The sequence below is a fragment of the Balaenoptera borealis genome (assembly GCF_965194805.1).
Source record: "Balaenoptera borealis genome assembly, chromosome: 5".
Taxonomy (NCBI): Eukaryota; Metazoa; Chordata; class Mammalia; order Artiodactyla; family Balaenopteridae; genus Balaenoptera; species Balaenoptera borealis.
The window spans coordinates 14,045,783-14,281,328 of NC_138862.1; the positions used below are offsets into that span (position 1 = coordinate 14,045,783).

A 235,546-nucleotide genomic window follows, 5' to 3' on the forward strand; every position below is an offset into this window, starting at 1 on the left:
CAGCCCTCTGTGTATTTCAAGTCTGCTCTCATAGAACAGCACCTGGCCTGTATTGAAGATTTCCTAAATGAATGAAGGAACGAATGAATGAGCAAATGAGACAAGAAATGAGAACTGTTTAACAGTATTAATGCTTCACTGTCTCTGCTGAGAATGTTAGCACATTTTCTTTTGCATTATATTGTATCATTCACGGTAAAATAAGGAAAGTAGAGTCATTATGAGTTTTATAGAATAAGATTTATTATAGGAATAAGGCCTTATACAATTATGGAAGAAGCTGGAGAGGCAAGGGTTTGAAAAGAGGAGTTGGAGGATTAGAGAAACATCATTAACCAGGCCTTCTGAAACACTAGCACAAGTGGACCAGTGCAGGGCTCACAGGGAATATGAGAAGGCAGGGACGTTGCCTGGGAAGGGGGCCTGGTGGAGGAGTCTAAGGAAGGCTGTCACCTCTGCACCTGGCTGTCGGTCAGTGGGTCAGTGTATTAGTCAGGGTTCTCCAAAGAAACAGAACCAATGCAGGAGTAAATACATATATATATTTGTATTTATTTATGTATAGATTTATTATATATACATATATAATATATACAATATTTACATATGTACATGTATGTATACATATATATGTATATGTGTATATATAGAAAGGTTTATTATAGGGAATTGGCTCACCCGATTATGGAGACTGGGAAGTGTGTGCCAGCAGGCTTGTGACACAGGAGAGCTGATAGTGCAGTCCCGGTCCTAAGACAGTCTGCTGGAGAATTGCCTCTTGCTGCAGAAGACCAGTCTTTTTGTTCTGTTCAGGCCTTCAACTGCTTGGATGAGGCCCACCCACATTCTAGAAGGCAATCCGCTTTACCCAATGTTCACTGATTTAAATGTTAATCACATCCAAAAAAAAACACCCTCTGGGGTGACATGTAACATTCACCATCGCAGTCATCAGGGCTGGCAGTTAAGAAGAGTTGGATACAGAGGAGGGAAGAGCAAGGATAGAAGCTGGAACCTGCCAGCACTTCTGCCTCTATCCTTTATTGCATCTAACTATGGTGATCTTCAAAGAATAATGGATACTGTTCACTTTGTCTTCCAAATCTTACGTTTCCTGGGAGGGGATTCAGGGACTCTTAAAGCTGGTAGACAAGCTGACACAGTATAAAGGCAGCACATTCCACTCCTTATCAACTTGGCATCAATACACACCCTCTTAACCCATATTTAACTTTCTAACATGATGCAAGGATCCCTCAGACAACCTAAAACATGCTACCCCTATTTCCCCCAAAAGATACAAAGTCTCAGTGGTCACTTAATCCTTCTCCAGGTGATGTTATTCCTTTTCAAGCTGCATCATGCTCTTCCTTTGATATCTTGTAACTTAAATACTGAGATAAAAGGCTAACCAACTATTGAAATGTCTGATGATAGATATTAGGGTGACGGGAGAGGGGGAAGAAAAGAAAAATAATTGGTTAATATATGCACAAATATTCGTACCAAAGTAAGAAGAGCAATGCTCAAAATTACTGCGGTTCTTGTTTCTATAACTACTCAGGTGGGCCTACCTCGTTTTTACAATTTCCTTCTTCCTCTGCCCATTCTAGCTGGTCATGGTTTTTGCCTGGCAGGATGACCCAAACTTTCTTTCGTTGTTACAGTTATTTAACAATGATACAGCCAGTTATAACTTAATGCTCATAAAGTTTTTTCCCCCAGCTGGTGCCATAACTGAGTTATCTAAAGGCCATTCAATTGTTCTATTAGACCAGTGACTGATCAGGAGTCATTAGTGACTTCCATATACATGAGCTTGTTGTCACACTTTGTTGGATGTGATATAATTCCCAAGTTGATAACGAGGCTCTGTGGAATACTATGATAATTAATGAGGCATTCTCTGGGCCTATAAATATTGACTTTTGGCAGAAGCATTGTGGGCAGAAAAGGCAAATTCATATGTAGAGCAAGTATCTCTTTCAGTGAGAACAGAGCACTGCCCCTTCCATGATGCCTTTGGATGACTGGATGGTTCTCCCAGGGAATGATTCTGTATCAGAGATTCAGTGTTGGGCTCTGCTGCCGGCAGATTGAACAGTCAACAGTGACTGGGTCAGACCAGTGTTACTCACCCCGTGTATAATCTCCATCCCTGTCACCATGGCCATTTGGTTAAAGAGGCTTTTGGGCAAGGGCTGGGGTGTCTTGGAAAAGAGCCACATAGACATCTACAGAATAGGTCATCTTGTATCCCTGATTATCTTCCTCTGTTCAGGTGGCTCTTTAATGAACATTCACATAAAATCCAAACATCTTCACACTGGGCCCATTCAGAGAGCTCAATCCATATACCTCTTCCCAAGACCTATTTTATCATTACTTTTTTTTTCCTAATCATGTGTTCCTTCTAAGTCTTTCTCCATAAGCTTACTGCCCGTGAGTCAATGTAGATCTCTATGTCTGGCCATCTGTACTTGCTTGAAATTCTGTCTACTGGGAGGATTTTACTTCACTGTTGCCCTTTAGGGCCACTCCAGAGTGGAGCTGTGGTGCTGCCGTTGTCTATTTTGGGGTAATGCCAGCATATCCTGCAGAACCATCTATAAATCAGGCCTAAAAGTTTTCTTCCTCAACTGATTATTAGGAACTCCCCATGAGACCATATCTATCACTACTTAGCTAACCACTTGCTAAGCTTGGTGGCTTCAAATAACAACCATTTTATTTGCTTGCTGTTCTGAGAGTCAGGAATTTAGAAAGGACACAGTGGGGACAGCTCACCTCTCTCCATGTGATGTCTGCTGGAGCTGGACCATTCCAGATGGCTTCTTCACTCACTGGTCTGGTGGCTCAGCTTGGCTGGCTTGACTCTGGTCATATATCTGGGGCCTCAGTTCTCACTGTCAATTAGACTTCTGGGCTCTTCTCCATGGCCTCCCCCTCTCTTTGTGTCATCTCTGGATCATCTTCCAGTAGGATAGCTGTATTTCTTACATGAATTCTCAGGACTTCTAATAGCAAAAAAGCAGAGGTTCTAGGCCTTCTTAAAGCTTAGACCCAGAACTGGCATAGTGTCGCCACCACTGTATTCTAGTGCTTATTAAGCAAGTTGGGCCTAGCATAGATTCAAGGGGCAAGCACTGCACAAGGGCATGAATATTGGAAGGCATACATCTTTGGGAACTTCTGTATTTGACTAGTATATAGACCACCAAAATGTTTTAAAAGAATATTTTGTTGTTCATATAAAACCCTAATAAAATAAAACCCTAATAGCTCTGTAACTTATAATTTATAGACAGAGGCTATATATATATATATATATATATATATATATACACACACACACATATATATATGTATGTGTATGTTGTATATATATATATACATATATATATGTATATATATATATACAACATACATATATATAAACAATATTCAAGGCTTCTCCTAACATCAGGCTATAGAAATACACTGATATTGATAGCTCTCGAGTAAAAGATGAATTCATTCTCTTATGTCCTTGTTTGGATACCACAGGAGTGGTAAATAAAATGTCCCTAGCCAAAGTCAACTTATTTCTCCTCTGCTGGCCATTGGCTGTTATCAAACCATTGGAATAAACTAGTTTGGCACGTTTATTGGGCATTGTCGAATGCCCCAAATTACTAGATAACTTTTAAAAATATGATCCCATGTGTTTTTTCTTCTTTTTACTCCTTTTGACAATGAAGTTCTTTTATCATTTAAACTAATCCACAAACTGTAGGCTGTCAGTAAAGGAGGGACCCAAAAGAACACAATGTGAACAAACAGTCAAATTCTTGGCTTTTAGTTCTAACACAGGCTTTAAAAATTATTGGTAGAGTCCATAGTCTGAAAGCCACAGCATTATAGGTTTGTAATGCCCAGACATCTGAATAGAGAAAAGTATGTGAGGCTTTAAAGTAGCCATTGCCTGGAGGACAGAGAACGTAGAGTTTATATCATAAACAATAGAAAAGGGGGAGATGTGAGATGACCAAGAGCAGTATTCCCTCCAAAAAGCATAAGTACATGGATAAGTACTTGGAAAATTGTTTGGCAGTTGCTTTCCCTTCCTAGCATCACTGAGATATAATTGACATGTACCTTTGTATAAGTTTAAGATGTACAGTGTAATGATTTGATATGTCTATATTGCAAAATGATTACCATAATAATGTTAACACATCTATCACCTCACATAGTTACAATTTTTTGTGTGTGTGATAAGAACTTTTAAATCTACTCTCTTAGCAACTTTCAAATATACAGTGCTGTGTTGTTAACTATAGTCGCCATGCTGAACTTTACAAACCTAGAATTTATCTTCCACCACCTTCACTCATTTCCCCCCCACCACCCGGCAACCACCAGTCTCTTCTGTTTCTATGAGTTTGGTTTTTCTAGATTCCACATAAGAGTGAAATCATACATTATTTGTCTTCCTCTGTCTGACTTATTTCACTTAGCATAATACCCTTGAAGTTCATCCATAGTGTCACAAATGGCAAGACTTCCTTCTTTTTTTATGGCTGAGTCATATTCCATTGTATATGTATATCAAATTTTCTTCATTCATTCATCCATTGATGGACACTTAGGTTGTTTCAATTGGCTATTGTAAATAATGCTGCAATAAAGTGAGGGTGCATTTATCTCTCTGAGATAGTGATTTCATTTCCTTTGGATATATACCCAGAAGAGGAAATGATGGATCATATGGTGTTTCTATAAAAAAAATTTTCTATTTTTCAGTTTTTTTGAGGGCCCTCCGTACTGTTTTCCATAGTGGCCCGTACCAGTTTACAATCCCACCAACAGTGCACAAGGGTTCTCTTTTCTCCACATCCTCGCCAGCACTTGTTATTTCTTATATTTTTGATAATAACAATTCTAATAGGTATGAGGTGATATCTCATTCTGGTTTTGATTTCCCTGATTAATGATGCTGAGTACCATTTCATATACCTGTTGGCTATTTGAATATTTTCTTTGGAAAAATGTCTGTCCAAGTCCTTTGCCCATTTTCTAATTGGATTATTTATTTTTCTGCTATTGAGTTGTATGTATTTCTTACATATTTTGGATATTAACATCTTATCAAATGTGTGGTTTGTATATTTTCTCCCATTCTGTAGGTTGCCTCTTCATTTTTTGATTGTTTCTTTTGCTATGTAGAAGCTTTTTAGTTTGATGTAGTCCTACTTGCTTATTTTTGCTTTTGTTGCTTGTACTCTGAATGTCATAACCATAAAAATCATTGCCAAGACTGATGTCAAGAAGCTTTTTTTCTAGGAGTTTTATGATTTCAGGTCTTAACATTTAAATATTTAATCCATTTCAGGTTAATTTTTAATTAAAAAATTTTGAGTTAATTTGGTAGTTTCTAATTAAGTGATGCATACATCTACCCCATGATCCAGCAATTTTACGGGTGGATATTTCCCCAGGAGAAATGAAAATATATGTCCAAAAAAGACTTGTATGTGAAAGTTCATAGCAGCTTTATTTGTAACAACAACAGCAACAACAAAAAACCCACCCTGAAAATAACCCAAATGTTTATTCGGTAGCTGGATTAACAAATGGCACAATATTCATAAAATACAATAAAATGGAACAAGCTACTGACACACAAAACAACATGAATGAATCTCAAAAACATGATGCTGAGTAAATGAAGCCAGACCCCAAAGAGTATGTACTGCATGATTTCAGTTCCATGAAATTCTAGAACACACAAAACTAATCTTTGATGATAGAAATCATGAGTGCCTGCCTGGGGGTGGGGATTGACTGGGAAGGGCATAAGAATTTCTGGGTGATAGAATATTCTATATGTTGACAAGTATACACGTTACACAGGTGTATGCATTTGTTAAAACTAATCAAACTGTACACACTCTATGTTGTACTATATGTAAATTATATTTCAATAAAAGGAGTAGATAAAAGTTCACCCAGCTGGTGTGAAGAGGAGATTCAGAGAGAAAGTATATATGATTTGGATGCTGGTAGGTGTTGGAGATGCCTCTCTCCAGCCTTATTCACTGTATTTTCTTTCTCATATCCCAAGAATGTCCGACGTGGCATCTGAGCTAGCCAGCTGTGGTGCCCAGGGGATGAGCTGAGAGAGCCCCAGAGTCTAGAGCTCCCTGTGTGTGTGGAGCAGGAAAAAGCCACTGAGAGTTGCCTAATGCCTTTTTTTGTCTGCCCCCTGGCTCTATCCAAGGTGGGAGGGGGCATTCTAGGACAGAACTAATGGACCTAGAGACTTGGAGTTGGGTCGGAGGAAGTCAGCTGTGGATGCTGTCTATAGTTGCCTCTTCCAACTGACACAGGCACAATGTAAACCACCCACTATTCTAAACCACTGCCAGGGAGAAAGGGGCTGAGGAAAAGGCTTGTGATGACAGACTTTAAATCTTAAATTGCTACATTTAAAAATGGCAGTGATGGAGTTTACTTTGAGTGGCAAGATTAGGTGTTTCAACTGCCAAAGAGAAATGAGCTCTCAAGAGCCTAGATGATTCAGTTAAAGAGAAATGAGTGAAATCATGTTTCTCCTTATCTGAGTGGTTTACTCATTACACTTGGGTAAAGACTGCTCATACCTGGTCCACTGTAGATGCTCAGGGTTATTTATTTATTTAATTTTATTTTATTCATTTTTTTGTGTTTTTTTTTTAATGTCTTATGGATTTTCATATTTTGTAAACTTGAAGATTTAAGGTGATCTTAGTTATTTAAGTTTGTCCCAGGGATTTAAAATATATTTAATTAATTAATTAATTAATTAGGTTGCACCAGGTCTTAGTTGCAGAAGGCGGGCTCCTTAGTTGTGGCATGTGGGCTCATTTGTTGTGGCATGCAAACTCTTAGTTGCAGCACGCATGTGGGATCTAGTTCCCTGACCGGGGATCGAACCCAGGCCCCCCGCATTGGGAGCACAGTGTCTTATCCACTGTGCCACCAGGGAAGTCCCTCAGGGTTATTTAAAAGACTCTTTCTCTCTCTTTCCATCTGCCAAATAACCTTCAACAACTTAAGGCTATAAATGTAAAAGTAAGTCCTGTACCACCTACCAGTGGTAATGTGGGCTCAATTGAAGTATCAGGGAAGAACTCCAGACATCAAATTTATAGGTTTCCAAAGATTAAAATGAAGTGATATTTAGAAATATGAAATTACCTGTGGAAAGTAATTCCTGTACTTGTAGACTGAAAGATGATTTTTTCCATTAATTTCAGGATGAATGGCATCTGGAAAAAACACTGATAGAAATTTAAAAATTACTTTGTTAGTAACCTTTTATAAGTTTTTAAGAAAGTGGACTTGAACATATTTTATTTGATTTTCTGATAATTTCAGTAATTTGAATCAATGAACAATTTCATTAGGTAATATTTAACGAATTTCCAACACCAAAGTCCTCACTTATGAAAAAACCACCTCTTTATGTAGGGTATAGTAAAGCCCCAGCTAGGTGATCTATATTTAACAGGTAAAATTATTTGTAGCATGATAGTTAATGACATAGAAATAGAGAAATTTTACCCACCAAGCTAGAGTCTTCTATTTTTATTGTTTTTTTCAGCCTAATTCATTCATTCCTGAGTTTCTCCTATGAAATCCATTATTATTTTTCTAAATGGGACTAGTTTACTCTCTCCTGACACCTCCTTATGGATGTTTAAGTCACCTTTCAGGAAGAATGAAGTAAACTGTGGCATTTTAAGCACTAGAAGGACATAAATTTTCCAGAAAGTGGACAAAGCTGTATGGTCAAGGAACACCTAGACACTGACTCTGTTCTAACTCCCAAGGAAGATAAAGCTTTGCTGCATTGAGCTGGGTTCAAGAACCAGGAGAGCTTGATGTTTGTAAATATTTCATTAAATGGAAGCGCTCAGATCCTTTAATGTAAGTGCTTTTGGAATGATGACATAAGCCCTGAGTACAGAAGGGCAGCGGCCTGGCAATTTTCCAGATTCACCAAGACCTTACCTTGAGCAAAAATGGTCAATGGTGGCTACAAGCCCTGCATTAGTTACTTTCAGGGTGAAGGGAGAACTTGTTGAAATATGTGGCATTTGTTCCAGCCCTGCATGGTCACTGTACTTTCAATAAGGTTTGCATCCTTGATGAAGTAGAGTGAGAATTTAATCTCACTGTGAGGGGTAGTTTTGTGGTTATATAGCCCACCAGAAAATCCTTAAAAACTCTGGAAAGATTTTATTCTTCCTTTGCAAAAAGAAGCATTTTTTAGGGTAGGTAAGATCTAAGGTTTCAGGGGCTAAGGCTCAGCATAATCACCCCAAGGATGTGAGGGTATTTCTGAAAGTAGCTTGCCATTGTTTCTTGGTTGGCTCAACTCCAGCTGAGCAGGGAGATTTTAGTGTTAGCAGTGCTCAAGTTAAACATGAAAAATCATTTTGAGATTTGAGAAAGAGGAGCTGATATAAATATTATTGTATGGACGAAGTTGTGTCCCCTGCCACATTGATATGTTGAAGCCCTAACCCCCAATGTAACTGTATTTGGAGATAGGGTCTTTAGGAGGTAATTAAGGTTAAGTGTGTTGTAAGGATGGGATCCTAATTTGATAGGATTAGTGTCCTTATAAGAAAGGAAGAGAGACCATAGCTCTGTCTCTTTTTCTCTGTGCCATGCGAGAACACAGCAAAAAGACGACCATCTACAAGCCAAGAGAAGAGGGCCTCCAAATGAAACCTACCTTGCCAGCACCTTGATCTTGGACTTCCCAACCTCCAAAATTGTGAGAAATGAATTTCTGTTGTTTAAACCACCCAGTCTATGATATTTTATTATGGCAGCCTGAGCAGACAAATACCATTACTGAGTACCAACTTTAACACTTGTTGAGTCCCACAAACTATGTATGCTTTCTCCCTTGTTAAATGTATTTAATCAGATGTTTTGCAATCACACACAAACACACACACACACGCACACGCACACACACACACACACACACACACAGATGATACCAGTACTAACCTTTAGAAGTGGGCATAGTGGTAAAGCCACATCCCAGGTGAAGGGAGGATCTGGGTGACATCAATGGGTTTTGCGGTCACTGGCCACCTTACCTGGCTTCATCCTCTTGTTACATCTCACAGTGGAACCACACAGGTCTATACACACTACAAGTCCCCACCAAAGCAACTTATTTCCCTCTAGGCCAAGATTTCTTTTTTTAAAAAAATTGTATTGACGTATAGTTGATTTACAAATGTTGTGTTAATTTCTGCTATACAGCAAAGTGACCCAGTTATATATATATATATACTTTTTCCATTATGGTTTATCAGAGGATATTGAATATTGTTCCCTGTGCTCTACAGCAGGACCTTGTTGTTTATGCATCCTATATATAACAGTTTGCATCTGCTAACCCCAAACTCCCAATCCATTCCTCCCCCGCCCCCCCATCCTCCTTGGCAACCACAAGTCTGTTCCCTATGTCTGTGAGTCTGTTTCTTTTTCATAGACATTTTCATTTGTGTCGTATTTTAGATTCCACATATAAGTCATATTATATGGTATCTGTCTTTCTCTTTCTAGCTTACTTCGCTTAGTATGATAATCTCTAGGTCCATCCATGTTTCTGCAGATGGCATTATTTCATTCTTTTTAAAGGCTGAGTAATATTCCATTGTGTATATATATATATATACCACAACTTCTTTATCCATTCATCTGCTGATGGACATTTAGGTTGTTTCCATGTCTTGACTATTGTAAATAGTGCTGCTATGAACATAGGAGTGCATTTACCTTTTTTTATTATTACAAATTTATTTATTATTTTTGGCTGCATTGGGTCTTCATTGCTGTGTGTGGGCTTTCTCTAGTTGTGGCGAGCGGGGGGCTACTCTTTGTTGTGGTGCGCGGGCTTCTCATTGTGGTGGCTTCTCTTGTTGCAGAGCATGGGCTCTAGGCATGTGAACTGTAGAGCACAGGCTCAGTAGTTGTGGCTCACGGGCTTAGCTGCTCCATAGCATGTGGGATCTTCCCAGACCAGAGCTCAGACCCATGTCCCCTGCATTGGCAGGCAGATTCTTAACCACTGTGCCACCAGGGAAGTCCCGCATGTACCTTTTTGAATTATAGTTTTTTGGGGTATATGCCAGGAGTGGGATTGCTAGATCATATGGCAATTCTATTTTTAGTTTTTTGAGGAAACTCCATACTGGTTTCCATAGTGGGTCCATCAATTTACATTCCCACCAACAGTGTAAGAGGGTTCTGCTTTCTCCATACCCTCGCCAGCATTTATTATTTGTAGAGTTTTTAATGATGGCCATTCTGACTGATGTGACGTGGTACCTCACTGTAGTTTTCATTTGCATTTCTCTGATAATTAGTGATGATGAGCAGTTTTTCATGTGCCTATTGGCCACCTTTTTGTCTTCTTTGGAGAAATATCTAAATATTTAGGTCTTCTGCTCATTTTTTGATTGGGTTGTTTGTTTCTTTGTTATTGAATTGTATGAGCTGTTTGTATATTTTGGAAATTAAGCCCGTGTCAGTTGTATCATTTGCAAATATTTTCTCCCACTCCATAAGTTGTCTTTTCATTTTGTTTACGGTTTCCTTTGCTGTGCAAAAGCTTGTAAGTTTGATTAGGTTCCATTTGTTTATTTCTATTGCCTTAGGAGACAGACCTAAGAAAACATTGGTACAACTTATGTCAGAGAATATTTTGCCTATGTTCTCTTCTAGGAGTTTTATGGTGTCTTATATTTAAGTCTTTCAGCCATTTTGAGTTTATTTTTGTGTATGGTGTGAGGGTGTGTTCTAACTTCATTGATTTACATGTGGCTATCTAACTTTTCCAACACCACTTGCTGAAGAGACTGTCTTTTCGCCATGTATATTCTTCCCTCCTTTGTTGAAGGTTAATTGTCCATAGGTGTGTGTGGGTTTATTTCTGGGCTCTCTCTTCTGTTCCATTGATCCATATGTCTGTGTTTGTGCCAATACTATGCTGTTTTGATTACTGTAGCTTGATTGTATTGTCCAAAGTCTGGGAGGGTTATGCCTCCTGCTTTGTTCTTTTTCCTCAGGATTGCTTTGGCAATTCTGGGTCTTTTATGGGTTTGTGTAATTTTAGGATTATTTGTTCTAGTTCTATGAAAAATGTCATGGGTAATTTGATAGGGATTGCATTAAATCTATAAATTGCTTTGGGTAGTATGGCCATTTTAACAATATTATTTCTTCTAATCTAAGAGCATGGGATATCTTTCCATTTCTTTGAATTGTCTTCAGTTTCCTTTATTAATGTTTTGTAGTTCTCAACATATAAGTCTTTCACCTCCTTGGTGAAGTTTATTCCTAAGTATTTTATTTTATTTGGATGCACTTTTTAAAAGGGATTTTTTGTTTACATTCCCTTTCTGATATTTCATTGTTAGTGTAAAGAAACGCAACCAATTTCTGTATGTTAATCTTGTATCCTACTACCTTGCTGAATTTGTTTATCAGTTCTAGTAGATTTTAGGGACTCTTTAGGGTTTTCTATATATAATATCATGTCATCTGCATATAATGACAATTTTACCTCTTCCCTGACAATTTCAATACATTTTATTTCTTTTTCTTATCTGATTGCTGTAGCTAGGACTTCCAATACTATGTTGAAGAGAAGTGGTGAGAGTGGGCATCCTTGTTCCAGATTTTAGCGGGAAGTCTTTCAGCTTTTCACGGTTGAATATTATATTGGATATGGGTTCTATAAATAGCTTTTATTATGTTGAGATGTTCCCTCTGTACACACAGGGTTTTTATCATGAATGGATGTTGAATTTTATCAGATTGATAAAATTGATGTGAATTTTATCAAATGTTTTTTCTGCATCGTTGAGATGATCATGTAATTGTCTTTTCTTTTGTTGATGTGGTGTATCAAATTGATTTTGTGTATGGTGAACAATCCTTGAGACCCTGGGATGAATCCAACTTGGTGAGGTATATGATCTTTTTTCTTGTTTTCTTTATTGGAGTATAATTGCTTTACAATGGTGTGTTAGTTTCTGCTGTATAACAAAGTGAATCAGCTATATGCATACATATATCCCCATATCCCCTCCCTCTTGTGTCTCCCTCCCACCATCCCTATCCCTCCCCTCTAGGTGGTCACAAAGCAGGGAGCTGACCTCCCTGTACTATGCGGCTGCTTCCCACAGTTACCTATTTTACATTTGGTAGTATATATGTCAATGCCACTCTCTCACTTCATCCCAGCTTATGCTTCCCCTTCCCCATGTCCTCAAGTCCATTCTCTACGTATGCGTCTTTATTCCTGTCCTGCCCCTAGGTTCTTCAGAACCATTTTTAATTTTTTTTAGATTCCATATATACTTGTTAGCATACAGTATTTGTTTTTCTCTTTCTGAGTTAACCTCACTCTGAATGACAGACTCTAGGTCCATCCACCTCACTACAAATAACTGTATTTCATTTCTTTTTATGGCTGAGTAATATTCCATTGTATATATGTGCCACATCTTCTTTATCCATTCATTTGTTGATGGACACTTAGGTTGCTTCCATATCCTGGCTATTGTAAATGGTGCTCCAATGAACATTGTGGTACATGACTCTTTTTGAATTATGGTTTTCTCAGGGTATATGCCCAGTAGTGGGACTGCTGGTAGTTCTATTTTTAGTTTCTTAAGGGACTTCCATACTGTTCTTCATAGTGACTGTATCAATTTACATTCCCACCAACAGTGCAAGAGGGTTCCCTGTTCTCCACACTCTCTCCAGCAGTTACTGTTTGTAGATTTTTTGATGATGGCCATTCTGACTGGTGTGAGGTGATACCTCATTAATAATAGGTGATGTTGAACATCTTTTCATGTGTTTCTTGACAATTAGTTTATCTTCTTTGGAGAAATGTCTATTTAGGTCTTCTGCCCATTTTTGGATTGGGTTGTTTGTTGTTTTGATATTGAGCTGCATGAGCTGCTTGTATATTTTGGAGATTAATCCTTTGTCACTTGCTTCGTTTGCAAATATTTTCTCCCACTTTGAGGGTTGTCTTTTCATCTTGTTTATGGTTTCCTTTGCTGTGCAAAAGATTTTAAGTTTAATTAAGTTCCATTTGTTTATTTTTGTTTTTATTTCCATTACTCTAGGAGGTGGCTCAGAAAGGATCTTGCTGTGATTTATGTCATAGAGTGTTCTCCCTATGTTTTCCTCTAAGAGTTTTATAGTGTCTGGCCTTACCTTTAGGTCTTTAATCCATTTTGAGTTTATTTTTGTGTATGGTGTTAGGGAGTGTTCTAATTTCGTTCTTTTACATGTAGCTGTCCAGTTTTCCCAGCACTACTTATTGAAGAGGCTGTCTTTTCTCCATTGTATATTCTTGCCTTCTTTATCAAAGATAAGGTGACCATAGGTGCGTGGGTTTATCTCTGGGCTTTCTATCCTGTTCCATTGATCTATATTTCTGTTTTTGTGCCAGTACCATACTGTCTTGATTACTGTAGATTTGTAGTATAGTCTGAAGCTGGGGAGCCTGATTCGTCCAGCTCCATTTTTCGTTCTCAAGATTGCTTTGGCTATTCGGGGTCTTTTGTGTTTCCATACAAATTGTGAAATTTTTTATTCTAGTTCTGTGAAAAATGCCATTGGTAGTTTGATAGGGATTACACTGAATCTGTAGATTGCTTTGGGGAGTATAGTCATTTTCACAATGTTAATTCTTCCAATCCAAGAACATGGTATATCTCTCCATCTGTTTGTATCACCTTTAATTTCTTTCATCAGTGTCTTATAGTTTTCTGCATACAGGTCTTTTGTCTCCTTAGGTAGGTTTATTCCTAGGTATTTTATTCTTTTTGTTGCAATGGTAAATAGGAGTCTTTCCTTAATTTCTCTTTCAGATTTTTCATCATTAGTGTATAGGAATGCAAGAGATTTCTGTGCGTTAATTTTGTATCCTGCTACTTTTCCAAATTCATTGATTAGCTCTAGTAGTTTTCTGGTAGCATCTTTAGGATTCTTTATGTATAGGATCATGTCATCTGCAAACAGTGACAACTTTACTTCTTCTTTTCCGATTTGGATTCCTTTTATTTCTTTTTCTTCTCTGATTGCTGTGGCCAAAACTTCCAAAACTATGTTGAATAATAGTGGTGAGAGTGGGCAACCTTGTCTTGTTCCTGATCTTAGTGGAAATGGTTTCAGTGTTTCACCATTAAGAACAATGTTGGCTGTGGGTTTGTCATATATGGCCTTTATTATGTTGAGATAAGTTCTCTCTATGCCTACTTTCTGGAGGGTTTTTATCCTAAATGGGTGTTGAATTATGTCAAAAGATTTTTCTGCATCTATTGAGATTATCATATTGTTTTTCTCCTTCAATTTGTTGATATGGTGTATCACATTGATTGATTTGCATATATTGAGGAATCCTTGCATTCCTGGGATAAACCCCACTTGATCATGGTGTATGATCCTTTTAATGTGCTGTTGGATTCTGTTTGTTAGTATTTTGTTGAGGATTTTTGCATCTATATTCATCAGTGATATTGGCCTGTAGTTTTCTTTTTTTTTTGTGACATCTTTGTCTGATTTTGGTATCAGGGTGATGTGGCCTTGTAGAATGAATTTGGGAGTGTTCCTCCCTCTGCTATATTTTGGAAGAGTCTGAGAAGGATAGGTGTTAGCTCTTCTCTAAATGTTTGATAGAATTTGCCTGTGAAGCCATCTGGTCCTGGGCTTTTGTTTGTTGGAAGATTTTAAATCACAGTTTCAATTTCAGTGCTTGTGATTGGTCTGTTTATATTTTCTATTTCTTCCTGGTTCAGTCTCGGAAGGTTGTGCTTTTCTAAGAATTTGTCCATTTCTTCCAGGTTGTCCATTTTATTGGCATATAATTGCTTGTAGTATTCTCTCATGACCCTTTGTATTTATGGAGTATCAGTTGTTACTTCTCCTTTTTCATTTCTAATTCTGTTGATTTGAGTCTTGTCCCTTTTTTTATTTTGATGAGTGAGTCTGGCTAATGCTTTATCAATTTTGTTTATCTTCTCAAAGAACCAGCTTTTAGTTCTATTGATCTCTGCTATTGTTTCCTTCATTTCTTTTTCATTTATTTCTTATCTGATTTTTATGATTTCTTTCCTTTTGTCAACTTTGGGTTTTTTTTGTTCTTCCTCTAATTGCTTTAGGTGTAAGGTTAGGTTGTTTATTTGAGATTTGTCTTGTTTCTTGAAGTAGGATTGTATTGCTATAAACTTCCCTCTTAAAACTGCTTTTGCTGCAGCCCATAGGTTTTGGGTAATTGTATTTCATTGTCATTTGTTTCTAGGTATTTTTGGATTTCCTCTTTGATTTCTTCAGTCATCTCTTGATTATTTAGTAGTGTATTGTTTAGCCTACATGTGTTTGTATTTTGTACAGTTTTTTTTTCCTGTAATTGATATCAAGTCTCATAGCATTGTGGTTGGAAAAGATACTTGATACAATTTCAATTTTCTTAAGTTTACCAAGGCTTGATTTGTGACCCAAAATATGATCCTGTAGAGTGTTCCATGAGCACTTGAGACGAAAGTGTATTCTGTTGTTTTTGGATGGAATGTCCTATAAATGTCAAATAAGTCCATCTTGTTTAATGTGTCATTTAAAGCTTGTCTTTCCTTATTTATTTTCATTTTGGATGATCTGTCCATTGGTGAAAGTGGGGTATTAAAGTCCCCTACTATGGTTGTGTTACTGTTGATTTCCTCTTTTATGGTTGTTAGCATTTGCCTTATGTACTGAGTTGCTCCTATGTTGGGTGCATAAATATTTACAATTGTATCTTCTTGGATTGATCTCTTGATCATTATGCAGTGTCCTTTTTCTCTTGTAATAGTTTTTATTTTAAAGTCTATTTTGTCTGATATGAGAATTGCTACTTCAGCTTTCTTTTGATTTCCATTTGCATGGAATATCTTTTTCTATCCCCTCACTTTCAGTCTGTATGTGTCTCTAGTTCTGAAGTGGGTCTCTTGTAGACAGCATATATATGGGTCTTGTTTTTGTGTCCATTCAGCCAGTCTATGTCTTTTGGTGGGAGCATTTAATCCATTTACATTTAAGGTAATTATAGATATGTATGTTCCTATTACCTTTTTAATTGTTTTGGGTTTGTTATTGTAGGTCTTTTCCTTCTCTTGTGTTTCCTGCCTAGAGAAGTTCCTTTAGCATTTGTTGTAGAGCTGGTTTGGTGTGCTGAATTCTCTTAGCTTTTGCTTGTTTGTAAAGGTTTTAATTTCTCCATTGAATCTGAATGAGATCTTGCTGGGTAGAGTAATCTTGGTTGTAGGATTTTCCCTTTCATCACTTTAACTATGTCCTGCCATTCCCTTCTGGCTTGCAGAGTTTCTCCTGAAATGTCAGCTGTTAACCTTATGGGGATTCCTGTGTATGTTAATTGTTGCTTTTCCCTAGCTGCTTTTAATATTTGTTCTTTGTATTTAATTTTTGATAGTTTGATTAATATGTGTCTTGGTGTGTTTCTCCTTGGATTTATCCTGTATGGAACTCTCTGTGCTTCCTGGACTTGATTGACTATTTCCTTTCCCATATTAGGGAAGTTTTCAACTATTATCTCTTCAAATATTTTCTCAGTCCCTTTCTTTTTCTCTTCTTCTGGGACCCTTATAATTCAAATGTTGTTGCATTTAATGTTGTCCCAGAGGTCCTGAGACCGTCCTTAATTCTTTTCTTTCTTTTTTCCCTATTCTGCTCTGCAGTAGTTATTTCCCCTATTTTATCTTCCAGGTCATGTATCTGCTCTTCTGCCTCAGTTATTCTGCTATTGATTCCTTCTAGAGAATTTTAAATTTCATTTATTGTGTTGTTCATCATTGTTTATTTGCTCTTTCATTCTTCTAGGTCCTTGTTTAACTTTTCTGGTATTTTCTCCATTCTATTTCCAAGATTTTAGATCATCTTTACTATCATTACTCTGAATTCTTTTTTGGGTAGACTGCCTATTTCCTCTTCATTTGTTTGGTCTGGTGGGTTTTTACCTTGCTCCTTCATCTGCTGCATATTTCTCTTTCTTCTCATTTTGCTTAACTTACTGCGTTTGAGGTCTCCTTTTCGCAGGCTGCAGGCTCGTAGTTCCCGTTGTTTTTGGTGTCTGCCCCCAGTGGCTAAGGTTGGTTCAATAGGTTGTGTAGGCTTCCTGGTGGGGGGGGACTGGTGCCTGTGTTCTGGTGGATGAGGCTGGATCTTGTCTTTCTGGTGGGCAGGACCGTGTCTGGTGGTGTGTTTTGGGGTGTCTGTGAACTTACTATGATTTTAGGCAGCCTCTCTGCTAATGGGTGGGGTTTTGTTTCTGTCTTGCTAGTTGTTTGGCATGGGGTGTCCAGCACTGGAGGTTGCTGGTCATTGAGTGGAGCTGGGTCTTAGCGTTGAGATGGAGATCTCTGGGAGAGCTCTTGCTGATTGATATTACATGGGGCCAGGAGGTCTCTGGTGGTCCATGTCCTCAACTCGGGTCTCCCACCTCAGAGGCTCAGGCCTGACAACTGGCTGGAGCACCAAGATGCTGTCAGCCACACGTCTCAGAAGAGAAAAGGGAGAAAAAAAAGAAAGAAAAAACAAAATAAAATAAAATAAAGTTATTAAAATAAAAATATTTTTTAAATTATTAAAATAAAAAAATTTAAAAATGTAATAAAAAAAGAAAGGAAGACAGCAACCAAACCAGTAAACAAATCCACCAATGATAACAAGTGCTAAAAACTATACTAAGATAAACATAAAAATCAGAAACTAGTCAGTCGCATACAACATTCCCCAAGTCTACAGTTTTTCCCAATGTCCACTGCCTTCATTTTGGGATGATTCATTGTCTATTCAGGTATTCTACAGAGGCAGGGTACTTCAAGTTGATTGTGGAGATTTAATCCGCTGCTCCTGAGGCTGCAAGGAGAAATTTCCCTTTCTCTTCTTTGTTTGCACAGCTCCTGGGATTCAGCTTTGGATTTGGCCCTGCCTCTGCATGTAGGTTACCCTCTGGCGTCTGTTCTTCACCCAGCCAGGAGGGGGTTAAAGGAGCCGCTGATTAGGGGTTTCTGGATCACTCAGGTTGGGGGGAGGGATGGGTACGGAATGTGGGCTGAGCCTGCAGCGGCAGAGACTGGCGTGATGTTGCAACACCCTGAGGCGTGCCGTGTGTTCTCCCGGGGAAGTTGCCCCTGGATCACAGGACCGTGGCAGTGGCGGGATGCACAGGCTCCTGGGAGGGGAGGTGTGGATAGTGACCTGTGCTTGCACACAGGCTTCTTGGTGGCTGCAGTAGCAGCCTTAGAGTTTCATGCCAGTCTCTGGTGTCTGCACTGATAGCTGCGGCTCATGCCCATCTCTGAAGCTCATTTAGGCGGTGCTCTGAATCCCCTCTCCTCGTGCACCCTGAAACAATGGTCTCTTGACTCTTAGGCAGGTCCAGACTTTTTCTCGGACTCCCTCCCGGCTAGCTGTAGCACACTAGCTCCCTTCAGGCTGTGCTCACACAGCCAACCCCAGTCCACTCCCTGGGATCCGACCTCCAAAGCCCAAGCCTCAGCTCCCAGTCCCCACCCACCCCAGCGGGTGAGCAGACAAGCCTCTCAGGCTGGTGAGTGCTGGTTGACTCTGATCCTCTGTGCAGGAATCTGTCCACTTTGCCCTCTGCACCCCTGTTGCTGCACTCTCCTCCCTGGCTCCAATGCTTCCCCCCCACCCACCCCCCATCTCCGCCAGTGAATGGGCTTCCTATTGTGTCAAAACTTTTCCTCCTTCACAGCTCCTTCCCAGAGGTGCAGGTCCTGTCCCTATTCTTTTGTCTCTGTTTTTTCTTTTTTCTTTTGCCTTACCCAGTTATGTGGGGAGTTTCTTACCTTTTGGGAAGTCAGTAGGTGTTCTGTAGGAGTTGTTCCACACGTAGATGTATTTTTGTTGTATTTGTGGGAAGGAAGGTGATCTCTGCATCTTACTTCTCTGCCATCTTGAAGGTCCTCCTGTTGTATATGACCTTTTTTATGTGCTGTTGGATTCGGTTTGCTAATATTTTGTTGAGAATTTTTACATCTATATTTATCAAAGATAGTGCCCTGTAATTTTCTTTTTTGGTAGTGTCTTTGTCTGGTTTTGGTATCAGGGTGATGGTGACTTCATAGAATGTCTTTGGGAGTGTTCCTTCTTCTTCAATCTTTTGAATGAGTTTGAGAAGGCTTGGTATAAGTTCTTCTTTGTATGTTTTGTAGAATTCACGTTTGATGCCATCTGGTCCTGGACTTTTGTTTGTAGGGAGTTAAAAAAAATTTTTTTTTATTACAGATTCTATTTCACTTCTAGTGATCAACCTGTTCAAGTTATCTATTTCTTCTTGATTCAGTTTTTGTTGGCTGTATGTTTCCAGAAAGTTGTCCTTTTCTTCTAGGTTGTCAAATTTGTTGGCATGTAATTGTTCATAGTTTTCTCTTATGGTTTTTTGTATTTCTGTGGTATCGGTTGTGATTTCTCCTTTTTCATTTCTTACTTCATTTATTTGGGTCTTCTCTCTTTTCTTCTTGGTGAGCCTGGCCAGAGGTTTGTCAATTTTGTTTACCCTTTCAATCAGCTCTTGGTTTTATTGATTTTTCTATTGTTTTGTTTTTAAAATCTCTATTTCCTCTCTAATCTTTATTGTCTCCTTCCTTCTGCTGACTTTAGGTTTTGTTTGTTCTTCTTTTTCTAACTCTTTTAGGTGGTGGATTAGGTTGTTTGAGATTTTTGTTTCATAAAGAAGGCCTGTATTGCTATGAACTTCTAATAAATGCTTTTGCTGCATCCCATAGATTTTGTATGGTTGTGTTTTCATTGTCATTTGCCTCAAGGAATTTGTATATTTCTTCTTTGATTTCCTCCTTGACCCATTTTTTTTGTAGTAGCATGTTGTTTAGTCTCTGTGTAATTGTTTTCTTCTTTCTTTTTCTGTTGTTGATTTCTAGTTTCATGCTGTTGTGGTAAGAAGATTTGCTTGAAATAATTTGTATATTCTTAAATTTGTTGAGGTTTATTTTGTGCCCTAGTATGTGGTCAATCCTAGGGAATGTTTCACGTGCACTTGAAAAGAATGTGTATTCTGGGTTTTTTTGGATGTAATGTCCTGAAAATATCAATTAAATCTAACAGTTCTATTGTATCATTTAGGATCTCCGTTGCCTCATTGATTTTCTGTCTCAAAGATTTATGTGTTGATGTGAGTGGGGTGTTAAAGTCATCTATTATTATTGTATTCTTGTCAATTTCTCCCTTTAGGTCTGTTAGTGTTCGTTTTATGTGTTTGGGTGCTCTTATATTGGGTGCATATATGTTGATGAGTGTAAAATCCTCTCCTTGTATTGATCTTTTTATTATTATATAGTGTTCTTCTTTATCTCTCTATACCATTTGTTTTAACGTCTATTTTTTCCAATATGAGTATTGCAAACCCTGCTTTCTTGTCATGTTTTCATCTCCTCACTTTCAATCTATGTGTGTCCTTTGACCTAAAGTATGTCTCTTGTAGGCAGCTTATTGTAGGCTCTTGTATATATATATATTTTTTAATCGAATCTGCCGTTCTGTATCTTTTGATTGGAGCATTTAATCCATTGATAGATATATACTTATTGTCATTTTAAACTTTGTTTTCCCATTGATTTTGTATTTCTTCTTTGTCCCTTTCTTTTTCTTTTTGTTTTTCCCTTTGTGGTTTGATGATTTTCTTTTGTATTATGCTTATGTTATCTTCTTTTTGATTTTTGTGAATCTACTGTATGTTTTTGATTTGTGGTTGCCCTGTTTTTCAAGTATGTTAATCTCTTTCTGTATCTATTTGCTTTAGATTGGTAGTCATATAGGTTCAAACACATTCTAGAAAAAAAAGTGTACATTTTCTTACTCTCCTCCCCCACATCTTATAACTTTGATGTCCTCTTTTACATCTTCATGATTTTGCTGTTCATTGTTATCATCACTTTCACAGAATTTTTTATTATTATTTTTAAAATCTGTGTACTGGCTTATTTAAATGATTTACTTTCCAATTGTGATTTTCTCTTTCCTGTAGCTTCTTACTTCTTTTCTAGTTAGAGGAGACCTTTCAATAATTCCTTTAGGATAAGTTTAGTATTGCTATATTCTTTTAGTTTTTGCTTGTCTGAGAAATTCTTTCTCTCTTTCTATTAAATGATAAATGATAATCTTGCTGTGTAGAGTATCCTAGGTTGCAAATTTGTTCCCTTTCAGGACTTTGAATATATCTTGCCACTCCCTTCTGGCCTGCAGTGTTTCTTTGGAGAAATCAGCTGGTAGCCTTATGGGGTTCCCTTGTAATTAACTCTTTGTTTTTCTCTTGCTTCCTTTAGAATCCTCACTTTAATTTTTGCCATTTTAATTATAATGTCTTAGTGTAGGTTTGGGTTTATCTTGTTTGGGACCCTCTGTGCTTCCTGTATCTGGATATCTGTTTCCTTCTTTAGGTTTGGGAAGTTTTCAGCCATAATTTCGTCAAATACATTTTCAATCCCCTTTTCTCTTTCTTCTCCTTCTGGGACCCTATTATGCATAGATTGGCATGCTTTGTATTATCCCAAAGCTCTCTTATCTTTCTTTCTTTATTATTATTATTTTTTTAGTTTCTGTATGCTGTTCTAATTGGGTGATTTCCATTATTCTATCTTCCAGATCACTTATTCATTCTTCTGCATTATTCATCTGCTATTCATAGCATTTAGTCCAGCTTTCGTCTCTGCAAATGAGTTTTCTCATTTTTCTTGGATCCTCCTTATAGTTTCTAGTTCCTTTGTATAGTTATCTGCATTTTTGTTGATAGCTTTTAATTCCTTCAGTAATTTTATTATTATCTACTTTTTGAACTCTGTGTCTATTAGACTGAAGAAGTCTGTTTCATTGTTCTTTCAGGGGACTTCTCTTGATATTTTAATTGGGGGTGGTTTTTCTGCTTCTTCATTTTACTTATATTTCTCTTCCTCTATGTGTTTAGGAGAAACAATTATCTACTGTGGTCTTGGAGGGCTATTTTTATATAGGAGTGTCCCTGTGTAGCCTGCATGGTTTAATATTTTTTTGGTGAGAGGGTGGTTTTTAGTATGGATGCCTATTGCCTCTTTCCTCAGTGTATGCTGGCCAAAATCCTACCTGTGATCCTTCAAGTCTGACCACAGGCAATTGCAAAGCTTTTCCTAGCAGGTTCTACAGGGGAGGCTGCTGTGTCCACACCAGCTTCAGTGCACAGTCGGTGCACTGAGGTCCCTGAAGGGAGTTGCAGTCAAGGACTCAGGCCTCTCTGACTCCTCCATCTCCATCCCACCGTCCAAGTTCATTCATATATCTGTATTTAGCTGCATTCCCAGCCCAGACACCTCCAGTTGGGGGGGGGTCTCCTTAACTGGAGACTTAACTGAGAGATTTTTCAGGCAGCTCCACCAAGACTTTCCTCACTGGGGGTGGGGGGGCTTGACTAAAAGGATCTTCTCCACTTCACTCTCTGACTCTACTTTTCAACTCCTAGCACTTAGCCTCTTCCCTCCCCTGAGGGGCAAAATGGAACAAAGAGGAACCAGCACCGTTCTTTTTCTTTGCCTCTTAGCTTTACTTATGCAGTAAGTGAATAAGGGTCTGGTTGTTACTTTTAATTTGGTTGTCTTAACTGACCACCTTGACAACTGGCAGCTTGACACAAACCAAGGGGCTCCATGAGGTCTCTTCTTCAGAATTTCACATTTCCCTAGAAGTAACCATTTAGGAGATATCTGCCCAGAAAACATGAATATCTTTAGATGGAAGTCTCTTACAGACCTGGTGAAAACCAGGGAGCCCCAAATGACCCTTCTCCTCAACAGTTCAGGTAGACTCCTCACATGGCCAATAATCTGATTTTGGTTCTATTCAGCAGTTGGGAAACTGGTGAACACACCCCATCAAATTCTGGCTTTCTTGGCCAAATATTCCTGCCATCATGGTCACCCATGGCTTGGAGTGTTACTCAGACAATCAAACTATTATTATAGCAGAAACCTGGTCATCAGAATGGGTGCCAATCAAAAGAGTAGGCTCAGCCCGAAGAACAGCCTTGCTCTGCCATCCTTAGGGATACTCACTGACTCATTTATGCACACACTGAGACTTATGTGAATTTATTTCACTCACAGTGTTTACTGACCTGTTTTGTGTTTTCAGTATCTTGGAACAGAGGCCTTACTGCTCCAGTGTAACTGAGTTGGATGGGAAGAGGAAGGGAGGGAATTTACCTTTTCGTTGAGCAGCAAGCTTCAAGATCTATGACAAGTGGGGAGGAGACAAGATAGAGGAGTATAAGGACTTGAGTTCACCTCCTCTGACGAAAACACTAAAGTAACAACTAACTGCAGAACAACCATTGTTAAAAAAAAAAAAAAAAAAAAAAAAGACTGGAGCCTACCAAAAAAGACATTCTACATCCAAAGACAAAGAAGAAGCCACAATGAGATGGTAGGAGGGTGCTTTGGTGCTTTCGTAATATAGTCAAATCCCATGCTCACTAGGTGGGTGACCCACAAACTAGAAAGTAATTATATGGCAGAGGTTCTTCCACAGGAGTGAGAGTTCTGAGCCCCGCATCAGGCTCCTAGCCTGAGGGTCTGGCATTGGGAGGAGGACCCCCCAGAGCATTTGGTTTTGAAGGCCAGTGAGACTTGAGTGGAGAAGCTTCACAGGACTGGGGGAAACAAAGACTCCACTCTTGGAGGGTGCACACAAAGTTTCACCTGTGCTGGGACCCAGGGCAAAGTAGTGACTCCATAAGAGCCTTAACGAGACCTACCTGAGGGTCTTGGAGGGTGTCCTGGGGAGGTGGGGGTCAGATGTGGCTCACTGTTGGGGCAAGGATACTGGTGGCAGAGGCCCCAGGGACTATTCATTGGTGTGAGCTCTCCTGGAAGTCACAGTTTTGGTACCAAGATCGGGCCCCACCCAACAGCCCATAGGCTCCAGTGCTGGGACACCTCAGGCCAAACAACCAACAGGGTGAGAACACAGCACCACGCATCAGCAGACAGGCCGCCTAAAGTCATCCTGAGCCCACAGCTGCCTCCAAACACACCCTTGACATGGCCCTGCCCACCACAGGGACAAGACCCAGCTCCAACCACCAGTGGGCAGGCATCAGTCCCTCCCCCCAGGAAACCTGCACAAGCCCCAGGACCAACCTCACCCACCAGGAGGCAGGCACCAGAAGCAAGTGGAAATATGTTCCTGCAGCCTGCAGAATGGACACCACAAACACAGAAAGACAAAATGAGATGAAAGAGAAATATGTTTCAAACTCCAGAAGCACAACTAAATAAAGTGGAGATAGGCAATCTGCCTGAAAAAGGATCCAGAGTAATGATAGATCTTGGAAAAAGAATGGAGGCACAGACTGAGAAGATACAAGATATGTTTAACAAAGAGCTAGATTTAAAGAACAAACAAACAGATATAAACAATACAATAACTGAAATGAAAAAATACACTAGAAGGAATTAATAGAATAAATGAGACAGAAGAATGAATAAGTGAGCTGGAAGACAGATTGGTGGAAATCATGCCATGGAACAGAATAAAGAAGAATGAAAGGAAATGAGGACAATTTAAGAGACCTCTGGGGGCAACGTTAAATGCATAAACATTCACATTATAGGGGTCCCAGAAGGAGAAGAGAGAGAGAAAGGCCCTGAGAAAATATTTGAAGAGATAATAGCTGAAAAATTCCCTAACATGAGAAAGGAAACACTCACTCAAGTCAAGGAAGTACAGAGTCCCATACAGGATAAACCCAAGGAGGTATATGCTGAGACATATATTAATCAAATTGACAAAAATTAAAGACAAAAAGAAAATATTAAAAGCAACAAGGGAAAAGCAACAAATAACATAAAAGGGAATCCCTATAAGGTTATCAGCTGATTTTTGAGCAGAAACCCTGCAGGCCAGAAGGGAGTGTCACTATATGTTTAAAGTGATGAAAGGGAAAAATCTACAACCAAGAGTACTCTACCCAGCAAGGCTCTCATTCAGATTTGATGGAGAAATCAAAAGCTTTACAGACAAGCAAAAGCCAAGAGAATTTAGCACCACCAGACCAGCTTTACAACAAATCCTGAAGGAACTTCTCTAGGTGGAAAAGAAAAGGCCACAACTAAACAAGAAAATTATGAATGGGAAAGTTCATCAGTAAAGGCAAGCATACAGTAAAGGTAGGAAATCATCCACACAAAAAATATGATATCAAAACTAGCAATCATGAGAAGAGGAGAGCACAAATGCAGGATATTGGAAATACATTTGAAATTAAGAGACCAGCGACTTAATATTGTACATATACAGACTGCTATATCAAAACCTCATGGTAACTGTGAACTGAAAATCTATAATAGATACACACACAAAAAAGAAAAAGCAATCCAAACACAACACTAAAGACAGTCATCAAATCACAAGAGGAGAGAACAAAAGAGGAAGGGAAGAAAAAAGAACTACAAAAAGAAATCCAAAACAATTAACAAAATGGCAATAAGAACATACATATTGATAATGACCTTATATGTAAATGGATTAAATGCTCCAACCCAAAAATATAGACTGGCCGAATGGATACAAAAACAAGATCCATATATATGCTGTCTACAAAAGACCCACTTCAGATCTAGGGACACATAGAGACTGAAAGTGAGGGTATGGAAAAAGATATTCCATGCAAATGGAAATCAAAGAAAGCTAGTGTAGCAATACTAATATCAGACAAAATAGATTTTAAAATAAAGACTGTTACAAGAGACAAAGAAGGACACTACATAATGATCAAGGGATCAATCCAAAGAAGATATTATAACATTGTAAATATATATGCACCCAGCATAGGAACACCTCAATATATGAGGCAAATGCTAACAGCCATAAAAGGAGAAATCAACAGTAACAGAATAATAGTGGGGGACTTTAACACCCCATTTACATCAATGGAGAGATCATCCAGACAGAAAATCAATAAGGAAACACAGACCTTAAATGACATATTAGACCAGATGAATTTAATTGATATTTATAGAACATTCCAAAAGAAGCAGAATACACATTCTTCTCAAGTGCGCAAGGAACATTCTCCAGGAGAGATTACATGCTTGGCCACAGAGCAAGCCTTGGTAAATTTAAGGAAATTGAAATCATATCAAGCATCTTTTCTGACCATAACACTATGAGGCCACCAACACCCTGATACCAAAACCAGACACAGATACCATAAAAAAGAAAATTACAGGCCAATATCACTGATGAACATAGATGCAAAAACCCTCAACAAAATACTAGCAAACTGAATCCAACAATACATTAAAAGATCACACACCATGGTCAAGTGGGATTTATCCCAGGATGCAAGGATTTTTCAATATCTGCAAATCAATCAGTGTGATACACCACATTAACAAATTGAAGAATAAAAACCATATGATCATCTCAATTGCTGCAGAAAAAGGTTTTGTCAAAAATTCAACACCCATTTATGATAAAAACTCTCCAGAAAGTGGGCATAGAGGGAACCTACCTCAATATAATAAAGTCAATATATGACAAACCCACAGCTAACATCATACTCAACAGTGAAAAGCTGAAAGCGTTTCCTCTAAGATCAGGAACAATTTGTATAGAAACTCAAAAGACCCCCAAATAGCCAAAGCAATCATGAGAAAGAAAAATGTTGCTGGAGGAATCAGGCTCCCTGACTGAAGACTATACTACAAAGCTAGAGTCATTAAAACAGTATGGTAATGGGAATTCCCTGGTGGTCCAGCGATTAGGACTTGGTGCTGTCACTGACAGGGCCCGGGTTCAATCCCTGGTTGGGGAATTAAGATCCTGCAAGCAGCATGGTGTGGCCAAAACAAACAAACAAACAACACCAAAAAAAAAAAAAAAACCCAGTATGCTACTGGCACAAAAACAGAAATATAGCTTAATGGAACAGGATAGAAAGCCCAGAAATAAACCCACACACCCATGGTCAATTAATCTACAACAAAGGAGGCAAGAATATACAATGGAGAAAAGACAGTCTCTTCAATAAGTGATGCTGGAAAAACTGGAGAGCCACATGTAAAAGAATGTAATTAGAACATACTCTAAAACCATACACAAGGGCTTCCCTGGTGGCGCAGTGGTTGAGAATCTGCCTGCCAATGCAGGGGACACAGGTTTGAGCCCTGGTCTGGGAAGATCCCATGTGCCGCGGAGCGACTAGGCCCGCGAGCCACAATTGCTGAGCCTGCGCGTCTGGAGCCTGTGCTCCGCAACAAGAGAGGCCGTGATAGTGAGAGGCCTGCGCACCGTGATGAAGAGTGGCCCCCGCTTGCCGCAATTAGAGAGAGCCCTCGCACAGAAACGAAGACCCAACACAGCCATAAATAAATAAATAAATAAAACAAAACTCTTCAACAGGTTATACTGAGCCCAAAGTATTTTTGAAAAAAAAAAAAACATACACAAAAATAAACTCAAAATGGATTAAAGACCTAAATGTAAGACCAGATGCTATAAACTCTTAGAGGAAAACATAGGCAGAACACTCTTTGACATAAATTGCTGCAATATCTTTTTGGATCCACCTCCTAGGGTAATGATAATAAAAACAAAAATATACAAATGGGACCTAGTTAAGCTTAAAAGCTTTTGCACAGCAAAGGAAAACATAAACAAAACAAAAAGACAACCTACACAATGTGAGAAAATATTTGCAATAGAAGCCACTGACAAGGGATTACTCTCCAAAATATGCAAACAGCTCATGCAGCTCAATATCAGAAAAACAAACAATCCAATCAAAAAATGGGCAGAAGATCTAAATAGACATTTCTCCAAAGAAGACATACAGGGGGCCAAAAAGCACATGAAAAATGCTCAATGTCACTAATTATTAGAGAAATGCAAATCAAAACTACAATGAAGTATCCCCTCACACTTGTTAGAATGGACCTCATCAAAAATCTACAAACAACAAATGCTGGAGAGGGTGTGGGGAAAAGGGAACCCTCTTGCACTGTTGGTGGGAATGTAAATTGATACAGCACTATGGAGAACAGTATGGAGGTTCCTTATGAAACTAAAAATAGAACTACCATATGATCTAGCAATCCCATTCTTGGGCATATATCCAGACAAAACCATAATTTGAAAAGATACATGCACCCCAAATGTTCACTGGAGCACTATTTACAATAGCCAAGACATGGAAGCAACTTCAAAGTCCATCAACTGATGAATGAATAAAGAGAATGTGGTACATATATATACAATGGAATATTACTCAGCCATAAAAAGAATAAAATAATGCCATTTGCAGCAAGATGCATGGACTAAGAGATTATCATACTAAGTGACATAAGTCAGACAGAATGACAAATATCATATGATATCACTTACATGTGGAATCTAAAATAATGATACAAATGAACTTATTTACAAAACAGAAACAGACTCACGGGACTTTCCCCAGTGGCACAGTGGATAAGAATCTGCCTGCTAATGCAGGGGACACAGGTTCGATCCCTGGTCCAGGAAGATCCCACATGCTGCAGAGCAACTAAGCCGTGTGCCACAACTACTGAGCCTGCGCTCTAGAGCCTGCGAGCCACAACTACTGAGCCTGCGTGCCACAACTACTGAAGCCCACGTGCCTAGAGCCCATGCTCCATGGCAAGGGAAGCCACCACAAGGAGAAGCCCACGCACTGCAACGAAGAGTAGCTCCCACTCTCCATGACTAGAGAAAGCCTGTGCACAGCAATGAAGACCCAATGCAGCCAAATAAAAAAAAAAAGAAACAAAAAGAAACAGACTCATGGACTTCAAAAACAAACTTTTAGTTACTAACGGGGAAAAGTTGGGGGGAAGGATAAAATAGGAGCTTGGGATTAACATTCACACACTACCACATATAGCATAGATAACCAACAAGGACCTACTGTATAGCACAGGGAACCCTATGCAATACTCTGTAATAACCTATATGGCAAAAGAACCTGAGAAATGCATACATGTATACGTGTAACTGAATCACTTTGCTGTACACCTGAAACTAACACAATGTTGTAAATCAACTATACTCCAATATAAAATAAAAATAAATTAAAAAAAATAAAACTGCATGTCACCCCCTCAATTAAAAAAAAGGTCTAGGACAAGTAATATAAACCTTATCCCATGTAATCCTTCCACTAGTGCCATTTTGTAGAAGAGGATATGGACTCAGAGAGAGGTTAGGCAAATGTCCTGAGGTGACAAGTGGTGCAGTTGGGATGTGATTGCACAGCCTGTGTATTTTCCATCCAGCACAGTGTTTCCCTGTACCATGAGGTCAGCTCAGTGCAACTTGCTGTAGTCTATTAAAGTTATTCATGATGTGATGAGACTATTATATTTGTTTGTATTAGTCTTCTCAGGCTGCCATAACAAAACTCCACAGACTGAGTGGCTTAAATGGCAAAAATTTGTTCTTGCACTGTACTAGAGGCTGGAAGCCCGAGATCAAGGTGTCGGAAGGTTTGGCTTCTTTTGAGTTCTCTCTCTTTGGTTTGCAGCGGCCCTCCTCTCACTGTGTCCTCATGTGGTCTTTCCTCTGTGTGCGGACATCCCTGATGTCTCTCTGTGTGTCCAAATTTGCTCTTCTTATAAGGACACTAGGCAGATTGGATTAGGGCCCACCTTAACAGCTGCAGTGAACATAATTTTTGAATACTTCTTTTAAGGCCCTGTCTCCAAATATAGTCACATTCTGAGGTACTGTGTGTTAGGGCTTCAACTTATGAATTTGGGGGGCTGCAATTCAGCATATAACCATATTCATACTGCCAGAGTTGGGCTGTGGGCTGTGTAGGACCAAGGACCATCCTTGGGGTGCAGAGGACCCCAAAGAAAATCATAAATTTCCTCTGTCTCTTTCCATACAAGCTTTTCAGAGTGGGAAATTTGATTAGAATTGACAAACGGGGAAGAGTTGAAAGGTACATTGTGAAAGAAATAAATGGCAGCTGATGAAACCACTTCCTTTTCTCCTCCATCCCTCTGCTGCCCCTCTGAGATGCTTACCTCTTGATCACTCATTCGTTTAGTCAAACATCATTTACCTGGTCCCGATTCTGTACTGAGGCAGCATGCTAGATGTTGAGGATGCACCAGCATTACTCCTGTTTGCATGGGGCTTCCCTTCCTGTAGGGGAAACAGAAGGTAACAAACACAATAATTACACACTGGGATAAGCCCTGTAGCTTGGCCGGTGCAGGATGTGTTTGAGGTTGGTGGTTGGGTATGGTTTCTTAAGGTGGTGATGTTTAGGCAGAGACCTGAACCATGAAAAGGAGCTGCCTCCTGAAAAGGTGATGGAAGAGGTTTCCAGACAGAGGAAACTTCTTGGCAAGTGCGAAGTCTTTCAGCAAGAAAGGAATGTTCTAGGAACCGACTGAGCCCAGGTTGGTAGCACAGAGTGAGGTTGGAGAGAAAAGCAGGAAAGAGTGCTCAGAAGCTGTTGGCTGTGTAAGAGTATCCCAAACTGGGGACTATTACCCTTTTATGAAACCCATTCAAGGGATGAGCTTCAGGCAGAGCTGGTGCAGATCAGACCTTGCTTGTGTAGTAAGGTTTGAAGGAAGTACTGAGGGCTGTCCTAACCCAGAAATCTAGCTTTCACAATCCTTAGCATCTATTTATAGAGCCTGCCATTCTATCACTAAAGCCTCCTTTATCTTTCAAATACCTTTGCTTTGTCTGGAAAGAGGCTCCTGTTTAAGTACAGATAACATGGCAGCTTATTTCATTAGACCTATCCACAGGAGTGGAGCAGTTTGTTGGGGAATAATATTTGTTTTGGGCCCTGTCTGAACCATACCCAACTCTGAAACTGGCCTCTTTAACAACATCATCTATTTCTTCCCTTGAGTATTTCTGATATTCTTTTCCCTGTCTCCCCACTCCCATCAAGTCACCTTCTTCAGACTGCAGACCCTTCCCCACTGTCCCAGTCTGTCCCGGCTCCCTTCTGCACACAGCTTGGGACTCAGTGTGCACACATCATGTCCTCATTTCTGTCTCAGATTTCTCACCTTGCAAACTTCAGCCACACCTATGATGCAGACCCCAAATCTTGAGCCATTGGATCATCTGCTGTCTCCATCCTGACTGTAGTTTCTGAGACACACTGAAGAAAATCTCATAACCTTGCTGGTTGGCTGTGAGATCCCCCTTACTGCTGATACATTTTCGCCAGATGGACCACTGCCCTTTTTCCAAACTATAATTCATTAACACATTTCTCTTCTTTAGGCTTCTTGGTATATGCAGAGAAATAACTTGTGCTTTGAAATCACAGTTGTGGGTTCCAATCCCCACTGTTCTTCTTTACTTACAGCTGTGTGGTCTTGGCCATGCTATTTAGCGTCCCTGAGCTTCTGCTTCCTTATCTCTAAAACAGGTTTAATAAAAGCTGTTCACTGTGTTCAGTTTGAATGAAGCAAACTGTTCAGCATTTAGTTTGGTCACTAGACTGGTGATTGATGATAAGCAATGTAGATTCTCTTCTTCTTGTCTCAAAGCTCCAAGAGCAGATGCTACATTAGTAGAACCTCCAGAGTCCAAGGAACATTATGCAGCCTCTTTAGAGGAAGCCAGGCCAACTCCTGGCTGTGAATCCCATGTGATTGCCAACATCAGAGGCAAAGGTCTTCCTTCATCAGTCCTGCTCTCCAGAGTGGTGTCCTATCTCTAATCACAATAAATTATGTCTCAGTCTCATAAATTCAAGGAACACTGCTAAATTTTCTTCTCTTTATACCCAAGGCCAAAGTTCATGTTGAATTTAATCAGAATGGAAGTGGAAACAGGAATAAGCAACCTGCAAGATATATGTGTGACAACTAATAAATATATTTCAGTACAACTCCACTGCCTGGAGAGGAAAAAGAGCAACAGAGCCACGACAGCTATCAAAAAAGGAAAAATAATTAATGGCAATGAGTAGAAAATGATTGCAATGTAATCACATTGCTCATGACCCACAGGCTGGAAAAATTAATTTAAAGGACATTTTCCATATCTTCTGAGTAGATATCAAAGATAAAATACAATTTTTATTTGTATTTTTTATACAATTTTTATTTGTATAAAAGGCTTCCCTGGTGGTGCAGTGGTTAGGAATCCGCCTGCCAATGCAGGGGACATGGGTTTGAGCCGTGGTCCGGAAGGATCCCACATGCCGCGGAGCAACTGGGCTTGTCCACCACAACTACTGAGCCTGTGCTCTAGAGCCCGCGAGCCACAACTACTGAGCCCATGTGCCACAACTACTGAAGCCCGCACACCTAGAGCCCATGCTCTGCAACAAGAGAAGCCACCGCAATAAGAAGCCCGTGCACTGCAACGAAGAGTAGGGCCCCCTCGCCACAACTAGAGAAAACCCGCACGCAGCAATGAAGACCCAATGCAACCAAAAATAAATAAATAAATTTATTTTAAAAAATACAATTAAAAAATGTAGGCAGTGTTTTATGATAGCTGCATGGTCAACTCTAAATTACTCTTTAATGTAGGGAGGTAGGAGGTTGACCAGAAAGCTTGAAAATGACTTACAGAAAGCCAGTAACTCTTTAGTACCTACTATGTGCCTTGAGTAACTTCTAGGTTAGAACATATAAAGGGGTTCCATATGCCTGTCTGTTATAAATGTAAGCATGATGAATATCCGCTACTGTGATTCTTCAGTATTTTATTTTGAAAGTCAGTCATGTCATAGGCAACATTCATAACTAAATAGCATTCCATTGCATGAATATAGCATGATTATTCATTCCACCTTTGGTGGACATTTAAGTAGTCTCCATTTGGGAACATTCATAGCCATGTATCTTTTCTAGGAGTAAGAGTATACTAGATGTACACGTAGTCATAGAACTTCACCTGAACTCCAAGCTAACTCAACAGCTCACTTCACTTTTACTCACCCTTACCTATACAGATAGGAGGTAATTTAATGCCAGGATATTTGATCTACCTGTTGCTGTCTCTTAAAATTTCCTGGGCCTGGGGCATTTCCACATCAATAATACAGTCAGTGGCAAACTGAGCCCCTTGGCTAAGAGATGGCATCTCTGCATCCTTAAATGCCATTTCATAAACAGAGTTTCTCTTAAACCATTTTTAAATTTTTCAGAAGGAGAAGCAAGTCCCCTTCAAACATTTACGTTTTTTTTTAATTAACCCTCTGTTAATGTGATTTGGGGGCATTTACTTTTTTCTAACCAAGGATATTATATGGAATCCAATTAAATGCAACAACTATTTATTTAGCAACTATTATGAATACTGAATATGCTGGGTGTTGTGAAAGACATCAAGTCACACAAAACAGTCCTAGCTCTCATGAAGCAAACATTCTCCTCACTGAGAAAATATTTAAGCCCTTCACTTCATTCAAAAAAATACAAAATGTTATCCACCTCACTCCTCCAAAATCCAGATACCTGACAACTTTGTCTGTTGAGGACTTAGCCAAGAAGCAAACTCATTGTAAAACAGATGCCACAAAGTACATTCACTACACACACGGGATTCCCTTGGTCCTTACTCATAGACTAGGAATACTTTTTATGTGCCCACAATGTTTATTAAGCTAGCCATCTGGTTTATAAACCTACCACAAGTCAGGACTCACAAATAAAAAGAGGCAAGCAGTGTAGCAAGGACAAGTGACAGCAAACTTGTGACAGCAATGGAAAAAAACCAAAGAGCATTAAAAAAGCAGATAAGCACACTGACACCTTAAACGATGTACACAAGGACAAACTGGCCTTCATGAATCAATAGGTCCTGAGGCACTTCTGCATTTCATCAGAGCCCAGGAACAGCTGCGCCTATTACTGGCCTTGGTGCGTTGAGATAAAGTCAACTCAGTCTATTCTAGGTAAGAAGGAAATTGAATGTGCAGTAAATTTTTAAGAATTTCTATATAAAGGGTTACACGTTTTAAAAGCTCTGATGCTTAAATCAATGACATTTTTTCTAGGTCAGAAACTCAGGTACCTCTTACCTGTCATTTCTTAAGCTCTGTTATATGCCATGAGCTATAAATATATCCCTCTACCTCAAAGAGAAAGACCGTTATCCTTACTAAATTGAGATTCAGAGAGGTTAAGAAATTTTCTCAAAGTCACACATCTGCTATCTGATTGATCCAAGATACAAACTCTTGACTTTCTGACTCCAAAATCCACGTTGTGTCATTATACCACATGGCTTTATTTATCCCAGGGTCACCTTTCTAAGGGTTACTAAAATGATGCCTTTTTCTCCATGTATATTTCCTAAAATTAATAGTAAAGTGTTTAAGTACATAACACAGAGTTATCAGCATGCTTGATTTACATATTTGCCTCAGGGAATAATTAGATATCCAGGTTGCTACTGTGTTTAATTTGTACCTACCATACGCCGCAGTGCCCTGTGGAGGGAACATATGAAGAAGTCTTTCAGCTGACTGCTGAGTTCTCCAGGTCCTGGAGTTCAAACACTGCTGGGAGACAGGGGCAGGCTCACACCAGAACTTCTGGAGGTCAGCCTGGCAGTGAATGAGGGAGGGTATTCTGTCTAATTTCAACACAGATATAGAGGCTGCATCACATGGGCATATTGACTCGGCAAATGAAAAGACCTCAGAGTTTTGTTCTAAAAAAGCAGTTTATGGAAAGACCTGGGATAGAAAGAAAGCTCTTGGGTACACCCAGTGACATCCTTTGGAGGAGGGATCAAGTCCAGATCCCTGGAGGTCACAATTCATCTAGACATACATTTAGGAAGAGCAGGCCCAGAACTAAGAGGGAGCCCCAAACTCCAGAATCAAAATAACATTTTAATGCAATACTTTAAAAAATGAAAATTAATACAAAAAGTTCATGATAAACGAAATATCATAAGTTAAATAAAAACAGACTTAGTGTTACTGTTTTTTCCTTTTGCTTCAGGATTCAGTATGGCTTTGCACAACACCAACAGAGAATTAACATAAATGTGCCTTTAAAAAAGGAGGGTGAATACATGGCTGTAGAATGATGGTGATGTGGGGGATTATTTTTAAATTACAAGGGTCACTAGATGGAGGAAATAATAATTACCTTCCTGGAGTCTTTTAAGTCTGGGAGGGAATTGTAGCATGAGATAGTAATTCTCAGTTGTACCTCTGCTCAAAATATCCCCAGTGAGAGCCATGGCCAAGGAAAGCAGCCTAAAAGTACCATTAAATCGTAGACCTGTTGATGTTGGGCTTGGCCCTGTGACTTACTTTGCTTGTGGAACATGGGAAGAAGTGAAAGTGTGATGTACCGAGCCTAGGCCTTAAGAGACATCACATGTTTCCACTCACTTTCCTCCTATCATTGCCATGAAAAGAACATGCCCCAGGTAGCCTGCTGGTCCCAAAAGAATGAGAGTCACATGAACCCAAGATAAGCCAAACCCATGGTCTGAAGCCACGCCCAGCCAATCATGTTGGAATCATGAGGGCTGCCCAGTGTCCCTCAGAGATGCATGAATAGACAAGGCTTATTATTGAGGGATTTTTGTGGTTGTCTGTCACACAGCAATAGCTGACTGATACGTTGTCAATAAGCCAAAACATTCATAATGTAATTATGTAATTTCATAAGCCTTTGCATAGATCAGTGATTATCAACCCTAAGTGTACAGTAGAATTGCCTGGACAGCTTGTTAAAAATAACCAACACCCAGGCCCCCACCTCAGACCAGTTGTTTCAGAATCTCTAGTGGTGGTTCTTGGGCATCAGTCATTTTTAAAAGCTCCTCAGTTGATTTTCAAATGTGCAGCCGGGGTCGATAACATTGATGAAGATAAAGATACAAAAATCTTATCACCAGCCTGAAGAAGTATATCTGTATGTTCATTTGCTATGGCTGGGCCATCCTTCTCCCATACTAGGGAGGTTTGATTGAAAGCAGGCTTGGCTGGGAGTTAAACAGTGTCCAAGATGCCCATAAGGTGAGGTGACTAATATGCCTGGTGAAGTGCTAGAAACAGAGGATTATACTCTAATGTATGTGCTATGAAAATATTGTGTGGATAGCAAATCTAAACATATTCAACAAAAAACAGAATAGATGGAGAATGGAAGTTAATGTGTGGATTCGAACTAAGCGGGAAAAAGGAGAATTGATGGAACACAGAAATCAAGAACTAGGAGTAGAAAAGCAAAAATTGGTCAGAAGTTTGCTATGGATTCCAACAGTATTAGAATCATCTAGCAAATGTAGAATCCCAGGTCCCATCCCACATCTCCTTAATCAGAATCTGAATTTTAATGAAATACCCAGGTGATCTGTATGTATATGTATATATATTCAGATTAGAGATGCACTAGCTTAGAAGGATCCAGGAAATGAAGTGCACGTACCTCCAGATGATTTTTATATTCTTCTTACGTATGACTGTATGACCGGGCCAGGTACTATTAAAGGGGATGAGGCGGGACATGAAATGTCAGGTGTGCAGACATCCAATTAATCCAATAGCTATTCTAATTATTTAAATTCCATACTTTAAACAATGAGGGTTAAGACACCAGAGATTCTGATTTAATCTGAGGTAAGACCCAAGCATAGGCATTTTTTTAAACTACCAAGATAATTCTGAGCAGCCAATGTTGAAAATCACCACTTTCTGTCCTTTAAAATTAAAATCTGAACTGCTTAAAGACTGTCTTTATCAGCTATGATTCCAGAAATAGTATTAATATATATGCTTTTATTTATTTATTTTTTAAATTAAAAAAGCTTTTATTGGAGTATAGTTGCTTTACAATGTTGTGTTAGTTTCAGCTGTACAGCAAAGTGAATCAGTTATACATATACATAGATCCACTCTTTTTTAGATTCTTTTCCTTAATATATATGTTTTTAAAACTTAGCTGGGGCTTCCCTGGTGGCGCAGTGGTTGGGAATCTGCCTGCCAATACAGGGGACACGGGTTCGAGCCCTGGTCTGGGAGGATCCCATATGCTGCAGAGCAACTAGGCCCATGAGCCACAACTACTGAGCCTGCGCGTCTGGAGCCTGTGCTCCACAACAAGAGAGGCTGCGACAGTGAGAGGCCCGCGCACCGCGATGAAGAGTGGCCCCCACTCGCCGCAACTAGAGAAAGCCCTGGCACAGAAACGAAGACCCAACACAGCCATAAATAAATAAATGAATAAATAAATTAAAAACAAAACAAAACAAAACAAAAAACTTAGCTGCCTCCGTATCAATCTTGGTCCAACCCCTTACAAGCTGTATGACTTTGGGCAAGTCACTTAATCTGTTTGCCTCAGTGTTCTCATCCATACAAAAGGGATAATAATGGTAAGTACTTCATAGCATCGTCATGGAGAGTAAATGACTCGTGTGTATGAAGTACTTAAGAAAAACATCTGGTATAGAGTTAGACTTGGTAAATGTAAGCAAAAATGATGCAGATAAGGCAATTTTGGAATTAGAGGAATGAATTGAGTGTTATGGGCTGAATGTTTTGTATCCCCCCAAAATTCATATGTTGAAGCCCTAACTCTTGATATGATGTATTTGAAGGTGGGGTCATTGGGAGGTAATTAGGTTTAGATGAGGTCATAAGGGTGGGGCATTCATGATGGGATTAATGCCCTTATAAGCAGAAGAGGACAGAGAAATTTCTCTCTTCGAACACATACACTGAGCAAAGGCCATGTGAGCACACAATGAGAAGATGGTCATCTGCAAACCAGGAAAACAGCTCTCACTAGACGCCATATCTGCCAGCACCTTGATCTTGGACTTCTAGCCTTCAGAACTGGTAGAAATAAGTGTCTGTTGTTTAAGTCACATGGTCTATGGTATTTTGTTATAGCAGCCTACAGGGACTAAGACCCTGATACAATTGTATATAATCTGAGAGAATTATGCCAGGAAGCTCATAAATAAGGATAAATTAGTTGGCAAAAATTGAGATCTACCATTCTGGATAGGATCTAAATAAACTCTTTTTATGGCAAGAAATTTTCTCCTGAGGTCCTGTCTTATTTCCTTATGATTCATCTGATATTTTAAGGTGGACTGGATAACTGCCCCTGCTGAGGAGAAACCTAGAATCTCTGAAGAGAAAAAATGTGGGATCTGGTATCAGAGGGTCTCAGGTCCTATCCCAACTCTGCTTAAACTCTGACCTCTTTACTCCTGGGCATATACCCAGACAAAACTATAATTTGAAAAGATACACCCACCCCTACGTGCACTACTTACAATAGCCAAGACATGGAAATGACCTAAATGTCCATCAACAGATGACTGGATAAAAAAGGTGTGGTATATACAATGGAATATTACTCAGCCATTAAAAAAAATGAAATAATGTCATTTTCAGCAACATGGATGGACCTAGAGATTCTCATACTAAGCAAAGGAAGTCAGAAAGATAAAGCCAAATACCATGTGGTATCCCCTATATGTGAAATCTGAACTGTGACACAAATGAACATATCTATGAAACAGAAACAGACTCACAGAGAATAGTCTTGTGGTTGCCAAGGGGAAGAAGGGGTAGGAGAGGGAAATACTGGGAGTTTAGGATTAGCAGATGCAAACTATTATACATAGGATGGATAAACAACAAGGTCCTACTGTAGAGCACAGGGAACTATATTCAATATCCTCTGATAAACCATAATGGAAAAGGATATGAAAAAAAATATATGTGTATAACTGAGTCACTTTGCTGTACAGCAGAAATTAACACAATATTGTAAATCAACCGTACTTCAATAAAATTTAAAAAACCAAAACTCTGACCTCTTTGAGCCTCGATTTGTTCATCTACCAAAAGGAAATAATGACAAAGTGGTATACAGATAAAATTAAATAGCTGGTGTCTGAGAGAAACACCCTGAAATTATCCTGTGAAGGTTAATTGTTATTATTTGCAGAGAAGCCTTTTCCAAAACACCTTGAGCGTTAGGCTGACTCTTCCTTAGATTCCAAAAATTTCCTAAAGAAATTGGAGATCTTGTCTCCATCTTAATGCCTCTATTCCCATAATTTCCAGGCTTCTGTTAGACATCTAGTCAGATTTTAAAATAGCAAGTTCAAAGGGGAAGTAATCATTTTCAATGAAGTCTTAATTATCTAGTACAGTGGCAAATAAATAAGGACTCGTTTAAATAATCAATAAATCCAGACCTTGACCAGAGATGTGCATGCATTTTTTCCCAGCCATGTTCCACAAGTTTCCGATTGGCATTTATCTTTACTCAGGTTCACTGCATGTAGTTGTGCAGGTTGTGCACTGCGTACACAAGGGGGTGACATCACACAGACTAAAGCTCTCTCAACCTACGCAGAGCAGACCTACCCAGCTCTACATGGCAGCCTGATTTGGCCAACCACGTTCCTGTCTCACGCAGGGAGCTATTTTCTGAGAAAGGACCCATGGATAAATCATCTTTACCTTCGAAATTCCCTACTGATCAAACCTTGTTAAACCCAGCCTTCCTGTGCCCTATAATCACCACCAGCTAATAGATGCTGAGCAAGGCTGGGTTCATAGGCTTACCGCCTGCATAGTAGTACCAGGCCCTGTACTTGTTTGGTGCTCTGCTGTCCCCATCTTGAGAGTCATAATAATTTTTTAAACAAGGAGCCCCATATGTTCATTTTCTACTAGGTGCTGCAAATTATGAAGCCAGTCCTCATGCTTAGAGTAAATAAAATTCAAAAGCTCATCAAATTGTATCCAGGTTTTGGAAGGCTTATAAGCAGATTGCTACCAGGGATTTATATATATTAAGACAGTAACCTGCACACACCTCCCTAGGAAAACTACTTCAGAATCATTTGGGGAGTTTGAGAGTATGCAGATTCCTGGGCACCATAGGCTGGAGATTCTGATACAGTAGGTCTGGGTCTCGGTTATATTCTGTTTTTTTTTTTTTTTTTTTTTAATACCACAAGTCATTTTGATATGCAGCCAGGTCAGAATATTATTGCTTTGGGACGTGCCAGGCTGGTCTTATTAAGAAGTGGAATCAGGAGGACTGAATTTGAGTTAAAGCTCATAAGCTCTCCTTTGAGTGTTCACTGAGATTAGGGCAGCGATCTATTCTGAGGCTCTATCATAGTTACTTTCCTAGGAGCCTAAGAAAAGGACTTTAGACCTTGAACATGGGAGAAATGGTTTTTAAAAGCCAGGAGTTTTTTAATTAGATGATGCTAAAACCCAAGATTAAAAGATAAGAGATTTTTGCTTTTTTTCCCCTCCTCCTGTCACTAGATTTTTAGTGACTGGAGAGTATGTCCCAAAACACCCCTGAAGGACTGCGACCTAAGAAGAGAGAAAATAGGGAGGGAAAACGAGAAGATATGTTGGTGCATGAATACCGCTTCTGGAAATTTCCATGGATGGAAGGATGTTCCAGGTGTGTATTTCAAGCAATAACTGAGCACAGGGTCAGATTGGGAGGTGTAATAAACTCTCCTTAGCTGAGGTTTCTAATGAGGACACAGCCCTGGCATATTTGTCTGTCTTTCTGGAGGGTTCCCAGCTCCCCAAGATGGCAGCTGGCCCTCCTCCATGAGCTCAGCAAGAGTCCCTCCCCTGCTGCGCCCAGGGCTGAGACTCCTCACAGGAGACCAGAGCTCTGCATGGTCACAGCATGTCACGTGTGCTCTGTTTTCAAGTCTCTCTGTTGTTTGTGTGTTTCTTTGTTTGGTTTTGTTTGTTTGTGACAGGTTTCTATATGTTGTCTAGATAAATAAACTAGTAGGTAAACCACCATTATATCCTAAAGGTCTGTTTGGAGAGAATCATTGTCAGTTTCTCCCCTGCAGGGAAGAAAGAGTTCCTATATATTAGGAAACTTTTGGAAAATCTTTCTAAATAGAAAGTAAATTCATTCAGTCAGGTTTATTCAAGGCTAGCTGATATCAGGAAAATTATGACAGAACATCCCTGAATCATTATAGAGCATTATTTGCAAGTAGGAGTGGAGGAACAGGAACAGAAACATCTCCCTGGCCAGATTAAATCCCTTCCCATGACTACAACCGTCCACTTTAGGACAGCTGAGCTCTCAAGCCTCCTTCCCCAGAGCCCTACAGAAATGTTTCAGACACCCTGTCTATTTTTGAGAGTTAAACTGGCAAAAGACCCGAGGAGTCTCTTCCTGGTGTGACATCCTCCCACTTCCCAGTGCATGACATGGGTTAAATGGAGTCTGGTCCAAGGTCGGAACTGATGCTTAGTGACTCCCAAGCTCTCACTTCACAGACTTCCTATACAGAGCCAGATTCCCTTCACCTGGCAGTGCTCTGAAGCGACGCGTCGCTATCTTAAGGGAATACTCTAGCTTTTAATTTAATCGTTGCCAAGATCAGCAATCTTAGACGTGTGGTTGTCAACCCTTCTAGGAGGCTTCTTCAAAGATCGAAAGGACCCCGAGGAACTGACTCTCCAAAGTGTTAAAAGAGGCCGTGCTGGACTCATAAATCATAGGGAAAAAGGACATCTGAACTTCCCTCTGGGAGACTATGATCTAAGCTGTCTTAACCACACTTTTTTATCCATTAAAGTAATTAAAATGTGAACAAATAAAATATTAGTAGAAGCAGATAAAATATTTACAGATTTCAGTAGAGTTTTTAATAGCACTAAGTCCGTGAAGGACTGCATAGAAAATTGGAGAAGATCAGCTCTTTGGAATACAGGAGACTGCAGATCAGGGCTCAGAGGGAACAGGAGTGAGAAATGGGCTGAAAATAGGGGATTCACGAATGGTCTTTACTCAGAACAACAGCATTCATTGGGCCCTGCACCTTGGTCACCCACCTACCTCCACTCAAGGCTGGAGATACTGGGCCTGAAGAGAAGGAAATGCAATCCAGTTCCTACATGATCCAAGAATAACCCACCCTCACAGCTATGTAAACTCCAGCTAGCGGTTTTCAACTTTCCACATCAACTGCAAGACAACCGCAGAACTCTTGATGATATTTGCAGAACCACATGAATGTTAAAGATCCTGGCTATGGTGAGAGAGGAGAGGAGGGAACAAGAAGGGGAAAGTTAGGGGTGTTAATATAGAGAATATAGAGGGAGGGAGTTGTGATAAAATTTAGGAAATGAAAAAAAACAAAGCACTACACTGTTATTTAAAGTTGCAACGGGACTTCCCTGGTGGCGCAGTGGTTAAGAATCTGCCTGCCAATAGAATCTGTCTACAGGGCACACGGGTTCAAGCCCTGGTCCGGGAAGATCCCACATACTGTGGAGGAACTAAGCCCATGTGCCACAACTACTGAGCCCACACGCCACAACTACTGAGCCCACTCACCACAACTCCACAACTACTGAAGCCCGCGTGCATAGAGCCCGTGCTCCACAGCAAGAGAAGCCAATGCAATGAGAGGCCCGTGCACCACAACAAAGAGTAGCCACTGCTTGCCGCAACTAGAGAAAGCTCGCAGTGGGCAATGAAGGCACAATGCAGCCAAAAAAAAAAAAAAAAAAAAAAAAAGATTAACTTTAGCATTAAAAAAAGAAAGTTGCAACGATGACCAACAGAAGTAGAATGATAATAACATAAAAAAAAACAATGAGAGGAAGGGAAGGAGGGAATCACATGGTATGAGTGAGCTAATCCTTTATCATCATGAAATAAATCAATAAGGGGCACCTAATTTTTTTTATATCAAATAATTATCTGGAGTTGTGAAGTTAAACAGAACTAAACCAAAAATGATTACAAGGGCTTTTCTTTGGGGAGTAGAACTGCTGGTTAGAAAGGGGTAGAGGTGAGACCATTGCTTTTCATAAAATCTTTAGTATCATATCATTGTTTTCATGCATATGTATGAGGTGATAATGCAGGTGAACTCTGGAGGCCTTACCATCTGTGTGATTTTAGGCAACTTCACCTAATTTCTCCATGCCTCATGTCATTTATATAAAGGTCGGATTAATAATAATATTTACCCCATATTGTTGGAAGAATTTAGTGGGATGATGTAATTAAAACATTTAACACAATGACTGAACAACAGTAACTTATCAATAAAGACTGGCTATAATAATAATTATTATTGTCACTTATAACTTGCTTTTATCCACTTAATACATCATTAACAGCTCTACAGATTAAGACACATAGCTCTAACTCACTCTTTGGTAACAGCATTATAGTCCACAGTATGGGCTGCCATACTCACAATCCCTTTTGGATCTCACTTATCTGAAATTCAGGGTCAGAGAGACAGTTGTATTGTGTCTTTGGTCTCAGATGCCCTTTCTAAGACTTCTTTGGAAAAGAAATAAGGTGTATTATTCAAGGAATAATGTTAACCTCTTCAATCCAGCCAACCAATGGTAAACTATAGAGCAATATTATTCATGCTCTTGGATCTTATAAACTCCATCATAACTTTATCAAATGAGGTTAAAGTGGGTACAATTTTTGAAGAAGCAGTTAATAGTTAATTTGGCATAAAGAAGCATGTTCTTCCACAAATGTTCCTCCTAACCAAGGCCAGCAGCCTTACCGCTGTATGCCAAATGATCCAAGGGATCCGAGCAACTCCACAAAGGCCCAGCTCCAGGACTAGGCAAGGAAAAAACATGAAATCCACAACTACATAACACTAGCTCAGAGCTGACCTTCATATACAGAAGGCAGCAAATAAATACAAGTAGAATCCCAGGATTATATAGCATTTTAATTTAGAGTTGTGATTAGCAAAACTACATCCATGTCTTCGGGGACAGTTTATCATAGTAGTACTTTGCTGATGCGGTTTCAGAAAATTATATTAAATGAAAAATCCTGTAGAACAGATGTGTTCATAAGTCCCTGTCCACATAGCAGTTGATCTGTTTAATGAAAACACTGTTATGGTTCAGAATTAGTGCTTTCTACTGTTACAGTATTGTTATATTAGAGACCCAGAGGAGTAAAGAAGGTTGAAAAGGAATGAGAGTGAGGAAATTGCCAGAACTAGGGGTCAGGGATAGAATATCTCCAAGGCAGGTACCTCAATATGGTACAGAGGAAAGGAGATGAAAAAGATTTCCTTTCCTATTGAAAAAAAAGGAAGAAATAGCAAAACCAGGACATAGAAACAGAATGCCTGTTTTATTTAGATAAACGAAATCAAGTAAATACCACCTCTGTGCTCTAATACGTTCCATTTAAATATAATTGGATTGTAACAGAGCTACTTCCATTTCTCTCAAATGTATTGAAATGAGATTTTACAAGCATTCACAAGCAATTCCTTCCCCGAATCATCCTTGTACCAGGGGGAGTCCTATGACCACTTTGCTTGTTTTCAAAAGTCATGGATGAATTTCTATTTAGTTCCTCCACAACAGTTCAATTTGTAGTGACTGTTTGGCTAGCTTTGGAATAATTAATTATGTTTTGTCTCCAAAGCAAGCAAGAACAACCCCATTTGAGGATTTGCTGCAGAGAAGCGGTCTCTACATTGCTATGGACTGATTCATGCTCCCCCTAAAATTCGTATGTTGAAGCCCTAACCCCCAATGTGATGGTATTAAGAGATTGGGACTTTGGAAGTAATTAGATAATGAGGGTGGAGGCCCCATGATGGGATTAGTGCCTCTCTCTCCCTCTCTCCCTCCCCCTCTCATTCTCTCTCCCTCCCTCTTTCCCTCTCTCCCACCTCTCTCCCTTTCCCTCTCTCTCATTCTCTCCCCCTCTCTCCCCCTCCCCCCTTCTCCCCCCTCCTCCCCTTCTCCCCTCTCTCTCCCCCCACCCCCCGCGCCGTCTCTCCCCATCTCTCTCTCTCTCCCTCCCTCCCCCACGTGAAGACACAATGAGAAGGCACCTATCTACAAGCTATCAGGAGAGCCCTAACCAGGAACCAAATCGGCTGGCACCTTGATCTTAGACTTCACAGCCTCCAGAACTATGAGAAATCTCTCTGTTGTTTAAACCATCCAGCCTCTGGTATTTTGTTATGGTAGTCTTAGCTAAGACGTACGGATGTGTATCGTGTTTCTCTTTCTGTTCTGCATGTGTTTACATGTAACAGAAATCACCCAGCAAGATCCTTGCCGACAAAGAGCTACGCTTCCAATCAACACAAAGCCCACGTACACCCTATTCATCTTGAAACCACAAAGAAGGCAAATTTTATCTGATTAAAGATAAGATAATTTTGAAGAAAGCCAGTAATTTAATTTTGGATGATAGCAGAGTGGGCTAAAAACAATAAAGGTTAACCTTGGAAAGAATAACATTGGCAGTTTTAAATGACACAAAACAGAAGGATGAAACATCAATTTATTCTTGAATGCTAACCCTAGCTAGGAACAACCAAAAGTGTTGAGATTTTTATCAAATAGCATGCCTCCTTCCTTAAGAGGCCATCACACACATTTCTAACTTTAGAGTTGTATTAGTTAGAGTTGTTTAGTTATAGTTAGAAACTTTAGTTGAGTTTCTTTTAAAACATAAAAAGTTCAGACCAAAACTGGGAAAATGTTTCTCATTAAAAGGAATGTAAAACAAATATTTTCAAAAATCTATTCCCTAAGATATTTCTAAAGTGACACCAACTCTGTATTTTCACATATCTCAGAAACTGCCTGCAATAGAATAGCTCTTGTTGAAAAAAAAAAAAAAAAAAAGCAAATGTCTTATCTTAATTTGCTGATGCAGGCAGCAATAGAGTTCCCTTACATTTAAACCAAAATGTACAGCTTGAATTTGTCTTCTTCCATTGGCTTTATTAAAAAAGATGAATATATGTGTGGTTCTTTTATAGTTTGCAATGCACATACATTATTGCATTTACTCTTTCCAAAAAACCTGTTAATTTAGTAATATTATCATCCTTACTTTTTTTTCAGAGAAGTAATTGGATGCTAGAGAGGGAAAGGAATTTGCCAAATGTTAATCAATGCAAAAGTGGTACAGCTAGAATTCAGCAGAACACAGCCTTTTGTAGGGTACATCTTGTTCTCCCCACACAAATGAAGTGTGGTCCTCCCCCAACAAACACCCACACATATACATAAGATGTAACTTGTTTCAGAGACTGATTACAATCGGCCACATATTTGAGAAGATTTTCACAGACTTGGGGTCTTTGATGACCAATTTTCTCCTTATGGTCTATAGTCCCTGTTTAGATTATTTAGTGACTTGCAAATTAGATTGTCCCCAAGGACAGTCAGACTCACCAAGTCCCCAGTGGACCCACTTCAACAGCATTTTTTATTGTTAGTTCAAATAATACACATACAAAACCTTGAAGCCTGCCCTATCTTTAATATCAATCAACTAATCAATCAATAAAGCTTTCTTTCTTCACTCTCATTAAAAATTTTTTTTGGAAGCCTTCCTGTGATGATCAGTTTGCCTGTTAAAATTATGTTATTCAAGAATTTTTTAAAAATATGTATTGACTTGAAATAAAAGATTGCTCAGCATTTTTCCATCCCTCTGACTTCAGAAACCACCTCGAAGACAGGTTCTAAATGAGAGCACCCTGCTAAATTGTCTAGACCTGGTGAAGAACACTCAAGCACAAAAACAACACAGCAGGCTTCACTGGGCATGTGACTCTCATAAGTGAGAAACTAGCTTTGTAGTTAAGTGCACCCATGCTGGAATGAGACCATTTGGGTTTGCATCTTGACCCTACGATTTTCACTAACACTGAGAATTGGGGCAAATTATTTAATAGTTCTCATAATAAGGTAATGAGTTAAATATGAAGTGAGTAAATAGAGGTAAGTACTGCAAAAAGCATCAGGCACATACAAACTGCTATAGAAGTATTACCTGTTATTATTACTATCATAGCCATGTAAAAAAATTCTCTCTTGAAACTTCAGGGACAAAAAAATAATTTTTAAAGCAGTTTCATGGCAAAAACTCACTCATTTTTTTTTTCCTTTTTGTTTCCAAGTCGGAGCTCTGCAAACTACAGCACGTGGGCCAAATCCAGCCCGCTACCTGTTTTTGTACAACCAGCAAACTAAGAACGGCTTTTACCTTTTTAAATGGTTGAAAAAATATCAAAAGAAGAAACTATTTCATGACACATGAAAATTACATGAAATGTATGTTTAGTGTGCTTAAATAAAGTATAAATGGTACCCAGCAATGCTCATTCATTTACATAGTGTCTGTGGCTGCTTTTGGGGTACAAGGCAGAATTCAATAGTTGCAGCAGAGACCCAGTGACCCACAAAGCCTAAAGCACATACTATCTGGCCCTTATAGAAGAAGTTTGCCAACCCACGTTACACGTAATTGATGTGTGCTCTATCAAATTCAGAATAATCCAGTGAACTGAGGGAGGTGCAAAGAAACAATTCATATTCAGGAAAATCAAGAGATAATATTCAGCTGCTTAGTATTATTCCTTCTGAGGAGTTCAAGGAAACATATAGCAAAGAAGACCATTGAAATTATAGGCAAATTTTAATTATAAACTAAATTTTTTATATTGGGTTGGATTTGCTTATTCATTATAATCAAACATTATCTGAGGTCACATTATAGATGCTCAGTTTTTTATTCTAAAAATTACTAAAAATGTATAGGAAACTCCATTTCAATCTCCTGCACCACCAACTTTAAAGCTTTTTTTCCCCTCATTTTTAACACATTGCATATTATTCCTCCTTTTAAAAGTCAAATTTTGAATCCAAATAATTAAAAATTAACCATGAGGGCTTCCCTGGTGGCACAGTGGTTACGAATCCGCCTGCCAATACAGGTTCAAGCCCTGGTCCAGGAAGATCCCACATGCCGTGGAGCAACTAAGCCCATGCGCCACAACTACTGAGCCTGCGCTCTAGAGCCCGCGAGCCACAACTACTGAGCCCACATGCCTAGAGCCCGTGCTCCACAACAAGAGAAGCCACTGCAATGAGAAGCCTGCACACCACAACGAAGAGTAGCCCCCGCTCGCCGCAACTAGAGAAAGCCCTCGCACAGCAACAAATACCCAACACAGTCAAAAATAAATAAATTAGATAAATAAATTAAAAAAAAATTAACCATGAAATAAGTTTACCTAGCCTACCCACTCCCTCATTTGTCTCCAGGGTTCTTCTCGTTCCCCTGAGTAGAATTTGTTTTCTTTTTTCAATGGCCATAATCCCATACTTGGTCTTCTAAGTAATTTTTTTCACTCCTTATTACTAAAATATTCACATTTAGAATTTTCCCATCATGATTTCTTCTCACCCAAACCCTTCCTAGCACTATCTTCAATGTTCCTCACCACCCAGAAAATCTTTCTTACACTTTGGTGAGGCAAAGTAGAACAATAAAATCAGAAGTTGCATTCGTGTCAGTAGTTTTTACTTGCTTATTTTAAGTGTTTTCTTCTTGCATTATTTTAATGGATTTATTTTTTTTCCTAGAAAGTTTTTCTTAAAAGTTTGTGCAACAACAGCTCTGGGTGTGTTGTGGATAGGCAAGAGCTAGGACTTAAGCTCATTTGAAAGGGAAGGGAGATACACACTACTATGTATAAAATAGATAAACAACAAGGACTTACTGTATAGCACAGGAAACTGTATTTAATACTTTGTAATAACCTGTAATGGAAAAGAACCTTAAAAAGAATATATATATAATACATATTACATATATATACTGTATATATACAACTGTATGTATAACTGAATCACTTTGCTGTACACCTGAAACTGGCACAACACGGTAAATCAACTATACTTCAATTAAAAAAAAAAGTGAAGGGAGAAAGGGTCTCAGCCTTGAATACCCCACCCTCTCAGCTATGGCTTCTAACCCCTCCAGGACAGGAGCCAAGGAAGGAGAAGAGGAAAGAAACCACTTAATTGGCACCGATGTAATCTAGCTTTGGTTCTAGCTGGTGTTTAAAGCTGATTCTGTTGTAGAATGCTTTGTGTGTTCTTTAGACAACATGTCCATGTCGGGGATCTCTCACCTGCAGTTGCCTTGATGAGGGTCAATTTACCCTCTTGCTAATAGTTTAGGATGCCTCTGTCAGCCTTGGCATCTAGTGGCATCTCCAACCCCTTCTTGTTGACACTTTCTTGCTTCCCCCAGAAGCCCTTGGGGCGAGATCTAAAACAACTCTAAGCTGGTGCTTTCACAGGTGGCCTTCATCTGGCCCCAGGTGACAGGAACTTCTGACCCATGATCAGAGACAGCCCATCACCTCCCAAACACAGCCCTGTCCTCTGCTGCCACAGGCTAGGTCAGCCAGCCTCTCACCCTTGGAGACTTTTTTTGTAGGCATATGTTATAAACTATAGGATTTACAGCTCAGGCTCTGCACATGACCACCTTGAAGCCCTGTCTCTTGACTTGAGAAAGAAGAATCCCTTTAATGTTGGGAGGTGAGAGATCAAGGGAGAGGAATATGAAACTTGGGTGAAACGTGAAACTCAAAGTCCCAACTTTTCCCAAATAAATCCTCTCTCCAAGCTCCAGGCTCTTCTCCCATATGCCATGAACTCTTTCATAGCCTGGGGTAGGCGGCCAGCTAAGAGTCACAAAACAGGATTTTGACTACCTCCTTTGCAAGTCCTGATTAGGAGGCCCAGTTTCTCACTTTGGAATGTGGGAATAGTTGAGACTTATTACCTGGGAATCTCAACCAAAAATGAGATAGCAAAGAGTCCTAGTAAAAGAGAAACTATTTGTCCCACACATTTAAATTTACCTGTGAATTTTTATTCTCAGGATGAATACCAAAAAAAAAAAAAATTGGTTTTCTCATAATGTCTCTAGTTTATCAACATTGAAAATCCTTACTCTGAGAAATAAATTACATACAGTAACCCATTTAAGCATGTTCTTAAAACAAGCCAACAGAACAAACATCTTTGATGTATGGCTAAAATCTGGGGCCGTGATGAAATGTTAATCTCATTTTTCTTCTCAGTCTCTAGGCTTCTGTCCTTTACTTTGATCCACGCTGTATAAAGCTATTGGCAAATGTATCCCTGAATTTGATGTTATAAATTGTATGTAAATTCACACACTTTGGAACAGAAATGGCAACTTGTAAATCATGACACAGCAATGACTCAGCAGTTTGAAGCCCTCCCAACAACTACCTCACCTCTTTATATGGAGCTTCATCCACAACTCTCCCCTGGGAAGCTTCCTTGATGATTGAGGAGGTCAGTAGACAAACAGGCATCTGCCTTCCCTAAGTGCTGCCAGACATCACCCAAGGAGAATCCCAAAGATGAGGAGAAAGGAAAATAAAGAATTTTTTTAAAAATAAAGATAAATAAATAAATAAATAAATAAATAAAATAAAAATAAAGAAATATATATGGGGCACAGTCCAGCAGAACTGGATATCTGAATAAGCATAGAAGAGAGAGGTTGACAATTGACATTGAGAGGTTGCCCAGGTCACACTGAGTAGTTATTTTATCTCTCTGGGCCACCACCTGATCATTTCAAAATATAGAGAGATAAGGAAAATAATTCCTAAGATTCTGGGACCCTAACTAGGGCTGAGGCAATTATATCCACCTTATGCTGATTTTCTTTGAGCACCAAATCTAACTAGATTAGATTCATCAGGATGCATATAAGGAACATTCCATAAGGATTTCCTACAACAGGGATAGGCAAATTGTGGGCCACCAGCCAAATCTGACTGCTGCCTGTTTTTGAACTGATACAACCTGTGAGCTAAGCATGATTTTTGTTTTCAAATGATTGAAAAGAATTAAAAGAAAAATATTTCATGACGTGAAAATTACATGAAATTCAAGTTTCAGTTTCTATAAACATAGGTGAATGGAACGACGCCACACTCATTTGTATTGTCTATAGCTGTTTTCACACTACAGTGGCAGAGCAGAGTAGCTGGGCAGAGACCAAAGGGTGCACAAAGCCTAGAACATTTATTCTGATGCTTTGCGAGAAAATTTGTCAACACTGCTCTGTAATCATTAATAAGACCATAGACAAGGAGGCTGCATCAGTACAAAGGGGTAGTCTGGGTTCCCATTCACTTCCTAAAACTATGGTAGATGTCTCCAAATTAGCACTGGCATCTCTGTCTTCTACTCAAAATGAAAACACTCCCAGGAGGTCTCTTTGGTACTCCAGAAGAATAAAATAAGGTGGGGAGAGGAGATGGAAGAAGGAAAAAAAAAGATCAAGGGAGTTGCCTTAGTCATTTCTCACATACAAATGATCTAAAAGTTGAACTTCTTTGGACTCCTGGTAAACCAAAGGGAATGAGCCAGCTAATCTGTGCTTCATTCCAGGTCGAAACTGCTCTGATCTCCTCTCTATTTTTATTCTCTTTCAGGCCTCAGAGTTTCAAAATCTTACTCTTATCCTATTAAGAATAACTATGAAAATAGAAGTTGGCCTTAGAATATTAGTTTAGAGATATCGGGGACTTTTGTACTAGAGACTGAAGCCTTTAAAGGATATGAACTTTCCACCTCCAAATGCTTACTTCCAAAGATTTGTCAGGAACACATAAACCAAGAAGGAGTTCATATTTGTGGCTGACTACCAACACACAATTACCGTTAGAGTATAAACTTCCCAGTGAAACTGTGACTTTCCTTCATTAAATAGATAATCCCTCAAGGGCAGAATCCACATCAGCCTCTGCTCTCCTCAAAGGGCCTTGTACCTTGTAAGATGCCATCATAAACAGTGGTTGAATAAATGTTTTACTTATTCAGAAAGTTTACTTTTTCATTTCATGCTGCATATGTATGTTAATTCATAACATAATTCTGGATATTTTGATACATTTTAATATGGTAATATTAATTTAAATAAGCATTTGCATGCACACATCACTATGCAGTACGTAAAGAATTCAACATACATAAATGAAATACAATAGACACGCTACCTGTCCCTAAAGACCAATCCAGAAATTTGGGTCACATAGAACAAAATAATATCCATTCACTAAGTGAGAAATCTGTCATGTGAAGTTAGCACTATGAAAATAGTTCCCCAAAATGACAAGGAAATATAATCCATCTGTAAATATGCATGAAGCAAACAGCAAATTTGTAGGGAAACAACACAAATGGTTTTTAACTGTTGAATCTGTGTAAACATTTGGGGACAAGACAAATCAAAGAATACATCTCCTAGGTAATGGTGAAGATATTCTTTGGATAACTCTCTCCTAGAAGTTATTATTTTCCCTCCTGAAGCCAAGAATATTTATAGAATTTCTCTCATCACAGCATGAATTCACAGGCGATTGCAGCAGTGTTATCTACAAAAGAAATTAGCAGAGCCTACCTCAAGAAGAATTTAGAAGTTTGTACCATAAGCATTTGTATGGAATGTGCAGTTAGCCACTAAGAGCATAAAGCATTAAAATAATAGAAACACAGTGGCTAAAGGTCTCTGTACTGCAGACACAATTCAGACTATATATGTTCACTGACACAAAAACTCACTCCTAAATTCAAAGAAAACTTTCTTTTATTATTAAAAAGAGCTACTGGGCCAAATAGATTCTACTAACCTTTGTCATCAATGTCCTGGGCCCCAAAACAAGAGCACTGTTCAGGGTTTTAGGTGCCATATAATGGAAACCAACTCTGATTACTTGAAGGCAAAAAGCAATTTATCCAACGGATGTGGAGTAAATCACAGGGTTCAGGCAAAGCTAACCAATCAAGCACAGAAAGTGGGCAAAATAAATGGAGACCAGAACCACAGGCAAATTCACGACAGTGGAACTCTATGTAGGACCCTATTTTGGCCCCATTATTACAGCACCACTGCTAACCTCACTGCCACCACTCCAAGACGAATTCGAGAATGCCCCCCTGCTTCTTTGTACCACTGCCCCAGAGTCAAAGTCCAAGGTAGGAACATGGTAGACTTAGCTTTGGTCAAATACCTGTTCCCTAGCATCAAGGGAATGGGAGAAGAACATCTTGAAATAAACTCTCTTAATGAGAATCAAGGTCCTGCTTCCCCAGATCTTAAACTTTCTCAAAGTAGGGATGGTTTTCAGATGTGAGACTAATATCCTTTTTTGGATGTGCCTCCCTTTTCACAAGGAGTTGTAAAATAAACACAGATATCACTCTTACACAAGAGAGGGAATAAATTACAATGCATAATGAAATATAATGCTAGGAACATATAACTGTTCCACGGTCAACCCCATCTTATAGAGAAAAAACACTTCACTTCACTTCTGTGTGTGTTCTAGTTCTTCCAGAATTGAAACCAATGAGAAAGACGCTGAGGTCAGCTCCTCCCATCCCTTTCACAGCCACATGCAGCAGACACTCCAGTTCCAGTGGGCTGTGGCCGTTTGGGCAAGATTAGGAAGATAGTAGAGCACAACAAGAGGGTTAGGTCCCAGGGAAAGGAGGAAAGGCCTCAATGTCCATGTTTACCCCAACAATGAAGTGCGTGAAGGGAGGTGTGCGGGCAACTCCACAGCAACAGGGAAGAGATCCAGGACCGGAGCATCCCTCACTAACCATGAGACAATTACAGACGGTCAGAGCAGAAATATCTTTCATCAATTCCTAACCAGTCCAGATATGGAAGGCTAATCAATAACACCATTATGTGCAGCCAATATTCTGACTTCAGCCTTAGACTACAAGGTCCCAGACTCCATCAGGGACCCTCACAGTCCTGGGGTTCATCAAAACCTAAAGCCATCCAGTTTCCTTCTTTTTTAAAAAATTAATTTTTATTGGAGTATGGTTGCTTTACAATGTTGTGTTAGCCTCCATTGTACAACAAAATGAATCAGCCATACACATACAGATATCCCCTCCCTTTTGGACTTCCTTCCCATTTAGGTTGCCACAGTGCATTAGGTAGAGTTCCCTGTGCTATACAGTATGTTTCCATCAGTTGTCTATTTTATACATAGTATCAATAATGTATATGTGTCAATCCTGGTCTCCCAATTCCTCCCACCCCACCCCTTTCCCCCTTGGTATCCATACATTTGTTCTCTGCGTCTGTGTCTCTATTTCTGTAAAGCCATCCAGTTTCTAATTGCTTCTCTTTCATAATCGAACAGAAACTCAGACTGTATTTCTAAACTTCTTTAGAATGCTTTGGAAACTTAAAGGAATATTTTGCTTACTCAATCGCTCAGCTGGATTTTGAAGTTCTGACAAGCCATGCCAATAGATAATAAGACAAGAAGAATGGTTTTTGTTTAGGAAAAAAAGGCACCATTTTAAAAAAGACATATATTCACTGACACAATGTACATTACAGTATGATAAGTACCTCCACTATATTATTAAAAATACGCTTTAAACTATCCATATGTCTTTCCTAAGAGAATTATTTCCTAGTGACTGAAAGTAGAAACGTTTGTCAGATCTAAGGGAAGGAAGGAGGTGGTCCTTGCTGCTGAGAAAAGTAATAAGTACCCAATCTTCATAGCAGAAATGATAACCTGGAACCAAAGGATTAAATACGGCCCAGGATCAGGTCAAGATTTACCTGGTTTGCTCTCCAGGTTCCTATCCTTAGGGCACAGACACACAAGGGGCTGGTGGTATACTGGGCTGATGAACTGATACCAGGGAGGCCACGTTCATTCAGCCCAGTAGGGAGGAAAGGGGCTGGGCACCCCACCCCAGAGCCAAGCAGACCCAGACCACCCTTCTAAGGCTTGGCAAAGGTGTCCTGTAATTAGGCATTAACATCTAATAAGTAATAAGTGAATACCATTATAAAGCACTTTGCGAATGGAGAAAACCGTATGAGTACCTATTGTTAATAATAATGGTGCTCTACACTATTTACAATAGCCATGACATAGAAGCAACCTAAATGTCCATCAACGGAGGAATAGGTAAAGAAGATGTGGTACAGATATACAATGGACTATTACTCAGCCATAAAAAAGAACGAAATAATGCCATCTGCAGCAACATGGATGGACCTAGAGATTGTGATACTGAGTGAAGTAAGTCAGACAAAGACAAATATCATATGATATCGCTTATATGTGGAGTCTAAAAAAAAAGGGTAAAAATGAACTTATCTACAAAACAGAAAAAGAGTTACAGAGTAGAAAACAAATTTATGATTCCCGGGGGTTGGGGGGGAGTGATAAATTGGGAGATTGTGATTGACATACACACACTACTATATATAAAATAGAAAACTAGTAAGAACCTACTGTATAGCACAGGGCAGTCTACTCAATACTCTATAATGGCCTAAATGGGAAAAGAATCTAAAAAGGAGTGGATATATGTATACGTATAACTGATTCACTTTGCTGTACACCTGAAATTTACACAACATTGTAAATCACTATACTCCAATAAATATTAAGAAAAAATAATAATGGTGCTCTAGGTAGTCACAAGATTCAGGAAGCAGTTTAGTCCTAGGTAGCCTCAGCAGGGAGACCGCTAATGTCCGAAGGGCTAAGCACAAAATGTTTCGATACCTTCCCTGGCTGGAAGGCTGCCCAGAAAAGAAGGCAAGCCTACAGAGCTCTTGAGTTGATTTCTGAGAGCTCCAATGAAGATGCAAACATTGCCAGGGAAAAATCATTACATTTCTTTAACGGATATTTGGAGCAGCAGTCTCATTTGTAGATTTATAAAAGTGGCCCCCTTCAGAGCCCGTAGAAGAGGAAACTGAGAAACTATTTAAATAATATCAAAGGCTCAGCCACCTTTGCAGCCACTTTCATAATCACAATTAATTCAAGGAGGAGGGTAAAGGGCATATGTTGTCCTCTAGCACAATTTCAACAAAAAAATATTCCAATTCCTTTATATTGTTTTTTTTTAACGAATTATTTTCATTGAAGTAATCATGGCATTTTGCAGAGACTTGAATTTTTATTTTATTTTATATTTTATTTCTAGTTATGCAAAAATGTTCATTGTAGCATTTATTGTAATCTGGCAGCCTTTATTCATTTGTTCATTATTTGAATGTCTACAGCGCTGAAAGTGGACACTGCACAGAGAGATTTTTTTGTCTCATTACATTCTCTAATTTTTATATGTATTTAGACTTTTCTCTTCACCTCCATGATAAACCTCTAGAGACCAAGGACAATATGCGGGGCACTGCTTTGTGTTCCTTCTGGGATTCACAGTAATTCTCACTGTGAATCGGTTACATGATGAAATTGACAAAATAGGAGATCTTTTGATTGGACGTTTCTAATTTCAATATTCAGAACCCTTCAAGCAATTTTTATTTATGTATTTAATATTTATTTTTGGCTGTGTTGGGTCTTCGTTTCTGTGCGAGGGCTTTCTCTAGTTTCGGTAAGCGGGGGCCACTCTTCATCGCGGTGCGCGGGCCTCTCACTATCGCGGCCTCTCTTGTTGCGAAGCACAGGCTCCAGACGCTCAGGCTCAGTAGTTGTGGCTCACGGGCCCAGCTGCTCCGCGGCACGTGGGATCTTCCCGGACCAGGGCTCGAACCCGTGTACCCTGCATTGGCAGGCAGATTCTCAACCACTGCGCCACCAGGGAAGCCCCAATTTTAAAAAATATAACTTAGGCAGCAGTGAAGTTCACCTTTGCTTTAAAGTCCCTCCTTCTTAATGCAGGTTAATCATTTCAACAGCATCACAGGGAAGAGAGTTCAGTACCTGAGGACAAGGCAAGTGCGCTCAAGAACTTCCCAAGTTTTCTTCTTTTTCACAGTTGACAGGTCACTACGGCTCACTTAAAGGAGAGGAAAAGACCGGTAGTTTTTTCTAACAAAAATTTTTGGAACACTTTGAGGACTTCCTCTTTTTAGTGCTTTTGATGAGAAATATCTTATTGAATTTTCCATTTATCTACAAAAGCAATATAGAGTCAGTGCCCCCAAGCAAACAACACAGAGACATTAAGGAAAAACCAGAGAAAAGAACTCATTCCTGCCCCTTCCTCTCCAGTGCCAACTTTTTGGAATACTCTTCCATGTTTTTTTTTTAGGCTCAAACATATCAAGAGATGTTTTATTCACATATCTTTTTGCTTTCTGTTTTGTTTTCAATATCGATATCATACAACGCATATTATTTTGTAACTCGCTTCTTTTTTACTCAACAGTGCATAAGGGACGCTCCTCCAAGTTACTGTATCATTAATTTTCCTTTCTTCTAGTATTTGTGTTATAGTCCCTTGTATAGCTGTACAATTTCCCCCCGCCCCCCAATATTTCCTATCATTGAACATTCAGGTATTTTCCATTTACACAGGTCCCTTCATCTGTCTGACCCTCAGTTTGCACTGTAAGCTTCTCTCCACTTTAAAATTTAGAATTTACTTAAAATAAAATCCAGTTCTTTAAAAAAAAAAACTTTTTTCTGGGTAAAATTAATAAATATTTATTTAACTGAGTTTCTTAAAACTACTTTGGATTTGAACTTTAAAACACTGTGATAGTCCAGAGGAGCATCAGAATATTCTAGAATCATCCTTTATAACAGGGAATGTGCATAATTCTATAATTCCTTTAAAATAATTAAAATAAGGGGTTGAAAGTTCTGGCATATTTCTATTACTATGACACAGAAATATATATATATATATATTTATTTATACAAACATTTTCTACTGGGTGTTCTGGGGAACACTGTCCTGGGAAATGCTAATAGTGATCAAATATGTTTAGGAAAATGCTGTTTTGAACTAAATATGCAATTTTTTAAATTCTGAATTTTCTTCTGAAGGTGGTCACTTCCTAACCTCTTCCCCTAGCTTCTCTGTTAAGAAATGGGGGTACCTCTCCAGACTGGTCAGTGCAATAGAGAGAACTTCACACTGCAATCTCTCTATACCATGTACATACAGTCACTGGGAAAATGCATGCAACACCGCCCCAAGCTCCCTTTTATCCCACACACATTGTCATTGCTGAAACATTAAGCAATCAGTCAAGACAGAAGTAAAAATTCATCTTCCTCACTTCATCTGTGCCCTCAATCTTTTTTATTCTTAAAGTTGAAATGAAAGTGACATTTGGATTCACTAGTTAATCATTCATGAGAAACTACCTGAAAGTACAGGACAAAGTGGCTTAGTTTTAATTTAGAAATCAGAATGTGCCTTAAACACAGGCATATGACAATTCAGTTCTCACCTCAAGCAATAGAGGAAAATGAGGCTTGGCTTTCAGTTACCCACATTGGGGAAAGTAGAGGCCAATCCTGGGAATTCAAAATGGCCTGAGGCCTTTTCACAAAGCCCAGCGTGAGCCCTCCCACCCACTGTCACTCACAATTCAATACTTTCTTTTACAGTGCATCAAAGGAATTCATAGGAATTAATAATTCATAGGAATTATCTTTTTCTAACTGGGTGATATCCAAAATATGAGTATTCTCCCCCATGGGAATAACAGTGCTAGAGACTGAGAATAAAAAGAAACTTTTCCCAAAAGACTAACTCTAAGTAGAACAATAGGCCAAACACTCAGAGGTAAGGGCCACAAGATGCTAAGTGACAAGGGCCAAACGGGATCGCCGCTATCCTCAGAAATGAGGACTGCTGCATTTTCCAGAACAAAACTTCTTGGGCAGACAGGAGGACCAGCTGAGTCAGAATTACCCTGGTCTTGATTAAAAAAAAAAAAAGACTGACCTGACCCAGACCTACCGCATCAGACCACAAAGGTGTGTGTCCTGGAATCAAGCCTTTTCACAAGCATCCCAGAAGATTCTGACGGACACAAAAAATTTAAAACCAGAGGAACCATGGTGGTTCTCTAAGTGTGGTCCCTAAACCAGCAGCATCCAAATCACCTGGATCTTATTACATTTAGAATGGATAAACAACAAGATCCTACTGTATAGCACAGGGAACTACATCCAATCTCCTGGGATAAACCATAATGGAGAAGAATATAAAAAAAAAAAAGAATGTATATACGCATATAACTGAGTCACTTTGCTGTATAGCAGAAATTAACACAACATTGTAAATCAGCTATACTTCAATAAAAAAAAAAAAAGAAACAAAGCACCTGAATCTTGTTAGAGATGCACATTCTGTAGCACCACAGACCTACTGATTCAGAAATTCTGGTGGGGGCCTCAGCAATCTCTGTTTAAGAAGCCTTCCAGGTGATCCTGACACACGCCAAAGTTTGAGAAGCACTGCCATAGCACACTTCTGCAGGACTCAGTTTGGAAAATGTGGAATGGCCAAGGAGAACACAAGAATTTAAAGATGGAAGCCATCACTTGAAGCTGAGATAAAATGTAGATCCTTAAGAGGGGAGCTCATGTTTAGGGCAGGGGACTTAAATTATGGACGACTTAGTGGAAAGAAGAAGACAGGGCACTTGAGACAAAGGGAAGAATGGGAGAAAATTATAAGAGGCAGGCATATGCATCTGTCCAGGGTCAATAATCAGTTCAGCAAGCATGAAAATTTCATGCCATTTTTTTTTAAAGTTATTCCTAGGGACTGGTATATTTTTACTTATTTTTAATTAATTAATTTATTTTTTTGGCTGTGTCAGGTCTTAGTTGCAGCACACGGGACCTTCGTTGAGGCACCCAGGGATCCTTTGTTGCGGCACATGGGCTCTTCTTTGTGGCGTGGGCTTCTCTCTAGTTGTAGCGCGTGGGCTTCTCTCTAGTTGTGGTGTGCGGGTTTTTCTCTTCTCTAGTTGTGGTGCGCAGGCTCCAGAGCACATGGGCTCTGTAGTTTGCAGCACACAGGCTCTCTAGTTGAGGCACACGAGCTCAGTAGTTGTGGTGCATGGGCCTAGCTGCCCTTTGGCATGTGGGATCTTAGTTCCCTGACCAGGAATCAAACCCACATCCCCTGCACTGGAAGGTGGATTCTTTACCACTGGACACCAGGGAAGTCCCTCATGCCATTTTTGAGTTACGGAAATTACAGTTGTACAGTCGTGCTAAACTTGGGATCTGGGAGAACTTAAAAGTAACAGTGAAGAGTGTGGACCTTCTTGTTCAGACATTGAGGAAACATTCAAGGATAATGGGGTGAGGAATAACAAGCCACAAGATTGTGTTTAGGAAATGCATTAGTGCACTTTGGGGAACACAGTGGAGAGGCTGAAACTGGGTAATTAAAAGTCTTGCAATATTCCAGAAATAAAGTGATAAGGGTCTGGATTAGGGTGATGGCTGTGAGAAGCAAAGTTATCAAATAGATACAGGAGGCTTCAAGAAGTAAAGATGGGCTGTACTTGGTGTTTGAATGGGATAGGGGGAGTGTGAAGGAGGAGGAGGAAAAAGAGAGGGAGAAGGGAAAAAATTAAGTGACCAAAGGTGACAACCCAGCTCCCAGGCTAATAAATCAGGAGCATTTATGAACACGGGAAATTCTGAAGGGGGTGCATGTTTTGGGGGGATCAGAGACTGAGCCTTCGTATTATTTTTCAATCATCTCCACTCTTTACATCACTAGCAGTTCTCAGAACAAATTGTCCTCTACATACGCAAGTTCCGTTCCGAGAGTGCGTTCAAAAGTTCAACTAACACAATCGGCTATATAGTACTGTACTGTAATAGGTTTATAATACTTTTCACACAAATAATACATAAAAAACAAACGAACAAATACAAAAAAATAAAGAAAACATTTTAAATCTTACAGTACTGTACCTTGAAAAGTACAGTAGTACAGTACAACAGCTGGCATACAGGGGCATGTTTGCATCTTTGAAAGTTCGCAACTTGAAGGTTCATATGTAGGGGACTTACTGCATAGCCAATTGAGTTAGTTGGGTACCTAGGCTAACTTTGTTAGACTTATGAACAAATTGGACTTACAAACGAGCTCTCAGAACGGGACTCATTAGTACATAGGGGACTTACTGCATATACAAAAGTCCATATATAAAAACCCTAAGTATCCATAGCCCATACTGATTGTATCAGTTTCCTATGGCTGCCATAACAAACTAGGTGGCTTAAAACAACAGCAATTTCTAAAGTTCTAAAGGCCAGAAGTCTGGAATCAAGGTGTCAGCAGGGCGATGCTCTGTGATGGGATCTATGGGAGAATCTATTCTTTGCCTCTTTTAGCTCCTGGTAGCTCCACACAGTCCTTTACTTGTGGCTGCATCACTCCAATCTCTGCCTTCATCTTCCCATGGCCTTCTCCTCTGTCTTCTTTCTATTATAAGAACACTTGTCTGGTAGGATGAATTGGGACATTGGGATTGACATATATGCACTAATATGTATAAAATAGATAACTAATAAGAACTTGCTGTATAAAAAAATAAAATAAAATTCAAAAAAATCATATACAATTTTAAAAAATGTAAAAAAATTAAAAATGATTATCTAGGGATGAATTGGGAGATTGGGATTGACATATATACACTAATATGTATCAAATAGATAACTAATAAGAACCTGCTGTATAGCATAGGGAACTCTACTTCACTCTGCTGGTGCAGTAGAAACTAACACAACATTGTAAAACAACTTTACCCCAATAAAAAAAAAAAAGACTATCTAATGATCATTTCCTTGTATAAGGAAAAGAAAAAGAAAGAAAAAGAACACTTGTCCTTGGATTTAGGACCCACCCAGATGATTCAGGATGATCTCATCTCAATATCTTTATTTAATACATTTGCAAAGACCCATTTCCCAAATAAGGTCACACTCACAGGCTGCAAGGGCTAGGATGTGGACATATCTTTTGGGGGACTGCTGTTCAATCCACTACACTGATATAAATACATAATTGAATACCTACGTAAATCAATGGGAGGGAATAGACAAATCTCCAGTGCTTAAAATTCTAAATAATATATGTAGATACTTCCCCTGAAAGGAAACGGAGCATAATTCCCCTTTCCTTAAATGTGAGCTGCACATAGTGAATTCTGTCCAAAGAGGACAGTACAGGAAGGGGTAGAGAGAGAATAACTTTACTGACAAATGCTAGCTCAGCTGAAGGATCAAGGTTAACATATACAGTGACAAGTCATGTTAATCACATGTACCTCTCATATGCTATGATGAGAATGACATTTGACCTCTGTGTTCTTCCTTACAAAAGCCCATAACCCCAGTCTAGCTGTGAAAAAGCATCAGACAAACCTGAACTAAAAGACTAAAAGACAGTCTACAAAATACCTGACCAGTACTCCTCAAAGTTGTCAATGGCCTCCAAACCAAGAAAAGCTTGAAAATTTGCCATAGTCTAAAGGGCCTAAGGAGATATGACAACCGAATGTAACATGGGATGCTGGAAGAGAAATGGGTCATTAGCAAAAACTAAGGAAATCTAAATAAAGTATGGACATTTGTTAATAACTAAGTATCAATATTGGTTCATTAGTTGTGCAAATGTACCGTTCTAAGATATAGATACTGGGTGTATGGGAACTCCCTGCACTGTATTTGCAACTTTTCTATTAATCTAAAACTGTTCTAAAATTTAAAAAAGGTTATTTTAAGATATGTATATTGTTACATTCCTGTGATAATGGAATGAGGGTCTAATTCAGGGATTCTGAGCCTTAGCACCATTGACATTTTGTTGAAGGGACTCTCCTGTGCACTGTAGGATGTTAAACAGCATCCCTGGCCTCTACTCACTAGATGCCAGTAGAATCTGTCCCCTTCTCCACCCCACTGTGGACAACCAAATGTGTCTCCTTCTGATATTGTCAAGTATTAGTTGCTATTATTATAATTTATTATAATCTTTATTTTATAATAATTCCTTATCATTATTTTACAATTCTATTCTTCACCCTAAGAAAGATTAATAACATCCTACCAGCCAAGGAGAGGAGCCCTTGAATTAAAACACAGCCCCTCAAATACTGAAGAGTGGCGGCAGCCCAGGAGAGCAATGCAATGCATGTTTGCAGCTCATCCCGAATGTTTTCATCTGTGACCTAAGCTGAGTAACCAGCTTTTTGAACAGCTAACTTCGCTGAGATTCAATCAGGAACAGGCTTTATATTTTCTCCAGTCACTTCCAACCTGCCTCTTTCGAGCTCTTTTCTCACTTCTTGACGGTGTCTCAGACAGATAATGGAGATGTTCGGTCGGTTTCAGTAGTTAGAAGAGCCTCCTTATAAAATGATCCCAGCTGACCCGACTTACTAATTTAACGTGAGCTTCAGCCTCAGGTCCATTTCACAGCACAAGCCTGGCTCTTGAGCGGGGCTGTGCAGTGTCCATACTCCTCCTTTTCCCTCTGCATCCTGCTTCCTGAACCTCCAGGTTCCAGCAGGTGGGAGCAGGATCAGAGAAAAAGAGGTCTCTCATCCAGAGTGCTGCTGGGTTTCCCCTTGGGCAGAGGTCCACGTGATGGCTCTTTCTTGGGGTGCAAGAAGGGTTTTCCAAAGCTCATGGGGAGCTCTGCCCTGGGGGTGATCTGCCCCCTTGATGACTTTTTTGCCCCAGCCCCAGTCCCCACTCCTGCCCTGGTGGTCCATCTGCACAACTGCTACTGCTGGAATTCCCTGACCACTAAAATCTTCTTGGGCCTTGTATCTTTGAGACAATTTTTGCCAGGTTACCACCCATGACTTCATTTTCCCCATAGAAGTGTTACATTGTATCACACAAAAACGTGTGAGTGTAGCTCTCCTAGCTGCCTTCTCTAGCCTTCCAGACATCACAGACTGCTCCTATCAACCTTCTCCCTGCCCAGTTACAAAGACAAGAGGGATAAGCTAGTACATTCCTGTGTATGCGCAAACTCCAGGGAACACGGTCAGTTTCTCCCAAGAAGGATCTCACCACCCCTCACTGCACTAGGATGGACCTGTGGGTCCCCTCAGCTCAGCCAGCCTCCAGCCAGTGAGGCAGCTTCCCTTCTGGGGGGCAAACTCAGATTCTGAGAGGTTACCTTGGAGCCCTAGTGCTCACTTGGCATGCTGGGGGGGGGGCACTACCTCCCTCCCTAAGGCTCTCTACTACATCAACAACGAACTACTTCCATAAAACCCCCTTCTGTAACTCTCCCCTTGAATGAGCTCTCCTGAAACTTCTTGTCTTCTTTATACACAGAATGTGGGAGTAGCAGAATAATCTATTTTCTTTTGGTAGAGTTATGGAAGGGGGATTAGCCACTTTCAAGCATTCCCTTTAAACTATGGAAGTACTTACTAACTTTACAGGCCTTTAGCTGGAAGCCCTTACTGTGGGAAATGTTGCCTTCAACATTCTGTTAATCTGTGTATAGCTGTATTATAAATGGCATTGTTTAAATTCTTGGCAGTTAGAGATGCTGACCAGGGTGTATCCCACCAGATATGGTAAGAAGTAGACATTACTGCATACATAGCAGCTCAGCTGGGCGGGCACCATGAAAGAAAATTCAAAAGGGACACTTGGAAAACAGAGCAGTCATGGTAGGAAGAAAACATAAAGGAGAAATAAACCTATCACATGCAAGCATCATGAAGACCTTACCCAGACCCCTTGGCCCTTTGGGGTTCTGCAGTCATACAAGGAAGCGAAGATCAATCTTGTTCATACAAATGGGGAGAGTATGTGGTTGTCACAAAGTCCCTCTCAGGGAGCTGGGGATGACCAGACTTAGCATAGCTCTAAAGTGAACCACCTGAGCCAGGCTCACATCAGAAAGAGGAGAGAAAGAAAAGACTTTATCCCATCACAGCCTCCTGATTTAGCATCCATGACCACAGGGGGAGTCAGGCTGGCACTAATTTGGAGATGTTTGCACTTGGCGCCTCCTAACTCATCTTTGAGAGCTCCAGGAGACCATGTGCTGCTCACCTCTACATCTTGGCATTTGGATTCTTTCTGCTTAGATCAGAAACATTCCAAATTATATAGATCTGACATATTAAACAAAGGAAGAGTATCCCAAAACATAAGGAACAGCAGGTAATCATGATATATTATGTTATAGATAAGGAATTAACGGATGATAGAGGATTGTGACATTACCCAACCGGGAGAACCTTTGGAAGGAAATATTATCAGGACAACCTGGACTCCAGTCAGTCCCCCATTCCTTGGGATGGAGGGGGAAGAGTTAAAGGGAATCAGAACAGCTCCTGAACTTCCCAAAAAAGATTCCTAGATTCACTCAATTCAGAGATACCATCAACTTTGAGACACAACCCCCAAAACGGGGTAAAATAAAGAGATATCAAAACTTGAAATATCTGTTTCAATAGTGAAGTGCTTCCTGCTTTTAGAAATATTAAAATAGGAAGGAAAATCAGGAAAACAGAATAATTAAATGGCTCCTAGACTAGAAAAAAACTTTGAAAAGTCCTTTAGCTGACCATGTGCATTCAGGCAGGCCCCTACACTCTCACTCAAATCAAAGGAAGTCTGGCTAATTTTAAAGATTAGACTTCTTTTCATTTTCAGTGGCATTCCCTCAGTGGGAGTGAATTATAATTTGCCACTGGTATAAATAAGAGAAAGTAAAAGTGCATATAATTTGCATACTAAAAATTGGAATACTAACGAAGACAAATCACTCTTCTCAGTGGAATGGTCTACCACTAAGTTCCTCCCTTTTACTCTACTTTTAACTTGGCTTAGAGAAAAATTAAAACAAACAAACAAACAAAAAAAGAGGGAACAAGAATTCTATTTAGAAAGCACCCTAGCTTTGTGATTTTAGTCATGAATTTCAGTAGATGCATTAGTTTTTTTAAATATATGGTACACCCATATTAATTTTCTTATGCTTAAAACCAGCTCTTATAAGAATTAGAAATTAGGATCTGCTCAATTACAGAGAAAAGTCTAATCTGGGATTTGATAAATCATATACTGAAAACTCTTCCTTGTACAAGACACTGTGAGGAAATGGTGAAGCTCAGTCTTTGGACTTAGCAGAACTAGGCTGGAAATTGAACTCTCTGACTTACTTGGGTATGCCACTTCTATTCTTGTGTTTTGATTTATAAAATGTTGCAGATAATTCCTAGATATTAAATTCAGGATTAAATCAAATAATGTGTGTAAAGCACTTTACACAGTATCAGGCATTCAGTAGGTTTTAAATCTATTCTATCATCCCTGCCTTTTCAAAAAATTATAGTTTCAAAGTAAATGTTAATTTTAAAGTGAATTGCCTTGTTATTAATTTAGCTGATTTAGACCTCCACTTTCATGGGAAATTTGAAAGAACTTTGTTGTTATTTAACAAGCAAATGGTACCTACTTCATGCCAGGCACAGTGCAAGGGGGAGCTGAGCATGGCAGGTGCCCTCAGAGCAGTGACTGACAGCCTAGGAGGCTCTGTAGAGATGGAGGGACTGGAGCATAGCAAGTTGTCTGGGAGGCAGGGGTGGAGTCAAGGACAGTTGGATGCCATATTCTTCAGAAGGGAGGGAATCTATTATCATCATGTCCATCAGCCAAGGACCCAGGGAGTAGACCACGAATTCTGTCTGCATATCTGCTGGAGAATCAAAAGCTCCAGAAATGCCTGGGTTCCTTCAAGTTCATTCTTCCAGGGACTTCCTGCAAGTATTCAAATCAACTTCCTGCTCTACTTGGCTTCTTTTTCTTTTGCCTCAGGATTTCATTTCCCACAGTCCCTGTGTTTTTCATTGTGTTTCATGGCTCTCCCTTACATTGAGTCTGATTCCTGATGCCTCTTTGCAAGACCACCCTCCCCAGAAAAGCCTTGGAAACTCCCATGAAATCTAAGTTTAGAAAAGCAATTTATTTCCAGGAGTGTCCTTGGAGGCTCACTCTAGACCAGACGCTTACTTTTTGGGACTTAACAATGTTTCTACAGAATCACAATGACCTCCTCATGCCATTGCAAAAAAGGGTCTAGGATCAAATTCAGGGTCCAAGGTAGAAAGGATGTCGGCATTGAGGGGAAAGGGCCTGAGATGTGAAGCCACTAAGTCACCATGGAAGACATTGGACACTGATATACCAGCAAGATGAAGCCATTGGCCTAGGAAAGAAACAAACTCTACAAATTAACACACCAGCTCCAGACCTCTGAGTGTGGAAGTTGATGGATGCAGAGTGCTCCAGATCTCAAGCACAATTGAAGTTCCCTGGGGTTTTGGCTTAAGGAAGGCTAATAGAGATCAAAATAAAGAGAAAACCCACTGCCTGCAGAAGGCTCCTGTAGCTGGAAAGAAAATTAAATATTTGGGAAAATTTGAAAGACCAATTTGGCAGGGACTCAAATGGAGGGGAAGAGTGCCATCCTATGAGACTGGTGAGGTAAGGAAAGGAGTGGAACACCAATTTAAACACCAAAGGAGGATCTCAGACCAAAGACAAGATGGCGGAGTAGAAGTAGAAGGACCTGAGCTCACCTCCTCTCACAAAAAGAACAAAGTCACAACTAATGGCTGAACAACCATTGACGAAAAAGACTGGAACCCACACAGAAAAAGATATTCTACTCCCAAAGACAAAGAAGAAGCTGCAATGAGATGGAATGAGAGTTCTGAGCCCCACGTCAGGCTCCCCACTCTGGAGGTCTGGCATCAGGAGGAGCCCCCAGAGCATTTGGCTTTGAAGGCCAGTGGGGCTTGATTGCCGGAATTCCACAGGACTGTGGGAAACAGAAACTCCACTCTTGGAGGGTGCACACAAGGTGTTGTGCACACCAGGGGAAAAAGCAGTGATTGCATAGGAGCCTGGGCCAGATCTACCTGCTGATCTTGGAGGGTCTCCTGGGGAAGTGGAGGGCAGCTGTGGCTCACTGCAGGGACAAGGACACTGATGACGGAGGAACTGGGGAGTACTCATTGGCTTGAGCTGTCCTGGAGGCCGCCATTTTGATGCCAAGACCTGGCCCCAACCAACAGTCCATAAGCTCCAGTGCTGGGCGGCCTCAGGCCAAACAACCAACAGAGCAGGAACACCACCCCACCTATCAGCAGACGGGCTGCTTAAAGTCTTCCTGAGCCCACAGCCACCTCTAAACACACCCCTTGACATGGTCCTGCCCACCAAAGGGACAAGACCCAGCTCCACCCACCAGTGGGCAGGCACAAGTCCCTCCCACCAGGCAGCCTGCATAAACCTCTTAGATCAGCCTCACCCACTACGGGGCAGACACCAGAAGCAAGAAGAACTAGAGTCCGTCAGCCTGTGGGACCACAAACAGAAAGTTAGACAAAATGAAATGGTAGAGGGGTATGTTCCAGAGGAAGGAACAAGATAAAACCCCAGAAGAACAACTAAGTGAAGTGGAGATAGGAAATCTACCTAAAACAGAATTCAGAGTAATGATAGTAAAGGTAATCCAAGATCTTGGAAAAAGAATGGAGACACAGACCAAGAAGATACAAGAAATATTTAACAAAGAGCTAGAAGATATAAAAGACAAACAGAGTTGAACAATACAATAACTGAAATGAAAAAACACAAGTAGGAATAAATGAGGCAGAAGAATAGATAAGTGAGCTGGAAGACAGAATGGTGGAAATCCTGCCACAGAACAGAATAAAGAAAAAAGAATGAAAAGAAATGAGGACAGTCTCAGAGACCTCTGGGACAACATTAAATGCACCAACATTCACATTTTAAGGGTCCCAAAAGAAGAGGAAGAGAAAGGACCTGAGAAAATATTCGAAGATATTATAGTTGAAAACTTCCCTAACATAGAAAAGAAACACTCACTCAAGTGCACGAAGTGCAGAGAGTACCATACAGGATGAACCCAAGGAGGTATATGCTGAGACACATATTAATCAAACTGAAAAAAAACTAAAGACAAAGAAAAAATATTAAAAGCAACAAGGGAAAAGCAACAAATAACATATAAGGGAATCCCAATAAGGTTATCAGCTGATTTTTCAGCAGAAACTCTGCAGGCCAGAAGGGAGTGTCATGATATATTTAAAGTGATGAAAGGGAAAAACCTACAAACAAGAATACTCTAGCCAGCAAGGCTCTCATTCGGATTCAATGGAGAAGTCAAAAGCTTTACAGACAAGCAAAAGCTAACAGAATTCAGCACCACCAAACCAGCTTTACAACAAATGCTAAGGGAATTTCTCTAGGGGGAAAAGCATAGGCCACAACTAGAAATAAGAAAATTACCAATAAAGGCAAACATACAGTAAATGTAGGAAACCATCCACACAAATATGATATCAAAACCAGCAATGAGAAGAAGAGAGTACAAGTGCAGGATATTGGAAATGCATTTGAAATTAAGAGACCAGCAACTTAAAACAATCTTGTATATATATAGACTGATATATCAAAACCTTATGGGAACTGCAAACCAAAAATCTACAATAGATACACACACAAAAAAGAAAAAGGAATCCAAACACAACACTAAAGTTAATTATCAAATCACAAGAGAAGAAAACAAAAGAGGAAGGGAAGAAAAAAGACCTATAAAAACAAATCAAAAACAATGAACAAAATGGCAATAAGAATATACATACTGGTAATTACCTTAAATGTAAATGGATTAAATGCTCCAACAAAAAGACAGACTGGCTGAATGGATACAAAAACAACACCCATATATATCTGTCTACAAGAGACCAACTTGAGATCTAGGGACACATACAGAGTGAGGGGCTGGTAAATGGTATTCCATGCAAATGGAAATCAAAAGAAAGCTGGAGTAGTAATACTCACATCAGACAAAATAGACTTAAACACTGTTACAAGAGACAAAGAAGGATACTACATAATGATCAAGGGATCAATCCAAAAAGAAGACATAACAATTGTAAATATATATGCACCCAAACATAGGAGCACCTCAATATATAAAGCAAATATTAACAGTTATAAAAGGAGAAATTGACAGTAACACAATAATAGTGGGGGACTTTAACACCCCACTTACCTCAATGGACAGTTCATCCAGACAGAAATAACGAAACACAGGCCTTAAAGGACACATTAGACCAGATGGACTTAATTGATGTTTATAGAGCATCTCATCTGAAAGCAGCAGAATATGCATTTTTTCAAGTACACATAGAACATTCTCTAGGATAGATCATATAATGGGCCATAAAGCAAGCCTCAGTAAACTTAAGAAAATCGAAATCATATCAAGCATCTTTTCTGACCACAATGCTATAAGATTAAAAATCAACTTCAAGAAAAAAACTGTAAAAAACAGAAACATGTGGAGGCTAAACAATATGCTACTCAACAACCAATGGATCACCAAAGAAATCAAAGAGGAAGTCAAACAATATCTAGAGACAAATGAAAATGAAAACATGATGACCCAAAACCTATGGGACGCAGCAAAAGCAGTTCTAAGAGGGAAGTTTATAACAATACCATCTTACTTCAGGAAACAAGAATAATCCCAAATAAACAACTTAACTTTACACCTAAGGCAACTAGAGAAAGAAGAACAAACAAAATCCAAAGTTAGCAGAAGGAAAGAAATCATAAAGATCAGAGCAGAAATAAATGAAATAGAGATAAAGAAAACAGTAGAAAAGATCAATGAAACTAAAAGCTCGTTCTTTGAAAACATAAACAAATTGATAAACCTTTAGCTAGACTCATCAAGAAAAAAACAGGGCTCAAATGAATAAAATTAGAAATGAAAAAGAAGTTACAACTGATACCACAGAAATATAAAGGATCATAAAAGAGTACTATAAGCAGCTATATGCCAATAAAATGGACAAGCTAGAAGAAACGGACAGATTCTTAGAAAGGTACAATCTCCCAACACTGAACCAGGAAGAAATAGAAAATATGAATAGACCAATCACAAGTACTGAAATTGAAACTGTGATTAAAAAAACCCCCAACAAACAAAAGCCCAGGACCAGATGGCTTCACAAGTGAATTCTAGCAAACACTTAGAGAAGAGTTAACACCTATCCTTCTGAAACTATTTCAAAAAATTGCAGAGTAAGGAACACTCCCAAACTCATTCTATGAGGCCACCAGCACTCTGATACCAAATCCAGACAAATACATCACAAGAAAAGAAAATTACAGGCCAGTATCACTGATGAACATAGTTTCAAAACTCCTCAAAAAAAAATACTAGCCAACTGAATCCAACAATACATTGAAAGGATTATACACCACGATCAAGTGGGATTTATCCCAGGAATGCAAGGATTCTTCAACATCCACAAATCAACCAGTGTGATACACCACATTAACAAATTGAAGAATAAAAACCACATGATCATCTCAGTAGATGCAGAAAACTTTTGAGAAAATTCAACACCGATTTATGATAAAAACTCTCCAGAAAGGGGGCATTGAGGGAACATACCTCAACATAATAAAGCCTATATATGACAAACCCACGGCTAACATAATACTTAATGGTGAAAAGCTGAAAGCATTTCCTCTAAGATCAGCAACAAGACAAGGATGTCCACTCTTGCCACTTTCATTCAACATAGTTTTGGAAGTCCTAGCCATGGCAATTAGAGAAGAGAAAGGAATAAAAGGAATCCAAATTGGAAAAGAAGAAGTAAAACTGTCACTGTTTGCAGATGACATAATACTATACTTAGAAAAACCCTAAAGATGCTACCAGAAAACTACTAGAGCTCTTCAATGAATTCGGTGAAGTTGCAGGATACAAAATTAATACACAGAAATCTGTTGCATTTCTACACACTGACAACAAAAATCAGAGAGAGAAATTAAGGAAACAATCCCATCTAGTATTGCATGAAAAGAATGAAATACCTAAGAATAAACATACCTAAGGAGGCAAAAGACCTGTACTCCAAAAACTATATAAGATATTGATGAAAGAAATCGAAGACAAAGCAAACAAATGGAAAGATATATCATGTTCTTGGATTTCAAGAATCAATATTGTCAAAATGACTATACTACCCAAGGTAATCTATTGAGTCAATGCAATCACTATCAAATTACCAATGCCATTTTTTACAGATCTAGAACGAAAAATCTTAACATTTGCATAGAAACACAAAAGACCCCGAATAGACAAAGCAATCTTGAGAAAGAAAAATGGAGCTGGAGGAATCAGGCTCCCTGACTTCAGACTATACGATAAAGCTACAGTAATCAAAACAGGATGGCAGTGGCACAAAAACAGAAATATAGATCAATGGAACAGGATAGGAAGCCCAGAAATAAACCCACACACCTATGGTCAATTAATCTATGACCAAGGAGGCAAGAATATACAAAGGAGAAAAGACAGTCTCTTCAATAAGTGGTGCTGCGAAAACTGGACAGCCGCATGTAAAAGAATGAAATTAGAACATTCTCTAACACCATACACAAAAATAAACTCAAAATGGATAAAAGACCTAAATGTAAGAACAGACACTATAAAAGTCTTAGAGGAAAACATAGGCATAACAGTTTTTGACATAAATCACAGCAATATCTTTTTGGATTCACCTCCTAGAGTAATGAAAATAAAAACAAAAATAAACAAATGGAACCTAATTGAACTAAAAAGTTTTTGCACAGCAAAGGAAACCATAAATAAAATGTAAATACAACCCACAGAATGGGAGAAAATATTTACAAACAATGTGACCAATAAGGGATTAAACTCCAAAATATTCAAACAGCTCCTGCAGCTCAATATAAAAAAAAAAACCAAACAACCTAATCAAAAAATGGACAGAAGATCTAAATAGACATTTCTCCAAAGAAGACATACAGATGGCCAAAAGACACATGAAAAGATGCTCAACATAGCCAATTATTAGAGAAATGCAAATCAAAACTACAGTGAGGTATCACCTCACACTGGTCAGAATGGCCATCAACAAAGTATCTACAAACGATAAATGCTGGAGAGGGTGTGGAGAAAAGGGAACCCTCCTACACTGTTGGTGGGAATGTAAATTGGTACAGCCACTTTGGAAAACAGTATTGAGGTTCCTTATGAAACTAAAAATAGAGCTACCTTATGATCCAGCAATCCCACTCCTGTGCATTTATCCAGAGAAAACCATACTTCCAAAAGATACATGCACCCCGACGTTCATTGCAGCACTATTTACAATAGCCAAGACATGGAAGCAACCTAAATGTCCATCGACAGAGGAATGGATAGAGAAGATGTGTACATATATACAATAGAATATTACTCAGCCATAAAAAAGAATTAAATAATGCATTTTGCAGCAACATGCATGGACATAGAGATTATCATACTAAATGAAGAAGTCAAAGACAAAATATCATGTGATAGCACTTATATGTGGAATCTAAAAAATTATTCAAATGAACTTATTTATAAGACAGAAAGAGACTCACAGACTTAGCAAACAAACTTACGGTACCCAACGGGAAAGGTGGCAGGGGAGGGATAAATTAGGAAGTTGGGATTAACATATACACACTACTTTATAGAAAATAATCAACATGGACCTACTCTATACCACAGGGAACTCTACTCAATATTATATAATAACCTATATGGAAAACTCTGAATAAAATAGATATATGTGTAACTAAATCAGTTTGCCGTACACCTGAAACCAACACAACACTGTAAATATACTCCAATATAAAATAAAAATTTAAAAAAAAGTCACCTCTGGGGCGTCCCTGGTGGCGCCGTAGTTAAGAATCCGCCTGCCAATGCAGGGGACACGGGTTCGAGCCCTGGTCCAGGAAGATCCCACATGCCGCGGAGCAACTAAGCCCATGCGCCACAACTACTGAGCCTGCGTGACGCAACTAATGAAGCCCACACACCTAGAGCCCGTGCTCCGCAACAATAGAAGCCACCACAATGAGAAGCCCGTGAACCGCAACGAATAGTAGCCCTCGCTCGCTGCAACTAGAGAAACCCCACGCGCAGCAACAAAGACCCAATCCAGCCGAAGATAATAAATAAATAAGTAAAATAAATTTTTTTAAAAAAAGGCACTTTTGTGGCATCCATGTTACCTAGTATACAGTTGGATACGTGGCTCTGAATCTCAGAAGAGGTCTTGGATTGAATAAATAATTTTATGTTATTTGTTTTTTTACCACAATAAAAATTAAAATAAAGAAAATCCCCTCCTCCCAAATAAAATAACACACCAAAAGAACATTTGAAAGAGGAGTCTTCAGAAGATTTAGGAAGCCCTGACCTCCCTCTGAGTCACCTTGTTCTTGCTCTGACATTTCTCTGCCTGCTTTGATTTTGCTTTTCAAGCCACAGATTCACACTGGGCACAGCACTGAGCAGACTCCACGGCCTGGCACATTTTCCCACCAGATATTCACTCCTAACGGAGACTGATTTATGTATTAATTGTCTCAGCATAACAGGTGACACCTTGTGCCTTGGCTATCCTTCATTGTCAACAAGAGCCCCCAATAAGACCTGAAACCTTTCTTGCCTGCCTGGTGACTCTGCACCTGTGATTCGCAGTGCCTGCTCTCTCACCCCTCGACTTGCTGGCAGAGGCTGAGGCCGCTGATGGTAAGCACTCCCCTCCCCACAGCTGCCCCTCCCAGATTTTATGTCCAAGAGGCAGAAGGAAGAGGGGGACATGGGCACCTCCATCATCGCATCTGATGAAAACAGTCACTGGGAGTTGGATCAGGCAGGGCCCTTGCAGGGGGACTTCTGTTCCAGAACCATCCCCAAGCTGTTAACACCTTTGCATCTCATTTGGCAAATGTTCTAAGACCAAATGACTTTGGAATAAACTCTTGCCCAAGGTTGGGTCAGTAGCTCTGACTGGATGCTCCCGAATGAGATAAAGAGAGAGAGAGAGGAATTTTCAAGATTAAGACCTTCCAGGAAAATAATGTGAGGCTAATTAAAAATAATTTAACCTAAATACAGGTGAGGTTCCCAGGGCAAAACACATCCCTTCTGACTGCAAGGATCAGAAAAATTACACTAAAAAAACCCAATGCTATCAAGCCCAGTTTTCAAGCATTTGGTTTTCCTCTGAATTTTTGCAGGAAATATAAATTGTAACACATTACAAAGAACCTCACCCAGCAGCGCAAGCCAGAGTGCTTACACGGCACAATCTTGATGTTCTCAGCCCACCCTCAGTAACTGATTCGTTCTCATGACATGAATAATTTGTTATCCAAATGCAAGTATGATTAAAAGTTTCTCCTAAGAGTCTAAAAATAATACTGTGAGATTCTGAGTTGACTCAGTTACTCTTTGGTTCTTAAAATGCAAGAAAAAAAGTGGATGTAAAATGAAGAGTGTATCTCTGAAATCTTCCTATTTGAACCTAATTATTTTATTTCATGATCCGTAGCCTACTAATTGCACGTGTCAGAAATAATAGGCGTTAGCACTTAACGTGGTACTTACAATATGCCGGTTACTGTTTTAAGTGCTTTTACGAACTCAATTACTCCCCAAAACTATTTTAGGCATTATGATTATAATCCCCCTTTTTAAAGGTGATAGAATAGGGCACAGAGAGGTTAAATGGCTTGGTAGAGATCACACAGTTTATCTAGTAAGAGGCTGAGCCTGTATTCTCACCCATTCTAGGCTTAGTGTCTGTGATTTTACCCATTATGTCTCTTTAAAAATGTCATATGGGTGAGAAAGTGAATCTTTTTCAACATGGTTGGAAAAGTGTTTTTGTTGTTTTATTAATTGGGGGGTGTTCAGAGAGTCTCCAACCAACATTTGATAATTATGTGATTGCTTGTGTTGAAAAGAACCTTGGAGACCATCTCATTTAACCCCTTCCTATTTTTTAACAAGGAAATTGAGGCTCAGTAAAGTGATTTCCTTGAGAACTAGGATTTGGGTCTTTTCCTCCCTGTCACTGTGATGAGAGGGCCAGGAAACAGGTGCCTGGATTTAGGTACTAAATACCATTAATTAACCTTGGGTTAATCCTGAACAATTCTCTTAGTTCTAAAATGAAAGACTTAAAATAGATGTGTTCCAGGGTTTCTTCAGGCTCTGCTTTCTGTGATTCTAAATTGAGTTACATGTCCAGGATCAACTAGTTTTGTAAACAATGGAGACACAGAGGAAGAGCAGGAAAGTCAAGTCTAATTTCTAAGAGGAGTCTGGAGGAGTGGGGCTCCATCACTTGAGTGGGAACACAATTCTCCATATTCTCCTCTAGGGACTGGTTTGAGGAGCAAGAAAGGAGGAAATCAGACGTTAACACCTTCACCTGATCTTTGTGTGCATTAAAGCAGGACCTAGAAGGGACAGTCCACTGTAGAGTGGAGCTCAGTAATGCATCCCAAATTATGCAAAGGGAGGTTTGGAGCCGAGCTGGACCTGGAATTCTAAATAACTATGTACATTCAAGCACAGAGGAACTGGCTTCACTGGGGAGCCTGAGGGTTGAGGGCCTGTAAAACTGCAGAAGAGAGTTGTAGGAAAGAAAGAAGATGGTCAAGCAATGTGTAGGGATGACTAAAGAAATTTTAATAGCTTGTCCTCTGTTCTTTTGTGACTATGAAAAATAATACCCTCCCACAAAATATACCCACCCCTCCCCAAACACAAAAAGAAAAGCACAAAAAGAAAAGTTCAGCAAAGTCTGTTACACTGATGCCTTATTTGGGAAGGTTTTTGTGAACATAAAAAGGCAGGGAGGTCAAGTTCCACATCTGGTTTGAAGGTGAGCAGAGAGAGAATAACAGTAGGAGGGAAGATGGGATTAAAATATGTCAATTTCCTAGAAGAAGACCAAGCCTGAGTGACCTTGAGAACATGAGCTCCCAGACATTTGCAAAAATCTTGATGGGGACATTGCACCTTCCTCAGAGTTTTGGCTTGACCCCAATATACTGTTATCTTCTCTCCAAGAACAGAGTGAATCTTGGGTGACATCTGGGTTATAGCTAGAACAGTTAAATAGTAGAATGAAGGCTCCCCAGTCTAGACCCATGTGGGAAAAATTAATGATCTTAACCTCAGCGCTATTGACATGTCAAGGTGGATAATTCCTTGTTGTGAGGTGGTTGTGCTGTGCATGGTAGGAAATTTAGCAGTATCCCTGGCTTCCACCCATTGGATGCCAGTAGTATTCTCCGCCCAAGTTGTGACAATCAAAATGTCTCCAGATATTCCCAAATATCCCCTGGGGGCAAAAGTGTTCCCAGTTGAGATCCACTGGAGAAGAGTCAAGTGATAAGAACGTCATCTAACTTAGAGGTGAGATGCTGAAACTAAAACAAACAAACAACAACAACAAACCCCAATAGTCAAAACCAGCACCTCATGTAACACTTTAAGGCACTTTACTCACGTTAATCAAGCTGAAAAAAAATTGGCAATGATTCTATTCAAAGTCTTATCACAAATTATTTTAACAAGTACCCTCCAGAGGCCCATTGTGTTTTTTAATTTTATTTTTAAAATACCCATCATTTCTCCCTCTTTGGGCTGTCAGCTTTCTTCTCCAGTTAAAATTTAGCAGAAGAGTTATTATTTAATTTTTTTCCCTTCTTCATGCTTGTCAAAGTTTAATCAGCCTGATTACCAGATTGAAAATGAATGGCTGTAAAATGCTAGTTTCTAAAAAGAGATCAATCAACACAATTGTACACACCTGATAAAGGGTTCCAACAGCAGGTCCCCTGTTCCAAGAAACTGTGGCCTTCAAGACAGTTTTACTGCATAATAGATTAACCCTCCTATTACCAGAAAAGGCTATGAACTAACTTCTCACTCCTTGAATGAATTATAATAGCTAATTAAGCAAAGTGCTGTATCAAAGATTCTTAACTCTCATTGATGAGGTACAGGAGGTTGGGGCAGAGTGTCTGAAAATCTCAAGTTAGAAGAAGTGTTATGGGTTGAATTATGTGTCCCCCCAAATTCATATACTAATGTCCTAGCCCCCAGTACCTCAGATCATGTCCTGATTTGGTAGTAGGGTCATTGCAGATGTAATTAGTTAGGATGAGGTCATACTGGTGTAGAGTGGGCCCCTAATCCAATATGACTGGTGCTCTTAGAAAAGGGGGGAATTAGGACACAGACACGCAGACAGGGAGAAGGCCATGTGAAGATGAAGGCAGAGATCAGGTGATGCATCGACACGCCAAGGAACACCACAGATTGCCAGAAGACCACCGGAACCTGGAAGTGAGGCCTGGAACAAAGTCTCCTTCACAAACTTCCAAAGGAACCAACCTTGATAATACCTAGATCTCAGACCTCTAGCCTCCAGTACTGTGAGACAATAAATTTCTCTGGTACAGAAGCCCTAGCAAACATTATATTAATATATATAATCTGTTCTCATTTACCTCTGTCCTGTCATATTCTGGGCATGTGGCAAAATGATCTTCCATCAGACTGACATGGCTACAATAATATCTCCCAGTAGGCTCAAACAAATAGCATCAGCATAAATAACCTTTAAAAAGTGAGTACAGTTCAAAGACTCACTCATCTACACAGTCAGTCGCATCAGAACCAAGAAGTCCTAGGAACTCTGACACTTCCCAGACGACTTCCGGATTTCAGCTATGATTGTTTATGAGGTTAAGCTCAAAGACATTGGCCCTCACAGCTCTAAAACTGGTTTTCCTTTACTACTACCTGGATTAGTCAGGGTTCTCCAGAGAAACAAAAGCAGTGTACTCCTTTGTATAGATATGTACGAACATATAACTTTATATATAAAGTTAGATGAGAGATAGAGAGATAGGTAGATAGATGGATAGATAAAGGATTTATTATGAGGAACTGGCTCACATGATTATGAAGGCTGAGAAATCCCACATCTGCCATTGCAAGCTGGAGACCCAGGGAAGCCAAATCTGAAGACCTGAGAACCAAGGGAGTCTATGGTATAAATCCTCATCTGAGGGCAGGAGAAGATGAGATGAGATGTCCTAGCTCAAGCAGTGAAGCAGGAAAGAAAGGGGCAAATCCCTCTTTCCTTCACCTTTTGTTCCTTTCAGGCCCTCAGTTGATTACGTAATGCCCACCCACGTTAGGAAGGGCCATTTGTTTTCCTGAGTCCACTGATTCAAATGCTGATTTCATCTGGAAACACCCTCACAGACATGCCCAGAAATAATGTTTCATCTGGATACCCTGTGGCCAGTCAAGCTGACACATGCAATTAACCATCATACTACCAGAACATATTTTCTATTTCTTTGTGTGAGCTCCAGAAGTTTGTATGAAATAGGTTCTTAAAATGTACTTTTCTTTTATGTCACGTATATAGCTGCAACTAAAGGAAGGCACAGTGCTCTCAAATGCCTTATTTGAGCGGTTATAAGGAAAATGACTTCAGAAAATGTACAATTTTCTCCAAAGGGGTCCAATTCCCTTTTCCCAAATCTTTAACTTTCTGAATAACAGGTTTAACAAAGGTAATCCACACCTATCACATGGACTATGTTTTGGATCATATTTATACATTGGCTGTGTTATGAAGCATTTTCCCATAGTAAAAATAGTATGAAGGAAATTCAGAATCTTGGCAGGTCCAAAAAAACCTATTTAATCCATAATGTTAGTGAACTACCATTCTCAAAAGAGCAGGCTGAGTTTGAGGTGCTAGAAACATGGGTTCATGTACTTCAAAAGGGAAAATAATTTTAAAAAAATGTTTGAATCCTCATTTTTTTTTTTTTTATAGTTTTTTGTTTGTTTTTTTGTTTTTAATTTTATTTATTTATTTATTTATTTTTGGCTGTGTTGGGTCTTCATTTCTGTGCAAGGGTTTTCTCTAGTTGCGGCAAGTGCGGGCCACTCTTCATTGCGGTGCACGGGCCTCTCACTATCGCGGCCTCTCTTGTTGTGGAGCACAGGCTCCAGACGTGCAGGCTCAGTAATTGTGGCTCATGGGCCTAGTTACTCCGCGGCATGTGGGATCTTCCCAAACCAGGGCTTGAACCCGTGTCCCCTGCATTGGCAGGCAGATTCTCAACCACTGCGCCACCAGGGAAGCCCTCATTTTTTATTTTAGTGACAGACAGAAGTGAATGGTTTCATATTAAGTGCAACAGCTCATTAAATTGGGGCTTCTATCTCAGTATTGATTTGGGCACCACCAAAAAATTCTCATGATTGTGAGACTCAAACCTCCACAAAGGAAATTTACAGTGACAATTGAAGACCTGTTCCAAGACTCACCAATTTCAAGAATAGAAAAGTTTAAAGAGGGTGGCAATTTAGAAGAAAGTTTTCTTTGGCAAGAGCTGCTGCCATGCTTTGGTTGACTACCCTCCCCCACCAACGGGAGAGGATTATGGGGGTGCTGCCTTCTCCATCTCAAGCCTGGTGAGAAGGACTTCTATGTACTCTCAAGTGCTTTAACATGTGTTCTCTGCAGTTGAGTTACTCTGAGGACGGATGAGTATTCACTGCAAGAAAAGCTAAATGAAATTGTGAAATTTCAGCTTCTGACTATGATAGCACAGCTTACATTAAAAAAACTTCCCCTGGGGTAAACGACAAAAGCTGAAGTTTATTTAAAGAAGCTGTTTAAATCATGAAGGATCAAGCAAGGAAGCCAAGACTTGAGGGGTGAAGATCTGGAGAGAAAGGAAATGCGCTGATGTGATAATAGTCTCTTCCACATTTCTCCTACAGGTGGCTGCCAATTTCTCAGTTGCATGGAAAAGAAAGCTAAAGAGCCAAATATAAACTGGGAGCTAAGAGTCCAAAAAGCTAAACAGGGCTTTGTCTGTTTCAAAGTGCTATAAAGACAAAATACAGAGTTCAAGGCTGCATGACCCCTGAAAGTCTACACCCTGGGAGTAAGGGTATCCAGAGTTAGATCCAACCTGGGTTAAGACTGACTGATCTGGATCAAGATGATTTGTTTCTACTATACCTGACTACCAGAAAAAGGGTAGATCTCTCTGAAGAAAGATCATCCAAAGCCTCTATAATTTTTATATGTAATATCTAACAATCAAAGAATTCCAGGCATGCCAAGAAATAGAACCAAGTGATTGTAAAAGAGAGATAAAATAGACAGTAGAAACAGACTCAAAGTTCATTATGTCTTTAAAATAAATGTGATTGATATGTTCAAGAATATAGATGGCAAGATGGAGAATTTCATCAGAGAACTGAAATTTATTAAGGAAAAAATAGAAATTTTAGAAATAAAATAATTCACTCACTGAAATTAATAACTAAAGAAATAGAGTCAACACCAGATTAGATAAGTAGCAGAAAAGATTGATGAACTGAAAGATATTGCTCAGTAGAAAAATAGCCATATTGAAGCATGAGAGAAGAAAAAAAAAGAAAAAAGAGAAAATACTTAAGAGTGGAACAGCTCTGTGGAACAAGGTAAAAAAGCCTAAAACATGTATAAATAGGATCCCAGAAGGAAAGGGAAGAGAGAATGAATAGCAGAAATATTTGAAGAGGTTATAAATGAGAACTTCCTAGCACTGATGAAAGACACTAAGCCACAGACTCAAGAAGCTCTATACACCACATGCAAAACAAACATGAAGAAAACCATACCTAGGCACATCATGGCAAAAACTCTTATATCAAAGTATGGAATTTCCAGAACACTCTTTTCCTGCTGTAGGCTGGTTTCTATGAAGAGACATCTTGACTCTCCTTTCTTGATCAAAGTCGCCCTATCTAATGGCAACCAGGTAAGGAAAATTTCTCTTTAGCAACTCAGTCAAGCTGCTCATTTCTTGAATTGGAAAATGCACTCATGTTATTTGCTTTAATCTATGGCAAAGAGTGCTGGCTGCCTTCTGAGCTCTGTTCTCTTCTTTATAAACAATGAGCCTAGCTAAAAACAAACCAAAACAGAATCCCTCTGGGAAAACAGATTTCCCAGCATCTATTGTAGATAGAAATAGCCACATGACAACTGTTCTTGCCAGTGACAAGTAGAAGTTCTTACATGGAGCTTCCAGTAAGCACCTTAAAACGGGAGTAGAATCAGTTGGCAAACAGCATGTTTGCCCCTTGTGCTTACCTCTTTCTTCCTACCTGAAAAGCAGCTGTAATGACTGGAGCTGCAATAGTCATATTACAACTGACAGTAAGAGAAACCCCCAAATTACAGATACTGATCTTAACATCCTTGAACTGCTCCATCAATGATGGGCTACTTATCAAGACTTCTTTGTTATTCGAGAGAATAATAACACCTGTCTTATATAAGCCACTGTTATTTGGGTTGTTTGATATATGCAGCTGAAACCAATCCCTATTAGAGCTTCCCTCTCCTTGTGGCTTGAAATAATCCTGCAATGAATCCTTCCATTGAGTTCAGCTGGTTGTTACTTTGAGACAAAGAGAAGCCTCAAAATATCTGGCCTAAAAGAAAACCAATCAGCATCTTATTCACACATGGTACCCTCTGAACATAGGGAAGAGACAGTTTAATACAGCATATATGATCATCAAATTCTGGGCCATTGCTAAATGAAAATCTGAGTGGGGAAGATGCCAGTCAATCTCAGTTTCATTTCTGGGACCTACAGCAGTTCAGAGATCACAGAATTTAATCATCTGTCTCAGATTCAAAACAAAGGGAAAGTGAGGGAACTAGTTTCCTTCTAAATCTGAGCCTAAGGTGAAGGATTAGATTATTTTTCTAATCCATCACAGAGATAATTTTGTAAAATACAGTAAAAATGAATTGTTAGGAAAGTGAAATTTTAAAAAAGCATACAGAATACTAGTCTTAATATTGTATTATTAGATTCTAGAGTCATAAAGCAAATTGTCAAATTGCTTTTTTTTTTTTAAAGTTTCTTAATCTTATTCTCAATTTCAGTACTTATCATGGTCTGCTAACAAACACTTTATAGCCTGGCCCTGGTCCACAGAACACACTTTGAGTAGACAGTTCTAGATTTGCCTTAGTCTGCTAGGATTACTATGGCAAAGTGCCACAGATTGGGTGGCTTAAACAACAGAAATTTCTTTTCTCACTGTTCTGGAGACTGGAAGTCCAAGATCAAAGTGTCAGCAGATTTGGTTTCTCATGAGACCTCTCTCCTTTGCATGTAGGTGGCTGCTCTCTTGCTGTGTCCTTTCCTGGCCTTTCCTCTGTGTGAGCACATCCCAGGTGTCTTTCTCTTCTTTTATAAGGATAAGGGCCCCACCCACTGATCTCATTAAAATTAATTGCCTCCTTAGAGGCCCCATCTCCAAATACCGTCCCATTGGAGGTTAGGGCTTCAATGTATGAATTTGGAGAGGACAACAAAGATCACTGTGACAAACAAGCTTGTAAATCTCTCCATCTTTATCCCCCCCTTCTTCATCTGCCCTGTTTATGTTTAAATAGATTTCTTCCAAAGAATATTTAAAGGACCAAAAACAATTCTTTTAATGAATATTTCAAAGTACAATTGAACAAAGCAATAACTTTTGGACAAATAAGCCAACATTTTCTCACTGTGACGTTGAACTTGCTATTTTTTCAGGGTTTTTTTCTGTTTACATTTTGCTTAGGTTTCCTTGGGATTTCATTTTGATGTGTGAGTTCTAGTGTGTGTTCCCTTAGTTCAGTGACAGAGATGGAGCTAGTAGAGGACAGAATTGTAAGTCAGATGGTTTTCATAACACTTTTGTAAGAATGTGTTGTAATATTTCTGTGCTAGAATCTATCTCTATCCCTTGCCAGCTGTACCTCCTCTCGTGTGTGCCCAAGCAGATCAAATATTTTGTCAGGAAGCACATGAATCACAAAAGTATTGACTTTGTCTTGGAGTAGAGATTTTTTTTTTCCTTTCCCTGTGACAGCATAAATGTGTACTGTCAGACCTCATATTCTGTTCCTAAGGATGTGTTCATTTCTTTTTCTATTTCCATAGCAATCTGCTGATTTAACTCACATGTCTCTAGGAAGTGATTGTTCCAGAAATCTGGCACATTCAACCCAATATCTGTAATCAGTTCTACTTTTGGCACAATGTCTGGTTCAGTGAGTCTACTCTTGTTGATAATCCTCCCCCCGAAAATGGTGATTGTCAGACGACCTAAAATTGTATTGGTAATCAACAAACAAACATTTGAAAGTCTTGCTGTACATCATCTACATTTAAAAGCCCTTCAAAGAAAATATAGCCACTCAGAAAGTGCTTTCTTAAGTATTTACAATTGTTTTATAGGAAGAAATAAATTAGAATTTTTAAGAAAGCAATTATGTATAGACTGCAAAAATACACTTTTAAATAACTTTTTTCCTAATTGTCATGTTTCATCATGCAAACTTTTGGATTTTATTAAATCTACAGATAAAGATCAGAAAAAATTTCTTGTGGTACCCATGCCCACCTATAAGTGTTGTGAATGTTTATATCATGGTTAACATCTGGTCATATTTTAAACTGTATTTCTAATTTTTCTGTTCCCATGGAAGTATTTTGCATTATTAAGACTTGCTTATAATGACCTGTCTCAGACTTTGTTTTTTAATCTGCAAAAATTGGAAAGTTGGACTAAAAGTTTGGAGGCACTTTAATTTTTTTATTCTTTCTACTGAACTGCATGCTTATCATCTTGTGATCTAGTTGTTGCTGTTCTTGTTTTAAAATATCACATTATACCTCCTCAACTAGAATGTGAGTTCCCAGGAGCAGAATTCATACCTGCTTTACATCCCCTATAGCACTGCTACTCAAAATACAGGTCCTCAAACTATTTGTTACTGATCCCTGATGAGGTCAGGAGCTGGCACCAAAATGTATTTCAACCACGTGGTAAATCAACTATGTCACTAAGCACACCATTTAGTTCAACCAAGATTTTTTTCTTAGCAGGACTTTCTTAATGAAGAAGCTATGTGTTGATTCACCTTCTGGTACAACCTCCTTTCTTATCATAACAAATGGTTCCAGGAAGAGTACCAGTCTGCAGGCCATACTTTAAGCAGCACTGGTCTATAGAGTCTTACAAAAGATTCTCAATAAGCATTTATTGTTTGACAAATGGCTCATCTATTCAATTAATAAACATTGATTGAGCATCCATGATGGAACAAAGAACTGAGAGGGTCTATGGTGGGGGGACACACAAACCTGCAGGTGTTTACAGTCTATTGAACAAGATGACATATTTTTAAATAATCAAGGAGAAAATAGAATCATAAATTTATAAGCAAGGCACAAATAAGACTCCATGGGAGTACAACAGAGGGAAAGAATCCATTCAGCAAGGCACTGGGAAGGGGAAATCTGGGAACTTCTTCTTGAAAAAGGGGTAAAATGTTGAATGATGGGGTAGGGTATGGGGGTCAATCTCCAGGAGTAGAAGCAAGAACACAGGAAGCCTTAGGCATGTTTGGGAGACTGCCCAAGTTTGAACAATGCCTTTCTCATTATTTGATGCTGGATAAGTCTTTAACCTCTGCACATTCCCTTTTCCTTTTTATTCCTTATTATTCTGTCAAAAGGAGAATAATAGAAAAAGCATTCATCTCATAGGATGAAGATCACATGGCTTAATTCAAGGAAAGTGCTTAGAGCAGTGGTTGGTGCTCAGTAATTGTCAACTCTTGCTGTTCTTATTATCATTCTTCACATTATTATTGTGGGATGTTAACTTCACATTAGCTTTTTGCAGCTTTTAGTGCTTTTGGTTTTATGCTGTGGAAAATAAAAAGCTACTTAAGGCTTAAAACCACTATAGGAGAGAGAGTAGGAAAAAGAGGATTGAGGTCAGAAACGTGATGATTGCCTATAATTAAGGAGCAAAAGGAGAAAGGAAAAATCAGCAAAGGACACAGAAGGCATATCTAGGAGGTAGGAAGAGAACTAGGTAAAGAACCAGCACATGGATCTGAGCTAAGAAAAAAGGTTTTGGCAAAATGAGGCCATTAACAGAGTCAACTATTGTAAAAAAAAAACCAAACAAACAACAAAAAAAAGGAGGATGGTTACTAAAAAAAGAAAAAAAGGTAGTTGAACTTGAGAATGATGAGGTCATTCACAGCAACCTGTAAGAGAGTTTCTTTAGGGGTGCTGGACCGTAAGAGGTTGAGGAGAGTCAATGGTAAGGAAGTGGAAGCAGTAAGGATAATACACTCCTATGCCTTTGTGAGTATTTACTTTTTGTGACTGAATGTGCAAGCTTATAGGCCACTGAAATGACAGCCAATCTCCCTTATAGATGTGTCATAGACATGTATTGTTTTGTCTGTTTTACTCCATCCCCCACCCTTTCTGGAAACTATTTCTACCCCCACGGCAAAACTTAGAGCTGACATGAGGAATGTATGGATTTTTGAGTGTGAAATCAGAGAGAAAGCGTGAGTCAGTCTTCTCCCCACTGGAGAATTTTAAAATGAAAAACTTTGGCACTGTCAGCAGTCATATTTCTCCTCTGCTGGAATAAGCCAGTCTGCAAAAAAAGATCATGACTCCAGTTTTCAGAGAAAAGTAGATTTGAGAAATGGAGAGAAAGAATCCTAAGGGCAACTGGACCCTAGTTCCAATTATTTCTGAGGCACAGCTATGTTAATGCCTCTCTGGTGGTTTATCCACGTTTCCTTGGATTCCATGAGTCAGCCCATCCACCTTCTTGTCTTAGGTATTCTGAATTAGACACCCGTTCCTTGAGACTTAAAATTACCTAACACAAGAAGAGATGTGTTGCAGCAAAGGCTTGGTAAATGTTGGATAGTATTAAAGCAGTGGTTGAGAATGGCAGCATGGTATACTTGGAGTGAAGATGGAATAAAAGGCAATAGAGCACTTCTTTTTGTTAATGTGAAAGAAAGAAGATGGTTGAGGACATAGATGAGGTGGGTTTGAATTTCAGGCTTTAACTTGACTGAGCAATAAATACAAATTGTCTTTTTCTATAACTCAGCCTAATTTGTATTATATGCCCTCATCCCACTGAATTGGTGGAGACTTTATCCCAGTTGATTCTGTTCACCCCCTCTTCCATTCCCAGAGTTCCATCAAGGTTCCAGGGTACTTACAGAGTACTAACACATGGTTGGGGAGGTGGAAAGCACAGCTGATTTTGGTTCATGTAGGTTTCTACTGAGACGTGCTTGTTTCTGCACATGGTGCCTTCAGGTTTGGTGGCTCTTCCTGCTGTTTCCATATCATGTGAGTGGCAGGGGGGGTTTTGCTGCTGTCTTTGTGCTCTGCCAGGAGTACAGTAATCTCTGCAACACTAAAGACTCATATGCTTAGACACTGTGACTCCATTTTCTCTCTGCAATTCTGTTGGGCAAGAAGGCAGTGGGTTTCCTCTCTCTAGGACTCACAGAGTCTCTGTTCTCACCACCATTCCAGAAGAATCTTCTAGTTTGGGGAAGGATTGGGGTGGGATGGGGACAAGAATCCTTCTTCTTCTGTGTTTCATCCAAACATTGTGTTGATTCTTGGTTCTCCTCCTTCTCCTAAGAGCCCAGATTCTTTGAAACCAAAGCCACTAAAACCCACCCTGTCCTATCCCTCTGATACAATGAGCCTGGAGCCAATTCATTGCTTCTATGCATGGAAAGAAAAAGGAAGAAATGGTGGAAGAAAGAAAAAGGAAGAAATGATGGAAGGAAAAAAAAGTTGACATAGGTTGTTAATATCTCAAAAATATCATCCCAACACTAACAGAACTTTAAAAATGAGAGGGGTTCTGGTTGGATAGACTTGATCATCTGAACAAAATGAGAGTGGAGAGTTTTCTGGGGGACGAGGAGAGCTGAGGTTTGACAGCTGATTCAGAGGGTTGCTAAGCAGTAGAAGAAGCCGGGCATGCAGATAACTTGAACTCATCTGCAATCCTTCAGCACTGTTTCTCAACTTCCTCTATCAGTTCTTGGCACCTGGGAATGGCATGAGAAAGGGTTTCTACCCAGATATGGATGTGACCAGTGACGATGAGGAACTTGTGTAATCTAGGCCAGGGGGTCCGGTTGGGTAGAGAAGCAGAGGAGGCAGAATGGAGCCCAGAACTCTGGCATTGGTGAGAAACTGCAGGAGCACATGTTCCAATGAGGATGAGGAACCTGTCTAGCAGGAACGAGACTACGAGGGGTTGTGGAGGAAGAAAGTCTGGAATTTCAGGTCTGATAAAGCCCTTGGAGGTGATAATGAATACTACTTGAGAGCCCACATGTCCTGACTCTGCTGAGAACCAGATCTGATATTAAACCCAGTGGTACCCACTCTGTGTCAGCATCCACCCCAGGACCTGAACTATATGAGCCTCCATAGGCTCTCTAAAAACAAGGAGGACCCCAAATCTCTCCAGAGGCCTGAAACTACCCCTATCAAATATTTGCTTAATTCAGGGTTTCCGAAGTCTTATGAAAACCAGGACTAAGAACATTCGAAGACAGGCAAGGCAAACACTGGGAAATGAGCAATTTTAAAAGAGTGGTGCGAGGGTCAAGAACTCCACACAGCCTAAGATATACTGTGTGGGGACTCGGGAATATTTCCAGAAAAAGGGCATGAGGTTTTTAATCTTCATTTGCAAATATTTTTTCTCCTCCTTGGGCAAGGTATGTTTCATCCCTGGTTTTTATATTTTCAGTTTTCCTGTTTACCGAGAATTACACTTTCCACTGGGAGACATTGTACCAGAGATTAAATTTCATAATGTATTTAAAAATTTTTTATCATCAATCATAATTTTTTATTATCTCCATTAAAGAGCATTTTCTTGCCTTTCTAGAGAAATCTGAAGATTCTGAGCGTTTCAGTGTCATCAGCTGGCTGGTGCATGTGGTCTTCTCATACAATGAAATGGCTCATTCTACATTTCAAATTATAAATGGAAACAACAGGCATACCCTCAACAGAGCTGGCATTTGAACACGTAAATTCCCAGCTTCCTGCCTTTTATTCAGGTAACTCTATTTTTCTCTATTTTTAATGCTGCTTTATAAACCCACACATCTCTTTTTCTTCCCTGTTGACGGTACACTCCAACTGTGTCTGCTTGCTGAGGTCCTCAAAACACAAATGTAATAATCTCTCTACACCTTGATTATATATGCTTCTTGAGAACTGCAGTAATCTTATAGAAAGTCTCACCACTTTCTATCTTAAAATCTGGGACACTGGGCATCTCCTACCTAGTTATATACCAGGCATGTAAGGAAATAAACAAAGCTTACAGGTAGAATCCCCAGACAGTCAAGAGAAAAAATTCTACTTAACTGGATTGGCAAACAGTATAATCAAGATCTCGCTAGGATTTTGTACCAGACAGAAAGCAAAACAGCTTTGTGGAGAACTAACTGTTCTGAGGAAACCTGAAATGCTTAGTGGCCTAAAGGGAAATTTCCCAAATCTTACTTCAAAAGAAATAGGCAAGAACACACAGATACCACGATGTGATAATTCGATTAAGAACTGCAACAGACTTGGCCAACACCTCACAGTGAGTTACAGGACTGCCAGATTCTCTGAATTACCTCAACTCAGAGCCCAAACTCTCAGTTTAGGAGTGCCAAATGGAGCTCACGCTTACCATGTAAGCTTTAAATCAAACTAAAAAAGACGGATTTTATTTCATGGTTGGTAGTGTGTTGTTTCCATCTTAGTTTATGCTTCTTTCAAGGCATCCGCTTCTTTTCTCTACTAAGTAATTGTGAATCATACTTGGACAGTACTGTATATTGTGCTTTCAATCCCTTTCCATGTTTGTTTTCTAATTCATTTTCCATAGATAAGACTGCTCTTGTCTGTATTTCACAGATGAAACTCAGAGAGGTTAAGTGATGTCTTAAGCAAAGTCCACAGCAGAACCCACCACCTGGGAAGGTGTAGGAAGAAAGAAGGAGAGCCCTACCTTTGACATGATGTTCTGTCAGTCCATACAGCCTCTCTCATCCAGGTCATGGGACAACCTGGAGTCCAGTCACTCCTAGAGCATTGTGTGAAGCCTTGAGAAGTACCTGCAGGAAGGGGACACCTGTTTATTACAGCACTGTGTTAAATATGTGAATCTGATGCTTTGACATCTTGGGGTCTTGCTGACCCTGAAGGGACTGCCTCTCCCACGGCCAGCCAATTCCTAAAGGTAGTAAAAGACTCACCCTGCAAGCATGCCTTTCGTAGGCAAACCAACCGACCCATCTCCTACCCCCTAACTACCTCTTTTATCAGGCTCTTACATTCTGCGACCACTATTCCCCTGCCCTAATCACACAAGGGCCAGGTACCAGACAACTAAGGACAGCCTGTATGGCCCAAAGCTCACTGAAATTATTCAAACTAGCCAATCCTAAACCTGCTAACACTGCCTCACCCGTTCCTTCCTGCAGAAAACACAATAAAGGCTCTTGCCCGTGTTTTCCTCTTGCTTCTTCTGCCCCCTGACCGACACTGGTACCTCCCCCTTTAGCCCTTAGTGACCCCCTCCTTTAGGAAGCTTTGAACAACAAACTGTCTTTTCAATGGTAATTGTCTCCTGATCTGTTGACCTTGTCATACCTGAATAATAATAAAACCTACATTTTAAAATAAGCACATTTGAAAATTAAGATAAACTGGGACCAGGCAGGTGAAAGATGAGGGTGAGAGTTGCAGAACAGTCTCCTTTTAAGGGTAGATCCTCTGCCAGGAGGAAACGAATTGATTTCCCTACACCAAACCAGCCCTACAGCAAGTTCCCAATGATCCTAACATCTGAGCTAGCCCTCCTGTACCTCCCCAGAATCATCACATTTGCGATCCACGTGATTTCTGAATTGGAAGATTGTCTGCTCAGCTTGACTCATCCCTCCAAGGTGAAACAGCTACAAAAAGCAGAGAAGAACTGGCCCAGCTGATGATGAATGTCTAAATAAAAAAATCACAATAGTCTGTATAGCACAGGGAACTCTACTCAATACTCTGTAATCACCTATATGGGAAAAGAATCTAAAAAAAAAAGGTGGATATATGTATATGTCTAACCGATTCACTTTGCTGTATACCTGAAACTAATACAACATTGTAAATCAACTATACTCCAATAAAAATTAAATTAAAAAAAAGAAATCACAATAGTCCTCCTCTAACACATCCTCACACATGTTCTCATCATAAGTTTGTTCCATCAGTTCAGGGCTTGCTCAGGGAAGGGATAGGTTAGAAGATGGCTTAAATTCCAATACAACACATTTGCGTTATAAGGGATGCATCGGGCATCTGCCCTCATTCTTTAAGGCCTGTACCGGAGGTAATTGGGAACTGGAACGAGCTTTGGAAATTTATTCTGAAGTTGGGAGTGGAAGATGGGGATAGGAGCAGCCTTTTTTTTTTTTTTTTTCTACTTGTGGTTTTCTCAAGGTACTTTGACACATGACAGCCAGAGAGAAGAAAAAGTTCTCATATATTTGAAATGCAATCTGCCTGTTAGAGAGTGGTTTTAAGGTATTATATTTCTCTTTTTATTTCAAAGAGCAGATAAAAATGGAAAACTGTTAGCTATTCTAAGAATCACATAATCATAATTATCAATTTGAATTCCTATTGCAAATACTTGCAACCACAGTGAAGTGATTTATCATCAAATACATCTCAGGGTTTTAATTGTGTGCACTTGAATGTATTTGCATATTCTCAGCACACTTCATCATTTTCATTTCTGATAAAACACTTCAAAAGAAACTAGGCTCTGTCAGTTCAAAAATGTATTGTTCTTGCATATCTCTAAAAATGATGGGTAATTGCTATCATATTCTGAATATGTTTAGGATTAAAAGTAACCTGGATTTTATAAAATGGTGCCACTTAACTAAGATTTCAAAAATGCTGGTCTAGGTGTCCAACGTTTAATGTTATTCACATCCACACTCTGTATAATGTTATTTAATGAGTTCTTGTGTGGCAGTTGAAAGTGGGGCAGCAGTATTTCCCTTGAAAGTGAAACTTTCTAAAAGCCCATCTCCTTCCTGCCAGGTTCTTAAGGAGCCAAGAAGCTACAAAGGGGAAGAAAGATGCTGACAGGACTCTCCAGACTAATAAGACATTAACCAATTACTAATTAACCAATTAACCATTAACCCAATTAACCAATTGGGTCCTTTTCTGTGGCTCCCTCCCTCATCTTCCTCCCATCACTGACTCATGGCCCCCAGCATCATGTTTTTCTTCTCAAGGGATAAAAAGACCCAGAAAGTTATGAACAAATTAATGCACCACATATGAAAAGAAGTAATATTAAACCTATTTATAACTCCAACAAGAGGAGTACAAATTCAACTTTCCCATCACCACCAAAAACCCCCCAAAACTAATAATTTGCACAAAACCTGCTGGTGTTATTTACACATTCCACTCATCTAATGCTTTCTTTTATTTGTGCACCTAAAGTGCACATTGATATAAATTCCTAGACAGTGGAAAGGTCTTTGGCAGAGCTGAAGATTTCTTGCTGAAAATTAACTCTAGTCTACCCAGATGTATTAACTCAATTCCCCTAGATGCAAAAAGACACTAAGTAACATAGCTTTAAAACATTTAAAGCAAAAATGGACAGACATATAGGAAATACATGCAGTTATAGTACAATATTTTAACATACTTTTCCCAAGAATAGATCAAACACAAAATAAATTGGTAAGGATATAGATTTGAACAATACACAAAACAGTGTCTAATCCACATTATCTAGTACACTGTGTCCTCAGAATACACAACTTTTTCAAGTATATGAAAAATATTTATAAAAATGGACCACTTAGTACAGTTAAAGTAAGTCCTAAAAAGTGTCAAAGAATTGGTATTATATAGATCATTTTTTAACTACAAAGCAATTTTGTAATTATTACTTATAATAACAAAAATATAAGTGAAAATCCACATGTTTAGATTAGAAATTTAAACGACAAATTTAACAACTCATAGGTAAAAGAAGAAATCATAAGGGAAATGGTAAAATATTTAGAATTAGAATAATAACAAATATAGTACACATCCCATAAACTTTGTGAAAGAAAGGCAAAGTAGTGTTTATGGTGAAATTTGTAGTGTAATGTGATTATAATAGAAAAGTAAAAGGGCTGAAAACTTATCTAAGCATCCAGAGAACATTAAAGGATGAAAATATAAAGATAAGAACATAAAATGAGAGTGAACAAATACACAATAGAGAGGAATGGTAATATGAAAAAGATAATAAGAATTTTATGAATGTGAAAATTTAGATGACATGGGCAGATCCTTGAAAAATATAATTTACAAAGTTGCCTAAAGCAGGAATAAAAAACAATTAATGTGCTATTAACATTTTAAAAAATTGAATCAGTTAAAAAGTCTTCCTAAGAAAAGAAGAGACACTTCCCAAGTAATTTTAGCATAATCTTGTATATAAAACTACAGGTCGACTCACTCATCAATAACAATTTCATATACATATAAAATATGGTTCATTTAGAAATAAAAAAGAATGAAATAGTAAGCCATTAGAGGAAAAAGATATTTACAACATATGTAGCTGACAAAAACTTATACCCATGATTTAATAAAAAATAAAAAAATTTCTATTAGTCAATGAGAAAAAAGAAATACTACCCAATTAAAGAGGAGAGGAGGTAGAAAAATTAGATGTGATCAGTCTTCTCAAAAGAGGATATTCAAATAATTAATCATAGCAAGTGTGTGTGTGTGTGTGTGTATGTGTGTGTTCCTAGGAATAAATTTAACAGAATATGTGTAAGACCTTTATAGACATGTTGATTATTAAAAGCAGTTCTAATTAAATGAAGAGATACAACATATACTATGTTCGTGAATTGGGAGAAGCAATAGCAAAACAAGTCAGTTCACTGCAAATTGATCTATAGATTAAATGCATTATCAATTAAAATTGCAATGAATTTGTGTGTATGTGTATATGTAACTTGTCAAAAAAAAGTTTCAAAATATATATGAAAGATCGTTGGGACAGGAATAACCAAGACATTCTAAAAGAACAGAAAGTTATTGAAGCTTACTTATAGATATCAAGAATTCTTATAAAGCTTTGATAAATATGACACTATCATATTATCATCAGGAAAGGTAAATAGATGAATGAAACAAAGAATTCAAAACAGACTTGAAATGTGATTTATGTTAGAGTAAGCATTGCAAATTAGTGGGGAAAGGATAGACTTTTTTTTTTTTTTTTGCCTAGTAAATTCTAGGTTTACTAAAGATTTAAATATGAAGGACAAAACTACAGATTTTTAGGCATAACATAGGATGACATCTTTGTGACATTAGGGATAAGGAAAAATTTCTTAAGCAAAAACTGTAAATAATAAAAGAAGATATGGGTAAATTAGCTAAAGTAAAAGTGAGAACTTTTATTCACAAAAATATATGAAAAAGAAAGTAAAACTACAAGCCACAGACTGGTAGAGCATGTTTGCCATATGAATTATTAACAAAGGAATAGTATCTAGAGTATATAAAGAACCTCTATGAACCATTAAGAAAAAATGCAAATGATGGATAGAAAACTGAAAAAAAAGATTTGCACAGATCTTCAGAGAGAGTTAATCCAAATGTCCAAACAAATATAAGCAAGATTCTCAGCCTTGTTAGTCATCAAGAAAATGAAAATTTCAACCACAATGAGATACTATATTACAACTACCAGACTGGCAAAAGTTAAGAATACTGGCAAAATCTAAAGTTGGCAAGGATGTGGAGTTACTCTTCTCATGGGACTATAAATTAAGGCGAACACCTTTGAAAATTGCATCACCCAGCAAGTACTTCTAGAAGACAAGTGCATATCCATCACAGCACTGTTTTGTAACAGAAGGAAAAAGAGGAACAATTCAAATGTCCATCAACCATAGGGGAGATAAATAAACTGCATGATAGGCATACAATAAAACACTGTATTCTTGTGAAGAGTAATGAATTACACAGATAAGTAAAAACATGGATAAATCTCAGGAACATAATGTTGAACTAAAAAAGCAAGTAGCGTAAGACATACACTCTATTTTTGTCAATATTAAGTTCAAAACACACACACTGGAAAATATATTATTTAGGAAATTACCATCTAGGAAAACTAAAAAGAGAGAGAGAGAGTGAGAGAGAATGATAAACATAAATTTCAGCAGAGTGGTTTCCTCTGAGTAGAGTGAGAGGGGATGGGACAGGGACTTCAGAGATAACAGTAATTATATTTGGTGGTGGTAACTGGGTAGAATATTTCAATAGTCTTGTGTTATTAGTCTTTATATTTTGTGTATATTTTACAAGTATTTTTATCTCAATATTTAATAAAAATGTTTAAATTTAATTTTCATTTTATATTAGAGTATAGTTGATTTACAGTGTTGTGTTAGTTTCAGGTATACAGCAAAGTGATTCAGTTATACATATACATATATCCATTCTTTTTCAGATTCTTTTCCCATATCGGTTATTACAGAATATTGAGTAGAGTTTCCTGTACTGTACAGTAGGTCCTTGTTGATTATCTATTTTATATATAGTAGTGTGTGTATGTTAATCCCAACCTCCTAATTTATCCCCACCACCTTTCCACATTATCTGCCCTACCACCTTTCTACCATAAGTTTTTTTCGCAGTCTGTGAGTCTGTTTTGTAAATAAGTTCATCTGTATCATGTTTTTAGACTCCACATATAAGTGATATCATATGATATTTGTCTTTCTCTGTCTGACTTCACTTAGTATGACAATCTCTATGTCCATCCATGTTGCTGCAAATGGCATTATTTCATTCTTTTTTATTTTTAAAGAATAATCTTTAAGAATTAGTTCACAAGTGTTGGTGGGACAGATAGCTGGAACGTGTATATTTCTGGCTGAAATATGCCAGGACAATCAAAAGAGTCAGCTGCAGAATCTCAGCCTTGGAAGTGGTGGTACAGAAGACAGAAAACCAGGGGAGAGGCTCAGATGTAGGAAAACGGGCTGGGGATCCAGTTACTAGAATGAGGTTATAAGAAAGGGTTGGATCCCTAAGCACTAAGCCAGAACTCAAACAGGGCTCAGAACTCGAAGTGATGTAGCGTTAAAACTGAGCCACATTGAATTATTGTCCTGGGTTACCCCACCAAGAAAAAGCATATATTATTGAGCTAGTATGTGGGGTTGAATGTAAAGGAGATGCTTAAGAGAATCCAGCTGTGAGAATCAGAAGGCTGCCAGGATGAGAGGTTAAGCAGGTCTTTATATCATCTTCCAAAAAAAGAATTTTCTTATTTTCTTCTCATCTCACAGGTAGAGACTCTGAAAGTAGTTACAGTGACTTCTCTCAAGTCATTTTATCATCATTTTGGAACCAGAAATAGAATTCACCTGTTTTAACTGCTTTTATTGATGCCACCACTAACCTATGCTCCTTCATTCATAAATGACTTAGTGGTTATACACATTTTACGGAGGAGACCAGCCATGATTCACAGGCCAAGGTGTTTTAGGCAAGGTTTTATTTCCTTGTTTTCATGATTCCCATCTTTTTTATGCTCTGAAAACAGCAGCTGTGCCAGATAATAGTCAACAGAAAAAGAAAAGAACTCATTTATAAAGCAGAAGACAAAAATAGTTTGCCCAGCATTTATACTGTGCTCTTTGGGGCTCAGGGTCAAAGAGTTCAGTTTGAGTGTTCTTTTTTTAAAATAAATAAATAAATTTATTTATTTATTTACTGATTTATTTATTTATTTTTGGTGCTTTGGGTCTTCGTTGCTGCACGTGAGCTTTCTCCAGTTGTGGCGAGCGAGGGCCACTCTTCGATGTGGTGCGTGGGCTTCTCATGGTGGTGGCTTCTCTTGTTGTGGAGCATGGGTTCCAGGCCTGTGGGCTTCAGTAGTGTGGCATGCATGCTCAGTAGTTGTGGCGCACGGGCTTAGTTGCTCTGCAGCACATGGGATCTTCCCAGACCAGGGCTCGAACCCGTGTCCCCTGCATTGGCAGGCGGATTCCTAACCACTGCGCCACCAGGGAAGTCCCCAGTTTGAGTTTTCTTTAGTTGCCTAAACTTAGTTGTTTTCTTTTTCTACATCAAAATGATTTTCAATGTCTATTCATAAAACAATGGGTGTGAGGTTCTAGCAAATGCCAACCAGTTGGATCTCTACTGAAATGGAAATGGCATGGTTTAAACAAATCAAGAGCATATAACTGAGGCCCCTAAAAGACATTTTGTTGGCAAAATCCAAGAGGCTATGACAATGAAATATGTCTAAAAATGAGAGTAGAAAAACAAACTGTAAAACATTTCCCTATGTAAATGTCACAACTGCGTCAGACATTAGCTCCATCTTTAGAGGTAATTTTGCCCCTAAGAGTAAGATTAAGGAATCATGCTTCCTAAAGGAAAGAAGATTCTTTTAAAGTAAATAAAAACACGTTTAAACAACCCAAATCTATTACTAGTTTACTATGTGGCATGATGCAAATCTCCTAACCTCTGAACTTCTGTTTCCTCGCTGGCAAAGGGTTCAGAGACACCTGCCATTCCTGGTTCCCCAAAGAGAAATATGTATGAAAGCACCTCACTGAATATAAAGAGCCATTCAAAGTATGTATCTGAAGTGCAGGTAGAATTGGCTTCCATGAAATTTTCTCATGGTAATTTTAGAAAAATATGGAGAAATTTTGGTAGAAGATAGGACAGCTCATTTTTTCTTTTTTCCATTTTAATCTTTTTTTTTTTTTGTATTGAAGTATAGGTGATTTACAATGTTGTGTTAGTTTCAGGTGTACAGCAAAGTGATTCAGTTTTATATATATATAATCTTTTTCAGATTCTTTTCCATTATAGGTTATTATAAGATATTCAATATAGTTCCCTGTGCTATACAGTAGGTCCTTGTTGTTTATCTATTTTATATATAGTAGTGTGTATCTGTTAATCACAAACTCCTAATTTATCCCTCCCTCCCCCACCTTTACCCTTTGGTAACCAAAAGTTTGTTTTCTATGTGAGTCTATTTCTGTTTTGTAAACAAGATTCTTTGTATTATCATTTTTTAGAATCCTCACATAAGTAATATCATGTGATATTTGTCTTTGTCTGACTTGCTTTACTTAGTATGATCATCTCTAGGTCCATCCATATTGCTACAAATGGCATTATTTCCTTCTTTTTTATGGCTAAGTATTATTCTGTTTTATATATACTGAATATATACAGAAGATGCATATACCACATCTTCTTCATCTGCTCATCTATGACATGTTTCGATTCACAATTGATTGATCAAATTACCCAAAGAAGGTGAAATGATGGATTTTTTTTTTTAAATCTGAGGGAATACATTAGTTTTCTATTACTGTAAAACAAGTTACTCTATATTTAGCAGCTTAAACAACACATTTTATTATCTCACAATTCTGTAGGTCAGAAATTTAGTGAGCTTGACTGGGTTCTTTACTTAGGATTTTGCAAGACCAAAGTCAGCCTGGCTGAGCTGTTATCTGGAGGCTCTGGATATGAAACTAATTCCAAGCTCAATCAGGTTGTGGTTATAGGTCTGAGGTGCCTGTTTCCTTTCTGGCTGTTAGCTAAGAGCTGCTATCTGCTCCTTAGAGGGTGCTCACGTTGCTTCACATGGGCATCTTAGAGGGCATCACGTTGCTTCCCTTTCATCTTCAAAGCCAGCAACTGTATTGAATTTCCCTCACGCATTGAATCTCAGAATTCCTTTTCTGCTACCTGTCTAGAAACTCTCTGCTTTCAAGGAGTCATGTGATTAGTCGAGCCCACCCAAATAAGGTTAACTGTGTCACAACATAACACAATCATGGGAGTGATATTTCCTCAAATTGCCAGCTTCCACGGATTCAGGGAAGAATATTTTTCTGTAGGCCATTGCAGAAATTCTGCCTGTCACAGAGGAAGTAGGGCATAAAATTTAGGAACATGGGTTTTGGTGAAGCTGACTTAGTTTCAAATTCCAGCTCTGTAATTTGACTGGATCGGTGTTTAAAATGAGATAAGTTGCTAAATCTCCCTAAGCTTTACTTTCTTTAGGTTGCCATCTACTTAGGAGCAGGGAGTTCTGATAACCACTTCCCATATGCTTTGCATGGTGTCAAGAACATGTCACTATTCAATATTATTCGAAAGGATGAATGACTAACTGAATGAATGGTAGCTAACATTGAAAGTCATCTCCAACACATACCATAAAGCTATATTTGGCTCCATTTTGCCAATGTTTGTTTGTTTTTCATTGACTTGGGTCAATGAACTGACCCAAATTGACTTGGATCAACGAATAAGGACATATAAGAAATGCACATTAAAGAAGTAAGTGCAACAAAGCTGGGCCAAGCTTTGGATGAAAGAACCCAAGGTTTCTCCATCACATTTACATTTGGGTTAAACCAAAAAATTAGTTTCAAAATGGAGCAAAGGGCCCCCTTAGATGTGCAAAACAATCCAGTTCTGGTTGAGGAAAGTGACCACAGCAGAGACTACTGAGTCACCCATTCCTGGACACATAAAGACATGTGACTGAGTGCTCACCAATGGGAAAGTGAACAGAACTAATGTGTTACATCCCATCCCAAGCAGTTAAGAGAAGGTCTGACTTCTCCATGTTCTCTCCTCTCCCTTCAGCATGACTAGAAAATAAGATACAGGATGGAAGAGGCTCAGATCCCTAAGCCATTGCCGGAGAACCCCAAGGAGAGCTGCCTGACCTGTATAAGACTGAGACAAAACTCATAAATAAACCTTACTGGATTAAGCCACTGAGAGTTGAGGGTGTATTTGTTACAGCAGCATAGTCTAGCTATCCTAATACAGAAACATTATTTCAAGTCATAAATACAAATAGTCCTTGATCTGAAGTCAACTGAGATTCAATGATCTTACCACAAATTAGACATTACAGAGGACCTAGCGAAAGCATACTTCTTTATTTATAGGTATTTATCATTTATAGTCCAATTATAATAGATAAGAAAATAACCAATAAATCAGGGGCATTTGCAAAACGCATAGTTTCCTTTTTACTACTTCTAAGCACCTTCCAAATTCTCAAGCAATGCTGAAAAATTATTCCTAACAGGTGGCCTGAAACTTATTATAGCCCAGATGATTAATGCCAATTTCAGGTTGAGCATGTAAGGGTGGTTTTTTTTTTTTTTTTTTTTAAACTTTGGGTTTATTTATTTATTTATTTTTATGGCTGTGTTGGGTCTTCGTTTCTGTGTGAGGGCTTTCTCTAGTTGCGGCAAGTGGGGGCCATTCTTCATCGCGGTGCGCGGGCCTCTCATTATCGTGGCCTCTCTTGTTGCGGAGCACAGGCTCCAGACGCGCAGGCTCAGTAATTGTGGCTCACGGGCCCAGTTGCTCCGCGGCATATGGGATCTTCCCAGACCAGGGCTCGAACCCATATCCCCTGCATTGGCAGGCAGATTCTCAACCACTGCGCCACCAGGGAAGCCCATAAGGGTGGTTTTAAAGCCTCAGTCTTAGCATCTTGGGTGGTGGCATGGAATGCTACCCCTTCCTGGGGCATCAGAATGATCCTTGAAGCCTTCCTTTCAAGTATGACATGAGATTGGCACACTATTTAGCCGGTAAGTTGGAAACGAATGCACAGTTTTTTTCTAAGCCTTGAAAATTTAATCCATCTTATGTGAGATAAATCTCAGCAAACATTCAGGGAAAGTTGAATTTAGGGAGAGGCTCATGTGTGGTATATTTTTTCTGTCAAGTAGAAGATATTAGTCAGCAGTGGGGTCATAAAAGAAACTGCCTGGCAAGATTTGTGCTGATCTTCATGTTCAACAGCCCCCATGAGTAACTCTTGGTTACCAAGTCATTGTTTTTCCATATACATTTTTCAGACATTCAATAGGATGCGGAAGGCTTGACATCCACATCAATTTTGTTAAAGCTCTGAACTGCTATTCCAAACCCATCAGGCACACTATGGAAACACTAAAGGCTTTATGTGAAAATTACTAATACCTAACTAAAATAGCTTTCAGTAACACAAAGAACATGAACTTTATATCTTTACTTTTCCAAACCTCTTTAATAGAGTGAATAAATTACTCTTATAGTTAATTCAAAGAATGGCAGACACCATTTTCTTCAATATATTTGTGTCTTCCACAACAGTATAACAACTTTTCTCAGACAATATCAAAGGATAATTTAGCCTACTATATAATTTTCAAAAATCATTCTAGAACAACTTTTAGGCATCACAATTCCCATTGAAGTTCTACTAATGTTCTTTCTAGAATTTTTTTTTTTTTTTTTTTTTTTTTGCCCGTGCCGTGTGACCTGTGGGATCCTAATTCCCTGACTAGGGATGGAACCCAGGCCCTCTGCAGTGGAAGCGTGGAATCCTAACCACTGGACCGCCAGGGAATTCCCCCTAGAATTTTTTTCTACATTTTTTTCTCAGCTAATAATACCCATCCCCTACTTATATCACCAGCAGAACACTAATGCATGCAAATAAAATAAGTATTCATCGAGCAGAATGTACTTGCAATACAAACTAAAAAGAGAAACCAATAGGCAAGAAGGTTTCTTAATTCAGGTGCTTCACTTCATTTTCTCTGTAGTTACTGTTTAACTTTTTGTCTTATTCCTTCATGTATGATTAGTTCTGTGACTAAAGTAAAGATACCAACAATGTGTCGATACCCTAAAGTTGGAGTATGGGTAATGAGGAAAAACTTCCCTAATTCTCTCCTAGGTTTTAGAGCAGGAACTCATCACCTCCTTCTCATGCCTCCCTCTCCCACATATGTCCCTACTAGAGATGGCTGGATTTTGAATGTCTTAACACTAAAAGCAATGTCATTTGAAACTCCCATATATCCTAGCCTGTAAGGATACAGAGTAGGTACTCAAAAAAGAGTCTGGTAAATAATTTGAACTGTGTGTTCTTAGCTGACTCGTTTTAAATCTTACAGTGTTATCAATTTTTAACTATTTTCAATTGGAATATAACAGACGCAGAAAAATACACAAAAATATGTCAGCTCAATGACTTATCACAATGAGAGCATTTGAAAAACCCATGGGTTAAAACAACTCAATATTTCCAGCACCTTAGAAGACTCCACTCAGGTCCTCTCCCAGATACCACTTCCTCAAAGGTAACCACTATCCTGCCTGCTAACCCTGTGTTCTAGGTTTTTCTATCTAGGAATGTAAATAAATAGGCTCATACTCTATTCTATTATGCCTGGGTTCCCTCACCCAACATTGTGGTTGTGAGATTTATCCAGATCATTGCTTGTAGCTCCAGAACATGCAGCAAGCTCTAGATGTTACTCTAGATTGGTGATTGTCATTACTATGTAGTATTCTTTTGTAAGAATATACTACAATTTATTTTTCCATTTTACTGTTGACAGACATTTGGGTTGTTTCCAGTGGTGCCCAGGAGCACAAGTTTTCCAGTGATATATTTTGTAAATATCTTTTCCTACCCTATGTCTTGCCTTGACAGCAAACAATTTTTAACTTATGCTTTTTGACAAATTGCAAGGTATTCTGCCTGACTCCGTAAGGGGAACATATAGAGTGCTACTCAACTATGGAACTGTTGAGGTATTTTTAAGCTCCTGGGACAAACAGAAATTATACCTGGGGGAGAGATGTTCAATGGTAATGTGTGGGTGCAGGGGCGGGGAAGAAATAGGGTCAGTGAATAGACATTATGATTCCAAAATTAGGCTGAGGTTCCAGATAATTATTGGGAAAATTAAAAATGGCTCTATATTATAGAAAACCATGAACAAGTTTCTTAATCTGCAAACATTCTTTGACTGCCTTATATGTACTAGGTATTGTCATGAGCACAGAGCATACAATGATGAATAAGCAATCATAGTCACCTGTCCCCAGAGAGCTTATATCTAGTTTTGTAAAATAAATGAATGGAAATGAAACTATATGTTTGCTCTGCTATTGAAATTAGTTTATTAAAATATGGGAGTTCGTAACATCTTGGTATCTTAAGAGGAAAGAGAGGGATGAACAGCTTGAAAGGTGAGATTCCAGGTCATTCCCTTTGCTGCTGTTCCTGCTTCTGGTGTTTGCTGCCGGAACTGAGTCCTGGTTTTGAAGAGCTCACATGTCATCCTCTACTGGTTTTATCAAGAAAGCAGCTACACGCTGATATACGGGGATAAAAGCACATGAAAGTAGAACTAAATCAGGATGATATGATGATTCCTGTGATTAGAAGAATGAGTTCACTCTTGCAGTAGACGCTAGATAATCCATATCCTCCATAGCACGATGGGTGGCAACAGCCGTATCTGTAGCCTCCATGGCCTCAGCCATAGCTCAGTCTGCAGAAGCTGCCACTTCCCTAGCCACAGCCATAGCCATATCCCTAGCCCAGACCTCTGTAGTAGTTGCCATAGTAATTCATGGTGTTAGGACTTGTAGAGTTGTTTGCATATCAAGGGCAATTTTCCTGAGTATGACTATCACCAGCTTCCCTGGGACTTCTATATACCCTCAGTGATGGGTTGGGCAAACCACATAGACGTGCACCATTCTCACTGGGTAGATTAAATTGCATGAAAAAAAAACTCATCCATTTTAATTGTGTAAAACTTTAGGATAATTCCTGATACTAATTAAAGATGTTTTCATTTGATTTCTGTGCAGTTTGGATTCTACAGGATGATTATGCTATCTTCAAAGCCCTTTTTCTTTGACCTTTATATTTAAAGATCTATAATCAGACATCACAACATCCAATGTCATCATCTGGAATTTGTTCTTTCATTAAATCCCCTTCCCAGCATCTCTGAATTTTACTTATTTTTTCATTTTGCAAATAGTTAATGCCCATCTAATGTATCCCAGGTACTATGCTTGGAGCTAAAGATACAATTGTAAATAAGAGCTGCCTTTCCCAATCCCATGAATTTATCCCCTTCATCTTTGTTATCCAAGGTAATAGAAGAATTTAACACTTACAGATAAATTCAACAAAACATAATTGAAAGTACCATAGAACCAAATTTATTTATTAATTAGAAAATTTTTTTTTTCAGATCTGTAAGTTTATTTGCTCAATGTAGGGCAGTTACATAATGACTCACATTCATGATATTCCATCACTGAGGAAAACTGCTAAGAATGGTCCATGTGTGAAATAATTTCTTAGAGAAGCATGGAGTTGGAAAAATAATCACTGAATAGACCTTAAAAATAGTTCACTGCATAACTTGACAAAAAGCACAAAGCCTCACTCAGAGAACATATTTATTGTTCTCCTGCACTGTAATAGTTATAATTTCACCATGACAAACACCAGACATTAAGATTAAGTTAACACTGGTGTTTCTTTTACTCCCCCTCCCGTTTAAAAACAAAATATATAACTGCATGTCACTGTAACAACTTCCAAAATAGATCAATTTGTTACAATCACTATTTGGAAGAGCAAACTTTACCCCCAAGAGGAAAAATTAAATAAAGAAAACTTAAAAAATTTTGAAGACAATTTTTTTGTCATAGGAATACAAAACACGTACAGTATAAGTTAATAAATTTCAAGCCACTGTATAGACATACAACACTAACATGCACAATATTGTATCAACAGAGTAATGGAGGAGTAATCCTTTCACTGGAGAGACATCATCATAGACAAGTGCATTTCTTTGAAAATAAAGAAAAGAAACCATTCAAACTGTTTAAATATTGTCTCCTCCCATTCCCTCTTCATTTTTAGCCCTCAGATATGGTTTTATCTTGCATTATTCTAAAAAGCAGCCAGAGCTGAAGCTGAAATTTAAAAGAAAAATAGGTTTTGTAATTCCAGTAAATCATTTCCAAATGCTACAAGGAAGGACACGACATTGCTCACTGGACATGAAGATAAATTAAGGAAAGCCCCACCTACCCCCCAAATCTGTTCCCATCCGTGGTATTGACTTAAGGCTCCTATTAGGGCACAGAAGCTGTAAAACTCTCTTCTGCTAGTTCTTCTGGTAGGTTTGGTTGGTTGGGACTTCCTCTCTAGCATATGGAGGGGACCTTCTAAGGAGAGTCATGCTGGGTAAACTGTGCCACGTGACAGAACATCGTCACACTCTTCTACCTTCACTGTCACCTGGATCCTGGTCAGCGTGTGCATTTCACAATTGGAAGTTCCATTTTGGTTTTAGCAAAAACAGCTGTCAGGTTTTCCTCAATCATTACTCATTCCTTTCCTTGCCTAAATAAAACAAAGAGACAAACGAGTCTGGTGTCGCTCCCTATCTCGGGAGTTTACACTGTTACTGGTCTTAATAAAAAAGGCTGAATGTATATGCAATAGGTCATGTGTTTAGAAAGACTTATCCAAAATGAGAGCGAAGGACCTAAGGCTCACTGAAACAAACTTGTGGAAATAGCATTGTGGTTCCCTACAATTCTAAAACATGCACAGATGGCATAAGAGAAATCAATCGCCAGCTTCTACGCTTTCATTAAGAAGAAAAAAAATACATAGAAAAAGTTTTGGTCAAGTAGGAGTTAAGTATTTCTTATCTGATAATGATTTTAGTTTATTTTCCTACAACAATTATTTGGGGAAGGAGTGTTTTCACGTAGGAAAAACTGACACACTTACAAGGCTCTGAAATTGGACAGAAGTTTATGAACTCTTCCTATAGGATTTTTCTACCAGTAAGCTCCTAGCACCTGAATTTTCACACACTGCACCATGAACTCTCTCAAAATGACCGCCAACTTCTACAATCCAACAGCTTTTCAATCCACCCGAGTCAGTTCCGTCAGCATAAGGTACAGTGGGGAAGACTCAAGTGAGGAGTGAAACAACAGTGTAATCCCAGAGGAAGGAGCTGTGGCAGCTTAAAAATCAGGATTTCCGTGGAAATATCAACACAAGAAATGGGATACAGACCTGAATTTTCTCTATTTTTGTGGTGTTTAACGTTTCTATTAAAGTGATTAACAATTTTTGTGGTGGATTTAAGTTAAGAAGAGAGAAGGACAAAAATTCCACAGCCACCTGCCAAGCGCCTATTAACCAAAACCTTTAAAAAGTAGCTTCGATTCTCCTCAGGCAAGCCTTTTGGCCTAGGAGATAGATAACAGTAAAACCAACCTGGATAAGGCTGAATAAGGATGTAAAAGCCAAAATAAAGAAAAATGCACAATCAATGGCTTGATGTTACATATGGCTATAATGTAGAAATACTGTAAATGGCAATTTAGTGTTAATATTGTCCACTAAGTAGAAACTTGTGAAAACTAGCAAGGCCTAAACCATAAGGATAAATATACATCATGTTCTAAGTCTATCAGCTTGGGTTTTAAACTATTCCATGTCTGGTAGAGCAGGGGTTCCCAGCCCCTGGACCATGGACCGGTACCGGTCCTGGTAGGAACCAGGCCGCCCAGCAGGAGGTGAGTGACAGGCAAGTGAGCAAAGCTTCATCTGCCGCTCCCCATTGCTCGCATTACCACCTGAACCATTGTCCTTCCCCACTCCCAACAGTGGAAAAATTGTCTTCCACAAAACCAGCCTCTGGTGTCAAAAAGGTTGGGGACCACTGTGGTAGAGTACACCCTAAAAAAAATGCACAGCTAAAACAGATGAGGGGCTTCCCTGGTGGCGCAGTGGTTGAGAATCTGCCTGCCAATGCAGGGGACACAGGTTTGAGCCCTGGTCTGGGAAGATCCCACATGCCGTGGAGCAACTAAGCCCGTAAGCCACAACTACTGAGCCTGCGCATCTGGAGCCCGTGCTCCATAACAAGAGAGGCTGCAATAGTGAGAGGCCCACGCACCGCGATGAAGAGTGGCCCCCGCTCGCCGCAACTAGAGAAAGCCCTCGCACAGAAACGAAGACCCAACACAGCCAAAAATAAATAAATAAATAAATAAATAAATAAATAAAACAGATGAGATAGAAAGTACCCAAAATCCTTACTGGAACCACAAGACTTATTGAATGAGGGCCATTCCATTTAAGTGTTCTTTTCATCTTAAAACCCTGTTCTCTAGCAATAAGTTAAAGACAGCTCCACTTGCATTAAGCTACAGAACAGCCCATATGCCAATGTGAGGTTGCTATTCCAATACAAGCACAGCTAGCCTGACTTTCCACTAGTGGGATTTTAGCAAAAATGTCAAAGAGGCGATCAAAGACAGGACAGGTCATGGGTTTCTCCCTAGGAAGGTCATCCCTCCCTTACCCTCCCCCACCCAACACTCAACTCATGGTAAAAAATAAAGACTGCTGTAGTAACATCAGCGTGCCCTGCCAATCCACCTGGGGGCCTTAATTGTTGCCTTCTCCCCCGTCATGGTCTTGCTGATCGCTTGTCTAGAGCAAGAGGTTGTTGCAGAGGGGCTGCATGGTGAGTGTGGAGTCCCCGTAGGAGTCCTGTTGAGAGCGTCTAGAGCTCAGTGATGGTGTCATCAAGAGCAGTCTTGGCCAAGTGGCAGGCTTGCTCTGGGGCACTCTGGATTTCATAGTAGAAAATGGAATAGTTAAAGGCCAAGCCTAATTTAATGGGTTGAGTGGGCTGCATGTTCTCCTTGCTGATCTCATGGGCATTGCTATAGGCTTTCTCAGATGACTCCACAATGGTCGCCCTATTCTCTCCAGTGGTGAATTCGGCCAGGTAGCAGTAATAGTCCCCTTTCATCTTCAGGTAAAACACTTTGCTCTCACACTAGGTCTCACTGCAATTCTTGATCAGGTAGTTATCCAGCAGGCTCAGCACATCCTGACATACCACCTCCAACTCCTCCATTTTTTCCTGGTAAGCATGGACCATCTCTATCTTTTTCTCATTACCATTTACAGACATCTTCTGTTTAGTGCTAATAATGACCGTCCAGGAAGAATGGTGTGCCCCAACTGAAGCAGAATCTGGCCTTTGTACCCCGACACCAAATTAAATCTTGGAGACAGAGTTTTGAGTGAAGTAGAGAAGAATAGCTTTATTACTTTGCCAAAGGGGACCACAGCGGGCTAATGCCCTCAAAACTGTGTGTCCTGGCCTGAAGGACGTAGTCAGGAGTTTTATAATAATGGTTTAAAGAAGGTGTGATCAGCTCGTGGACATTCTTCTGACTGGTTGGTTGTGAGGTAAGTAGGAATCAGCACCATCAGCCTTCTGGTTCCAACCAGTCTGGGGTCTCTGTGCTTGTGGGCAGCATACCATTAACTTCTCCCACCTGGTGGGGATTTCAGTATCTGCAAAACAGCTCTAAGATACTGTTATGTATGTCCCTTGATGGGGCGCCAAGACCCTGCCCCAAGGCTGCACTATTGTTTCTTTTGACTGTTCCTCCCTTGTCTCTGGATCCCCCTCCCTTCCCTAATTAGCAACTGTTTGAACCTGCCCATTGGAACTCAGGGTAGGTCATGGAGGCTGAATGAAGACTATTTCCTGTAATCAAAGAAATGGGGGACACAGAAAGGCTTTTGAGCCCAGGAGCCCCATGGGTCCTTCTCGGTTTCACAACTCCATTCTTGTAGGCCACTGAGAGGAGGTTTCTTTCTTCACTGGACAGTGGCTCATTCAGCTCTGCCACGGCCATGTCATCATAGCGCTCTGCCAGCCTGGCTTTCTGCACTAGCTGTCGTGGTCCACCATCTCCATGGGCTGGGTTGGGCCGGGCCAGAAGACCCTGGCAGACTGATGGGCTCGGGGGGCAGCTGCAGTGCAGCTGGAGTCCCTGTGCCAGTGGGACTAACCCATGAAGGGAGAGGCTGAGGGGACGGTGGCAGCGTAGAGGCCCAAACTAATTTTTTTTTTTTTAAAGGTTAGTCTTTTTTTTTAAATGGGATTTATTTATTTATTTATTTATTTATGGCTGTGTTGGGTCTTCGTTTCTGTGCGAGGGCTTTCTCTAGTTGCGGCAAGCGGGGGCCACTCTTCATCGCGGTGCGCGGGCCTCTCACTATCGCGGCCTCTCTTGTTGCGGAGCACAGGCTCCAGACGCGCAGGCTCAGTAGTTGTGGCTCACGGGCCCAGTTGCTCCGCGGCATGTGGGATCTTCCCAGACCAGGGCTTGAACCCGTGTCCCCTGCATTGGCAGGCAGACTCTCAACCACTGCGCCACCAGGGAAGCCCCCCAAACTAATTTTTTTACGGGAGAAAAAAAGAAGACTAAATGGCAAAGGTTTGTTCCCTTGCACGTTATTTTCCAATTTCTGGGCCTCCTTCATCTTTCTGATCTCTAAGGAAACTATATATTATTTATAGAAATATGAAGTTATAAAATAAAAAATTAAAATAAATAATTAGATATGACTCTTTCTTTCTAAAAATGAAGCTCACTAATATTCTCATGATAAGGGGTTGGAATCACCCTACTTAGCCATTTATATCAAAACCAATTTAAAAATACCAGCAATAGAAATATATCATATAATATTAATAATGGTTTCAGATAGAATCTTACAATATAAAAACTGGTTTAACACTCTAATTTTACAGATGATGAAACCAAGACTTAGAGAAGAGTGTTCCAAATAGCCCCATGAGTGGCAAAGCCCAGGCTAGAACCTAGAACCTAGAACCTTTCATCTCCATCTCTCACTTTCCATTGTGTCACCCTCTTTGTTACATTTTTATAGATGTGGTATGAACATGGGTAAAAGCAAGAGGTATTGCATTTTCGTAATGGAAGAATGACAACTCCCCTTTGCTTTCTCTGTTGGTGAGCTTCCTAATTTTGACTTCTGATCTGTATGCTGAATGGCATTTCCTTTCCTCTTGGCTGGAATTCAAAGGGCTAAAATTAGCAAGTGAAAACTTGAAGCAACATCCACTTATTCTCAATGAGATTACAGTCAAGATGCTTGTTGCATTGATTAAGAGATGTAACTCTAAGAGGAAAGAGCAAAAATAAGTCCAAAAGTTCTAGAGTGGAAAATTGAGAGACTCCAGAACAAGATGACAACATAGCAGGCTCCTGAATTTCTTTCTTCCTACAGACACACTGAATGTATAGCTACATGAGGAGCAATTCCCTCTGAGAGAAATCCAGAGACAAGCTGAGTGACTGCTACACATCAGGGGAACAAGAGAATACCCACATCAAAACGGGTCGGAAAGGTGGAGATATACTTGTGCCATAAACCCCATCTGTAGCACAGTGCCACACAATCTGGAGAGAACCCCTAACTCCCAGTTTCTCCTTGAAGAGTTGATATGGTGCATGGCCTTGTGGGCCTCCTGGGCACAAAAGCCTTTCTGTGTCCCCCATTTCTTTGATTACAGGAAATAGGCTTCATTCAGCCTCCATGAACCCCCCTGAGTTCCAAGGGCAGGTTCAAACAGTTGCTAATTAGGGAAGGGAGGGGATCCAGAGGCAAGGGAGGAACAGTCAAAAGAAACAATAGTGCAGCCTTGGGGCAGGGTCTTGGCGCCCCATCAAGGGACATACATAACAGTATCTTAGAGCTGTTTTGCAGATACTGAAATCCCCACCAGGTGGGAGAAGTTAATGGTATGCTGCCCACAAGCACAGAGACCCCAGACTGGTTGGAACCAGAAGGTTGATGATGCTGATTCCTACTTACCTCACAACCAGTCAGAAGAATGTCCAAGAGCTGATCACGCCCTCTTTGACCCATTACTATAAAACTTCTTACTACCCTCGCCAAGGGGGAACACACAGTTTTGAGGGCATTAGCCCGCTGTGGCCCCCTTTGCCTGGCAAAACAATAAAGCTATTTTTTTTTTCTACTTCAACCAAAACTCTGTCTCGGAGGTTTAATTCAGTGTCAGGGTACAGAGACCGGATTCGTTTTCAGAGTGAAGGGTTTGGACTGAACATCTAGCACCCCAACTTTTAAGGTTCCCACTTGCGGGGTGGACACCACAAAAACCAAGCTCTGAAAGCCAATGGTGCTTATGTTCATGAACTTGACTATAGCAAACAAAGAAGCTGTTCTTAAAGGGAGCATGAGCACTTAATGCAGCGATTTCCCCGGGACTCAGCATAGAGGGAGCAGACAGAAACACCCATCTCCCAGTCTTTCCCTGAAAGGAGTTTGACCGCATACTTTACAAGCTGCTGCCTAAGGATCCAGTTTTCTAATGAGCATACATCCAGGTGCTGACTGCAATCCTCCCTGGAGCCTGAAAGAACCAGTGGACACTTCCCCATCTTCTCCCTCTGGCTCATTCCAACAATAAAACCAAGCCATCAGTATCTCCCTGGAAGGAGCTTGTCCACACATCTAGCACCCCGCCTACTATGGCTTCCACCTGAGGGACAGGCCTGCAAATCACCTAGCTCTGATAGCTAATGGGGCTTGCATTCACAAGCCCCACTGGACTATAAAAAAAATTTTTTTTTAAATTGAGATATGTGACATATAACATTATATTAGTTTCACTTGTACAACTTAATAATTTGATATTTGTATATGTTGTGAAATGATCATCACAAATCTAGTTAACATCCATCACCACATGTAGCTACAAATATTTTTTCCTGCAATGAGAACTTTTAAGATCTACTCTCTTGGACTTCCCTGGTGGTGAAGTGTCTAAGAATCTGCCTGCCAATGCAGGGGACACGGGTTTGAGCCCTAGTCCGGGAAGATCCCACATGCTGTGGAGCAACTAAGCCCGTGTGCCACAACTACTGACCCTGTGCTCTAGAGCCCACAAGCCGTAACTACTGACCCTGCATGCCACAACTACTGAAGCCCACGTGCCTAGAGCCATGCTCTGCAACAAGAGAAGGCACCACAATGAGAAGACCGCACACCGCAACGAAGAGTAGCCCCCACTCACTGCAACTAGAGAAAGCCTGTGCGCAACAACAAAGACCCAACATAGCCAAAAATAAATAAATAAAATAAATAGATTTATTAAAAAAAAAAAGATCTACTCTCTTAGCAACTTTCAAATATACACTACAGTATTATTAACTATAGTCACCATGTTGTATATTACATCCCCAGGACTTATTTATTTTACAGTTGGACGTTTGTACCTTTTGACCACCTTCACATATTTCACTAACTACCACCCCCTGCCTCTGGTAACAACCAATCTGGTTTTTGTATCTATGAGGGTATTTTTTTTTTTTTCAGATCCCTTATATAATTGAGATTGTACAGTATTTGTCTTTCTCTGTTGACTTATTTCACTTAGCATAGTACCCTCAAGTTTCATCCATATTGTGGCAAATGGCAGGATTTTCTTATGTATTTTATGGCTGAACAATATCCTGATATATATCTGACAATTTCATTATCCATTCATCTATCTATGTGCGCTTAAGTTGCTTACAAGTCTTGGCTGGTGTAAATAATGCTGCAATGAGCATGAGGGTACAGGTATCTTTTTGAGTTAGTGTTTTCATTTCTTTCAGATAAATACCCAGAAATGGAATTGCTAGATCATATGGTAGTACTATTTTTAATTTCTGAGGAACCTCCATACTGTTTTCCATAGTGGCTGCCCCAGTTTACATTCCCACCCACAGTGAACAGGGTTGCCTTATCTCCACATCTTCACCAAAACTTGTTATTTCTTGTTTTTTTGATAATACCTACTGTAACAGGTGTGAGGTGATGTCTCATAGTGGTTTTGATTTGCATTTCCCTGATGATTAGTGATGTTGCACACCTTTTCCTGTTGTCCATTTGTATGTCTTCTTTGGAAAAATGTCTATTCAGATCCTCTGCTCATTTTTGCATCAGATTATTTGTTTGGTATTTGGTTGTATGTGTTTTTTATATATTGTGGATATTGACTCTTCAGATATATGATTTGCAAATATTTTCTCCCATTCCATAAGCTGCCTTTTCACTTTATTGATGATTTCCTTTGCTGTGTAGAAGTTTTTAGTTTGATGTAGTCCCACTTGTTTATTTTTGCTTTTGTTGACGTTGCTTTTGGTGTCAAATCCAAAAAATCATCAAGGAGCTTATTGCCTGTTTTCTTCTAGAAGCTTTACTGTTTCTAGAAGTTTGAACATAAACTTGTTCAAGTCTTTATCCATTTTGATTTCCATTTTGAGTTAATTTTTGTTTATGCTGTAAGATAGTGGTCCAGTTTAATTCTTTCACCTGGGGCTGTGCAGTTTTCCCAACACCATTTATTGAAGAGACTGTATATTCCTTTCCCCCATTGTATATTCTTGGATCCTTTGTCATAAATTAATTGATAATATATGTACGGGTTTATTTGTGGGCTCTCTCTTTTGTTTGAATGATCTATGTGTCTGTTTTTATGCCAATACCATACTGTTTTGATTACTATAGCTTTGTAATATAATTTGAAACCAGGGAGTGTGATACCTCCAGCTTTGTTCTTTCTCAAGTTTGCCTTGGCTATTTAGGGTCTTCCATGGTTCCATACAAATTTTTGACTTGTTCATTCTATTTGTGAGAAAAATGCCATTGGAATCTTAAAAAAATTGCATTGAATCTATAAATTGCTTTGGATAGTATGGACATTTTAACAATGTTAATCCTTCCAATCTATGAGAATGGAATATCTTTCCATTTATTTATGCCATCCTCAATTTTTTCATCAATGTCTTACAATTTCCAAAGTACAGGTCTTTCACCTCCTTGGTTAAAGTTATTCCTACATATTTTGTTCTTTTTGATGCAATTGTAAATGGGATTGTTTTCTTAATTTCTCTTTCTGATAGTTGGTTATTAGTGTATAGAAACACTACCAGTATTTGTATACTGATTTTGTATCCTGCAACTTTACTGAATTTGTTTGTTAGTTCTAACAGCTTTTGGGTGGACTCTTTAGGATTTTCTATATATAACGTCATGTCATCTGCAAATAGAGACAGCTTTACTTCTTTCTTTCTGATGTGGATCCCTTTTATTTCTTTTTCTTGCCTAGTTTCTCTGACTAGGACTGCCAATACTTCATTAAATAAAAGTGGTGAGAGTTGATATCCTTGTCTTGTTCCTGATCTTAGAGAAAAAAGTTTCAGCTATTCACCATTAAGTATGATGTTAGCTGTGGGCTTGCCATATATATGGCCTTTATTATAATGGGAAACATTCCCTCTATACCCAGTCTGTTGAGAGTTTCTATCATGAGTGTATATTGAATTTTATTCTAAAACATATTTAGTAAAACTAGTATATTTCAATAATTTGTGTGAATCGTGCCTGAAAAATTACCCCTGAGCTGCTTCTGCCAGGGGGTTGACTCACAGTATCACACAGAACATGCCCTGATGTTCTACAGTGGGGAGGTGTGTCTTCAGCCTAGACACCAAGGAGGAAGTGTTTCTTTCCCACTGAAAGGAATTCAAACACCCCTCTTATTTCCACAGCAAACAGAACTCCAATCACAGCAGGAAAAACAAATGCAGCTGGTAAAAGAAGAACAGAGGTTAGTGAGACCCAGAGCTGCAGTCTGGGGCCAACATTTCCCTAAGGAGGCAGCAAGCTTTTGGCAGATACTGCAGAGCAATAAATATTTCCTTAGAAATAAGTTGATAAAGATTGAGTGGTTGACTAGAACTGCCTTAATGAGGTCCTTGAAGCAAGAAAAAGAGACCCCAATGCAAGAACCTTGCTGGGCACAAAGAAGACAACCCAAACTGGAAGAGAATTTTCTCTGAGGAAATGGAGATAATCATTTATTAAAAATTATTGGGCTTCCCTGGTGGCGCAGTGGTTGAGAATCTGCCTGCCAATTCAGGGGACACGGGTTCGAGCCCTAGTCTGGGAAGATCCCACATGCCGCGGAGCAACTAGGCCTGTGAGCCACAATTACTGAGACTGCACATCTGGAGCCTGAGCTCCTCAACAAGAGAGGCCGCGATAGTGAGAGGCCCGTGCACCGCGATGAAGAGTGGCCCCCACTTGCCGCAACTAGAGAAAGCCCTCGCACAGAAACAAAGACCCAACACAGCCATAAAAAAAAAATTATCATTGTGCTACCGAGTCCAAGCTCACTCTGCTCCCTGCATGACAGGCCAATAAATTGGGAGAGGAAGTGTTGAGGCAAGGAATAGTGACTTTATTTGGAAAGCTGGGTGTCCAAGAAGATGGCAGACTAGCGTCCCAGAGTACCATCTTATTGCGGTCTGGATGCCAGTTTCTTTTACAGAACAGAGAGGTGGAGGAGGTGAGGAAGTAAAGTAAAACAGGCCATTAGTCTTGCAAAATATCTCCTGGCTTGGCCAGCATCGAGGGAGGGGATATGTTAATTTCTTCTTTTCTGCAGCTGTTCACAGGTGGGCAGAATGTCTCCCTGTGAGCTGAACAAAGGCACTTTAGTTTAACATTCGGGCAGAGGGTCAGTGTTCCCCGAGGCAGGCCATTATGTATGCTTACAGCTATAGACAGCATCCTTTTAATGATTATAATAACAAAAGCAATGAAAAGCAAAGGTTAAAGTAAAAGAAACAGATTCAACATGGAGCTGGATTTTGCTCTTCCCTGTTACAGTTGCTCTTATGAAGACCCACTATGGCTTATTCTGGAGAAATTGGGATTTGTAGATTCTTTATAGGTGCTTAGCAGGGATAATAATCTTAGGATATTGAGTCAATGTGCTTTCATTCTTGGGAATCCCTGCTTCCACATTAAAGTAGGTTGAGCTGTCTGGGATGCAGACTTGGGAAAGAGGTTTGAAGGTTATAATGTTTATTAAGAAGAGTCCATGGGATGGCTCTGAGGGCGGGAGTAGCAGGAAGCAGAGCTGAGCAGTCTCTGCAGCTAGGATGACCCTCTAGCATTGTGCCAAGTAGGGTCAAGGTGGCCTGGCCTTTATACTCCTATATTGATCAATCATTGGATGTGAGCATGACCTTGCGTGTGTCTCCACCTCTGAGCCAGTCCTAGAGGGGATACAGCTGAAAGCTGTGTGCCCACCATACTCCCAGAGGCTGGAGTCCAAGTCCACCCATGCATCCTGGTGCCAATTCCACATGCTACCTCGGGTTCCTGTGGCAGAGGCTGCCCATCCCCTACCTTTAGTGCCCAGACCTCCACTGTGGGCAGTCCTCCCACAGTTAGAATTGATATAACTGCAGGCTTTTCGTTGAACCACTGGAAGCAGCTTTGCTCACAAGAGAGACCAGTTGAAAGTGTCCCCCCCACCCCCATCTTCCAGCAGCTTTTAATTACTGACTCTTGGGAGTGAAGAAATGCCCCAACTTCTTGACCTCTCAGTGATATCATTTTGATGCGTGTGTTTTACACAGTTCCTTGAGTTTCCATGTGAGATTAAGCTCCCATCACCCACTGCAACAACTGTCTTAATAATTCACCCTTTATTGGCCATCTCCCTTTCCCATTCTCAGTCCCCCACTCCTCTGCCAGTGTTCCCAGCCCCTCCCAAGTAAACTACTTGCACCCAAATCCTTGTCTAAGGATCTGCTTTGGTAAGAATCCAAACTAAAGAGTTCCCCACAGCAAAAAAAAAAAAAAAAAAAATGCTTGGTAGACTCATAGACTCAGAGGATGTAGTTTCTTTCATTAAGTCTGATCTGTGGAGATTAGTGCAGCCTAGAAGCAAGAGGATATAATACAATGAAAACCTACTATTTGGTGCAATGAAATATCAGAGGAAAGGGTGGAGGGGAACGTTGAAGACGCAGGTCCTCGTCTTCCCCTTCTCAAGGTAGAAGTCTATAGCATGGGGGACATATCCAGGTACTGTGGGAGAAACATAATTAAACGCTAAATCTCTCCCAACCCAGAAAACCTCTCCACAAAGGTAGAAGAGAAATAAAACTATTTTACTATTGAATAAGCATTAAACCAGAATGGGGTGCGTAAGTATCACTGACGATCTGTGAAGAGATCGCAAAGATGGAAAGACATCATTTTATAGAGCCATTTTATAGAGCCAAGCAGATACCACCCATCCCATGCATGGTCTCAAGATAAACAATAATTACTCCTCTACTCCTCCTGACAGCACCACTGGTCGCGCATAGATCATCCTAGATTCACCTGGTAACTGAACCTGGTAATTAGCCATCTGTGTTAGCTAACTGGCTTTATTCAAAGGAAAAAAATCAACTTCTCACATCTTCATGACAGGAGGTAGTTTCGGAGTGAGGCGCCAGACAAAGTTAGGCTCCCACCCTCTCACAGAAATTAGGAGATGGGGCACTTAAGAAAGACATTCCTGGGTCATAAAGCTGACAAGAGGCTTATTTAGCTTTTAAAAAGATTTACATATGTTTCAAAGAGGCAGAGAAAGAATTTGACAGTTACAAGTTTTCTAAACTAAATGCTCTAGGAAAAATGAGCTCTCTTCCCTATTTTCAGCAGAGAAATTAAGCATCTTATTTTATTTAAATTTGCCCTTACGGTAGGTATGTGAGAACCCCAACACCTGAGGGATCTTCCTGGCAGGGGAGAGTCCCAGGTTGTTCTAGATGATGCTCCAGTGAACAAGGGGGGAAATTGTGGGAGACAGAGGGGACCAGGGAGTAGATCAAGCTGCCCCTTGTCAACTGTTGCAGGGCTTTGGCTTTTATGGCGAGTAAGGTGAAAATTCATTAGAGTTTTCATCAGAGAAGGGATGGGGTCTGACTTCCATTTTCGAGTCACTTATAAAATTGGTAGGTACTGACTGAGCAACTCTTTATTCTCAGGACTACTGTGGGTGCTAAAGGAGACACAGAAGAAACAAAGCTTCATCTTGAGGTTGGCTGCTATGCCGATGAGGAGAGAATGGGGAGAAACAGCCACTAAATAGGATGAGTTCATACAGATTTATCTGCCCAAAGGACAACAGTCAGTGTACAGAAAAGTCTAGAAGAAACGAAAGCAGAGTGAAGAGAAGATGATGAGGACTGGAAAAGTCACAGGAAGCATCCGGGAGAAGATGGGATTTGAGCTGTGCATTGAAGGATGCCAGTAGTGCGGTGACGGAGATGCAAACAGCATAAATTAGAGGTCGGGGTCACCTTGAATAGAGCCTCTTTGGAGTAGGTTGAGAAAAATGAACAAATTAAGATCATAGAGATGCAGTGGAGACCAGGTGTTACTGATAAGGAAGTATAATGAACAGACCTTCAAGGAACTGACTAGTAGAAATGGACCCATTCTCTGCTCTGATATCCTTACTTCTAGTGGAATACAGTAGCCATACATTTGCATAATGGCCTTCTCCTTGTTACTTCTTACCAATTAGTTAGGTTTAACAAAATTATAACAATTACTTTTAGTTATAACAATTACTTTTAATTACTCTGCCATTCCTTCCTTACCCCATCTCCCTCTCTATCCTTAGATAAAATCTCACCCCCATTAATGGGTGAAATTTAAATAACTTGGGACCTTTAAGCAAAATGCATTTTTGCTGGCAGGATGAGGGCTTCAAAAGAGACAAGAATAGAAATTGTGATGGTTAATTTTATGTGTCGGATTGACTGGGCTACAGGGTGTCAGATATGTGGTTAAACATTATTCTGGGTGTTGCTGTGAGGGTTTTGGGGGTGAGATTGACATTTTAATGGGTAGATTGAGTAAAGCAGGTTGCCCTCCCTCCTGTGGGTGGGTCTCATCCAATCAAAGCTGAAGGCCTGAAGAGAACAAAATGGCTGACTTCCCCCAAGTAAGAGAGAACTCCTCCTGCCTGGGTGCATTTGAACTGAGACATTAGTTTTTCCCTGCCTTTAGACTCAAAGTGGCTTTTCCGGGGTCCTGAGCCTGCTGGCGTATGAACAAGAACTACGCCATTGGTTCTCCTGGGTCTCTAGCTTGCTGACTCACCCTGAAGATCTTGGGACTTGTCAGCCTCCATAATCATGTGAACCAATTCCTTATGATTCCTTAAAATAAATAAACATAAATATACATATTACATATATATTGAGAGACAGAGTATATTCATATATTTTCCCTCTCTCTCTCTCTCTCTCCCTCAGGATACAGGAATAGAGATGCAGATGTAGAGAACAGACATGTGGACCCAGCGGGAGAATGAGAGGGTAGGATGAATTGGGAGATTAGGTTTGGCATAAATACACTACCATGTGTAAAATAGGTAGCTAGTGGGAACCTGCTGTATAGCACAGGGAGCTCAGCTCAGTACTCTGTGATGACCTAGATGGGTGGGATGGGGGTGGGTGGGAGAGAGGTCCAAGAGGGAGGGGATACATGTATACATATAGCTGATTCACTTTGTTGTACAGCAGAAACTAACACAACATTATAAAGCAATTATACTCCAACAACAACAACAAAAAGATATATCTTGTTGGTCTTCTTTTCTGGAGAACACTGACTAAAACAGAAATGCATCTGAAACTGTTCCTTCTTCTGCTTTGTGATGTTAGTCACCAAAGAATTGAGGGCAGGGAAAGCGGGGGACTGCTGGAGAAGATATTAGAACACCAGGACTTATAAAAGAATCTGGGGGCTTCCCTCAGGCACAGATTAGGGTATCTCCCATCCACGTGGTGTGACAAATCTCAGGGAGTCAACAAAACCTCCCATGATTCTTTTAGGGAATGTCCTCTGTCACTTTGGAGCCTAAGGGTCTGAGACTAGAGGAAAAGACACACACTGTACCAGTAACAACTGGGGACAGCTGGGGAAGCCACCTGGTGTGACACAGGCTTCCGGGAAGGGTGACAAACACAGCTGCACATGGGGTGGGGCAGGGCACGGAAGCCCTTGGACACAGGGCTAAGGACATTTTCCTGTAAAAGTTACAAAAGGGAACACCACTTATATCGAATGCTTGCTGCGTAACAGACACTGTGCCGAGAGCTTTCTGTCCATCGTCTTACACAATCCTCGCCACAATTTTAGAAGTAAAAATTACTGCCCCCCCATTTCTCAGATGGGAAAACAAAGATCTAATGAGATTAAGTGAGAAGTTATAGGTAAAGAGATTAGGGGTCTGAGCCTCTAAGAATGTCTTGGAAGGATTAAGTGAATCATCCTAGGAAATGTGAAGAGCTAAGTGTCAGGCATGTAATAAGAACTCAATAAACGAAAATTACTGTTTCCACATTGTCATCAGCCTCCCCATTATTCCTATATTCTTCTTCCATTACAAATACTTTCTCAACCAAATTTCCCTGGCTCTAATAAGGCTAAAATGCTAAAGAGATTACTCTATAGTGGCCTTTAAATTCAAAGCTACCTGAAAGTGTCTTTCTTATGATGTTTTCTGCCAGAGAAATAAGAGGGATTTGAGAGTCTCCTTAGCCTCAGAAAGAAACAAAGATCACTCTCCAGTCAGAATTAGGAGTTTGGGATTAACATATACACAGTACTATATATAATATAGATAACCAACAAGGACCTACTGTGTACTACAGGGAACTATACTCAATATTTTGTAATAACCTATAAAGGAAAAGAATCTGAAAAAAATAGATATATATGTATGTATAACTGAATCACTTTGCTGTACATCTGAAACTAACACATTGTAAATCAACTATATTTCAATAAAAACTAAATTAATTAAAAGAAAAAGAAACCTGATTTGAAACTTCTTACCAGTTTCTCCCTGGCCTCCATAGCTCTTTCCTCTTTCCCATTTTCAAACATCTCCTGACTACAGCAGCTAAGCTCAAGGGCATCCATTTGCAACTATATTTTATTAAACTTTTTTTTTATTTCTTTTTTTTTTTCTGTGGACCATATTTAAAGTCTTTATTTAATTTGTTACAATATTGCTTCTCTTTTATGTTTTGTTTTTTTGGCCATGAGGCATGTGAGATCTTAGTTCCCTGACTGGGGATTGAACCCACACCCCCTGCATTGGAAGGTGAAGTCTTAACAGCTGGACCACGAGGGAAGTCCCTATATTTTATTTAATGTTGTAACCATGGTGACAAAACTATGGCGAGAAGCACAGGGACTGGGTCAGGAAACCTGTGTTCTGCTGTGGTCGGTCATCAACAACCCACGCTTCAGTGCTTGAAATAAGTTTTATTTCTATTTTCACATTGTTGCTGTCTTCATTTGAGGATCCAGGCTGATGGAAAACCATCATCCAGAACATTGCCAGACACAGATGGAAAAAGAGAATATAGCACAGCTTACACTGACTTTTAAAGTGTCTATCCAGTCACTTCTGATCACATTTCATTTGCCAAAAATTTGACACGGCCAAACCGACTTCAAATGTGTGGGCAAGCACAGTTCTACCAAGTGGCCAGAAGGAGAGAGCTGGAATAATTATGAACAAATCTAATGACTACCAAAGAGATATTTTCCATAAAAATCAGGATACCTTTGAGAGACTGGAAGACAAATGCAATTTGGGAGGAATATATAGGAGCTCCTGAGGTATATGTTGATGTTCTCTTTTGACTGGTTGCTGAGTTTATAGGTATGAGTATTCTTTAAACTGTACATACATATTTCCTTATACTCCTTATTCATGTGCTATATTTCATAATAAAAGATAAAATAAAATATGAAAGAAGAACCCTTTACAATGTATATCTCATACATGGTAATATAGTTGTAGAAAATATTTGGAAGATTGAAGAAATACTGTCAACTCTCTTAGAGGGAGAAGTTGGGAGAGATGAAAAGGACAATTTTATATTTCATTTTATACCATTCTGTTTAAATATCTTGCTTATCATGTACATGGTTTGCTTATAGAATGAAAGGTTAATTTAAAAAGTGGTATTAAAAACAACAAGACATAGAATAAAAAAATGCTACTGGCCTCAGTGTGAGACATGTGTGTTTGCTCCCCAACTATAGAGTAAGACCAGTGCTGGAAGAAGAGGGGACAAGGCATGGAAAGTGTTTCTCAACGTCGAGTGGAAGGAGTGGGAGGTCCTCAAAGTGGATGGGGAAGAAGGACCATCCATCACAATATCAGAAAGAGGTGTGAACATGACTTGTCATCAAGCCACACCAGAGCATGGACCTCTGAATGACCCATCACGGGGCGGGGGTCACTGGCTAACAGCTCAGACCCTCCCCAGGCTGCAGGAAACAGAGGCTGGAGAGGACTTGGTCAATTTGTGTGAGGGTGGGCTTCTGACAGATCAGGCTCCGCCTGCCCACGGTGGAAGTGAACCAGACCAGCTGGAAATTTCTTAGGAACTGGGCAGAGGTAGGTAGTGGATATAGTGTGCATGTAATTAAAAGTTAATTATGTAAGAAATAGCATCGAAACTGTCTTTGCTCCAGGTTGTTGGGTAGATCTATTTATTATGACGGAAAAAAAACCAACAACCCTTCATTGGTGCATTGAAATTCCAGTCCAAAATGTGGAGAATGTGACCTTTGAATTATTCCTTGAGGACTGAATAGGGTTTATTTTAGAGAAATGAGGCGGGGTGTTCTAGACAAGAAAGCATGGAGACATAGTATGGGGGTGTAAAACAGGAACAGGGAGTTCATTTTGGCTGGCTTCTGGGGCCTTAAAGAGAAGCAGAAAAAGAAAGACGATTTGGGTCTGTATATTAGTTTTCTGTGGCCGCTGTAACATATCACCACAAACTGGGTGCTTTAAAACAACAGAACTTTACACTCTCACAGTCCTAGAGGCCAGAAGTTCAATTTTAGTTTCACTGGTCTGGAATCAAGGTGCCGGCTGGGGCTCGCTCCCTCCAGAGGCTCTAGGAGAGAATCTGTCTCTTCCAGCATTTAGTGGCTGCCAGAATTCTTTCACTTAAGCTGCATCACTCCGGTCTCTGCCTCTGTCTTCACATCTCTTCTCTTTTCTGTGTGTCAAATCTCCCTCTGCCTCCCTCTTAAAAAGGACACTTGTGATTGCATTTAGGGCCCTCCTGGACAAGTCAGGATAATCTTCTCAAGTCAAGATGCCTTAATTTAATCACATTTGCAAAGATCCTTTTTCCTTATAAGGTAACTTTTATATGTTCTAGGAATTAGGACCTATATCTTTGGCCATTATTCAGCCTACTGGAATCCAGGTCATAAAAGTTAGTCCTTGAGGTTTCTGTGCCTAGAAAAATGAAGATCTGGAAAGTGCTGGGATTTATGGACATTATTGTCTGATAAGTAAATCCTGCTGCCTCTAGCCTGGACAGGTGTTACATATTGGTTTATTGTGCCTGACTGTGTTTTTGTGCAAAAACAGGTATGTGGCCCTTGGACACTATAATTCCTTCAAATTACTCCATGCCTGAGAAAGAGCTTTTATTTGATAGCTCCTGGTACTATTATTATTTCTTTTGAAAATAGGATGGGGGACATTTGTATGAGACTCATTTGGGAGCCAGTTGGTCTGTACATTTAAACCAAAAGGCAAAAATCTTTTCTGAGCTCAGTTTCCTTGTAAGTGAGCATCAATCATATTCATTAAAATTATAATTGCCTTCATCGACAGGACTGCATGAGTTGGCCTGGGATCACGGGGAGGTCCTGGTACATGTATCCCATTTATTTCTGTCCCAGTTGGAATCCGTAGTGCAAATCACAAATAAGAAGAAAAAACAATTTTACTAAGTGTATTGGTATGAAAGGAAACAATTTTACTAAATGTATTGGTATGTCAAAGAGAATAGAATGATTATTTGTAAGTCGGAGCAAGTGATATATTTCTCATTGAGTCAATTTTTGATTCAGTAAAAAGTTATTGCCTCTTCTATGATTGTTCTTGATGCCTCAATCTTCATTCTTTACGGAAATAATTTTGTTCATGTCTCAGTTGAATGTCATCTTGAAACTCTTAAAACAGTATTTCTGGCAGTATTTTTTGTTTGTTCGGGGGGAAGTTAATAAGGCAGAAATGGAAACAGCTCTTGTTTTTGGTGTTTCCTTGGTCACGCTGATTAAAAACACATTTTCAAGTCTTTCAAAGTGCAAACCAAAGACTTCAGAGGAGACATTGCCTGTTAATGCCACAATCTTTGGTCTCATATAGCCCATGAGTCAGTTAGTGAAGATAAAGCCCTGCTTGATGCCATGTGGATAGAAGTCCAGTGGAACAGAATGGCCAGCCCTCGTAAAATTACCAAGTTCAAGATGTTGCACGCAGCAAATATATAAAATTAAAGAATGCTTCAATATCATGGGAAAATAATTCTATAAATCAACACTGGAAAGGAATATGTTTTTATTGTATCACCCAGTATAATACAAGTTCCATATGTACATACATCTGAGTTTTCAGTCTGTAAGACAAAGTAGGTATTATTATTTCCATTTTATAGATGAGAAAACTGAGACCTAGAGAAGCTGTGATATGACCAAGGTGGCTCCTAGTGGCAGAAGCGGGACCAGAACCCCAGTGCTCTTTTCACTCCTCTGTGCTACGGTGGCAGTTGGCAAAGCCTGTTTCAAAGACTTAGTGTTTGTGGGACTCCCCCCTCCCACTTTTGCATTTCTTGTGTGAATGCCTGGATCAGAACATACAACTTGCCCTAGTAAGGGGGGGTATGTGGTAAGAGGGAAATGATCCTTGTTCTTAATCCAAAAAGATATTGGGGCAATATTGTACCAAAGGATAAAGAAAAGGAATACTTTCTTCCTCCAGATCAGTGCTCCTCAAGAATGATGTAAAAGGCCACTTGTATTGGAATCACTTGGGATACTTACTAACCATTTTGCTTCTCATGCCAAACCTCTGAGGCAGATGGTAATAAAGCACACTAATGTTTGAGTATCACTGTCCTTGACTCTCTTGCCCTTTGATTGATATATCTATTCCTCTCCCCTCCTTTTAATTCCCTATTATCTACCATGTCCACTGGAAACATCAACCAATGTCACTACTATAGCGATCAACTGCAGACTTGTTTTGCTGAAGGAGTCAAGCCTATAACATCCCCACCTTCTTCTTGCTTAGGAGTGACAGGTGTAGCAGTTTGACTGAATGGCTGGAGTCTGATCTAAACGACCTGCTGGGTGTGCTGGTTTAGGCCCTAGAGAGCCATGTGGTAGCGCAGCAGCAGAGCACCAGCTTCTGGGTCCATTTCCTGGCTGTGCTCCACATAGAGGGTGGAGGTCCTTGACCACTGCAAGGCAGGCACAGATAAGAGGGAGGGCTCAGGGAGATTCTGGTAGTTACTTGGGGACTGAGATCCAATGCTGATTTCTATCACATGCCTCTTGTAAGCAATGTCCTTAGTCAAAAAAGGTAAATTTCCTTTAATTTATATGGCTTATATTAAGGAATATTCTTTTTTGCTTTAGAAGCCCCATTACTACCTCCACCTCAAATCACCCCCAACTTCTTGCCCACCTTCTCCATTGCTAACCAAACACTATTTTGCACAAGTTTCACTCTTTATGTGCTTTAGGAGAGCAAACCTTAGATTCAACCACAAAAGGTCTTCCCTGGTGGTGCAGTGGATAAGAACCCGCCTGCCAATGCAGGGGACATGGGTTTGAGCCCTGGTCCAGGAAGATCCCACATGCCGCGGAGCAACTAAAGCCCGTGCGCCACAACTACTGAGCCTGCTCTCTAGAGCCCAAGAACCACAACTACTGAGCCCATGTGCCACAACTACTGACCCCGCGCACCTAGAGCCCATGCTCCGCAACAAGAGAAGCCACTGCAATTAGAAGCCCATGCACCGCAACGAAGAGTAGCCCCCCGCTCACCACAACTAGAGAAAGCCCAGGCGCAGCAAGGAAGACCCGACGCAGCCAAAAATAATAAATAAATAAAATAAAATAAAATTTATATATAAAAAAAAGGATGAACCACAAGGAATGAATAATGATTGGTCTAAGCCAACCAAGGAGGATCTGTACTCCTTGCCAGTGATTGGCTCAGACAAGGTCATGTGATATAATTCTGGCCGATGTGATACAAGGGGATGTCTGTGGAGGGGATTCTGAAAAAAAATGTTTTCTTCATACTCAAAAATAGGTGATCATGAAGAAAAATTATTTTCTGCTGCTGATATTTTTGTTTCTGCATGTGATGCTTGGAACTGTGGCAGCCATCTTGGGATAAGAAAGGAAATTAATCTGAGTAGACCATGTGAAGGGTGGCGGAGAGGAAAGATAGAAGGAACCCTGGGTACTTGATGAGCTCACTAGGATGCCTAATTGACTAACCCTGCAACCTTCTCATCTCAGGACCTTCTGTTACGTGAGATAATGACCCCTCTTAAGTCACTTTGAACTTGTGCATGTCCTTGTTTGGGTTTACTTGCAGATAAAAGCTTCCTAATGGATACATACTATAAAAAAATCAATTCTGACCCATTAGCTGGAGGGAAGGAACATGGCAAATATTCAGATTTGCACCTAATGGACACATCAGAAGTCGAGGAGGCAGCCTGTGCTTTAGAATGGAGATTCCAGAGCAGTGTTTTCCAAAATTTAATATGTATTTGAATAACCAGGGGATTTTGTTAAAGTGCAGATCTGATTGATTAGTTCTGGGCTGGGACCCTACATTCTGCATTTCTTGTATGGTCCGAGGAGATACTTTTGCTCTTGGTCCACAGACCACAATTCCAGGCGTTGAAGGCTACAGACTAATACAACTTGACTTCACTTTGGCAGGGTGACTTTTGGGTCAGGCCACCAAACTTCGAATCAATGGCTATTATGGAAAAAAACCCTTTTCTGTAGAAAGTTTGAGATTGAGTTCTCTAAGGTAAAATACTGTGGAAATGCTATTTGACTCACAGGATGGAAATCTGAAAAGTCTCATTTTGATTTCACACCATCTTACATCTGTGACAAAGACAAACTTTTCACCTCCAGAAAGGAGAAAGATTTTAAAAAAGTGACGTTCTTTTCCTTCTGTGCCATAGAATGCAATAAGAAATGGGTGAACACACACCAGCAATTGAGTGTAAATGTTTAGACAGCCATAGCAAACCTAGGGTAATGGATGTTTCAACATCAGGAAAATATGTTGTCATTTAAACTCAGAGATAATGTCACCATCAGTCCCTAGTAGCAGTGCCTTCTCTGGGTAGTGGTGAAGGAATGACACAGAGTCATTTCATATGAAATTTGACTTGTCTTATAAAAGTGATTAGGGCATTAGACTGGTCAAGGGTGAAGATACTGCTGTTAAGGAAAATGAAACTTATTTGTTCATATGAATGTTGAGGTTGTGACTTTAGTCTCAGGCACACGACGGTTCAACTAAATTACATTCCTTCATTTATTCATTAATTCACTGAACAAATATTTAAAACCTACAATGGGGCAGCTACTGTGCTAGGTACAGGAGAATTAGATATAGACCACGGTGTCTCTAATCTCTAGGAATTTAAATACAAACAAATACTGTAGTAAGAAAGGCTGACATGAAGGGATGTATAAGTTTTAGTGGAGGAAGCATTGACGGCTGCCCTGGGGCAGCAGGAAGCGCTCCACGGTGAAGCAATGTTTGAGCTGTGACTTGAAAATGAGTAGAACATGGCAGGGAGGCTAGGGTGCGAATAGGATTGGAGGGAATCATTGTAGAAAAGGTGAAAATTGCGTGCAAAGGCATACAGGTATGTGAGAAGCTGTGTCCAGGCAACAGAAAGAAAAGACCCAGCAAATGAGAAATTTACATGAAATTCATACAAATACATAGCTTTATATTGTTGCTATGATTTCTATGATTTGGTGTCTAGAGAAAAATGTTTAGTGATAGGAAGCCTTAAAACTGCATTTGAAAACAGCTGAATGGCACATGGGATGTTCCTTGAACACATTGGATGAAATCTTTTCCGGGGCAGACAAGAACTGTAAACTATGGGATGGGTCAATATAAGACAATTGGGAGAGGTAGACTCTCTGAGTTTCTGGAGTGTATCTGCTTCATCTAAGACACACAGTGGAAATGAAATTAAACTCTGTCTCTCCATTCCATACCTCTCAACATGTCTGTGCAGGATTTGGTCCGTGGGCTACGCATATTTTGGCTCCTCTATTGGTTTAATATTGTTTTAAGGAAGAACATTCTGATTAATTCCTATTGATTTATAAACATTTTAAGGCTAGGATTATTAGGGGGGCTTTAATGAGAAGTGGGAGGCCTATTTTGAATTGGAGTTTAGAGATGAAAGCTGAGTGATAGGAAATATTAAAATTGCTTTGGAATCAGCAGATGGGCACATGATATCATAGCTGTAGCTGGCTTCCCCAGAGTTTAAACTAACATTATTACCTTCTACCTGCTTTGAAATAGATTTAATAGCCAGACTTTTATAACTAGAGTCACTTGATAAAGTCAGAAACTGCTTTTGCCTCAGAATGTTTCACTCATTTCCCCAGGCAATAGGCAGGATTTCGTAATTCTGGGCATCTGGCTGCTCTACTGATGTCAGTCAGGGAGAAGGGATCCAAGTACCAAAGGATTTAGCAGGGTTTAAATCCTTCAGTGCATTTGATCAGTGGTAGGAGATGCTGAAAGTTCATAAGGAAAATGTAGGAATGGATCTTCTAGGAAAACAGTCTTTGGATTAAGAGAAACCTGCAGTGATAACCTGATATACTCACTCCATCCACCCCACTCCACCACTTGTTACCCTCAGTGATGTGTACTTACGACTTGAATCTGGGGGAAATTGTGAAAGGTACTGGAAAACAGTTTTGTCTTCCTTTCTCGTAATCTTTGGTGAAGCTATCCATTAGAATATAGTCATGTCTGAGCTCCTGTGAAGTTGCAGGCACTAGGATTTTAATTGTCTGGTAGGATTCCACTATCCAAACCAGTCTTTGTTTTCTCCGAAGTTACCCCAGAAACTCACAGGGCCATGAGCCACAGAAAAAGATCCCTGCACTGCTGTAGAGTAGGGTTGCCAGATTTAGCAAATAAAAATATAGGACACCCAGTTAATTTTGAATTTCAAATAAATAATAATTAACTTTTTAGTATAAGTAGGTTCCACATATTACACAAAATCCCATTAGACATTGCGTCTTTGATTCGCCTACAACATTCTTGAATTCCACAGAGTTCTACCTTAGAGAAGGAGCTCTAAAATTGTACCAGGAAGTCATCTCTCCTATTTGGAAATTGAGTTTTGCTTAATATGGGAATTAGCTGTCAAGAGATTCCTGGAGTGGTAATTACCCATTGTAAACCAGAGGGCTTTCCATGGTTCATACTCATGGAATAAAATTTCTATGCTACAGAGGGGCCATTATGGAGGAAAGAGTTGACCTGACTTGTAGAAAGTGGAAGAGTCAGTAATTACGAAGCTTTCATGACCTCCTTTCCTAGGAAAAAAGAGCAGTGGACACTTTAGCTTCTGAGCCCAATTTTTTAAAAGAGTGTCGGAAGCTGCTGTTTTGCAGTTTGTAGCATTAACAATTTTGTAAGATTTCCAGAATTTTTGTGGTTTCCCATCTCTTTTAGTAATCTCTGTCTGCTTTCCCATAGTGACTGGCAGTGAAACCCTTAAAAAATTGAAGAATGGGTTTCTGGTTCAGGAAATGTGGCAAAGTAAATGACCTAAAATTCTGCACACTCAGAAATGTGGAGTAACATCTAACACACTTTATTCTAAATGTATAGCTGAGAAAAGAAAAGAAAATCCCAGGTGTTGGAAAGTAAGCCAGAAATAAACATGAGAGCAGAAAGCATGTGAGTTGATGGCTGGCTGAGCTGGGATGTCAGTCTTGATGTGAGGGCTTGGATTTTAGCATCTACGAGGTGGAAGAGGATAAATCTTGTCCTTGTGAGAGGTGGGTCTCAGAACTTACACATTTGCCTTAAATTGGACGCTTGAAGAGTAGCACCCATCTGTAGATTATAAAATAACTGCTCACTGGAATAGGGAGAACACAAAGCATTTTTCCTTTTCTTGCTGGGCTCTTGGTGAGAAATTGAAACTGTAGGTGTCAGCCTCACATAATTTTGTGGTTTGAAGTTTACAACTGGTATAGTCTGAGACTACAATTCTTTCGCTATGAAAGTAAAACAAAACAGAGTTTAGTGGACATCAAAGCAGTCTCTTCCACACTATCCATTTATATTTTAATAATTTCAGAGTGTGAATGGCCCTTTCAGGTATGTTACAAAGCCCTTAGGCCATAACAAGAACTGGTTAAATTTAGTTTCATAAATATGTAAGAGATTATTGCCTGGCAAAGCCACAATGAGCAAAGTCAAAGGATATGATATTATCCAATGCATTGGGAAGTGTTCCCTCCTTTTTTATTATTTGTAAGAATTTGTGAAGGATTGGTGTTAATTCTTAAACATTTGGTAGCATTCACTAGTGAGGCCGTCTGAGGCTGGGCTTTCCTGGGAATTATTTTTATTACTAATTAAATTACTTTTTATGTGCTTATTCAGATTTTCTATTTATTTTTGAGTCAGTTTTGATATTTTGTGTCTGTCTAGGCACTTGTCTATTTCATCTAGGTCATCTAATTAGTTGGCAAATAATTGTGATTAGCATCTTATAGATACAGACCGTTGTAAAGTGTTGCTTAAGGTGCAGTACTAAAACTAGAGAAAAATAGTTATGGATTAGGGAAAAATAAAAGAGAACTCACCAGGATTAATTTTCCCAAAAGAGATAGAGGGAAAAGTGGAACTGTAATATTTCAGAGCATTTTGGGATTGACTTGGGGCTCACACTCAGCTGTCATGCACTGCTATAGGCATAAGAATTATTCACAGTCTGTATCTACTGGAATTGAGTTAACTTCTATTCTGATTGGTTGGTGCCTGAGTCGTACCAATTTTAAATATTTAGGATATAACTCTTGGGTAAATAATAGAAGTAAATGTAGGATAGTTAGAATAACAAGAGTGTTTGTGTAATAGAATTCTTATTTCTAAAATATGTGATGTGAAGAACTAGACCTTATAAATTCTGTACAGGACAAAATGAGATAATGCAACAAAACATTTGACCATAGATGATTGTAAGTGGGAAAAACCATAGCTAGAAACTGAGGCAATAAGAGACATTTAGAATATGTAGGCTCGTGAAAGGGGAAAATAGACAGTGACTAGAAAGTTGAAACTTCTAGAACATCAAAGAAATAAATGTCAGAAGATAAATTAGTGCAGAGTAGATGTAATAGAGGTATAGCAGCCTTCCTTCGTATTGTATATGTTGATGAACTTCCCCAAGTAGGCTTGCCCTTGTGTGGGACACTTAGAATCATAGACAGTAAGAGCTGGAGGGGACACTTGAGGTCATACAGTCCCTCCATCTCAGATGAACAATATGTGGTTGTGGTTATAAATGCCTGCCTGTGACTTCCAAACTTTTCCATGCTGTGTGAAGCAATGTGCTTCTGGTTCTTACCTGTGGTTGAAGATACCACTAGCTTTTTTTAACTTTATTTTCAATATTTCTTATGTCTTTCTAAGGGAAAAGCCATCTTTGCTGTGATTGCTATATCTAAGTACTCTATGGAATATTTAGGATTAAGATAGTGATTGTTTTATTAGAATAAATTTAAGAAAGCTTGGGAAATGATTTCAAAGCAAATCACTTTGTGATTGGTTCACTTCCCAGGACAGCATTATTTATCCTGCATCTTGAAAAACTGAAGTATTACACATAACTGAATTTTCTCAAGAATCAAACTTGATTTCTTTAATTATCACATCTTTTAATTTTAACCATGTTGAGCAGTGTCTTTGAATGTATTGAACTTCTCAGCTTTGTTGAGCAGAACATATAGAACATGGTTTCAACTTTTTTCAGAATGCTTTTATGATTATCTTTTAAAAATTTCTTTGTTAACACCACTTAAAGACTGTAGAATATTCAATTGCATGGAAATTTATAATTTACCTAATATTTTTCCACTGTTTGATGATAAGTCTATTTCAACATTTTTTCTTTTTGTGAATGCTATACAATGAGCACCTTTTCACAGGCTATTATAAAGCACATAAATTATTTGGTATTATATAAAGTCTAGTGCCTTCAGGGCCACCAAAGAATATTGGGTTACTTGGCATTAGACTAAAAGGTACAGTGAGTTATGCTTTTGATTCTCATCATCTTTTGTTTTAATTTTTTCTGGTCTCCCGTGATATCGGATTGTTCATTGCTCCAAGTATGCCTGCTTCATTCAGCTTTTACCCCCTCAACCTATTTTTTCATGCTTCTAATCAGCTATAAAATGGGAAACCAGGTGACCAAATGTGGTATCCTTATATATGAAGAAAAGTATGTACAGAGTATGTACCATATGGGAGAAAAGTACCCAAGTTTTATTAAATAGAATTATTCACCCAGATCAAATAATGTTTTTTGAACTAAACCTCAGGTTTCTTGGATGAAGTTGTTACTCTACTAAATTAAAGAAAATACTAACTATAATTAGTTAATTAAAAAATTAGTTAATTAATTAATTAAAATTAAAATTAACTAAAATTAGTTAATTAAAAAAAAAATCTAACTATAATAAGAGAGGGTTTCAGTTGAGGCATATCCCAGGTAACAAAAAAGTCTGTTGAGATTTGTGAGTGAGGGAAAAATATTGGCCTGGCCAAAAAGTTCGTTCGGATTTTTCAGTAAGATGTTACGAAAAACCCAAACGAAATTTTTGGCCAACCCAATACCTTATTTTTATGACTGGGTGAAGTGGTATGAGTTCAAGAAAGTTTAGGAAAAAGGGAAGCATTAGAATTTATGGATTTGAGGAAATGGAATGATCTGCTTGGTTGCACTTGGGCAGAGCTCACTCCCTAGGCATATAAACTGCCACCAGATTTAACGTGTTGTCGAACAGTCATTTCATCCAGGGTTCCATGACATTTGTTCCATGACACAGAGGCCCCTACCTGATCTATCTGGAATGTAATATATTATCAGCCATGGCTGCTAATGCTAACTGCTGAACATCAAAGCTAATGAGCTAATTTCCATCTCCTAGGTGACTAACCCAGCAGTTCACAAGGGAAAGTACAAACATACAAAGCATTTAACGTGACTTGGAACTTGCTTGCAAAAGCCTTAGGGTGGTATTTTTGAAGTAGATTTGGCTTAATACAGGGCACAGAATTGCCAAACGTAAATATGAAGATAGGATGCCAGGGGGTTCTCATATGGCTAATGGTACACAGAAAGCTTTTCCAGGAGAAACAAGAAATCACGTTTTAGAGGAGGGGTGGAAGGCAAGCTGGATGCCAGAAGGTTTATATGAACACTGTCTCCTGTCTTCAACAGGCCCTGTGTTTGCCAACCAGTGTCTTTACCAGTAGATGACCCTAAGTTCATTTGGGCAGGAATATGAGATACATGATGACATCACTGAGTGGAAATGATATGAGAACTGTTACATAATGTGAGAAGACAGACTTGGGAATGTTTGACTACATGTCCAACACACGCACACACACACACTCACACACACCAAACCAGGAGATCTGAGTATTAGTCCTGACTATAGCAATTATTGGTTCTTTGCTTTTAAGTCATTTAACTTTTCTGCTTCTCATCTATGATGTAAATTGAAATGGATTATCAGTAACAGTTAATTCACACTTGATTAGAAACTGTGTATTGGCTAGTGTGTAGGTGAAGTCTCTATAGCAAACAGATTTTATTGGACTTGCTTTAAAATTTATGGAAAATCTTTGACTTCTCCAGACTATTATTTGACAAAATTTCATAGTAGACGACTCACTAGGGTGATAGATTGCCAGTCCAACAAAATCCAGTAATCAAATATTCATTATTGACCTTATAGTCATCCTTTTCTTTTTTTGCTCTTGTATAAAATAATCATATGCACAGATTCACTTATCTTAGTACCTACACATTTAAATTCCATATTGATGTTAAGGTCTGTTTACATTTACATTATTTTGAATTCTACCATTCATGTTACTTTAAAAATATTTGCTTTTAAACTTAAAGGCAATTCCTTTGAGCCAACGATTCACATTCATTAATTTAGGGAAAAATGCAACCGAGTGGTAACAACAACAAAAAGAAAACTTACCCAAGGGTAAAACACAAGGATAGGAACCTCAGCTGAGATAAACCGCATCCTGTTAACTAAATCTAATCTGAGGCAAAACGATCTTGCAGTGCATACTCAACCTTGGAAAAGTTGGACAATTAAGAAATTAATGGGACGTTTGCAGAGATCATAACTGAATTTACATTACAAATTTGTAAAACGTATTTGAGCAAAATTGTTTCATTGTCTTTTCCTCTGAAAACTTCCTTCCATCCATCACAGGTAGCTTAATAGACACTAGTGTTCACGCGATACGTTGAGACAAACAGGAAATTGCACTGAAGGTACTGCTAAAGCTCATGCGGTCAAGTCCCTCCCATGTAAACCAGAGGTTCCCAAACCCTGGGAGAGCGTTCAAAAACACGGATTCCTGGACCTTAGTCCCATCTACCGAGTTTGAATCTTGGGTAGTTGGGTCTAGAAATCTGTTTTTTTAAGAAGCTAGAGAGCTAGCCTAACCCCTGTCTGCATGTCTATATTCAGGGACCACCAACCTAAAACCTTCTGGGTAGATGAGTATTTCTTTGAAAAAATCTGTAGGAAACTGCTATAGATTTCTCAGATACCGTTGGAGGCATGGTTTCAAGCTTAAAACTCCTGTGGTTTGGAAATTCTCTTTCAGATGTAACCCAAGTCCTTCCTGTTCAGATTAAATCTATTTTGTTTCAGGGACTGAAGAACAACTGATGACATCAGGCATCATTTGCACATCGGAGCCTGGTGAGCTGCATAATTTCTTTTGTTTAGATAACTAGTTTTATTTCCTTTACTAGACTTTTTGCCTCTCATCTCTATTTTCTAACTTTTGAATTCTTTAATATTCTCTTTTAAGCCTTCTCATTCTTCTCCAGGTTGAGAGAAACATGAGGAGTCAAACAAGCAAGAGACAAAGATTCAGAAAATCTTCCAAGTGTGAATTGCTAGCTATCTGATCTTAGTCAAGTCATTCATTCATTCTTTTAAGAGATATATATTGGCTAGCTATTGGTGGAAGAGCAAGAGAGCAAGTGGAAATATACACTGCCGTTTAACACCTGCAACTCACAGAGCATCAGTTCTGTCTTAGCCAAAGAAAGTTACAAGGTTGACCTAAAGCCAGGGTTGGGAAATAAAGTGGGTTGGGGGATGGGGTAAATATCTCTGAACAATAATTTATCACAAACGTCTACGATTTTTTAGGCTCATCCTTTTAACTACTTGAGTCCATATTTTCTCTTTTGTAAAACTGAGATGATAATACTCGCATTGGGGATTTTATAGGTTTGTTACAAGGCTTGAAGGTGATGATGTTAAGGGTCCTCATGGGCTTTCAGTGTGGAATCTTTGGGCTTTCCTATCCTGGTTTCTAGCGGAGACTATTGAGGAGAGTAGAGGGAAGCTGGGAGTCACCCCAGGATAGGCTGGGCTGCAGGTGTTTTCATTTGGACAGGCAGTGCGCTCAGCTTTATAAGTATGATTCCATGAAAAAGGATGGCTTGTTGGTTATTTGAGATGAACGTATTTTTTTTGGCTTTTGATCTATGAGATTACAAAGGATGCTGTAATATGTTCATGTGGTTAAATTAAATAATTATAATGGCTGGAAGAAACTAGTCACCTCATATTCCCTATAAGCATGATTGGAGGTTGGTTGATTTTCATTTTACCTGAGCATTTTAATCTTTATCAATCCTCCCCCGAGTTTCCTTAAAATAAAGGAAAAATAAAGTTCCTGATAGGAAAAGGATCATAAATACACGAAGAATAAATCCTTATGATCTTTCTTAATAGATACATAAGGGATGTGAGAGAAGACAGAGTCTCAATATATTCCATTCACAGCTGCTGGGTTGAAGACTTGCTTTTCATTATTGTTCTTTGTTCATGACCTTGTGACCAAGATTAAATAGGTTAAAAATCTGCAAATGCCAAGGGTGATATCTGAGAGGGTTCTGCCAATGAAATATGGTAACACTTCTCTTCACGCTGGTGGTGCAGCCCTTCTTGGCCTTTGCTCGCTGCTTTGCTGATGTATGTTTTTCTTGTGAAAAAAACAAACAAGCTTGACTCTTAAAATAACAAATATGAATATGCAATCACTGATAGCTCAGTTATGAAAGAGAAATTATTTGAAAAAAATCCCAGAAGAACAAATGGACTTGGATATATTCTAATCACATATGGCACAAAGAGAACTGCATTTTAAGAGTAATGATTCTTAACCCTGAGTGCACATTAGAATCACGCAGGAACTAGGAGCTCGTACAAAATGCCAGTCCTGGGGCCACATCCTGGTGCAATGAGATTAGATTCTCTGGGGTCAAGGGGTGGCGATGGAGGAAGAGGAGGAAGAACAGGGCCTTCAGCCTTTCGTTAAAAGCTCCCTGGGTCTTTCTAATGTAACAAGTGTTGAGTACCCCTTCTATATAGGAAGCTTTACGGACGTAATGAAGACATGGTAATAGAGTGCTGAGAATCCTGAAATCTCCAAATATAGGAGGAGCCAGTGCTGGGCATCCTTATTCAGCTGATTATGAGCTGAATTACTTTTAAAAAATTGCCCAACATCTGTTCGTGTCAACGTCCTCATCCATAAAAATGATAATAATTGGCATAATAATGCCTATGCCAACAGGGTTTTGGAGACTTCTATGAGATGTGGTCGGGGAAGGTCTCTGTTCTCACCCTCATTCTCATGACAAAGAAGGACTCTGGCATTTTCAGTACTTTGTTACACACCCAAAAGCAAATCTAACTTCACACAGTGTTAGTAAGGAGGAAAGAATTTGCTGAAAACATCACAGGGGTTAAGAAGATGTGCTTCGTTGTACCTCGCACAGCAAAGCTTAATACTAACTCCTGTATGACCTCTCTGACCTCTTCCAGATCCCACAGCTGCCTCATCTTGAATATCGCCCCTCCAGGAGATTCCAGTCTTTTGCAGAGCCCCCTGGATACCTGCTCCCCTCCCCCACACTCCATGTGCATCGTTATATGGTTTGCTAGCTTGGAATAAAATAAAATGTGGGGTACAACCTGAGAAAGCGAAATGCCTGCACGTTTCCTCCTTCTATTCCTTAGGAATTTGGGGGGGAAAGAGGTATGGAGAACATATTTTCCCTGTAGGGCGTGGTTTCTCAGTAGTGGCACCAGTGACGTTTTGGACTGGACGTATTCTTTGTTTTGTGGAGGCTGTCCTGTGTATCTGTGTTAGTTTTCTATTGCTGCATAACAAGTTAGCATAAACCTAGTGGCTTAAAACCACATGCATTTCTTACCTCACAGTCTCCGTGGGTCAGAAGATTGCATGAAGCATAGCTGGGTTCTCTGCTCAGGGTCTCACAGGCTGAAATCAAGGTGTTGCTTTTGCTTGCTGCTCATCTGAGGCTTGGGGTCCTCTTCCTTACTGTTGTAGGACAGACCTCTCCGTTTTCTTCCTGGCCCTGAATGGGGGTTGCTCTCAGCTCCTAGAGGCCCCTCCCATAGGCAGTTCTTAACTTGGCTGTTTGCTTCTTCAAGGCCAATAGAAGTGTGTCTGCTGGGGCTCCTTGTCTCTTCTAAGGCTCACCTAATTAGATGAGTCCCACACAGGATATTCTCCCTTTTGCTTAATTAAAAGTCAAGTGATTAGGGGGTCTTAGTCACAGCTGCAAAATTCCTTTTGCTACATAAAGTAGTATAATTGCAGGATCAATATCCCATCATATTCACAGATTGTCTCCATACTTAAGGGGAGGGGATTATGCAGGGCAGATGGGAACCTTGGGTGCTGCCTGTCACAATATTACGGAATGTTTAGTAGCGTCCCCAGCCTCTACCCTGTAGATATCAGTAGCAACGATTACCACTCCCCAAGTTGTGATGCCAAAAATGTTTCCAGGGACTTCCCTGGCGGTCTATTGGTTAAGACTCTGCTCTCCTAATGCAGGGGGCACGGGTTCGATCCCTGGTCAGGGAACTAAGATCCCACATGCTGTGCGGTGTGGCCAAAGAAAAAAAAAATGTTTCCGGACATTGCCAAATGTCCCCTAGGAAACAAAATCACCCTGGGTTTGGAACCACTGATGTAGGGTCTTTGGCCAGTTAGATAAGTGAAGAACTCTAAAAACTCTAGAATGAGATTATTTCAAAGTTTTCTCCTTCACCAACCCTGGAATGGACCAGCAAAGTGAATTTTGTAGCTCAGAACAAGATGCAGATAGAATTTCATTTTCTTGAAGCATTCATGGCATGAACAAGACACAGAATCTCTTGTATGTCAGCCAGGTGGGGTGGAGCGATGTCACACTACGAGCAAGGCCAGACACTATATGGAGGGCACGGCGGACACTCCAGGATCTCAGGAAGTCAGTACCACAAGGCACTGGACACAGCAAGAGGAATAATACCTTGGGTCTCAGCAGCCACCAAATCCAGCCACAGATGCCAGGAAGAGGAACATAACCAGTGGACAAGGGACATTGGCCCAGAGACCATAGGAGCCAAAAGACTCCTTCAGCCCATTGTCAGAACATCACATGAGCCACCCACCTTCAGGAGAGGAATGCCGAGAGACTAGGCACCACAGGTAAAGAGGCTGAGCAATCCAGATGATGCTATTTAAACCAAAGCTTTGATAGGGATTTGACCTTGAATGGACTAAACTGAAAAGAGAACATTTCAACCAGGAAAGATCAAAATGCAGATTGGCTGTTCTGATTTGTGTACATCAACACCATTTAGCAGTAAGGGATATAGAACTATTAGTAAAGAAGTAGTTAATGCATTTTCTCTGAAGTTTTACATTCAGTGTGAGTAAATTGTGACCCTGCAACAGTGTGATAAGCATTGTTAGAATAAAAATTCTGTAAATAATAATTCTGTAAATATTACAGAAGAAAACTTTTGCAAATGAGTCACAGAGAGGTAACACACTGAGATTTGATACAATTGCTTATATTAATCAGGAATGCTTTTGGCTGCAAATAACAGAAAACATACTAACAATGACTTAAACTAGTGGTTTCCAACTTTCCTTGCATCAGAATCACCTGGAGGACTTGTTAAACACAGCTTGCTGGGCTCTATCCTAGGAATCTCTCATTCCGTAGGTCTGGGGTGGTGCCCAAGGATTTTCATGTCTAATAAGTTCCCAGGTGATGCTGATGCTGACCCAGGTGCCTGACTTTCAGAACTACTGGCTTAAATCACAAGACCTTCATTGTCTAATTAACAAGAAGTCTGGAGACAAGTGGTTCTCAGAGTTGTTTTATCTGCTCAGCAACACGTCAGGGATCCAGCTTCTTTCTAGCTTTGAATCCACCAGGCTTAACCTGGTAGCTTTTCATTTCCAACATATCCTGTGATGGTTACAACACAGCTGCTGCTGTGCCGGTCATCACGTCCCCACACAGCCTTCAAAGGTAGGAAGTGGGGAAGGGAAAGGAGAAAAGCCCATAAATATTTTTCAGACTAATTCCCTGGGTACAGGTGTAATTTGAGATGACTGATGAGACCATTTTGAGACTGGCAAATTATCACACACTGGATATGTTTTCCTTGGCAGTGTTGGGGAGGAAGAAAACTTTACCCTTCTAGGCTCTTCTGGCTGGTCTAAGAATTGAATTGACATGAGACAGATGACTAGGAGACAATCAAATTTCATTTCATATGTACTAGAATCCCACATACATGAGAAGTTCATAGATCCCCCATATATGAAAAGTTCATAGACAGAAAGGTTAAACGAGGTATATATGCCATCCTGAGCTAAGGAATGGAATGGGGCCTGGGGAGCCCAAGGACAGGAGGTTCATTCACAGGACGATAAAAGAAGAGATGTTTGGTAATTACATATTTGCCACATCATATAGATGGGACCACTTAGATAAAACTTATCTCTGGTAATAATACTCTTGCTGGGGAAAATCCCCAATTTAAATTCTTCTGGTTTAGGGGAAGGCAGTAGTTTCTCCTGAGCCCACAGGGTCTCCCTTGCCTTTAGCTTGAAATAATCCATATGCCAAAGTGACACATCTTGGGGAGGTCAGTCCTGAACCCCTACAGCCAAAAGAGTAACCCTGGTTACTCCTGCTGTTGTCTTGGATTTATAAACTATTAATATCCTTGAAGTAGGTTCCTTCTCCTCCTATTGAGCTGACCCTGTCAATGGCTTCCCATAAGTTGGAGTCTCTGGATATTTTTCATCTAGCTTTGAGAACATCCTTGAAATGCTCTTTCTCTCCTTATCTTGAACAGACGTTGATTGAATTGGGAAAAGGAAACCTCTTTGAGAAAACTTCTTGATAAACATGCTAAATTTTATCACGCACCACATCTTCATATCTCATTTTCTAAAACATCTTTATTGGAGCATAACTGTTTTACAATGGTGTGTTAGTTTCTGCTGTATAACAAAGTGAATCAGCTATACCTATACATATATCCCCATATCTCCTCCCTCTTGAATCTCCCTCCCACCCTCCCTATCCCACCCCTCTAGGTGGACACAAAGCACCAAGCTGATCTCCCTGTGCTATGCATCTGCTTCCCACTAGCTATCTATTTTACATTTGGTAGTGTATATATGTCCATGCTACTCTCTCACTTCATGCCAGCTTACCCTTCCCCCTCCCCGTGTCCTCAAGTCCATTCTCTATGTCTGCACCTTTATTCCTGTCCTACCCCTAGGATCTTCAGAACCATTTTTTTTTTTTTTTAGATTCCATATATATGTGTTAGCATACAGTATTTGTTTTTCTCTTTCTGACTTACTTCACTCCGTATGACAGTCTCTAGGTCCATCCACCTCACTACAAATAACTCAATTTCATTTCTTTTTATGGCTGAGTAATATTCCATTGTATATATGTGCCACATCTTCTTCATCCATTCATCTGTCAATGGACACTTAGGTTGCTTCCATGTCCTGGCTATTGTAAATAGAGCTGCAATGAACATTGTGGTACATGACTCTATTTGAGTTATAGTTTTCTCAGGGTATATGCCCAGTAGTGGGATTGCTGGATCATATTGTAGTTCTATTTTCTTTTTTTTTAAACATCTTTATTGGAGTATAATTGCTTTACAATGTGTGTTAGTTTCTGCTTTATAAAAAAGTGAATCAGTTATACATATACATATGTTCCCATATCTCTCCCCTCTTGCATCTCCCTCCCTCCCACCCTCCCTATCCCACCCCTCTAGGTGGTCACAAAGCACCGAGCTGATCTCCCTGTGCTATGCGGCTGCTTCCCACTAGCTATCTATTTTACAATTGGTAGTGTATATATGTCCATGCCACTCTCTCACCCTGTCACATCTCACCCCTCCCCCTCCCCATATCCTCAAGTCCATTCTCTAGTAGGGCTGTGTCTTTTTTTTTTTATTAATTAATTTATTTTTGGCTGTGTTGGGTCTTTGTTTCTGTGCGAGGGCTTTCTCTAGTTGCGGCAAGCGGGGGCCACTCTTCATTGCGGTGCGCGGGCCTCTCACTATCGCGGCCTTTCTTGTTGCAGAGCACAGGCTCCAGACACGCAGGCTCAATCGTTGTGGGTTACGGGCCCAGTTGCTCCGCGGCATGTGGGATCTTCCCAGACCAGGGCTCGAACCCGTGTCCCATGCATTGGCAGGCGGATCTCAACCGTTGCACCACCAGGGAAACCTGGTCTGTGTCTTTATTCCCGTCTTGCCACTAGGTTCTTCATGATCTTTTTTTTTTCTTCCTTAGATTCCATATATATATGTGTTAGCATACTGTATTTGTTTTTCTCTTTCTGACTTACTTCACTCTGTATGACAGACTAACTCCATCCACCTCACTACAAATACCTCCATTTCATTTCTTTTTATGGCTGAGTAATATTCCATTGTATATATGTGCCACATCTTCTTCATCCATTCATCTGTCAATGGACACTTAGGTTGCTTCCATGTCCTGGCTATTGTAAATAGAGCTGCAATGAACATTGTGGTACATGACTCTTTTTGAGTTATAGTTTTCTCAGGGTATATGCCCAGTAGTGGGATTGCTGGATCATATTGTAGTTCTATTTTTAGTTTTTTAAGGAACTCCCACACTGTTCTCCATAGTGGCTGTATCAATTTACATTCCCACCAACAGTGCAAGAGGGTTCCTTTTCTCCACACCCTCTCCAGCATTTATTGTTTGTAGATTTTTGATGATGGCCATTCTGACCGGTGTGAGGTGATACCTCATTGTAGTTTTGATTTGTATTTCTCTAATGATTAGTGATACTGGGCATCCTTTCATGTGTTTGCTGGCAATCTGTATATCTTCTTTGGAGACATGTCTATTTAGGTCTTCTGTCCATTTTTGGATTGGGTTGTGTCTTTGATATTGAGTTGCATGAGCTGCTTGTATATTTTGGAGATTAATCCTTGGTCCGTTGCTTTGTTTGTAAATATTTTGTGCCATTTTGAGGGTTGTCTTTTTGTCTTATTTATGGTTTCCTTTGCTGTGCGAAAGCTTTTAAGTTTCATAAGGTCCCATTTGTTTATTTTTGTTTTTATTTCCATTTCTCTAGGAGGTGGGTCAAAAAGGATCTTGCTGTGATATATGTCATAGAGTGTTCTGCCTATGTTTTCCTCTAAGAGTTTTATAGTGTCTGGCCTTACATTTAGGTCTTTAATCCATTTTGAGTTTATTTTTGTGTATGGTGTCAGGGAGTGTTCTAATTTCATTCTTTTACATGTAGCTGTCCAGTTTTCCCAGCACCATTTATTGAAGTGGCTGTCTTTTCTCCATTGTATATTCTTGTCTCCTTTGTCAAAGATAAGGTGACCATATGTGCGTGGGTTTATCTCTGGGCTTTCTATCCTGTTCCATTGATCTATATTTCTATTTTTGTACCAGTACCATACTGTCTTGATTACTGTAGCTTTGTAGTATAGTCTGAAGCTGGGGAGCCTGATTCGGCCAGCTCCATTTTTCTTTCTCAAGATTGCTTTGGCTATTCGGGGTCTTCTGTGTTTCCATACAAATTGTGAAATTTTTTGTTCTAGTTCTGTGAAAACTGCCATTGGTAGTTGGCTGGGATTGCATTGAATCTGTAGATTGCTTTGGGTAGTATAGTCATTTTCACAATGTTGATTCTTCCAATCCAAGAACATGGTATATCTCTCCATCTCTTTTATTTCTTTCATCAGTGTCTTATAGTTTTCTGCATACAGGTCTTTTGTCTCCATAGGTAGGTTTATTCCTAGGTGTTTTATTCTTTTTGTTGCAATGGTAAATGGGAGTGTTTCCTTATTTTCACTTTCAGATTTTTCATCATTAGTGTATAGGAATGCAAGAGATTTCTGTGCATTAATTTTGTATCCTGCTACATTACCAAATTCATTGATTAGCTCTATTACTTTTCTGGTAACATCTTTAGGATTCTTTATGTATAGGATCATGTCATATGCAAACAGCCACAGTTTTACTTCTTCTTTTCCAATTTGGATTCCATTTATTTCTTTATCTTCTCTGATTGCTGTGGCTCAAACTTCCAAAACTATGTTGAATAATAGTGGTGAGAGTGGGCCACCTTGTCTTGCTCCTGATCCTAGTGGAAATGGTTTCAGTTTTTCACCATCGAGAATGATATTGGCTGTGGGTTTTCATATATGACATTTATTATGTTGAGGTAAGTTCCCTCTATGCCTACTTTCTGGAGAGTTTTTATGATAAATGGGTGTTGAATTTTGTTGAAAGCCTTTTCTGCATCTATTGAGATGATCATATTGTTTTTCTCCTTCAGTTTGTTAATATGGTGTATCACATTGATTGATTTGAATATACTGAATAATCCTTGCATTCCTGGGATAAACCCCACTTGATCATGGTGTATGATCCTTTTAATGTGTTGTTGGATTCTGTTTGCTAGTATTTTGTTGAGGATTTTTGCATCTATGTTCATCAGTGATATTGGCCTCTAGTTTTCTTTTTTTGTGACATCTTTGTCTGGTTTTGGTATCACAGTGATGGTGGCCTCGTAGAATAAGTTTGGGAGTGTTCCTCCTTCTGCTATATTTTGGAAAAGTTTGAGAAGGATAGGTGTTAGCTCTTCTCTAAATGTTTGATAGAATTTGCCTGTGAAGCCATCTGGTCCTGGGCTTTTGTTTGTTGGAAGATTTTTAATCACAGTTTCAATTTCAGTGCTTGTGATTGGTCTGTTTATATTTTCTATTTCTTCCTGGTTCAGTCTTGGCAGGTTGTGCTTTTCTAAGAATTTGTCCATTTCTTCCAGGTTGTCCATTGTATTGGCATATAGTTGCTTGTAGTAATCTCTGATGATCCAACTGCAGTGTCAGTTGTTACTTCTTTTTCATTTCTAATTCTATAGATTTGAGTCTTCTCCTTTTTTTTTCTTGATGAGTCTGGCTAATGGTTTATCAATTTTGTTTATCTTCTCAAAGAACCAGCTTTCAGTTTTATTGATCTTTGCTATCGTTTCCTTCATTTCTTTTTCATTTTTTTCTGATCTGATCTTTATGATTTCTTTCCTTCTGCTAACTTTGGGGATTTTTTGTTCTTCTTTCTCTAATTGCTTTCTGCATAAGGTTAGGTTGTTTATTTGAGATTTTTCTTGTTTCTTGAGGTAGGATTGTATTACCATAAACTTCCCTCTTAGAACTGCTTTTGCTGTATCCCATAGGTTTTGGGTCGTTGTGTTTTCATTGTCATTTGTTTCTAAGTATTTTTTGATTTCCTCTTTGATTTTTTCAGTGATCTCTTGGTTATTTAGTAGTGTATTATTTAGCCTCCTTGTATTTGAATTTTTTACAGTTTTTTTTCCTGTAATTGATATCTACTCTCATAGCGTTGTGGTCCGGAAAGATACTTGATACAATTTCAGTTTTCTTAAATTTACCAAGGCTTGATTTGTGACCCAAGACATGATCTATCCTGGAGAATGTTCCATGAGCACTTGAGAAGAAAGTGTATTCTGTTGCTTTTGGATGGAATATCCTATAAATATCAATTAAGTCCATCTTGTTTAATGTGTCATTTAAAGCTTGTGTTTCCTTATTTATTTTCATTTTGGATGATCTGTCCATTGGTGAAAGTGGGGTATTAAAGTCCCCTACTATGATTGTGTTGCTGTCGATTTCCCCTTTTATGGATGTTAGCATTTGCCTTATGTATTGAGCTGCTCCTATGTTGGGTACATAAATATTTACAATTGTTATATCTTCTTCTTGGATTGATCTCTTGATCGTTATGTAGTGTCCTTTTTGTCTCTTGTAATAATCTTTATTTTAAAGTCTATTTTGTCTGATATGAGAATTGCTACTCCAGCTTTCTTTTGATTTCCATTTCCATGGAATATCTTTTTCCATCCCCTCACTTTCAGTCTGTATGTGTCCCTAGGTCTGAAGTGGGTCTCTTGTAAACAGCATATATACAGGTCATGTTTTTGTATCCATTCAGCCAGTCTATGTCTTTTGGTGGGAGCATTTAATCCATTTTCATTTAAGGTAGATATCGATATGTATGTTCCTATTACCATTTTCTTAATTGTTTTGGGTTTGTTATTGTAGGTTTTTTCCTCCTCTTGTGTTTCCTGCCTAGAGAAGTTCCTTTAGCATTTGTTGTAAAGCTGGTTTGGTGGTGCTGAATTCTCTTAGCTTTTGCTTGTCTGTAAAGGTTTTAATTTCTCCATTGAATCTGAATGAGATCCTTGCTGGGTAGAGTAATCTTGGTTGTAGGTTTTTCCATTTCATCACCTTAAATATGTCCTGCCACTCCCTTCTGGCCTGCAGAGTTTCTGCTGAAAGATCAGCTGTTAACCTTATGGGGATTCTCTTGTATATTATTTGTTGCTTTTCCCTTGCTGCTTCTAATATTTTTCTTTGTATTTAATTTTTGATAATTTTATTAATATGTGTCTTGGCATGTTTCTCCTTGGATTTGTCGTGTATGGGACTCTCTGTGCTTCCTGGACTTGATTGACTATTTCCTTTCCCATATCAGGGAAGTTTTCAACTATATTATCTCTTCAAATATTTTCTCAGTCCCTTTTTTTTTTTCTCTTCTTCTTCTGGGACCCCTATAATTCGAATGTTGGTGTGTTAAGTGTTGTCCCAGAGGTCTCTGAGACTATCTTCAATTCTTTTCATTCTTTTTTTCTTTACTCTGCTCTGTGGTAGTTATTTCCACTATTTTATGTTCCAGGTCACTTATCTGTTCTTCTGCCTCACTTATTCTGCTATTGATTCCTTCTAGAAAAATTTTAATTTCATTTATTGTGGTGTTCCTCATTGTTTGTTTGCTCTTTAGTTCTTCTAGGTCCTTGTTAAAACTTTCTTGTATCTTCTCCATTCTATTTCCAAGATTTTGGATCATCTTTACTATCATTACTCTGAATTCGTTTTCAGGTACACTGCCTATTTCCTCTTCATTTGTTTGGTCTGGTGTGTTTTTACCTTGCTCCTTCATCTGCTGTGTGTTTCTCTGTCTTCTCATTTTGTTTAACTTACCGTGTTTGGGGTTTCCTTTTCACAGGCTGCAGGTTCGTAGTTCCCATTGTTTTTGGTGTCTGCCCCCAGTGGGTAAGGTTGTTTCAGTGGGTTGTGTAGGCTTCCTAGTGGAGGGGACTGGTGCCTGTGTTCTGGTGGATGAGGCTGGATCTTGTCTTTCTGGTGGGAAGGACCACGTCCGGTGGTATGTTTTGGGGTATCTGTGAACTTATTATGATTTTAGGCAGCCTCTCTGCTAATGGGTGGGGTTGTGTTCCTGTCTTGCTAGTTGTTTGGCATAGGGTGTCCAGCAGGGTAGCTTGCTGGTCATTGAGTGGAGCTGGGTCTTAGCATTGAGATGGAGATCTCTGGGAGAGCTTTCGCCGTTTGTTATTACGTGGGACCAGGAGGTCTCTGGTGGACCAATGTCCTGAACTCAGCCCTCCCACCTCAGAGGCTCAGGCCTGACACCAGGCCAGAGCACCAAGACCCTGTCAGCCACGTGGCTCAGAAGAAAAGGGAGAAAAAAATAATAAGTAAAATAAAAAATAAAAAATTATTAAAAATAAAAAAGAATAAAAAAAAGAAGGAAGAAGAGAGCAACCAAACCAAAAAACAAATCCACCAGTGATAACAAGAGCTAAAAACTATACTAAAAACAACAACAACAACAACAAAAAACGGACAGAGAGAACTCTAGGACAAATGGTAAAAGCAAAACCATACAGACAAAATCACACAAAGAAGCATACAAATACACACTCACAAAAAGAGAAAAAGGATGAAAATATATATATATAAAAGAAAAAAAAAGGAGGCGAGCAACCAAATCAATAAACAAATCTACCAATGATAATAAGCTCTAAATAGTAATCTAAGGTAAAATTAAAACCAGAAACCAATTAGTTGCAGAAAGCAAACCCCAAGTCTACAGTTGCTCCCAAAATTCACTGCTTCAATTTTGGGATGACTCATTGTCTATTCAGGTATGCCAGATATGCAGAGTACATCAAGTTGATTGTGGAGATTTAATCTGCTGGTCCTGAGTCTGCTGGGAGAAATTTCCCTTTCTCTTCTTTGTTTGTGCAGCTCCTGGGGTTCAGCTTTGGATTTGGTCCCTCTTCTGCATGTAGGTCACCCTCTGGCATCTCTTCACCACCCAGACAGGAGGGGGTTAAAGTAGCAGCTGATTAGGGGGCTCTGGGTCACTCAGGCCTGCAGGAGGGAGGGGTACGGAATGCGGGGTGAGCCTGCAGCCGCAGAGGTCAGCGTGACATTGCACCAGCCTGAGGTGCGCTGTGTGTTCTCCCAGGGAAGTTGTCCCTGGATCACAGGACCCTGGCAGTGGCGGGCTGCACAGGCTCCCGGGAGGGGAGGTGTGGATAGTGACCTGTGCTTGCACACAGGCTTCTTGGTGGCGGCAGCAGCAGCCTTAGCGTTTCATGCCCATCTCTGGTGTCCACGCTGATAGTCACAGCTCGTGCCTTTCTCTGGAGCTCATTTACATAGTGCTCTGAATCCCCTCTCCTCTCGCACCCCAAAACAATGGTCTCTTGCCTCTTAGGCAGGTCCAGTCTTTTTCCCGGACTCCCTCCTGGCTAGCTGTGGCGCACTAGCCCCTTCAGGCTGTGTTCATACAGCCAACCCCAGTCCTCTCCCTGGGATCTGACCTCTGAAGCCCGAGCCTCAGCTCCCAGCTCCTACCCGCCCCGGAGGGTGAGCAGACAAGCATCTCGGGCTGGTGAGTGCTGGCCGGCACTGATCCTCTGTGCGGGAATCTCTCCGCTTTGCCCTCTGCACCCCTGTTGCTGTGCTCTCCTCCATGGTTCTGAAACTTCCCCCCTGCCCACACCCCAACTCGACCAGTGAAGGGGCTCCCTAGTGTGTGGAAACTTTTCCTCCTTCACAGCTCCCTCCCACTGGTGCAGGTCCTATCCCTATTCTTCTGTCTCTGTTTTTTCTTTTTTCTTTTGCCCTACCCAGGTATGTGGGGAGTTTCTTGCCTTTTGGGAGGTCTGAGGTCGTCTGCCAGCATTCAGTAGGTGTCCTGTAGGAGTTGTTCCACATGTAGATGTATTTCTGATGTATTTGTGGGGAGGAAGATGATCTCCATGTCTTACTCCTCCACCATCTTGAAGGTCCCCCATATCTCATGTTTTTAAATCAGAAAGAGTCTTTGACTTGTTTTTGGCTTTGCTTCTGATTTTCCTTATCAAAACACTGTAAACATTTTTCTTTTAATCTGATCAAAACAGACTAAGTCTGAAATCATAAGTCATTCTTGTTTTTATATTTTTGGAATTCCATAGAAAATGCTTTCATTTGAGTAAACTGTGTTGTAGGCAGAACATTATGGTCTGAGGAGGTAAGTATGATTGGGAGGGAAGGAAATATAAGGCCTCTAGACTCTATCATTTTATTAAAAGACAAACTGAACTGTTCCTTTAAGATTCTGATTATTTCATAGGCTTCTGTTCAAACATTTCAAGGGGGAAATGTGGTTTGGGGTTGGGTGTTTTGCTTCCTAGTTTGGGTTACTGCCAGCTGGAGAAAACACTGCTCTGGCAGTTTGCAGCCAAACTGGAAGCACAGGATCTGTGGAATCTCCTGGAAAGTGTTCTCTTGAAATTCCCAGTAGTCAGTGTGCATTGAATCTGAAGGAGGCACAGGTACATCTGGCTGGAACTGGTGTGTGTTTCATTGCTGGCAGTGTCCCATTAGCCCAGAGCCAAGTACTATGAGCTCTTTGGTGGTTCATGTGGGACTCCTGAGGGGTGGGCACTGGCATTGTCTGTGGACTTCCGAGGCAGGGACTGTACTTAGTCCCATGGAGATTTCTGTTCTCTCAGGAACCTTGCTGGCAACTTTTCTCTATAGGACCCATAGCATCTCCTATATGAGGGTAGAGGAGGCTGGTTCTGAAGGTAGATTGGGAACTTGGCTTCTTATTTCTTGTTGAAGTTTTTCTCACTCTGATTCTTCTTCTCAGCCACTGAGATGCAGACTCAAAGCCAAATTGTGTTTTTCCTTTTGATGAAATTTTGTTTCATTAGCTCCTGTGTACTTTGAAAGAGTGGCTAAAGACATTAGCTATAGATGGAAACTACAGGGAAGGGAACAAAAAGCCCCAATCCTATAGATTGGTGGAGAAACTGAGCATGGGAAACTCATGAAAAGAAGTAGAAATGGAACTGGGGAGAGTTGTCCAAGGGAATTCAGGAGAAATGGACCTAAAGCAGTATCCCCTTCAAATTCTATTTTGTGAAATCAGAATCACAGGGGTGCTTCTTTTAAACAAAACAATAAAACAAAATAACAAAACAAAACAAAACCACAAAAATAAACTTTGGCCCCGTCTCAGATTTACTGGATCAAAATGTGGAGGGGTAGAGTTGGGTGGTGTTATGGACTGAACTGTGTCCTCCCCAAATTTATATGTTGAAGCTCTGACCCCCAGGACCTTAGAATAATCTGACCATATTTGGACATAGGGTCTTCCAACAAGTCACTAAATTAAAATGAAGCCTTAAGGTTGGATCTAATCCAATCTGACTGGTATCCTTATAAGAGGAGGGAATTTGGACCCAATCCGATGACACTGTGATCTTGGACTTTCAGGCTTCACAACTGTGAAAAAGTACATTTCTATTGCTCAAGCCACCCAGTCTGTGATACTTTGTTATGGGAGCCCTAGCAAACTAACATAAGTGGAATAAGCATTTTTAAGATGTTCCGCAAGTGATTTTAATGCACAATAAAATGAAAGAATCACTGTTTTAGGGTTTGGAAAAATGAATCTGAGTTGAACCCCATTTGTTTTTTAAATTTGCTTGAGCAGCAGATTAAAATGATCATCAGGAGGAATAAAAAGGTGAAGAGGAGTGAGGAAATTCAAGTCCACTAATCCCTATTGAATAAGTACAAAATACAGGCCCAGGTGAGTTTTGTTTGGTCTTCAGGACCAAGAAGATCATGGAATCAGATGCCAGGTCCTGGCACAACATCAAGGGGCTCAGCTTCCAGGGACATGGTGTCTCTGCCACCCTCCTCGACTCAGCTAGGTGTACTCAATGCTGCCTTCTTTATCCTCAAAAATAAACAATTGGTGGTGTCCTTAGAAGTAAATGACTAGTTCACATCACAAGCACCGAGTCTGGACAAAGATGAGATGAGCAGGTCACTAGAGCACGAAACTTAAGGAGGCAAGGTTGTGTAAGTGCTGACTCTACCTGTGTATGAACCAGAGAGCTAGGGTCCCTGGGCATAGAATTTAAGAAGGCACTCACTTAAATTTTTTGTTTTAATTTTTATATAATTTTTAAAGGTTACTTTCTATTTACAGTTATTACAAAATATTGGCTATATTCCCCATGTTGTACAATACACCCTTGAGCCTATATTACACCCAATAATTTGTAACTCACACTCTCCCACCTCTATGTTTCCTACCCCACAACTCCCACTAGTAACCACTAGTTTGTTCTCTATATCTGTGAGTCTGTTTCTTTTTTGTTATATTCACTAGTTTGTTGTAGTTTTTAGATTCCACATATAAGTGATCTCACAGTATTTGTCTTTCTCTGTCTGACTTACTTGACTTAGCATAATGCCCTTCAAGTCCATCCATGTTGTTGCAAATGGCAACATTTCATTCTTTTTTATGACTGAGTAGGATTCCATTGTATGTATATACCATATCTTCTTTATCCATTCACCTGTTGGTGGACACTTAGGTTGCTTCCATGTCTTGGCAATTGTAAATAGTGCTGCTATGAACATTCGGGTGCACGTATCTTTTCAAATTCATGTTTTTGTTTATTTCAGATATATACCCAGCAATGGAATTGCTGGGTCATATGGTAGTTCTATTTTTAGTTTTTTGAGACACCTCCATACTGTTTCCACAGTGGCTGCACAAATTTTCATTCCTACCAACAGTGCACAAGGGTTCCCTTTTCTCCACATTCTTGCCAACATTTGTTATTTGTAGACTTTTTGATGATAGCCATTCTGACAGGTGTGAGGTGATAACTCATTATAGTTTTTATTTGCATTTCCCTGGTGATTAGTAATATTGAGCATCTTTTCATGAAGCCTGTGAGCATCCTTTCATGAAGGCTCTCACTTTTGGATCTTGGCAGTGCAAGGTGAGCACTAGCAAACAAACTTGCTTCCTTAAATTTCAGGCCTTAGGCACCTGCTTGTCTCATCCTGGTTCAGGCCCTGGCACTATGTGATGTGAACTAGTCCATTTCCCTCTAAGCCCATCCCCTACCACTTGTATATTTTTGCAAATGAGGAAGGCAATGTTGCATGGATCTGACTGAGTCTAGGAGGGTTGCAGGGACATCGTGTCCATGGAAGCTGAGCCCCTCAGTGTTGTGCCAGGCCTGATGTCTGCTTGATTCCTGGTTCTTCTTGGAACTGAAGGCCAAACAAAACTTTGCCTGCTTATTGACTGTGGTCAGGTTGAGTGAGGGTTTGGGGACAGGTGGGGATTGTTCCTCACCCTTTCTACATGCTTTGTCCTAACAGCACTTTTGTCATCCTGTCTGGTGCATTTAAGGGAGTGCAAACAAAAGCTGGCAATTGTTTTTGTTGAGTTTCCTGTTGGCTGAAGTTTGCTTCTCCTGCAGGGTGAGGTCTAGTCTAAGGATTATCCAGTCTTAGCACCAACCCCAAGGAGTCTTTCAAGTTGATCTCATCAGTTCTCGACATCAGATCCAACAGTAAATGATCATAGAGTGTTTAGGGACTTTGGGATAATTGAGCAGAACCCCTTATTCTGCTGATGAGAAAATTGAGACCTACAGAAGGGAACTGACTAAGCAAGATATCAGAGCAACATACTGGAAAAAGAGGAGCTAGCAACTATGTTTAGATACTTAGGCCAAGTTCTCTCTCCCACACTAGGCTGAGTCAGACCACGCAGACGGCCAGGTGGTTTCTTAAGGGATCTATTTAGCTTCCTTAAATGCTGAGGCCCATACAAAAGGACCTGCTCAATGCCTCCTTGATAGGTCCCAGATCCACACGGGAGGCACTTCTGAAATACAGTTGAGCAAGTTGATGTTCAGCTTCTCCCTCCATCTGTCACTGAGCAGGTGATTTCTTCTCAAGAACAAGTGAATGTGATTTTTCATTAAAAAATGAAAGAATTGTCCTAGAGTATTGCCTTAGAGGACTGCAGCTAGAAACAGCATTGTGTTAGAGCCTGGGGTTCATACCCTGCTGTAGACAAGGAATCTATAAACCTGCTGAAATTATATGAACTGTTTTGTGTGTTTTGCATGTTGGTTAAATTTATATGTTGACTTGACCGGGCTAAAGCGTGTCCAGACAGCTGGCAAAACATTATTTCTGAGTGTGTTTGTGAGGGAGTCTCTGGAAGAGATTAGCATTTGAATCTGCAGACTGAGAGAAGGTGGGTGGGCGTCATCCAATGCATTGGGGGTCTGAATAGAGCAAAACTACAAATTGTGGGATTCTCAGCCTCCGTGGTTGCATGAGCTAATCCCTCCTAATAAATTTCTTTCTCCATATCTATATATGTCCTACTGGTTTTGTTTCTCTGGAGAACCCTGACTACTACAGTTTCTTTATTTCATCATCGCCATTTCTTTTCTCTTCACCAGTATCTGGTGGGAAGTGTGCCTTCACATGATAACACAGCAAAATCATGCCACGAGTGGCAGTTAGAAGTAAATTAGGTTTACTTGTCTTGTAGATGCTACAGTGTAAGGAAGGTAAGATTTCTCTCCACGTTCCCAGTGTGGGGACTCAACTAAGAACCCCCGGACTTGGAATGACTCTCAAGCAGCATCCTGAGCTTCAGCCATGAAGGACTGTGGGAGGATGGTACCAGGAGCGCAGTGGAGTGGAAAAAAGAGGACAATTTGACCAGGGGACAAGGGCTTCGTAGTGCCCATCCAAGGTGACTTTGGCTCTGATAAATTTAGAGCCAACCAGTTGGGAAGAGTAAGGAAAACTCTGCAGTATTCTGTGAAAACTGAGTGTGTTTGTGACCAGCTTTGAGCACGACTGAATTATTTGTCCCCAGGAGAACAGTATTTTAGAGCAGTTTAGGAGTGTGGAGCAGAGACCTGGACTGATCACATCCAAATGCAGTTCTGCCACTCATTAGAGAGGTAGCTTTGAGCAACTTATCTCATATCTGTGTACCTTTGATTTCTTATCAGTTGAAGGATAACAATCGTAGCACCTACACCTCATTCAGTACTTCTGAGGCTTACATGAATCAAAGCAGTGTCTGGCACATAGTAAGCTAACAAATATTAGCTATTAAATTGCCAGGGACAGTGACATATATGCACTGGTCCTGGAAAGAATAGTCATCAGCTCTCTAAAAATACCCAGTCTTGTCAAATACAGTAATGTCTTTAGGGTTGGCACCTCAAGATTTTCAGTTAAATTTTGTCATTTTGTGCTTCAGTAAGGAAGCACCGTTTGCTGTACTTAAAAATTCTCGTTCTGAGTAGCAAAAGCATTAGAAAAGAGGCCCATGGTATGAGTCAAATGCATTGCTTTGTTTTTATAACCTGGATTCTCCTGAAAGAAGGAAGTTGGTTGGCAAATTTAAGTGCTTATTTCTCAGATGGGTGAAGTGTTATTTCTCAATCAAATTCTGGCAGCATGCCGCAACCACATAACTGGCAGGGACAGTTGTAATTCTTGCTCTGGTTTTGGCCAGCACTGATACCCTGAGGGCAGCCATCACTGTAGTGCTGCCTTCCTAATTCTCCAGAGAACCTCTCTGTTCCCCTTCTCCCCTCCCACCCCCAATCAACAACTGGGAATTACGTAAGTTTACCCTTTGGAAAACTTCAGAGGTCAGAAAACTTAACCTGCTCTTTCTCCCCTTTATTCAGGAATGGGGCCCAAGCTGCCAGGTTTTAGAAAGCTGGAGCATTTCAAATCAGACCACCTGCTTCTTAAATGTCAAAACCAGCAGCAGGGTTTACAATTCTATACAACAGATATTCTCTAGTAACACCAAAAGCAAATTTCAGCGCATTATGTATCCACTACCAGGTGAGAAGTTTCAAAGACTAAGAACCAGGCAAGTAAATATTTGGCTCTCTATGTACAAATAACGTGAAAGTCCTCTTTTTCTCACACTTTAAAAAAAACTGTTTCGTTAATGCTGATAAAAACATGGTATGTTTCCTTTGGTGCTTACTTTAATTTCAGACATATACAATGAATCTAGTGTTTGTTTTTATATAATAGTCTTATTCATTTCTCCCCTTTGCTTTAGGCCTGGGGAGAGTGCAGATATTTCTGAAATTCAAGGAAATACATGTCTTTTCCAATGCTGCCTCTGGTTTATTGATAGCATTTGTGTAATGAGTAATTCTTGTGCCATCTTGTTCATCATTATTTGACCTTTGAGAACATTCAAATTTTATTTAGTGATTCTGTGCATCATATGTGTTGTCAAGAAGAAGAACACTTAGGGCCAGAAATAGGACATATATCCAGGACATACATCCAGTCTGCCATCCTTTTGCATGGATGTTTTTTATTCTTCCTTTCAGAAGTGAGTTTCAGTTTTCAACCACACCTATATATAGGTTGTTAGGTAGTTGGGTATGTCTCTTTAATTTTCACATCTGTTATTTTACTTGGAATTCCATTTTTTTCCCATAATGTAATTGACTTTTCACCTGAATGTCTGAGCATTTGGTCAAAGGTTGCTGTTGGGCTGCACTCCCCAGGCCTGCAAGCCCTGTACTTGCCCAGCCTCAAGACCAAAGAAAGAACCTGGAGTCAGTGACGGAGACATCAATGGTTTAATTGATAGGAAGAGCTTACATGTCTGAAGCAATGTCATGGACATAGTCTTTGCTCCCAGAGGAAGAGGGAGATTACCAGTTTAGGGGGAACTGATGTCAGGTTGGCTCATCAGTTGCCAGGGAAACCAGCAGAGGGGTGTCTCCCTTTGATAAACTATCAGAGTGGAGGTAGTTCTGATCTAAAGATTAGAACATCCCCTAGCTGGGGCCAAGGGCAAGTACATAGGCATTTACTGATTAGGCTCTATGATTTAGAGGGAAGGTCAGTCCCTCTAGTAGGTAGGGTGTAGGTAAGGCAGGGACTTGTCCAGCAGGGGATGCACAGAGAGCGAGAAAACAGCCATCTTGGGTGGGCTGATCATAGTTTCCAACACCAGAGTCTGTGGCAGAAGTAGTGATGTTTGTAAACTAGCAGTTAGGGAACATTCCAGGAAATCTGACTTCTATAAGCTTAGACAATCAGGAAGTTTACTGGGTTATGAGCAGTCCACAGGCAGGGCAGGATTTAGGTTAGAGGATCCTGTGTTCAACAGTGTCACAAACACAGGGCTCTCTGTCTGTCCTTGCTGCCATTTAAAGAATTGGCATCCTTCTAAGCTTTGCTTCCTCTCTTGCTGAGGCAATTGGGGCTAAATGCTACATCGTTCACTTCCTCAGGGGACACATGGAGAAAAATCTCTTCAGTTGGCTGAGATCAGATCAGACCAGGGACCCAAGCCTGACCTCAAAATTATTGCTAAGAGAATGCTGTGTGCTGCTTGTTTGGGCTGTTTCACATTCCACAGACACTGGATTTCCATGATTGGTTTAAACCATTGTTTGAGGTTTGAGGGTGCATCAGAATCACCTGAAGGGCTTGTTCAAACAATCTGTTGGAATCCACTCCTAGAGTCTACGATTCAGTAAGACTGGGTGGGAGCCAGCTAATAATTTGCATTTCTCACCACTTTCTGGTTATGCTGATACTGCTGGCCTTGGCTCACCTTTTGAGAACAATTGGTTTAAATACTTAGAATCCATCTCTGAAGTTTATTTCAATACCTCAAACAAACTTTGCTGCAACAAAACAGTCAGGCTTGGAACGGACTTTAGACAGTCATAGTTTTCCCTCTGCAATCTTTTCAGCTATTTTTCTTCTACCACTGATACTGAGCAGAACCCTGTGGGTCTCCTGGGCACAAAAGACTTTCTGTGTCTCCCATTTCTTTATTACAGGAAGTAGGCTTCATTCAGCCTCCAAGACCTCCCCTGAGTTCCAATGGGCAGGTTCAAACAGTTGCTAATTAGGGAAGGGAGGGGATCCAGAGACAAGGGAGGAACGGTCAAAAGAAACAATAATGTAGCCTTGGGGCAGTGTCCTGGTTCCCCATCAAGAGATATACATAACAATATCTTTGAAGCTGTTTTGCAGATACTGAAATCCCCACCAGGTGGGAGAAGTTAAGGGTATGGTGTACACAAGCATGTAGACCCCAGACCGGTTGGAACCAGAAGGTTGATGATGCTGATTCCTACTCCACCACCAACCAGTCAGAAGAATGTCCGTGAACTGATCGTGCCCTCTTTGACTCATTGCTATAAAACTTCTCACTACCCTCTCCAAGGGGGCACACACAGTTTTGAGGGCATTAGCCTGCTGTGGCCTCCTTTGCCTGGCAAGGCAATAAAGCTATTCTTTTCTACTTCACCCAACACTCTTGTCTCTGAGAATAATTCGGTGTCGGGGTACAGAGGCTGGATTCAGCTTAACAATCTCCTGTTCCCCAGCAACTTTTCTGTCCTCATTCCCGAACTATAGATCCACAGCACCCTCCTCTTGGGAGTTTCTCATTGGAATACTTCTTGTCATTCCCTCCCCATTCCACGCCAGTCTTTTCTGACGGTGTTCAATGCTCCAAAATGGTCCTCTTTTCTTTTATTCTCGGCCACTCTCCAACGTAAAATTTTACTCCTTCCATTGCAGATTTCAGTTATTAGGTTGTTATGTGACTAATATGACTGTCCTTCCCATGATATAGTTACATTTTATAAGAAAATAATGTTAATTCAAATGACTCTCTAGTTTTTGACATATATAAGGGAAAGTAGTCCTTCCAGATATCCTTGACCATTTCTGGGCACCCTGTTTACTCCACTTCAAATGAGGCAGAATAATGATACCTAGAATCTAGAAGGTGAAAGACTGTGCTCATAGCAATATTTTAGTATCTAAAATCTAGATTTAATAACCCATTTTCTAGTCTTCTGGATTGTAAGCCTAAAACCACTGAGAAGGCAAGCCAGGGAGTCAAGACTTCTGAGACACATACTGCTAAATTGTGATCTAGTAATTTACTTATTTTGGCTTTTTTCTTTTTAAGAGAGAAATTCATTTTGAGAGTGAGTAAAACACATGCTATGTAATGTAAGTGATACTCTAAATCTTACTGAACCTCACCTTTATAGGAAGTAGTTTAAGTTATGATGAATTCTAACAGCCCATATGCACATACAGCCTTCAAAATAAGCATTTCTATGGACTATAGTTTAGTAAACAAACTTTTATATACTTCTTATGCTTTCTAAAGTAAAATTCATATGCTTTGCTATGCTAAACTTAGTTTGAAATAATGTTGAGAACAGATGGCAGGGTGAAAATTTTGATGAATAGCATAATTCTTTTAAATGAAAATCTCACAAGCAAATTTTCTTATCTTCTAGGAAGAAACATGCTATTTATGATGAATCAGTCAATGCTGAATTTACTGAAAATTTAATGTGTAGATCTCAACACTGTATTAGGTGCTATAGAGGAAATGAAAAAGGGTAAATAACACATCTTACACTCAGTTGTTCCAAACTGGAATGAATGTTAGGATCGCATGTTGTTTCCTACTATAAATGCAATTAGCTTTCTTTTTTAAATAAGCAGTAAAAATTTTAAGCTATCTGGATTTACTTTAGATATTCAAAAAATGTGAGATAAGAAAACAACCTTCTTGTTCTAAATTGCTTGTCAGTTAAGCCAAAACCATTTTTTTGAGTAGTCCATCCTTTTTATCCTATTTGAACTGTTCCTTTGATCATTTCCTAAATTATTATGTACCTGGCATCTGTTACTGGATTCTAATATGTTTTATTGTTCTGACATTATATTTTTATGCCAGACTGTTGTCAACTGAAAAAAAAATGCACAAACTAAAAGTTGAGAGTTGTGTTTTATTCAGTGGACAAAACTGAGGACTTAACCCTGGGATATCATCTCAGATAACTCTGAGAGACTGCTGTGAAGGGGTAAGGTGGGAAGTCAGGATACAGAGGAGTTTTTGCAGCAGAAGACCAGGTAGTCGGAACATCAGAAGATTACTGTTAATTAAAGAAAACCGGATATCTCAAGTAAAGGAATTTAGTGCTTTTCCATGTATGGAAAGATGCAAAGTCTGGGCTCATTGAAGTCATTTATTTGATATGCACCTCAGCTATCTCGGGCCAGCATCCTCTGCTTTCTCATCCTGAGTCTCCTCAGGGTGCACCACTGGGGAGGCTGCAATGTGATGGTTTGATGGCTGCAAAATCCTTTGTTTACTGATACGGCAGGTGGCATTTTTAGTTCACACTGTTTTCACCACTCTTCTTATTTTGATTTAAGTTGAAATTTGATTAGGATTGTGTTACAGTTACAAATCAACTGGGAGGAAATTAATATTATTACTGACTTTTTATGATCAGGTGTAAAGTGCATGGCTCTAGGGAGACCTTTATAAGTTATATAGGCTACTTATATTTCACATTAAATGTATTAATATGCTTTTATGGGTGTTTTCTAAATGCTTATTTTTGGTTTATGAGAAAACACTTGATTTTTGTATTTTTACTTGTAAACAATCATTTTACCAAAGTATTATATTTCTAATAGTTTTTCAATATAGTCTCTTTGTTTTCCAGGGAAAGAATGACCTCTTCTGAATATAGCAATAATTTTGCCTCCAAGATTACAAAAATGTTACAATTTCTCTTTTGTATTGTTGAAAACACTCAGCTGGGTTCCAGTTTCCCCCATATTGGGCAGCAACTAATTCCTTTGCAGGATAGGTGACCCTTTGCTTTCAGATTAGTCCAATTACTGGTTAAGCTTGCCACACTGATGGAAACTGAGGTTTCACATGGAATTTCTGTTCTGTGATTTTTCCATCAGCTCCTGTAGCTTTTCTGCTGCTGCCATTCTTTAAAGGCAAACAGGTTCTAAGCAGATGTTTGCCTTTGCTTCCATTTTCTACTTTCACCTGCAGATGTTGCTCTTTCAGAAAAAGCACCCCTTCCTGCTCTCCATGCCATCCTTAGACTATGTCATGATGAGGAATCAGGGTCAGAGGAAACAGCAAGGTATCATGTCTTCTGTACTGTTGCTGATTTTTCCCATAGTCTTCATTTTTTCCTTTAGTGTGAAGAACTTCCTTTGTTACTTTTTATATCCATGAATTTTTTGAGATTTTGTTGGACTGAAAGTATCTTTATTTCACCTTCATTTTTGAAACAGACACTTGCTGTTTATAGAGTTATTTCAACACTTTAAGATTATTCCATTGTTTTCTGTTTTCTATTGTTTCTGATGAGAAATGAGTGATCATTCTTACTGTGATTTCCTTGAATAGAATGAGGCTTTTGTTTTCTGGCTGCTTTTAAGATTTCATCTTTGTTTTTGGTATTCAGCAGTTTGACTATAATGTGCCTTTGTTTGTTTGTTTTTAAAATTCACTTTGTTGTTTGTCACATTCTTGGATCTGCATGTTGGTGACTTTCATCAGTTTTGGAACATCCTTGGCTATTAGGTCTTCAAAATTTTCTTGCATCTCATTTTCTCTCTTTTCTTCTGTAAGACCAATTACGTGAATGTTAGTTCATTCAATATTTTTGTCTCAGATCTATGATTTTTTTGTTTTTATGGGCTTTTTATTCTGTTTTGTTTTCATTCTATTTCCTCTTGCGTTTCGGTTTGGAAAATTTCTATTGATTTGTTGTTAAGTTCACTGACCCTTTCTTTTGCTTTGTCCAGTTTTCTATTAAGCCCATCTAACGAAGTTCTGTTTGGTCCTTTTTTTTTTTTTTTTTTTTTGCTTAAAGTCCCCATTGTTCCTTTAAATTATTTAATATATTTAAAATTTAATATAATTATTTAATATAATGTTTTAAAAGTTACTCCATCATCTGGGTCACCCTTGGATCTGACTCTATTGATTATTTTTTTTATTTTTAAAAATTATTAATAGGCTTTATTATTTTAGAACAGTTTTAGGTTCACAGAAAAATTGAGTTGAAAGTGCAGAGTTCCCATGCACTCCCTGTCTTCACCCTCCACGCACATACAGCCTCCCCAGCTATCAACATCCCATGCCACAGTGGTACATTTGTTACAGTTAATGAACTTAAACACATTACTATCACCCAAAGTCCATAGTTTACATTAGGGTTCACTATTGGTGTTGTACATTCTATAGGTTTTGACAAATGTACAATGACATTTATCCACGGTTGTAGTATCACATACAGAATAGTTTCACTGTCCTAAAAATCCCCAGTGCTCTGCCTATTCATCCCTCCTTCTTCCCAGCCCCTGGTAACCACTGATATTTTATTGTTTTATTTGCCTTTTCTAGAATGTCATATACTTGGAATCATACAGTATGTAGACTTTACAATTTGGCTTCTTTCATTTAGTAATATGAATTTAAGTTTCATCCATGTATTTTCATGACTTGATAGTTCATTTCTTTTTTAGCACTGAATAGTATTCTGTTGCCTGGATGTACCACACTTTATTTATCCATTCACCCACTGAAAGACATCTTGGTTACGTCTACATTTTGGAAATTTTGAACAAAGTTACTATAAAAATCTGTGTGCAGGTTTTTGTGTGGACATAAGTTTTTAGTTCATTTGGGTAAATGCCAAGAAGCACAATTGCTGGATCGTTTAATAAGAGTATGTTTAGTTTTGTAAGAAACCACCAAACTGTCTAATAAAGTCGCTGTATGATTTTGCATTTCCACCAACCAGCAATAAATTAGGGTTCCTGTTGCTCTACATCCTTGTCAACACTTGGTGTTGTCACTATCTTTGATTTTGGGCCTTCTAATAGGTGTTTAGTGGTATCACACTGTTGTTTTAATTCACAATTCTCTAATGATGTGATATTGAACATCCTTTCATATGCTTATTTGCCATCTGTGTATCTTCTTTGGTGAGGTGTCTCCTCAGGTCTTTTGCCCATGTTTTAATTGGGTAGTTCATTTTCTTTTCATTGAGTTTTAAAAGTATTTTGTATATTTAGGATAACTGTGTTTTATCAGATGTATCTTTTGCAAATATTTTCTCCCAGTCTTTGGAATCTTTTGGGACTCTCCCACTTTTCTCATTCTCTTGACGTTGTCTTTCAGAGAACAGAAGTTTTTAATTTTAATGGAGTTCAACTTATCAATTTCACTCCTTTCATGAATTGTGCCTATGATGCTACATCTAAAAAGTCATTGTCATAGCCAAGGTCATCAAGATTTTCTCCTATGTTATCTTCTAGGAGTCTTATAGTTTTGTGTTTATATTGAGATCAGTGATCCATTTTGAGATAATTTTTGTGAAGGGTGTCAGGTATCAGGTTTATGTTTAGATTTTTTTTGCACATGGATGTCCAGTTGTTCCAGCACTGTTTGTTGAAGAGACTATTTTTGCTTCATTATACTGTCTCTGCTCTTTTGTCAAAGATCAGTTGACACCTGGGGTGGTCTTGCAGTCTGGGTAGGGGGCCAGTCCATTTCTGACTGGGAACCTCATTTTGAGGGAGCCATCCTAGACATTGGGGCCACTGGGACCAGCCTGAAGCCTGAGGCCATGGGAGTGGGCTTAGAGGTTGGGGCCACAGGGAGGGCCTGATGCTGGAATGAGTCGAAAGCCTCACTCCACAGTAGCTGGCCTGGTCCTGGGCCCAGACAGAAGCCTGGGTTTGTGGGTGCCCACCTGAAGTGCAGGTTTGCAGGGGCTGATTGTGAGCCTGGTGCCCCAGGAGCTGCTTGGGGCCATGGGAGCCAGCTGGCACTGGGGTATATCAGGGATTGGTCTGGGTTTGAGGGAGCCTGCAGGGAGTCACCCAGGGCTGCAGGAGTAAGCCTGATGATGGGGTCAGCAGGCTCTGGGGTTTGAGGTGAAGGGTGACGTTCCTTTCACTCTCCTTCTCTCTGTTCATGTTGGGCTGTCCGGTCTTGGGGGAGGTGTAATGGAGGTCATGTGAATCTATCCCTCCTACCCTCCTCAATGAGTCCTTTCTTATTTCTGTGCTTCACTCAGGTGCTGTAATCCCTCACCTGGAATCCTTGGCTCTTGTGAAGGTATTTTCTGTCATGGGAATAGTTGTTCAATTTGATGTGTTTGAGGTGGACAAGAAATAGAAATTCTTATGCCTGCATTTTGCTGATGTTATCTCCATGGAACAGGTTTTTGAGAGAATGCTGGGAGCAGCATGAGCTGATATAGTTTCAGAGGGCTTTGTGGCAGAGGTGGGGCTTGAATTGAACCTTGAAGAACTATTAAGACTAATAAGAGTTTAAGGAAGCAGAGAAAACCTTTCAGGCTTGAGATCAGCATAAAGAACAATTGGAAAGTAGGAAGGAAAATTAAATATTTTGCAGAAGTTTATTGATTGGAGCAGAGATTGCATTATGAGAAACAATGGCTAGGTAGAATAAAAACACTATAAACAGCTTTGGAAATTAGGCAGAGGTGCTTGGAGTTGGCACAGAAGATAACAGATGACACTCTTGATTCCTAATATTTGGAGTGATGTGAGAAATATTGTGTTTTAGGAAGAATACTATGAAAACATTATTCAGAATATATTTCTAATGGAGGTGGTGGTGAAGGTGTGGGATGGGAATGGGAGATGAGTGAAAAGAAAACAAGCATAGCACCTATCTCCCCCAAACAGCTTTTTCCCAGTCAACTAATTAATATCAAATGGAGGTACTTTTATATATCTTCCAGGCAAGAAAACTTTGAATCATCTTTACTTCTCTAACATTTATTTTCTGAATTCATGAAATCAACATATAGTTGAATGTGGCTCTCTTGGTATGTATATTTCTTTCTGCTCTTTTTTTTCTTCTTCCTGGTATCCCAGACCCTTTCAAAATAGTTAGCTGGGAGGGAGGTGACAGCCATGTTTAATGAGACGTGAAGACTGGACATCTAAATGGAGATGTCCTCTATGTAGTTAAAAATATGAGACAGAAGCATAAATGATATTTTAGGACTGGAGAGGATGATGTGAAATCATCCAGCTAGCTGCAGCTGTAAGAATAGATAAACTTACTGAAGAGGTATTTGTCCTGACAGACACATATAGAAAAGAATGTGCATAAAGGGAAAACAAAGTCCTGGAAGATAAATGAGGAAGGAGTATAGAGTATGTGTAGAAATATAAGGGTTATATAGATAAGTTAGAAATGCACAGTTTGATGAAGGTGCAAAGAAAATCATAAGAAATTAAGCAAAAATTTGAATGCTTCAGAGGGTTAGAGGAGAGTGATGATTCAAGAAGGGATATTGAATTTTTTTTTAAATTTTATTTATTTATTTATTTAATTTTTATTTATTTATGGCTGTGTTGGGTCTTCATTTCTGTGCGAGGGCTTTCTCTAGTTGTGGCAAGCGGGGGCCACTCTTCATCGCGGTGCGCGGGCCTCTCACTATCGCGGCCTCTCTTGTGGAGCACAGGCTCCAGACACGCAGGCTCAGTAATTGTGGCTCACGGGCCCAGTTGCTCTGCGGCATGTGGGATCTTCCCAGACCAGGGCTTGAACCCGTGTACCCTGCATTGGCAGGCAGATTCTCAACCACTGCGCCACCAGGGAAGCCCGGGATATTGAATTTTAAGACAAATAAGTTATTGTTCTCCAGTAATGATGAACAGGGTAAGTTGGATTAAGCTTCCCACTAAGAACAAATAGAAAATATGAACAAAATGTTTAAAAAATGGTTTATCTGTTTAAAATCATTAGAGAAACAACTGGGTTGACTCACTCAGAAAGGTGAGCCTGGCATTTACGGCTGTTTTTTTGGCATCTGCTTAATCTGGAAGAGATCATTGAGAAGTTGAGATACTGGGCAGAAATTTAAAAAAAATCTGCAGCTAGGGACAAGAAGATTAAAGTCCAGGACTTTCTGGTGGGACAGGGTAACTTTTCTTATTTTAGGTTGAGAACCCAAATGATTAAACCCGTGGAGCTGGGGTGGATTGGAAGTCAGCCAGTCCTTGAAGGGACTGAAGTCACACTCTGAATTTTCTCAATTCCTAAAATTGAATTACAAGCAATTCCATATGGAAATAAATCACATAAAAAATTTACCACTGCAAAACACAAAGTGTAGTATGGAAAGTTAAAATTAGGAAATACAGAGTGTAAATAACACTGTGAAAAAAATGATTTGGAGCTCCTGGGGCACTGAAGAGAGATAATGGGCCAGAAGCAGTGTGTGATAGGGAGCGAATCTGAGAATTTTCTAAAGTTAGCAAAACATATTGTCACATAGTCAATCATCTTTATGGACCCCAAGCAGGAGAATAACAAACAAACCAATGTAGTCTTGTCAAAATATAACATCTGAAAACCAAAAACAAAGAAAAAATATTAAAAGCATCCAGAGGAGAAAAAGGCAAACTACTTTCAAGGGAACAACTATTAGAGTGACAAGCTGACTTTAGAAGAGAAACAATGAAAGCTAGAAGGTAATGAAATGTTAACTTTAAAGCATTCATAGTAAATAACTGCTGCGGAGAATTCTATCCTCAGTGAAAATACCTTCCAAAAATAGATAAACAGCATTTTCAGATAAGTAAAACTAGGAGAATTTATCACTTGTAATCTACACCAAAGACAGAAGGAACATTATTCAAGCTCAAAAGTTGAGCTACAGGAAGAAATAAAGTACAATGAAAATGAGGAACAGATGAACAGATTTAAATGAATAATGACTATGTTAAAAATAATAGTAGAGCCCCATGAGAAAATAGGACCATCTCATACAAGTGGGAGGGGAATGAGTGAAGTTAAAATCTTCCAAGTTCTCTGCACTGATCTGGAAAAGAGAAAAAGTGCCAAGTAACATTAGACCTTGAGAGCTGGAGGATGAGTATTGTCACCTTTAAGGAAGCTGCCAAAAGAATTGTAAAGGCAGATATTACTATGAAGACAACAGTGAGAAAAATAATGGAATATAAAAATACTTTATCCAAAAAATGAAGAAAAAAAATGAAGAATTAATGAGACAAATAGAAGGGGCTGAGTATGATAGTAGATATAAACCCAAATATGTCACTTATTATAGGAACTGTAAATGAACTAATGCTCCATTTAGAACACAAAGTTTGTCAAATGTGTTAAAAAAGTTAATTATATGTAGCTTATAAGAGATGCATCAAAAGTATAAGATTAAAAGTGAAAAAAAGATGAGAGAAGGCATATCATGCAAACTCTAACAAAAAGAAAGCTTGCATACATACTCGATTACATACCAGGCAATATGCATTTGTGGGCAAAAACAAGATAAAGAATAAAGATGGAGTGTTCAAAACAATAAATATTCAATTACCCAAACTGGAAAAATTCCAAATCTTAACAGAAAATTGTAAAATGCCTCTCTCAAAAAAAAATATTTGAGCAAGCAGACAAGAAAACCAGTAAAGAAATATAAGATCATGAAAAACATGAATACTACCTAATTAGAGATATAGAAACTATAGCCAACAACTACAAAATATACATTATTTTTAAGCACACATGAAACATTTACATAAATTGATCATATGCAAGGCCATAAAGCAAATTTCAACAAATTTCAAAAGATTAAAATTATGTGGAAAATTTCACTGAATACAGAAAAATTAAGCTATGAATCTATAACAAAATGTTAACTGGAAAATCTTAACTTTTGGAAATGAATACACTCCAGTTGACCTATGGGTCAAAGAAGATTTCATAATGGAAAATAATAGATATTTTGAGGTGAATGAAGTAAAAATACTACTTATAAAATATTGTGGGATTCAGCTAAAGCTGTGTCTAAAGGTTAATATAGATCCTTAAATATACATATTATATCAAAAGAAATTTAAAAGTCAACAGCATAAATATTTCCAAAACATGTATCTGACAAAGAGTGTGTATCTTACAATCCAATAGTTAGAAAGCAGTCTAATTTAAAAGTGTACAAAGATTTGAACAGATACTTCACAAATGAAAAGAGCCAATAAGTACATGAAAAAAAGGCATAACATCCTTGGTTATCAGGGAAATACAATATGAAACACCAAATGAGATATTATCACACATTATTAGAATGACTGAAGTTAAAACAACTGATAATACCAAGGGTTGGGGAGAATGTGGGATAATGTTGTTAGTGGGAATGCAAAACTGTCACAACTACTTTGGAAAACAATATGGCAATATCTTATAAAGTGAAATATTCACTTAACATATGACCCAGAAATCCCACTACTAGTTATTTAACCAAGAGAAAGGGAACATTTGTGCACATTTTATGTCACAAATGTATAGAGCAGTACTGTTCATAGATGCTTAAAAGTGGAAAACACCCAAATGGCCATCAAGTGGTGAATGCATAAACAAACAATAAACAAATTGTGGTATTTCTGTACTATGGAATATTATTTAGAAATAAAAAGCAGTAAAATATTAATGTTAATGCATGCAACATGAATAGATCTCAAAAATATTATGTTAAGTGAAAGAAGTCAACACAACTGACTACACAATCTATTATTTCATTTACTTGAGACTCCAGGAAAGGAAAGACTATAGTGATATCAAAATTAAGATATTTCACGGAGAAACTAAAAAAGCAAGAGTGGCGGACTTCCCTGGTGGCTCAGTGTTAAGAATCCGCCTGCCAATGCAGAGGACACGGGTTCGAGCCCTGGTCCGGGAAGATCCCACATGCTGCGGAGCAACTAAGCCTGTGTGCCACAACTACTGAGCCTGTGCTCTAGAGCCTGTGAGTCACAACTACTGAGGCCATGTGCCACAAATACTGAAGACCGCACACCTAGAGTCCGAGCTCTGCAACAAGAGAAGCCACCGCAATGAGAAGCCCGTGCACTGCAACGAAGAGCAGCCCCCGCTTGCTGCAACTAGAGAAAGCCCATGTGCAGCAACGAAGACCCAGTGCAGCCAAAAATAAATAAACAAATAAAATTTTTTTAAAAATTAAGAAAAAAAACAACAAGAAAAAAGAGTGGCAGAAGATATTTGCCTAACAAGTAACTGACAAAAAGCTTGTATTAAATTATATAAAGAACCATCAGAAATCAATAAAGAAAACACGACTTAATAGAAAAAAATCAAGAGGGTTGAACAGGCATTTTATGAAAGAAGATATCCAATGGCCAATAAAAATATACAAAAAAGTGCTTTGCTTTATTATTTATCAGGAAATTGCAAATTAAGCATACAGTGAGATATAATGTGTACACCAAAGTGGCTAAAGCTACAGTGACTGACAATACCAAATATTGGAGAGGCCCTGGAACAAAAAAGAAGTTTCATCTACTGCTGGTGAAAGTAGACATTAGTACAATTGCTGATTATCTATTAGTGTTAATATATGTATACTCCATGCTCTTGAAATTTTACTTCTAGTTATCCAACAGACGTGTGTGCATGTGTGCATTAAGAGACTATAAGAATGTTTATAGCAACTTATTTACAAAACAGAAACAGGCTCACAGACATAGAAAACAAACTTATGGTTACCAAAGGGGAAAGGGGTGGGGAGGGATAAATTAGAGTTTGGGATTAACATATACACATTATTATATATAAAATAGATAAACAACAAGGTCCTACTGTATAGCACAGGGAACTACGTTCAGTATCTTGTAATAAACTATAATGGAAAAGAAAAAAAAATAAGAATGCTCACAACAACAATATTTGTTATAGTTAAAATTGGAAACAACATAAACATACATCAATAGTAATATGGGTAAATAAAATTGTGGAATAGTCAGTCATACAAAGCAAACAGCTGTACAACAAAAATAAATGAACTGAGGTTGCATGCAGTGGCATGGGTGAATCTCACCATCAGAATGTTGAATGATGTAAGTCAGACACAATTCCGTAATAAGGCAGAAACATGATTCCATTGATAAAAACCTGAAAAACAGGGAAAACTAAACTCCAGTGTTAGGCATAAGGATAAAGAGCATCTTTGGGGAGAGGGGAGACTTCGTGATTGAGAAGAAGCAAGAGGGAATGCTTCTGGGTTGTTGGCAATGTTCAATTTCCGGCTCTGGAAAGTGGTACACAAGTGTTTTCTTTGTGATAAATTATTGATGCTTGTTTTTGTTTCATGCATTTTTCTGTTTGTGTGCTATACTTTATAATAAAATAAGGAAAAAATGTAAAGCAGTCATGGTGATCTTCAAGAGAGCAATTTCAGCAGCATTACTGAGACAGGTTAATATAGAGAAGCCTTGGCAAGATGTAGAAACAACAGTTAACAAATCACTTTCACTGGTGTTTGGCAGTGGAAGCAAAGGTCAGAGAATAAAATTTTCTATTTTCATTATTCTGGTACATTTTAGCTATTAGTTGAATCTTTTTTTTATTCAAGAATCGGAAGACATAAATATGTCTTTTTATTTCCTGATACTTTTCCATAAAATTCTAATGGTGTTGGTTCCTTATCTTTATTTGAATGCCTCTTCAAAATGCACTAATATTAGGTTTTGGAAGAAATAGACCTTCTCTTATAAAACGCTACTTTTGTAATTTTGTTCATTCCATATGACTGCTGGGACTGTAAATCGAGGGAAGGCAGGGGATGTCTCAGCTATACAAAAGAAAGATACTTGGTTGAATTTTTCCATTTTCCCTTTGAGGATTGCTGAAAAGACTTTATGCTCCTAGTGTTGCATAAGATTCTCTGTGGATGAGGAGACTTTGCCCCTATGGCCCCTGAAAGCACCTCAGCCGAACCGAATGTCTAAAACAACCCATGTGCTGATAACAAGAGAAATTGGATGAAAGGGTGCCTACTGCTGTTAGGACTCTTATCACACCATATTATGTGATCTGCTTCCATATTTAAGTCTCAAAAAATAAAATAAAATGAGAGTTAAAATTGGTAGTGCAGCAGTTTCTTACAGAAAGAGTTCTATTCTGGCTCAGAGATACAAAAAAAAAAAAAAAAAAAAAAAGTGGATTAAGAAAAAGAAGAGAAACTGCACAGATAACTAGCCAGAAAAGGCTAAGGCCAGGAATGGGGTATAATTCTGCTGCCTTGATAGAAGAACTATTTTATTCAAAGTCCTTTTGGTTGGAAGTGACTATCATTATCATGACTTTACTTTTTGGATCATAGAGGAAAGAAATATTAAGAGATATACAAATCTAATCAATTTTCATTTTAGCTATCTCTATGAGTTGTGGTCCTACCAGCCAGAATTTCATCCGACCAAACGTCCAAATCAGATGATTAGATTAAGAATTATGCCAATGATCAAGAAAAGTTACTACTGAATTTATTGCAAGAACATTAATGTTAAGAATTTGTTTTATTCCATTATTTTCTACTTAAAAAACACTGAAGCCATCTCAAGCAATTTGGGGTTCCCATTTCAGCAGGTGGAAGTGGGAAATTCACTCTAACTTATAACTCAAAAATTCACTTAATATTTAATTCATATTCAACTTTCCAAAGTTTGATCTCAAACAAATCTACGCAACAACAAAGCACCTAGAGCTAAGTGTTCTGCTTCAAACGTCAAGCATCTTGAAGGTAGGGTTAGAATTTCCTTCAAAAGCACTCAGTGCAGATATAATAATGAGAATTCTTGATGCCCTTATCTTAAATGAATGGGTGATACATTTCTAATGACTAATTTGAGGAAATATATCTTTGATTTCCAATTTATTTTTGCACACTATTATTTAGAACACTGATGATTTTTGTACTGCACTTCTAAGGATTGATTTTATATTGTAATTTTAGGGAATCTCATTTCTTTACTTACATCTAGCTTGTATATGTCTGCCTTAAGGCACAATCATGATTTTAACCATTCTCCAGGATGTGCTGTTTTGTTAGAGAATAATCTTGTATTGTCTTGCATTGTGAAAAATATTGCATTGCATTGCACATTAGAACAAAGATGGACTTACCATAGTTTCATGTGTTACTGAGATATGAGCCAATTTTGTTTACATATTAGTAATTAAATTTCATCTGTTTATAATCATAATTATTCAGTGACTCAATTTCAACTGTTTTGAGGTTAGTTGCCTAGATACTCTTATTTGAGTGAGTAGTTCTAGATTTGGGGGCCCTAAACGAAGGATTAGGCATGTTATAAAGTAACCAGCCTACTCAGGATTCCCTTGGTTCAAACAGTAGACAAACTGGCATTAAAGGAGTCCAGTGGAGTGAATGCATTAATGGTTGTTTTCCATTCCACATCCCTCCCTGTACCCACTCCCTTTGCTTTGCTCTGGGTTGAGTGTTTGTTCTATTCCACCCTTATGCTCTGGGCTCAGCATGTGATTTGCCTTGGACAACAGCATGTTAACAAATGTGACCCCCCCAAGCAGAGGTTAAGTGCTTGCATGTTTTTGCTTGTTCTCTTGCTCCTCTGTGATCACCCTGAGAAGATGCCTGGCTGGCCCGCTGTAATATGAGATGTATAGAGCAGAGTCGAGTTGTTCCAGACATCCCAGCTGAGGCCATCCTAGATCAGCCAACAACCATCTACTCCCAAACTTGAGAGTACACCCAGCTGAGGCCAAACTTTCTCAGCTGAACCCAACCTGAACCAACAACACAAACTCCTAAGCAAAATAAGTGCTTATTATTACTGGGTTTGAGTGGTTTGTTACATACCATTACTGTAGATAACTCAAGGTGATATAGTTAATGTCTATATTTTTGGCTAAATTGGCAATGAAGCACTTCCCAAACTCATTCATTTTGCTTATTTGATGGTCAGAGCTGGTGAGTAGGAACCTTCAACACATTTGAAACTTGATCACTTGGAAGTACAGGAATACAAGGCAGAGGAGTTTGATTTGCCCCTTCTCAATTGCAGCTGAGTCCTGAGTTTGGGGGAAAGCAAGTGTAAAGTCAGGTGATGAAGGAATCATCACCAAAGCTATAGCTGGGTGGCAGCAGGTCCCTCTACTCCGATACAGGTTCCCTCATCAGCCCAGGGGCAGGTAGAAATTGAGAGTGGTTGTTCTTTCTTTGTGTTCTACATGCTCTATTTTTCATCAACTGGTCAGATACATCCTCACTTAATGGGAAGAGAAAACCACCAGGGAATATTTCTCACCCTAAGAAGCATTTGAAATGTGTAGATCATGTCTTTCTAGTTGCTAAATAATTATTTCATCTTGTTCAGTGAATTATGCGGAGCCTCAGATTACATACATTTTGAGATTTCTGACTTTAAGAATGATGTATAATTCCATCCTGATGTTTTTACAGTGTAATATGGAACCCAGTGCAAATGTATTTCTGTAAGTAGATTCTTATTTAATAATAATATTACCTTTCTCATTTTTCTAGATTAGCACTGTAAAGCTCCATGTACTCATCTGAGTTAACGTTATCAGGGAGAAAGGAAAAGCAAAAAATAACCCTGAGAAAAATTGTTTGGGTGATTCTGCTCACAAATCATGTTATTTCACAAGATTCTGGGACGCGTCATTGCTCCCTGCTGCAACTGGGCCATTTTGCAGCTTGAAGTTTTGAGGTGACTCACCTGAAAATTGAGCTAAAAGCAGACTGAATGAGATAGTTCACCCAAATGACGAATGTGAGATTGGAGACTCACCAAGACTGAGATTCCTAAAGGTGTTCTCTTTATCTCTCTCTCACTGCTTTTCTTTCCTCAAGGCTGACCTACTTGGAAAATTTTGGAATTTCTAGCTCATTCGTTAATTTAAAAATATTTATATTATGACCTTCAGATAATAATGGCTGTGTTAATTTGTATAACACACCACTTCTATCTCAAATTGCCTTAGCAATAACTGAAAAAAATTTTAAAAATATCAGGAAGCAGACATCACCATTGCAAATTATGGAAAGGGGCCACTAAAAAGTTGGGAACATTGAATAATATCTTTTATATTTAATGCAGATTTTTCCAAAATGAAGCAAGGCAAGGAGGATACAGGGCTGACTGATACTTTCAGAAATGCTCCTCTGGTGGCTAGTCTGGAGGGTGAGCCCTGCAGCCTATGGTGAATTTTGGAGAAAGTCCAGGACATCCACTTGATGCCCGTTCAGGGATGTGGATCCGTAGCAGATGAAAGCACTGTATTAGGAGACTTTAGAGTTCACGCAAGATTCACATAAAGAAGAAAACTGCCTGTCAGGTGAGATTTCTTCCAGACACATTGAGTTTTCTATTTGATGTGGTAAGCAGCAGCCTGGGGAAGCAGATCTTCTATGAACTTGGCATTACGGGTGAACCAAAGAGAATAAAAGACCCAAAGCTGATCTTTAGTAGAGTGGACCACCAGAAGGAGTTCCTCCTCCATTTCCTCAGCCTCTGGAACAGCCAGCTACACATGTAAGTTATAGAAAGTAACCTTGCTGTTTAAAGTCTACAAAGAACATTTTAAGAGAAATGTAAAAGTCAGTGAGGGGGATCCAAAGAGCATAAGCCATCCTCATTAAATATGGATGTACCACATCAGAACAGCTCAGTGTGGTACCAAATCAAATGTCCTAAGTCCTGAAAGGAAAAGGATGGCGACGAAGTTTCATTTCTTTTTAAAAATTTATTTATTTTATTTATTTATTTTTGGCTGCGTTGGGTCTTTTTTGCTGCGCGTGGGATTTTCTCTAGTTGTGGCAAGCGGGGGCTACTCTTTGTTTTGGTGCGCAGGCTTCTCATTGCGGTGGCTTCTCTTGTTGAAGAGCATGGGCTCTAGGCGTGTGGGCTTCAGTAGTTGTGGCTCAAGGGGTCTAGAGCACAGGCTCAGTAGTTGTGGCGCACGGGTTTAGTTGTCTGCAGCATGTGGGATCTTCCCGGACCAGAGCTCGAACCTGTGTCCCCTGCATTGGCAGGCAGATTCTTAACCACTGCACCACCAGGGAAGCCCAGAAGTTTTATTTCTAAAACAAGTAATTTCCATAGGAAAGAGAACAAATTTAGAATAGGCTCTTTGTGCTTTCAATAAAACTCTAGAAAATATGAAGCAGAACAAGAGATAATAAAATAAGAGACAGAGGTTAAAAAGGGAGTTAGTTAGGAGACAGAGAGCATAGAAATTCAACGTGAGTTGGATGAGGTAGAAAAAGAAGAAAGGGAACTAAAATGTAATAACCCATTTAAAATCTGCATGAGAAGGACTAAAATTTGCATTACAAGGATTAAAATGGAAAAGCTTTTTCTATGATGCAAGGAATCATAATGTGGAAGACAAATTTGAGATGCTTTTCCAAAATTCAGGTGAAGAGGATAAAGGGGTGAAATTGATGAGAAAGAAGATATGGTCCATGTACTCTGGAGATGTAACAAAAGGACTGTGGTGTTTTGAATGATCTCATTCTCAGAGTCTTCTTCTGAAACATTGAATTCAAGAAGAAATGGGTCTCCATAGTGGTTGTATCAATTTACATTCCCACCAATAGTGCAGGAGTGTTCCCTTTTCACCACACCCTTTCCAGCATTTATTGTTTCTAGATTTTTTGATAATGGCCATTCTCACCGGTGTGAAGTGATACCCCATTGTAGTTTTGATTTGCATTTCTCTAATAATTAGTGATGTTGAGTATATTTTCACATGCCTCTTGGCCATCTGTATGTCTTTGGTGAAATGTCTATTTAGGTCTTCCGCCCATTTTTTAATTGGATTGTTTGCCTAAATGTCCATCGACAGATGAATGCATAAAGATGTGGCACATATATACAATGGAATATTACTCAGCCATAAAAAGAAATGAAATTGAGTTATTTGTGATGAGGTAGATGGACCTAGAGTCTGTCATACAGAGCAAAGTAAGTCAGAAAGAGAAAAACAAATACCATATGCTAATGCATATATATGGAATCTAAAAAAAAAAAGGTACTGATGAACCTAGTAGCAGAGCAGGAATAAAGACGTAGACATAGAGAATGGACTTGAGGACACAGTGAGGGGGAAGGGAAAGCTGGGGCAAAGTGAGAGTAGCAGTGACATATATACACTACCAAATGTAAGATAGCTAGTGGGAAGCAGCAGCATAGCACAGGGAGATCAGCCTTGTGCTTTGTGACGACCTAGAGGGGTGGGAGGGAGGCTCAAGAGGGAGGGGATATGGGGATATATGTATGCATAAGGCTGATTCACTTTGTTGTACAACAGAAACTAACACAGTATTGTGAAGCAATTATACTCCAATAAAGATCTATAAAAAATAAAAAAAAAAGAAAGAAAGAAAGAAAAAGAAGAAATGGGTCAAGACTTTCAGAATTTTGAGGAAAAAGATATCTGTCCTTAGAATTTTTTAACATATTGAGTTTTCATTTACAGGAAAATGCAGTTGAAGTACATTTTCAGATATAAATTGGCTAAAAAAGGTATACCACCAATAATGTACTCACTATAAGCCGTTAGAGATTTTTAAAAACATAAAAAAGGAAGGAAAACCCAGATTTAGAATGGGACTATTTTTATAGAAAATGACTAATGGTAAATATTGAAAAAAATCTGATAGAATGGAACCTAAATGATTATTCTGTTTATAGTGTAAAATCAATTAAATAGGTCATAAATAGTTATTGAAAAGTGATAAAAATTTAAAAATATAAAAACAAGGTCATACTAACAAAAATAGAAAGTAGGAAGTGAAGGTGGGGTACAGGGAAAAATAGAAGTGTTTTTAAGTTACATGGAAGAGTATAAATGGATAAGTATTTTCTGACATAATTTTCTAAAAAAATTACAGTTATGTGTGAGACTATTTTTTTCATTGTGAGATATAACATTCTATACAGAATCCTGCACACAACAGATGTGTAGGGTTTGGCATGTAATTACAATGTGAACACCAGTGTAACTACCACTCAAGTGAAGAAAGGGCCCTATCCAAGGTCCCCAGAAACTTTCTTTGTTCATCTCTGATCATAATTCCATTACTCCCCACTAACTTCCCCTCATCCCAACTTCCGTTGCTTTAGGCTAACAATACGGTTTGCTTTTACCTGCTTTTAAATTTTATATAAATATAATATATGAATTATTTTATGTTTTGCTTTTTTGGTTCAACAATTTGTGTCATCCATGTTGTTCATACAGCTTAGTGTGTTTGCTTTTATTATTTTATAGTATTTCATTGTCTATTCATGAAATTAACTAATGTCTTCCACTGTTGGTGAACTTTTGGGTTATTTGCAGTTCTTGGCTTTTATGAGAGGTATGTCTAAATATTTTAAAAGGAGATGACATACAGAATTGAAAATAAGATGTATGGTTGAAAAAATAAATTAAAATATAATTTACTCCTCAAAATAATAGTAAAAAGAAAACAGCAAGGAAGTGTAAAACAGAAGCTCTCAAATGGGATGATAAAAGTAAATCCAAATATATGGAATAACTGCGAATATATTATCTTTTACTAAAAGGTAAATACTAGACTGGGTCAAAACAATGTCTGAGGGAGAGCCTCTTATCATGGATACTCATAATATGAAACAATTCCGAAAGTTTAAGAGTAAAAGGGTAGGAAAATCTCCATAATCAAAAAACAAAGCAACTGGATTTACAGTTATAATATTAAACAATTAGGATTTACCATTGTTAAAATCAAAAACAAGTGGAGGTCAGCCTTGAAAATTCCCTGAGCAGACCAGTTTGGTCATACAAATAAAGCCGAATTTAGCTTACTTTGAAAGACTGACTTGACCTGGGTCACTTCTTGCTTATGCTTCTGGAAATCATAAGTGACACTTGAACTGTTTTCCAAGGTTGATATGAGGTAACCATTAGCCAAATTCCTATCATTTAAGAAAATTCTAATATTATAACCAATCACTGTGAAGAATATAAGCTTACTGTATAAGGTGCTTTATAACAATATACACCTGGGCCTCACTTTATGTTTTGGTTTGAGTGCTCCTGGCTTGCAAACTATTTGGTGTGTGCACAATAAAATTTTACTAATTAATACTTTGGTGATGCACTGGTTTTACTTCTGTTATTTCTGAACTTTTGACACTGTGAAATCGTTAAATAGGACAAAGAAGGTCCATAATATTTTTAAAAAGTGTAATAAATCTTATGCTCCAAACTGAAAAAAACACCAAATTATATAAAAACAAATTGTTAGAAATTCAAAAACAATTTATAAATACAGTAGAAATGGAAGACTTTAATATGCCTTTCTCAGTATTTCACAGCTGAAGTAGGAAATAAATAAATGTTAAAAACTGATCTGAATTATATAATAAACTAGATGATTTATTCCGTATATATTGAGCTATTTTTTCTATAACAAAGGACAAAAATAAAAGATAGTATATAGGTAAAAATTAGGTAAAGAATAACAAAATATAACTTTAAAGGAGAATGGAGAAATTATGTAGAGAGCAAAAATTAATGAAGTTAGAAAACACAAAAATAAAATACTTGATGCCTAGGTAAAAAAGGGAATGGCAGATATTGAGAAAATAAAAATTATAAGCAAATATTATTTATAACTCTATCCGAAATAATTTTAAAATCTCAAAAAATGAATAGGAGGGAGTATAAATTATAAAAAGTTATTCAAGAAGAAAAAAAACTGAACATATGAACAAATAATTGAGCTAAATATTGAAAATGTTTGTCAAAAATTACTTTCTGAAAATGCTTTGGGCTCAGAATACTAAGCTAATAAACTCTCTCACTTTGTTAAGGACATGTGAGAACACAGATCGTGTTGTGATCTATGAATCGTGTTATGGCACACAAAGAGCTGACACTATTTTACAAACTAGTTTTACCAAAATCTGATTATGAAAGTACAAAAAAATTTGATTATGAAAGTACAAAATAGAAAGCCAAAAAACTGATCTCATTTATAAATATAATCTCAACATTCTAAATAAATTTATAGGAAGTTACATTCCAGAAAAATTACAGAATTACATGTTTAAAATAAATTTATTACAAAACTAGTAGAAAATATGGATAAACCTTTTGGAGTGTGAAAGGTCTGTTTAAACATAATAACAAAGGAAGAAACTCTAAAAAATAGTTCATAAATGTTTATCAACAATGCAATGATCCAAATGAAATACAAGAGCCAAAGAGGGAAAAAAATTGCAAAGCTCTGTCTAAGTGCTTGTATGCTTAATACATAAAGGGCTGATATAAATTAAAAAAATGAATACCTTGATATAAAATTGGGCAGAGATGCAAGCAGACAATTCACCAAAAAGTTAATGAACATTACCAATAAACAAACAAACAAACAAACTCAGCTTCTTCAGTAATCAAAGCATTAGAAATTCAAACAACTGCTTACTGTCAAGCTATGATCGCTTCATTTTGACCTTGTGGAAGTCCAAAGATATTTAGAAGATCTTGATGTATTCCTAGAGCTTATATTCTCATGCTACTGCTGACTCTGGGTCCCCAGGAATTGTTTGGGGAATTATTCAATGTGTGCTAATTTTGTCAGCCTTGAGTTGACCAAATGTAAAAGTCAGGCCCTTTCCAACACACACACACACACACACACACACACACACACACACACACACACACACACCCCTCCACCCTGTCACCACACATGGTATGAAGCATTGATGGATATCAGGGGGAGGAAGTGAGTAGAGGTCTTTATAAAGCAACAGTTTGGACAATTTCAAATTGGAAAGGAGATACTTCCTGAAATTTCCTTCACGTTCCCATCTTTGGAGGAATTTTTGTTGTCTTGTTCAGTGAGATGCCTCAGCCTTGCCATACTGGATTGGCTCATTTGTTTCTCTCCCACCCGGGTTCTCCTTGGTTTTCCTCTCCTTTTTCTCTTCCCCTCCCCAGCAATTCCTCTAGTGTAGGTGGCAGAGAAGCAGTCTGTTGCCTTGGCTTCTGCTGACAAGTGTGCTCTGAAAGTCTCAACTTCTATCCCCAAGAGCCTATCAAAGCAGTTTCCCAAACAGGACAGTTTTTTATGAAGAACTGGCTGCTGGCTGTTAGGATAATAATGGTTCTGCCACTGTAGTAAGACCAGACATGAGTGTTTAGCAAAAAGTTTGTGTTGGCTGTAGGCTGCTTTAGATTATTCCCTAATGGTCTCTACCAATATTTCCTAGGGACATTTGTTTATTCTCCATTGTTGTTAGAATGACTGTGGACAAGTTTGAAAATCCCCAAGGATTATTTTTTACCACTTAAGGAATCCTCCTTCAGAACTTTATGTTCTAAAGTTTAGAAGGACTATCTTTACCCCCGTCACCGTGGTGACTAGTGATGAACCAGTGAGCTGTTCTTGGCCATAGCTATGAAGATTATCAATAGATATAATGCACTTTAATTATAGCCAGCATGGAATTTGAGGATTTGTGTTAGAATCTTGAGTCTTATTCCTGATCTAAAATATGGAACTATAAATGTTACATATACCAAGTCATTTGGGCTCTATATTTCATTAATTGCATGCTATATACATATAGGTAAAAATTTATATGTGGTTAAGAATTTACTATGATTTTAAGTAAATTGAAATTTTTATTTTGGAAAAACCAGACCCCTACAAAGCCTTGACTTAAATAAAAGAGAAAGGGGAATAGAGAACAATTATTTAGTGAGCATCAAAATGTTGCCTCACCAGACTCTATATGGTATGTCCCATTATCATTTCCATTTACAGGCAAGGAAAGAGACTTTAGGAGGTTAATGCTCAAGGTCGCACAGCTAGTTGACCCTAGTTTTCATATGTAATCTTCACAGAAAACTGAGATAATACATGTTTTTTGTTTGCTGAATCTAAATTATGCAAATTACCTGGATAATTGGGTTTTCTATAATGGAAATCCGGAAAGACTTTTGAGAAACTGGAATTTTTAGCATTTTTCCAGGAGAAGCTCCTTGGTCTTCTTGAGTCTACTGGCCCACCCTTCCTTGATTTGAAAGTTTTTTTTTAAAATCATTTCAGTGGTTGTTAAAAAAAATTCTTTTTTCACTCTTTACTTGTTGCTAACTTCTATTCCCAGTATGTCTGTTAATAGCTAAGACATTGACATTCACCACTGGATCAGTGCAGTTACGGCACTCTCTTAATTGGAAGAGGGTGAATGTTAATCATTTGAATTATTATTATGATATTTTCAGGCCAAGAGTGCCCGGGAGGCTTTTTAATATGGAAATCCACCGAATGATAACAGGAAAAAATTTACTCCTTCCCAGTGTGGTTATAATTTAAAGGTGAAAATAAGTACAATGCAGCTAAATGGAATTATTAGTTGGTCAAACATTGTAACTTTACAAGCTATGAATAATGTCTTTCCCCAGAGCCTCCTCCTAAGATGTTTGCAGGAAATTTAAAGTACAGCATAGATACCTCACCATCACTTTGTACAATTTGGAATTTAGTTTTTCAGTTTTAATATTCTCTGGTATAAGAACAAACCTAATAGGATTAACTCTTAATTTATTGACCCCTAAGACATGAAAATCATTTCTCCAACTTTAGGAAGTATAAACTCAATATCAAATCTGAGTAGGTGGCTGAAGCCTAGGAAGATTTTTTATCTATAATTCTCTTAAGCCGGATTCCAGCAGGTAATTTGAAAGTGGCAAACTCCCTTATTACTAAATCCCAGAGCCAAGAATTTCCTTTACGTCTCTCTTTTTTTTGCTCCTCCTTGCACTTATCTGTGAATGACATTTCCAATTCCTAGAAAAAAACACTTGAGTCAGCAATTGCCCACCTCCGTTTTGAAAATTCTCTGGAACTGCTATTTTTGGAAGCGTAGGATAGTCATCTCTCCTTACTTTAAGATAATTGGGATGAAAACTGTAACACTCAATGACAGTTTGCTTTCTTGTAGAGCCTTTTATGTATGAATCACAAAGCGTTTTGCAAACCATAACTTAGTTCTTGCAGCTCCCTGGGGAGGCAGATCCCATTAACACTGTTTTACAGATGATCATGAAACAGGAGCAGGGAGTTTCAATGAGTAGCCTCTGGTCAGGCAATGAGTCAGTGGGAAAGTCGGGAGAAAAAACTGGTAGAACTTTTGACATGCACCTTGAATGTGATGCCTTAAGAAGGGTGAGGAATTATTAATAAATGAGCAAGATAAATGGAGATCCATTTGAAGAACTGTTTTGCAATGAGCAATCATTGTTCTAATGAATTATTTAAAGTATGTCTTAGCTTAAATGAATCTGAAATTGCACTGTATTTTTTCCTGGCAGCTCACCGTGGCATAAAACTTTTTGGGTCTATTGGTTTTTGAATTTAGCGTTTATGTGTATATATAAATGGGAGGCTGTGGGACAACTACTAGGGTAATTTTTGGTGGCCCCTAGTAGGTGATGTCAATAACTAAAGAGGAAGATATTTAAAATATGCAACAGTAGAAAATACAATGGGAGAAGCAAAAAATAATTTCAATTGATTTAGTGTAATATTTAGGTATGTAACAGTGAACAATTAGAAAACTGGGAGCCACTTTGCAAAGAGGTCATTTAGTTAGTCCAACCTCTGCTACACTTAAAACATTCCACTTAAGAGAGAATTCTATTTGCTAAAAGTAATTGAGGAGGCAGGACTTCATTAGACAATGTTAGAAATGACCTGTAATTGAAATGTGTACGTCTATTTGCTGATGGTGAAATGATTTAGTCATTGAGGGGGGCAGAACAGCTATCCAGGTTGGGCCTGGAGGCTGCACTTTGATTAGAGTTGCCAGAGGACCAGGGTCTCAGCTTTGCCTGCTGAGCCTTTTGGTTTTGTTAGTTTACCTGCGGTTAGCAGGCTCTGGAGGACTGAGTCAAGTTAGCCAAACTTGAAAGAGACTGATGTATAAATGAAAGTGAAAATTTAATTCACATTGAAATCAGATTAGTTTATTTGTGCTGGATATTTAGTGCATTGTATTTCTAGTAGGCGAGGCCAGTTGGGAAACCAAATTAATATCAGAATTCTACTTGAAGAGTCTAGTTCGAGGGTTGGATGATCTGAATGACATGTTCATTATGTCTGAAAAAGATGCATTTGCCCAATGGACAATGAGAACATCTGCTTGGCTGATCGGATGGCCTGCAGGCCTCTACTCTTCTGCAAAGGTTACATTACCCTTGACATGTTTCCATTAGTTGGACTGCAGGTTCTCTAATGATAATTATTTGCCTGGGTATTGAGATGTAGAAGACAATTTAGTCTGAAAAAAATCCATTTAGAAACCATCTTTTCAAAAGTTGATTATTTCTGAAGCCGGGCACACATTTCATTCTGTTTATCTCTTTCATTTTAGATTGATTCTTATTGATTTCTATTACCATGCCCATCTTCTGATTTATAGCCCCAGAATCTGGATGGCACTAAGTTGGGACTACTGTTATACTTAAATTACATATAACATAATTTCATCTCTCAAATTGCATATTAATCATTCCTTTTAACTCTTCCTAGTTATTTTTTAGTTTTTTTCTTTTATACCCATTTTCTATTTCTTTTTTTTTTTTTGCAACACCTTAGCTATTTTTGTACCTCTCCTAGAATAATATCTAAATCTGAAAGCTTCAGAACCAAAAGTCATTTTTTACTGTGGAGCTTACAGGAGATTTCTGGGCCAATAAAGAGAAATTGGTGGCTGTATTGGTATCAAGAGGGGAAAAAGATACTAAAGCTAAGGGAGGAAATGAAAGATGAAATAGAGTATCAGGCCCAGTTGATTTTTTTCCTGTAGGATCATTTGGTCAACCTTTAGTTCTTTTGTTACTTAGCAAAAGCAATTTCTGTCTTTCGGGTCACCTCATAGTTCAATATCAAAGATAACCATGGTCAGAAAAGCAAGGACAGAGCATTGTTCTAGGATTCCTGTAAGAAGACTGGCCCTTTACCTTGAACTGTGACCTTCCTGACCTGTGGCTAAGTTGCACGCAGGGAGAGACACATCGTCTTAAAACACAAACAATGTTTGTGTTCAGTTTTACCCTCACCCTAAATAAAGAGACATCCCAAGGAAGTGGACTCTTAGACTCTAAAGCTGAAGCAGAAAATGGAAGGCAGTCTAGCAGTTGGGAACAATTCACTCTTAGCCCTACTACTGGTATTGGATATTCTTCCAATTTTAATTGCACCTTCATGATTTCCAAACCACAACAAATCACAAAACAATTCCATCTAAAATATAAGATTGCATAGTCTTCAAAGGGCTGGGTGAGACTGGTAGAGTTCTCATGGTTTCCAGTGATACCTGAGGCTTCCATACGTCTTACTACTTCATCTGTTATAGAACACACTTATTGTCCATAGAGTCTGGAGCTTCATAGTGTTTAATGAGAAATAAAACCAGAGGAAAAGATTACTATTGAATGGCTGAAGCTACTTGAAAGTATGGAGAATTGTCTTTAGCCAGATGCATTGTCTCTGCGCATAGGCCTGCAGGTAAGTGGCTGGTACTCTGAGTCAAAAACTTGTCAAATTGGAGAGTTAGAGGGAGCTGTTGAGGTCATCGCATTGGTACCAATTCTTGTAAGAGTCACCTTCACAGGGAACTCACAGGAGATAATGAACTGTCTGTCTACTTTGAACATACCTTGAACATAATATAGAATGTGAAATTCAGATTTTTCTCTGAGGGTACCCTAAGTCCATGTCAGGGATTTCCAGTTCAGTTCTGGCATCCTGGCAATTCAGGGAATAAGGTAATTTTAGTTTCATGGCCAAAATGATATTTTCAGTCCCACACCTTCATCTAGAATTTTGCCACTCCCCCACCAAGAAGTGATGTCTACTTCACCTTCTCTCAGACGTGGGCCTTTGTGATGCTCTGAGACAGAATGTGGTCAAAGTGATGTTGCATGACTTTGGAGCCTCGGTCAGAAAAAATGAGAAAGCTTCTGCCTAGCTCTTGCTTTGCGGATTCTCACTCTTGGAACCAGCCTCTTTGTTGGAGAACTCCTGGCCACACGAGGAGGCCATGAATAGGTATCCCAGCTGATGGCAATCATCGACTGACAGACACATGAACAAATGATACTTCAGATAACTACAGCCCCCAGCTCCCCCCATCCCTCTATGACGCCTGCAACAGAGACAAACCAGCCTTGCTGTGCTTTGTCCAAATTCCTGAGCCACAGAATCCATGGGCATAATAAATGGTTGTTTTGTCCACTAAGTTTTGGGGTAATTTGTTGCACAGTAATTGATAAGCAGAAGAAGGGCTTTTGGATTATATATGTATGTGTGAGTGGGGTGTTTTTAAGTGGTAACATTCTCAGAATTAAAATGAGTTAAACTTTTAAAAATATTTATTAAATCATTTAAAATGTTTATTATTTAGATCTCTATTAAACTATCTTATTAAACCATTAAGCCATTTAAACCATTGCCATGATTTCTATACTGACAATTTTTGCCATAGTTTCATATTAAGTTCATTATTATTCAACTAACATTTTTATTTATATTAATTCACCTTTTAAACAAAAATAACTTGAGCCTCATCCTATGTAATGATATCCATGAATTTATGGCTTGTATAACCTAGCCATACTTTATTAATACACTTAAAAATAAATATATAACTATTAAGACTAACAAGTGTTTACTTAGTAACTAAAATTATTTCCCATTGCATAGTTAGTGTATATCTCACTTTGGAAAAAAAAAAAATCCTTCATTTTGGAAAACAACTGTGACATCAAGCTGACAATGAGATCTTTCAACCTTTTAATGTTTAGGGTGTCAACTCTTAGGGACTAGCCTATTTAAGGAAACAACACAGTGTGATTGACATTACTTGGGAGAAATTAAAAACCTGCTTATATTCTAGCTGTGTTTAAGCACTTTTGCAATTTCTCATTTGGTCATTTCAGAAATTGCTCTAAAAATGCAAATGTTACTTGTTTGATGCTCAGTTTGTGTACAAGATATTCCTTAGGCTTGCACGGACAGAGATATGGATGTACCCTGAGGGGCTCTGAACTAAGGATTAGAAGGACCAGTTATTATTATTATTATTTTTTATTTGCACCACTCAGCTTGTGGAATCTTAGTTCGCGGGTCGGCAGTGAAAGCGTGGAGTCCTAACCACCGGACCGCCACGGAATTCCTTCACCAGTTACTTTTCTTAACTCAAATAGAAAGTGTTTGGAATCTGGTGTCTCAGTCTGAGTTCTCTAATGGCAGAGCTTGAGACAGTTAGTTTGGGAATTTTATTTTGGGGAATGCAGCAAAGGGGGAGTGAAACAGAGGAGGGGGGAAGGCCACCACAGAAATTGTTATTGAGTCACCACCATCACAAGCAACTCGCGCATGATTTTGAGGGACTTTCTGAAATAGTTTCAGAACCGTCTACCTGGAGGATGAAAGGTGGGAACATTTACCCATTGGTTTGCATTTCCCGTTGCTCAAGCAAGACCCCATTTCTGGGCAGTGCATACAGAAGTGCAGTCATTTAGCATGGACTTCCCTTGTAGCGGTGTCAGAGAAGACCTAGGACCAGAAGCAAGAAGTAGGTGAGTGGCCCTAAAATGAAGGAAGAAGTGTCTGGGCGCACCACCACGAAGTTGGCTTAAGTCTGTGCAAAGAGGATGCAGTAAGAGATGGGATGAAACAATTTAGAACTAGTGCACAAACATGTCTGATACACTTGGCAATGATGCTTCCTCTCTGAGACTTAGTGTCTCATCAGTCAGATGAGAGAAATAGACTAGAGGACTTTAAGATCCGGTTCTGATAGTCCAATTACTAACCTGAGGTAGTACTGGCCTAATGCTATACTCCTAATCCCCTGGATAGGCCGATCAGACCAAAGAAGGGTTGGGCTGAAAGGGTATAAGCACAGGTCAGACCAAGAAGGATTGGACTGAAAGGGCATAAGCACAGGTCAGCTAGGTGATGCTAAGACAAGACTTATACTTCTCCTGTCTCTTACGTAACTCCTAGCATCCTTACCCTTCTGGGTACTAAGTAGGCCCTGAATATTTCTGTATCAGGGAAGGATAATACATCTGTGTGACCTGGGGACTTCTCTCTCAGGCCCTATGCATAAACATTACTCAGGTCTGGTCACAAATGGGTTCACCCCTTATTACTTGAAAGACTGGACATGGAGCACATGCCAACTACAATGGGATGTCCTGCAAGAGAGTTTGCTGTGGTCTCAAAACTTGGGATTCTACCCATTTTTATTGATAGCACCCTGATTCTGATTCCCAATAAAGGCACCCATGAAAAAATACATGAATTTGAAAACTGGCATCAAGAAAAAGAGAATGGTGGTTCAATTTAGGATTTTTCAACCTTGATATTATCCTCTGAGGGTTTATTTGTCTACAAGTCATGTAGCTGGTGATTGCTATTTTCAAGTTCTAAAAGCAGCAACTATTTTGCTGGTCTTTGTTTGCTTCTTTCACTTACCTGCTTTCTGCCTTACATTTCCCTCCAGCCCCAAAGATTCAAGCCATCTTATGATTGATGTTTTTTGAAAAGAGTTTGGAAAATGAATTTCACTTCAGTTTTGGTGCAAATCACTCAGCCTTTGGGGGTTTATAATGTCTTGGTTAATAGGATTCTGGAGATTCAACCCAGAGGTCTGTGTGAAGTTGGGAAAAAAATGGCAGAACAATTCAGCCAAGATGTAGTTAATTTTTAAAGCAGTCTTTATGTTCTGTACTTAAATTTTTGAATTCTCTTTTTATATTTCTTAAGAGACAATGAATAGCTTCAATTTGAGAATGTGAGCATCCTGAAAAAGTGCAGAATGACAAAATCTCATTTTATGGTTTTTAATTTTTCAGCAAGTTCACTATTCCTCCATTTGATGAGACAAAGTGATTTTTTTGAACTGGCATTGGTCAACATTATTACCCCAACTTTGTGATGAAAAGTATCCTTCCAGCATATCAAACCTTCAGCCTCCCACATATGCTTAACTCTTTTTACTCTCAAACACTTGGCCTTGTAAGTGATTGCTGTGATTCAGTTTTGAGTGAAAGAATTGCTCAGTTCCAGTCTGTGATAATTATTGTATAAGGCTTAGATTTTTCTAAACAAACGAGAGAAAATTACCCATCAGGGATGAAGATAATGGGTAGTAGTTCTTTAATCTCTCATCTGCTCTCATCACAGCCTACTCTCACTTCATGCCCTGCAGACACAAGAATAATCTTCACAAACCTTTTCGCTGAGTTGAAGTATCATATTGCCTATAACTACGTCATGATAGCTGCCGTCCGCATAATTTTTTCCTCACATTCCAATGAAAGGATGATTTATTGACTTCATTTAACAACATTGTAGACTTAGATTTGTGTAGAGTTTCTTCAAGCTTCACGTGGCTGTCAGTGCATGTTTCTTCACCTTTGCATCTTACAGTCCATCCAGATGAAGAGTCTAGATGCTTGCATTTAAATATTGAATGTACGAGAGTATAAAGTAGCTTTCCTAACTCTACATAGGATAGTGTAAGACATAAGCCTCTTCTGTTTTCCAGAGAGCCTGCCAGCTGCTAAATAGAAAGCAATCCATTGAGGAGAGCCCTAGATTTAATTACTTAAAGAATCTATTGGTTTTGCTTCCTTTGTGACTGGAAGAAAACTCTAAAATATCATCTTAAAGTGATTTCAAAGTCTGTGAATCCTGTTTTTCAGAAGGGTCTTGCCACCTACATCTGAAAAATCAATTCACTCCTCTGCTGTTCTCTAATAATTAGTTGTACGTGTTGCCATTTTAAATAATTTTAATTTCAAATCATAGTTCCTAGCTATTAAAGGCTTTTTGTCTCTTCCTGTTTTGTTTGTAGTGACCTTGCGTTTTATTCTAATGAAGTAAAATTGTCAAAAGTATATAGAATGAAAAAACACATGAAGTTTAAAGATAGCAGTGCTTGTAACTTACTATTTAAAATTTTATCTATTATTGTTGTTGTCAATTGATGAAACTGGAGTAGAAATAAAGACTACAGTCTTTGTAGTGTCATCAATGGAACATTGATTGATTGATTTTTTAAAATAAATTTTTGCTTGAACTTTAATGAAGACATCTCACCATGTTTAAATATTCCCAGCGTAGGTTGACAGCTCATGGCTCTATTTTATTTGCATCTCAACTTAGTCAAATATAAGCTGTGTGACTTTGACTAGCCATTCAACCTCCTTGAACTTCAGCTTCTTTGTGTGACATGATACCTAGTCCATAGGGTTGCTGGAAGCATTCAGTTGTGATGGTGTATGTGAAACCTCTAACTTAATGCCTGGAAGAGGCTCAAAAAATGTTCATTTCCTTCCTTCTGAAGCTGATGGAAGATATTTTCTAGAATTTTTTTTATTTGTAATTTTCATGCAGTGGAAAAGAAGAATCAAGACAGAGTAATGATTTCAACAAATCTCTTCTATTCCAGAAATGTGGCAATAGGTACTGAAAACTTCTCCTGTGTCACTTTACCACTAACTTCATGTTTTCACTTGGTTGCTTGATTAATTTACATGATGAAGTACTTTTCCACATTAGCCTATGAATCCATGGCTGGTAGAAGCCTGTAAACTACGCATCCATTTTCAAACAAGCAAGCCAGCCCTTGTGACCAGGGACTGGGACCTTCAAACACCAACTGGGATATTCCCCGTGGTGGGAAGAGCATAGTCCCAACCTTGTGGAAAGTAGTCATCTCGTTAATTTCTCCCCATACCTGAGAACACGCTGCGAGTCACTGAGGGAGTGATGGTCTGATCTCTGGGAATTATAATACCGCCCACAGCACAGCATCGTCTCGTTGAGGTGTGTTATTAGCCTCCAAATTAGAGCCGTGGGGAGCTCCCAACATGGCTTCAGTGGGATGAATAGAGAATGAAGCATTTGGCAAAAGGACTTCTGATGAGTTCTAACATAAAGCTGTTTGCTTTGTGCATGTGTAAAATGCAGTCTACTATAGCCTTCGAATATACATAAATCCATTGTTGTCCCTCTTTCCTACCCCACATAAGCCAGTTTACACAATGAGTCAGATCTTACAGCTGTTTTGATGTAGAAATATCACCAACCACTGAAGCTGTGTTGAAGTGACTTATTTTGCCAGAGTTGAAAGGGTTGCGTACAGATGGATCAAAAGGATCAATCATTTTGGTGTTGAGGATTGACTCTATTGTAGCAAAATGAAATACAGGAGAATGATATCCTTCTATGGTTTCCCCAAGAATAAAAAGAATAATTAAATGTTATAGTACACTGTTCACACATCTATTCATCACCAAATATTGATTAAAGGCCTACTTTTTCCCACTTTCTCCTCCCCTTATCCTTGATGGAGACAGTGACCTTAAAGAGCCTTTGGTTTGTGCATAATAAAAGTGCATCCTATCTATAAGTTTTTGTGTGAAAATAAACATCTTTTGAATATATTGAGCATCTTGGGAGAAAGAAACTCTACCTTTTCAAATTAACGTTATAATAATTTAAAAAATTAACTAAGCCTGTTCCACTGGCATATTGATGAGTCTTATGAGTCACTCTTATCCATTGTTACAAGATTAAACATTTTAGGAATAAAGCTCATCCAATTTATTTAGAAAGAAACTTGGCTACAAATGCAGTCCCACATAATTAGCTTCTGATTTGCTTTGCTGCTTGGACATAAAGGGTGAGTCCCACTGCCCTCTAACGTTCCCAGGGGCATCTTGCTCTGATCACCTAATTGATTTTCCAAGCCAGTTTGTACTCTGGATATGTCTTTGTGTCCTTTTTCCTGATAGGTGTTGTCATTGTCATCTTGAAGCATATTCAGGAATGTTCCTTGTTCATTAGAAGCTCTGTTAGCTATGGGAGGGTGACTGATTAAGTTATGCCTAAAACATTAAGTATCAACAACAACCCAAGCTTGGTGTGGGTGTGTAATTAGTCCCAGTCAGAAGGGAGAGAGTGTCATGGTGGAATGGTGGCATGTTTGATGTTACTGTCGATGGACACTCATTGTTATCTAAGCAAAATGAATGAGGGATGAAGTGTGGGCTGGGATGACCAATAGCTCTGAAGCTGTCAACCAACCTTCTTAATCCTGGGACTAAGTACAGTCCAGAAGCCTATGATTTAGTTACCAAACTACTAAACTTTCTTTATGAGGATGAAGGCTTCTCAAGAGACAATTAACCTGGAGAGTCACAAGATGTTCTAACGCAAGCCAGTGTGAGCCAAGGAAGCCAGGAAGACCAGGGTGGGAGCCCCACTCACCAGCAAGGATATATAAAAGCTTGGAGCCTGAAGTGGCATTCACAGTTCAGGAGCCAGCTTCAGCAAGTTACTCACATCTCTCCATCTGGCACCATGTCCTACAACTGCTCCACAAGGAAACTCTCTTCCAGGATGATTGGAGGACAATACACTGTGCCAGTGGCCCCAGTTGCCACAGTTTCTACCCCGGATGCCGACTGCCTGAGTGGCATCTATTTGCCCAGCTCCATCCAAACTGGCTCCTGGCTCCTGGACCACTGTCAGAAGACCTGCTGCAAGCCCATTGCTTGCCAGCCAACCTGCTACCAGCCAACTCCTTATGTCTCCAGCCCTGTCCGGGTGACCTGCCCTCGGCAAACAACTTGTGTCTCCAATCCCTGCTCAACTCCCTGCAGCCGGCCGCTCACCTTTGTCTCCAGTGGCTGTCAGCCCCTGGGTGGCATCTCTACTGTGTGCCAACCAGTGAAAAGTGTCTCCACTGTCTGCCAGCCGGTGGGAGGAGTCTCCACCACCTGTCAACCATCCTGCGGGGTCTCCAGGATGTACAAGCAGTCCTGCGTGTCCAGCTGGCGAAGAATTTGCTGAGTGTGCAGGGGCCCGTGAGCGAATCAAGACTCCATGACCTGCCAGCTGTGTTTCCAGGATCTTCCAACAAGCTGCCTGTTCCTGAATAACTCTTCATTGCTGACCCCTGTTCTAACTGCCTGACTGCTGGCTGCCAGGCTTGAATAAGCTGACGTTGGCAATCTAACGTTTTTCTGGCCAGCACCAATCTTGTTTTAAGTGTTTGATCACTGGTGGCACATATACCTCTGGATGTTTCCAGAAATTTACCACCCATGCCCCAGTCTCTAATGGTTTTGGCATGTTTTGACCTAGCTGCTTTGTCTTCTGGCTTGTTTTTGTGCCTCGGAAAAAGGGAACTTGTTTCGCTCTGTATTTCTCAATAAACCTTAATTACTTGGCATTACAAATATACGTCTCAGTAGAGTTCTTTATTTGCAAGAATTTTTGCTGTCTGTGAATCATCCTTTGCTGATTAGGGTCTGATTTTCTTTTCTGAGAATGGAGTATGGGTTCAGTCACTGTGTTTAATGGCAAGCAAGTGATTATCTTATATTTTACTCGGTTAGAGAGTCTTTGGACATGTACTCAAGTAGAGTGACTGGTCCTCTATATTTCCCCCAATTTTTTATGGGCTTGCAGAATAATTTCCATGCAGGACAAAGAAATCTTACCTGAGAAACCAAGTAGTTTGGGGAATTGTACAGCGAAGGGGACAATGGTGTCAGTTAGAGGTTCAGAGTCTTACTTCATCAGAGGACCACAGTGGAAAACTTTGCAAAGGATCCCTCCATGATTAGATGGGAGGCAGGGAGAAGGAGGAAGGATGAAGATGTCAGTTTCTAGGTCCTGAGATTTATGGCATGAAAAAGGTGGCTGTAGCTTTCTAGTTCCCTCACTTGCTGCTGTGTATTGGTAGACCCCCAAACATGTTCGGAGTAACCTAAAGTTCTGTGTTTTAGTTATTCTGGGCAGGGAAGATTTAAAAACAAATTTCAAACACATGTTGGTTTATTTTAATACTTAGAGCCTTATTTTGTGCTTGCTTTCCATTGGAGCCCACATGCAGATAAAACAAGCCATCTGCACTGGTGGTCAACACACTAACTCCTTCTGCCTTTTTTAGGAAGTGAGAACTGACCGCCAGTTGGTTTCCTTTTGTCCTCATTCTCTGTTACGTCCAGAAACACATCTCTATATTTCCTTTTCAGAGTTGCTCAAGGACAAACAGTAGAGAAATTTTTTTTTTTTTTACAGAAAATGGAGGCACATGTGGTGTGCCTGCCAGGAGCAATGGGTGCCTTTTCTCATAACAGAGGTGCTTAGTGCCTTATGGAGAATCTGACCATCCACTTCTTTTGTCAGCACAAAATGGTTTTCTTATTTCACTAACAGTTTTTCAGAGAGGCAAAACGTATGGACAATTTCTGGAGGGAAAATTTTCCTTTCTTCCTATCACTGACTCTACTCTTAGAAGAAATGTTCTCTCTAATCAAAGAAATGTTAGTATGTATGACTCACTGTACTATCTCATTAAAGTAAGTCATAGTTTTTACTATACATTGGTTTCATGACTCTTCTTTTTAAAAATAACACCCTGGCTTTCAGAAATGCTCTGGTTTACTCTATAATGGAGATCACTATGAGAACCCTAGATGGCCCATTCAAAGCTGTCATTTACTGAACTCTCACATTGTTTATTTCAGTCACTTCACATATGATATTGAAAATATGGAGTTTTTCAGAGGCTTACACATTATTAATAATTCTTTTGTTCATGTTTTTTTCTTCAGCTTCCCAGTTTTCAATAAAAATGACTAGAACAGAGATGCCTTTTTTTTCCTTTTTCTTTAGACAGCTAATCATCTTTAAGATTCATGTAGTAGCAATATTTAATAACATAGATTTTATAGACTGAGATGAGTGAACTTTTGCTTGGGCTATTTATTGTGATGGTGTGAACATCCAAGGATATTGTAGCTATCCTGCCAAGCTATTTCCTTGCTTTTACTTCTGTTTGGGGAATCATCTATTTTGCTATTAGAGCTATTCTATTTGTACTTGAACTTAGAAAGTTCTCTCCATTCTTTGCTTTATTTCATAATAAATTGTAAAATTGCAAAGTTTGTCTTTGAGGACAGTCTTTTAAAAGATAGAACAGCGATGATTTCTTTCTCTTCTTGGTCTAGGACCCAGAAATATGTCTTGTATGTAATAGTCTGTAGCTGTGGGGAAGCAGTTCGAGGGACTTTGGTTCAAATCCTGGTTTCTGCCCCTTGGCTGCAGGCTTGTTAAGCTCCCTAAACCTTAGCTCATCTATAAAACAAAGATAACGATACCATCATATGCCTCTGTTTCAGGAATAAACTGAGACAATAAGTGTGCATCCCAGGTATCACTGAGGCATCCTGTCATTTGATATTGAAGTGAAATTGGTTTTCACCATCTTTTCTTCTTTGGTGGGAATCCTGGCTACTCCTAGCATCGCTGAGGAATCCAAGAGTGGAGAGGTTGGTGGATGGTGACTTACTGTTTTATTTCCTAATCTTCTCTGGCTCTGAACTTTTACTTTAGAAGAATTAGTTCATTTTATTGATCTTCTTCCTAGTCTATGCTCTGTTTCTGTTCAGACTGTAATGATTCAGACACCATAGCACTGTTTCCTTTCCTTGATTTCCACAAAATCTACTTACACAGGCATTTGTGTATTGAACAGACTTTACTGAAAGTCTGGAGGCATAGATGATACTTATACTTTTGTGATGAAAACAACTCAAAATTAAATTTTAGACATAAAGAAGTTCCTTGGCCATTGTCCCTGGGACATTATCACATTCAACTCAAAACCAAATTGCTCCCTCCTTTCCTTCCTCCCTTCCTCCCTCCCTTCCTTCCACAAATGTTAGGGTACCTCTAATGTTCCAGCTTCTTTGCTGGGTACTGGTTATATGGTTGTGACTTCTGCTTCTCATGGAGTCCATAGCTTAGTTATGTAGAGCAATATCTCTAGACCTTTTATATTTTCCTCTGTATCTTCCACTTAGGGATTCCATGTGCTTTGCCTTTTCCCTGCAAATGCTTGTAAGTGCTTACCAAAGTACTATATCCATAAATTCTCTAAAAACGTAAATTTTCCCACCCTTTTCTCTTATATGATGCTTCTTAAAATAATACAACTACAGTAAAAGCTGAAAATTCATATAACCAACCTCTGGAATATTTGACTTTAAAAATGGTACAAATGAACTTATTTACAAAACAGAAATAGAGTTACAGATGTAGAAAACAATCTTATGGTTACCAGGGGGGAAAGGGAGGAGGGATAGATTGGGAGATTGGGATTGACATATACACACTACTATGTGTAAAATAGGTAACTAATAAGGACCTACTGTATAGCACAGGAAACTCTGCTCAATACTCTGTAATGACCTATATGGGAGAAGAACCTAAAAAAGGGATATATGTATATGTATAACTGATTCACTTTGCTGTATAGCAGAAAGTAACACAACATTGTGAATCAACTATACTCCAATAAAAATTTTTAAAAAGTTTTAATCATTTAATCATTTAATCATTGCTGGGTCATAGGGTGTGTTTATGATCAGCTTAGTTGATACCACCAGTTCTCCAAAGGGAGTGCGCCAATTTTACTTCCTTACAAACAATGTATGATCATTCCAGTTGCTCCACATCCTCACCAACATTTTTAGCTCATAAGGGTTTTAATTTGCATTGTCCTTTGATCAAAAAGATTGAGCACTTTTTCATGTGTTGGCTGACTTTTAGGATATTCTCTTTGGAGAAGTAACTGTTCCAGTTTTTTACCCATTTTTTCTATTGGGTTTTTCTTTTCTTAGGAGTTCTTGAAAACATTCTAGAACTGTATCCATTTGTTGGCTATAGGTAAAGTAAATATCTTCCCTCAGTCTGTGACTTTCCTTTACATTCTCTTAATGGTGTGCTAATGAAGAGAAGCTCTTGATTTTACTATAGGCCATTTTATCAATATTTTCCCTTATAGTTAGTGTATATGTCTGTTCTATTTAAGAAATCTTTGCCTATCCCAAAATAATTTCTTCTAATAACTGTATTATTTTACCTTTCACATCTAGACCTACGATTCACTTGGAATTGTTTGTGTGCATGGTATGAAGATGTCCAAATCTATTGTTTTCAGTATGTATATCCAATTGCCCAGCACCATTTATTGAAAGAGCGTTCTTTTTCTACTACTCCGTGCTATCATTGTTGTAAATCATGTCTATGTATATGCAGGTCTGCTTCTGGATTTTTTATGCTGTTCAAATACCACCTCTAATTACTGTAACTTTATAACAAGTTTTTTTCTTTTCTAGTATAAGTCCTTCAACTATGTACTATGTTCATCTTGGCTACTCTTGGCCACACTGAATTTCCATATAAATTTTATAATCATCACATTAATGTCCTAAAAAACTCTTTACTGTCATTTTGATTTAGATTGCATTGATTCTAGAAATCAAGTTGGGGATAATTTACATCTTTACAATATTGAGTTCTCCAATCCATGTGTATCCTTTCTTTTATTTAAGTCTTCTTAAATTTTTCTCAATAATGTTTTATAGTTTTCTGTGTAGAGGCCTTGCATATCTTCTATATATCTATTCTAGGCATTTGATTTTTATGCTGTTGTAAATGGTACTATTTTAATTTCATTTTCTAATTGTTTGCTGCTGGTATGGAAATAAAATTAATTGATTTTTGTATATTGACATTGCTAAATTCAGTTATTAGCTCTAATAGGTTATCTATAGATTCTTTTGAAATTTCTCCATATACAATCTTGTCTATGAATGACAGCTTTATTTCCTTCCTTTCTGATCTATGTATTTTTATTTATTTTTCTTGGCCTTTGTACTGGTTAGAGTTCTTCAGTACAATGCTGAACAGAAATATGAAAGCAGTCAACCTGGTTTCGTTCTCTATCTGAAGAGAAAGCTTTCAGTATCATGTTTGGTGTAGGCTTTTGTCATAGATACCTTTTATCAGATTAAGGAAATTTGCTTCTATTTCTAGTTTGCTAGGGTTTTCTTTTAATCATAAAAGAACACTGAATTTTACAAAGTGCTTTCTCCATCTACTAAACAGACACTTTACCAAAAAAGAAAAGATAAACAGATAGCAAATAGCATGTGAAGAGATGCTCAACATCATTAGTCACTAGAGATATGCAAATTAAAGTCACAATGAGATACCACTACACATCTAATGGGATGGCTGGAATTAAAAAGACTGCTCATGGGACTTCCCTGATGGTGCAGTGGTTAAGAATACACCTGCCAATTCAGGGGACACGGGTTCGATCCCTGGTCCGGGAAGATTCCACATGCCGTGGAGCAACTAAGCCTGTGCACCACAACTACTGAGCCTGCGCTCTAGAGCCCGCGAGCCACAACTACTGAGCCTATGAGCCACAACTACTGAAGCCTGTACGCCTAGAGTCCGCGCTCTGCAACAAGAGAAGCCACTGCAGTGAGAAGCCCACGCACCCCAACGAAGAGTAGCCCCTGCTCGCCATAACTAGAGAAAGCCCATGCACAGCAACAAAGACCCAACACAGCCAAAAATAAATAAATTAATTTATTAAAAAAAAAAAAAAAGACTGCCCATTGTTGTTGAGGATGTGAAGTAACAGTAACTCTCATACACTAATAGTGGAGATATACAAAAATACAACAACTTCGGAGAAGGGTTTGGCAGTTTCTCAAAAAAGTTAAAGTATGATCCAGCCATTCCTCTCCTAGGTATTTACCCAAGAGAAATGAAAACTTATGTCCATTTTAAGAGTTGGGATTGAATGTTGTTAATAACTTTACTTGTAATACTTCCAATCTAGAAACAATTCAAATTTTCATCAACAATGGATAAAAAATTGTCACATTTCTATACGATGGAATACTACTCAGCAATAAAAAAACAATGAAGTATTGATACTTGAACAACATGGATGAATCTCAAAATAACTGTGCTCAGTGAAAGAAACCAGACAAAAAAGAGTACATATTGTATGATTCCATTCTGCCTCTATTGACATGATCATATAGTTTTTCTTTTTTAGTTTGTCAATATGGTGAATTACATTAATTGTCAAATGTTAACCTATCTTTGGATCACTGAAATAAACCTCATTTGATCGTGATGTATTATCTTTTTAATATATTGTTGAGTTTCATTTGCTAACATTTTTATAAGAATTTCTGCATGTATATTTATGAGGGTTAATGATCTATAGCAATTCCCTCTCACCTCCTGTAATGACTCTGTCTGGCTTTGGTAACACGGTAGTAACTGGCCTCATAGAATGATTTGGGAAATGTCTTTTTCTCTTCAGTTTTCTAGGATAGATTGTATAGAATTGATAGGTGGAGTGTTCTATAAATGTCAGTTAGGTCAAGTTAGGTAATAGTATTTTTCAAGTCATGTATGTCTATTGATCTTCTATCTACTTGCTTAAATTATTGAGGGAGGGATTTTGAAATCTCTGACAGTTATTGTGGAATCTTCTATTTCTTCGTGCAGTTCTATCAGTTTTTATTTCCTGTAATTTGAATTTCTTGTTATTGAGTATTTCAATGCTTAGAATTGTTATATTCTCTTGAGGAACTGACCGCTTTATCATTATGAAATTACCCTTTTTATTGCAGGTAATATTTTTTGCTCTGCAATCTGCTCTGTCTGATATTAATACCTAGCTTTCTTTTGATAGCATAGTGTATCTTTTCCCTATACTTTTACTTTTAACCTATTCCTGGGTTTATATTGAGTATATTTCTTGTAGACATCATGTAATTAAGTCTTTCTTTTTTATCCAACCCAACCATCTCTGTCTTGTAATTGGGATGTTTAGACTATTTCAATCTAATGTGATTATTGGTGTGTGAGTTTAAGCCTACCATCTATCTATTTGCTTTCTATTTGTCCCATCTGTTCTTTATTTACATTTTCTGGATTCTTTTGTATTGAATATTTTTTTGTTTCTATTTTGTCTACTTTGTTGGCATTTTAGGAATAACTCTTTGCAGTGTTTTCTTCGTGGTTGCTTTAGAGCAAGGGTTGGCAAACTTTGGCCCTTGGGCCTAATCTGACCTGTTGCCAGTTTCTATAAATAAAATTTTATTGGAACATAATAAAAAAAATTATTGTGAAATGTTAAAACTATCATAAAAATCTTAATAAAACACCCATGAGTTTTATTAAAAAAAAAAAGTTTTAATCATTAAAAAAAAATCTGGGAGTCAGAAACTTGTGAGACTCAAGGGAATGTACTGATAACCAACTGAATGGCAAGAATGAATGGTTGGCACACTGGGGTAGAGACCCAGACTGGTGCCCTCTACAGCTGCCCTCTGCCTTCAGTAAAGGTGGGCTCTGCAATTTGACCTTAGCCTTGGTAAATATTCACTCCGCCTCTTTTTATTTTTAGGAAGCTACAGCTTGTGCTTAGGAATTTATAAATGGCCCCATATCTAGAGGGCATCGTGTAGATTTTACGAAAATGAGGTCTTCACTGATTAAGATCCAACTTCTTTCATATACTCCACTTTCCTATATTTAACTGCTTCATGGACATTTCCAAAAAGATGTCTTATAATCAAATTCAAAGAAATTTTCAAAACTCAAATTGGCCATAGTGTAATTTATTAATCAGGGATGTGATTTATTAATCAGGGTTTGTATTGCACACTTCAGATTATAAAACAATTAGGATTGGGAACCAGCTCCCATCAGCACAGGCGAGAATCTATTATAAACAAACACAATTGCTTTGTGTAAGTTGTTCTGTACTTTATTATAAAAATGGATGATCAAAGTGACAATCTAGTATAAAAATTGTGATAATGATAGTCTTAATGCCTGTAAGAAAGACAAGTGATTATTCTGGAGCAGAGCTGGGTGTGGTCAAGGGTAGGATTTGTTTAGAAATGTGTAGGTTTCACAGCCATATACTTACAACCATCATTTATCTTTGTATAAATTTATTTTGAAATTTATTATTGAAATTCCTACATAAAAAAAGTGTATCATTTTGGGCCTGAAAGTCAAGCCCCTAAACTCTCTTTTCCCTCCATTAAGCATTTTAATGCAAGTGTTCTTAGGAACACATCAATTGCATAATCGTAGAGAAGGTCGTTTCACTAAAATGAAATATTCTTTTGCTAAAACTTCTCGTCATATTGATTTTTACCTCTTGATTAATGCTGCCACCATCTTCCAAGTCACCTAGGATTGAAATCCTGTCATTGTTTTTCACTCTTCTTCCCCCTAACTTCACACATTTAATTCCTTCTACCATAACAATTCTTTATGTCTTTTTCTTAGCATTTCCTCTAGTCTTACCTACTGTGGGAACTCATTGCCTTTCACTAGAGTATTGTGATTAGCTCCTATGTGATCTAAGTGTCATTCTTCCCTTTCTGTACAGCACTCTCAGATCTATCTGTATTAGTTTGCTAGGGCTGCCGTAACAAAGGATCACAAACTGGGTGGCTTAAACAACAGAAATTTATTGTCTCAAATTTCTGGAGGATGGAAGTCTGAGATCAAGGTGTTAGCGAGGTCCATTCCTTCTGAAGACTGTGAGAAAGAAACTGTCCCATGCCTCACCCTGAGCTTCTGGTGGCTGCTGGCAATCTTTGGCGTTCCTTGGCTTGTAGAAGCATCACCCTGAACTCTGCCTTCATCTTCACGTGCCAGTCTCCCTGTGTGTGTGTTCATGTCGTGTCCAAATTTTCTCTTTTTATAAGGACGTCAGTCATATTCAACTAGTGACATACCCAACTCAAGAATGACCTCATCTTAACTAATTCTATCTGCAGAAAACCTTACTTCCCAGCAAGGTCACATTATGAGATACTGGGTCTTAGGACTTCAACATATGAATTTGTAGGAGGCACAACTTAACCCATAAATCTGATAATGTCACTTTTCCACTCAAAAATATCAAAACATGTTCATTACCTGATGAATGCTGTTAAGACTTGCTGGTGTGACATTCATAATTCCCAGAAGAGTATTTAATAAATATAAGAAGACTATAATTTTTGAATTTTTAAGTTCTTATTTATTTCTATAATTGAAAGTCTAATTAATAATAGCACAGAGAAACAGAACCAATAGGATGTATGTGTGTAGAAATAAAGAGACAGAGAGAGAGAGAAGGGGAGAAGGGAGAGAGAGAGAGAGATTATTTTAAGGAATTGGCTTATTGGATTATGGAGGCTGGTAAATCCAATCTCTGCAGGGTGGGCCATCAGGATGGATACACAGAGAAGAACAGATAATACAGTTGAAGTCCAAAGGCTGTCTGCTGGCAGAATTCCTTCTTGCTTGGGGGAGGTCAATCTTTTATTCTATTCAGCCTTCAACTGATTGGATGAGGCCCACCCATGTTATGGAGAGTAATCTGCTTTGCTCAATGCCTACTGATTTAAATCTTAATCTCATCCAAAACATCCTCACAGAGGTACTAGAATAATGTTTGACCAAATACCTAGGCACTGTGGTCCAGCCAAGTTGACACATAAAATTAACCATTACATGCATCTTAAAATTTATTGGAAGAAATAAATGTGGGTAATAATCCTAAAGAGAAGAAATAGTTTTTCAAAAAAGATTGTAGTGATTTTCTCACAGAAAAGTTGTCACCAAACTGTTTTGGGTTTTCATAAAGGTAGGTATGGAAACATATTACATTTTATGGATTTGGGGAGCTTAACTGGGTTAATTACAAGAACAATTCTTTTTGTTCATCTCTATATTTTCCCAGAATTCTTCTTTTGATTAAAGTAGACTTGGTAAACAGGTATAGTTATGGTCTATGTTGCTGTGTCTTTTTACCAATCAGATTCATTCAACTATACATTTATGAAAAGGTAAAAGATTGCTGAGAGACCAGAAATCATATTAAAAAATAATGTGTTCAATAATCTTTGCATTCTTCTTTTTTCCATAGTAGATAATGAAATATGGAAATAAAACTCACCAGAAAGTGAAGCTACTTTACCTTAAAACTTACTCCCTGGACAAAAGCTATAGTTATAAATCCCAGGATTAAGAGGTGCATTCATTTTCAAATTGATTTGATTAAAATGAGGACAGAACTCAGTTCTTCTGGTAGCCCTTGCCAAGATATTAATTCATTGACTCTTCCCTTATGTCAGCATATGATTCTGGAAAGGGTTTGGAAAATTTCTTTTTTTAAAGAAAAGCCTGAAAATGGTCTAAAAAGCATATATAATGTACTTCTGGAAATCAGAAATTTTGGAAGAGAGGCAGCTCTCTTCTAGAAAAATCACAGGACTTGGGGTTAGGTCTGGTGATAAATTCAGTTCTACTATATTGATGTTAAGTTAAGTGGTTTGATCTCTCAGAGCCTCTGTTCCCTCATGTGTAAAACGGCTATAATAATTCTATCTTCAAGTATTAACTAAGGTGATGCTCATTGCTGCATAGTTTCAACAGAACACAATAGGAGTTTATTTCCTGCTCATCCCCAGTCTTGAATGGGTGTTCCTAAGCAGTGGGTAGCTCTTCTACAACAGCTGATTTGGAAACATAGACACTTTCTATCTTGTGACTTTTCTAACCAAGGCTTCTAATGTGGCTGCAGAGGGGCAAAGAGTGTGGGATTACACGTGGGGAGTTTTTATGAGCCAGCCTTGGAAGTGGAATGCATTGCTTCTGCCCACTTTTCAATGTCAAGTTTCCAGTCATATGGTCACACTTAAGTGCAAAGAACTGGCTCATATGATCTAGATTCAGGCAAAGGAGGAAGAGAAAAGAAAATGAGTTTGGTGAACAGCAAGCCTGTGTCTGCAATGTTTCATAACGTGGTTGTAAGAATGAAGAGCACATACATGAAATAAATCAGAGAAAGACAAATACGGTATGATATCACTTAACATGAGGAATCTAAAAAATACAACAAACTAGGGAATATAGCAAAAAAGAAGCAGGCTCCCATATATAGAGAACAAACTAGTGATTACCAGTGGGGGCAGGGAGGGGCAAGAGAAGGGTGGAAAAGCAGGAGGTATACACTATTGGGTGTAAGATAGGCTCAAGGACGCATTTTACAACACGGGGAATATAGCTAATATTTTTAAATAACCATAAATGGAAAGTAACTTTTAAAATTGTATAAAAATAAAAAAAATTGAAAGAGGAATGAGAGTGTAATTTAAAGATCTGACTCATGGTGGGCACTCTGAACCTGGTGGATGAATCTGAATTAGATTTCTAATTAGTAGGATCAATTTTGCTGTGGGTGGAGACATATAGGAGGGTTTTCAGAGGAAAATAATTTAAATTGGGTCTTAAAGAATAGATGAATTCACAAGGCCCAGTTAGTTAGGGGAGTAGGGGTGTTGGGTGGGGTAGAGTGAAGGGAGAAAAAGGAGGGTAACTTCCCATAGATTAAACAGTAAGGCCCAAGTTGTGGAGGCATGAGAGCTTATAATGAGTTCAGAAAACAGTGAGTTCCAATGTGGCTCCAAAAATTATTATAAATGAATGTTAGGCATGAAAGACAAAGCATGAATCAAGAATCCCTTTCTTAAAAAAAAAAAAAAAAAAGAATCCCTTTCTTGGGTATCTTGAATGTCATGTGACACATTTAACCTTTTAGGATAAGTAAGAAGAAGCCATGCAAGGGTTGTAAGAATTCTCTTTATCTGATAACCACAGAAACCTGTGATGATAGATGCTTGACGTGAGCTCTAAAATACTGGTGCTCAAAGATGACTTTGAAGTTTCTATTCTGGAAGATTGGTAGACTGTGATGCCTTAGCCATGAGAGGGCATATAACAGAAGGATAAATGAGGTGGACTACAGAAAATAATTTTTATTTAGAGACGATTGCACTTGAGACATCTGTAGAACATCAGGTGGGTATGAGCATGTGGCAATTGGATCTTCAGGCATAAGCTGTGCTATTTCAGTATGGATTTTCCTGTAGGCAGAGGGAGAGGCTTAATTATACTCATTGAAATTTATGTGGTGACTCTTTCATGACCAAGTTCTGTGTATTTCTACTGATCATTAGCTATATCTAGAAAGAAATTGTTAGAAATGATTTTTCTAACAAATCATTGGTAGGTTTTGGATACTGTGGATAATATAAAGTATTAGGTTGACAATGGCTTGGCAATGATACACACCCAAGAAACAAACTAATAAAGTCATATCAACAAAGAGTAGTCTCTTGATAAATATCAAAGTTGCATGAATTTAATAGCTTACTGCTACTCAGTGACTTTGAAAATATAATACATATTTTATATGACTGGGTTAAAGTGGTTTAATTCCTCTGCAAGTTAAGGTACATTTCTTAATGAGCCAGGAAATATTAAGATTAGAAAAAAGGATTTTTCAAACAATTAGTATGCATGTGGAGAGGGAAGGTTCTGGGAGTAAAGCCACACTTTTTAATGAGGGAAAGGATATAGATGTCCTTAGGCAGAAGGGGACATCAAACTCCAGGGGTTTATTTTTCCCTTCATACCTTATCTTTCTCTCCCGACACAGACAGCCACAGTTCTTTGGGATTTTGCTCTTGGAGTCTTTAGGGACCCATGAGTCATAAGGAGTGGGCCTTGGAGGTGTACTGCAAAAGAAAATGGGGGCACAGTGTCTTCCATTGGTTTTGAGTTCGAAAGCTCAAGTTCTGAGGTCTATGGTTCTGGTTCTGGAGGTTAGGGGGCAGAGACCATGGCTACAATTGTGTCTACTGGCCGTGGCACTTTCTTCTGAAATCAATGGCTGTTGAAGAGTTTGCAAGTAGATCCTGAATCTTCACACTCTTCTTTGCCTATACCTTGGAATTCAGATTTCTGCAATATTGTCATTTATCTTTGTACTTCAGTGCCAAGAATCCAGGTGATATTCACCCAGAGTGTAGTTTGCGTAATATTAAAGATAAAACTATTTTCCCAAATATTTTTTAAAAATCAGCATTTTTCTCTTTTATCTTTTCTGCTTTCTTAGTTTCTGTGCATATTTTTATGTTTCTTGATAAAAGTAATGACTCCAGTTCACTTGACATGGTTGGCACATCTTGTCATTTATTTGGATTATTCCATTTAATTCACATGATGACTGCCTCTTGCACAAAGAAAAACTGTGTTTTTTTCCTTGAAGCAAGCTCAAAATAGTTATTCTGCTGAGGGCATGTTGACTTAACATGTTAGAACAGAATTATACAGAGCTCTAGTTCCATGAATTATCAAAAATAAATAACTCTTCTCCCTCAAAAAAATAAATAAATTTGAAAAACACTGGATGAATGAAAGTAAAGCTGGTTTCTTTACTGTAGATTTTATCTGAGCTTTTAATATTCTAATATACATCACGACTCTTTTAAGAATGGAATATAACTTGGAATGCATCCCAAACACTTTTCCCCCTAGGACATCTTGAAGGACCAGAGTCCCATTAAACACACTCTCTAAAGCAGCAGTCTCCAACCTCTTTGGCACCAGGGACCGGTTTCCTGGAAGACAATTTTCCCACGGACGGGGGTTGGGGGGGGGATGGTCCAGGCGGTAATGTGAGCGATGGGGAGATGGGGAGCAGCAGAGGAAGCTTTGCTCACTTGCCCTCCTGTTATGCAGCCCGGTTGCTAACAGGCCGTAGACTGGTACTGGTCCGCGGCCCGGGGGTTAGGGACCCCTGCTCTAAAGCCATGCATTAAGGTGTAGAGACCCAACTGAACATGGATGATTTTTATTAAATTGTGGTTTTCTATGTTAGCTATCTAATTTTTGGAAGTTTCAAGATGTATTCATTTTCAGTATTTTAAATAGTTATTGCATAAGAAAGAAGGCTTTTCAGATTTCAAGTTTCAGTCATAGCCCGCCCTCTTTCTCACTGGCCAGAGTGATAACAGTTTCTTATAGTCTCTTTCAACGTATGTGGTATGTGTCATCAAGGTATTTTATCTGAGCTCATACAAGTACGATAGGTTTAGGTAACTGACACAAATTCAAGGTTGTGTGTGTGTGTGTGTGTGTGTGTGTGTGTGTGTGTGTATCTAATCAATTTTAATTCTAGAATCTTTTAATTAGATTTCATATAGGCTAAATCCTAGCCCATGCAAAGATGAGGTTAGGAGTTGCTAGTCCTTTGGGGGAAAAAAGGTATACCAAATAGCCTAGAAAATTATGCTAAATGGATAAACAGGAAGAAGCATAATATATTTCAGTAGACATGAATGCAATTAATGTTTATATAAAATCCCAAATGGGAAAGGATATTTAAGAAAATATGACAAAATTTGGGCAGTCATGATATACACTGTGTGAAATATGTAGGCTCTTTCTCACTATTTCCCTTATGTACCCTTGTGTATCTGAATCGACACCATCTTTGAGGCAGGAGATAGATGGGCTCCAGGCTAGGCATTTACAACTGGCCTCCTGTTCACACCTCCTGGGGTGAGAAGAAGATGAGCTCCAGGCCGGACATTCATTACCAGCCCCCTATTTACATTTCCTGAGGTGAGAGACAAACGGGCTCCAGGACTACATATTTATGACCGGACTCCTGTCTATATTTCCAGATCTGCACCTTGATATAAGAAAGAGTAACAGGAATAAAGTAGATAACTGGACATTGGGCACTATTATGGCAGGGACAGAGAGGGGCTAAACCCTGTTGAAGAGGTCATACATTTCCCATCTTTGGGGCAAGGGAGACACTATGCATGCACAAAAGGCTTCATGAGGTCAAAAAGGCAGGAGATGCCAGACCATAGTCCTGCTATCTTCCTCCCAGAGGCCTTTACCATGAAATCCATCTTGACTGAGGGATGCGTGTGCACACAAGGGAGGGTCCAGAGGCAAATTAGCCATGGAGGTCAAAACAATACTATTGGCCGAGAAGAAGACAAACACCAGGAAAACTGCCCCCTTAAAAAGAATTTAATCTTCCCAAAGGTGCGATTCTCGCGATTCTCTCACTGAGTTCGCCAGTGCGTCTTTCCTCATGTACTCTGCTTTTCTAATAAACACTTCCTTCTATACCTTCCGTCACCTTGTCAGATTCTTCCTTTCAAAGTAGACAAAGGACTGGGGCGTTGGACTCCAGCTGCTGGCCCCGTGGTCTAGTGGTTAAGATCCTGGTTTCCATCCAGGCAACCTGGGTTTGATTCCTAGTCAGGGAGCTGAGATCTTGTTTCCAGCTACTGCTCCCTGCTGCTTGCTGCAAGCTGCTGCCTACTGCTGCCTGCATCCGAAATCATCTTGACCTTGGCCCTTATTATCTTATGTCTGACTGTTATAATAGCTGGCTAATAGGTTTTGCTAACTACAACCTCTTATCCAAATTAGTATTCTGACTGCACTATTGTGATCTCATAATCAAACTTCATTAATTCCTAATCATTTATTAAAATCATCAAGGTGTAATGGGTAGGACATTGGATTTGGAGTGAACAAAGTCATGTTTTTGAGAACCACTCATGATCTCTGCAAGCTTGAGCAGGTCATTTAACATCTAGAGATGAAAACATTTCCACCTATAAAATTCATACAATAATAGCCTTGCTGCCTGATTCATAAATTTGCTGTGGGTTTTAAAAAATATGTAAAGGGTCTTTGTAAACTTTGAAACAAAACATACATGGAAAGTACTACTTTCGCTCCACCAAGTCTATATTTCTTAGGCTGGCAATCAATGACTTACTAGGCCAGAAATACCTTCCAGTGTATTGACCACTTGCTTGTATGAATAAGACACTTCATTTAAAATAGAAAGTTATCTATGAAGGCCTTGGGCTTTTATACCTAAACATCTTTTTTTAGTTCCTTTTCCTGCTGAAATTGTGCTGTCCTTCAAAGAGGCATTGAGCTATTATTTCTTCATGAGGTCTTCTGTATTAGTTTCTTAGGGCTGCTGTAACAAATGACTCTACACTGGGTGGCTTACAGCAACAGGAATTTGTCTCACAGCTGTGGGGTCAGAAGTCTGAAATCAAGGTGTTAGCAACGTCCCACTCCCTGCTCTAGGGAAGAATCTTTCCTTGTCTCTTTCAGGTGACCCCTGGTGTTCCTTAGCTTGTGGCAGCATCTCTCTGGTCTCTACCTCCATCTTCACATGGCTTTGTCCTGTGTTTCTGTGTCTTCTTTTCTGTCTCTGATAAGGATATTTGTCACTGGATTTAGGGCCCGCCCTAAATCCAGGAGGATCTCATCTCAACATCCTTAATTACTTTTGCGAAGACCACAGTTATGCGTCCTGGGGGTCAGGACTTGGACATACATTTGGGGGCTACTATTCAGCCCACTGCACCTTCCTAGGCCATTCCAATCTGATTTGTTTGGCTAGCATTACATCTAAGGTTATACCTCATATGCAATCTTAGAAGAGCTGAGAACACTGGCAATGGTAAAAAGTACGTTTTACTTAGAAAAGCTCATTAAAATGTATAAGGGGAAGTTTTTAATAAAGGCAATTGTGGAACCTGTTGGTACAGAGAGTAGAACAAACTGAGGATGAAAACAGTATCTCTGATCTTCCACAACAGTTGCCATTGTGGGTGATGTGCAAGTTCTCCTTCATGTTTCTGGGTGCTGGCTGTTTTCTCCAAGGGGACTATCACACTGGCCAAAACTCTGTTGTCAGCTCTTTCTGGTCAGTTTCCTTTTCCTACACGTGTGTGATATTGTGTGTTCTGCAAGAAAAAGAGAAAAAAAGAAATCTCTCTGCCTCATATGTGATGAATTTAATTTTATAAAAGAAAATTAACCTTTTTATTTCTTTTGAAATCCGAGTTGCCAGGCACAGTTAGTTTTTGATTGTAGTGATTGCTACTTAGGAAAGGGAAGGCATGCCCCTTTCTAGATTTTTAATTTAACTACAGAGTCATAATTTAATATGGTTTATGGTATAAAGCATGGTTTTAAAAAATTTTTCTTTTAATTGAAGTATAGTTGATTTACAATATCATGTAAGTTTCAGGGGTACAGTGCAGTGTGTGTGTATATATATATTTTTTTTTCAGGTTTTTTTCCCTTATAGGTTATCACATAATATTGAGCATAGTTCCCTATGCTATACAGTAGGTCCTTGTTGGTTATCTATTTTATACATAGTAATGTGTACATATTAATCCCAGCCTCCTCCATTTATCCCTCCCCCCATCCACCTTTCCCCTTTGGTGACCATAAGTTTGTTTTCTGCGTCTGTGAGTCTTTCTGTTTTGCAAATAAGTTCATTTCTGTCTTTATTTTCTTTTAGATTCCACATATAAGTGATATCATCTGATAAATCATTTTTTTTCCCTTCGAATGTTAAACAGTTATCTCAGCACGGCTATTTGACTAATATTCTCCTTTACTAACTGATTCATGATTTCATATTTGTAATATATTAAATTCTTAAATACTTGAGAATATATTTGTGTTTTGAGGCTCATAATCTTCAATAATGTACTAATTAATCTTTTCTATGTCTTCCCTTGATCTTTAACTAACACTAAAATATGATAATCAGCATTCTAAAAATCACTAACATTTTTAATGTAATTAAAGCATGCAAATTAAATAATTAAATAGTACAGGGTGACTTTTAACATAAAGTGAAAATTCTATTCTTGATTCCTCCTCAGTCTTGTTCTCCAAAAGAAGGCACCTTACGTTATTTTAGATTGTTCCTTTAGTAAATACTTACTGCTATATCCTTAATTAGTATAGTATGCTGCTATACAATTGATGAAGATTTAGCTCTCTTACAAAATCCAATCCCTGGTAACTCCCCATAAACATGTTCTTCCTATTTTGTTATCTATTATTTGGCTAATCAATAATCATTTTCATGTTATTAAGACTATACAGTTATTTTGTAGAGCCAAGTAGCACACCATGATTATATTGGCTTTCTTAAATAGCTTGATGTTTTTCCTGTACTTTCTAATGATATCATTTTTTTCTTGCACTACTTGCCATTACTCTATCTTAATTGTTTTTAGTGTCACTTTTTCCTAGAAACTTTGGAGACGCATGGTTTTTGTTGTTTCCTTCCAGAGATCTTCTTATTTTCTGTCTTCTATATTTCTACTCAAACTAAACTGATGACTGGCTGTCATCCTAGGTTTCCACTTCTCTATTATTCTGGGTTGGATCTGTAGTTTGACTGCCCCCATGTCTCCCACTCTTTGGTTAAATCCTTTGTTTTGTTGGAGCACATTCTCAAGGCAATCTACAAGAGTGTGTGGAGGATAAACTTTCTGAATCATTGGATACACCTGAAAATGTCTTATTATACTTCATAGTTGAATTATAGTTAGACTTGGTATCAAATACTAGGTTGAAAATAATTTTTCTATCAGAGTATAGACAGTTTTCTTTTTCTGTCTTTAACTCCCTGTGTTTCAGACACAATATCTTTTGTCAGGCTGGTTCTCTTTCCATTGTACTTACAAAGTACAAAGTTATTTAAAATTCTTTTCCTCTGGATGCATTCAGCCTTAGCATTATGAAATTCCACAGTGATGTACGTAGAGTTCCCATTTTAAAACATGGCCCCCAATTCTTTGACATTATTCTTATATAGAGATAGGGTCCATGTCCCCTCCTCTTGAATCTGGATAGCCTTGTGACTGCCTCAATGATTAAAGTCTGCAGGAAGGGACTTCTGAGGCATGGTTATGAAAGACCTTGTTCTTTCACCCTGGGGCTCTTGGAATTCGTGCTCCGCAGAAAGTCCGTCTTGGGATTTCTTCTCTCAGAAACTAGCTGCCTTGTTGTAAAAAGCCTAGACCATGTGGAGAAGTCATATGTAGGTGATCTATTGATAGCCTGAGCTGAGATCAGTCTTTAAGTCATCCCAACCCAAGTGCCAGACACATGACTGGAGAAGCCTTCAGATGATCTCACACTCCAGTTGTTTGGATCATTCCCAGCTATTCAAGTCTTCCCAGCTGAGGCTCCAGACATTGTGTAACAATCAAGCCATCCTTCCTCTGTGCTCGGTCTCAATTCCTGACCCACAAAACCATGAGCATAATAAAGTGCCACTGACTTTTAGGTGGTTTGTTACACAGCAGTATATAACTGAAACACTAGGTATGGGTCTTTATTCATCATCTGAAAGCTTCTCCATTCACATGTCTGGTACTTTGGATGTTTTCAGAATATTTCCAATTAAGTGTACAGCCTTCTTAACATTCTACAAGGCAGAGCAGCCTCTTCCTTGACTTTATTCTCCTCATGAACTTAACATTGCTCCACTCTTCTCTATCAACTATGCCATCTTCCAGAAATTTGTTGAAACATTTTGTTGACCCCTAAGAACTTATTCTGCGTTATTGAGTATCCATTATTGCAATTCATTATTGTGGATCAATGGCTGTTTTATTCCTTTACTAATATTTTAATGGACTCTCAGAAGAGAAAGGACATAAATTAATGTGGTACATAGAGTATCCCGGATCTTTTAAAGACTGCATAGCAGACAGTACCATGTTGGTAATAATGGCAGACTTCTAGTTGGTTACCAATATCCATTCTCCACGTTTTCAATATCAATAGAGTTTCAGCTGGCATGTAGCTACTCAGCTGAAGCCTACATTTTCCAGCATCCCCTGCAGCTAAGTGTGGCCATGTGACTAAGTACTGGCCAATGGGATACAAGTAGAAGTGATGAACCCTCTAGCTCTAATTCTTAAAAGCACTGAGTGTGTTTTCCTCTGGCAAGTTTCTTGTTTTCTGAGATGTGGCAAAAGTTAGGAGCAGCTGATTTAAACCTCCATGTGGAATCTATCTTTTTAGGATAGTAGAACTGTCTGCCAACTTTGCCTACCTTTGTACTATTATAAGAGAGAAGAATAAACTTCTGCTTTTTGAAGTCATATTTATTTGGACTCTTATAGCAGCTGAAAAAATAACTTGCATCATAGAAGTGTAAAACTCACCAACACACCGTCTTGTGACGAGAATTTAGTGGCAAAATTTAAGATAATTATTATAATAACATTTATACATTTATTTAGAACTTACCATGAGTCAGCAGTGCTCTAAGAGTTTAATGGATTAACTAACTTAATCCTCGCAACAGCCCTACCCTATGAAGTAACACTATAATTGTTCCTACTGTGGGGATTTAAAAATCGCAAAGCTAGTTAAAGAGTTTTCTCAAACCCACATAGCTAGTGTGGGACAGTTAGGTTCAATAGAGGCAATCGGTCAATCACATTGATACAGTGTTTATTCTTTGTGCAATGCTTTGTTGTATCTGGATCTTCACAGATTGGAAATATATGCAATCAGGAGCCATTTACCATAAGTTTCAGTCACATGTCAATTTGAAGCCATTAGTGATAAGGGTAGATTTAAGTGCAGGGAGATATATGCCAACCATATTAAATAAGTGCTAACAGAAGTTAATGAATATGAATTTACTTGATCTACCAAAATTACTCCAGTGGGGAGTGAATTGCAAGTTTATACAGTCCATTGACTTTTTTTTTTTTTTCATGGTTAATTAATCTTATTATTTTTTTTTTTAAACATCTTTATTGAAGTATAATTGCCTTACAATAGTGTGTTAGCTTCTGCTTTATAACAAGGTGAATCAGTTATACATATACAATATGTTCCCATTTCTCTTCCCTCTTGCATCTCCCTCCCTCCCACCCTCCCCATCCCACCCCTCTAGGTGGTCACAAAGCACCGAGCTGATCTCCCTGTGCTATGCGGCTGCTTCCCACTAGCTATCTATTTTACATTTGGTAGTGTATATATGTCCATGACACTCTCTTACCCTGTCACATCTCACCCCACCCCCTCCCCATATCCTCAAGTCCATTCTCTAGTAGGTCTGTGTCTTTATTCCCGTCTTGCCACTAGGTTCTTCATGGCCTTTTTTTTTTTTTTTTTTTTTTCCTTAGATTCCGTATATATGTGTTAGCATACTGTATTTGTTTTTCTCTTTCTGACTTACTTCACTCTGTATGACAGACTCTAACTCCATCCACCTCATTACAAATACCTCCATTTCATTTCTTTTTATGGCTGAGTAATATTCCATTGTATATATGTGCCACATCTTCTTTATCCATTCGTCTGTCGATGGACATTTAGGTTGCTTCCAGGTCCTGGCTATTGTAAATAGAGCTGCAATGAACATTGTGGTACATGACTCTTTTTGACCTATGGTTTTCTCAGGGTATATGCCCAGTAGTGGGATTGCTGGGTCGTATGGTAGTTCTATTTGTAGTTTTTTAAGGAACCTCCATACTGTTCTCCATAGTGGCTGTATCAATTTACATTCCCACCAACAGTGCAAGAGTGTTCCCTTTCCTCCACACCCTCTCCAGCATTTATTGTTTCTAGATTTTTTGATGATGGCCATTCTGACCGGTGTGAGATGATATCTCATTGTAGTTTTGATTTGCATTTCTCTAATGATTAATGATGTTGAGCATTCTTTCATGTGTCTGTAGGCCATCTGTATATCTTCTTTGGAGAAATGTCTATTTAGGTCTTCTGCCCATTTTTGGATTGGGTTGTTCGTTTTTTTGTTATTGAGCTGCATGAGCTGCTTGTAAATCTTGGAGATTAATCCTTTGTCAGTTGCTTCATTTGCAAATATTTTCTCCCATTCTAAGGGTTGTCTTTTGGTCTTGTTTATGGTTTCCTTTGCTGTGCAAAAGCTTTTAAGTTTCATTAGGTCCCATTTGTTTATTTGTGTTCTTATTTCCATTTCTCTGGGAGCTGGGTCAAAAAGAATCTTGCTGTGATGTATGTCATAGAGTGTTCTGCCTATGTTTTCCTCTAAGAGTTTGATAGTGTCTGGCCTTACACTTAGGTCTTTAATCCATTTGGAGTTTATTTTTGTGCATGGTGTCAGGGAGTGTTCTAATTTCATACTTTTACATGTAGCTGTCCAGTTTTCCCAGCACCACTTATTGAAGAGGCTGTCTTTTCTCCACTGTATATGCTTGCCTCCTTTATCAAAGATAAGGTGACCATATGTGTGTGGGTTTATCTCTGGGCTTTCTATCCTGTTCCATTGATCTATATTTCTGTTTTTGTGCCAGTACCAAACTGTCTTGACTACTGAAGCTTTGTAGTATAGTCTGAAGTCAGGGAGCCTGATTCCCCCAGCTCCATTTTTCGTTCTCAAGATTGCTTTGGCTATTCGGGGTCTTTTGTGTTTCCATACAAATTGTGAAATTTTTTGTTCTAGTTCTGTGAAAAATGCCAGTGGTAGTTTGATAGGGATTGCATTGAATCTGTAGATTGCTTTGGGTAGTAGAGTCATTTTCACAATGTTGATTCTTCCAATCCAGGAACATGGTATATCTCTCCATCTATTTGTATCATCTTTAATTTCTTTCATCAGTGTCTTATAATTTTCTGCATACAGGTCTTTTGTCTCCTTAGGTAGGTTTATTCCTAGATATCTTATTCTTTTTGTTGCAATGGTAAATGGGAGTGTTTTCTTAATTTCACTTTCAGATTTTTCGTCATTAGTGTATAGAAATGCAAGCGATTTCTGTGCATTAATTTTGTATCCTGCTACTTTACCAAATTCATTGATTAGCTCTAGGAGTTTTCTGGTAGCCTCTTTAGGATTCTCTATGTATAGTATCATGTCATCTGCAAACAGTGACAGCTTTACTTCTTCTTTTCCGATTTGGATTCCTTTTATTTCTTTGTCTTCTCTGATTGCTGTGGCTAACACTTCCAAAACTATGTTGAATAATAGTGGTGAGAGGGGGCAACCTTGTCTTGTTCCTGATCTTAGTGGAAATGGTTTCAGTTTTTCACCATTGAGGACAATGTTGGCTGTGGGTTTGTCATATATGGCCTTTATTATGTTGAGGAAAGTTCCCTCTATGCCTACTTTCTGCAGGGCTTTTATCATAAATGGGTGTTGAATTTTGTCGAAAGCTTTCTCTGCATCTATTGAGATGATCATATGGTTTTTCTCCTTCAATTTGTTAATATGGTGTATCACATTGATTGATTTGCGTATATTGAAGAATCCTTGCATTCCTGGGATAAACCCCACTTGATCATGGTGTATGATCCTTTTAATGTGCTGTTGGATTCTGTTTGCGAGTATTTTGTTGAGGATTTTTGCATCTATGTTCATCAGTGATATTGGCCTGTAGTTTTCTTTCTTTGTGACATCTTTGTCTGGTTTTGGTATCAGGGTGATGGTGGCCTCGTAGAATGAGTTTGGGAGTGTTCCTCCCTCTGCAATATTTTGGAAGAGTTTGAGAAGGATAGGTGTTAGCTCTTCTCTAAATGTTTGATAGAATTCACCTGTGAAGCCATCTGGTCCTGGGCTTTTGTTTGTTGGAAGGTTTTTAATCACAGTTTCAATTTCAGTGCTTGTGATTGGTCTGTTCATATTTTCTATTTCTTCCTGGTTCAGTCTCGGCAGTTTGTGCATTTCTAAGAATCTGTCCATTTCTTCCAGGTTGTCCATTTTATTGGCATAGAGTTGCTTGTAGTAATCTCTCATGATCTTTTGTATTTCTGCAGTGTCAGTGGTTATTTCTCCTTTTTCATTTCTAATTCTATTGATCTGAGTCTTCTCCCTTTTTCTCTTGATGAGTCTGGCTAATGGTTTATCAATTTTGTTTATCTTCTCAAAGAACCAGCTTTTAGTTTCATTGATTTTTGCTATTGTTTCCTTCATTTCTTTTTCATTTATTTCTGACCTGATCTTTATAATTTCTTTCCTTCTGCTGGCTTTGGGGTTTTTTTGTTCTTCTTTCTCTAATTGCTTTAGGTGCAAGGTTAGGTTGTTTATTCGAGATGTTTCCTGTTTCTTGAGGTAGGCTTGTATTGCTATAAACTTCCCTCTTAGCACTGCTTTTGCTGCGCCCCATAGGTTTTGGGTCGTCGTATCTCCATTGTCATTTATTTCTAGGTATTTTTTGATTTCCCCTTTGATTTCTTCAGTAATCACTTCATTATTAAGTAATGTATTGTGTAGCCTCCATGTGTTTGTATTTTTTACAGATCTTTTCCTGTAATTGATATCTAGTCTCATAGCGTTGTGGTCGGAAAAGATACTTGATACGATTTCAATTTTCTTAAATTTACCAAGGTTTGATTTGTGACCCAAGATATGATCTATCCTGGAGAATGTTCCATGAGCACTTGAGAAAAATGTGTATTCTGTTGTTTTTGGGTGGAATGTCCTATAAATATCAATTAAGTCCATCTTGTTTAATGTATCATTTAAAGCTTGTGTTTCCTTATTTATTTTCATTTTGGATGATCTGTCCATTGGTGAAAGTGGGGTGTTAAAGTCCCCTACTATGATTGTGTTGCTGTCGATTTCCCCTTTTATGGCTGTTAGTACTTGCCTTATGTATTGAGGTGCTCCTATGTTGGGTGCATAAATATTTACAATTGTTATACCTTCCTCTTGGATCGATCCCTTGATCATTATATAGTGTCCTTCTTTGTCTCTTGTAATAGTCTTTATTTTAAAGTCTATTTTGTCTGATATGAGAATTGCTACTCCAGCTTTCTTTTGATTTCCATTTGCATGGAATATCTTTTTCCATCCCCTCACTTTCAGTCTGTATGTGTCTCTAGGTCTGAAGTGGGTCTCTTGTAGACAGCATATATATGGGTCTTGTTTTTGTATCCATTCAGCCAGCCTGTGTCTTTTGGTGGGAGCCTTTAATCCATTTACATTCAAGGTAATTATCGATATGTATGTTCCTATTCCCATTTTCTTAAATGTTTTGGGTTTGTTATTGTAGGTGTTTTCCTTCTCTTGTGTTTCTTGCCTAGAGAAGTTCCTTTAGCATTTGTTGTAAAGCTGGTTTGGTAGTGCTGAACTCTCTCAGCTTTTGCTTGTCTGTAAAGGTTTTAATTTCTCCATCACATTTGAATGAGATCCTTGCTGGGTAGAGTAATCTTGGTTGTAGGTTCTTCTCCTTCATCACTTTAAGTATATCCTGCCACTCCCTTCTGGCTTGCAGAGTTTCTGCTGAAAGATCAGATGTTAACCTTATGGGGATTCCCTTGTGTGTTATTTGTTTTTTTTCCCTTGCTGCCTTTAATATGTTTTCCTTATATTTAATTTTTGACAGTTTGATTAATATGTGTCTTGGCGTGTTTCTCCTTGGGTTTATCCTGTATGGGACTCTCTGTGCTTCCAGGACTTGATTAACTATTTCCTGTCCCATATTAGGGAAGTTTTCAACTATAATCTCTTCAAATATTTTCTCAGTCCCTTTCTTTTTCTCTTCTTCTTCTGGGACCCCTATAATTCGAATGTTGGTGCGTTTAATGCTGTCCCAGAGGTCTCTGAGACTGTCCTCAGTTCTTTTCATTCTTTTTTCTTTATCCTGCTCTGCAGTAGTTATTTCCACCATTTTATCTTCCAGGTCACTTATCCTTTCTTCTGCCTCAGTTATTCTGCTATTGATCCCATCTAGAGTATTTTTAATTTCATTTATTGTGTTTTTCATCATTGCTTGATTCCTCTTTAGTTCTTCTACGTCCTTGTTAAATGCTTCTTGCATTTTGTCTATTCTATTTCCAAGATTTTGGATCATCCTTACTATCATTATTCTGAATTCTTTTTCAGGTAGACTACCTATTTCCTCTTCATTTGTTAAGTCTAGTGTGTTTTGACCCTGCTCCTTCATCTGCTGTGTGTTTTTCTGTCGTCTCATTTTGCTTATCTTACTGTGTTTGGGGTCTCCTTATCACAGGTTGCAGGTTTGTAGTTCCCGTTGTTTTTGGTATCTGTCCCCAGTGGCTAAGGTTGGTTCAGTGGGTTGTGTAGGCTTCCTGGTGGAGGGAACTAGTGCCTGAGCTCTGGTGGATGAGGCTGGATCTTGTCTTTCTGGTGGGCACGTCCACGTCTGGTGGTGTATTTTGGGGTGTCTGTGGCCTTATTATGATTTTAGGCAGCCTCTCTGCTAATGGATGAGGCTGTGTTCCTGTCTTGCTAGTTGTTTGGCATAGGGTGTTCAGCACTGTAGCTTGCTGGTCATTGAGTGATGCTGGGTCTTGATGTTGAGATGGAGATCTCTGAGAGATTTTTGCCGTTTGGTATTACGTGGAGCTGGGAGGTCTCTTGTGGACCAGTGTCCTGAAGTTGGCTCTCCCACCTCCGAGGTACGGCCCTGATGCCTGGCTGAAGCACCAAGAGCCTTTCGTCCACACGGCTCAGAGTAAAAGGGAGAAAAAATAGAAAGAAAGAAAGAAAGGAAGGAAGGAAGGAAGGAAGGAAGGAAGGAGGAAGGAAGGAAGGAAGGAAGGAAGGAAAGAAAGAAAGAAAGAAAGAAAGAAAAGAAAGAAAGAAGCTATAATATAGTGAAGTAAAATAAAGCTATTGTAAAGCAAAGCTATACAGACAAAATCTCCCCCAGAAGCATATACATATACACTCACAAAAAAAAAAAGGAAAAGGGGAAAAATTAATATATCCTGCTCCCAAAGTCCACCTCCTGAATTTGGGATGATTCGTTGTCTATTCAGGTATTCAACAGATGCAGGCACATCAAGTTGTTTGTGGAGTTTTAATCCGCTTCTTCTGAGGCTGCTGGGACAGATTTCCCCTCCTCTTCTCTGTTCGCACAGCTCCTGGGGATCAGCTTTGGATTTGGACCCGCCTCTGCGTGTAGGTCGCCTGAGGGCGTCTGTTCCCCGCCCAGACAGGACGGGGTTAAAGGAGCAGCTGCTTCGGGGACTCTGGCTCACCCAGGCCGCGGGGAGGGAGGGGTACAGAGGAGGCGGAGCGAGCCTGCGGCGTCAGAGGCCAGCGTGACGTTGCAGCAGCCTGAGGCGCGCAGTGCGTTCTCCCGGGGGATGTTGTCCCTGGATCACGGGACCCTGGCAGTGGCAGGCTGCACGGGCTCCCGGGAGGGGCGGTGTGGAGAGTGACCTGTGCTCGCACACAGGCTTCTTGGAGGCGGCAGCAGCAGCCCCAGCGTCTCACGCCCGTCTCTGGGGTCCGCGCTGATAGCCGCGGCTCGCGCCAGTTTCTGGAGTTCGTTTATGCGGCGCTCTGAATCCCCTCTCCTTGCGCGCCGCAAAACAAAGAGGCAAGAAAAAGTCTCTTGCCTCTTTGGCAGCTGCAGACTTTTTCCCCGGTCTCCCTCCCAGCCAGCTGTGGTGCGCTAACCCCTTCAGGCTGTGTTCACGCCGCCAACCCCAGTCCTCACCCTGCGATCCGACCGAAGCCCGAGCCTCAGCTCCCAGCCCCGCCCGCTCCGGCGGGGGAGCAGACAAGCCTCTCGGGCTGGTGAGCGCTGCTCGGCGCCGAGCCTCTGTGCGGGAGTCTCTCCGTTTTTCCCTCTGCGCCCCTGTTGCTATGGGATCCGCGCTGTTAGCTGCGGCTCGCGCCCGTCTCTGAAGTTCGTTTAGGCGGCGCTCTGAATCCCCTCTCCTCGCGCACCAGGAAACAGGGAAGAAAAAGTCTCTTGCCTCTTCGGCAGCTGCAGACTTTTTCCCGGACTCCCTCCCGGCTAGCTGTGGTGCACTAACCCCTTCAGGCTGTGTTCACGCCGCCAACCCCAGTCCTCTCCCTGCAACCGAAGCCCGAGCCTCAGCTCCCAGCCCCGCCCGCCCCAGCGGCTGAGCAGACAAGCCTCTCGGGCTGGTGAGTGCTGGTCAGCGCCGAGCCTCCGTGCGGGAAGTGCGGGAATCTCTCCGCTTTGCCCTCCGCACCTCTGTGGCTGCGCTCTCCTCCGTGGCTCCGAAGCTTCCCCCCTCTGCCACCCGCAGTCTCTGCCCGCGAAGGGGCTCCTAGTGCGTGGAAATCTTTCCTCCTTCACAGCTCCCTCCCACTGGTGCAGGTGCCGTCCCTATTCTTTTGTCTCTGTTATTTCTTTTTTCTTTTGCCCTACCCAAGTACGGGGGGAGTTTCTTGCCTTTTGGGAGGTCTGACGTTTTCTGCCAGCGTTCAGTGGGTGTTCTGTAGGAGCAGTTCCACGTGTAGATGTATTTCTACTGTATCTGTGGGAAGGAAGGTGATCTCCGCGTCTTACTCTTCCGCCATCTTCTCTCCTCCCCCATTGACTTTTTAAATGCCAATTTATTGAAATATAACAAAAAAGCAAAAAATATACAGAAGAATGGCAACAAAGTCAATTTTTCACAAAGTGAACACATCCATTTAATCTGTACCCAAACCAAGAAGCAGGACATGACCAGCCTCCAAAGGATCCGCTCGTCTCATTTCAGTCACTACACATGGCTGTTTGATGGGACATTCCCAATTTACTCAGTCAGTAGCTGGAATTCTATCATGTTGTGCATTTGTATAAACCCTTCCTGGGTATGTTTGTTACTTGTCTGTCTATCTATCTATCTATCTATCTATCTATGTATCTATGTATCTATGTATCTATGTATCTATCATCTATCTATCTTTTGTCTCTTTAAACAGATGAATGTTCCAAATAAACAGATGTGGATGCTGAGAAAGAATGGTCTCAGGTAAAGTTTCATTTTTTAGTGCCTGAGAGAAGAGATCGGGCAGTCTCCTGGCTCAACAAACCTCATCTCCAGCTCCTGACACAATGAGCCAAACCTCATAATTTGGGAATTTCCATTCTAGCTTTTAGAATACAGTCCTTTCTTTGATCTTCCATCTTGGGATTTTTTTATGATGATGCTTATGGGCCTGGCCATGTCAACTCTGCAGGGTTTTGATTGTTCTATAGTGTTGGGTTTGGCAGATTTAGTTCCAGTAAGAGTGGCCTTAGATCAGTGAATTATGGTTCCAAAACAAAAGGATTGGTGGCAGTGCTATGTCAAGGGGATTTGGTTCTGGCTGAGGTTGCGATGGTTACTAAAAATTGAAAATTCAGCTGAATTTGAGTGGGCAGCATCTACCAAGCCACACTTTGGATTCTATGGAATACAAATATATACAGATTTATACTATCATTTTATGTTTTTCAAGCTTCAATAGTCATTTCTTAGCTAATGACAAACTGCTGTCTTCTTTTCTCCAATGCAGCAGATACCATCTGTAGCTGTCAGAATTCCAGATTTTATTTATTCACGACTGAGCTCTGCGTATGTTGATTAATGAGTTCACTTTTCTAGAAGGAAATTCTGAACACATCACCTTCTTTATTTCTCCTCTACTCCTTAAATAAATATACTGACTTCATCAAACTCAAAAAGATAATCATATACCTCTATTCAGTTAGTTTCCTGTAGCAGATTTTGTGTTTTCCATGTAAGAGTCTGAGATATGTGATGAGGAGCTACTGATTAGAACTTTGGAAGAAGGCTTGCTTTCTTCTTTTTTTCCTCCGGCTTGAGTTATAATTGACATATATAACCTTGTGCAAGTTTAAGGTGTATGCATTGATTTGATACCTTTAGAAATTTCAAAATGATTAGCACCCTGGTATTAGCTACCAGGGAGAAGGACTTTCTAATTGTGACCATGGCCTCTTGCTCAGGCTCTCTATGGCATTTCAGACATTTCAGAAGGTACGTGTAATTGCCAGGCCCTTGCCATGGGCCTGACTAGGCATGGGATGGGGTTGCAGATATGGTCCTGCCCCAAACTGTCATGGTAAGGAATAGAAATAACTGCGATTTCTACTGGAGGCCCGGGTAAGTCAAAAGGGGCCATGACATCTTTCCTTGGGTGCCCAGTTATTAGTCAAACCTAAGTTTTCATACCAGAAGGCTGAGGTTGACATTTCCCCAAAAGACACCTAAAATAAATGGTTTCCATTTCAACCAACAACTTAGTTGACTTACATGTCAGGATTATTGGGGGTTTTGTTGCAGAAAGTTTCTATTCTGTTCCTGCCAAAAATTTCACTACAAATTTCATGGTGTTTGGGTGTAAGAGGTCAGCTAACCACTTATTCCTTTAGGTCTGGGGCCACTGAGCCCTTTCGGCAGTGCCTGTGACATTAGGAACTTCAAGTCCATTTACTTTAAATGGAGCTAGTTTTGAAACCAACATTGTATTCAGTGTTTATCATGGATTAAATTTTTTTTCCTCATGTTTGGGTCTTCAGCCCCACCTTTTGGTTTCAAGACTTGATTGGATATGACTAATTTGTTTAGAGTCAAACTCTCCCTGAATTTTTTTTGTATTCTTCCTTTGGGCCAAATCACAGCTGATAGATTATAAAGTGCCATTGATTGCATTCCACATATCTTTTCAGGCTTTGTCTCTATGATTCCAAAACTAAAGTCCACTTAAAGAGAGGCTGCCAGGAGCTCAATTCTGTGTTATACTGTTATCAATTAACTGGGCTTCAAGGTGCTGCCATCACCCTACTGTGTCATATGATTCTTGCTTTCAAATTGTATTTTAGGAGCCTTATTATATGTGTGTATATTTTTTGAAATTAATTCATTAACTCACACCATTTTAGAATAGGTGTGGTGCATTTATATGTGTATGTTTATATCTTAGATGTGTATGTGTGTGTATGTATATATATATGTGTGTGTGTGTCTGAAAAATGCTTTTCTTTCTCTTCTTCAGTGCAGTATTTTCTTTTCATTTATTGCAGTAAAAATAATTTCATTTTGTGGCGATATTTCAGCCAATTTTCTAAGACCAGCTATGTTTCATCCACCTGTCTATAGTAAATTCGCAATAAACTAAATATATATACGAAGGAGAGAAAGATAAAAGGATTTAAAATAAGAAAAGTTAAGTTTTTTGGCCAGGGGTTATCAACAGGCAGACAGTAGGCCCAATGTGGCTAATATGTATATTTTTTGGCCTGCACATTTGTGTTAAATTTTGACTTTTGAAAGCATTTGGATACAGCATGTTTATTCTGTTTGCTTCAGTCCCCCCAAGCCTTGATTCTCATTCATCTACCATGATTCAGATATTTACATTTTTGCATAACTGTTATAGGTATTTGAGTTTACCATTACTGCTTTAAACATTTTAATACAATAAGCAAACATTTCTATTTTTAAAATATTAAAGCCAGGACTTCAAAATTCAGTGTATTTTATTTTATCTCATCTTTATTCTGTTGTGGTCCATTCATCTCCAGGCAGAAATAGGGACCCACTATTACTATTTTATTTTTTTTCATTTTTTCTAACTTCTGCATTTCGAGAAGACTTCTTAAGGTTATCCTTCATATTACATATTTTTTTATACAGTTAATTCTGCTCTTTATTCAATGTGATAAAGATATAAATTCTACTACTCCGATTTTGGGATAATATTTTATTATTTTTAGGAAATTTCACCACAACTTACTTCTCAAGAAAGCTCCCCATTCATCTCATTTTGTCTTTTTTATCTTATTTTCACCTTTTATTTCCTATTTAATTTAATTTTGTTGAGGTCACAACATAGGCATTCTTTAAAATGTTCTCTTTCCTACAATAAATTATTTGAAAAATGCTTTGTTTTCTCTTCTTGAGTGCAGTATTTTCTTTTCATTTATTGCAGAATTCTTTCATAGGCAGTAAAAAAAAATTCATTTTGTGGTGCTATTTCAGCCCAGTTTCTAAGACCAGCTGTGTTTCATCCACCTATTTTTAGTACATTTGCAATAAACTTTTTGCCCTAAATTTAGGCAACAGCTACCACATATAACTTTTCATAATTCAAATTTCATTTATATAAAGAACAAATTTCACTATACGTTGAATAAGGATTTGTTTTTCTTTTTAAATTTAGCATGTGTCTATTTCTTCTTTCCTGCTTTCTTGAGTTTTGTGAATGTTTCTGTTCCCAAATAAACATGCTTACTGCAACAATGCCACCCTGGGTTTGCATATAATGTGATGTATTTCTGTCATTTGGGTAAAACTTGTGCAGGTTTTGGAAGCAAATGATTAATCATATCTCTTTCCCTCACTATAGCACTTAGAGCCAATTTCAGAAAATAAACATAGATTGCCGACAGATGGAGATTCAAACAAAAATAACAGCTTGGTTACTTATAAATCGATTTAGAAAATGCAGCCTGCATCTGGACTCTAATATTTCTCTCCACCTACCCCTAAATAATGCTTCTGGTGTCTTTGCAGGTAAGAGCTGGACAACTACAAGGCACCGCATCAGGGCAGGTGGATGACCACGTGGCAAAGGAGAAGAAAGATGTATGTTTTAGAGCTCAGAAAGAATTGATTCTCCCCTGCGTAGGCTTTTCTCTCAGTCTCATCAATAAGATAATCAAAGAGAATGAATGGGCCTGGAAGTGTTATTCCTATACCTGTCCCTTCCAAGCAGTGAAAGTTTTATTATTTTTCAGGAAGCAGGAGGACTGGGGATAATTGCTCTCCCCCACTGCAGAATCAATCATTTATTTTTAATTAGTATTGGGGATGTTGAGTGACACTCTGCAGCATGGAAAGCCCACTAGGGTCCTCTGAGTGTATCTCATGAAAGGACATTTAGCATGGAGTGTGTGTGTGTGTGTGTGTGTGTGTGTGTGTTTAATTATTATTTTACCATATTTTAAGTTTGTGAGAGGACAATTTTCTCTTAGTCAATTTTTTTCCTTCTAGTGCCAAAGCATAATTCCATCTTTAAGTTGTGGAGCTATACTTGTAAAATATGTAAACGAGCATCATGTAAAATTGTTGCCCTATTTCAGCTGAGTATATTGTATTTGTTTTGCATTGAGCTGTAAAAGAAAGTTAAAAACCACAAAATCTGAGTTGTGAGAGACCTTTGCATGTAATGTAGCTAACTTTTTCCATCCTTTGATATTTAAACCCCTTCCGCAACATTTCAGTCATTGTTTGTCCCCTTAAAGTGTAATTCCAAGAACTCACCATAGTGCTACAGCTATTATTTGTCAAGAACATAGCATAATTTTGTACATTGTGATTTTACTAATAAAACCTGAGAGAATAAAATAACAAAACCTTTAAAGACCGCTTCTATTTTTACTCTCTTCAAATTATAAAATCTATCATTAAAGCCTAGCTCAATAAATACAAATTTCATTTATTTTTTGCCATTGTATGATAAAAATTATATTAATGATTATATTTAATGACAATATTATTAAAATTTTCCACATTAATCAATGTATTTTATAATTTTAAATGTTTAGAATCCTTAACTTTGGCTAATTTATATCTAATTTAATATGATGACAATTTATCAGAGAGTGACTGTTTAGGTTATGCCTTATCTCATTTTCCTAAACCTTTAATATAAGATTTCAAGGCTCAATTTTTATCCTTGGGGTTTCAATACATAATACAAATGGAATTTCATTCAGCAGATTATAGACCTCACTCTTAGTTGTAGGAGTATTTGCATTAATTATGAGTAGGTGACAACAAATTATGCTTTACTGTTTATAAAACATATTTCATCCTCTTCATCTCATTTGACTGCCAAACTGTCCTTTTAAAATAATAATTTTATTTTCATAATAGAGATGAGCAAACAGTAGCTAGTGTCTGAGTTAGGAAGGCTTTGACCCCTGCTCATTCAATCCAGATCCTATACTTTTCCTTCTGCCACTGGGACCTCTTTGGTCCATGGATTTGAATTTGTCAATCCATTAGTAATGTCTTCAGTGGGACATCCATGGTGTTAGCTGCGGGTCATGGGGCCGTTTTTCTTCCTGGACTACAATGGGTTCTGATGACCTTGAGTCCCGGGTCATGGACAAGGTCCTTCTTGGACGAGCTAGTGTGCTTTGGCTATTTATCCAGAAATTATCTCCTTAAATATTGAATGACCAAGCACAAGTTTTTCTAAATTTTCAGAGGTTCCTGTTTATTTATTTTCTCTGTTTGCTCTGTTTAAGAGAGGTAAAGATTTTTTTGTTTTTATTTTCTAATAAATAGTCACAGCTGGTAAAGCAACTGCGGCATTCACATCTTTTCACTTACTTAAATTGTTTCAGGTGGTGTACCTTGGGCCTGCCAATTGCAGGCAGCTCAAAGAATTATCTTCATATCTATTTTCTTCAAAACATTTACTCTTAGATGACAACAATGAGCAGTGTGTTGAATGTATATACTTTATGTAAGTGATCAAACATTTGCTAAAATATGATGGTGCATATTAATTTTCAACTCCAGTCAGTGAGATCTTGGATTTATTATCTTAGACTGTTTCAGTCTCGAGATTTTTAATCATCAAAGAAGGAGGCATGCTGTTTTAAATGTCATGGATAAGGCTAATTCTTCATTAGCCACGTTTTTGACCAGGCTAATTCAGTTTCTGCTCAAGTGGGACATGGGAGAGAATAGAGGGTATTGCAGATTTCTCTCCCACAAGGAGCCTCCATTTTACTGTGGGTGGAATAGTACCCAGTCAAATCCTTCCCTTCTTCTGTGACTGAAAGTTCACCAATTAAAGATTGATGGTCTTAGAAATTAATTTCATACAATTGATTTATTCAGATTCTTCCACCTCTTCCCCAATCCCCACATCCTGCTGTTTGGGATTGTTTGGTCCTGAGAGAATGAAAATTTTGTGAGAAAAGAGAGATGCAATTTTATAGTGTTAAGTATTAAAAAGAAGGGGACTCAGAGTGCCTTGAAGTTTTCTTGGCAGACAAAATATAAATTTATTAATACAGTAACAAAAAAACTCACTGACAAACTTCCGTTAAGTTCTGATTCTGTTAAGTTCTCTGTTCTGATTCCTACTAGAGACGGAGGCACTTACTTTATTCTTTTTTTTTTTCCTCAGCAAGTCAAAAAGTGATGCTCTTTGCTAATGTAAAGTACAGCCCACCTAAATAAAACCAAATTTTGTCCAGGCCCAACTCTGCAAATGGATTCTGCTTCTACAATTCTCAATATTAGTTGGAGCATTGGCTGTGAATGTTAATTTCTTCCTGCTGCTAAGATACTGTCTTTCTTTAATAATACCTGAAGGGCTTCATTTTATACGGGAATCTTATAAAGATAATGAAATTAATAGTAGAGAATGAGTGAATCAAACCTTCATCAAATCTAGCTTTAGCAGAGCCTATATGTCTACCCAAAGCAATAAATGATTCTGTGATATGGTGTGATTCCGGAATTAACTGTAACACATTGGAACTGGACTCCCTTGCATCAGCTACTCTTACCCAAGGCTGACCTTACGCCAATATTGCAAGCAGTCATATCACTACAAATTTCAATGTCAAGGTAGTGATGAGAATGAAGAGGAAGGGATTATATCACATCCTTTGCAATTAAAGTTCCTGAAATCCCTCTTTTCATTGCTTTCTCCTTCTCCAAAGTTCCATTCCCCTTGGATTTTCCACTTGATTTCTTCTCTTTTGCCAGCGTTTTTGCCTTTTCACTTCCTACTTTCCATCCTTCTCCTCTGCTTCCTCTTTGTGTTTCTCTCCAGCTATGCTTGTTCCAAACTCCTTCTTCCCTTCTGGTCTCTTTCCTCTACAATATGTTCTGTTATCTCTGTTGTTACAGGTAACTTAAGATATAATTCTCTCAGTTTCCCAAAGTTTTACCTACATATCTCACCCACTTCAGCAAAGCAGCAATCACTCAGAGGTATCTATTGATACTTTTAGAGAGTTTAGCTGGAAGGGGTTGATGGCTGTTGTATAACCTTCCTTCAATGGAACTTTGGCAAACCCACAGCTAGGTGGGTCTAAGAAAAATGTCTTCAATCCTTCCTTTTAAGGACCTCGTGGTCTAATTTAGGTAATTCAAGTCTCTAGGTAAAAATATAAAAGGAGTTCATTTGTTCTAATAGTGGGTCAAAGAGCTAGGCAAAATAACTTCTGATAGGTTGATCAAGTTACTTTCTTAGAAGAAGTGGCATTTAATTGAATCATGATTTAAATGGGGGTATCTCAAAGGTGCAGATGATTTCAGAGAAAGGGCCATTCCAATCAACAGAGTCAACAGGAACTACAATTTTATAGTAGGAATCAGCAGTGCACTTATGGAAATGGTGATAATTCTAGTTGCCTGGTGCACAGAAAGGAAGAGGAAGAGTGGAAGCTTTGCTTGGGGACAAATTGTGGAGGAGCTTAGGAGCTAATGAGAGGTTTGAACTTCTTGGCAATGGGGAGCCAATGATAGCTGTTGAACCTGCAAATAACAAAATGGTGCTGGACTTTGTGAAGACACATTTGAAGAATTGTAAAATGGGTAGGAAGAAGAAAGAGTCTGGAAGCAGAGATATTAGAAGCCATTGTGATATTGCTGGAAAGACATATGGTTTTTAATCATTTCTGACCATGGTATTTGATATTTTTTCCCCAAAAGTGAAGAAGATTTTCTTTCTTTTTTTCTTCTTACAAACTGATTTAAAGCTCACATATTTTGGCTTGCTCTTTGAACAGATGTGATGGTTTATTCGTTAATATCTCCCTGAAGTTCAAGCATTTACGTGGAAAGATGTTTTAGAAGTTTCATAGTCCCTTGAAAGGAAATAAGAGGATAAGATTGCAGTAATTCTTGGAATAGTACTTTGAAAGAGAATGAAAGTTGTCAACTGCTTAATTAGTTTTTCTATTAGGAGATGACACCCAGAAGAGCATTTCTGAGAATATTAGAAAATTAAATGAAAAATCTCTCCCCTTTATTTAAATGTTACAACATACCACATCACACGATTATGCCTACAGAAGTTCCTGTTGAACTTTTCACTAGGGTAGTGAAAATTTTAAGGTGCAAGGCAGGTTTCTGCAACTTAGGGTCTATGGTAACTCTAGGGACTGTTCATTAGACTAACTTTTATTCATATATTTGTGAAATAAAGCCACTGTAAAGTGAATTTGTTAAACTTAAAAAGGGTTCATTATTCATTGTTAGAAGTGAATATATTTTAAGAAAATGTAGTCTTCCATTTAACAGTAAACTTCTGATTTGAATTTCTCACACTCAGTACAAGATATCCCACAGAACAGATATCTGTTCTTTGGCAGATGGGTTTAACTGTTCTCTCTTAACAGTCATAGGACTGCCGTTTTGTCTCAGTCTTTCAAAGAGAAGTTATGGGTATTAAATTTTTTGAATGAATTACAGAATTCTCCTTTTGGTGTCTAATTATCCTAAGTTTCCTTCTGAAATGTTTTCTTACTTTCTTCTCTTAAGTTGTAAATATAAAGGCATCTCTCTCTCTCTTTTTTTTTTTGGGTATACTTTCTTCATCTACATTTGTCTTAGCCTAAATATTTTAATTGGAGTTACATATTTAAGTTGAGTCAGAATAAAAGTACTTATTTAAATCAGATTCAAATCCTGTGTGTAGAATTTTGTAATTTTCATCTGTTACTTTATTGATGGTGAGGCCAATAAGCTAATGGATTTTTGCAAAGTCTCAATACTTAAGGCAAATGAAAGAGAAGAGATGGAACTCTCAGAACTCAATGGGTTCTTGTAATAGTAAATACAATATGATGACAGGTAGTGCTATTATTTTTATTAAGTTTTGTTGTGAAAAATTTCAACTTACACAAGGCTAGAGAGACAAATCATATAAACACTCTTGCTCCCATCACAGCTTCAGCAATGATCAGTCCTTTCCTGTATTGTTTAGCCTAGCTTCATTCACTTTTTTCTTTTGCTTAAGTATTTTAAAATGAATCTCAAGTGTTCTTTTACTTTAAATACCAGATGTTTCTATGTCTCTCTCCAGCATGTTGCCAACCACCAGTATCTGTAATCTGTGTGCCTGAGTGCTTTCCCCTGGAACTGTGGAGAGCTCTTGCATGGAGCAGCCTGGAAGTGCCAAGGAACTAACGTGGCAGGCGTAGTCCACAATCAGCGATGTGAGGAAGCTGGTGCATAACAACCCCAGCTTTCTCAGCTCTCTGATAGTTAATTCTTAGGTTTCAGTTTTGCACTGTCTCCCAGGCACCTTAATAGTGTTTTATTTTTTGCCTTCCTTCTTTTCTCTTTGTCCCTTCCCTGCTTCCGTATCAATATTATCTGCACTTCCCAAATGAACTACCTGTACTCAAACTTTATCTCATTTACTGCTTCTGGAGTAACACTAAGATATTTGGGACAGGAAATAGTCCTAGGAAACATATCCTCAAGATGGGATTCTGGATCACTAACTAGTCAGATGGCAAAAGAGCTCTATTGTTGATGAGATATAGAATGAGATAACCCATTCTGGATTTGGCTGATCACTTCCCTGTGTTTCATTGAACTTGTTTCTGGAGATCTAAAGTTGTGGTTTTACACTGGGATGATTTTGACCCTTCTGGAGAGAGTTTTGGTCATCACAACTTAGAGAAGGTTGTGCTACTGGCGTCTAGTAGGTAGGGGCCTGGATGCTGCTAAATAAACATCGTACAATGCATATGGCAGCCCCCGACCAAAGAATGATTGGGTCCCAAATGTCAATAGTACCAAGGCTGAGAAACCCTGATCTAGAGGCTTGGTTAGACTTAGGCTGTCCCTTTTATTTTTCCCTCTCCTGCCCTCTCCTCCCCTTCTCTTCCCTCCCTTCCCTTCATCTCCTGTCCTCTTCCCCTGTCACATAGACGTCCTAAGTTTATTTTGTACATTTCCTGCCAGACTTGGAATCAGTCATTTCCCTAAAGAGTTCTTTCCTTTAGATCCAAAATGGTGCTAAGAGCACACAATCTGAATGCTATTTGTCCTCATTGCTACTGAGCTGTCATTGTAGACAATTTTAGCAGACAGAACCAGGAAATCTATAATTTTTTAAGGAGAAAAATATGTAATGATTTTTTTCCTGATATTTCTAATTCAGATTTAAAGAGTTTTACTTAACTACTTTGACTTTAAACTTTTGTGTCCTCATCTTAAGCTGAAAATCTTTGTTTTTTATTTACTTTATCTGATACTTGTAATAGTTTCAGAATAACAAGACAAATATTATTACTAACAATAAGATTACTGAACACACTTAAGGTTTTAAAAATATTTCTTTTCATTTTAAGATTGTTTTACCTCCAGGGAGGCATAGCCCAAATTCTGTATGTTAGAATCACTCGAAATAATTCTTTGAGTTGTTATGCCACCAACATGAGATGTAGTTAGATTCATTTGCTTCACATTGCTTTCAATTTTCAGATTCCTTTATTCTTTCAGTTTAATTTTCAAAATTTATTAAAATAGTTACATGATTTCAAAATCAAAAATATAAAATGAGATGTATCCTATGCCCTCCATTCTGCTCTCCTTGCTTCTATTGGTAACTATTTTTACAAGTTTTTGATTCATTTTTCCACTCTTTCTTTTAAACATTGTAAGCAAATATGGATAAATACTTGTATATCCCTCTTTCTTACTCCATATGTAGCATGATGCAAATACTCTGCACAGTGCCATTTTTGCTTAGAAATTCTAAATTAACTCCCTGTGGGTACATAGAGATCTTCCCCCATTCACTTTAGAGTTGCTTACTACCAAATTGTATGAATGTAGCATAGTTTATTCAACCAGTCTACTATTGGTGGGTTGTTTTTAAATGTTTACCTTTACAAAAAGTGATGCAATGAATAGCTTGTGCATATGTCATTTCTAATTTTTGTCATTGAATCATTGAGATAGATACTTAAAAAGAAATCTCTGAGTCAAAAAGTAAATGCATGTGAAATTTTGCTAGATAGTGCCAAATTGCCCTTTAAGGGAGTTGTGCCATTTTTCTTTTCTGATGGTGACATCATTAATAAGTCACAATATTAAACAGCACTTCTATGAAAGTTGCACAATGAAAGGCTATTCTCTCCCTTACGTGCATGCCCATCAATTCAGTTTTATCTAGATACCATTGTTACCCAATTTAATTTGGCTTTTCTGAGGTAGTTCAGCATCTCTTGCCATTTTTAACTCCTTTCTTTGCACTAGAACCCAACCTTAGGGAATGCAACAACCTTTATATTCTACTCCTTCTTTCTGAACCACTATTTACTGCTAAAAAGTGCAATAAAATCATAATACAAAATACAGATTCGTGTGCCCTGAGTCAAGCTTTAACCTTGATTTTGTCCTAAGATATTGTTTTATTAGACTCTTGTTTATCCTATCATTTACTCTTATCATTTTACCCACATCCCTTAGGTTCAACTTCCAGCTCTGACACTTAAGAGCCATGTGACCCTGGGTGAATTACTTCACCTCTCTTTTCCTCTGTGTCCTCAACTGTAATGTGGGAATAATAATAGAAGGTGACCCCTCATGGGATTTTGTTAAGATTACAAGAAATAATGCATGTAAAATACTTAGAAGAGTGCCAGATATATTAAGTATTAAATAAATAATAATTTTTTTGTTATTCTTATTGGTGCTAATTATAATATTAATAATATCCAGTCTGTCAGAACAGTCCTTCTTGGGTCTTTGGGAACTTTACTGATGGTCCAAATGCGGTGAAAGATATTTGTGTCCACAGGGAAAAGTATAAATTTTAGAGGTCACAAAATCCAGGTCTTAATCATGACTAGCGGTCATAATTTTAGTGTTTTTTTTTAAAACTGCTCTCTACTTCTTTTTTCATACCCAATGAAATAGTGATATTAAGTGATATATCACTTCCTTGCTTAAGGGAATAGTTTGAATTTTATAGGCTTTTAGAAGATGCCTCAAAGGGTTTTAAAATATTAATCCAATGCTCAGACTCTTTGTGTAGGAATAGTTCTATTTTCTATCTCTGCCATAAGAGAGTGTTCAGAAAAGAAAAGATGAAAATAGTCTATATCTAAAAAACTTTGGGCAACTTGCCTGGGACTAGTTAAAAATAAGTATGGTTTTATTGGTGAGAAGATGTCTCAGTCCTCTGTTAGACCTGGGAAGGCAGCTTTGTTCTCTAGGCTTAATATGAATACTTTGTTTCTCTGTGGGTTCATTAATCCAACTATTTGTGTTATTTCAAAGATAAAGTTCTTCAATGCTCCTGACTGGACTCGCTATTTGTGCTGCTCTACTTTGAGAAGTGATAGTTTATTTTATTTTAATTTTTATTTCTATCATGGTTATTATCATGGCATACTTCCCCAACTCTTTTCATGATCTCAGGTCTCCAGTCTGACTCCCATCCACCCCACTCTCAACCCAGACTAGTGAATTCACTTTCTGATGGCTCTTGGTATGCCTAGGTATCAGCATAATTTATACCCATCTCCTTTATTCCCCCTCCCCCGACAAATTTTTGAAAGTCTGGGACTGTATCTTTTTTTTATATCTATTATAGTATTTATTATTTTACATGATCCCATTCTCTTAGAATAGGGTTAGTCAATCGAGTGAGAAATCATGGCCCATTACTAACACTATCTTCATTCTTCTGACAAAAATTCAATGAATTCCATCATTTATCTATTCTAACACGATTCTTGTTTTTACCACAATCCCTATCAGCATAACTAAATCAGTTATTTCCTCTCTTTTAAAATCCAACCAATCAGCATAGAGATCTCTCTCTGATTTTAATTGTAGAGTTGTTTTTATTTTCACTACAGTCCCAGTCAGATTGTCCATTTCAGTCATAGACAGCCTCCTATAGTTCCTCAAATGGCATCAAATGATAAACGATTAAGAACTTTTTAAAGGATAAACCAACATTTCCTCTGCAAGTTGTACACAACTTAAAATACATCTTTAAAAGGGTATGTGTGACTGTATCTTTTAATCTTTATATTTTCAACAGTGACTGGGAAAGTCACTCTCCAGTGACTTTCCAATACTTTCTACATAAAATATACTTAATAGATATTTGTTGACTGTCTGAATAAATACATTTAATGATGATGTTATTCTTGAATCATAAGACCGAAACTTTAAAAAAAATCTTTTTCATGATACTGTAGATAAGAGCTTTCCTTGTTCACTGCTGGTTTTGAACTTATCTCCAAATTTTCTGACTTTCAAACTTCAATTTTATAGAGGACATTAAGTCCGGTATAGTAAAAATTCTTCTATGTTTTGATACAACTTTTTTGCGCTGACAAAGAAGTGTTCTATTGAGTCATATATAAAATAATGCATAGAATCATGAGACGTGATCTAGGGCCCACCGTTTTATGACATTTAGGAGCCCTGATAATGTTTTTTAATTATTTATTTATTATTTATTTTAAGTTGGTTTGTTTCTCTGCTTGGGAAACCGAGGAAACAGATATTCTTGGACTAACTGTGCCAACAGCCATCTCTCCGTTCTTACCTAAAGCCGTGTCATGTTCTTTGCTGATAAAACTGAGGAATGGAAAAATTCAGGAGGAAAATAGCCAAAGGCCACATAAGAATAATTGTTCTAGGACAATTGTTCTAGGACGATCTCTGCTCTGAAAGGTAGACTAGTAACTCGTAAACATAGCTAAGTTAGATTAAAGGTGTTTAGTAAGAATCGATGGGTTGCTTTTTGGGAGTTAATATTTCCTGGTCCCTCTCTGTTGGTCCCAGTCTGTATTACCCCTGTGAAGATATTGGAACGAAATGAGCGGGGGTGATTCAAAGTGAGATGACTCACACATGTGAGGGAGGAACTGGAGGCCGCCCAAGGCCTGGCTCCTCTGAGCAGTGCCAGTGATGATGACAGTCTGCAGAGGGCAGCAAGCTTTAGGACATGGCTCCCAAGACCGTTCAAGGTTGACATTGCCTGTTTGGCTGCTATAAAAAGGCTACAATATTGATTTCATTCAGAACATTTTTTTACTTTATTAATTAGTCAGTTAGCACCAGTTAATTAATATATTTTAAAAATGCTCATTATTAAAAAATGCACACTTTGGTGCGCCAGGCTCTGTGAAAGGATATGTCTCAAAGCCTAAAATTTACAATGCTTTTCTGATCCCCTTCCTTTCCCTCCATTGACCCTTTGATCCTGTTATTCCTTTGCTCACTTGTCTTGGTTCCCTTCTACTCATCTTTAAGAATCAGCTTGTGTCCTACCCCAGGAAGCCTTCCAGGACTTCCACAGTCTTGTTTAGTGCCTCTCTCTCTCTCTCTCTATATATATATATACATATCTATGACTTTCTCTCTTTCTACTTCTCTGTCTCTTGGGGCTTTCCCAAGGTCCATTTCCAGCCTCCTTTTCTATTTTTCTTGTGAATATCATTCAATAGTATGGCTTAAAATTTCACCTCAGGGAGGATGAAGATTCATACAGTTTTTATCCTGACTTATTACTTACATTATAGTGTGAGAATTTGGCAATGCCATTAAATATCCTTCATAAATATAATTTGCAGTGGCTGCATAGTACTTACAAGAGCCATTATAAGAAGTCCCTGCCAGAATTCAGTTCCAGGAAAAATGTCTATAAATGGATTTTGGGGGAACCAGCATAATATAGCGAAAATTACTCTGGAAAGGGTATTGTATCAAAATGACAGACTAAACACAGGCACCTACCTCCTACTCCTTCTCCATATCCCTAGAAATGATAGAAAAGATAATTTCTTTTTTTTAAAAAGAACAAATCATAACAATCCTGGAAAAATAAAAAGATTGCTATCAGATGAGAGCAGAAATAAGGCATCTCTTAAAGATGGAAAGCAGAGAGGATTGGTCACATGCAGGACTGTTGAAACAGGTGGGAACAATTTTGATAGCCTGGTGCAATGGTGAAGAGGAGAGATATTTAGGAGCAACTGTATCAGCTGGTATATACCCCTTCTTCCTTGTGCCATGCAGGGCACAGAAGACTAATTCACCTCAAATTTGAAGCAGTGAGTACAGAGCAAAGAGATAATGGCTTTTGGTGGCTGGTGACAGTGGTGATGGAGAAATATGAGAGGATTTGAGATACATTTTGGAGCCTTTTGGATGAGTGACAAATTGCATCTGTGCTTGTGTGAGTGTGTGTGTGTGTGTGTGTGTACGTGCATTTGTGTGTGTGTTGTACTAGTTTTCTCTTGCTGTGTAACAATATCACCACAAACTTAGTGGTTTAAAACAGCACACTTATATTATCCCAGTTTCTGTGGGTCAGGATTCTGGGCACAGTTTTGCCGGGTTCTGTGTTTTAGTGTCTCATTTGAAAGCTGCAACCAGAGTGCCTGCTGGGGCTGCAGCTTCATCTCAAGGCTTGAATGGAGAAGGATCCACTTCCAAGTTCACATCGTTGTTGGTGGAATTCAATTCTTGTAGCTTATTGGACTGAGGGCCTCAGTTTCTTTGGTTGGCTGCTGGCTGGAGTTCCCTGCCGTGTGGGTCTCTGCAACGTGGTACTTGTTTTATCAAAACCAGCAAGGGAGAGATCCTCTCAGCAAGACAGATGTTACAATGCCATGTAATATAATTACAGAAGTGACATCCTGTCACTGTAGTCATGTTCAATACATTATAAGCAAGTCACAGGTCCTACACACTCAGAAGTACTTCTCAAGGGTGTGAATACCAAGAGGCAGGAGTCATGGGGGCCAGCTTAGGTTTGCCCACCAGAGGAGGTAAGGTGCAAAAAAGGAATCAGTTTTTTTTCCCTGAGAAACTGGTTAGATTCAAGTCTGTAATAGACAAGGACTCAAAACTTCTTGATTTTGTGTGTATAAATGAGTCACTTCGCTGTACAGCGGAGATTGGCACGGCATTGTAAACCAACTATACTTCAATAAAAGAAATAAAAAATTTAAAAAATTTAAAAAAAACCCTTGATTTTAGGCTCAAATCAACACTGATAGTGTGACATGGGATATTTCACTTTCTTCCCTGAATCTCACTTTCCTCATATATAAAATGAAGACGGAGCTGGACCAATGTTTCCTCTAGCTTTAACATTGAGGAAAATTTCAGTAAAAGAAAGGGGAGAATCTTCACTGCAAGTGATTAAGAATTGCACCAATGGAGCTACTCGAAGGGTATGTGATATATGTGTGTGTGTATATATATATATATATATTTGTGTGTATACATATATACATATATATCATATATATAACATATAAAACATATTACATATATGAAACATATATATAACATATATATCACCCATAGCAGAAACTAATGCTTGATCCTTCTACCCTTTGAGCTATCTTTTCTCGTCATTTTTCTTTCCTTCCTTGATCATCATCTGTAAAGGATAGTCTATGTTTATTCATTTTTAAAAATCATTGGTGCAATTCTTAATCACTTTCAGTGCAGATTCTCCCCTTTCTTTTACTGAAATTTTCCCCTCAAAGGTCATCAACAAACTATATTTGCCAGATTCAGTGAAGTGATCCCAATCTCCATCCTCCTTGACTCTTTCTGGCATTAGGTACCTTAAACTTTTCTGACTTTGAAATTTCCCACTTGTTATGGCATCTGTTAGCTTTGTTACCTTAACTTCCCCACTAAACTCTGACCCTCATTTACTGACACCTCTGACTTCCGCTGTTCCTCATCCCCCTAAAAATCCCAGTGTCTCCAGTGTTCTGTTCTCAGTCTTTTTCTTCTACCCAGTGGATCTTATTTACCAACATTGCTTAAAGTATTACTTTAAGAAAGATGAAAGCCCAATTGTTGTATTTAGCCTTTTTTCTTCTAAGCTGTTTTTCTTTATTTCCAAATGTTTATAATCTCTTTGGCACAAGTGACCCCTTTAAAATTAAAATCCTTCTCCTGATGTCTCTATTGCCATTACTAGAAGCACCTTTTACCTGGGTACCAGAAGTGCTTTTTTGGGTTCCTTTCTTTCCTTCATAGAGGACATCTTATTCGTCACTAAATAAGTTCCATACAATTTCCCTCCATAATGTCGCTCAAATCTGTCTTCTTATTCCCATTTTTATTGCCAAGCTTCACTCAGATGCTTGATTATTTTTTTGAATTGACAATTCTAATAGAATATGAATAGGTGTCTCTCTCTCCATAGCTC

At 38.9% G+C, this 235,546-nt stretch overlaps 2 protein-coding genes and 1 pseudogene across 5 annotated transcripts; 1 reads left to right on the forward strand and 2 right to left on the reverse strand.

Moving 5' to 3' along the window:
* Nucleotides 1–14,566: 14,566 nt before the first annotated feature.
* On the reverse strand, nucleotides 14,567–94,014 carry LOC309629569 (uncharacterized protein). 3 transcript variants are annotated; one of them, XM_082393685.1, is made up of 6 exons: nucleotides 82,874–94,014; nucleotides 50,254–50,350; nucleotides 30,227–30,309; nucleotides 23,894–24,004; nucleotides 23,343–23,370; nucleotides 14,567–17,626 (listed from the first exon to the last, which is right to left on the reverse strand). In XM_082393685.1, exons 2-6 carry the CDS (start codon nucleotides 50,271–50,273, stop codon nucleotides 17,515–17,517), a joined length of 354 nt encoding a protein of 117 aa, XP_082249811.1. In that variant the 5' UTR covers nucleotides 50,274–50,350; nucleotides 82,874–94,014; the 3' UTR covers nucleotides 14,567–17,514. The 3 variants fall into 3 exon arrangements, 2 of the variants coding, with proteins under 2 accessions (XP_082249811.1, XP_082249812.1); XM_082393686.1 differs by lacking the exons at nucleotides 23,894–24,004; nucleotides 82,874–94,014 and having other exon boundaries at nucleotides 50,254–52,937; XR_014245113.1 differs by lacking the exons at nucleotides 23,894–24,004; nucleotides 50,254–50,350 and having other exon boundaries at nucleotides 14,567–23,370.
* A 6,268-nt stretch (nucleotides 94,015–100,282) lies between these two features.
* On the reverse strand, nucleotides 100,283–120,358 carry LOC309629006 (14-3-3 protein gamma pseudogene; annotated as a pseudogene). The gene is made up of 3 exons: nucleotides 120,272–120,358; nucleotides 108,307–108,588; nucleotides 100,283–107,696 (listed from the first exon to the last, which is right to left on the reverse strand). The product of its transcript is annotated as a 14-3-3 protein gamma pseudogene (transcript).
* A 27,470-nt stretch (nucleotides 120,359–147,828) lies between these two features.
* Nucleotides 147,829–191,723, forward strand: KRTAP11-1 (keratin associated protein 11-1). Its single transcript, XM_082393683.1, has one exon. It carries the CDS (start codon nucleotides 189,373–189,375, stop codon nucleotides 189,862–189,864), a length of 492 nt encoding a protein of 163 aa, XP_082249809.1. The 5' UTR covers nucleotides 147,829–189,372; the 3' UTR covers nucleotides 189,865–191,723.
* The last annotated feature ends 43,823 nt before the right edge of the window (nucleotides 191,724–235,546 follow it).

Coding starts and splice junctions, on each gene's coding strand:
- KRTAP11-1 (XM_082393683.1), top strand. CDS start 189,373: ATGTCCTACAACTGCTCCACAAGGAAACTCTCTTCCAGGATGATTGGA.
- LOC309629569 (XM_082393685.1), bottom strand. CDS start 50,273: ATGAAGCTCCATATAAAGAG. Junction 30,310..50,253: donor ATGAAGCTCCATATAAAGAG/GTGAGGTAGTTG, acceptor TTTCCCCTACAG/GAAGGGAAGCCCCATGCAAA. Junction 23,371..23,893: donor ACACCCTCCAAGACCCTCAG/GTAGGTCTCGTT, acceptor CACTTGTCATAG/ATCTTGAAGCTTGCTGCTCA.